This window comes from Coregonus lavaretus (assembly GCF_964263955.1).
Source record: "Coregonus lavaretus genome assembly, chromosome: 8".
Classification (NCBI taxonomy): Eukaryota; Metazoa; Chordata; class Actinopteri; order Salmoniformes; family Salmonidae; genus Coregonus; species Coregonus lavaretus.
Window position 1 is genome coordinate 24,907,919 of NC_139995.1, and position 288,358 is coordinate 25,196,276.

Genomic DNA, 288,358 nt, shown 5'->3' on the forward strand with positions numbered 1-288,358 from the left:
TTTGGCAGTGCGTCGCCCATATCGCCCTAATGAACACACCGCCCCTGCTGTTCAGACTGCAGGAAAAAGAACAGATTCGAATCGGATATGCAAAAAACATTCAGTTGGCTAAGGGAGCAGCCGGAATTGACACAATTATTACCCGGAGTAAACTAGGGGAGGGTCATGCTTTTTCAATTTCAGTATTTTTCTATTTAGTCCAAGGCAGGGTCATATAATTTATAATCGATTCAATGTCATATTGCTCAGGGTTTGAGAATTAGTTGCTTATTATAGTATCTCATGTGTGCCTGATGATGCCCCTCATCCCTGATTCTCTGCTGGGCGAGCAATATCAAATGTGCCTAGTGTGGCTTCAATAAAATGATCCATAGCCTATACTATAGGCTATAGGCCTAGGCTATATGAAGAGCATGCTTGGAGAAGCACAGGTCAAGGTATATTTCTAACAAAATGTACTTCCTTCCCGAGTTTTTGTGCTGTTGGGATGGTGTATATAAAACTAGGCTACACTGCATTACACTGCAATGGATAGGCTATCTCACTCATGAGCCCCGGCTTGCCCTGCTCTTGCTGAGGTAAACCCTTTGTCTTGCCTAACCAATGACTGTGCTGGTGGCACTTCAGGAGGTGAGTCAAAAGCTTCTTCCAAAAATATATTTGTTTATTTGTCCAAAAAATGCAATATTTGTGCCAGGGTTTCCTTTAGGAAAATGTGGCGCAGGATAACGTGACCGGGGATATTTAAATTTACTGGCCATTTGAGAAATTTACCGGACCCATATACATTGGGTGCATAACCCATTAGGGCATCCACCCACAGTGCTCAGAATGACAGAAATCACATTTAGATTATGGTAATGCATGGTAACAGAACATGCAACTCGTAATGAAGCAGCCAATAAAACAGCATTTTCAAACATTTGCCAAAATGCAATCACCATTCTAAACAGCGAACCTGGGAAAACACCATTCTAAACAGCACACCTGATAGCAGTTTCATACGTGACAGATTCAAATCTCTGTTAGAAACTTAGAAAGAGGGGGAATTTAAAGATTGAACAACTAGGATGGGTTGCTAATATGACAAGGATTGTGCTTTTGGCTTCTGGACAACGAAAGAAAGTGGCTATGAAAACTAGTAGAACAGGAGAGAAATGGCATAGTGGTGGGTCCAATAGGGAAGTGAATGGAAATACATTTGCCAAAATTATATAACTACCCCTGTCTATACAGATATAAATAAAATCATTCAAAATACTTCACCAGAAAGCATGACTTAGCCACAGAGGAATCGAGGATCATTAGCTTCTTTTAAAAAATTGCTGTGGATTGTTTCAAATCAAGTTTGTATGCCTATTTGGGAATCTCACAATTTGGGCAATTCGAGTGGCAATAGGCCTAGCTGACTATTGAGTTGCGGCTATCAGTGAAAAGCATCTAAAATATGTGTGAAGATAATGCGTCTTGAGTATAATTTAAAATGCTGAGACAAGGGGAAGGGTGTGTGGCGAAGATATATGCGAGCCTTTCTCCAGAATGGCTCAGCTGTTTACCGCCAATTCTTGCGCATTCATTGATTAATTGTGTGAATTGTTTGCCCTTTGACTTTTTGGGTTAATTCCCTATTACATATATCACCAGTAGTAAATATACCGTTAATCCCCGTCATTTGGATATATTAATTTCTGTTAACCTCTACGGGATCGTTGTCCCGTATACGGGACGTTTGAGCTAAAGTGCGCTAATGTGATTCGCATGACTGTTGTAAGTAACAGCAAACTTTCCAGGACATAGACATGTCTTATATGGGCAGAAAGCTTAAATTCTTGTTAATCTAACTGCACTGTCCAATTTACGGTAGCTATTACAGTGAAAAAATGCCATGCTATTGTTTGAGGAGAGTGCACAACAACAAAATAAGTATCAATGCAACTGGGTTGATACATTCACCTCTGAAGGTAAATAATGTACTTACATTCAGTAATCTTGCTCTGATTTGTCATCCTAAGGGTCCCAGAGATAAAATGTAGCATTGTTTTGTTTGATAAAATCAATTTCCATATTCAAATGTAGAAACTGGGTTCTACAGTTTGAACCCCTGCTGTCTCTGGCTCCACACCATCTAGATGTGTTAAAGTTAGTGTATAAGATAAAGATCTATCATGTATGACATTCCTGGGAGTGTGTAAATGTACATTTTGTATTACCATATCATTTTTGTATGTTCTCTGTAGTTACAGTGGGGAGAACAAATATTTGATACACTGCCGATTTTGCAGGCTTTCCTACTTACAAAGCATGTAGAGGTCTGTAATTTTTATCATAGGTACACTTCAACTGTGGGAGACGGAATCTGAAACAAAAATCCAGAAAATCACATTGTATGATTTTTAAGAAATTAATTTGCATTTTATTGCATGACATAAGTATTTGATCACCTACCAACCAGTAATAATTCCGGCTCTCACAGACCTGTTAGTTTTTCTTTAAGAAGCCCTCCTGTTCTCCACTCATTACCTGTATTAACTGCACCTGTTTGAACTCGTTACCTGTATAAAAGACACCTGTCCACACACTCAATCAAACAGACTCCAACCTCTCCACAATGGCCAAGACCAGATGGCTGTGTAAGGACATCAGGGATAAAATTGTAGACCTGCACAAGGCTGGGATGGGCTACAGGACAATAGGCAAGCAGCTTGGTGAGAAGGCAACAACTGTTGGCGCAATTCTTAGAAAATGGAAGAAGTTCAAGATGACGGTCAATCACCCTCGGTCTGGGGCTCCATGCAAGATCTCACCTCGTGGGGCATCAATGATCATGAGGAAGGTGAGGGATCAGCCCAGAACTACACGACAGGACCTGGTCAATGACCTGAAGAGAGCTGGGACCACAGTCTCAAAGAAAACCATTAGTAACACACTACGCCGTCATGGATTAAAATCCTGCAGCGCACGCAAGGTCCCCCTGCTCAAGCCAGCGCATGTCCAGGCCCGTCTGAAGTTTGCCAATGACCATCTGGATGATCCAGAGGAGGAATGGGAGAAGGTCATGTGGTCTGATGAGACAAAAATAGAGCTTTTTGGTCTAAACTCCACTCGCCGTGTTTGGAGGAAGAAGAAGGATGAGTACAACCCCAAGAACACCATCCCAACCGTGAAGCATGGAGGTGGAAACATCATTCTTTGGGGATGCTTTTTTGCAAAGGGGACAGGACGACTGCACCGTATTGAGGGGAGGATGGATGGGGCCATGTATTGCGAGATCTTGGCCAACAACCTCCTTCCCTCAGTAAGAGCATTGAAGATGGGTCGTGGCTGGGTCTTCCAGCATGACAATGACCCGAAACACACAGCCAGGGCAACTAAGGAGTGGCTCCGTAAGAAGCATCTCAAGGTCCTGGAGTGGCCTAGCCAGTCTCCAGACCTGAACCCAATAGAAAATCTTTGGAGGGAGCTGAAAGTCCGTATTGCCCAGCGACAGCCCCGAAACCTGAAGGATCTGGATAAGGTCTGTATGGAGGAGTGGGCCAAAATCCCTGCTGCAGTGTGTGCAAACCTGGTCAAGACCTACAGGAAACGTATGATCTCTGTAATTGCAAACAAAGGTTTCTGTACCAAATATTAAGTTCTGCTTTTCTGATGTATCAAATACTTATGTCATGCAATAAAATGCAAATTAATTACTTAAAAATTATACAATGTGATTTTCTGGATTTTTGTTTCAGATTCCGTCTCTCACAGTTGAAGTGTACCTATCATAAAAATTACAGACCTCTACATGCTTTGTAAGTAGGAAAACCTGCAAAATCAGCAGTATCTCAAATACTTGTTCTCCCCACTGTATGTACTTGAAAATTTATCAATTGACCAATTCGGCACATTTGGGCAGACTTGATACAAAATAGTCCAGTATTGCAACGCTTCACTGGATCAATCTCGAACTTTGCACACATCTAGTGGCCAAAATCTAAACTGAGCCTAAACTGCAATATTATATTCTGGCCTTTCTCTTGCATTTCAAAGATGAAAAAAAACAATGTTTTTTGTTTATATAATCTTTTACCAGATCTAATGTGTTATATTCTCCTACATTAATTTCACATTTCCACAAACTTCTAAGTGTTTCCTTTCAAATGGTATCAAGAATATGCATATCCTTGCTTCAGGTCCTGACCTACAGGCAGTTAGATTTGGGTGTGTCTAATTACAGTCATTCGCCGCTCATTCTTGGAGTGGAAATGTTGTTTGAAGAGTTCACAACCTGCTACACTTGTGAAAAAACATGTTTTGGTTTATTTCATAACCATCATTTACGAGAATTGTCAATTTTTTCAATGTCTTTTGTTTGGAGTGCTCCATGTGAACAATGAGCATGTGTCTGGTTTCTCTGTCCTGATAATGTTGAGGGAGCGTGCGTGCCTGAGCATGCATAGAAGTACCTGGCATGCTGCGCTGAAATGTAGGAAAGTGTTTTTTTAACATCCATTCGATAATCACCAATCCTCGGTGTGAATGAGCAATGGAAGTTATAGGCCTACTGCTGCATTGGCCTATAGGCCATGAGTTCCATGCGCTCATTTCTTTAGCTGCTAATGGATCATGGTGTATCAATGTGTCCATATCGCAGAGGCTGGTGATCTCGCATTAGTTGACTTAACTTTTAGATTATCATTTTAATTCATATTTTTATGATTAACCACGTGATAATGACTTTGAGAAACAAAAACGTTATTGTTGAAATGAAACTGTTCCACGAAAATGCACATATGAAAATCATAACTGGCATGCAGAACGGTAGAAATGGTAGGATAAATCGTAAGCTTCCCCAAACTTGAAACTCACACGCCGCCTATGAAGTCAAACAATTTTATTTATTGGATTTTTTTATTTAATTTTTATGTGTTGGAGCCTATTTCTCCCTTTTCAAGAAATAAGAGGTAGAAATTATAATCTACTATCCATCCTTTTTGTCAGCCAATTCCTTCCTTTTTGTCAGCCAATTCCTTCAGTCACCATGCACTCCTTAAATATCTGTGTCAGTGAAGAGCTTGGTGTGTTAAGTTAAAACCGTGGCTCAAATTGAGAGGGTATGAGAGGATATTGTGGCTTTTGTTAAAGAAAATGGCTAAAAGCATAGGCCTACCCCTTGTTAGCTTAAGATTTAGAAAAACGTTAACTGGACCTGACTATATAGAGCGATCTATAACAACGCTTTAGTCCACAATGCTGTAAAATGCCGGGAAAAGATGTGATTCCAATGCATATGGGATATCTTTGGTTTATCTATGATATTCAGACGCTGCGCTACAACCTTCTATAGCCAAGGAGATAAAAAATGACTTTGCTTGGGATGTAATGTATGATCCTGTCACTATCAATTGACGTTCAACATTTCAACAGGCTATTAAACAACATACTAACTCTAAAATCTGTCAGGACTCCTAAGGAGGAATGAAAATGAAATATTTAGGCTATATTATTATTTTTATTTTAAGGCTTTAGCGTGCCATTTAAGAAATTAATTGTGAAGCATTTGTGACATGCTACAGGCTGGCAGGAGTGCTCAGCAATTCAACAACAGCACATCAACATCATGCCTTTAAATGTCGCATTTAGGCTGTATAAAAAAACAACAATAATAATAATGACTTAGAATGAAATAATAATGGGGGGAAAAATGCCTACTTAGGCTATACAGTCATTCTACAGTGCCTTTAAATTCACTTTTAGAAACATAAGTTTGGCCATTCTTTGGTTTGAGGATCATGCGGTGAGCTATGCATGACTAGTTTGTTAATTTAGCCTAGCAGATGCTTTTATATTCCCATGCCTTAATCACAGTCAACACAAATCTATTTTGTAACAACAACATCATGGAATAAAATAGAATAAATTAGAAAACGATATTTTCCCAAATGAAAAAAGGTTACAAGTGCATATAGGCCTTCCTGATGATATGCGGCTGCTGTGTTACACAACAAATGGCTTTTTCTCGACTTCATTGATGTTCAGATACCTCAGTTGTAACTGGTTCTGTTGCACAATATTTTTTTGTTGATAGACAACTTTAGCACTCTTTCAAACATAGACTCCTCTTTTTTAACAATAGCCTGTATAGAAATCGAAATGTCTCCAGTGCTGCAGCATGAACTCATTCGTTGTCATGCTCTGTTGTGGTATTAAAAATGATTCTGCTTGTCTCCAGTCATTTAAAATGACGTAGAATTACATGAAACACGTTTATAAAAGGCACTCTTTTCCTCTGACTGTAAAGACAGTGCCTTGCAAAAGTATTCATCCCCCTTGGCATTTTTCCTATTTTGTTGCATTACAACCTGTAATTTAAATGGATTTTTATTTGGATTTCATGTAATGGACATACACAAAATAGTCCAAATTGGTGAAGTGAAATTAAAAAAATTACTAGTTTCAAAAAATTCTAAAAAATAAATAACGGAAAAGTGGAATATGTATTCACCCCCTTTGCTATGAAGCCCCTAAATAAGATCTGGTGCAACCAATTACAGAAAAAAGCCATTGCTTAAAGAAAAAAATAACCAAACACGTTTGGTGTTCGCCAAAAGGCATGTGGGAGACTCCCCAAACATATAGAAGAAGGTACTCTGGTCAGATGAGACTCAAATTTAGCTTTTTGGCCATCAAGGAAAACACTATGTCTGGCGCAAACCCAACACCTCTCATCACCCCGAGAACACCATCCATTTTTCATTGGCAGGGACTGGGAAACTGGTCAGAATTGAAGTAATGATGGATGGCGCTATATACAGGGAAATTCTTGAGGGAAACCTGTTTCAGTCTTCCAGAGATTTGAGACTGGGACAGAGGTTCACCTTCCAGCAGGACAATGACCCTAAGCATACTGCTAAAGCAACACTTGAGTGGTTTAAGGGGGCAACACTTGAGTGGTTTAAGCCCAGACCTCAATCCAATTGAGTATCTGTGGTATGGGGGGGGGGGGGATAAATAGTTATGCATGCTCAAGTTTTCTGTTTTTTTGTCTTATTTTTAGTTTTTTTCACAAGACAAAATATTTTGCATCTTCAAAGTGGTAGGCATGTTGTGTAAATGAAATGATACAAATCCCCCCCAAAAATCTATTTTAATTCCAGGTTGTAAGGCAACAAAATAGGAAAAATGCCAAGGGGGGTGAATACTTTCGCAAGCCACTGTAAGATTATAGATTCATGCAGTGCTTTTATTATAATGGATATCTTTTCACCGCTACCCTTGTCCGCAGCGGTCTGCGAATCCACAACCTTCTGGCTACTTTGCCAAGTAATGCTTACAAAACGAAGAGCAGTTTCTAAAACTGCACATCTAAAGCTTTGGGCTGGGTTTCCCAAAAGCATCGTTTCACTAAGATAATCTTCTGTCCATTTAGTGTCAATGGAATTAAGCTTTTGGGAAACCCAGCCCTGGTCTGTCCTAGGAGTGAGGGTAAACGGTAGACATGTTCTCTGCTATCCACTTTGTTTTAATTATTATTTTGGGTATAGGAGAGTGTCAATCGTTTTATTTCAAGCATCCATGGAGGGTTGGGTAAAAATATATTTTACTGATGTGAGGACCACCCATTTTCATTTCAGAGAGGTCTGATTTTTTTCCAGGTATGTCTCATTATAAATAACGTACAGTCCCTAACCGCACAGCCATTGTACCAAAAAATACTTTTGTCTGCCTCCAGAAATAGGTTATGGTAAGTACAGAGAAGAGCACCTCTTTCCCCCATCAAAAAGAAATGAGGCAGCAGCTTTAAATTCCACCTGTGGTGACATCATATCACAGTAAGACAGATGCACTGTGAACTATAGAACAAGAGGGCATGGTTCATGCTGTGGATGTCCCCTAAACAGGAAGAAGGTATAACAGACCATTAGATAATGCAGAGAGAAGGAGGCGAAGCAAAAGGTTTAACTCCGCCCAAAATCGGTCAATGAGATAATGTAAAATTTGGTCAACAACAAATGTAATTGCTAATTTGCTACGTGAGGCTTATTTGATATAATAGACGTTTCATAATGGTTAGGTTGTTACAGATGCACTGATATAAGTAACGCACGTGGCATTTCTGCAACTTTGGAGAAAAAAAAACTATTTTATATCAGAGTTGTTGTCATAGAGATAGAGGACTCATGGATACGGTGCATTCGGAAAGTATTCAGACCCCTTGACTTTTTCCACATTTTGTTACTTTACAGCCTTATTCTAAAATTGATTAAATAACACATTTTCCTCATCAATCTACACACAATTCCACATAATGACAAAACAAAAACAGGTTTTTAGAAATGTTTGCAATTGTATTAAAACTTAAAAACAGAAATACCTTATTTACATAAGTATTCAGACCCTTTGCTATGAGACTCGAAATTGAGCTCAGGTGCATCCTGTTTCCATTGATCATCCTTAAGATGTGTCTGCAACTTGATTGGAGTCCACCTGTGGGAAATTCAATTGATTGGACATGATTTGGAAAGGCACACACCAGTCTATTTAAGGCCCCACAGTTGACAGTGCATGTCAGAGCAAAAAACAAGCCATGAGGTCAAAGGAATTGTCCATAGAGCTCTGAGACAGGATTGTGTCGAGGAACAGATCTGGGGAAGGATTCCAAAAAAGTCTGCAGCATTGAAGGTCCCCAAGAACACAGTAGCCTCCATCATTCTTAAATGGAAGAATTTTGGAACCATCAAGACTCTTCCTAGCTGGCCGCCCGGCCAAACTGAGCAATCGGGGGAGAAGGGCCTTGTTCAGGGAGATGACCAAGAACCCGATGGTCACTCTGACAGAGCTCCAGAGTTCCTCTGTGGAGATGGGAGAACCTTCCAGAAGGACAACCATCTCTGCAGCACTCTACCAATCAGGCATTTATGGTAGTGGCCAGATGCCACTCCTCAGTAAAAGGCACATGACAGCCCACTGGAGTTTGCCAAAAGGCACCTAAAGGACTCTCAGACCATGAGAAACAAGATTCTCTGGTCTGATGAAACCAAGATTGAACTCTTTGGCCTGAATGCCAAGCGTCATGTCTGGAGGAAACCTGGCACCATCCCTACGGTGAAGCATGGTGGTGGCAGCATCATGCTGTGGGGATGTTTTTCAGCGGCAGGGACTGGGAGACTAGTCAAGATCGAGAGAAAGATGAACAGAGCAAAGTACAGAGAGATCCTTGATGAAAACCTGCTCAAGAGCGCTCAGAACCTCAGACTGGGGCGAAGGTTCACCTTCCAACAGGACAACGACCCTAAGCACACAGCCAAGACAACGCAGGAGTGGCTTTGGGAGAAGTCTCTGAATGTCCTTGAGTGGCCCAGCCAGAGTCTCTGGAGAGACCTGAAAATAGCTGTTTAGCAACGCTCCCAATCCAACCTGACAGAGCTTGAGTGGATCTGCAGAGAAGAATGGGAGAAACTCCCCAAATACAGGTGTGCCAAGCTTGTAGCGTCATACCCAAGAAGACTCAAGGCTATAATCACTGCCAAAGGTGCTTCAACAAAGTACCGAGTAAAGGGTATGAATACTTATGTAAATGTCATATTTCAGTTTATTGTTTGTATTTATTTTTTTGTTGCAAAAATGTCTAACAACCTGTTTTTGCTTTGTCATTGTGGGTTATTGTGTGTACATTTAATCCATTTTAGAATAAGTCAAGGGGTCTGAATACTGTCTGAATGCACTGTATAACCCCTTTTAGCATGGACAGTCATTGAGGGCTTCCACCATTTTAAAGTAGTGAACTTGGTGGGATTCCTATGATTTATGCACAATCAGCCAATAAAGAAAGTTGACTACTTTAAAATTGAGATAGCCTCAATGGTGCTGCCCACGCTGTCACAGATGCTATAATGTCACAGATACAAAGATGAGTCCTCTATCCATCTCTATGGCCTGTTCACACGCGTTTCTGCCCTTTCCTTGGCTAGAGTGGTCCCATCTTTGAGGACATGCATTTTCATTGTTAGAGCGGTCACCTTAATATCCTTTTAATATAATAGACAATCATTGATTCATGTTATTCAGTTATGTATTGCTTAAAGCTAATGTTAGTTAAAAAAAGAAGGTATGTCTTAGCCACGCCAGCGGGAGCAGAAAATATTTTTTGCATCTAAGATTGTTCCGGCAATTCTCACATAGGAAACTTCATTGGCAGGAAGGATGTTTGAAATCCTTTTTAAATTTGCATCACAAATCATTTTTGATGATTAAAATGGCTATTTTAGGCCCTTTTTTTAGACCTATACATGCCTCCTGAAAGACCCATGATCTGTGAACCATACATGATACAGACATCTTGGTGTTTGGGACAATATACTCTACAAGTACATCATCTTTCCAGAGTGGGTGCTCTGCTAATTCTGAAAGTATAATAAATTTTATGAGCACCACCAACACAGTGAGTGGGAAACTGGATTAAAAGGGAACTCCCTCTGCTGGTGACTTATTGAATGTGCAATCCTAAAGGAGGGCTGTGATTGGTTAATGACCTACAACAGTAGTCACCAACCTTTGAGTTGAGATCACTTTGAGTCAAAATGCAAGCCAAGATGTACATTTCAGTTTTTTAACATTACTTAATAAACGTAAGCATATGCAACATTAGCCTATTAAGAACAGTACTGTAGTAAAGAAGTTTGTGCAGTAGGCTATAGGCCCAAAACATTATCACCGCATATTGACTCTGCTTGAATTGCCCTGCCAATGCATTGTTGTTCTTCTCGGACCATAAAAAAAAAAAATATGTATTTCATTATTTGAGGTAGGCTATATGATCACACCGGTAATAGATCAGTTGTATTACTTGAGGCACAGCTTTTTTATTTTTATTTTACTGGGCTGATGGAGCCTGCTTCTGATTGTCAGTCTCGGTGGAGGGAGTGGGCAGCACACTAAGGGTTCACCTCTCAACGTCCCTCCGCTCTCCCTCTCCTCCGCTGACACTGACCAAAAAGGGACACAGTCTTCCAGCTGATGGCCAAACGTGAGTTGCACTGCATTATTTATGCCTCATGCACAAATTCATGTTGTTACTCCTATGAGCAGAGAAAATTAAATATTCCTCAATATTAAAAATGACCTGTGGAAAAATGATCCGTGGAAAAAGTACCCAATTGTCATACTTTAGTAAAAGTATAGATATCTTATTTGAAAATGACTCAAGTAAAAGTGAAAGTCACCCAGTAAAATACTACTTGAGTAAAGGTCTAAAATAATTTGGTTTTAAGTATCAAAAGTACATTTAATTGCTAAAATATACTTAAGTATCAAAGTAAAAGTATAAATCATTTCAGATTTCTTATATTAAGCAAAGCAGATGTCAACATTTAAAAAAAAAAAAATTAATTTACGGATAGCCAGGGGCACACACCAACACTGAGACATTATTTACAATTGATGCATTTGGGTTTAGTGAGTCTGCCAGAACATAGGCAGTAGGGATGACCACGTGTTCTCTTGATAAGTGCATGAATTTCAAAATGTTCCTGTTCTGGTAAGCATTAAAAATGTAACGAGTACTTTGGGTTGTGAGGGAAAATGTATGGAGTAAAAAGTACAATATTTTCTTTAGGAATGTAGTGAAATAAAAGTAAAAGTTGTCAAAAATATAAATAGTGAAGTAAAGTACAGTTACCCAAAAAAATGACTTAAGGAGCACTTTCAAGGATTTTTACTTAAATACTTTACACCACTGTCATGCCGCTAATAGTAACGCAAGCCTATTGATACACATTCCTACTGATTCATTGCAGCTGCAGTGCTGGTTGTAGCTTGAGTGGACGTAGGGAGAACACGCATTTTATGGCTTAAAGAAAAAGTGTTGAATAGAAAGTGTTGACAGTGCTGAGTAAAAACTTAACATGAACTCACTCATACAAACAGCATCTCTTTGCTGTATTCGTTGACAGTCTCTAGACATGGTTTTAAAAGTTTTGAAATCTCACAGTATCAACTTTGCTGTAGCTTTCCTTTACGCCTGCTACGTTACTGAAGACCCGGTAATCTGAGCCATCCGATTGGCCTATAGTGCACTTGATTTTCTCCCCCCGGGAAGGCAGAGTTCGTACCTTCAGACATTTGAAATGGTTCAAAATGGGAACACGTAGCTTACCCTGCGGGCAGGGCAGCTGAATCGGGTGCACCTACTGCCAACAGCATGAGACAAATTAAAAAAATTAGGAACGCAAGGCTTAGCGTTAGTTTTTTACAGGAATGTTTGGCGATCGACTAAGAATGCCTCGGAGATCAACCAGCTGACCTATAATATCAATTTCTTTGTATAAAATGGGTCATATCATTAAAAGTACCAGAGCCCACTCTGGAAATTTGACATGTTTATTGAAGATAATATTGTTACAAACAATATGTCTAAAAATAAGCAAAATCAAAGGTCGTTTTGGGATTCATATTTTTTATGTTGAATGTGAACATATGTATTTCAGAATCTAGACATACTCCATATTTGGGAGAACACTGAGGAGTACGACGCCAATATGTTGTCTGTATCATGTATGATTCACAGAGCATAGGGCCTTACAGGAGGCATGTATAGGTCTAAGGGCCTAAAATGGCCAATTTCATCATGATTTTCTCAAATGGTTTGTGATACAAATGTAAAAAGCTTGTTCAACATCCTTCCTCCTAATGAAGTTCCTATGTGAGAATTGCCAGAACAAATTATACCAAAATTATTTCCCGAATATTTATTGAGAAAATGGAATGGATGTGAGAATAACTGGACCAGATGAAGCCGAAGGCTTCAGATAAAGGATCTGGGGGCAAGGAAGCGACGGTGGCAAGGAAAAAACTCCCTTGAAGGCAGCCACTCCTCTTTTGGCTGGATGAGGTAGATGGTGTCCGTGAAATTAGGCAGGGACTGGATGACTGCTTGAATTAATGCAGGTTCTGAGCGATTAGCATGTGGGCTGTTGTCAGAGCCAATGTAGGAATGATAGGTTTGAGAGGACCAGCGTCCAAGGAGTTGTACGGTGTCTGGTAGGCAGTGTCGAGATGCTATGGATGCAGCTCCGATGCGGAAGGAGTGTCCTGAGAATTGGTCAGCAAGATAGCTGTACAGGGATAGTTTGTCTCAGATGGGAATGGAACCATTGGCGAGGCGATGGAACCAGATTCAGAGATGAATAGTGGATCGGATGAAGAGGCATGTTGAAATTGTTTGGGCTGTAGGAAGTAAGTGAGTGGTTCGTAAGGGTGGTCCTGTGCGAGGGAGGCAGGTTGAGCTGGATTGAGACAAAGTAGTGCAGAAGGTGTCATATGCTGCGGCAGTGAAGAAAGTAGAGGAGGATGGGTCAAGGGTGAGGGATCCTGAGAGGATCCCTGTGAGTAGTAGATCTGAGCCAGCACAGAGGGATAGGCCAACAAATGATATATGCTTCAGTAAGGTTGGCTTCTTAACGTTCATAGCAATGGTTATCAACTGTACTGCAGAAATGGAACATAAATCACAGAAAATAGATGTTGTGGTGGCAGCTGCAGAGAAGTATTTGGGTATATGAGATTTGACAGGGTGTGTTGAGTGGTGGTGTCCCGTTCTCCCAGGCCGTTGGCATGGTGAAGGAGCAGATAGGGTCAAAGTAATGGAATGGGGTAGTGTGTTTTTAATGAGTGTAGTGTTAGTTGGTAGGGTAATTAAAAATATATGTTTATTTTATTTTTCCTGTTTCCCCTTTTCTGATTTTGTATCACAAAGTGTAATGGATCAATACTATAGTTCAGTTGGGGATGGTAATGCAACATATTGGATGCCAACCGCTGTTAAAATCCACAGCAGAAGAAGCCCTATGTGGCATCGATATGAGTCAGAAAAAGTAATTATAGTGTCAAAATTGACTACAAAGTGTAATTAGGATAATATTGGTCATAAAGTCAGTCTCGTAAGTGACTGCATCATGACTTACTTAAAGGTTTGGTTTGGATTACAATTACTGTATGTCAAGATCAGTGGCGGCTCCTGAAAAAATTCTCAGGGGGGGGCAATTTTTCTGATGATTTAGGTGACCTACACACATTTTAAAAAAGATATGTCCAGCAACAACATGAAGACAGGGGCAGCATATAAGTCAATACCAGAAGCATTTATTGACTGATCTCAAAAGTGTTGGCTTACAAAAGCAAAATAAGTTATCACAGTAAAAATAATCAAGGGTGTTCTTTCACATTCCTCAACACTGCATAAACAATATGCATTTCCATAAAACACCTCATCTAATTGTGCCACAAAGTTGACAAGTCCAAGAAAAATACCAGGGTTGGTGGAGCCCTCAGTTTCATCTTTGCCTCGCAAAGCTAACTCAAACACTCCGCAAAACTTCACACACTGGATTAGCCGGCTGAGGCTGTGGCGGTTCTTGCTAACCTCATCGTTGTGGCGGCGGACAGCTAGCCTGTATCCCTCATCCAGTTGAGTGGCAATGTTCACTCTCCCCAAAGCAGAAAATCTCAAACAGCTATCCATGTGGGTCTTTGACAGCTCATGTTTCTTAATCTTTTCTGAAAGATGGTGCATGTCCGTTACACCAGTCGCTGTCCAAGCGGTGCTGTCTGCCGTGCCGCCTTCAGGGTGAAAGAGTAAGCAGGGGTAGCAGAAGACTGCATTAGCTACATCGCAGCCTGCTAGCCAGGTTTTTCGTTCGTACCAATTTTTGGAAAATCCTCGGGTGTAGGACTTTCCCCCTTTAGTAGAAACCTGTTGAATTATTAAATTTGGTCTGGGAGGTCCTAATTGTTTCGTTGCCAATTTATCTTGATTTGTTCGCCGACAAAAAGGAACTTCTTTCAAAGAGACAATCGAGTTGCACTGAACGCTAGCCATCTTGACAGTAGTACGTGAATTGATTGACGCTGCTACCCGCTCTTTTCTTAGTTACGTTCATGGTTATGTTACGTATGACGAAAGCGCGTAAGTGCAAGCCCTCCCGGAACCCATAGAGATTGTATTGAAAGCTCTGATATTTGAAAAAAAAAGATTTTACATGAGAGTCTATGAGAGACTTCTGGGGCGATTTTCAACCTGACTGAAATCGCCCCAAAAGGGGCGGGGCCATTTGAAGCACGACTTTAGCCTGATTGGACATTTAGTGGCAGATCAGACGTCTAGATTAGAACACTGATAACTACTGTTGCCGTGATATAATTGATTAGAAAAAAAATCCCTTCCTTTTCCCGTTTGGCAGTGCGTCGCCCATATCGCCCTAATGAACACACCGTCCCTGGTCAAGATTTCATGTCCCCTTTTGCCTATTAACACATGGTGGTACCATGTTTTCTGTGAAAAGACTGGCGAGTTCGCTTTGCCATGGCCCGGTGCCCCAGGCGGGCAGAGACCTCTCCTTAGGAGGACCAATGGAAGGGTCAAAAATGTGCTAAAACCCGCCCACCTGGTGCACCGCACCATGCAAAACGAACTCCTCAGACTTTGTATCTTTGGCAGTAGCTTGATGTGCAATGCACATATTGATTGGGAAATAGCTACTCTAGTGAAAATGGGCTTCCATAAAGTTGTTCAACAATCAGATGGCCAGGATATGGATTACATCCAACGCTAGCTACAGGTTCTAAGGGCTGTCAAACGTGAGACTGTGCCTGGTGTTGTTGGTGAAGGTGAATTGGTTACACTAGCTAACTAGCTAGCTATATATATTATTTTATAATGCTAGCAGGTAGCAAGGTGTTGTAGAACGAGTGTCTCATGAAACACATTCCAGACACTGGTTCTTGCTATCTTGGCATAACTGTGATTTGACAGAGAAATATCAGCTAGCTAACATTAGATATGCTAGCCAGCTGCAGATAGCTATCCCCCAAGCTATGCTAACTAGCTGCTGTCAGCTTGACTAAACACAAGGCCGGTGCTGGCTTTACTTTACTTTCCTTTTCACCTCTTCCTCTCTACTTTAGCCCACACATATAACTGAATTAGCCCTTGTTTGTTGTGATTGAATTGTAAAGACACACACAAAAAACACCCACATGAAACCACACCCTGAAGACAACTCTCATTTGCCTTCAGTCATAGCCGCTTGCATTTCTTAATGAGCATTGATGAAAAATGTGGCCAAATCAGGAAGTGCAGTTCTCCTTTAACACCATTAACTAGAATACAATCACCCACTGGGGGGCAGTGGTGTAAAGTACTTAAGTAAAAATACTTTAAAGTACTACTTAGGTTGTTTTTTTGGATATCTGTACTTTACTTCACTATTTAAATGTTTGACAACTTTTACTTTTACTTCACTACATTCCAAATGAAAATAATGTACTTTTTACACTATACATTTTCCCTGACACTCAAAAGTACTCGTTACATTTTGGAATGCTTAGCAGAATAGGAAAATTGTCAATTTCACACACTTATGAATAGAACATCCAAGGTCATCACTACTGCTTCTGATCTGGCGGACTCACGAAACACGAATACTTTATTATGTCTGAGTTTTGGAGAGTGCCCCTGGCTATCCGTAAATGTAAAAAACAAGAATATTGTGTCATCTGGTTTGCTTAATATAAGGAATTTAAAATGATTGATATACTTTTACTTTTGATACTTAAGTATATTTTAACAATTACATTTACGTTTGAAACTTAAGTATATTTAAAACCAAATACTTGTAGACTTTTACTCAAGTAGTATTTTACTGGGTGACTTTCACTTTTACTCGAGTCATTTTCTATTAAGGTATCTTTATTTTTACTCAAGTATGACAATTGGGCACTTTTTCCAACACTGCTGGGGGGAGCATCTCAATGTGATTATCCTGCATAGCAAAAACATGAAAGATGAATGGGGGAATGGCTGGTGGGAAAGCAGAGTAACAGGCGGAGATGGCTATAAGCAGCGATAACGCTGACTCCTTTGCTTCTTAATGAGGTCAACCAAACCCATTCATCAAATTCCTGCCACAATCCTGTTACACAACATACCACCAAGACACTAATAACACAAGTGATATTATTCTGTAGATAAGGGTGTCTAAAGTAAACAAGGTGAGTGAGGGGAGCAAGGTGACTCCCCAGTGTTTTGTCTTGAGGAAGTTGTGTGACAAAAAACCTTTATTTGATAGATTTATCCTCATTAAACATTGATTAATTGCATAGTCCTTTGTCCTGAAAAAATATGGTATCATATGTCCTTTGTCCTGAAAAAATTTGGTATCATATGAAGTCCCCAACAAGATACATCAAACTGAACAGTGACACTGTTTTAGTGACATTCTATAAATATATATAGGTTTCCATATGGCCTACTTAAACTTTTCAGAGACATTGTATTGAACCAGCAATAAAGTGCAAAGTAAATCTGAACTATATGAGTGATATGAGGTTGGAGCCAGAGTATATTTGTCTGTGTCTACGCTTCAATCACTGGACCGCCCCTTCTGTTTACCCAGCTCTCTCTTGCTTCTCTGTAAATGTCAAGGTAAAGGTGTTGGGATTACACTGCTAAGGTATAATACTTTCTGTAGTTATACTACAGCGGTCACATAAAGAAGGGAGGATGGTTCTGTATTAATTGTTATTGATGGACATGTGGATCCCTCTAGCCCCTCTGAAGCACACCCTCACTGTGTGTTTGCACTCCAGCCCTGGGATTCACTCACATTGGGGCGAAGAGAGAACAGTTAGCAGTTGTCACCTGGAAAAGGTCACCCTTGTTTGTGCTACTTCACTGAGTCCATGAGTGAAGGGCAATTCATGCTTTGTACATGGTCATGGAAAGTACTGTGGGGGGTGGAGGACAGAAGGGTCTAGAATAATGCACCGAAGTACGCCACCGAAGGTTTGAGAAAGACGTCGGTCTTTCTCAAACCACAATCAATCTGATTTACATAAAAAATCAATTACAGTGAAATGATGTATTCGTGTTGTTTTTATCAATCAATTCGGCTTATGCTTTCACTGCAGGTTAAACATAGCCTCAATAAACATTACAGTATTAAAACTGTATATCTATATGTTCATGAATGTGTCTCTCCATAAATCTGTCCTGTGCTGATGGAGCCTATAGAGTGGGTGTAGGGGAGGGGCTCCAGCCTATAGAGGGGTTGGAGGGGAGGGTGTAGAGGGAGTATAGGAGAGGGGCTCCAGGGGTCCAGATGTGGAGGGTTGGAGCAGATGGTAGTCTCCATCACCATGGCCACAGGCATGGCTGGGATTGGCTGGTAGAAGTGCCAGCACAGGACTGGTCAGGGGGCATGGGGGTGTTCCACATCTGTCTGGATTTATCCTCATTTATCTGGGAGGACCTCAAGGGACATCAGGTGAAGGGGCTCACAGACCAGAGGAGAAGAGAAGATCCAGCCAAAGAATACGAGTATTTACCAATTGTGTAGACTTTTCACTGAAAAAGTTAAATATAAGGGTGCTGAAAGCATGTTTCTGTGTAACAAACATTAGCTCTGTGACAACAAAGCAATGGCAGCAACTCCTCCTGCTGTCTCCTACGGCTGTCTCAGGGAAAACATTACGCAAAGCTGTTTACTAACTGCAGCTGCTGTGGTATTATGAGAATGTTATGAGGTAGATAATGACTTTCTGTATGATTTATTATATAGTTGTAGGACTTCTATGGTTGTTATAATGAGGATAAATGCAATCAAGAGTGGTCAGAGAGAGGGAAGAACAGCAATTAAGGGGAAGTTTAACACTGAAACCTTGGGACATAGAGAGCAATACTTTCCCTAAGGGTTCACTGGTCAGCATGAGGGAGGACACTATCCAGGATGGAGGACACTATCAAATGATAAAGTTTCATCAAGGGGGTAATTTTAGCTTAGAACCAACAATGAGACTAATTACAAGGTATAAATGTGAGAGACACTGGATGCTTGGTCAGCATTCCCAGCCTGTTGCCCTTAAGCAGACAAGACAAGGTGTCCTTTCAGAATGAGACACACAGGTTGTCACTAAGCACAATGGTTCTCTTTTCTGACTGGCTGTGAAATGAGGATTGACAGAGTGTTGTGCTGCTATAGGTTGTTTTGTTTTGTTCTGATATCCACCTCCACACCACTCGCCACCATCCATCCTGAATAATTACATCTATCAGATAATATTTACATCATTTAAATTTTCACATTTTGCACTAGTTGGAGAGTTTGCGTGCTCCAACTGTAAAGTCAGATTGCGAATTATACCGTGACATTCGGGAGGTCTCTATTATTTATGTTTTGCAATTTTTGTTATGGCATAGTAAAGACATTTAATGGTAAGAAAAGTAATGATGTTTTCATCATGAAAGAAATCACTTAAAAACTTTGATGAATGGAAAGACATCTGTTACAAAACACCAAAAAGTGTAATGACATTTGACGATTGTCATTGGCTCTACACTCTTATAGCCTGAATTAATTGATGCGTCTTGCTGACAAAATGACCTTTTTTTGTAGAAAGAAAAGTTGGGACACCTGAAAAGGGGCTGAGACATGAGACTGTCCTGGGATGACAAGTGCAGCCACATGGAAAAAACATGGTTTAAACCATGACACAGAAGCGGGGGTGTTTGTTTAATTTGGAATAAGATTACATTTTTATATTTACCGCTGTAGTAGTACCAATTGCATTTTAAACAAATAGGAGAATGGTTAAATTAGCTTTGTTGCATTTAGGGGGGCTCATGTCTCATTAGGGGGGTCTGAGACTTTACGGGCCCCCCGTAACTCACATTCTGTGTAAAGTTTGAGAAACTGAAAATTTTAAGAGTTCATTAAGAGTTAAAGTTTCAAGAATATCTAAAGAAGCAGACGGTATAAATAACTGGATCTACCCAGTGATTCTCTCTGTCTCCCTCTCACACTCTCTTTCTACTCTTTTTCTACTCTTTCCCTCTTTTCTCTCTTTCTATCCCCCTCACTGGCTTTTAGCATGTCATTGCCCTCCTTTCAGATGGTCTTTGTGCAGACGTATTCAATTATTCATTCATGTATTTAGGAAGGACTTCACACAGTGGCACACAGTCTCTGGCCCTGGCACTGCTCCGTCCTCTGTCAGCAGTAACAGAGCAACTCGGCTCCCTCTCCTGGACTGTCCACTCTAATCAGAGAATAATGCAGAATGGCAAATCCCCTGTGAGTGTGTGGGCTTATTGGAAGAAAAACGATGGAGCGAATTCTAACTTGAGAAGCGCGTGCCTCAAGATGTCTTGACTTGTGCAGAGGAGGGGAAAGGAAGAGCAATATTATCAAAGTGACTGTGCTGAAGCTTGTGGATTGGTCTGCAAATACTGATGAAGCAAATGTAGTTTGAAACCATCACAATGGTGCAAAGTCATTGAGTGGTGAGCATTAGGTTATGGTAAGTTATGTAAATCTTGAGCTGTCATGTTCATTGAAAACAACATAGGAATTGAACAAGGTGAGGGCATAGATTGTAACTCACAACCATAGACATACCTGTAAATGATATGGCTGTCTATTGTTCAGAGAAATACATATTTTCCTTGACATAGTGATATGTAAGCATTTAGATATTAACATTATGTAAATATTACATAAACATAATCTGCAGAATATGTTGTTCATACCATAATGAGCTTTTTTATTATAGGCTATGACATGAAATGTATCATGATGACATTGAGAAATAATCATACCACACTTAATGCCATCTCTTTTCAGTTTTGCATGACAATGGTGATGTACAGTAGTAGGTAGAAGATTGCCATCTAGTGACTTGGTTCTGTGACTACACAGAACTATTCTGAAGCTACTTAGCTACAGCAAAGATACAGATATCCTTCAGGTAAGTACAACTGAATTAGGACATTTATTTTGAAATGAGGTAAACTATACCATCAAGTTACTTGAAAAAGATAGTAAACTAGTAGTTAAAATATGGGTGATGTATACTACCCAACACTGATGCACTGCAATTTGGAGAATGAAATGCCCAGCCAAATTATACTCAATTGTGAAAGCATGTTTGCTTGCTTGATTCTTGAAGATAATAATTCATTACAAATAAGGGGCTGGCTTTAGCCTGGAGTTTACTTGAACAAAGAGAGGGTTCATTCCCACCACTAGAGGGCACTGTAATAATGTAGGATAGACATGTACTTTATTATGATACAATACTTGTGTTGACAGAATGATCATAGGACAGTTACTGCTCCAGTTGGATAAGAATACAGGTTTGTTTTCAGTCCCTCCAAAGGAAGACATTTCAAACAGAATGTAAAAGCAGAATGGGCCAGCTCACCTGAAAATCCATGTTTTATCTACCATTTAGCGTGTGGAGACTTGCCTTTGAATCCTCATGTGTCATCCCCAACCCTCTAATGACATAACGAGGGAGATTTTACAGTATTGTATTGTCATTCCAATTATGTGTATAATCCTTAACTTTCTTCATTGGACTGTTCGACTTGGCTGAGATTCAGCAGAGATTAAACTATTATCTACTCCACCAACACGGTAAATCTGTTCATAGCTATTCTCTGATTATAGTGTGAACAGGGTACTATACTATTCAAATCAAATTACATTTTATTTGTCACATGTGCCGAATACAACAGGTGTAGACCTTACCATGAAATGCTTACTTACAAGACCTTAACCAACAATGCAGTTCAAGAAATAGAGTTAAGAAAATATAAAAAAATTAATAAAAAAAAGTAACACAATAAGATTACATAACAAAAACGAGGCTATATACAGGGGGTACCGGTACCGAGTCAATGTACATGTTAGTCAAGGTAATTTGTACATGTAGGTAGGGGTAAAGTGACTATGCATAGATAATAAACAGTGAGTAGCAGCAGTGTAAAAACAATGTAAATAGTACGGGTGGCCATTTGATTAATTGTTCAGCAGTCTTATGGCTTGGGGGTAGAAGCTGATAAGGAACCTTTAAGACCTAGACTTGGCATTCCGGTACCGCTTGCCGTGCGGAAGCAGAGAGAACAGTCTATGACTTGGGTGATTGGAGTCTTTGACAATTTTTTGGGCCTTCCTCTGACACCGCCTAGTATATAGGTCCTGGATGGCAGGAAGCTTGGCCGCAGTGATGTATTGGGCCGTACGCACTACCCTCTGTAGCGCCTTATGGTCGGATGCCGAGCAGTTGCCATACCAGGCGGTGATGCAACCGGTCAGGATGCTCTTGAAGGTGCAGCTGTATAACTTTTTGAGGATCTGGGGACCCATGCCAAATCATGTCCAATATCTAGTTGCAGAGGGAGGTGTTTAGTCCCAGGGTCCTTAGCTCAGTGATGAGCATTGTGGGCACTATGGTGTTGAACGCTGAGCTGTAGTCAATTAACAGCATTCTCACATAGGTGTTCCTCTTGTCCAGGTGGTAAAGGGCAGTGTGGAGTGAGATTGAGATTGCGTCATCTGTGGATCTGTTGGGGCAGTATGCGAATTGGAGTGGGTCTAGGGTTTCCGGGATGATGGTGTTGATGTATCCATGACCAGCCTTTCAAAGCACTTCATGGCTACTGACGTGATTGCTCCAGGGCGGTAGTCATTTATGTAGGTTACCTTCACATTCTTGGGCACAGGGACTATGGTGGTCTGCTTGAAACATGTAGGTATTACAGACTCGGTCATGGAGAGTTTGAAAATGTCAGTAAAGACACTTGCCAGTTTGTCCATGCATGCTCTGATTACACGCCCTGGTAATCCGTCTGGCCCCGCGGCCTTGTGAATGTTGACCCGTTTAAAGGTCTTGCTCACATCAGCTATGGAAAGCATAATCACACTGTCGTCCGGAACAGCTGGTGCTCTCATGCATGCTTCAGTGTTGCTTGCCTCGAAGCGAGCATAAATGGCATTTAGCTCATCTGGTAGGCTCGCGTCACTGGGCAGCTCGCGGCTGGGTTTCCCTTTGTCGTCCGTAATAGTTTGCAAGCCCTGCCACATCCGACGAGCGACGGGGCCGGTGTAGTATGATTAAATCTTAGTCCTGTATTGATGCTTTGCCTGTTTAATGGTTCGTCTGAGGGCATAGCGGGATTTCTTATAAGCGTCCGGATTAGTGTCCTGCTCCTTGAAAGCAGCAGCTCTAGCCTTTAGCTCGGTGCGGATGTTGCCTGTAATCTATGGCTTCTGGTTGGGATATGTACGTACGGTCACTGTGGGGATGACATCGTCAATGCACTTATTGATGAAGCGGTTGACTGCGGTGATATATTCCTCAATGCCATTGGATGAATCACAGAGCATATTCCAGTCTGTGCTAGCAAAAAAGTCCTGTAGCGTAGCATCCGCATCATCTGACCACTTCCGTATTGAGCGAGTCACTGGTACTTCCTGCTTTTACTTGTAAGCAGGAATCAGGAGGATAAAATGATGGTCAGATTTGCCAAATGGAGGGCGAGGGAGAGCTTTGTATGCGTCTCTGTGTGTGGAGTAAACGTGGTCTAGAGTTTTTTTTCCGCTGGTTGCACATGTGACATACTGGTAGAAATGAGGTAAAACGGATTTCAGTTTGCCTGCATTAAAGTCCCTGGCCACCAGCAGCGCCACTTCTGGATGAGCAATTTCTTGTTTGCTTATGGCCTTATACAGCTCGTTGAGTGCGGTCTCAGTGCCAGCATCGGTTTGTGGTGGTAAATAGACGGCTACGAATAATGTTATTACTATCTGGTAAAAATAATAATCGTAGTGCAATTTATTCTTAAGATGCAGCCATTTTGTTGCAGTCCTGTCAATGACATGCCTTGTCATGTCGCTGCACTTGTAATGCAAGTCAGGTTAGCAGACAGGTTCACTTTTTTGTTTTTACAGAAGTGTCCAGACACTTTTTTTGCGATTTCTCTTGGTTTTGGGTGCCACTTCTAAAGGAACGTATTTGGGTGTTTTATCTGTGCCCCTGCAACTGCAGAACGAGCATGAGGAAGTCTATCGGTGGTGGGGTAAGTTTATTAAAACCAAGTGAAATCACAAAAAAAGTGTCTGGACACTTCAATAACATGCAATGTACATCCAAAATACAGATTTTGTAAAACAAAGTGAACCTGTCCTTTAACTATCAACTCAAATAGTTGTGCCGCCACCGCTGTACCGCAAGGGGGTGCAAAAACACTGAAAGTAAAAGATGCAAAAACTAAACTTAAGAATGGGAGGCATAGAAATAGCGCACATAGAACAGATCTACCACTTCTTAGACTTGCGTTCAATGAGAATTACGTTGGGTCACCCAAAAAGTTACATATTGTAGCTTTAAGAGTTCAAATCCTGTTGCTGCAGGATTATTTTGCTGTGACAATATAATAGGTCAAATTAAGATCCTATATGTGTAGGCTGTTTAGTCATTAAATTATGTTGACAGTTTTATGAATAGGCTATCACTTAGAGATAGTCATCAAAGGTGAGATATGACTGCTTTTACAGGAAAAACCATCATTTCATGTTTCCAAAACAATACAGCCATCTATTTACAGCATTTTTTTAATCACTTTGGTGCAATTTTCACAAGTATGTGACAGATTTTCACAACTCTTAGTACACACTCAAAACAGATAACCTAAAGGGTACTTATTTCAAAACTCTAAGCACATTTTCAATTGACTAAGTACAACACACAATCATACATTCACTTTTTCACTAAACTTAATCAGTGTTTCATCTAGAAATAAATGTTTCACATTGCAATACATGTTCATATAAAATAATTGCCTTTCACAATGCAATGCTCACATAACTTTTGATATGATTCTCTTCTCTTTTGTTAAAATACATTTTACTATTACGTAATCCAAATGCTCTTAATTGATGATCACTTTGATAAACCTATAGATTTTACATGTAAACTGGTTTGTCTACTACAGATTTTGAGAACTATAGTGCATTTGGAAAGTATTCAGACCCCTTGACTTTTTCCACATTTTGTTACGTTACAGCCTTCTTCTAAAATAAAATAAAATACAAAATTCCTCATCAATCTACACACAACACCCCATAATGACAAGGCGAAAACAGGTTTTTAGAAATGTTTTGCAAATGTATTTATATAAGTATTCAGACCCTTTGCTATGAGACTCGAAATTGAGCTCAGGTACATCCTGTTTACATTGATCATCCTTGAGATGTTTCTACAACTTGATTGGTCCACCTGTGGTAAATTCAATTGATTGGACATGATTTGGAAAGGCACACACCTGTCTATATAAGGTCCCACAGTTGACAGTGCATGTCAGAGCAAAAACCAAGCCATGAGGTCGAAGGAATTGTCCGTAGAGCTCTGAGAAAGGATTGTGTCGAGGCACAGATCTGGGGAAGTGTACCACAAAATGTCTGCAACATTGAAGGTCCCCAAGAACACAGTGGCCTCCATCGTTCGTAAACGAAAGAAGTTTGGAACCACCAAGACTCTTCCTAGCTGGCCGCCCGGCCAAACTGAGCAATCGGGGGAGAAGTGCCTTGGTCATGGAGGTGACCAAGAACCGGATGGTCACTCTGACAGAGCTCCAGAGTTCCTCTGTGGAGATGAGAGAACCTTCCAGAAGGACAACCATCTCCACAGCACTCCAACAATTGGGCCTTTATGGTAGAGTGGCCAGACGGAAGCCAATCCTCAGTAAAAAGCACATGACAGCCCGCTTGGAGTTTGCCAAAAGGCACCTAAAGAATCTCAGACCATGAGAAACAAGATTATCTGGCCTGATGAAACCAAGATTGAACTCTTTGACCAGAATGCCAAGTGTCATGTCAGGAGTAAACCTGGCACCATCCCTACGGTGAAGCATGTTGGTGGCAGCATCATGCTGTGGGGATGTTTTTCAGCGGCAGTGACTGGGAAACTAGTCAGGATCAAGGGAAAGATGAACGGAGAAAAGTACAGAGAGATCCTTGATGAAAACCTGCTCCAGAGCACTCAGGACCTCAGACTGGCACTAAGGTTCACCTTCCAACAGGACAACGACCCTAAGCACACAGCCAAGACAACACAGGAGTGGCTTCGGGACGAGTCTCTGAATGTCCTTGAGTGGCCCAGCCAGAACCCAGACTTGAACCCGATCAAACATCTCTGGAGAGACCTGAAATAGCTGTGCAGCGACGCTCCCCATCCAACCTGACAGAGCTTGAGAGGATCTGCAGAAAAGAATGGGAGAAACTCCCCAAATACAGGTGTGCCAAGCTTGTAGCATCATACCCAAGAAAACTTGAGGCCGTAATCGCTGCCAAAGGTGTTTCAACAAAGTACTGAGTAAAGGGTCTGAATACTTATGTAAATGTAATACTTTGTTTTGTTAATTATACATTTGCTAAAAATTCTAAAAAACTGTTTTTGCGTGATCATTATGTGGTATTATGTGTAGATTGATGAGGATAAAAAAAACAATTGAATCCATTTTAAAATAAGGTTGTAACGCAACAAAATGTGGAAAAAGTAAAGGAGCAGGCCGGTCCAGGCGGCGAAGATGGAGATCACGGATGATGTTTGGATCCAGAATGTCGTCTACTGGAACCCAACACTGCTCTTCTGGACCATACCCCTCCCAGTCCACCAGGTACTGGAGCCGACCCCCACGACTTCAGGAGTCCAGTAGGGATCTGACGGCATAGGCGGGACCTCCCTCGACTTCCAGGGGGGGCGGAGGGGTGTCATGGGGGACAGCATCAGCCAGGGGACCAGGAACCACCGGCCTGAGAAGGGAGACAATAAAAGAAGGTGAGATACGGTAGTCACTAGGAAGCTGTAACCTATACGTCACCTCGTTGACCCTCCGGAGAAGGCCCCACAAACCGGGGGCTCAGCTTTTTGCAGGGCAGGCAGAGTGGGAGGTTCCTGGTAGAGAGCCAGACATGATCCCCAGGATGGAACATGGGAGTCTCACTGCGGTGGCGATCTGCCTGCTCTTTCTGATGGTGGACGGCGCACTGGAGTCTCACGTGAGCGTCTCTCCACTCTTTTTCTGCGCTCCTGAACCACTCATCCACCGCAGGAACTTCGGTCTGGCCCGGGGTCCACGGAGCCAGGGCCTGCTGAAAAACCAGAACACACTGAGGAGTCACTGCCAGGATCGACAGGGAGAGTGGTCCCAGTGGAGGAGTGACGTAACGGATTCTGAGCGTACTCTGCCCATGGAAGGAATCGGGCCCACTCTTCCTTCCAATTCTGGCAGTGACTCCTCAGGAACCTCCCCAGCTCCTTGTTCATCCTCTCCACCTGCCCGTTAGACTGAGGCCTATACCTGGAAGTGAGGCTGACCGTGACCCCAAGCTTCTCCATAAAGGCTCTCCATACCCGTGATGTGAATTTTGGGCCACGGTCGGAGAGAACGATGTCCTCCGGAAGGCCATAATGCCGGAAGAACTGCAGAAATAGTGCCTCAGCGACCTGGAGAGCAGTAGGGAAACCAGAGAGAGGGATGACATGATTTGTAAAACCTATCCACCAAAATGGTGGTGAAACCGTCAGAGGAGGGGAGATCCGTGACAAAGGCAATGGATAGATGAGACCAAGGAGTTTCCCTGCTGGATCGTCCCGGGGGATTTGGTTTGAGCACGTACGGAACAGGAGTTGACGTAGAGAATAACGTCCTGCGCCAAGGTTGGCCACCAATACTTCTTGGAGATAGATTGAGTAGTACGAGAAATACCTGGATGTCCAGCGATGACAGTTGTGTGTGCCCATGTCAGCAGCCGATCCCTTATCCCCGTGGGAACGTAGATGCGCTCAGGAGGACAGGTAGTGGGTGCGGACTCCCTCTCCAGAGCCTGGCGAATGTCCATATCTACGTCCCAGACCACAGGGGCTACGACTCGAGAGGAAGGGATGATGGGAATACTCTGGACAGCACCCTCTCCCGAATCGTAGAGACGGGACAGGGCACCGGCTTTGGTGTTCTTTGAACCTGGGCGATAGGTCAGCGTAAAGTCAAATCTTGTAAAGAAAAGAGCTCATCTTGCTTGGCGTGGATTCAGCTTCCTCGCTGTCCATATGTACTCCAGGTTCTGATGATCGGTGAGGATGACGAATGGGTCCTTGGCGCCCTCCAGCCAGTGTCTCCACTCCTCTAATGCCAACTTCACCGCCAGGAGCTCTCGATAGTCGACATCGTAATTCCTCTCTGCAGGGGACAGTTTTATAGAGTAATATGCACACGGATAAAAAAAATGGGATTACCTTGAAGCGTCCACCGCCACCACAAAGGGTATTGTGGGATCTGGGTCTTTGAGCAATGAGGAGAAGGTGAAACGTCCCTTCAGTAGGCGGAAGGCCTCGTCAGTTGCTGCACTCCACACCAACCTACGGGGACCACCCTTGAGGAGAGAGGTGAGAGGAGAGGCGATGGTGCTAAAATTCCTGATGTAACGGCTGTGGAAGTTTGCAAACCCCCAAAACCATTGTAACCCCTTTATGGTGGTTGGGACTGGCCATCACCTGACCTCATCTACCTTCTTGACGTCCATCTTCACTCCTTGCGGGCTGATTTTGTAGCCTAGGAAGGAGACAGCCTCCTGATGAAACTGGCACTTCTCAGCCTTGACAAACAGTTGGTCAGCCAGGAGGCGTTCCAGGACTACTCGGACGTGAGCGATGTGATCTTCCAAGGTAGCCGAGTAGACCAGGATGTCATCGATATACACGACCACCTGGTGTCCGAGCATGTCCTGGAACACCTCATTGACGAATGCCTGGAACACTGACGGAGCATTGGCTAAGGCAAATGACATCACCAAGTACTCGTAGTGACCAGACATCGTGCTAAAAGCTTTCTTCCATTCATCCCCCTCCCGGATGCGGATGAGATTGTATGCACTCCGTAGGTCCAATTTGGTAAAGAACCGGGCCCCGCGGAGCTGTTCGATGGCTGCCGGCACCAACGGGAGAGGGTAACGGTACTTGGTGGTGATCTCATTGAGTCCTCTGTAATCAATACACAGGAGTAACCCTCCATCCTTCTTGGCCATGAAGAAGAAGCCTGCAGACGCAGGAGAAGTGGACGTACGGATGAAACCTTGTTGGAGCGCCTCCTGGATGTACTCCTCCATGGCCTTGGTTTCAGCCACCAACAGAGGGTAGATGCATCTGCGCGGGGGTGCAGAGCCTGCAAGCAGGTTGATGGCACAGTCCCAGGGGCGATGAGGAGGGAGACAGGTGGCGCGGGTTTTGGAAAATACCTCACGCAGGTCCTGCTATATCTCTGGGATGTTGGGCTGAAGGGCAACCACAGGACTCTCAACCGACGTGGAACCACAGGGAACGAAAAAGCAGGTCCTCTGGCATTCGGGTTCCCAGTCTGTGATTTTCATCCTCGACCATGAGATGTTGGGGGTTATGGCGTTGAAGCCAAGGGAGGCCAAGGATTATCTTATAAGCTGATGCACTGGTGATGTAGAAGGGAATTTTCTCCTGATGGATGGTCTCCACGGTGAGGGTGAATGATTTGGTGATGTGTGTGATGGTCCCAGAACCTAATGGCCAATTATCGAGGGCTTGAACCGGGAAAGGAGAAGAGAGCGGGTATGGGGTGATGTTAAGAGAGGAGGCAAGGGTCTGGTCAATAAAGTTCCCCACGGCACCGGAATCCACTAACGCTGTAGAAACAGTACATGAGGGACAGTCAACTAGTGTGATCGACACCAAAAAGGGTTTGGCAGAAAGTGATGAAGAGGGGATACTCACACCTGCCCCAGGAGGTGGAAGATCACATGACCATCCCTCTGCTGTCGTGGATCCCGAGTTGGGACATACCGGACACTATTGTAGCTGGTGCCCTCCTTGACCATAATAGAGACAGAGCCCCAGCTGTCTCCGTCTGCGTTGCTCTGCCATGGGGAGGTGTGTGATCCCACCGTGGGTTCAGGCTCTGATCCAAAGTGTTCACTGAGGGAGGGAGAGAAGCGATGAGAGTGCCGACGCTCCCGAAGTAGGTTATCCAGACGGATGGCCATCGCAATGAGTGCGTCCAAGGAGAGGTAGTCGTCTCGACAGGCCTGTTCCGTCTGGACCTCCTTGCACAGTCGTCTTCTGAACATCGTACAAAGCGCCGGCTTATTCCATCTGCTGGATGCTGCTACTGTCCGGAAGGTGAGTGCGTACTCAGCAGCAGTTTGGTCCTCCTGCCGTAGTTGGAGTAGGCACTTACCTCCCTCTCTGCCTTCTGGTGTATGATCGAAGATACCTCTGAACAGAGCCAAGAACCCCTCATACGAATCCAGCTCCTCCTCTCTCTCAGACGGCCGTGGCCCATTCCAATGCCTGTCTAGTCAGCAGTGAAATAACCGTGGCAACCATGGACCTCTCGGTGGTGGGGGCTCCCATCTGGTGCGCAAAGTAGAGGGAGCACTGTAGTAGGAAGCCACAGCATTTAGATGGGGTGCTGTCATATTAATCCGGGATGGACAAACGGGCATCGCTGACCTGGGCGGGTTGCTTAATGGGCTGGTGTGCTGGCTCGCTGGGTCGACTGGTGGTAGAGTATCCTCCGCTAGTCGAAGGCAACATCTTTCGGGTATGTTTGAGACGATGAATACTGCGAGGAACCTCTTCCATAGCCGTCCCCTCATGATGAAGCGCAGGTTGATTGATGCCAGGTGCACGTAATGATGGTTACCAGGACCGGTGGTTAGTAAACCGGCGACGTCGAACGCCGAAGGGGAGGAGCGGGAGTAGACGTGACAGGTCTGAATACTTTCCGAATGTACTGTACATAATGATTGTGTATGTCTGTAAAGTAGAAACATAAAAAGTATGACATATACTTGAATGTACTACTATAATGATAACTATTATGATTTTACTTCATAGTATGTTTAAAAAAAACATGATATTGACAAGATCAGAGATGTATTGTATTTAACAAATCAAATCAACGTTATTTGGTCCCATACGAAGGTTAGCAGAAATGCTTGTGTTTCTAGCTCCTACAGCAATACAATAACAATACAATAACAATATGCAAATAATCCAGAGTCCAAAACAAGAAATAAATGTATCCCCTATACAGTAAACATGTATCCAAAATGAAGTTACTGGGGTCTTTTTGATGGGGGGGTTCACGCTACTTTACTAAAATTGCATTGGCCAATACAGTACTATAATACCGTGATATGCCATTTATGGAGCAGACACATTTATCAAAAGTGACAACAGCCCACACATTCTGGTATGTGACCCAAGTGGGAATTGAACCCACAACTCTGGTGTTGCCCGTACCTGCTCTCCGCACCAAGCCAGTGGTGCGTGTTCCCAGTCTGGCCCGGCCTGTTCCTGTTCCCCGCACCAAGGCAGTGGTGCGTGTTCCCAGTCTGGCCTGGCCTGTTCCTGCTCCCCGCACCAAGCCAGTGGTGCGTGTTCCCAGTCCGGCCCGGCCTGTTCCTGCTCCTCGCACCAAGCCAGTGGTGCCCGTCGCCAGTCCGGGCCGGCCTGTTCCTGCTCCTCGCACCAAGCCAGTGGTGCGCGTCGCCAGTCTGGCCCGGCCTGTTCCTGCTCCTCGCACCAAGCCAGTGGTGCGCGTCGCCAGTCTGGCCCGGCCTGTTCCTGCTCCTCGCACCAAGCCAGTGGTGCGCGTCGCCAGTCCGGCCCGGCCTGATCCTGCTCCTCGTACCAAGCCAGTGGTGCGCGTCGCCAGTCCGGCTCGGCCTGTTCTTGTTCGTCGCACCAAGCCAGTGGGGCGCGTCACCAGTCCGGCACGGCCCGTGCCTGTTCCACCGGTGCCTGGTTCGGCACCGGTCAGCGGCTCCACTCCGGAGCCAGAGCAGTCCGCTCCACCGGTGCCTGATCCACTCCGGAGCCGGAGCCGCCACCGAGGCTGGAAGCCCACCCGGACCCTCCCCTATTCAGTCAAGTTTGTGCGGCCGGAGTCTGCACCTTTGGGGGGGGGGGGGGGGTACTGTCACGCCCTGGCCTATATAACTCTAGCTAGTTTGGTCAGGGTGTGAATAATCTATGTTTGTATTTCTATGTTTGGCCGGGTGTGGTTCCCAATCAGAGGCAGCTGTCGCTCGTTGTCTCTGATTGGGGATCATACTTAGGCAGCCAGTTTTCCTGCCTGTGATGTGGGTTTTTGTTTGTGTTCGGTTAGTGTGGCTTGTTAGTGTTAGCCTTCCGACGTCACGTTTCGTTGTTTTTGTATGTTTATTCAGTTCAATAAACATGGATGCATTTCACGCTGCGTCTTGGTCCGTCCCGTCTATGAACGATCGTGACACATGAGCATGCCACCCTCCTTCAGGCCATGGATGAGGTATGCAATGATTTAAATCCAGACCTATGTCAGGCTTGGATTCGCCATGCCAAAAGGTTTCTCCCAAAGGTGCATGAACAATGAGGATATTTACAGTGCCTTCAGAAAGTATTCATACCACTTGACTTTTTTCACATTTTGTTGTTTTACAGCCTGAATTGAAAATGGATTAATTCAAAATAAAATCTCACCCATCTACACACAATGACAAAGTGAAAACTGCTTTTTAGAAATGTTTGCAAATTTATTGAAAATGAAATATATAAATATTTAATTTACATAAGTATTCACACCCCTAAGTCAATACTTTGTACAAGCACCTTTGGTAGCGATTAAAGCTTTGAGTCGTCTTGGGTATGTCTGTATAAGCTTTGCACATCTGGATTTGGGGATTTTCTTCCATTCTTCCTTGCAGATTTTCTCAAGCTCTGTTCAGTTAGATGGGGAGCAGCTGTGAACAACAATCTTCAAGTCTTTCCACATGTTTTCAATGGGATTCAAGTCTGGGCTTTGGTTGGGCCACTCAAGGACTTTCACATTTATATTCTGAAGCCATTCCAGCATTGCTTTGGGTGTATGCTTGGGGTCATCATCCTGTTGTAACGTAAATCTTCGCCCCAGTCTAAGGCCTTTTGCACTCTGAAGCAGGTTCTCATCAAGGATTTGCCTGTATTTGGCTCCATTAATTGTTCCCTCTATCCTTACCAGTCTCCCAGTCCCTGCCGCTGAAAAGCATCCCGGTAGCATGATGCTGCCAGCACCATGCTTCATGGTAGGGATGGTGTTAGATGGGTGATGAGCTGTGCCTGGTTTTCTCCAGACATAGCACTTTGCATTCAGGCCCAAGAGTAAAATATTTGTCTCATCAGACCACAGAATCTTATGATCTCAGATTCTTTCACGTGAGTTTTGCTAACTCCAGGCATGCTGTCATGTGCCTTTTCTCAGGAGTGGCTTTTGTCTGGCCACTCTCCCATAAAGCCCAGATTGGTGAAGTGCTGTATAAACGATTCTCCTTCTGGCAGGTTCTACCATCTCAGCCAATGAACTATGTAGTTCTGTCAGAGTGGTCATTGGGTTCTTGGTCACGTCCCTGACCAAGGTCCTTCTTGCCAGGTTGCTAAGTTTGGTCTGATGTCAGCTCTAGGCGGAGTCTGGGAATTTCCATATTTTTTTCCATTTCCCAATGATGGAGACCGCTGTGCTCTTGGAAACTTTCAAAACTCTAGAAATTGTTTTATACTCTTCCCCAGATATTTGCCTCATCACAATTCTATATTGGAGATCTACAGAAAGTTCCTTTGACTTCATGGTATAGTTTCTGCTCTAACATGCATTGTCAACTATGGGACCTTATATAGACAGGTGCGTTTCCTTTTGAATCATGTCAAAACAATTGAATTGGCCACAGGTGGACTCCAATTCAATAGTAGTGACATCTCAAGGATGATCAAAGGAAATTGGATGCACCTGAGCTCAATTTGGAGTGGCATAGCAAAGGGGTGTGAATACTTACAGTACCAGTCAAAGGTTTGGACACACCTATTCATTCAAGGGTTTTTCTTTATTTTTTACTATTTTCCACATTGTAGAATAATAGTGAAGACATCAAAACTATGAAATAACACATATGGAATCATGTAGTAAAGTGTTAAACAAAGCAAAATACTGTATATATACTGTATATATACAACTGTATATATACAGTACCAGTCAAAAGTTTGGACACACCTTCTCATTCAAGGGTTTTTCTTTATTTTTGCTATTTTCTACTTTGTAGAATAATAGTGAGGACATCAAAACTATGAAATAACACATATGGAATCATGTAGTAACCAACAAAGTGTTAAACAAATGAAATATATATTTATATTTTAGATTCTTCAAATAGCCACCCTTTGCCTTTATGACAGCTTTGTACACTCTTGGCATTCTCTCAACCAGCTTCACCTGGAATGCTTTTCCAACAGTCTTGAAGGAGTTCCCACAAATGCTGAGCACTTGTTGGCTGCTTTTCTTTCACTCTGCCGTCCGACTCATCCCTAACCATCTCAATTGGGTTGAGGTCGGGTGATTGTGGAGGCCAGCTCATCTGATGCAGCACTCCATCACTCTCCTTCTTGGTTAAATTGCCCTTACACAGCCTGGAGGTGTGTTGGGTCATTGTCTTGTTGAAAAACAAATGATAGTCCCACTAAGCCCAAACCAGATGGGATGGTGTATCACTGCAGAATGCTGTGGTAGCCATGCTGGTTAAGTGTGCCTTGAATTCAAAATAAATCACAGACAGTGTCACCAGCAAAGCACCCCACACCATAACACCTCCTCCTCCATTCTTTACGGTGGGAACTACACATATGGAATCATGTAGTAACCAACAAAGTGTTAAACAAATCAAAACATATTTGATATTTGATATTCTTGAAAGTAGCTACCCTTTGCCTTGATGAAAGAATTGCACACTCTTGGCATTCTCTCAACCAGCTTCAAGGTGTGCCTTGTTATTTTTTAAAATAATTTTCCTTCTTAATGCATCAGTTGTGTTGTGACAAGGTAGGGGTAGTATACAGAAGATAGCCCTATTTGGTAAAAGACCAAGTCCATATTATGGCAAGATCAGCTCAAATAAGCAAAGAGAAACAACAGTCCATCATTACTTTAAGACATGAAGGTCAGTCAATACGAACATTTCAAAAACGTTCAACGTTTCTTCAAGTGCAGTCGCAAAAACCATCAAGCACTATGATGAAACTGGCTCTCATGAGGACCGCCACAGGAAAGGAAGACAAAGAGTTACCTCTGCTGCAGAGGATAAATTCATTAGAGTTACCAGCCTCAGAAATTGCAGCAAAATAAATGCTTCACAGAGTTCAAGTAACAGACACATCTCAACATCAACTGTTCAGAGGAGATTGCGTGAATCAGGCCTTCATGGTCGAATTGCTACAAAGAAACCACTATTAAAGGACACCAATAATAAGAAGAGACTTGCTTGGGCCAAGAAACACGAGCAATGGACATTAGACAGGTGGAAATGTGTCCTTTGGTCTGGAGTCCTTTGGTCAGAGTAGGTGAACGGATGATCTCCGCATGTGTGATTCCCACCGTGAAGCGTGGAGGAGGAGGTTTGATGGTGTGGGGTGCTTTGCTGGTGACACGGTCTGTGATTTATTTAGAATTCAAGGCACACTTAACCAGCATGGCTATCACAGCATTCTGCAGCGATACACCATCCCATCTGGTTTGGGACTATCATTTGTTTTTCAACAGGACAATGACCCAACACTCCTCCAGGCTGTGTAAGGGCTATTTAACCAAGAAGGAGAGTGATGGAGTGCTGTATCAGATGACCTGGCCTCCACAATCACCCGACCTCAACCCAATTGAGATGGTTTGGGATGAGTTGGACCGCAGAGTGAAGGAAAAGCAGCCAACAAGTGCTCAGCATATGTGAGAACTCTTTCAATACTGTTGAAAAAGCATTCCAGGTGAAGCTGGTTGAGAGAATGCCAAGAGTGTGCAAAGCTGTCATCAAGGCAAAGGGTGGCTACTTTGAAGAATCTCAAATATAAAATATAGTTTGATTTGTTTAACAGTAAAAATAAAGAAAAACCTTTCAATCAGTAGGTTTGTCCAAACTTTTGACTGGTACTGTACATTTTGAAACAATGGTTATGTGGTGAAAGATGTCTACAAACAAAATTAATGCGCAATAAAAGGTGTTACCAGTTTGGAGTTTTGAAAATTCAATGCATACTTGTGAAAATAGTACCAAAGCGATAAAAAAAAGCTGTCATGTTGGTGGAAATGAACACATTTCCTCCTAGCTCCCTAAGTTATCCCTGCTTTTCAAAGGGAAAAATAAAACATCCTGCCAAGAAATTGGTCACCCTTGTTAAAATTCCTTACAATTGTATTTGATTGAAATCACATTTCCAGGAGGGCATTTTAAAGGAAAGGTTGAACGATATATATTCCACAAATCTAACAAAGTAGATTGATTATATTCCATCTAAAAGTTTTTTATGCGAAAGTGTATTATACACTCTATTTTCGCAATTTGAATTACATTTATCAAAAACTCATATACCAATGTTGTGGAAAATCAGATCCAAAGATCAAGGCATAGACTATTTAATGATGTAATAGAAACATCTTTAATCAAGCAGCTGCAGGGGAGATCTATCTCTGATTTCACAGGGAAGAACTCAAAGAATAAATGGTTACATGTCCCTTATATAGTGGCAGGTGATAATAGAATAATATTGTTTACACAAAAGTTATTTCAATACAAGCAACAGTTCCGGAACACAATGGCCTTGTGTTAGGGTGCAGACATACCAGGAGTCTATGAAAGGCATAATATCACAGTCCAACACAGAACATATCCCTTGAGAAGTTACAACAGCTCACCCCAAATTCTGCCACCACAATTCCCCCTTTGATGCCATGGAAACCATAGGCATCACCATACATGACATATCTGAGCTGTTGTCAGACAGAATTGAAAACCTTCAGTTTTCTGGGAAATTGGCATTTTACACAGAAAGGGGTGATCTGAATGGAACTCCAAAATGTAATTTAATAATAACAATCCAGGGAAAAAGGGGATTCATAGGGATCGGGGTCATCTCGATGGCAGTTGGCACTATCATCTCCAATAGGGCAATTTGGATCCCCAATAAAGGGTGAAACAGTGGCGAGATCCGTCAGGTCATTCACGTTTACTTCTGTGGTCATGACCATCTCGTGGGGAGGAGATACTGTTGTTTCACAAAATCTCCCCACCAAGGTCGTCAGGTATGAGAACAGGCAGAATCATAGCACAAGGACTCCACAAGTGCTAGGAGACCTTGCATCACGAGAGTTCCAGTGTTCCCCAGGCTAGTTTTCACCGATGCAAACAGATCCCAACCCCACTCGTTATCTCGCTTGTTTACAGTAGCTACCACCTGTCTGATAGTGGCAACAGACTCAGTAACCCCAATGGAGGAACCCAGAATGTAAGTACAACATTCTGTCCCCGAGGGGTATAGCTTGTCATGGCATAGTCTCAGCACTGTCTGGTAACAATCCACAAACACAAACCCAACAATCTGATATATTCTGTAATACAGAGACATTACCAGCTAATTGTAAGAAAGTGTTCGACCCGGGGAAAACCCCATAATGTTCATGTCCTCTTTTTCTTCTCTTCAGGTACCCGGGGTCGTCCGAGACCAGGCTCAGGTCAGCGGGGTCATCTGCTTCTGGCCTTCCCCCTGTGGAAGCAGAGAGGTCGGGGAGAGGTTAGTAGCATGTTCACCCGCCTCTTGCTCGAAGTCTGCTACCACCCAGAGGATGCCCACAGCCACAATGGCTGCGAGTCCCAGGGTAAGCAGAATGCCCCTACTGGGTTGTAGGAGTAAAAGGAGTAACAGCTTCTTCTGGCTCTGCTACTTGCTTACAGTGGGAGGCATTTCTTTCCCTAAGCACTTTACCGCTGTTGGGGCGATGAGGGCGATCTGATGTGGTCCCTTCCACCTGGGTTTCAAAGGTTCTTTACCTCTGTCATGCCTCCTGACCATTACCCAATCTCCAGGCTGGAGATCGTGATGGGGACGGTCATCTGGGGGAGTTTGGGCAGCAGAGACCTGTGAGTGAACAGCTCGAATACATCTTGTCAAAGCTATACAGTACTTCATCATAGTGTCATCCAACAGATGCAGATCAGGGACTGCAGCTGGTGGAGATGCAGGGGTCCTCATGGGACGGGCCATAAGTACCTCAGGTAGACTGATGCCAGTTTTCCGGACTGGGGTGGAGCGCATTGAAAACAAGGCTATGGGTAGTGCATCCACCCAGGTGAGTCCTGTTTGAGAACATATTTTTGTCCGTTTATTTTTCAGAATGCTATTGTAGTCCAGAACTTTCCGGGTGAAACAAATTTCTCTTAACTTGCATCATGTTACACAGTTCTTTCATTATCTTCGAGGTGAAATGTGTCCCCCTATTGCTATCTAAACTTTGTGGTACTCCAAATAGTGGAACAATGTCTTGTAACAGGCACTTAGCCACAGTCATTGCTTCCTCATTTGATGTGGGTAAGGCTTCAATCCATTTGGAGTAACTGTCTACCATTACCAGCATATATTTGTACAAAATAATTAGCTTATTTACAAAAGGGCCCCAGGGGACTGGTCGACCAGACAAAGAGGTCGGTACTTGCTTTCCTGTGTTGTGTTCTTGACAAATTAGACATTAGGCACAGATATATTGTCACGCTCGTTGATGAACGGGTCAGACCAAAGCGCAGCGTGATATGCATACATGTATATTTAAACTTAATAAACACTCAACAAAACAAGAAACGAAACGAAACGTGAAGTCCAAGGTAGACACAAACAACATACCTCATACGGAACAATATCCCACAACCCACTAGTGCCAATTGTCACGGTTTCGGCCGAGGCTGCTCCTCCTCCTGGTTCGGGCAGGCTTCGGCGGTCGTCGTCTCCGGAGTACTAGCTGCCACCGATCTATGTTTCATGTTCGTTTGGTTTGGTCTTGATGTTGTACACCTGTGTCTAGTTAGTCCTCGTTAGTGTTCTATTTAGTTCTCGTTGTGTGTGTTTGTGTTTGTGTGTGATTGTTTCGCTGTCGTGTTTGTGCGCTACTGTTGCCTTGTGCATTTCGTATTTTCCTCCTCTGTGTTAGGAGGTTATTTACGCACTGTTTTGTGCGCCTTTTGGTTTTCGCCTGTGTGCGGACTTTCTCGCCTCCGGGCGTTTGACTTGTTATTTTTGAGTGTGCTTTTCACTAAAGTCATTTGGACTTAATTTTCTGCGTCCTGCATCTGATTCCTGCACCACACCCACCTACAGCACCCACTGACAGAATCACACACCATAATGGAATCAGCAGGATCGGCCGTGACACCTGTGTCACTCGAGGAGCATATCCATTGGCAAGATGGCCAGATAAGACAACTGGAGACCGCTCTACAGGACGTGCTCAACACCCTGCACCGATGGGAAGCCAGCAGGGTACCCACACCTCCACCTACCCTGCCCACCCCATCGGCCGGTCCACCAGTCCCAGGTCCGGAACCCAGGAGGATTCGGCTCTCGCTCCCGAGGGCGTATGACGGAACAGCTGCCGGGTGTCAGGGGTTCCTCCTGCAGGTGGAGCTCTACCTGGCCACTGTACACCCGGTGCCCTCGGGACACGAGAGCGTTTCCGCCCTCATCTCCTGTCTCTCGGGAAAGGCGTTGGAGTGGGCTAACGCTGAGTGGAGGAAGATGGACGCCAACACCATCTCCTACGCTGAGTTCTCCCGCCGCTTCAAGGCCGTGTTTGACCATCCACCTGAGGGCAAAGCGGCGGGGGAGCGGCTAGTCCACTTGAGACAGGGGAGGAGGAGCGCACAGGCGTTTGCTTTAGAGTACCGGACTCTAGCGGCGGATGCAGGGTGGAGTGAACGGGCTCTCATCGACCATTTTCGGTGTAGCCTCCGGGAGGACGTTCAACGAGAGTTGGCCTGCAGGGATACCCATCTGACTTTCGACCAGTTGGTTGATATGTCCATCCATTTAGACACCCTGCTGGCCACCCGTGGACGTTCCGAGGGGGGTCCGTCCAATCCGCCCTCCGGCACCTCCGAGCCGAGCCCTATGGAGCTCGGGGGTGCCGGCGCTAGAGAACGGAGGAGGAGGAGCCCGAGGGGGCCTGTCTCCTGCACCAAGTGCGGGTCGTGGAGGGCACACTGCGGCCAGGTGCTGGGGAGGGTTCTCCGGGGGAGAAGACAACAGGCCACGCACTGGGGGGGCCTCCCAGGTGAGTAGACGCTCCACTTACCCAGAGCTTTCTGTTGCGCACTTTTGTATACCTGTTGGTTTTCCACAGGTTGCACCTCATTCCCAGCATAAGGCGCTAGTAGATTCAGGCGCAGCTGGGAATTTTGTTGATCGAAAGTTTTGTTTAGAGTTAGGGATCCCTCTCCTACCTGTTGACAAACCTTTTCCCGTTCATGCCTTAGATAGCCGCCCTTTGGGGTCGGGGTTGATCAGGGAAGTCACAGCGCCACTTAGGATGTGTGCGCAGGGGGGTCATGAAGAGACTATACAGCTGTATCTGATCGACTCTCCTGCGTACCCAGTGGTGCTGGGAATTCCCTGGTTAAGCACCCATAACCCTGCTATTTCGTGGCAACAGAGGGCTCTCGATGGGTGGTCTGTTCAGTGTGAGGGGCGATGTCTGGGTGTTTCCGTGGGGGCGACTTCGGTGGAAAGTCCAAACCAAGTGCCCGCACTGCACATTCCGCCTGAATATGGGGATTTAGCTCTTGTGTTTAGCAAAACTAGGGCGACGCAGTTGCCTCCCCATAGACAGGGGGATTGTGCGATTGATCTCCAGGCAGGAGCAGCGCTCCCACGGAGCCATGTGTATCCTTTGTCTCAAGAGGAGAGAAGAGCTATGGAGACTTACATAGCCGAATCTTTGAGACAGGGATACATTCGGCCTTCCACTTCCCCCGCCTCTTCGAGTTTATTTTTTGTGAAAAAGAAAGATGGAGGGTTGCGCCCGTGCATTGATTACCGTGGTCTCAATCAGATTACTGTGAAATACAGTTATCCACTCCCTCTGATTGCGACCATGACGGAGTCATTGCATGGGGCGCGGTTTTTCACAAAATTGTATCTCAGGAGCGCGTATAACTTGGTGCGCATTAGGGAGGGCGATGAATGGAAAACAGCGTTTAGTACCACGTCAGGTCATTTCGAATATCTGGTCATGCCATATGGGTTGATGAATGCTCCATCAGTCTTTCAATCCTTCGTAGATGACATTTTCCGGGATATGCAGGGACAAGGGGTGGTCGTGTACATTGATGATATTCTGGTGTACTCGTCTACCCGAGCCGAGCATGTAACCCTGGTGCGACGTGTATTGAGGAGGCTGTTGGAGCACGACCTATATGTCAAGGCAGAGAAATTTCTGTTTTTCCAGGAGTCGGTCTCCTTTTTGGGTTATCGGTTGTCCGCGTCAGGGGTGAGAATGGAGGTGGATCGTGTGTCCGCTGTGCGTAATTGGCAAACTCCAACCACTGTAAAAGAGGTGCAGCAGTTCTTGGGCTTTGCGAATTATTACCGGAGGTTTATCCGGGGTTTTGGACAGGTGGCAGCTCCCATCACGTCCCTTCTGAAAGGGGGTCCGGTGCGCCTGCAGTGGTCAGCTGATGCGGACAGGGCCTTTGGGAGACTGAAGGACCTGTTTACGTCGGCTCCGGTGCAGGCGCATCCGGATCCCACAATTCCCTTTCAGGTTGAGGTGGACGCGTCTGAGGCTGGTATAGGGGCCGTGCTCTCTCAACGGTCCGGCTCGCCACCTAAACTCCGCCCCTGTGCCTTTTACTCCAAAAAGCTCAGCCCGGCGGAGCGTAACTATGACGTTGGGGACAGGGAGCTGTTAGCTGTAGTTCAGGCCCTTAAGGTGTGGAGGCATTGGCTTGAGGGGGCTCAACACCCTTTCCTCATTTTGACTGACCATCGGAACCTGGAGTACATCCGGGCAGCGAGGAAACTGAACCCTCGCCAGGCTCGATGGAGTATGTTTCTCCCCAGGTTCGTATTTAAAATCACGTACATCCCTGGGTCCCAGAATGGCAAGGCAGATGCACTGTCCCGGCGGTATGACACGGAGGAGAGGTCCGTTGAGCCTACTCCCATAGTACCGGAGTCTTGCCTTGTGGCACCGGTGGTGTGGGAGGTCGATGCCGAGATCGAGCGAGCGTTGCGTACCGACCCCAGCCCTCCACAATGTCCTGAGGGTCGGAAGTACGTTCCGCTCGAGATTCGGGATCGACTCATCTACTGGGCTCACACGTCACCCTCCTCTGGACATCCGGGTATTGGCCGGACAGTGCATTGCCTTAGAACTAAATACTGGTGGCCTACTTTGGCTAGGGATGTGAGGGTTTACGTCTCCTCCTGCTCGGTGTGCGCCCAGTGTAAGGCGCCCCGACATCTGCCCAGGGGTAAGTTACAGCCCCTACCCGTTCCACAACGACCATGGTCCCACCTCTCGGTGGATTTTGTAACAGACCTTCCCCTCTCTCAGGGGAATACCACCATCCTGGTCGTTGTGGATCGGTTCTCGAAGGCCTGTCGTCTCCTCCCAATGCCGGGTCTCCCTACTGCCCTACAGACCGCTGAGGCCCTATTTACCCACGTCTTCCGGCATTACGGGGTCCCCGAGGATATAGTGTTGGATCGAGGCCCCCAGTTTACCTCCCGTGTGTGGAGAGCGTTTATGGAGCGTTTTGGGGTCTCGGTTAGCCTTACCTCGGGATACCACCCGGAGAGTAACGGGCAGGTAGAACGTGTCAACCAGGATGTGGGTAGGTTTCTGAGGTCGTATTGCCAGGACCGGCCTGAGGAGTGGGCGCGTTACATTCCCTGGGCCGAGATGGCCCAGAACTCTCTCCGCCACTCCTCTACTAACCTAACCCCTTTCCAATGTGTATTAGGTTACCAGCCGGTTCTGGCACCGTGGCAGCAGAGCCAGATCGAGGCCCCTGCGGTGGATGATTGGATGAGGCGCTCGGAAGAGACGTGGAACGCTGCCCACGTCCACCTGCAGCGGGCCGTCCTTCGTCACAAGGCGAGCGCCGATCTCCACCGCAGTGAGGGGCCGGTGTACGCACCCGGAGATCGAGTCTGGCTCTCTACCAGAAACCTACCCCTCCGCCTGCACTGCCGGAAGCTGGGTCGGCGGTTTGTGGGGCCCTTTAAAGTCCTGAGAAGATTGAACAAGGTTTGTTATAGGTTACATCTGCCTGTTGAATATAAGAATATTAACCCCTCGTTCCATGTGTCTCTTCTCAGGCCAGTGGTAGCTGGTCCACTCCAGGACAATGAGATAGGAGAGACTCCTCCGCCCCCATTGGACATCGAGGGGGCTCCGGCGTACACCGTTCGGTCCATCTTGGACTCCAAACGCCGGATGGGGGGTCTCCAGTATCTCGTGGAGTGGGAGGGGTACGGCCCGGAGGAGCGGTGCTGGGTGCCGCGGAGGGACATCCTAGACCCATCTCTCCTGTCGGAGTTCCACCGGGACCATCCCGCGCGCCCTGCTCCGCGTCCTCCTGGTCGTCCCCGAGGCTGGAGCCGCGCGTCAAGGGGGGGGTACTGTCACGGTTTCGGCCGAGGCTGCTCCTCCTCCTGGTTCGGGCAGGCTTCAGCGGTCGTCGTCTCCGGAGTACTAGCTGCCACCGATCTATGTTTCATGTTCGTTTGGTTTGGTCTTGATGTTGTACACCTGTGTCTAGTTAGTCCTCGTTAGTGTTCTATTTAGTTCTCGTTGTGTGTGTCTGTGTTTGTGTGTGATTGTTTCGCTGTCGTGTTTGTGCGCTACTGTTGCCTTGTGCATTTCGTATTTTCCTCCTCTGTGTTAGGAGGCACTGTTTTGTGCGCCTTTTGGTTTTCGCCTGTGTGCGGACTTTCTCGCCTCCGGGCGTTTGACTCGTTATTTTTGAGTGTGCTTTTCACTAAAGTCATTTGGACTTAATTTTCTGCGTCCTGCATCTGATTCCTGCACCACACCCACCTACAGCACCCACTGACACCAATAGGCTGCCTAAGTATGGTCCCCAATCAGAGACAATGAGCGACAGCTGCCTCTGATTGGGAACCACACCGGCCAACATAGATCTAGAAAACCTAGATCACAAACCTAGAAAATCACACCCTGGCTCAACAAATAAGAGTCCCCAGAGTCATGGCATGACAGTACCCCCCCCCCAAAGGTGCGGACTCCGACCGCACAACATAAACATAACAGGGTAGGGGCCGGGTGGGCATTCCGCCTCGGAGGCGGATCCGGCTCAGGGCGTGAGGACCTCTCCATCTTCGCCTCCCTGTTGCGCCCCTGGTCTGGTCTAGAACTCGGCGCGTTGCTTCCCCTCTCCTTCCTCCCACTATACTCCAAGCCCTGTCTGGACCCTGGTGTGGGAGACCCCGAACCTGGAGAGGGGCTGACGTCTGGGTCTGGACTGGAGCCGCTGACCGGAGCTGGACCAGGCACCGGTGGAGCGGACTGCTCAGGCTCCAGACTGGAGCCACTGACCGGAGCTGGACTTGCACCGGTGGAGCGGACTGCTCTGGCTCCGGAGTGGAGCCGCTGACCGGATCTGGACTGGACTCCGGTGGAGCGGACTGCTCTGGCTCCGGAGTGGAGCAGCTGACCGGAGCTGGATCAGGCACCGGTGGAGCGGACTGCTCTGGCTCCGGAGTAGAGCAGCTGACCGGTGCCGAACCAGGCACCGGTGGAACAGGCACGGGCCGTGCCGGACTGGACACACGCACCACTGGCTTTGTGCGAGGAGCAGGCACAGGCCGGGACGGGCTGGCGACGCGCACCACTGGCTTGGTGCGAGGGACAGGAACAGGCCGGACCGGGCTGGCGACGCGCACCACTGGCTTGGTGCGAGGGACAGGAACAGGCCGGACCGGGCTGGCGACGCACAACACTTGCTTGGTGCGAGGAGGGGACTGGGTTCCTTTATTAACCCTCCTTCTGCTGCCTAACCAGCTCCTCTCGCCGTGCCTCTACACTTTCCTTCTCCCTTTTAGCCTCCTGTAGCGCCTCCCTCTGACCGAATAACTCCTGCTCCCTCTGAACCAATAGCCCCCGTAACATGGTGGCCTCCTCTCCTAACCTGCAGATTCGCCCTTCCACGGCCTCCTGCTGCCTCGTCATCCACCCTGTGTGCCCCCCCCAAAAAAATTATTGGGGTTGCCTCTCGGGTCTCCGTCGTCGGCACGGTTGGCGCCGTTTCTCCTCTCCTGCCTGGGCATCTACCTTCGCCCATGGCCCTTTCCCCGCAAATATCTCCTCCCATGACCACCATTTGCCCACCTATGACATGGATATTCGCTCCTCCTGGGCACGCTGCTTGGTCCTTGTTTGGTGGGATCTTCTGTCACGCTCGTTGATGAACGGGTCAGACCAAGGCGCAGCGTGATATGCATACATGTTTATTTAAACTTAATAAACACTCAACAAAACAAGAAACGAAACGAAACGTGAAGTCCAAGGTAGACACAAACAACATACCTCATACGGAATAAGATCCCACAACCCACTAGTGCCAATAGGCTGCCTAAGTATGGTCCCCAATCAGAGACAATGAGCGACAGCTGCCTCTGATTGGGAACCACACCGGCCAACATAGATCTAGAAAACCTAGATCACAAACATAGAAAATAACACCCTGGCTCAACAAATAAGAGTCCCCAGAGTCAGGGCGTGACATATATGCTGTGATTGTAGTACATTTGGCTGCGTACCATTCTTTTCTACAAGCACTTACTTACCATCATTCCCCCTTTGGACACATGACTCCGAAAAACTAAAACACTGCCGGTTAAATAAAAATAAACAAATTCAGAATAACAAATAAAATTAGAATTACAACCCTTGATAAATCCATAAGGAAATAATTTGATCCCATAAGGGAATTCAAGGAACCTTTGTGCTTTCTTCCCAGTTCAGGGGCAGCGCTCTGTCTCCTTCTCGCCCGTCCAAATCAGATTGAGTACTATTGATAAATGATAAAGGATAAAGGGTAAAGAATAATAAAGAAAATTTAGGGATATAAATACAAATCTGGTGAGATTGGTATCAACAACAATATAATAATTTCAACCAACGTCACTGATCGTTCTAGCGAGGGTGATCAGGCCTCACCAGAAAGTCAGGTCAGAGGTCATTCCATACCATTGAGTGAGTCTGTTCTTCCCCTTTTCTTTCCTTGTACTTCAGACTCATTGTTTAAAACATGTCAAACATGCTATATACCAGGTTTACATTGGGTTTTTCAGCACATTTCTCATCAGGAGAACTTACATGTGTTCAACCAAAATTTAGACAATAGACACTTCAGTACCTTTTTTTGTGTGTGCCCTTTAAGGTGCATCCTTTCTAACCGCAAAGAACCTACTAAACCCAAATAGAAAACCCCCACACTATAAATCAGGCACGGTATTAACACCACTAACAAATATTCATAAGTATAGATGGGTGGGTTGTGTGTGTATACAGGTGTGTGTGTGTGGTAAAACATGGGGCAAAAACAAACAAATGGCCAAGCCTTAATTGGGGAGCTTCCTTAACAGCCGAATCCGGGTACCTTTATACTTTATAGTACTGCAGAGTCTCATTAACTGCTCTCCCAAGACACGTGCCGCAGGAAGCAGTTCAAAGGGAGAGACACATAATCATTGTTAAACTCACAGAAAACTTGGTAGTGGACATTCCATCAGGCCTGAAAGAGAAAATAAACATGTACTTAGTTTTCACTATGCTACATCTTAATCAGTCCAAAAAATTCTCGATCTTAATCGAGCTTACTGCATTTTGGGCAGGAAGCCTTGATAAAACCATGCGTATACATAATCATACTGGAGACAATCAGGTTTTACAGGGTCCCATTAAGCGGAATAGGGACCTTCTAAGGTAAACAATCTTATCATCTAGACCTGTTGCATTGACATACAGTGGGGGAAAAAAGTATTTAGTCAGCCACCAATTGTGCAAGTTCTCCCACTTAAAAATATGAGAGAGGCCTGTAATTTTCACCATAGGTACACGTCAACTATGACAGACAAAATGAGAAAAAAAAATCCAGAAAATCACATTGTAGGATTTTTTATGAATTTATTTGCAAATTATGGTGGAAAATAAGTATTTGGTCAATAACAAAAGTTTCTCAATACTTTGTTATATACCCTTTGTTGGCAATGACACAGGTCAAACGTTTTCTGTAAGTCTTCACAAGGTTTTCACACACTGTTGCTGGTATTTTGGCCCATTCCTCCATGCAGATCTCCTCTAGAGCAGTGATGTTTTGGGGCTGTCGCTGGGCAACACGGACTTTCAACTCCCTCCAAAGATTTTCTATGGGGTTGAGATCTGGAGACTGGCTAGGCCAATCCAGGACCTTGAAATGCTTCTTACGAAGCCACTCCTTCGTTGCCCGGGCGGTGTGTTTGGGATCATTGTCATGCTGAAAGACCCAGCCATGTTTCATCTTCAATGCCCTTGCTGATGGAAGGAGGTTTTCACTTAAAATCTCACGATACATGGCCCCATTCATTCTTTCCTTTACACGGATCAGTCGTCCTGGTCCCTTTGCAGAAAAACAGCCCCAAAGCATGATGTTTCCACCCCCATGCTTCACAGTAGGTATGGTGTTCTTTGGATGCAACTCAGCATTCTTTGTCCTCCAAACACGACGAGTTGAGTTTTTACCAAAAAGTTATATTTTGGTTTCATCTGACCATATGACATTCTCCCAATCCTCTTCTGGATTATCCAAATGCACTCTAGCAAACTTCAGACGGACCTGGACATGTACTGGCTTAAGCAGGGGGACACATCTGGCACTGCAGGATTTGAGTCCCTGGCGGCGTAGTGTGTTACTGATGGTAGGCTTTGTTACTTTGGTCCCAGCTCTCTGCAGGTCATTCACTAGGTCCCCCCGTGTGGTTCTGGGATTTTTGCTCACCGTTCTTGTGATCATTTTGACCCCACGGGGTGAGATCTTGATCGAGGGAGATTATCAGTGGTCTTGTATGTCTTCCATGTCCTAATAATTGCTCCCACAGTTGATTTCTTCAAACCAAGCTGCTTACCTATTGCAGATTCAGTCTTCCCAGCCTGGTGCAGGTCTACAATTTTGTTTCTGGTGTCCTTTGACAGCTCTTTGGTCTTGGCCATAGTGGAGTTTGGAGTGTGTCTGTTTGAGGTTGTGGACAGGTGTCTTTTATACTGATAACAAGTTCAAACAGGTGCCATTAATACAGGTAACGAGTGAAGGACAGAGGAGCCTCTTAAAGAAGAAGTTACAGGTCTGTGAGAGCCAGAAATCTTGCTTGTTTGTAGGTGACCAAATACTTATTTTCCACCATAATTTGCAAATAAATTCATAAAAAATCCTACAATGTGATTTTCTGGATTTTTCTTTCTCATTTTGTCTGTCATAGTTGACGTGTACCTATGATGAAAATTACAGGCCTCTCTCATCTTTTTAAGTGGGAGAACTTGCACAATTGGTGGCTGACTAAATACTTTTTTCCCCCACTGTATGTTCTGTACTTTCTGTCCCTGGGACATCAACTAGTCAAAATATGAAACTTGTTGTTTAACAAATCTGCTAGGGCCTTCAAAATGTTGGTGCTGGCTTATCAGCTCAATGTTCGGTACTAAAAACATTTACTTGGATCTACTTCAATTTTGGACAGTGTTCCACGTAATGGAAACAGATGCTTGTTTTAGATGACATTACCTTCTTACTTAAATCACTGGTGTTATTCATACTATTGAATTGAGAAATAATAATTGGATATCGTTAAAAACGTATCTTATTCAATTATTCATACCTCTGTTCCAAATTTTCCCACTGTGTCCCTTACAGCCTGAATTCAGTGAGTACCACTCACTTTCACTGGCAGCTGATCTATGGGTCTACAGGAAGCTTATCTTTAACCCAAACACCAGATGGCAGCCTCTAATTTAATATCAGTCCCTCTGTTCATCATGTGACCTTGTATTGAAACCTTAGCTTCTTCAAATTACTACGATATTGCTTTATTAGAGTGATATCTGAAAACAACTAATAACATATTACCATTCACATACTGCCAACAGTCATTAAATTTGACAAAGAGACTGCCAAAGAGCTCGATTTTGGTCTCATCTGACCACAACACTTTCACCCAGTTCTCCTCTGAATCATTCAGATGTTCATTGGCAAACTTCAGACAGCCCTGTATATGTGCTTTCTTGAGCAGGGGGACCTTGCAGGCGCTGCAGGATATCAGTCCTTCACGGCGTAGTGTGTTACCAATGGTTTTCTTGGTGACTATGGTCCCAGCTGCCTTGAGATCATTGACAACATCCTCCCATGTAGTTCTGGGCTGATTCCTCACCGTTCTCATGATCATTGCAACTCCACAAGGTGAGATCTTGCATGGAGCCCCAGGCCGAGGGAGATTGACAGTTCTTTTGTGTTTCTTCCATTTGCGAATAATCGCACCAACTGTTGTCACCTTCTCACCAAGCTGCTTGGCGATGGTCTTGTAGCCCATTCCAGCCTTGTGTAGGTCTACAATCTTGTCCCTGACATCCTTGGAGAGCTCTTTGGCCATGGTGGAGAGTTTGGAATCTGATTGATTGATTGCTTCTGTGGACAGGTGTCTTTTATTCAGGTAACAAGCTGAGATTAGGAGCACTCCCTTTAAGAGTGTGCTCCTAATCTCAGCTCGTTACCTGTATAAAAGACACCTGGGAGCCAGAAATCTTTCTGATTGAGAGGGGGTCAAATACTTATTTCCCTCATTAAAATGCAAATCAATTTATAACATTTTGACATGCGTTTTTCTGGATTTTGTTGTTGTTATTCTGTCTCTCACTGTTCAAATAAACCTACCATTAAAATTATAGACTGATCATTTCTTTGTCAGTGGGCAAACGTACAAAATCAGCAGGGGATCAAATACTTTTTTCCCTCACTGTATGTACAGTGCCTTGCAAAAGTATTCATCCCCCTTGGCATTTTTTATATTTTGTTGCATTACAACCTGTAATTGAAATTGATTTTTATTTTTATTTCATGTAATGGACATACACAAAATAGTCCAAATTAGTGAAGTCAAAGAAAAAAAATGAGTTGTTTCAAAAAATTAAAAAAAATAAATAATGGAAAAGTGGTATGTGCATATGTATTCACCCCCTTTACTATGAAGCCCCTAAATAAGATCTGGTGCAACCAATTACCTTCAGAAGTTACATAATTAGTTAAATAAAGTCCACCTGTGTGCAATCTAAGTGTCACATGATCTGTCACATGATCTCAGTATATATACACTTGTTCTGAAAGGCCCCAGAGTCTGCAACACCACTAAGCAAGGGGCACCACCAAGCAAGTGGCACCATGAAGACCAAGGAGCTCTCCAAACAGGTCAGGGACAAAGTTGTGGAGAAGTACAGATCAGGGTTGGGTTATAAAAAACATATCAGAAACTTTGAACATCCCACGGAGCACCATTAAATCCATTATAAAAAAAATGAAAGGATATGGCACCACAACAAAACTCACGAACCAGGCAAGGAGGGCATTAATCAGAGAGGCAACAAAGAGACCAAAGATAACCCTAAAGGAGCTGCAAAGCTCCACAGCGGAGATAGGAGTATCTGTCCATAGGACCACATTAAGCCGTACACCCCACAGAGCTGGGTTTTACGGAAGAGTGGCCAGAAAAAAGCCATTGCTTAAAGAAGAAAATAAGCAAACACGTTTGGTGTTCGCCAAAAGCCATGTGGGAGACTCCCCAAACATATGGAAGAAGGTACTCTGGTCAGATGAGACTAAAATTGAGCTTTAGGCCATCAAGAAAAACACTATGTCTGGCGCACACCCAACACCTCTCATCACCCCGAGAACACCATCCCCACAGTGAAGCATGGTGGTGGCAGCATCATGCTGTGGGGATGTTTTTCATCGGCAGGGACTGGGAAACTGGTTAGAATTGAAGTAATGATGGATGGCGCTAAATACAGGGAAATTCTTGAGGGAAACCTGTTTCAGTCTTCCAGAGATTTGAGACTGGGATGGAGGTTCACCTTCTAGCAGGACAATGACCCTAAGCATACTGCTAAAGCAACACTTGAGTGGTTTAAGGGGAAACATTTAAATGTCTTGGAATGGCCCAGAGCTCAATCCAACTGAGAATCTGTGGTATGACTTAAAGATTGCTGTACACCAGCGGAACCCATCCAACTTGAAGGAGCTGGAGAAGTTTTGCCTTGAAGAATTGGCAAAAATCCAAGTGGCTAGATCCAAGCTTATAGAGATATACCCCAAGAGACTTGTAGCTGTAATTGCTGCAAAAGGTGGCTCTACAAAGTATTGACTTTGGCGGGGTGAATAGTTATGCACGCTCAAGTTTTCTGTTTTTTTGTCTCATTTCTTGTTTGTTTCACAAAAAAAAATATTTTGCATCTTCAAAGTGGTAGGCATGTTGTGTAAATCAAATGATACAAAAATCCATTTTAATTCCAGGTTGTAAGGCAACAAAATAGTAAAAATGCCAAGGGGGGTGAATATTTTCTCAACCCACTGTATTACAGATGTAAATAATCTATTTATATCGCATCACCTTTGTTAGCAGGACTAAAACTACTCTATGATACATCACCTATTTGAGATCTATGGTAGACAGAATTGGAACGGTCTAATACCTCATTCCTCACCCCTTACTGTTTAATATTCAGCTCTCTCTATATTTTCTCCCACTCTTGCACGTACATATGCAGGCATGCAAGCATGCACAGACACACACACTCCACATGCACTCACAATCCCTCACCATCAGGATATAGGGGTAAGGAAGTGGAGTGGAGGGGCTATACACTTGAAAGGGCTCTTGTATTCATGAAAGAGAAGTAAAGAAAGCTAAATAGGTGACATGGAGTGGGAGTGGTGGTGGTGGATGGGGGGGGGGGTTGATTCTGCTCTGGAAAATGTATTGGCCTAGTTGAAAAAAACAAGCCAAAAAAAAGAGAAGAGCAGGAAAATGTAGGGGTGAGGGGAACCGGAGCTGTGGCCTGTGGATGAACTCAACAGGGACTTTGCTTGGTGGGGTCATCCCAAGTTCAGGTCTTTCCCTCGCTGACTCTGCGAGAGTGGAGGAGCTGTCCGTGGCTTAGGGGGCCTGCTCTTGACGGCCTCCAGCCCCCACAGGGAGCCCCCCAGGGTCCCTGTAACACAAACCCATTTCCAGCAGTACTCTGGGCTGTGTGGGGGATGTGGGCTCACCCTGGGATAAGGAAGGTCACGCTGAGGGCTGAGAGGGTGGGGAGCCACCACGACCAATAAATATCTGCTTGACGGATAAGGGTGTGTTTTTTTTAAGCGCCCATCTCTGTTTCCCACTCTGGAAAGGTTCCAGTTACTCTCAATAGAAAAGCTTTGGCTCAATAGAAAAGTGACACTGACATGGGAAGTGTTTTTTGGGGGGTTAAACCTGTTATGGCTGCAATGATGATTTGGTAATAGAATAAGTTAACCTGAAGTTCTATCCCCCAAATTACTTGATGAATGATATTAATTTACTAATGAATAGTCATAAATACTCACACATACAATTGAAAGGGAATGACAGGAGGTCCAGGTGGAGACATGACTGGTACAGATGGACACGGAGACTCCAGCGGTCTTTGATGGAGACAAATGAGAGACAATCTATTATTCGGCACTCACAGAACCAACAGTGAGTCAGGGGTGGCCAACTAATCAGGCAGTTTGCACAGACAGCCCAGCATGGGTCCTTTGAGTGGATAAGTGGTCCCTCCCATTATGTCAAGAGTAAAGGCTGTACCAGGATGGTGGGGACAGGTTGGCAGGGAGTTAATGAGTTGAGTGGTGGGCTGATCAGGGATGGGAGGATTCAGCTCTATAACTGCATAATAAAATGCTTCAAGTTGACAGAACGTTTTCTCATAAGTAACTATTTTACAACTACTGCCATTTGGTATCCTTACCATAGTCTAGCTTATCAAGCAAAACCAAAACCAAAACCACCAAGGGCTGTGATTTCAATGGAGCAAAGGCCATGTGTTGTTGTGATTCTGGATGGCCAGATAGCTAGCAACAATGACCAGAAGCTGCTTTGTGGGGAATCGTAGGTGGCTCGTTCCAGCTAGTTGTATCTTGTTCTTGATACCATGTCTTATTTGGAGGTGTATGCTAATATGGCAAATAAATTGCTAGCTAACCAACAACTTTAACGATGTATTTTAACGACAACAAGTGCTCATTGTGTAAATTGATTCATGTTTTCAATAAACATTGGAGATGAAATATAGTTTACATGTTGTCCCTGTCTGTTTTGCCCGATAGTTGTGCACACTTCAGTTTTGTTGCTAAACAACCAACCCAGGAGACCAAGAGAAAAATCTAATCCAGAGCACTCAACATGCATGAAGACTCTGACCTTTGTGTTCAGACCTGCTCTTTCCCTGCAGAATGAACATATTTTTTGCCATCTGTCATGGCTAATGTAAGCATTCAAGTAAGCATTCAAGCTCCAACTCAGGAAACAGAGCATTGGCTATCGCTACCCTATCCTCTGGGTCAGTTGTGTCATTCAAAGATGTGATTACATTTCATTGTTGAATACATTTAATTGTATTGACATTTCCTCTAATCATCAGCCTCTTTGAAAATCTATAGGTTGTAAAGTTGCTTTTTTAAACATTGGTTGAACAAAAGATACAACAAGATACAATACTGTATTCAGCAGCTTGACATAGCCTACACCTGATGAAGGTGTAGGCAGGGCTTTCTGCAACAATAGTAAAAATCAGCTATTTACTGACAGGAGTTCAGTTTCTCTTGATACAAACACCAATAGTCAAGCCTATGTGGGTGGTGCCAGTGAGATGTGTCTACTGAGCGTTCATATTGAAACCTGCAGGCACAACTTCCAGGCAGCAGGAAGGTCCACATTCACCTGGTCATACAGTAGTTTATGCATATCTACAGTATATTACAGTAATTCTGACCTTGGTATGCATCATAACATTTCTCAATTTAAAAAAACTGAATAAAAACGAAAAGTAATTTTGCCTGTGTCACTGACATCCCTTACGGTAAAAAACACATCCATTTGACGTGATCTTATGTGAAGTTAATGTGATAACATGTGACAACATGTAAAAGCAACGTGATAGATCATATGAAACTACACATGTGAAAACATTTGATCATATGTGAACACATTATTTCACATGATATCATGTTAAGTGTTCCAAAACCACATGGTTTCACATGATTTCACATGTGAAATTTCACATGAAATAACATTTTACATGTCCAAAATGTGAAAATTTCACGTGAAATCATGTGATTTTTCTGTAAGGGATAAACTTGCTGAAACTTGTTTTATGAGTGTGATCTTTGTGGTTGAGTTATAACACAAGGTGTCTGGTATGTAAAGCAATTTGTTCTACGGCATGTGAAAACTACACGTGAAAAAATTTGAGCACATGTTACATTTTCACGTGAAAATTTTTCACATCTGAAAATGCAATTCCAGAAATTAGATTTTCAAGTGAACGTTTCTGCAAAGTTTCTCAAAATGTAATACGTGAACATATGGTTTCAGCTCAACATGTGAAAACAGCTATTTTACATGTGAAATCTTTATTTTAAACTGCAAATTTCACATGTAATTTTTGTAATGGAAGTAATGAAATTGTATGGGATGTTTTAAGGTAAGTGGTACGCTTTAAAATCTTTAATCAAAGATAATTACATTTTACATGATCACTTAGTTAGCACTGACTTTTCAATACGACTCCAACTGGGATTTGACCTCACAACCTCTAGATTTGGAATAAAATATCTTTCTGCTTCGCCACAAAGTCTGGAGCATTCTCAGAAGTCCCCTACAAATTCATTACCTATAATACATCTCTGCACAAAGTCTGGAGCATTCTCAGAAGTCTCCTACAAATTCATTACCTATAATACATCTCTGCACTTAGCAAAATATTGCCATCTGCACTGCTATTTTAGTTATCAGTTAATCTGACTTCTCTCATCATTGATTTAATGTACTTATTTCAGCAGTTTAAGGGTTTTATTTATAGTTGTCTAATGTTGGTGGGGCATATTATTCTGTTTTAATGTTACTCCTGAATCAGTATGATAAATATAATAGTTATTCTTAAGTGCATTTTTTACAAAACTGAGATTTACTTTGTAATCAGTCATTGACACAGACATGGTGGTGTAGCAGGAAGATCATAATGCCATGAACCAAGAGATTCTGAGTTCAAATCCCAGGTGAGGACATGTTGAATAATAATTACTGTATAAATAAATATACACAATGTAATCATGTATGTCAAATATATCAGTTGAAAACACTGCAGCTATTTTGTGACATTCTGGGGACATCCTAACGACTCAGTTTTGTTTGCAAGGCATCACCTGTGAAATCTTATGTAAAAAATATTCACATGTGAAAATTTGAATCCACATGTGAAAGGTTAGGTGATCACACGTGAAACTTCCCGTGAAATATCATCACATGTGAAGTCTTCCACATGAAATAACATTTTGAAATCATGGTTTTTCCGTAAGGGATGAACTTGCTGTAAGTTGTTTTATGAGTCTGATCTGTGTGGTTGAGTTATAACACAAGGTGTCTGGTATGTAAAGCAATTTGTTCCACATTTGCATGTCTGTAGGAGCCGTCTTCCTGAGGTGCCAACATAGAGACTGTTCCTGTCTTGTTGACTACGGCATGGTGGAGAGAGAAAGAGGGAAAAGAAAGGAAGGGAGTGAGGAACAGAACAGAGCACGGAGGGAAAGATTGAGAGATGTTGAGGGGAGAGGGAGGGTAAAGAGGTGAAGGAGGGTGTTGAGGGAGCTGAAAGGGGGTGAAGAGTGGGAGGGGGGAGAAGGGGGGCTGTGCGTGAACAGAGGACCTCCCCGTGAACTGTGCAGTCGCGAGCCGGGTCATCGGGGCGAGGTTGTGAGAGCGTGCCTGAAACAGTACACCCATGGGTTCAGCCAGAGTTCACACACTCAATGTGCAGGATCCATGTCCCTCAGTCAGCGCTCGCCAGCAAGCCAGCCAGCCCAGCCACACTGCACACCAGCACATACACAGAAACACAGCCACACCGCACACAAGCACACAAGCACACACTCACACAAACATGAGCTCAACACAGACAGACAAACACAGATACAAACATAAAAACGTATCAATATGGTTAACTTTGAAAGATGCAGACCTAAATACACACACGCAAACATAACACATTGCCCCACATTGTGCAACAAATCATACAGAGAACATGCTGCTATCATCTCAACACATCACACAGATTTTCACTAAGGGATGACACATGATAAATACGCAAACGACAACATGAGCTGATGAACTCTGCAAAGTAAGTAAACAGAACTGTTTGCTCCAGGAAAAAGGTACTTCTGTGACACTAATACTGTAACTGATATTTGTGTCCGTAGCCTGTAAAAACAGCCGAATGGTTTGAACTGTGAGAAAGATTGCACTAATTTCCAGTCAGTATGGTTTAAATAGGAAAGGCCACTAAGCCAGCATCCCCTCTGTGTGAGTGAGCTCTTTGTGGGAAGCTGTCTGCTTTACTCCCATTGAAGACTGGTTGGCCCATTGTCAAACCCAGAGATTGACCTGGTGCTGAACCCAATTGTCAAACTGGCAGTGTAGTGTGGGACTTTGGTGAGGGAGGAGGGGCAAGAGTGTGGCTAAGTTGAGTACAGGAAGTTTTCATCATTATGAGTCCCTTGTGATTTTATTTGGCTGTGCTCAATATACACAGTCAGCCAAATATGTTTCTATTGTTGGAAAAGGCACCATTTCAGGACAAAACCATTGGCAAACCATTCTTCTACAGTACTGTTGGTGTGAAATATGTTGGATATTCAATGTGCCTCAGAGGCCTATCCGTCTGATGGCCTGCCCATACCCTCCTCATTCTCAGGCGAGAGATAAGTCGTTCCTCTCCTCTGTCACATGAGGATTTGACAGGCAGGCCCAGCTGTGGCTGTCAGGCGCCAGAGCACCACGCCCTCTGAGCCTGAGGCAGACAGGGCCCATAACCCAGAACAATTCAGCCTTTGTGGATCTACTGGAAACCATCAACTGCATCCAAATGACCGTAAGCTGCAGATACAAGCCAGATGTTGGAATTCCACGGCTCAGTTCAATCCCAGTCCAGTCTGGCTCATCCCAGCCTGGCTCAGTAAAGCAGTGGCAGTCAGGGTAGTTATGGAGCAATGGAAGACACAAACTCATCCCACCGACAAGTTAGATTGGGATGTCCACATGGGCGGAAATTCTTAGTTTACCATTCAGTACAACTGGTTGATTACTGTGTCATAGAGAGTTGAGGATTATTTGTTTGGATTTAAGTTAATCTCAAATCCAGATCTCCACTGATAAGTTTTCCTCGAATTGTTTGAACCTACAGTATATTACCGTGATGTGTATCATTTATTTGGGCCTTATTCCTATAAAGACTCTATTGAGCTGGGTGTATTATCTGACCTCAGAGATCTGAACTACATTAAGATCACTGAAATTATAGTGTAGAATGTTGTCAAAAAGTGAAATAATAAGTGCTCCAAAAACCAAATCACACTGGCTAAGCTGTGGGATTCTTTCATCCATTAGACTGGCTTTTCATTAGTGGTACAGACTAACCTATAAACAGAATGTTCAGGATGACATGATAACATCTTGTAAGGTCTTCCAGGGCCCAATTCAGACATGCCCAAAGCTGGTTGTTAAAAGGCTCATTTTTCCCTCTGCAGGATAATTACAACAAATAGTGAGAACCCCTGCCTCCACAGTCGATCTTTCACCTCAGAGGTGTTGAGCAGACAATTACTCTTTTCAGCTTCTGTGTGAGGCACAGACTGTTTGTGTGTGTGTGTGTGTGTGTGTGTGCGTGAATGTGGGTCGTTCCACGAAAATAGTGCCTTTTGTGTCCTTTTGATATTTTAAGTAGAACTTGTGCACCAACATTTAATTTTAAAATTGAAATGCCCTTTACTATAGACCACACAGATTGTTTTATATGAATAAAGACTTGCTAATGGCAAAATTCAGCATTTTGACATGTCCCTCTGTACATCCTCTGTGACTTCTTTTAACCCACTTAACCCCAACATTTCTCAAAATTTTCAACATTATTGTAAAGCCAATGTGACCTACTGGTTGTGTGTATGTACTGACATGTATGTGTAACTGATAGATGCACACAAACACACACACACACACACACACACACACACACACACACACACACACACACACACACACACACACACACACACACACACACACACACACACACACTAAGTATTAATGTTTTTAAATGTATGTAAATTGTAAAGTATTTTGTCTGTAAAGTCTTTTTCGTTATGTGTAGGACCCCAGTAAGACTAGCTGTCACCATTGGCGTCGGCTAATGGGGATCCTAATAAATTAAACCTAACAATCATTGTAAAGCCCTAATTATTTTGTTGCTTTGACAAACTCATTTCTGAAGATTATTATTTATTTCATGTGATTAGGCATTCATGTACGTCTTTCCCTAATTTTAAAGTCAACCCTGTTACGTTAACTGAAATATAGGTTTAATATGGTGAAACTATTCCTTTTTAAATATACAGTATATACAGTACCAGTCAAAAGTTTGGACACACCTACTCATTCAAGGGTTTTTCTGTATTTTCACTATTTTCTACATTGTAGAATAATAGTGAAGACATCAAACTATGAAATAAGACATATGGAATCATGTAGTAACCCAAAAAGTGTTAAACAAATCAAAATATATTTGATATTTGAGATTCTTGAAAGTAGCCACCCTTTGCCTTGATGACAGCTTTGCACACTCTTGGCATTCTCTCAACCAGCTTCATTAGGTAGTCACCTGGAATGCATTTCAATTAACAGGTGTGCCTTGTGAAAAGTTAATTTGTGGAATTTCATTCCATCTTAATGCGTATAACCAATCAGTTGTGTTGTGTTGTGTTGTGACAAGTAGGGGTGGTATACAGAAGATAGCACTATTTGGTAAAAGACCAAGTCCATATTATGGCAAGAACAGCTCAAATAAGCAAAGAGAAACGACAGTCCATCATTACCTTAAGACATGAAGGTCAGTCAATCCGAAAATTTCTAGAACTTTGAAAGTTTCTTCAAGTGTAGTTGCAAAAACCATCAAGTGCTATGATGAAACTGGCTCTCATGATGACCGCCACAGGAAAGGAAGACTGCAGAGGATAAGTTCATTAGAGTTACCAGCCTCAAAAATTGCAGCCTAAATAAATGCTTCACAGAGTTCAAGTAACAGACACATCTCAACATCAACTGTTCAGAGGAGATTGCGTGAATCAGGCCTTCATGGTCGAATTGCTGCAAAAAAAAAACACTACTAAAGGACACCAATAAGATGAAGAGACTTGCTTGGGCCAAAAAACACGAGCAATGGACATTAGACCGGTGGATATCTGTCCTTTGGTCTGTCTTTGTGAGACGAAGAGTAGGTGAACGGATGATCTCCGCATGTGTGGTTCCCACCGTGAAGCATGGAGGAGGAGGTGTGATGGTGTGGGGGTGCTTTGCTGGTGACACTGTCAGTGATTTACTTAGAATTCAAGGCACACTTAACCAGCATGGCTATCACAGCATTCTGCAGCGATACACCATCCTGTCTGGTTTGTGCTTAGTGGGACTATCATTTGTTTTTTAACAGGACAATGACTCAACACACCTCCAGGCTGTGTACGGGCTATTTGAACAAGAAGGAGAGTGATGGAGTGCTGCATTAGATGACCTGGCCTCCACAATCACCCGACCTCAACCCAGTTAAGATGGTTTGGGATGAGTTGGACCACAGAGTGAAGGAAAAGCAGCCAACAAGTGCTAAGCATATGTGGGAACTCCTTCAAGACTGTTCGAAAAGCATCCCAGGTGAAGCTGGTTGAGAGAATGCCAAGAGTATGCAAAGCTGTCATCAAGGCAAAGGGTGGCTACTTTGAAGAATCTAAAATATAAATATATATTTCATTTGTTTAACACTTTGTTGGTTACTACATGATTCCATATGTGTTATTTCATAGTTTTGATGTCCTCACTATTATTCTACAAAGTAGAAAATAGCAAAAATAAAGAAAAACCCTTGAATGAGAAGGTGTGTCCAAACTTTTGACTGGTACTGTATATATACAGTTGAAGTCAGAAATTTACATACACTTAGGTTGGAGTCATTAAAACTTGTTTTTCAACCACTCCACAAATTTCTTGTTAAAAACGATAGTTTTGGCAAGTCGGTTAGGACATCTACTTTGTGCATGACACAAGTAATTTGTCCAACAATTGTTTACAGACAGATTATTTAACTAATAATTCACTGTATCACAATTCCAGTGGGTCAGAAGTTTTCATACACAAAGTTGACTGTGCCTTTAAACAGCTTGGAAAATTCCAGAAAATGATGTCATGGCTTTAGAAGCTTCTGATAGGCTTATTGACATCATTTGAGTCAATTGGAGGTGTACCTGTGGATGTATTTCAAGGCCTACCTTCAAACTCAGTGCCTCTTTGCTTGACATCATGGGAAAATCAAAAGAAATCAGACAAGACCTCAGAAAAAGATTTGTAGACCTCCACAAGTCTGGTTCATCCTTGCATGTAATTTCCAAACGCCTGAAGGTATCACGTTCATCTGTACAAACAATAGTACGCAAGTATAAACACCATGGGACCATGCAGCCACCATACCGCTCAGGAAGTAGACGCGTTCGGTCACCTAGAGATGAACGTACTTTGGTGCGAAAAGTGCAAATCAATCCCAGAACAACAGCAAAGGACCTTGTGAAGATGCTGGATGAAACAGGTACAAAAGTATCTATATCCACAGTAAACCGAGTCCTATATCGACATAACCTGAAAGGTCACTCAGCAAGGAAGAAGCCACTTCTCCAAAACCGCCATAAAAAAGCCAGACTACGGTTTGCAACTGCACATGGGGACAAAGATCGTACTTTTTGGAGAAATGTCCTCTGGTCTGATGAAACAAAAATAGAACTGTATGATGTTCCATAATGACCATTGTTATGTTTGGAGGAAAAAGGGGGAACCTTGAAAGCCGAAGAACACCATCCCAACCGTGAAGCACGGGGGTGGCAGCATCATGCTGTGGGGGTGCTTTGCTGCAGGAGGGACTGGTGCACTTCACAAAATAGATGGCATCATGAGGAAGGAAAATGATGTGGATATATTGAAGCAACATCTCAAGACCTCAGTCAGGAAGTTAAAAGCTTGGTAGCAAATAGGTCTTCCAAATGGACAATGACCCCAAGTATACTTCCAAAGTTGTGGCAAAATGGCTTAAGGACAACAAAGTCAAGGTATTGGAGTGGCCATCACAAAGCCCTGACCTCAATCCTATAGAAAATGTGTGGGCAGAACTGAAAAAGCGTGTGCGGGCAAGGAGGCCTGTAAACCTGACTCAGTTACACCAGCTCTGTCAGGAGGAATGGGCCAGAATTCACCCAATTTATTGTGGGAAGCTTGTGGAAGGCTACCAGAAACGTTTGACCCAATTTAAACAATTTAAAGGCAATGCTACCAAATACTAATTGAGTGTATGCAAACTTCTGACCCACTGGGAATGTGATGAAATAAATAAAAGCTGAAATAAATCATTCTCTGTACTATTATTCTGACATTTCACATTCTTAAAATAAAGTGGTGATCCTAACTGACCTGTCAGGGAATTTTTACTAGGATAAAATGTCACAAATTGTCAAAAACTGAGTTTAAATGTATTTGGCTAAGGTGTATGTAAACTTCCGACTTCAACTGTAGGTGTTCTTTAATGCAGGAGCATATAAATTGCGTACATTTGTTAGTGCAATGTTTTTGGAGAACAATTGATATCCACATTTGGATTCCATTTTCCTGTTTGTTGCCCTACCCTATCCTCTCTGTCAGTATTTAAAGGGGATGTGGAAATGCTAGCCTAACCACTGTGCAGTAGTAGCTGCTGCCATGTGCACCAACGTGGACTGTCCAAATCCAACAATTGGAGAAGTCCATTGCCAGTGGCGAAAAAAGGAAGGAAGCTCAGGTTCAGTACCAAAGTGATCAGAGTGGTTTGATTCTCACCTCTATAATCACTGTGTTTTTCCACAGTGATTTTGCTGCCTAGACAGCTATCTTAGCTACTCACTCCTCTGGGAAAGAGCTATTCTTCTCTCCTGCACTGCTTGATAATCCACATCCACTCCTCAAAACACCAGCAAACAGCTCTCTGGTGAAATGCTTTCATCATGACGCACTCTGTGTATTTGGGCTGTTTCCATTTAGCTGGGTTCAGGTGTAGTTCACAGAGGCCGCCTCCAAACCCTGGTCACATGACTAGTGCTTAGGCCGTGGACGTGAGAGGCCCTTGTTTATGGAATATTGCCTTGGCATGGATTAAGAGGTTTTCCATGCCAAGCCAGCAATTAAAGTGCAGTTTGACTATACCACCTTTTTTATGTAAGTCCAGAAAATGAGATCTTTATTCCATGAAACGTTCCTGTTAATAGTAACAAATGGCCAAAAAAGTCCACACAAAGGTCCACATCTGGTGTCTCACTCAGTCGTGACTTGGCTTGCGTGTTTTGCAGAGAGTGCATAAGCTTTTTAAGATGGTCCCTGCTTTCACCCAGGTCCCTGGGGTGAAGACTTTATCCTCCTCCCTTTGACCCACTTGTGATTCACCTTGATCAAGGTAGGCTGCTGGCAGGGCAGCAGGTAGAGGCTGATCTGAGGCTGATCTGACAGCAGAGTTCACTGATTCTGTGCACCGTTGCGTAACCTATACTGAACAAAAATATAAATTCAACATGCAACAATTTCAAAGATTTTACTGAGTTAAAGTTCATAGAAGGAAATCAGTCAATTTAAATAATTTCATTAGGCCCTAATCTATGGATTTCACATGACTGGGCAGGGGCGCAGCCATGGGTGGGCCTGGGAGGGCATAGGCCCACCCACTGGGGAGCTAGGCCCAGCCAATCAGAATGAGTTCTTCCCCACAAAAGGGCTTTTCCCCCTCCTCAGACGATTCCGAAGGTGAAGAAGCCGGATGAGGAGGTCCTGGGCTGCAGTTGTGAGGCCGGTCGAGTGTACTGTCAAATTCTCTAAAACGATGTTGGACGCAGCTTATGGTAGAGAAATGAACATTAGATTCTCTGGCAACAGCTCTGTTGGACATTCCTGCAGTCAGCATGCCACTTGAGATATCTGTGGCATTGTGTTGTGTGACAAAACTGCACATTTTAGAGTGGCCTTTTATTGTCCCCAGCACAAGGTGCACCTGTGTAATGATCATGCTGTTTAATCATGTTCTTGATATGCCACACCTGTCAGGTGGATGGATTATCTTGGCAAATGAGAAATGCTCACTAACAGGGATGTAAACAAATTTGTGCACAACATTTGAGAGAAATACACTTTTTGTGCGTATGGAACATTTCAGGGATCTTTTATTTCGGCTCATGAAACATGGGACCAACACTTTACATGTTGCGTTTATATTTTTGTTCAGTATATAAGGAAGCAGTTCAGTAATAAAGAATCTGCCTGAGACGGTCCATCTGGGTACAACATTTCTCAGCCTCCTGACGTGATGCCTGGTGGGCTTTATAAATATCCCCAGCCCATTCACACAGTGTGAACTGTGTTTCACCTACACACACCCTTCCCTCCAACAGTTTGCCTTCTCCTCTTGCTGAAAAGCAGGCTTTGTTTTGTTTGCCCCCGAGCATTTACCTCCCACTTTCTCCAGTTAACTGTCACTGTTCAAAAGCATAACATTCAAAGTCACATGCACACCAGTCCCCACTCAGGTTGACCTTTAGAAGATCATGCCTTTAGCTAAGATCAGGAAAGATGAACAAATTCCATCCAGAATTAGGGTAGAAAAACTGAAACAAATGGCAACCATTGATTGACCGAACCGACTGTTTCAACACAGAGAGACGCTTGAAAGCGATCAAGTTTCTTTCACGAGAGTCGAAACTCCGTTATGCAATTCCTTGTCAGCTGGGCACGGCGCTCTCTGTGATCTCCGTGACAATGTTGTTGTTCCTGATCAGATATGTCCGCGTGATAAGCTGTTCCAGAAATAAACCTTAATGAAAAACAAGAGATAAGAGGAGAGGAAGTATGCAGTGTGACTCCAAACCCCTCCCAAAGATCATATGAAGATATGGTGCTCTGCACAGTTTGTTAGGAGACCAGTAGGGCTTTGTGTGGCCAGCAGCCAATAATGAATTACACTACACTCTTAGAAAAATGGGTTCCGAAAGGGTTCTTCAGCTGTCCCCATAGGAGAACCCTTTTTGGTTCCAGGTAGAACCCTTTTTGGTTCCAGGTAGAACCCTTTCCAGTAGAACCCTCGGTGGAAAGGGTTCTACATAGAATCCAAAATGGTTCTAACTGGAACCAAAAAGGGTATGGGGGACAGCCGAGGAACCCTTTTAGGTTCTAGATAGCACCTTTTTTTCTAAGAGTGTACTCAGTATGTCTTTTAATATTGAATTGGTCCACTTTTCAGTCAGCTAGTAGTATCAAGAAAATAATTTGATATCTTGAATTATTTTTTATTAACATTTATCATTTTGAGAAACATTTTTTATTGAAAACTAAATCATTGCAAAAAACAATCAATGTTTAGCAGTATATGTAGTAGTAAAGCAATGAAAAGCACTCACATTTGACAATCATGAAGCTGTAGAGTTGCTTGATTACTGTCAGAGTGGCTGGCCAGGTCACCTTCAGTGTACACAAACAGTTTGGCCACAGTGTGTGTTTGGCCACAGCTATAACCAAAGGCATTTACTGGCCTTCGACACCCTCTGAGCTCACTGGTCCTTTGACCTCTAACCTGCTGCCCAATATTTCTTGTTGTTTGACAGGTCAACCGAGGCTGGAGGTTGGCCCCTTGCTGGGGGTTAGTACTGACCCTTTTATCACACAACCAACCTGCCTCTTGATGGATGAACATAGCATCAGACTGGCAAGAATGCTAACAACAACAAACAGAGAAATAAGATAAGGCAGTGCAGCAAGTAATAAAATGAATGCGCTCTTGGTCCTCCTATTTTGGGACATAACTAAGACATTTGTTTCTCTCATTGGAATACAATGACTGCATTGAGTCGGAATGTTTATTGCAGGATAATTCCATTCCTCATTGTACTCCTAGCACTTATCAGGGGGGGGGGGGGGGGGGGGGGGGGGGGGCTTTGAGGAACCAACAGCCAGGAAATTCAGAGTCAGGGAATCCATGGGATTATGGGAAGTGAGAGATGACAGAATCCTCCACTGCCCAGAATTTTACATGCGTTCGGCATCACTGCATAACCAGCTAAATGGACTCCAGATCCTAGGGCCTATAACATTTTTAATGGATCATTGGAGTGGGACTTTCCAAGCCCTTCTATTGGGATTCCAAATGCCTGGAAATCATATAGGAAAGTACATTTAGGCTTGCTGCTTTAAAGTGAAGCACAAATGTGGCAGATTATTACAGTTAATCTAAGAGCAATTCAACAATAGTTCCTGATTGCTGATGGGGGAGAAGGCTGTGAAAGAGAGTTTAGAGGACAGTGGACTATATCCGTCTTCGATTGAAACATATGCAATAACGATTTGAATCTAAGACAATAGCTGTGCTGAATTCTTCATCAGCTCAAATCCCTTACTATTAGTAGCTTTACAAAGCTCTGCATCCTATTTTTTTAGTTACTTCATGCCAGAATGTTATAAGTGTAGAGTTATTCTGGGTGAGGTCAATCAGATAGTGTAACATATAATGTAATTCTCTCAATCTCTCTCTATGCATCAACACCCCCACCATAGTCACCCCTCTGCTTCCACCTGGTCCATGAAGCTCAGAGAGAGTGTGTGTGTCTTTCCAAGCCCCCCTCTGCCTCCCCTCCTGATTTATCCACTATTTGGCTAACCTTGCTCTGAACCTGCCCCATGAGACTCAAGCGGTTTCAGCCCTCCTCTTCCACCATACTTGCACTACATGGCTCCCTCATCGACCTAGTTCCGTCTCAACATGCTTCTATCTTCTCCCTCCTCTTTCGCAACAGCTATAGCCCACTCAGGGAATGAAAAACAGGTCCTTAACAGAGGCTCAGGTTCTCTCCCAGCAGAGCACATCCTCTCTCCCTCTGTCCAGCCTGGTGATCACAATGAGCGGCCCTATCGTGAGCGCACAGGAGGGCATTTATGGTTCACTGGGATTCAAATGAATGTTTATGAGCCTTGTCTGGCAGCCAAAGGGCAGACACGTTCCCCATTTTTACAGTCATCTCTTATTGGTTGGCCCGGGGCTGTGTGTGTGTGGTTGCCTTGACTTGTGCTCAGACATAGGGTATGTCACAACAACACAGCTCTGGGTGTCTAGATCTGTGCACTATAGATAACTTCCTAACTGTACATTCTTCCTCTGATGCTATGGTACAGTACATAAAGGTCAGAACCAAGGCCCATTCATTCATCATTAAAGACCTCCACTCTGGAAGATAAAAGCTTGTTCTTCTAAATCAGGTATTCCCCCTGACACCACATACAGTGCATTCAGAAAGTATTCAGACCCCTTGACTTTTTCCAGATTTTGTTACGTTACAGCCTTATTCTAAAATGGATTAAATTGATTTCCCTCATCAATCTACACACAATACCCCATAATGACAAAGCAGAAACAGGTTTGTAGAACATTTTGCAAGTTTATAAAAGAAAAACGTAAATAATACATTTACATAAGTATTCCGACCCTATACTCAGTACTTTGTTGAAGCGCCTTTGGTAGCGATTTCAGTCTAGAGTCTTCTTGGGTATGACACTACAAGCTTGGCACACCTGTATTTGGAGAGTTTCTCCCATTCTTCTCTGTAGATCCTCTCAAGCTCTGTCAGGTTGGATGGGGAGCATCGCTGCACAGCTATTTTTATGTCTCTCCAGAGATGTTTGATCGGGTTCAAGTCCGGGCTCTTGCTGGGCCACTCAAGGACATTCAGATAATGTCCCGAAGCCACTCCTGCATTGTCTTGGCAGTGTGCTTAGGGTCGTTGTCCTGTTGGAAGGTGAACCTTCGCCCCCAGTCGGAGGTCCTGAGCGCTCTGGAACAGGTTTTCACTAAGGATCTCTCTGTACTTGGCTCCCCTCATCAAATCAAATCAAATTGTATTTGTCACATGTGCCGAATACAACAGGTGTAGACCTTACAGTGAAATGCTTACTTACAAGCCCTTAACCAACAATGCAGTTTTAAGAAAAATAAGTGTTATGTAAAATTTTGAAAAGTAAACATTAAAAAAAAAGATTTAAAGAGCAGCAGTATAATAACAGTAGCGAGGCTATATACAGGGGGTACCGGTACAGAGTCAATGTGCGGGGGCACAGGTTAGTCGAGGTAATTGGGGTAATATGTACATGTAGGTAGAGTTCACGTGACTATGCATAGATAATAAACAGAGAGTGGCAGCAGCGTAAAAGAAAAATGCAAATAGTCCAGGTAGCCGTTTGATTAGCTGTTCAGGAGTCTTATGGCTTAGGGGTAGAAGCTGTTAACAAGCCTTTTGGACCTAGACTTGACGCTCCGGTACCGCTTGCCGTGTGGTAGCAGAGAGAACAGTCTATGACTAGGGTGGCTGGAGTCTTTTACAATTTTTAGGGCCTTCCTTTGACACCGCCTGGTATAGAGGTCCTGGATTGCAGGAAGCTTGGCCCCAGTGATGTACTGGGCCGTACGCACTAACCTCTGTAGTACCTTGCGGTCGGAGGCCGAGCAGTTGCCATGCCAGGCAGTGATGCAACCAGTCAGGATGCTCTCGATGGTGCAGCTGTAGAACCTTTTGAGGATCTGAGGACCCATGCAAAATCTTTTCAGTCTCCTGAGGGGGAATAGGCTTTGTCGTGCCCTCTTCACGACTGTCTTGGTGTGTTTGGACCATGATAATTTGTTGGTGATATGTACACCAAGGAACTTGAAGCTCTCAACCTGCTCCACTACAGCCCTGTCGATGTCGTTGAGGGAGAGGTTGTTATCCTGGCACCACATGGCCAGGTCTCTGACCTCCTCCCTATAGGCTATCTCATCGTTGTCGGTGATCAGGCCTACCACAGATGTGTCGTCGGCAAACTTAATGATGGTGTTCGAGTCGTGCCTGGCCATGCAGTCATGTGTGAACGGGGAATACAGGAGGGGACTGAGCACGCACCCCTGAGGAGCCCTCGTGTTGAGGATCAGCGTGGCAGATGTGTTGTTACCTACCCTTACCTACTGGGGGCCGCCTGTCAGGAAGTCCAGGATCCAGTTGCAGAGGGAGGTGTTTAGTCCCAGGGTCCTTAGCTTAGTGATGAGCTTTGAGGGCATTATGGTGTTGAACGCTGAGCTGTAGTCAATGAATAGCATTCTCACGTAGGTGTTCCTTTTGTCCAGGTGGGAAAGCGCAGTGTGGAGTGCAATAGAGATTGCATCATCTGTGGATCTGTTGGGGTGGTATGCAAATTGGAGTGGGTATAGGGTTTCTGGGATAATGGTGGTGATGTGAGCCTTGACCAGCCTTTCAAAGCACTTCATGGCTACAGACGTGAGTGCTACAGGTCTGTAGTCATTTAGGCAGGTTACCTTAGTGTTCTTGGCCACAGGGACTATGGTGGTCTGTTCGAAACACATTGGTATTACAGACTCAGTCATCTTTCCCTCAATCCTGACTAGTCTCCCAGTCCCTGCCACTGAAAAACATCCCCACAGCATGATGCTGCCACCACCATGCTTCACCGTAGGGATGGTGCCATGTTTCCTCCAAGACGTGACGCTTGGCATTCAGGCCAAAGAGTTAAATCTTTGTTTCATCAGACCAGAGAATCTTGTTTCTCATGGTCTGAGAGTCTTTAGGTGCCTTTTGGCAAAATCCAAGCGGGCTGTCATGTGCCTTTTACTGAGGAGTGGTTTCCACCTGGCCACTCTACCATAAAGGCCTGATTGGTGGAGTGCTACAGAGATGTTTGTCCTTCTGGAAGGTTCTCTCATCTCCACAGAGGAACTCTGCAGCTCTGTCAGAGTGACCATAGTGTTCTTAGTCACCTCCCTGACCAAGGCCCTTCTCAGAGTCTTGGTGGTTCCAAACTTCTTCCGTTTAAGAACGATGGAGGCCACTGTGTTCTTGGGGACCTTCAAGGCTGCAGATTTTTTTTGGGACCCTTCCCCAGATCTGTGCCTCAACACAGTCCTGTCTCGGCGCTCTACGGACAATTCCTTCGATCTCATGGCTTGGTTTTTGCTCTGACATACACTGTCAACTGTGGGACCTTATATAGACAGGTGTGTGCCTTTCCAAATCATGTCTAATCAATTGAATTTACCACAGGTGGACTCCAATCAGGTTGTAGAAACATCTCAAGGATGATCAATGGAAACAGGATGCACCTGAGCTCAATTTCGAGTCTCATAGCAAAGGGTCTGAATACTTATGTAAATAAGGAATTTCTGTTTTTTATAAATTAGTAAACATTTCTAAAAACCTGTTTTCACTTTGTCATTATGGGGTACTGTGTGTAGATTGATGAGGAAAAACAATGGTTTAATCAATTTTAGAATAAGGCTGTAATGTAACAAAATGTGGAAAAAGTCAAGGGGTCTGAATACTTTCTGAATGCACTGTATACTGTAATTTACACAGGTTCTCTTTGATGATCTCAGGGATACATTTTGAAAGGCCTTTTTGAACCATGTATTAGATTATTCAATAAAACATCTAATGGTTTCATGGTTAACCTTTTTCCAGCATGTAACAACTTAGGCACTAAATCATTGTTTTGGATTGAATCCCGGTCCTGACTTACTTTACAGTGTATGTGAACAGTGTATGTCTCCGTTTTGCCTTCCAATGAATGTTGCTCATTTGCTGTTTCACAGCCTGGCATGTGGTTGGCATAACTGTGTTATCATTCTCTATCATGTCATCTGGTTAGCTCTGCTGTGTTGACCACTCACTAGACATTTGCCAGTCTACGTGCACAAAGAGACACCTTGGTTGTCTGTAACATCAATTTATTAATTTGATTCCATTCAGACACATGATTGGTAGAAAAAAAAGGATAACACAAAACAGACTTGCAAAAAAAACAGCTGTTGATCCAGAATAGTTTTGCATGGCTTCTGCTCAATGTGTGAATGGTATTTAGTCCGTCCAACTACACACAGGAGATCAAGAACGAGACCAGGATAAGTTCCAGCAGCGTGTAAGTGAAATCTACCCCGCCGGAGCAACAATATACTTTATGCTAAAGTCCTCAAGACACTTTCCTGCATACTTTCAAAAGGCTTCCATTGTTTCCCAATGTCCTGTAGCCCATGGATACTTCCCTTCAACATCCTCCGGATTTAATGAGGTTCCTCTGATATGTATTGACATTCAGGATCATTTGTTTTTATGTCCTCCCCTTGAATGTATTCATGCAGGTATAGCTTCCAGAAAACTTGTGGATCTCTTCAAGTGCAGCTTGTGGCATGAAGCTAGGGTGTGGAGAAAGTACAGAGATAGGAGGTTACATATGAGTGAAAAACATGTATGTACTTTAAATTGGCCAAAATGATATGAGGCATTACCTTTTGAGGACAACGAGAGCATGCATGGTCCAGGGCATGTAAACGTAGGCTGTGTTAGTCCTGACTGCGTCCACAGTCCTTTCAGCAACTGTTTCTGGCTTGAGGGGAGGGAAGAGCGCTGGAAACCTACAGGAACAGAAAACCCAGAGAGATTAGGTATACAGTAACTACAATACATGCATGAAGAAAACGGTGCATGGCAGTAGTGGTGGTGTAATCTAAACTAGGGTGTGAAGAACCATGTTGTAGGCTTGCTCACCTGACTCTCATGCCCTGGAACATCTCAGTGTTGGTGTGGAAGGGGAGCACGGTGGTGCAGCCCACCCCGGGACAGTCCAGCAGGCCCAGAGTCAGGCTCTCCATGAAGGCCAGGGAGGAGGCCTTGGAGGTGCAGTAGTCGATGGCCCCAGGGATGGGCGACTGGGACAGGATGGAGTTTATACAGACCACGTGGCCGTGCTGGAGCTCCAGCATCCGTGGCAGGAAGGCCTTTGTAGTCTGGATGAGGGAGAAGAAAGGAGGGGGAGGGGGGAAATTGTACCGTTATACACATGAAATAGAGACACACAGGGGAAGCAGGCCCGAGTGGAGCCACAGATTGAGTTTGATGATTGCATTTCTGCAACCTGAAAGTTTGATCTCTATTCAAACAGAGAGTGCCATAGGTTTCAGAGGCCCTCTGATGTTCTACCTAGGGGCTGAAGCAGTAAGCCTATAATTTGGAAATACCCCAACATTCCTGTAAATAAAGCTGAGACTGCCATGCCTGCTGGGCGCCCACTTGACACCTTTGTCAACATGCAGGGGCATTGGCCAATAAAAGCATTTTTGGAGAATGATAAGATTGATCTAAATGTAAGGAAGCCCACACTTCTCTTCCTAAACCTCAACAACACTTACCCAGAACTGCCCCATTGTGTTGATATGTTGAGATTTCAAAAGAGAGTCATCGTCGCTGTCCATCAGACTTTTCCCATGGACCACTGCAGCGTTATTCACCAGGATCGTAACATCTCCCACCTGGCAAAATAATAACAAAACAAACGTCAGAAACACGACTGACATTTTTTATTAAGAGGATTTATCCACTTTTTATTTGTACCTACTTTCTTTTCATGTGAATTTATGTGGTAGAGCTGGCAGTTATATTCAACACGCTTATCTTATCCTGACATTTTAATTGAGGTGTAATCTATATGTCAGATGGGGGAGAGGAATTAAGAAACGATGAATCCCTGCCTGTTCTGTAGAGAGGAGTAACAGCAGTGAGAGAAACCTTGACCCGTGAGCATTTCACTGGCTCCAAACAATATTTTTTATTTGTGTGGATAAAAATTTCTAATTGGATTTACAATAGATCTAAATTGCATACCTTTTCCCTGACCACCTTGGCCTGCTTGTAAACCTCCTCCCGATTGGCCACGTCACACAGGAAGTAGTGGCAGTCTGTTCCTAATTGGGAGATCTCTTCACATGTCTCTTTCAGACACTTCTCTGTGCGGCCCCACAGGATCACCTGTTGAGGGTAAATATTAGCCAAGGGTTATAAAATAGGGTTATAAAATAACTGACATTACAGTTGCATAATACTGTAATATGCTCTGAATAAAATATGAGCAAGTAGCTCAGCTGCATGAATCCGCAATCCGCGATCTGTGCATTTTTTGTCCTTAAAATCCTGAGAAAGACATAGCTAAAATAAGTTTAATGTGTAGCCAAAGACAAACAACTATGCCAATGACACATGCTCTCAACAAGTGTACAGACATTTCATGTTTGCAGCATTTGGCCCTAGGATGAGATGAGATAATTTGGTTGAAATGTTCCTTTCATTCAGAGAACAGAGAGGCCATTTTTAGAAGCAACAAATAGTTTCAGAGCAAGATTAAAGGGGTGGGGTTGCAGTGTGAATGAAGCGTCTCTTCATCAGCCTGGAGAGGGTAAATGAAGCTCAGTCATTTGAGCAGGGAACATGGGCTAGGAAGGAGGTGGGGGGCAGCGATTGGGCAATTAGATCTGTCAGTCTTTGGGGTCAGGGAAAGGTAATGAAATCAGGGGGTGAGCCCTCCTCATCTCTCAAACACACATTCTCAAAGAGATTACACGGCCTGTTGGGCAGATGACCCCAGTCATTTCTGGTCAGGGAGTCTGAAAACAGTTAGTGTGTGAAGTGCTGATGGGGCCAGTGTAGGGCTTGGCTGGTCGCCCGTGACCAAGGTTAATATTTTTGCAGAAAGTTCTCTGGAAAGTGATCCTGTGTGTGTGTGTGTGTCTGTCTTTCATCCACACTTACAGTATGATATCAATATTGTGTGAATACAAAAATCTTAATTCTACATGTAGACAAGAAAGATAACTTAAAACACAAGTAGAGTTCACAGTGACATCCTTGTCCTGATGGAGAATAGTACAGAGACAGCCAGGCTATAACCACTCATGTCTTTAGGAATGAATAGGAGGATAATATATCTCAACATCTCAAACATGCATAGCTAGCTTGCCGAAGGTTTTGCCGCTATCTATCTTGTTTTACTGCAACACTACATCTAGGGCAATCTGATCAGCTGCCTGTGACAGTGTATTCATATCCCACCAATGTTTTAATGAAGCTAGTTCCTACAGGAGGGTCACAATCTGCATGATATGCAGTTTTGTATCAGTTCCAAGAGTAAATAATGTTTCGCTTCCACTGGATGGGTCTTTGTTGGAGTTTCTTTAGATTGCTTTTTTGTTTGCTTCGTTTGCCAGCCCATTTGAGTAATCAGCAGAGGTGAACGGATGGGTCTAGGTAAATTACTGAAAGCCTTTAATAGGATTTCATCCTAACAAACAAACCTGACATTTCTCATTAAAAATCACCACTCACACTGTGCTCTCCTGTTATTTAATTCATTATGCTTATCTGCCAGTCCCAACACACTGGGGCTTCAGGATAAACAATGGCTGGCCAAATCTAGAGCCATCAGCTTAGAATGCCTAAGTGTTGTGGAAAACTCATTCTAAATTTCCTCACATCGAGTGACTAAGTATCACTGATAAACCAGTGATTACTCTGTCTGAAGTGCCATATCTGACAAGATTAAACAACATTCACCAATTGTGTAAAACTGATGGTCTATTCAAGGACATGATTTATTCAAAGACAGTAAGTCTTGCCCAGCACCAAGTGCTGGTGTGTCAGGGTGCAATGATGATATGATTGATGAACTGGCGATGTGGTGGGCCTCATCCACATCCCTACACCAGAACGCAATAACATTTCACAAGGAAAAACATGGGTTCAAGGATGGGCATGAACCCTCTTCTTCACACCAGTTGTAGGGGATAGGGGCTAACAGGGAGGGGGCATGGGGAGGGGGAACGGGGAGTTCAGGAGGCAGTCGCCTGCCCTGCCGCTGTCTAATTAGTGCGGAGACAGCAGGGTCAGTTGCAGGGCAATACCCAGCTGGGAGCAGTGTGCTTCCCGCCTCCAACACACACACACACACACACACACACACACACACACACACACACACACACACACACACACACACACACACACACACACACACACACACACACACACACACACACACACACACACACACACACACTATATAGGGCTTGACAATGTATAAAGCCACTATCAACCTGGGTAGAGGCATATGTTCCCAGTTCTCCTAATGAGTAGCCAGGGCTAAGAAAGATGCCAATATCTCTTAGTATTTTCAATTGTACTTTCTTCTTCCACATGTTCACAATATTATGATCCACAAATTGAGTCGCAAAACCTAAATGCCCCCCTAACTACCTTATTAAATTCTACATGCTGACATTCTTTACCAAGGGGATTTTGGATTTCTTGTTTGGGATGCCAGTGGAATATATTTGAATTGCATAGGGTACATTGAGAGCATATGTGAATATGTTGCTTCAACCTCTGAAACATTTATTGTGGTTGTCCTAGAGGCCCCCTCTCTCTGTCTCTGTTCTCTGAACTTGGTTGCTGAGCTTTTGTAAAGTTGCTGTGGTTTATTGTTTTAGTGCTTCACTCTGTAATGGCTCTTTTGATGACACACACAAGGCCTCACTCCCCCTCTCAACTCCCTCTATCCCCCTCTCACCAGTCTCTCCTTTTCACCTCACATCATTCTTTCATCAATGCTGTGGCTAGTGCACTCCCTACCGTGAAAGCACCAAAGCTAGTAGAGAGAATAGAGAAATTCCGTCTGCCAATCACAATGGACCTCAAACTGGGGTAAAGTCTTTCCTAGAGGTTATTTGTGATGAATGTCCTACTTCTTTTTAGCATCTCTTAGGCAGGGAGTGATTGTGAGGCACATTAGCGCAGGTGTTGTTTTCAAAGCCTTCACACCTTGATAATACCCAACAATGGGTGCTGACAAGAATGGTGCCTTCCTTTGTTGTGCAGCTGCAAATTATAGCTTCAAAAGCCACAGGTTTTTTTGTCGGTTGTTCCCTGAGGAGATGTTGATGGAAGGATGAAGAGCAAGGCCATTGCACTTCAACTTCAAATGTTTGTTTTTTTAGCTCGGCCACATAATGTAAAGAAAAGCAACAACTGCAACGTGGTCCTCCATATGACAATTCATAAAGCTCTAATTCTTTGTCTAAGTTGCATGGGCGAAAATACAACTAGCTTTTTAATCATTTGTAAAAAAAGAAGAAAAAATAATAGGTGTGGGGGGGGGATGGTATTCATATGGAATCATTGTGAAATGATTATGTCTCCATCTGTGTGTCTGAGACTCTGTCCATTACACATCAGAGCTAACAGAACACTATGGTGGTTCACCATGCACTCAGCTGTGTAATGTTTGGATTGTAATTGGAATAGTGGGTAGTCTGACCAGTAGTGTCAGGGACTATCAATGTAGTAACTGGGGCATTTCAAGCCAAAGTGACTGTTCCTTGTTAAGGAGGAGGGCTATTTATAAGAGCCTTGGCTGACAGGTGCATGTTTTGGATGGGTTAGGCAGCTGAAACATGCCATCTTCCTCTGTGGGCTTAATTTCACCTCAATAATAAACTCAGTGTAAGGTAGCAGGTTGACGTTTATTGTCATGAGTCTTGTCCTGGAGGCAGAACGGTGCGATTTCCCCTTAGATAGGCCAGCTGCTAAGTCAAAATTGGCTATATCGTAAAAACTTCATGAAAACAATAATGTGTTTTTGGTCTTAAATTAAGGTTAGGGTTAGGCATTATGGTTAGCAGTGTGGTTAAGGTTAGGGTTATGTTTAAAATCAGATTTTATGACTTTGTGGCTGTGCTAGCTAGTGACCACTCTGCAGAGCTGCCTCCAGAACAAGATTCATTATGAAAAACGCTAACCTGCGGTAGTTTCTGCCTTGCCAGTTTGCTTGAAGAACACATCTGAATCAGTGTTTTATTATGACAATGTGATGTCTTGTGTAGGCACTTGGCACAGTTAGTGTTCATCTGCTAGTCCCAGTAGGACTACAACATTTCTTCTGTGTGATTAGCTTTTAAACATGTTTCTTCAGAAAGTTTAAAAAGTAGGGGAAAAAACACATTCATCCCAATTCCATAGGAGTGATATGTTATGACTTGATCAAGGTCAGTCCTGCTGGCAGTCATCAACAATACAACTTTATTCTGGACATTAATGATGCCTGATCTCATCCAATATCAGTTTTTAGCCATAACTCCTCTTTCTGAGCTTTGGCTGAACATAAATCATTCCATGCTTCACTATAATACGTCAGCGGTCAAACGGTCAGAGGGAGACCTTTGATTTCTGCAGACATGCCCTCTGGTTGAACTACTCTGTTGTGCAAGTTTAACCAAAATTGAGGGCCCTGTCCTGCAATCTGATTGGCCCATCTACTCCTAAAGTCATGACCCATGCATTCATATTACAGAGGAAACAATAGATTGGAAGAACAAGTGGACAAACTAATGTATTTGCCCTCACAATGTAGGCTACCTGCTGCAAACCTATGGAGCTTTTGGTTAAGGAAGATATGGGAGGATGGTAGTACATCACTAAAAATAATAGTTATGTCAAGAAGTGTGCATAAAAAAACGAGGTATTGCACAGAAGGTGATCAGACGTAGGCTACAGGTTGGTAAAGGGTATCAACTTATTCATCGTTATAACCATGTAGCCTAATTAATGAGTGTACTAATTCAAAAGATATGAAAACATGCACAGGTCTGGGGGCTATAGGCTATTTTAGGAGTGCTCATATTGCTCAAGGCTAAGTGAACCCAATCACGTTTGATGCGCAACAAGTTGCATAATACAATCAATAAAGTGCAGAAACTAAACGCATGCATGTGTTTTATTTACCTTTTTAGCGCCCTGCTTGGCAAACTCCTGAGCCAGGTGACGACCGATACCTCGTCCCCCGCCTGTGATCAGCACCACCTCCTTGATCAGAGTTTTTCGTCTACTTGGTAGCAGTAAGTACACACTTGCTTTCAATATGTAGTAGACAATGTGGACGGGGAAAAGCACCATACAGCTCAAACACTTCAAATCCATGTTACTTATTGTACAGTAACCTAAATTCTCTGAATTTTTCGAACACAAACACAAGTTCGATATCCTCCAATCGTGATGTCCTTGGCAGAGCAGAGTTCAAGATTAGGTTCTTAGGTAATTATCTGGTTAAAACCAATATCAAACTAGCCTACTGCAGCACTTGAAGTCAATGTATCATAACATTTAGGCTATTATGTCCCAAGCTCAGAAATGCGTCAATATGCGGAGCTCTGGCATGTTTATCGATTATTCAGGTTATTGACAAAACTATTATTTTTGACTAATGACCTCATTACACCGGTAGTCCGCTGTTACTTTTCAAGTAGCCTAAAGAAGGCGCGAGTGTCTCCGAAGGCAAGCGCTACTGAATCGTCTACACAACAAGTGTGTTGTGTTCCTATCCTTCGACGTTACCGCCTCTGACTCCGATAGCTTACTTTATAGCGCTCTGACTACGCGTCTCCGCAGTGCTAAAGACCATTAATCCTGATTGACAGGTTGAATGGTGAAGAATATATTGCTTTACTGTGTGTCTACTGTGACTGGTTGTCTCACTCCCCAGCCCCGAGACGCGTCTGCCACCACTGCTATGAAGTCACATTTCAGTATTTCAGTCCTCTTGAAATCAAGAATATTATTCCTCCCGAAGTTGTTTACAGTGAGCTAACATTCACCCAAACTGGTTGGGCTTGGTTACATCACATGTATCCTACAGTAGCAGTATCAAAGTAAAGTAAAAAAAAAAAAAACACTTTCACACTCTTCACATAAACTGCTGCTGCTACTCTGTTTATTATATATCCTGATTGCCTAGTCACTTACCTCTACCTACATACTGTATTACCTCAATTACCTAAACTATCTCGTAACCCTGCACATTGACTTGGTACTGGTACTCCTTGTATATAGCCTCGTTATTGTTATTTTATTGCGTTAATATTTCCTTATTTCCTTTAGCAAATATTTGTCTTACTTTTTAACTCTGCATTGATGTGAACGGGCTCATAAGTAAGCATTTCACAGTAAAGTCTACACCTGTTGTATTCGGCTCAAGCTCGCTCTTTCTCTCTCTACATGTATCTCTCCTTCTCTCTATCTCTCTGTCTATAATTGACAATTAATCAGATATTTGTTATGACTGCTTGTAAAACATATAATGATCCACTCCTTTTTTTTTAAATGTATACAGTGGGAGGAAAAGTGCTGAATACTCTATAGATTTTTTGGAGAACCACCCTTGCCAGAGACCTTAAGACTTGCATGACCTCCCTGAGCTAATGTCTAGACTTGAGCTCAGTGGGCTAACACAGTGGTGACCAGGAGACCCGGGTTCAAACCCAGTTGGCCACATCTGCATTGACCTACCTATTACAGGTAAATACACAGGTTTTACTATGTGATGTAAAATTTGGTCAATCTGGCTGACATGAAAAAGGGGTGCTTTTGGCATATATAATGGTGGCATACATAATTACACACTACTTCATGTGATAAAAGTTCATTTCAATGCATGAGAAGATGGGGCAATGTGAAGACTAGACATTAAGACCCCTGATGTAGTGATCTGTCACTTGAAACACATCTGTCTCTGTGACAATACAGAAATGGGTCAGTCCCAGAAACTTGGCAAGGTGAGAATTAGGGACCTGCATAAATACCTCAGAAACAAATCTAGTCAATTCATGGGCTGCAGACAAGATTCCAGTCTGTGATTTTTGGCCCAGGCCCTGTGATTTTTGCTGGGTATAGCTGCTGAATGGAGGGCTTTTTCAGAAACTGGGATGGGTTTAAGAGAGCAGCTTGACAATGGCGGCTTTGTGCTGGGCTCAGCTTCTCAGAAAAAAGGCTGAGAGACTCTCTGGGACGGCTAAAAGGTTGGCTAGTCCTAAAAAACAGCTCCAGTTGCTGTCATTTTCTTGCACATTTCACAGAGCTACAAATCACTATGCATTGAAATAAGACATCAAAGTATTTTCAGAGATTTAATTCTGAATTATAATGAACATACTTTTTTTGTAAACAACACCACATTTATTCGGTTTCAATTCGAAATACGATGAATTTTGTTTCCAAATGTGTCTAGACTAGAGACCTTTCTGACAGAGAACATGGTCTGCTATCACTAGTCATCACTGCCATCTACAGATTAACATTAAAAGTTCAGATACCAGTGTCCTCTGCTTCACAATAAATTATATGATTGATTTAATAATAATAATAATAATAATAATAATAATAATAATATGCCATTTAGCAGACGCTTTTATCCAAAGCGACTTACAGTCATGTGTGCATACATTTTTACGTATGGGTGGTCCCGGGGATCGAACCCACTACCCTGGCGTTACAAGCGCCATGCTCTACCAATTGAGCTACATTTAAAAGGACATTAAAAGGAATTAATTACTATTGAATTTATACAAATGTATATTCATAAAAATATCAAATTGTGAAATATATGTTTAATGTGTAATTGCTTTATTCCATAAAATACATTTAATAAAATGATGAATGTTCCTTTGTCACTGGCACTCAAAGTCATCTAGATAGAACAAGGTCAGAGCAGGGTGTACACAAAGCAGTAGGAGGGGCAAAGAAAACCCAAGTAGCTGGATAACATATTCACACCTAATGACTTACTTCTACTGTAGCCTACCTGAGATCGCACTACAAGCACCATGGACATCAGTGCTGCGATTTTAATAATTGGCTTTGCTGCAGTGATTGCAGCCTTCCTCCTTCTGGTAATTGGTCTAGTGTACTCTGAGATGATGAATTCAGACATTCCTCAAGGGGTTGCAAATCGAGGGAAACTGCATGTAGTTCATGGCTTGTTTGTTGGCATAGCAATTGTGGTAAGTATCTATGGAATTGTTAGTGCTTATTATTTTATGTTGAATGCAAGTCAAATCATGTTCAAGTCTATGTAGGAATAATTAATTTATCTTACTCCTTGGTGAAAAGAAAAACATGCTTGTACTTGAATACTAAAAGAGAACTCTGCTCTTTAAAAGATGCTTGTCCTTTCTCTGTAATCTAAACACTGATAAAGCGTCAATGGTGTAGATAAGAGAACAGGTCTGAATAAATGATGAAAAGCCAAAGTCTTTCAGGCGTTCCATTGTTTGGGTAAGGACATACCAGCAGAGTTTCACAGTACTAGCTATAGAGTGGTGAGGAGGAGGAGTCTACCGTGTCCAGAAGCAACTTTACCATTCATTTTCGGGATTCAGGTTCACTCAAACATCGTTTTAAGCTTTGTTTTACTATTGACAGTTACAGCTGATTTCGGGACTGTATATCGATTCGGTCTCCTTAAATATTTGTCATTGATTTAGTCGTTTCAGTCTCTGAATTGTTTAATCAAACTTTTCACCTCCAGCTCCTGATATCAGGGCATAAGAACTTAAATCTGTGTCCTGAATTAGCCTAGTGTGCATGTGCGCCCAGCTACAGTATATGCTCGAGCTTGTATTCCCCGGATTTCCCTGGCTAAACTAGCTGGCTAGCTGAACTATGCTAGTTTTCGTCCTCATTGCCAAACTTCATAAATACTGTAACTAATAAATTAGCTGGAAAGAAACTTGAAAATGATTTATTTTTTGTTTGAATAGTCATGAATGGTTCGAGCCATTTGTCATGTCGTAAGACAACGACGGTGAAGGATATCATTGACACTTAATGCGGATCCAAGTTCAGTTTTGAGATCTACCGGCATCATTGGCGTAGGGTTAGCTGGACATTTCTGAATCGTCTTGGAACTGTGACAACGGGCATCCTCTCTCAACTTGGCTCGATGGGATATGTAGTGATTTTGCCAACACAGCCAGATATGGACACAGTCTTGTGCCCTTAACCTTTTCTAAATGGACTATCATATTTGTTGATTAAATCAGACATTATTTATATTATTATTGTTATGTAATTTTATTAGTGGGTAGATCAGCTTTAATATTGCAAAATTATTGTGGCTTGTATTAATCTAATTGTCTGCATCATTTCCAATCCCCCATATATTTTTTGGGTAAATATATACTGTTGAAGTCAGAAGTTTACATACACCTTAGCCAAATACATTTAAACTCAGTTTTTCACAATTCGTGACATTTAATCCTAGTAAAAATTCCCTGTCTTAGAACAGTTAGGATCACCACTTTATTTTAAGAAAGTGAAATGTCAGAATAATAGTGGAGAGAATGATTTATTTCAGCTTTTATTTCTTTCATCACATTCCTAGTGGGTCAGAAGTTTACATACACTCAATGCAGCAAAGCACCCCCACAGCATGATGCTGCCACCCCCGTGCTTCACGGTTGGGATGGTGTTCTTCAGCTTGCAAGCTACCCCCTTTTTCCTCCAAACATAATGATGGTCATTATGGCCAAACAGTTCTATTTTTGTTTCATCAGACCTTAGGACATTTCTCCAAAAAGTACAATCTTTGTCCCCATGTGCAGTTGCAAACCGTAGTCTGGCTTTTTAATGGCGGTTTTGGAGCAATGGCTTCTTCCTTGCTGAGCAGCCTTTCAGGTTATGTCGATATAGGACTTGTTTTATTGTGGATATAGATACTTTTGTACCTGTTTCCTCCAGCATCTTCACAAGGTCCTTTGCTGTTGTTCTGGGATTGATTTGCACTTTTCGCACCAAAGTACGTTCATCTCTAGGAGACAGAACGCGTCTCCTTCCTGAGCGGTATGATGGCTGTGTGGTCCCATGGTGTTTATACTTGCGTACTATTGTTTGTACAGATGAATGTGGTACCTTCAGGCATTTGGAAATTGCTCTCAAGGATCAACCAGACTTGTGGAGGTCTACAATTTTTTTTCTGAGGTCTTGGCTGATTTCTTTTGATTTTCCCATGATGTCAAGCAAAGAGGCACTGAGTTTGAAGGAAGGCCTTGAAATACATCCACAGGTACACCTCCAATTGACTCAAATGATGTCAATTAGCCTATTAGAAGCTTCTAAAGCCATTTTCCAAGCTGTTTAAAGGCACAGTCAACTTAGTGTATGTAAACTTCTGACCCACTGGAATTGTGATACAGTGAATTATAAGTGAAATAATCTGTCTGTAAACAATTGTTGGAAGAATTACTTGTGTCATGCACAAAGTAGATGTCCTAACCGACTTGCCAAAACTATAGTTTGTTAACAAGAAATTTGTGGAGTGGTTGAAAAACAAGTTTTAATGACTCCAACCTAAGTGTATGTAAACGTCCGACTTCAACTGTATATACTGAACAGAAATATAAACACAACATGTAAATAAAAGATCCCAGAAATTTTCCATATGCACTAAAAGCTTATTTCTCTCAAATTTTGTGCAGAAATTTGTTTACATCCCTGTTGGTAAACATTTATCATTTGTCAAGATAATCCATCCACTTGACAGGTGTGGCATATCAAGAAGCTGATTAAACAGCATTATCCTTACACAGTACCTTGTGCCGGGGACAATAAAAGGCCACTAAAATGTGCAGTTTTGTCACACAACACAATGCCACAGATGTCTCAAGTTCTGAGGGAGCATGCAATTGGCATGCTGACTGCAGGAATGTCCACCAGAGCTGTTGCCAGAGAATTGAATGTTCATTTCTCTACCATAAGCCACCTCCAACGTCATTTTAGAGAATTTGGCAGTACATCCAACCGGCCTCACAACCGCAGACCATGTGTAACCACGCCAGCTCAAGACCTCCACATCCGGCTTCACCTGTGGGATTGTCTGACGAGGAGTATTTCTGTCTGTAATAAAGCCCTTTTGTGGGGAAAAACTCATTCTGATTGGCTCTGCCTGGCTCCCCAGTGGGTGGACCTGGCTCCCAAGTGGGTGGGCCTATGCCCTCCCAGGCCCATGGCTGCGCCCCTGACCAGTCATGTGAAATCCATAGATTTGGGCCTAATGCATTCATTTCAATTGACTGATTTCCTTCTATGAACTGTAACTCAGTAAAATCTTGAAATTGTTGCATGTTGCGTTTATATGTTTTTTTTTGTATATATATATATTATTTTAAATATATATTTTCCTTCTTTATTATTTTCCCCTAACCCTACCACCCCTCCCCTAATTGGTGTAAACTAATGGACAACAATAGTTAGGCTTCTACTTCCAGCTTATAGAGTACATACTATATCAATTTTACAAACACAGTTATCTTTTGTTTGTTTTTAGTCCCATCCTTCAGGTTCCCTCAACCTCTTCCATCTATCTCTGAAGACCACCCAGTTTTGATTTCTAGCTGCCCTATATTCTTCCACTGTGCTGTGATGTTTCACAAAATTTCAGAACCTTTCTATTCTCATAGTTTATACAGATTGTAAATTAAAGATAACATTTTTTACTAAGAGTATTATTATATTATTGATCGATTGACTATGACTTTTCAAATCACCCAGCAGTGCTATTCGCAGAGTTATCTCCAAGTAAATGTCACAATTTTCCAGCCATTCCTGAACCTGTGACAAAAAACAAGCTACATATGGGCAGTACAAAAACAAGTGATCTAATGATTCTATCTCTTTGCAGCAAAATCAGACTTTATTAGTATAATAAGTAATCCAGGAATGTCACGTGTTAATTGACACGAGCAAACTCGATAAAATAGCAACTCTACAGAGCACCAATGGCTACAATGAATGGCTAAATTACTTCCGGACCATAATGGTCCACAGAGCTCCTCCTCCTCCTCAACACTCTATTAGGGTCAATACAAAGTCCACCTACTGGTAAAACCTTAACTGTGTCATGGTGTCATTATGGCCCTATTCCCACTATGAGATATGAAGGAGAGTCTGAGGAGCGGGGTGGCGAAAGAGATATCTACTTTTCAATTCACATTACATCATTACCTTACCTTTCATTGTGGCTGGCAACACGACATTCTTAGTCCGCAGCTCAAATTGACCGTAAATATCACAGTAGCCAGTAAGCATAAACTATTCAACGATGACAGAAACGTTATTCTAAAACATATTACACTATTGAATAATGCAACCAAACCATATTACACTCTTGAATAATGCAACAATTCACAAGCATGTATGTGCAGACAATTACAGGGTTTAGTTTCTTGTCTGTAGGATACACTCATTACATTTTAGCTTCAAGACAAAAGCACAGAGTTGCTATAACGGCATGTCTTCAGTACCGTTAGCCTATCAAAAATGAACGATTAACCCTCTTATACGAATATAAAAGTACAGTAGGCCTACCTTACAACGTTACAACAAAATGGCTAAAAAATAATGTAAATGTAAACCAAGCTTAATTTTTATCAATATCATGCAAATCATTACGTGGTCAAATCCATTTGCAACTGAAAACATGGGTACCTAGGCCTTTTTAATACCAAATTATTGACTGGAATTAATCAATCAACACAATAGTGATGATATGCTGTATGAGTATATTTTTAGTTACAGATGCAAAGCCCTACACAATGCAACCTTGCATACAGCAAGCTCAGCCCTGTTAGTTTTTGTCCAATCACGTTTTTCATCTCTGTCTTGTAAGTCGCTCTGGATAAGAGCGTCTGGTAAATGATGTAAATGTAAATGTAAAGGGTTTTAATATTTTCATCCTCCCTAGGGCCATGATTTTTTTTTAAGGTATGATCTTATTAGAAAAAGTTTCTGGTCCCATCATAGCCCATATAAGAGTTTTATAGTTTTTTTTTTTACAGCTGATTTGTGACTATGTCATACTCTGGGACCTGTGGTGCCACCTCTGACATCACCACATAATTTTACAAATGAAAAAGCATATCCTATTTGTATGATCTAATACATATATATATATATATATATATATATAATATTTTTTGGGGGGGTACATTTTACATGTTTTTGATGGTGGGGATGGTCTTCCATAGTTTTACGTGGCTCAGTGCAGCCGGCAGCTACTGTGACTATTTCAGAATATAACAGGCTGTTACTGCAATTTCAGGTAAAAACTCAAAACAAGTCTCAAATATTAGGAAAAAGTACAATTTATACTGGAGGAGTGTTGGCTCAACAAGACAATTATATTTACACTGCCCTGCATCAAGGGGGGCAACTGTCGGGTGAGTGTTGTGCGCAACCTCCGGGGGTAGTGGTCGAGACGTAGCAAGTATGCAAGTTTACATTTGAGTAATATGTGTAGCAGATGATATTTTTACGAAGTTTAGTAAGCGTGAAGAGACTCCTTAAAATGAACTGAGCTGTTGCATTCATTGAATCTTAATGTGCAAGCAATAAGAAAAGCTATATTGTTGCAATTGAAAAATATTCCAGCTCACAATGGTTCGTGTTGACCTTACTTCTAAGATAGGCTATAGGCTAAGCCACCTGAATAAATCTGCATACAATGTGTTCTACCTTTTATGAGAAATGCCACCTCTCTCCCCCCCCCCCCCCCTTTCTGTCCTGTCAGGGCCGTATCCTGGACCGTCTGGGTCTGTGTCATCAGGTCAGGTTCACCAGGTGGTTCAGAAGAAGGTTCCTGGTCCATATAAGACCAGTTCCCCCAGGGCTACGTGTGAAGGACCTGACCTTCTCTGAGGTGCCAGTTAGGGTGTATGAGCCCACGACTGGCTCACTGGGCCTGAGGAGGGGCCTGGTGTATTTCCATGGAGGAGGATGGGTGTTGGGCAGTTTGGGTAATAAGATCAGACAAAAATTATGTCTAGGTGATATACTCCGAGTCGATATTCATGTAATAATAAGGAATTCCCTTGACCATGCCCACAAATGATTTCCCATTGACCCCCAGTGTAAATGAGCCAACTTCGTTGACAATTTTTTGTTGTACAGAAATACTGTAACAAATCATGCCGAAAAGCTGCTGTGTTGTTCAATGTACATGCAATGCAATGCAATGCAATGCTCCTACGTATGGAAATAAAGCCTGTGAGAAGAGCCCTGTAGCTTCAGGCTATTCGGTGTGGGAAATTGTTGGGAGCCAGTGTCCAAGTAGGCTACATGTACAGTGCATTCGGAAAGTATTCAGACCCCTTGACTTTTTCTACATTTTGTTACGTTACAGCCTTATTCTAAAATTGATTAATATGATTTTTTTCATCAATCTACACACAATACCCCATAATGACAAAGCAAAAATAGGATTTTAGAAATGTTTGCAAATGTATTAAAAATAAAAAACAGAAATACCTTATTGCTATGAGACTCAAAATTGAGCTGAGGTGCATCCTGTTTCCATTGATCATCCTTGAGATGTTTCTTCAACTTGATTTAAGTCCACCTGTGGTAAATTCAATTGATTGGAAAGGCACACACCATGTCTATATAAGGTCCCACAGTTGACAGTGCATGTCAGAGCAAAAACCAAGTCATGAGGTCGAAGGAATTGTCCGTAGAGCTCAGAGACAAGATTGTGTCGAGGCACAGATCTGGGGAAGGGTACCAAAAAATGTCTGCAGCATTGAAGGTCCCCAAGAACACAGTGGCCTCCATCATTCTTAAATGGAAGAAGTTTTAAACTACCTAGACTCTTCCTAGACCTGGCCGCCCAGCCAAACTAAGCAATCGGGGGAGAAGGGCTTTGGTCAGGGAGATGACCAAGAACCCGATGGTCACTTTGACAGGGCTCCAGAGTTCCTCTGTGGAGATGGGAGAACCTTCCAGAAGGACAACCATCTCTGCAGCACTCCACCAATCAGGTCTTTATGGTAGAGTGGCCAGACGGAAGCCACTCCTCAGTAAAAGGCACATGGCAGCCCGCTTGGAGTTTGCCAAAAGGCACCTACAGGACTCAGACCATGAAACAAGATTCTCTGGTCTGATGAAACTGAACTCTTTGGCCTGAATGCCAAGCGCCATGTCTGGAGGAAACCTGGCACCATCCCTACGGTGAAGCATGGTGGTGGCAGCATCATGCTGTGGGGATGTTTTTCAGCAGCAAGGACTGGGAGACTAGTCAGGATCGAGGTAAAGATGAACGGAGCAAAGTACAGAGAGATCCTTGATGAAAACCTGCTCCAGAGCGCTCATGACCTCTGACTGGGGCGAAGGTTCACCTTCCAACAGGACAACGACCCTAAGCACACAGCCAAGACAACGCAGGAGTGGCTTCGGGACAAGTCTCTGAATGTCATTGAGTGGCCCAGCCAGAGCCCGGACTTGAACCCAATCGAACATCTCTGGAGAGACATGAAAATAGCTGTGCAGCGACGCTCCCCATCCAAGCTGAGAGTTTGAGAGGATCTGCAGAGAAGAATGGGAGAAACTCCCCAAATACAAGTGTGCCAAGCTTGTAGCCTCATACACAAGAAGACTCAAGGTTGTAATCACTGCCAAAGGTGCTTCTATAAAGTACTGAGTAAAGGGTCTGAATACTTATGTAAATGTAATATTTCTGGGTTTTTTTAAAATAAATTTGCTCAAATTTATAAAAACCTGTTTTTGCTTTGTCATTATGGGGTATTGTGTGTAGATTGATGAGGGGGGGGGGGACAATTTAATCAATTTCAGAATAAGGCTGTAACGTAACAAAATGTGGTCTGAATACTTTCCGAATGCACTTTAGCTAGCTCTGTGTGTGGAAAACATTTAATGACAGGTAAGACGTTTAACTTGTTTAGTATAGTCTGTTTGTAACTCCATTCACTACTTGTAGCTGTATCGTCAGTTTGTTTGTGTTTTTGTCTTGGCTAGCTTAATGTTCTGGTCGGTAGCTAGCTAGCGCTCACTCATGTGGCTGCTAGCACCGTCATGAAAAGGGGCATGAGGGAAGTGCTACAATGTTACGTTTTTCTAAGTAGTGAGAAAGCTTGGGAGCAGGCAATGTTGAAAAGTAGTCTTTAGACATGTACTTTTCTTAACTGTAGTTTTGCAATTGACTAAAACAAGCAGACAACAAGAAAATTGTGTTTGAAAAAGGTAAGGTTTTTGCTGTGAGCCAATGGGGTAACCTAGGTAACCACAGGTTGTTTTCCCCACAGGCGGGCAGGGTGTACCGACTGAGAGTATTGCTTGTCTTACCATAAGGTCCTGCAAAATGTTAATCCTCTGTTTACTAAAGTCTAAAACTAATGTTCTGTTTATCGTGATTAGATACTGCAGATGACGTCTGCAGGCACATTGCCAAGGAGGCTGAAACCACAGTGATTTCTGTTGGGTAACTTTTACTTTCTGACTCACTGCCTCAACATGTGATTCCAAAGCAGATTAATACAGTGAAAAGGGCTGTGAAGCTGTCAAAGACTTGACAGGTTGCTCCTTTCTCCACTCTCTCATGCCTTCTAGATATCGGCTTGCCCCTGAACATCGGTACCCCATTCAGCTGGATGACTGTGATGCTGCAACGTGCCACTTCCTGTCTGTGGCAGAGGCAGAGTTTGGGGTGGACCCAGGCAGAGTGGCAGTCGGGGGTGATAGTGTTGGTGCAAACCTGGCAGCTGCACTATGCCAACGTCTGGCCAAGAGAAAAGATGGACATCTGCTGTCTCCCTGTGCCCAGGTCCTCATCTACCCAGCTCTGCAAATGGCAGATTTCAACCTGCCCTCGTACCAGCAGAATCATGCTGTGCCCATATTGTTCCGTGGCCGGATGGCTTTCTACTTCCTGCAGTATCTCAACGGGGACACGTCAGTGTGCCAGGACGTGCTGGAGGGGAACCACATCCCTGCTGAGATGAGGCTAGCTTTCAAGGAGTGGCTCTCCCCAGAACACCTCCCTCCTGAGTGCAGGGTGCGGGGCGACCTCCAGAAGGTACACTCAGCCTTAGACTACAGCGGAGAGGTGTACCACATAATCAAAGACGGTCTGGATCCGGAGGTCTCCCCGCTCCTAGCGGAGGATGCTGTTATCCATCTGACCCCGCCGGCCTTTATCCTGACCTGTGAGTACGACGTGCTGAGGGATGATGGGATCCTGTACAGGAAGAGGCTGCTGGAGCTGGGACTGGACGTCACCTGGCATCATGTTCCAGATGGCTTCCATGGACTCGTGGATTTTTTCAAAGCGGGCTGGCTAACCTTCCCGTCTGCAACACGAGCTGTAGATAGTATTGTAAGCTATGTAAAAACCCTTTGAGAAACACTAAAGTGATTAAATGGATGTTGAAGTTTGATCTGTGCGGATTCAAATGTTATGTGGATTATTTAGAGAGGAAGTTTTTCATGTTCCTGGAAAGTGACTTTGTTCTGTTTACAGTAAGGCAAAGCTAATAAACACTTACACAGCTTAGTACATGTTTTACTCTTATTTTCATCAATTAAGGCATTTGTTTTCATTTCTACAGAAAATCAAATTATATTCATTATAATTTAAATTAAGACATATATAGCATGCATGAGCCATAGACTAACTGCTGCAGAATTCTCAGACGTTCAGAAATACAGAACCATTCTAAAGTATTGCATGCAAGTCATATTGTAATGCAGGTCCTGCGCCTCCTATTTGCCTCCACTACTGCTCCAGTATTCTGTCTGTCAGTCACAGAATGTTTGCTGTATCCATAGCAACAGAGCTTCCTCTTCCCCTCTGGTGCCTATGTCACAATAAGATCAGGAGGAATGCACCATCATCCGTTCTGTTTGAACTAACTATGTTCTGATATTAGGACTAAACTAGCTCATGATCAGCTGTTTGTGACACCATGTTCAGAACCATGTACAGTATGGGCAAACAGGAATAATGATAAATGGGCCTAACCAATGGGCCTAACCTGACTGGAGAATAGAGCAGATGTATGCAAAAAAGTTATAATTGGCAACTGGGTGGAAGAGAAGCTGCAGGTAGGGTTTATAATCTATTACCGGTACATATTACATTTTCAGAGGAGACAGTGTCATGCCTAAAAGAAGAACTTTGGGCAGTCAGCATTCTCCACCCTAGGCATCAGAAAATGTAATTCCCTCCCCACTACCTTAAGAAGCACTAGTGACTTAAATTCTTCTCCATGGAGGTCAAAGTGTGGATCAAGGCATATCAATCTGGCACGCATTGTCACGATCGTCGTAAGAACCGGACCAAGGCGCAGCGTGATAGGCGTACATCTTTTAATGAGTACTTAATACAATCACAAAAACAACAAAACGATACGTGAAGTCTAAAGGTTCACAAACACAAACCTATAAAGAACAAGATCCCACCAATAACTGTGCAAAACAGGCTGCCTAAGTATGGATCCCAATCAGAGACAACGAGCAACAGCTGCCTCTGATCGGGAACCACCCTGGCCAACATAGATTTAAACGATCTAGAATAAACACATAGAAACTACAACATAGAAACTAACACCCTGGCTCAACATAAAAGAGTCCCCAGAGCCAGGGCGTGACAGTACCCCCCCCCCCCCCAAAGGCGCGGACTGCGACCGCGCCAACTAAACCCAACAGGGGAGGGGCCGGGTGGGCAGATCCGACTCCGGGCGTGACCACCACTCTCTGTCTCGCCCTCGTGGTCTGGCCCTGCTGGCCGGAGCTGGACTGAACACCGGTGGAGCGGATTGCTCTGGCTCCGGCGTGGAGCAGCTGACCGGTGCCGGACCAGGCACAGGTGGAACAGGCACGGACCGTGCCGGACTGACGACGCGCACCACTGGCTTGGTACGGGGAGCGGGAACGGGCTGACGACGCGCACCACTGGCTTGGTGCGGGGAGCAGGAACAGGCCGGACCGGGCTGGCGACGCGCACCACTGGCTTGGTGCGGGGAGCAGGAACGGGCCGGACCGGGCTGACGACGCGCACCACTGGCTTGGTGCGGGGAGCAGGAACGGGCCGGACCGGGCTGACGACGCGCACCACTGGCTTGGTGCGGGGAGCAGGAACGGGCCGGACCGGGCTGACGACGCGCACCACTGGCTTGGTGCGGGGAGCAGGAACAGGCCGAACCGGGCTGGCGACGCGCACCACTGGCTTGGTGCGGGGAGCAGGAACGGGCCGGACCGGGCTGGTGACACGCACCACTGGCTTGGTGCGGGGAGCAGGAACGGGCCGGACCGGGCTGACGACGAGCACCACTGGCTTGGTGCGGGGAGCAGGAACGGGCCGGACCGGGCTGGCGACGCGCACCACAGAATTGGTGCGAGGGACAGGAACAGGCCGGACCGTACTGGGAACACACACCACTGGCCTTGTGTGGGGATCAGGAATGGGCCGGACCGGACTGGTAACAGACCCCAGTACCTCTCGCCGTGCCTCTACACTCTCCTTCCCCCTCATGACCAATGGCCCCCGTAACCTGGTGGCCTCCTCTCCTAGTCCACAAACTCGCCCTGTAGCTGCCTCCAGCAGCCCCGTCGTCCATGCCGTGTGCCCCCCCCAAAAAAAATTCTCGCCTGTCCGACGACGGCACGGTTGGCGCCGTACCTCCTCTCTCGCCAAGGCTTTAACTTTTGCCCATGGCCCTTTGCCCGCGAACATGTCCTCCCAAGACCACCATTCGCCCACCTGGGACATCGCCAACCTCTCCAGTTCCTTTCCCGGTGTTTGCTCCTGAACACGCTGCTTGGTCCTTCTTTGGTGGGATCTTCTGTCACGATCGTCGTAAGAACCGGACCAAGGCGCAGCGTGATAGGCGTACATCTTTTAATGAGTACTTAATACAATCACAAAAACAACAAAACGATACGTGAAGTCTAAAGGTTCACAAACACAAACCTATAAAGAACAAGATCCCACCAATAACTGTGCAAAACAGGCTGCCTAAGTATGGATCCCAATCAGAGACAATGAGCAACAGCTGCCTCTGATCAGGAACCACCCTGGCCAACATAGATCTAAACGATCTAGAATAAACACATAGAAACTACAACATAGAAACTAACACCCTGGCTCAACATAAAAGAGTCCCCAGAGCCAGGGCGTGACACGCATTGACTAATTCTCAATACATTCAAGTCTCAAGTGTCCTGTATATATTTTATTATTTGTTCTATTTTATGTTTCCTGTATTTGTTTTAATCTGTTTTATATAATGGGTGGGTCTAATCGTGAATGCTGATTGGTTAAAACCTGTCACATCTACTCCTGCTCCTCCCCTCCAGCGTGCGACGTCGCCGGAATACTAACCACCGGTCCTGGGATTCATCATTACGCACACCTGGCATCCATCATTACGCGCACCTACAGATCATTATGATTCACACCTGGACTCCATTACCTTCCTCATTACCTCCCCTTTATATGTCCCTCCCTTACATTTAGTCCTCAGTCGGTATTGTTCCTGTGTTTATGCTATATCGCCACTGTTACGCTGTCTCGTTTCATATTTGTTATTTTATTCAACGCTTCACCTGCACCTGCTTTTCGAATCACAGCATCAACGTTACAAAACCGCGTTCCAGATGGTGTCTATTCCACAAGTTACCACTGGCTAAATCTATGACGTGCGCAATCCACTGTCTCATCAGCCCAGCCATGCAATTTATAATAATAATAATAATAATATGCCATTTAGCAGACGCTTTTATCCAAAGCGACTTACAGTCATGCGTGAATACATTTTTTTGTGTATGGGTGGTCCCGGGGATCGAACCCACTACCTTGGCGTTACAAGCGCCGTGCTCTACCAGCTGAGCTACAGAGGACCACATAAACTTGATCTCCACTATAAAAAGCATCTAGACATTATCTCACATTTGTTTTAGACTAACATTTAGTTTTCAAAAGCGGAGATTTGTATAAACCTTGCTGTCTGTCTCTCCGACATTTGCAACATTGTTTCAATATTAAAATTTGATCTCCATCTGTCCCATAGTAATGAACGTGTCAGGAGTCGGGATGAGACAGACATGCTAGCAGTGTTTCTCAGCCAGTCGAAATCATGAATCAGCTGGCATCATTTTTATGGATATGTCAATTGAAGAAAGGTAAAACTAAACGAAGTTCAGCTAGTTTGCAGTCTTTCCAGCTTCAGTTTGAAGTGATTGTGTTAGCTGTGTTGTTGAACAACAGTGTCCTGACGAGTGAGCAAATGTTCTATGCCAGGCAAAATCTCGCCTCATTAGCTCATTGTTATGGATGTATGCAAATAAATGTCACTAGAAAACAGCTTAAACAAATGCAAATTTGGCTACTTTGCAGTTATTCTGGCTGCGCTTTTTGACGTGACTGTAAGTTAGCCGTAGTTGGTTAGCTAGCAAGCAAGGGATAAGAACGTTGCCAGGCAGTATAGCAATGGAACATTTAGAACAAACAACTGGGTCTCGTCCATAGATACAAAACATAAAGACTGAACGACTGGGTCGCGTCTCTAGCAACCGAACTGATAGAACAAACGACCAGGCGGCTTGGGTAGCAACCCTAGATTTGTGTCGCGACTATATCTTGTGGAAGGATTAAATAGTATGAATAAATTCATCAAAATAACGTTTTTATTGAAAATATGTCGATCATTATTTGAATATTTTGGTAACCCGTTGTATAAAAGTGTATAAAAGTGATAATGCCCTCGAAGCTTCTCGGGCATTATCACATAAATATCCCACTATACTACTGGATGAGTGATGTGTTTATGTATTTAGTTCACTTACAGTGGCTTGCGAAAGTATTAACCCCCCTTGGCATTTTTCCTATTTTGTTGCATTACAACCTGGAATTAAAATAGATTTTGGGGGGATTTCTGTCATTTGATTTACACAACATGCCTACCACTTTGAAGATGCAAAATATTTTTTCTTGTGAAACAAACAAGAAATTAGACAAAAAATAAAGAAAACTTGAGCGTGCATAACTATTCATCCCCCCCCCCCCCCAAAGTCAATACTTTGTAGGGCCACCTTTTGCAGCAATTACAGCTACAAGTCAATTGGGGTATATCTCTATAAGCTTGGCACATCTAGCCACTGGGATTTTTGCCCATTCTTCAAGGCAAAACTGCTCCAGCTCCATCAAGTTAGATGGGTTCCGCTGGTGTACAGCAATCTTTAAGTCATCTTTAGGTCTGGGCTTTGACCAGGCCATTCCAAGACATTTAAATGTTTCCCCTTAAACCACTCAAGTGTTGCTTTAGCAGTATGCTTAGTGTTATTGTCCTGCTAGGTGAACCTCCGTCCCAGTCTCAAATCTCTGGAAGACTGAAACAGGTTTCCCTCAAGAATTTCCCTGTATTTAGCGCCATCCATCATTCTTTCAATTCTGACCAGCTTCCCAGTCCCTGCTGAAGAAAAACATCCCCAAAGCATGATGCTGCCACCACCATGCTTCACTGTGGGGATGGTGTTCTCGGGGTGATGAGAGATGTTGGGTTTGCGCCAGACATAGTGTTTTCCTTGATGGCCTAAAGCTCAATTTTTGTGTCATCTGACCAGAGTACCTTCTTACATATGTTTGGGGAGTCTCCCACATGGCTTTTGGTGAACACCAAACGTGTTTGCTTATTTTCTTCTTTAAGCAATGGCTTTTTTCTGGCCACTCTTCCGTAAAGCCCAGCTCTGTGGAGTGTACGGCTTAAAGTGGTCCTATGGACAGATACTCTAATCTCCGCTGTGGAGCTTTGCAGCTCCTTCAGGGTTATCTTTGGTCTCTTTGTTGCCTCTCTGATTAATGCCCTCCTTGCCTGGTCCGTGAGTTTTGGTGGGCGGCCCTCTCTTGGCAGGTTTGTTGTGGTGCCATATTCTTCCATTTTTTAATAATGGATTTAATGGTGCTCGGTGGGATGTTCAAAGTTTCTGATATTTTTTTATAACCCAACCCTGATCTGTACTTCTCCTCTTTGTCCCTGACCTGTTTGGAGAGCTCCTTGGTCTTCATGTTGCTGCTTGCTTGGTGGTGCCCCTTGCTTAGTGGTATTGCAGACTCTGGGGCCTTTCAGAACAGGTGTATATATACTGAGATCATGTGACAGATCATGTAACACTTAGATTGCACACATGTGTACTTTATTTAACTAATTATGTGACTTCTGAAGGTAATTGGTTGCACCAGATCTTATTTAGGGGCTTCATAGTAAAGGGTTTGAATACATGTGCACGTACCACTTTTCCGTTATTTATTTTTAGAATATTTTGAAACAACTTCTTTTTTTAAATTTCACTTCACCAATTTGGACTATTTTGTGTAGGTCCATTACATGAAATCCAAATAAAAATCAATTTAAATTACAGGTTGTAATGCAACAAAATAGGAAAAATGCCAAGGGGGATGAATACTTTTGCAAGGCACTGTAAGTTAGGACTGCGGATGAAAATTAGCTGTGCTTAGCTAACTCTGGTGCAAACATATTTCACTGTCTGAAATTTGTTTTAAAACTATAATCAAAGTTTATTTGGGGATTTTCAGGTAATTTCAATTAATTGCTGTTGGTATTATGCATTGCCTGTGATGAATGTTCATAATTCATCAAGTAATGCAACATTTGGCAAGAGTCATCAATAGTCATTATCAAGAGTTTTAATTACATCAAAGTGTGAGCACAGCAGCCTTTCCTTTCTATCCAAATGAGATTCTCCCAAGAAAAACCTGCGCTGAATGTGAGAATGTGCTGTACCTCCTGCTTTCTGTAGCCAAAGATCTTAAACAAACTAGTTCAATGGCTGGTTTCCAATGGTTTTGCTGCTTCTCAGTTGGTTTGCAAATCTATACAAAAATGATTAGAGGGCTTCATTTAAGTTATATACATCAGCACAGACTCCCAGTGTGAGAGACTTGAGAGGCAATCTAATTGCATTGATGCCAAGCAGGGCCATGGGCTGCTGCTTCAGGATCTGACTAGAGGGATACCTTTAGAAATACTGTACAACAGCATGGATCGATGGTGAAGTGTGAGTTTTGCTGAGCTCATGCTGGGCTCAAGCTTAAGTGGCTGAGCATTCCCTCCTCTTCTCCTCCTCCTCTCACCCACTCCTACTCCTCTTTCTGTCTATTTACCTTGTCTGTCCAAGACAATTCACTCGAGAGTGTAAGACAGCCAACAGCACCAACCATGCAGACTACCAACCACAGAGGGACCACTGGCCAGACGACATCTTGAGACGAATGGCGCTGTGGAAAGCTTACACAGCAGGATCATAATGTTATTAGTGTTAGCAAAAGGCTTGTGAAGTATGGTCTAAAAGTCTGTTAGAACAAAATCCAAACTTAGACTATTTGTATCCCCCGAGATAATGAGATAATCAATCAAAGAAACAGTGTGCCCTCTTGCCATTATTTTAAAGCCATGATGGCCAGTAGAATAGTGTGTTGTGGCGTGTTCCAGGGCCTTCCTGCCAAGCTGCTTCTCTCCCACCACGGCACGATGCCCTCCCATTACCTGGTCACCCTATATGATGAGATGTACGGACGCCAGGTCACCTCCACCCTGCCCACATTGTGCTCCTGGCATCCAGACAGGCTGGCGAGGATGCCAGAGAAGTCTGACCACCCAATGTGATCCAATCTTGGGTAAGAGATCAAGTCAACATTAGAATAGCCCTTTTCTAAAGCATTGGTTCCATCAAGTTTTGAGTGCAAAACCCATAAGGAACACTGCACCCTGGTTGAACAAAACCACTTGTATATGTGTACTTAAAGTCATTGCACAGTATGTTTTAATTATGAAAATACTTATATTTACTTGACTGTGGCACATAAAAATGTCAGCTGTAATTACAAACTGGAGTCAAGTAAAGAAAATAAGTAAAGAAAAAAAATAAGCAGTGTTCCACAATTAAAGTTTAGGCAGAATAAATAGCCTTTGATTATTCCAAATCTGTCACAGATATGACTAATGACTGCATCACTGTAACAGCTGAGCCCTCTCTCCTTCCCTTCCTTCTCCCTCCCAGCACCTCAAACTAACTTTGGCCTGGTGGAGTCTAGACAGGTCCGTCCGGACCAGCAGCAGCCCCCCTTCCCAGCGCTAGGTGTGTACAGGTCAGCGTACCAGAGGCACCCACTAAGTGCTTTCTGCCAGCCCCGCTTAGCCAGTGTGCCAGGTGGCCTCTACAGCAAGCACCATCCTGCCAATCGGAACAACAACGACCTGGATCTGAAACAACAGTCCTGCAGACAGGTCCAAGACAACTCAGTCTCCGCCAGCCTCCTCCCTCCCCTCTCTTGGGTGTAGACACAGAGCTCAGGCTCCCACGCTGTTTAGATACTCAGGGGCCATACTCAATGTGGTGCTGTTTGAGGATTTTATTTTCATTAGTCTGAGGCATTAAACATTTAATGGAGCAGAACATTTGGGAAATCAAAATATGTAAAAATTAAACAGGAGTCTCATTATGATCTCTTAAAGTCTAGGCTCTCTCTTCCTATGTGTGTGTGTGAGTGTGTGTGTGTGCATGCAGGAGAGGGAGGGAGAGTCCGCAAATCATCTGACCATTTAGGATATTCACATGCAAATTATTTTTCCTCGCACTTAGCTAATAGTCGCAACTCAAAAGGGGCAGTTAGTATTGCCCTAGCCTAGATACTTTGAAATCAAAGAGAGTGTTAATGTCAGAGCTGACCTGGGTATTCATTCATATCAGGAGCTATTAGTCATGTAAGGGGAACTCTGAGGGGACTATTCCATTAGGTATTTAATTACAGGGAATTAAAGTGTTTAATTAGGAGGAATGAAAGATGCTTATGTTTGATGGTCAACCATCTGTGTCTCTCTTCTCCTGCTGCCTCAGCCAGAGCAGCTGAATCCCTTTGCCTGCCTCTCTGTTACTCATTTCAATAATTAAGTGCACTGATGATTTTGTGTGACTCAGAAGACGTGTAGGTTATGTGTTATTGGTTATGCTACACACAGTGCAAATTACTCCTTTGTACTTTCATATTTAGTTATTCAGACACAGACTCTATATGCTATATATATATACACTACTGTTCAAAAGTTTGGGGTCACTTAGAAATGTCCTTGTTTTCGAAAGAAAAGCAATTTTGACCTCACAGGTCCTCAACTGGCAGCTTCATTAAATAGTACCCGCAAAACACCCGTCTCAACATCAACAGTGAAGAGGCGACTTCTAGGCAGAGTTGCAAAGAAAAAGCCATATCTCAGACTGCCCATCTTAATCTTTTATTTTTATTGGCCAGTCTAAGATATGGCTTTTTCTTTGCAACTCTGCCTAAAAGGTCAGCATCCCGGAGTCGCCTCTTCACTGTTGATGTTGAGACTAGTTTTTGTGGGTACTATTTAATGAAGCTGCCAGGTGAGGACCTGTGAGGCGCCTGTTTCTCAAACTAGACACTCTAATGTATTTGTCCTCTTGCTCAGTTGTGCACCGGGGCCTCCCACACCTCTTTCTATTCTGGTTAGAGCCAGTTTGCGCTGTTCTGTGAAAGGAGTAGTACACAGCGTTGTACGAGATCTTTAGTTTCTTGGCAATTTCTCACATGGAATAGCCTTCATTTCTCAGAACAAGAATAGACTGACGAGTTTCAGAAGAAAGTTATTTGTTTCTGACCATTTTGAGCCTGTAATCGAACCAACAATTGCTGATGCTCCAGATCCTCAACTAGTCTCAAGAAGGTCAGTTTTATTGGTTCTTTAATCAGCACAACAGTTTTCAGCTTTGCTGACATAATTGCAAAAGGGTTTTCTAATGATCAATTTGCCTTTTAAAATGATAAACTTGGATTAGCAAACACAACGTGCCATTGGAACACAGGACTGATGGTTGCTGATAATGGGCCTCTGTACGCCTATGTAGATATTCCATAAAAAATCAGCTGTTTCCAGCTACAATAACCATTTACAACATTAACAATGTCTACACTGTATTTCTGATCAATTTGATGTTATTTTAATGGACAGAAAAATTGCTTTTCTTTCGAAAACAAGGACATTTCTTAGTGACCCCAAACTTTTGAACGGTAGTGTATATATGTATAGACCAGACCACATGATGGCGCTATAGCGACATGTCACAAACTTAAATCCCAAACGAGGGTGCTGTATCACTCACTGTTGTTGTTCTTAGTCTATGATTGCTCTTTGTAAGAACAAACAGCTTGATTTAAATGAACAAACAATTATACTTTTAATTCAAACATGTATTTTGTCTTTGTAATTACGCAACACATCCATTAACCGTCACATCTATCCTCCTACAATTGCAATGATGTACTCTGCAGTCAGAAACAACACATCACACAGCAGAGCTCTGTTTGTTAGATTGTTGATGACTTACCATAGGAAATCTGTCTCTGTCTGGAAGGAAAATGAATTTAATTTTAATCATGATTTAACCACATCACAATAGCTAGCACATTGCTGTACAAAATGCTTTCAGTTTTTAATTATTTTTGTTCACAGAGTTGTTTGACTGCTTAGGATAAGTAATTTACATCTACATATTTCTTTCTTCTGTTGATTAATACTGTACAAATGTAAGGATAAATATTTGTTTATAAAATCAAGAGTACTTTCATCACAGTCATTCATTATTTTGGTACATGAATAACTGAACATGGTTCAGTGCTATTCTAATATCAACAATGTTGAAAACAACAGCAGAAATCAGGCGTATACTATGCTCCAATCTTGGAAGAGATTCAAAAGTAGCAATTACTTTTGTTTATTGAAGCTTACAAACATTATGCTGGAAGTCACAACCTTTTACATCATGTCATATTTATAGACCAAATGTGGATAATTGTATCCAGTCCTCTGTGTGAGTAATATTTGTTCCATATACAGTAACCCACTGTGATGGATTATTACTATATTACTATATCACTCAGCATTATGGCTGAGTGAATTAACTTAAGAATGTTTTATGAATTATTTTTACAGGGGAGAAAGTGCACATCTTGCATGATTTAGGAGTAACTATGTAGTGCAAGGAGGAAAAGGAAAATAACTAAACACCTTCACAACTACATAGAATTTCTATGGCAGTGCACCCTGAATAAATCTAAACAAGCAGTAGTCTAATTACCATTAATGGTGTTAATATTTTACTTTCATTGCCTCTGATTAAGACAGCTGTGCTTCTCAGTAGGATACTCTCAGCTCTGAAAATTGCCTTGGTGCATAAGTAAATGAGATACTCCTTCACTGCTCTGTCCTTGTCTGTGCTGAGGAGAAACATTCCTGGTTACACGCTGGTCTGGAGAGCCTTCGTATCAGGAAGTGAGAGGACAAATCGGAAAAGGATGCCCTTGGCTCCAGAGAGGACACTCAAATCGTCCACTACAAATCTTGGAGAGATCTCATCAGCCAGGAACCTCATGGTGAACTGGCGGCTCATGCAGTAGATGGTGTCGTCCATGGCGACACACTGGAAGGTGAGGCATTGGGCGAGGCGTTTGGTGCAGCACTCGTACCATAGTCGTGCCACAGTGTGGTAGCGGTACACACTGATGCCTAACTGCGGGTTGACATCAAAGCAATATAGGAAGTTCCTCACTTCCACAATGTCAGTGGTCCTCTCTTTGCTTCCCGTTATTGCGCTTTTCCTCCACACGTTGATATTTGGGTTGTAGCGCAATAGTGTGTATCTCAGTGTTCTTCCTAGAACAAAGAGCTCCCCGTTGCACACTGTGACATGATGGGCCACAGCAAATGTATCATTGGGCAGTGGGGCCACAAAAGTCCATCTGTCGGAGCGGGGGTCATAGCACTCTACGGTGGACAAACACTCCCCTCCGATGGCATAGATGTAGCCCTGCAGGGCTGCCAGTTTGCAGTGGGGCCTGAACTCGTTCATAGGACTGATCTCTTTCCAAATGGACGTTACGCGGTTGTAGCAGAACACTCTCTTGGAAGGCTTCATCTCGCTGTCTGTGCCCTGCTGGCAGCCCCCCACTGCTACAAATAAGTAGTTGTCCATAGTGCACATGGCACAGCCTTTGGAGATTACTTCCTGATGGATGGGACACAGTGGGTGCCAGCTGTCTTTATAATCATCATAATAGCAGAGACCACTAGATGGCTTGTTGGTGACTCGCTGCTCCCTTTTTGTCCCTTGAGGACTACTCTCCACCCAGTCCTTAGGGTCCATGTTGCCTGCCACTAGGGACTGCCTTCCTCTCATACGCTGTTTCTAGATCTCATCCCGATCACCTGCTCTCAGCCTCCCATACAGGCCTGGGTCCCTGAGGACCTGGAGGTAGTTGTCAGACATCACTCTAAGGGCTGACAGCTGCAGAGGGGCCTGCCCATGCTTCTTAGACAGCTCCAACACCTCCATGCAGTTGCCCAAATCAAGCTTGGCCTTAAGGCTCTCCAACTCTGAGCTGCCCATGTTGTCTGGAGGCAGATTTATAAAGTTGGCCCCAGCTATGGTTTCTAGGCTGGGCTCCTCCCATGCACTGGGGCGCCTGGTGTCTGTGGTGGGACTGAGGGGACTGACAGGGCTGGGATTCCCTGATGAAGAGGCCTGAGGGTGGGGCCTCAGTGGGGTCGAGGCTCTGGGTGTCAGAGAGGTGATCTGGAGCTCTGAATTTTCAGATGCTGGGAGGTAGCTGTCCTTGTATAAGAATGCTGGCTTATTGGGCTCTGGAGTAACTGGGGAAAACGGCCTCTGAACCAGTTCACGCATGGTGATGGGGCTCCCAGTGAAGCTGCTGCCACGGCTTCCAAACTCCACCAACTGTGAGTCCAGTGAATTCCCCTCAAACTGACCTAATATGGAGTCTGTGATGGAGTGCGAGGAGGATTCCACATATTATTCATAAATCTTTCCTTGCTCAACGCTCTGGTTCCCAGGTCCCTCCATCACGAGGCTGGCATCCTCCACTGTGATCTCTACCTTGGAGAGGAAGGTGGAGTAGGCCCCATGCAGCCCCAGGTCTTGCCTCAGCTCCCTACCCACACCCACCCCCACACTGCCCTCCAGCCTCTGCAGAAAGCAAGGGGACAGACGGCCTGATGGGCTGGCCAGACCACCACTGTTATTAGGATAAGGGAGTTTCAAGGTGGATCCAAACATACCATTTCTGATCTTAATCTCAGCCTCTTCAACAAACATGGGGATATCTATCTCAGCCTCCTCAACAAACACAGGGACTTCTCCCTCCAACTCCAAGCTGTTGTCTTCTTCTACATTTGATCCATCCTGCGGCATAGCCATTTCTTCAGTGTTTGTGAGCTGACCAATGTTTTTAGTCTGGGGCAATTCTCCTTCCCCTGTCCCTGTATTGGTGTTGTCAGGTGTCAGGTCATCCCTCACAGGGCTAATCTGTGAGTGGCCAGGCTGTTTGTCCCCATCATTGCTGGAGTCATGTTTGGCTGTGCTTTGAGGCCACATTTCCATCTTGCAGTTCCGACAGATTCCATTGGGTGCTTCAGTGGGCCTGTCTGAAGGAGGCCTCACATAGAGCTGGGGTTTAGCTGCTGTACCCCTGGAGCTGTAGAATCTGTAAACCCAGGAAATTGAGCAGCACAGTTGCCACGGAACACGTCAGCCTCCCCAGCAGGTACATGTCAAACTGGACACCCAGCAGGTCTGCTATGGGCATATCTAAACGGAGGAGTTGCCAAGTTGAACAACCTTTTTGTCTGGGTATTTATTTTCAGTGCATCTTAGCCAGTGGTAGCCGGTACCCTGCGTACTGCAGAGATCTGATGACTGTGTCTGTTCTCTCTCCTCTCTCCGGATAACATGTAAACTGATACCTGCAACAACACTATTTGCATCCCTCACTGGAGGGGTTGGGCAGCAGTCATGTTCCACTTGCAGCAGGTGATCATGTTTGCTCTGTCCTTCACTATGTAGAAAATAACATATTCATACCGGGATATTTTTTGACTCAACAAGAGATGAGTTTATGATGTTGTTTACTGAGGGAGTATTTACGTTTTTTAACAACTTGGAAACTACTGTATATCACCACAAGGTTAAACATGGATTCAGACTATTTGTGCTGTTTAGCCTAATGTTTACATTATGTGTAGGAGTGGCCTGGATCAATGCCTCTATTGATATATCACACTCCCTCTCCAGTTAAACACATGGCAGGCTGCAATCTGCTGAGAACAGGGTTTGACTAAGGCGTGCGAAAGGCTGATTGGTGGCATTTGAGGACTTAATGACCAGGATACAGTTGTTTGCACAGGCAAAGGCCAAGAGCAAATGTCTCTCACTATACAACACCCACTATACAACACATTGGTTTTGGCTCAGCTACAGAGGGAAAAGAGACCAAGGATGGTGTTCTTATAAAAATTAACTATACATTTGGTAACTATATTTGGATAGTCCATCTGTACAAAAAGGTGCTATCTCGAACCTAAAAGGGTTCTTCAGCTGTCCACATAGGATAACTCTTCGAAGAACCCTTTTTGGTTCCAGGTAGAACCCTTTCTACAGAAGGTTCTACATGGAACCTAAAAGGGTTCTATCTGGAACCAAAAAGGTTTCTCCCTAGAACCATAAAGGGTTATCCTATGGGGACAGCCGAATAACCCTTTTGGAACCCTTTTTTCTACGAGTGTACAGAGTATCAGTAACATTTTAACTAACTATCTACTAACCCTTAACTTAACCCTTACCCTAGCCCTAACATTAACCCTTACCCTAACCCTATTCTAAACCTAACCCTAACTGTAACCTTAGCAAGCAGCTGCTTATCAACAGATCGTTTGTTGATAGTATGACAATATGTAGAGCATCTACAGATGGAAAATCTAAATAAAGTGTGACCATACATTGGTAATTTAAGCAGACTTTAAGTTTAGAAAGAAATTACTGTGTTAAAGTGTTAATGATGTTGTTATTTCTATCACACACCGATGAACACGTACTATAACATGTAAGAGGGATGCAGTCAGACAACCGTCTGAGCCGCAATACCAAAAAGGACTGTTGACTGAATGGGTCTGACAATATCATCCATATTTATAGACTGAATGGGCATACACACATACATCTCAGTCACGCTGGAGTCCTGTCACTCAGTCACTGCAGTTGAGCTGTCAAATTTGAATTTGTGTTGCCGATAACGACACAATTGACCGAGGCCAGGGTCACAACAAAGAGCTGGTCCAGCAGCGATGCAGTGACCCTCAGGGAGGTGTGTCACTCAGGTAGCCATTTGATCAGTGTCCTCTGTGACATAGACACTATTTGGCCATCTGATAGCATAGCTTCCAGATGCCCATGAAGGTATCTGGATTCAGCAGGCACGGTTAGTCGTGAATAATTCACTGGTGTGCCACAAAGGCAGCTCCTTCTCTTCTGTGCCTCCGCTGTCTCAGGTGTACCATTCAGGAGCACTGCAGAACAAAATGATTGCCAGCATGTGCAGTGTTGTGCGGAGACACTTTCACCTCTTCCCCTCCTGTGATATGATATGGACAGGAAATGGGAAATGTTAACAGTTTAAACAGCCGTAACTATTTGAGGTGAACCGTACTACTATTCTTGGAGGATGGGTGGACTGTGTAATAGATTAAGATCATGAAAGGGAGAATAAGGGGTAGTGAACTCTGTGGCTACATGACTAGCTGAGGGCAAAATAACCTTAAGGTCGTACTGATTACAAGTTTAGCACTGAAGTATAAATAAACAAAGCAATTGATGTGTATATGTTAAGGTCGGGGCTCTGTGCAGGCCAGTCAAGTTCTTCCACACTGATCTTGACAAACCATTTCTGCATGGACCTACCTGCCAGATGGTGAAGCGTGATTCATAACTCCAGAGAACACATTTCCACTGCTCCAGAGTCCAATGGTGGCGAGCTTTACACCACTCCAGCCGACGCTTGGCATTGCACATGGTGATCTTAGGCTTGTGTGCGGCTGCTCGGCCATGGAAACCCTTTTCATGAAGCTCCCGACGAACAGTTCTTGTGCTGACGTTGCTTCCAGAGGCAGTTCGGAATTCAGTTGTGAGTGTTGCAACCGAGGACAGACAATTGAAAGTCACGGAGCTCTTCAGTACAGCCATTCTACTGCCAATGTTTGTCTATGGAGATTGCATGGCTGTGTGCTCAATTTAATACACCTGTCAGCAACGGGTGTGGCTGAATAGCCGAATCCACTAATTTGAAGGGGTGTCCACTGGCTCAATTTCTGGCTCATCTTTATCAGGGTGTCAATAATTTCGGACCCCACTGTATACATACAGAAAGGGGTTAATGGCAATGTCAGAATACTGTATATTCCATCCTAATTATTTCCAGAAACTGGACTGATTCAGAGGAGGCCAAGACATAGTTGAAAAGTTGTTGTGAAGGGAAGCCAAATATTTTGCAGTTTTAGTCTAGATCTTCTGTAAAGCAAAGAAGGGGGGGGGTGATCATCAAATATTCCTGCCAAATACCTACATATACACTTTGTTATGGCCCCAAAGTATAGAAACTCATAGTTGATGTGTTGAGAGAACATTTGTTTAGATTCTTCATTCTTCCTCATATGTTGGAATGGGATTATTCTAAAGGTAATGTATATTATCCTGTTATCCAAGATGTGATCAAATGCATTATTAAGTAGGCCTAGCTATTTTCTATGGTTAAGAGAATAAGGTAGTTTACTGTATGTCATTTAAAACACCCTTAGGTTGTAGAAGTAAAATCAAGCCAGATTATTTGATAATCTCTCCATTTTAATACAGGTGATATGAAACAAATGCAACAACCCTGTTTATTAGCATCTTCCTGAAATGGTGGCTAACATGATCCTACTAGTAGATGTCAGGGGGAAGAGTTACATATTGTACACAATGCAATGTCATTTAAATATGTAACAAGTAAATAGCTGGATTTACAGGCCAGTGACAATGAGATGCAGTGTTGACCACTGCAAAACACGAAAAGGAGAAAGAATTGTCAAACGTCACATGCACTACAACCCCAAAACGGCAGACATAATGTAGGATATTTGCATTGTTTTTTCTGTCCTCATTTTCAACTTGTCACACAGATGTAGAGACTGAATGAATGGAACCAGAAGGCTGTAAACAATTCTGTCCTGACAGCCTATAGGATTATCTCTTGAAACAGTGAGAAAGGATGAGAAAATACAAACAAACCCTCCCAACTCTTCACCAACCAATCCTAACCTGAACCCATAAAACCTCTTTGATTATCTTCAATATTTACACAGATGTACACAAAATACACTCAAAAATGAGATTTGCCATGTTCTCTTTGCGTTTAGTCCTCTTGTACATTCCAAGCTATCCAGAAAAGAAATACCTGTATAGTAATAAAAAATAATGTTCTCATTGAGCATTCACATTTGTTCCCAGTTGTTTATGTGTAGTTTAAAGACCAGGTACAGCACAGCCCAGTGAATTGGACAATTGGGTGGGGTCAATGTGTGGGCCCTCCCACACTGGTCGGTTCAGTGTCTGTCTTCACACCTGCAATGTTTGAACATATCAAAAACAAACCCAAATGCTTTTTATTTTCCTTTTTTTACAACTGATTTTTATTGGTCAACAGGCAGAGGTGTGACAAGAAACAAAAATAAGGTGTGGTCGCGGGAAGGGGTATACTGGAGGTGGTTATTTTCATGTTCAGTTTTCTTTATATTATAATCTTGGTTATTATTTCCTTTCAAAAACAGAGTGGAGGGCCATCAGGTGGTGGCACTGGTTCCTGAAAGACTGACGCATGGAGGGCCGGTTGGATGACTGGAAAAGGCTTGCAGGACTGTGTGAGGTGTGGTTGTATGTGTGTCTGTTTGTGGTGTTGTGATGTTTTGGGCTTGCGGTATGTGTAAGTGGTATGTGTATGTGTGTTGGAGGGGCTTGAAATATGTTTGTGTGTGTGTGTCTCTGTGGGTCTACTGTGTGTTGTGTGTGTATTCTGTGTGTGTACAGTGTGTGTGTACAGTGTGTGTGTTGGCTGGGAGGGTTCACGTCAGTTCCACAGTCACTGTGAGGACCAGGGCCAGCACCATCCATATTAGTCCGAGTACATCCACGCGAGGGGCTCCATCTGCAAGGGCCAGAAAAAGAGATAAGAGTCAGATACAATCACTATTAATAATTAATAACAGTCACTAGACACATACAAAAATAAAATAAATACAAATAATAAGGCAAAACAGACTTTAATCTCAATAAAAACACTGATTGATCAGGTGGTTCTTGATCAGGTCGTTATTTCCTCTGTACATAATTCAAATTAATGCAACCAAATCATGTACTGACAGAGCATATTTGGTCAGATGTTATGCCCGGGTAAAGGCTTTCAAATCAAGGGCAATTGGAAATCCTGGCTCTTTGCTTTTATGTCAACTTAACCACATTCTCCACTGATGTTAATGATGCTAAACATCATATTGCTTCTAGAACTACAATTGTAATAGCCTTACGCTCTCCACTTGTTTAAGTAGGATTGCAATAAACAACTACTACGGGCCACTGACCCACTTCCCATGCGTCTCTATACCTCAGTTAATTTCCATTATCATCAATATTCTAAAACATTTGTTAGGACAGCGAGATCATTGAAACTCTGACAGAGATGGATGGTGGCCCTTAAAAGCTATGTGGTTTGTTGCTGTTCTCTGCTGTGGCCTCTGTGCTGAATGACGGATAGGGTGGACTTCCCACACACACAGAGGGAGGAGTTGGCAGATCAACCACTGAGCGATCAGACACGTGTGCGGAGACCACTCAGGGCCATGTTCAACACTGATTTGACTTACATGCGAGGCATGTCTGCGCCTCGCACCGCGATCGGTGCCTTCCACACTGACCTGATTCTGTCCTTGCTATGGCAAACCTGCTCCTACCGGATCATTTGCATATTCACATTTACATTCGTAAGATATCGCAAGTAAAGCAGCAGAGAGAGAGAGACTGAGAAAGAGAACCCTCATATCCCTCTGTGCTTTTTCTGACAATCCCTCATCTTTACATATGATAATCGGAGGCGCTGCAAATGAGGCCCCACAGTGTGTATGAAACAACCCTAATCTCACAGTTCTTACAAAGTTATAAAAGTGGGTAGTGACTGAAGGAGGATTGTATCTGAACATAGGGGGGAGAGATTTCTGGTTCAACTGTATCTTTTTGGAGGAATTGTGTTGACGATAGAATGACATACATGTATTCACCTGTCGTCAGTTTGTCTATCCACCAAACCCTAACCAATAAGTAGCTAGTAATTTGTTACTGTCCCATTTTGGATACAGATTGCATGCTTGTCATCTCAAATGTCTTCAACTACATCTTCAATGTGTGAGAAAAACAACACACAAATAAACAAAAAGGACAAAATGCTCTTTAAATGACTACAATTGAAACTTTCTCTGTGAGTGGTCTTCATGGGTGCCATACTTACTGTTCGGAATGTGAGTGTTTTTCATCATGGCTGGATTTTCTGTTGAAAGAGATGAAGGGAAAACAGAGACAGAGACAGAGACAGAGACAGAGACAGAGATATAACACTGTACATAGCCATAATATGATAATATTCCTCTCTCTCTGAGTTTATTGTTAATTTTGATTGTTTATTTCACTTTTGTTTATTATCTATTTCACTTGCTTTGGCAATGTAAACATATGTTTCCCATGCCAGTAAAGCCCTTTGAATTGAATTTAGAGAGAGAGAGAAAGAGAGACACAGACTGCTATAACAGCCTCCACTCTTCTGGGATGGTTTTCCACTAGATGTTGAATCATTGCTGCGGGGACTTGCTTACATTCAGCCACAAGAGCGTTACTGAAGTCGGGCACGGATGTTGGGCGATTAGGCTTGGCTAGCAGTCAGTGTTTCAATTCATCCCAAAGGTGTTCGATGGGGTTGATGTCAGTGCTCTGTGCAGGCCAGTCAAGTTCTTCCACACCGATTTCGACAAACCATTTCTGTATGGACCTCGCTTTGTGCGAGGGGGCATTGTCATGCGGAAACAGGAAAGGGCCTTTCCCAAACTGTTGCCACAAAGTTGGAAGCACAGAATCGTCTAGAATGTCATTGTATGCTGTATCATTAAGATTCCCCTTCACTGGAACTAAGGGGCCTAGCCCGAACCATGAAAAACAGCCCCAGACCATTATTCCTCCTCCACCAAACTTGACAGTTGGCACTATGCATTCTCCCGGTACCATTCTCCTGGAATCCGCCAAACCCAGATTTGTCTGTCGGACTGCCAGATGGTGAAGTGTGATTCATCACTCCAGAGAATTCGTTTCAAGATAGCGTAGAGTTCCAAGATAGCGTAGAAGTGCGGTCGTGTACTCTGTAGTGTGTCCGTGTAAATAGCCTGTTTTTTTGTCTCTTTCGTATATATTTCTCAATCACACTTTTCATCCTTCAACTAAATATACTTTCCTGCAACCCGCCTCACCCAATGTGGAACGGATTCTATTATTTATTTTACCTTTTTATCCAGAACTTCCAGTTGAAACTAGCCAGCTAGCCAGCTCACTAGCTAACTAGCTACTTGCCCGTTAGCGGTTTTCACCATTGTGCGTGGCTTGCACTACCAACCAGTCAGCTCTAGCCTGGACTATTATTGGCCAGTCTGCACTGTCTGCACAGCGCGCTATCGACCAAGAACATAACAGATTTTCTGCCGGAATCACTGGACCTTAACACCGGATCATCGCAACTAGCTAGCTGCAACCGAATGGATGTTGTTGGCTAATCACCACTGCCCCCGAAGCAAGCACCAGTTAGCCTTGAGCTAGCCTCGAGCCAGGCCCATCTCCCGGCTTTCTACCTTTCTGTCAACCGGACGGGACCTCCTAGTGTCGACACGGAGCCCCACCGATCCATCACGACTGGTCTGTCGACGTAATCGTCTGATGTGGTTTCAACAGGCTTCCCGTTGTGACGACCACGAAGATCCATCTGCTAGCCCCGGCCCGCTAGCTCACGCAATCAACAGCCATGCTTCCTGCTCACCTGTGCTGTAGCAGCCATTCAAACTGCTCCCGGTCTCACCTATTGCTGTTCACTGGACCTTATGATCACTCAGCTGCACAGCTGATGCCTGCTGGACTATTCCTTTACACGGTACCCCCATCCTGTTTATCTGTTTAGCCTCAGCCCAAACTTTCGTCGCCATTACCTGTTGTTGTCTTAGCTCTCTCGAATAACACCTGTGATTCCTTTATGCCTCTCTCCCATGTCAATATGCCTTGCATATTAGTGTTTCGGTTAGTTCTTATTATACAATTTCAGTGTAGAGCCCCCAGTACCGCTCAAGCAGCCTCAGAGAGCTCCTTTGTCCCACCCCCATAGATGCGGAGACCGGCTCAATCGGTGCCTCCAGTGATGTTATCTCTTTCATCGTTACCCAACACTTAGGTTGACCTCCACTGTACTCATATACTTCCATATCCTTGTCTGTACATAATGCCCTGAATCTATTCTACAACGCCCGGAAATCTGCCACTTTTATTCTCTCTACCCAACGCACCAGAACGCCAGTTCTTAAAGCCTTTAGCCGTATCCTTATTCTACTCCTCCTCTGTTCCTCTGGTGATGTAGAGGTTAACCCAGGCCCTGTAGCCCCCAGTATCACTCCTACTCCCCAGGCGCTATCATTTGTTGACTTCTGTAACCGTAAAAGCCTTGTTTTTTTGCATGTTAACATCAGAAGCCTCCTCCCTAAGTTTGAGTTACTCACTGCGTTAGCACACTCCGCCAACCCTGATGTTATAGCAGTGTGTGAATCCTGGCTTAGGAAGACCACCAAAAACTCTGAAATTTCCATCCCCAACTACAACATTTTCGGTCTAGATAGAACTGCCAAAGGGAGCGGTGTTGCAATCTACTGTAGAGATAGCCTGCAGAGCTCTATCATACTATCCAGGTCTGTGCCCAAACAGTTTGAGCTTCTACTTCTAAAAATCCACCTCTCCAGAAATAAGTCTATCACTGTTGCCACTTGCTACAGACTCCCCTCAGCCCCCAGCTGTGCCCTGGACACCATATGTGAATTGATTGCCTCCCATCTATCCTCGGAGTTCGTACTGCTTGGTGACCTAAACTGGGATATGCTTAACACCCTGGCCATCCTACAATTTAAACTAGATGCCCTCAATCTCACACAAATTATCAAGGAACCTACCAGGTACAACCCTAAATCCGTAAACATGGGCACCCTCATAGATATCATCCTGACTAATTGACCCTCTAAATACACCTCAACTGTCTTCAACCAGGATCTCAGCAATCACTGCCTCATTGCCTGCATCCGTAATGGGTCCGCGGTCAAACGACCATCCCTCATCACTGTCAAACGCTCCCTAAAACACTTCAGCGAGCAGGCCTTTCTAATTGACCTGGCCCGGGTATCCTGGATGGATATTGACCTCATTCCGTCAGTAGAGGATGCCTGGTTGTTCTTTAAAAGTGCTTTCTTCTCCATCTTAAATAAGCATGCCCCATTCAAAAAATTCCGAACTACGAACAGATATAGCCCCTGGTTCACCCCAGACTTGACTGCCCTTGACCAGCACAAAAACATCCTGTGGCGTACTGCATTAGCATCGAACAGCCCCCGCGATATGCAACTTTTCAGGGAAGTCAGGAACCAATATACACAATCAGTTAGGAAAGCAAAGGCTAGCTTTTTCAAACAGAAATGTGCATCCTGTAGCACTAACTCCACAAAGTTTTGGGACACTGTAAAGTCCATGGAGAATAAGAGCACCTTCTCCCAGCTGCCCACTGCACTGAGGCTAGGAAACACTGTCACCACCGATAAATCTACGATAATCGAGAATTTCAATAAGCATTTTGCTATGGCTGGCCATGCTTTCCACCTGGCTACCCCTACCCCGGCCACCAGCTCTGCCCCCCCCCCCCCCCCCCCCCCGCTGCAGCTTGCAAAACCTAGACCCCTACAAATCAGATGGGCTAGACAATCTGGACCCTTTTTTTCTAAAATTAGCTGCCGAAATTGTAGCAACCCCTATTACTAGCCTGTTCAACCTCTCTTTCGTATCATCTAAGATCCCCAGAGATTGGAAAGCTGCCACGGTCATCCCCCTCTTCAAAGGGGGTGACACTCTAGATTCAAACTGTTACAGACATATATCCATCCTGCCCTGCCTTTTGAAAGTATTTGAAAGCCAAGTTAACAAACAGATCACCGTCCATTTCGAATCCCACCGTACCTTCTCCGCTATGCAATCTGGTTTCCGAGCTGGTCATGCGTGTACCTCAGCCACGCTCAAGGTCCTAAACTATATAATAACCGTGATCGATAAAAGACAGTACTGTGCAGCTGTCTTCATCGACCTGGCCAAGGCTTTCGACTCTGTCAATCACCGCATTCTTATTGGCATACTAAATAGCCTTGGTTTCGCAAATGACTGCCTCGCCTGGTTCACCAACTACTTCTCAGATAGAGTTCAATGTGTCAAATCGGAGGGCCTGTTGTCTGGACCTCTGGCAGTCTCTATGGGGGTGCCACAGGGTTCAATTCTCGGGCCAACTCTATTCTCTGTGTATATCAATGATGTCGCTCTTGCTGCTGGTGACTCTCAGATCCACCTCTACACAGACAACACCATTTTGTATACATCTGGCCCTTCATTGGACACTGTGTTAACAAACCTCCAAACAAGCTTCAATGCCATACAACACTCCTTCCGTAGCCTCCAACTGCTCTTAAACGCTAGTAAAAATAAATGCATGCTCTTCAATCGAACGCTGCTTGCACCCGCCTGCCCGACTAGAATCACTACTCTCGGCGGGTCTGACATAGAATATGTGGACAACTACAAATACCTAGGTGTCTGGTTAGACCGTAAACTCTCCTTCCAGACTCACATTAAGCATCTCCAATCCAAAGTTAAATCTAGAATCGGCTTCCTATTTCTCAACAAAGCCTCCTTCACTCATGCTGCCAAAAAGACCCTCGTAAAACTGACTATCCTACCGATCCTTGACTTCGGCGATGTCATTTACAAAATAGCCTCCAACACTCTACTCAGCAAATTGGATGTAGTCTATCACAGTGCCATCCGTTTTGTCACCAAAGCCCCATATACTACCCACCATTGTGACCTGTATGCTCTCGTTGGCTGGCCCTCACTACATATTTGTCGCCAAACCCACTGGCTCCAGGTCATCTATAAATCACTTCTAGGCAAATCCCCGCCTTATCTTAGCTCATTGGTCACCATAGCAACACCCACCTGTAGTATGTGCTCCAGCAGGTATATCTCACTGGTCATCCCCAAAGCCAACACCTCCTTTGGCCGCCATTCCTTCCAGTTCTCTGCTGCAAATGACTGGAACGAACTGCAAACATCTCTGAAGCTGGAGACTCTTATCTTCCTCACTAACTTTAAGCATCAGTTGTCAGAGCAGCTTACCGATCACTGCACCTGTACACTGCCCATCTGTAATTAGCCCACCCAACTACCACATCCCCATATTGTTATTTATTTTGCTCATTTGCACCCCAGTATCGCTATTTGCACATCATCTTCTGCACATCTATCATTCCAGTGTTAATACTAAATTATAATTATTTTGCACTATGGCCTATTTATTGCCTTACCTCCATAACTTACTACATTTGCACAAACTGTATATAGATTTTCTATTGTGTTATTACATTTAAATTTTTTAGTCATTTAGCAGACACTCTTATCCAGAGCGATTTACAGGAGCAATTAGGATTAAATGCCTTGCTCAAGGGCACATCGACAGATTTTTCACCTAGTCGGCTCGGGGATTAGAACCAGCGACCTTTCGGTTACTGGCACAAGGCTCTTACCCACTAAGCTACCTGCCGCCCTTATTGACTGTATGTTTTGTTTTATCCCATGTGTAACTCTGTGTTGTTGTTGTTTTTATCGCACTGCTTTGCTTTATCTTGGCCAGGTCGTAGTTGTAAATGAGAACTTGTTCCCAACTGGCGGCGAGCTTTACACCAGTCCAGCTGACGCTTGGCATTGCGCATGGTGATCAGGCTTGTGTGTGGCAGCTCGGCCATGGAAACCCATTTCATGAAGCTCCCAACGAACAGTTATTGTGCTGACGTTGCTTCCAGAGGCAGTTTGGAACCTGGTAGTTAGTGTTGCAACCGTGGACAGACGATTTTTACGCGGTACACGCTTCAGCACTATGCGGTCCCATTCTGTGAGCTTGTGTGGCCTACCACTTCACGGCTGAGCCGTTGTTGCTCCTAGATGTTTCCACTTCACAATAACAGCACTTACAGTTGACCGGGGCAACTCTAGCAGGGAAGACATTTGACGAACTGACTTGTTGGAAAGGTGGCATCCTATGACGGTGCCACCGTTGAGCGGTTAACAAAGAAATAGGTACTCCTATATGCTTAATTTAGAGTAATTCATGTAACTTTAGTTGTTCTACAAATGTTGGGCTATTTGTTTAGATTTTTAATACATTGTAAGGCTGCATGAATGCGAATATAATGATGATTTGAAAAAAGTTGCTTGAAAGGCATGAGCTCTGCTTTGTTTTTACGCAGGCTGTACACTCTTCATTAGTTTCTCATTCACAATTTCACAAGCACTAGGTAATGCCTCGAATTTCACGGCGGCATCCCCTTTATGGCCGTAATGCACCCCCAAAAAAATCCATGCCTTTTGCGGCATGGATTTTCCAATTACTTATCCAATTCCGAGGTGCATATTGAAGATATTGGAAGAACTGCCCACATTTACTTTTCGTCAGCCAACAATATGAGTTGGCATAATGAACAGCAAAAGCACTAGCCTATGTCAATCTACTATCCCCCATAGTACAAAAGTTGACCTATTCTATTCTGTGCGAGAAATACATATTCCAAACATAGTCTGGGACAGTTGTGGGATGCAATAGATCCCAAATTAATACAACCACTAGCATCAAAAAAACGTTTTTATGCAATGTAGCTGACGCAACAGATTAGAACATTTAGCTTAAAATGTTGATAAACTATTAGGCTATTTCTTCACATTATAAGCCCAGCAATGCACACATGGCAGTAGGCTGTAAGCACGAATGTTCCATTAGCGGGAAAACACCATTATCAAAAGTAACACAATGCTTTTATTATAAAGGTGCATATTCAGAAAGTATTCACACCCCTTCACTTTTTCCACATTTTGTTGTGTTACAGCTTGAATGTAAATTGTATTAAATTGAGATTTTTGGTCACTAGCCTACACACAATACCCCATAATGTCAAAGTCAAAGTGGAATTATATGTTTTTCAGAATTTTTACAAATTAATTACAAATGAAAAGCTGAAATGTCAACCCCGTTGATATAGCAAACCTAAACAAGTTCAGGAGTAAAACATTTGCTTAACAAGTGACATAATAAGTTGCATGGACTTACTCTGTATGCAATACTAGTGTTTAACATGATTTTTGAATGACTACCTCATCTCTGTACCCCACACATACAATTATCTGTAAAGTCCCTCCATCGAGCAATGACTTTCAAACACAGATTAAACCGCAAAGTCCAGGGAGGTTTTCCAATGCCTCGCAAAGAAGGGCACCTATTGGTAGATGGGTTTAAAAAAAAAAAAAGCAGACATTGAATATCCCTTTGAGCACATTGAAGTTATTAATTATACTTTGGATAGTGTATCAATACTCCAGTCAGTACAAAGTTACAGGTGTCCTTCCTAATTCAGTTACCGGAGAGGAAGGAAACCGCTCAGGGATTTCACCATGAGGCCAATGGTAACTTTAAAACAGATACAGAGTTGAATGAGTCTGATAGGAGAAACCTGAGGATGGATCAACAACATTGTAGTTACTCCACAATTCTAACCTAATTGACAGAGTGAAAGAAGGAACCTTGTACAGAATAAAACTATTCCAAAACATGCATCCTGTTTGCAACAAGGCACTAAGGAAATACTGCAAACAATGTGGCAAAGCAATGCTTTTATTATGCTTTTATTATATATATTATAGTCTCCCGAGTGGCGCAGTGGTCTAAGGCACTGCATCGCAGTGCTAGCTGTGCCACTAGAGATCCTGGTTCGAATCCAGGCTCTGCTGTAGCCGGCCGCAACCGGGAGACCAATGGGGCGGCGCACAATTGGCCCAGCGTCGTCCAGGGTAGGGGAGGGAATGGCAGGCAGGGAGGTAGCTCAGTTGATAGAGCATGGTGTTTGCAACGCCAGGGTTGTGGGTTCGTTTCCCACGGGGGGCCAGTATGAAAATAATAATGTAAGTCGCTCTGGATAAGAGCGTCAGCTAAATGACGTAAATGTAAATGTAAAAAAGCAATTAACTTTTTGTACCGAATAAAAACTGTTATGTTTGGGGCAAATCCAATACAACACATTACTGAGTACCACTCTCCATCGTTTCAAGCCTAGTGGTGGCTGCATCATGTTATGGGTATGCTTGTAATCATTAAGGACTGGGGAGTTTATCAGGATAAAAAATAAACAGAATGGAGCTAAGCACTGGCAAAATCCTAGAGGAAAACCTGGTTCAGTCTGCTTTCCACCAGACACTGGCAGATTAATTCACCTTTCAGCAGGGCAATAACACAAGGCCAAATCTACGCTGGAGTTTCTTACCAAGAAGACAGTGAATGTTCCTGAGTGGCCGAATTACTGTTTTGACTTAAGTAAACTTGAAGATCTATGGCAAGACCTGAAAATGGTTGTCTAGCAAGGAACAACAACTAATTTGACAGAGCTTGAAGATTTTTTTTAAGAATAATGTGCAAATGTTGTACAATCCAGGTGTGGACAGCTCTTAGAGACTTACCCAGAAAGACTCAAAGCTGTAATCGCTACCAAAGGTGATTTTACAAAGTATTGACTCAGGGGTGTGAATAGTTATGTAAATTAGATATTTATGAATTTCATTTTCAATAAATTTGCTAACATTTCTAAAAACATGTTTGCTCTTTCTCATTATCAAATCAAAAATCGAATGAAATGTTATTTGTCACACGCGCCTAATACCACAGGTGTAGACCTTACCGTGAAATGCTTACTTACAAGCCCTTAACCAACAATGCAGTTTTAAGAAAAATATTTACTAAATAAACGAAAGTAAAAAAAATTAAAGAGCAACAACAAAATAACAATAACGAGGCTATTATGGGGTATTGTGTGTAGATGGGTGAGAAAAAAATATATTTAAACCATTTTGAATTCAGGCTCTAATACCACTAAATGTGGAATAAGTCAAGGGGTATGAATACTTTCTGAATACACTGTATGTACATATCTACATCAATTGCCTCTTACCCCTGCACATTAACTCGATACTGGTACCCCATGTACAGTGGGGGAAAAAAGTATTTAGTCAGCCACCAATTGTGCAAGTTCTCCCACTTAAAAAGATGAGAGAGGCCTGTAATTTTCATCAGAGGTACACGTCAACTATGACAGACAAATTGAGGAAAAAAAATCCAGAAAATCACATTGTAGGATTTTTTATGAATTTATTTGAAATTATGGTGGAAAATAAGTATTTGGTCACCTACAAACAAGCAAGATTTCTGGCTCTCACAGACCTGTAACTTCTTCTTTAAGAGGCTCCTTTGTCCTCCACTCGTTACCTGTATTAATGGCACCTGTTTGAACTTGTTATCAGTATAAAAGACACCTGTCCACAACCTCAAACAGTCACACTCCAAACTCCACTATGGCCAAGACCAAAGAGCTGTCAAAGGACATCAGAAACAAAATTGTAGACCTGCACCAGGCTGGGAAGACTGAATCTGCAAAAGGTAAGCAGCTTGGTTTGAAGAAATCAACTGTGGGAGCAATTATTACGAAATGGAAGACATACAAGACCACTGATAATCTCCCTCGATCTGGGGCTCCACGCAAGATCTCACCCCGTGGGGTCAAAATGATCACAAGAACGGTGAGCAAAAATCCCAGAACCACATGGGGGGACCTAGTGAATGACCTGCAGAGAGCTGGGACCAAAGTAACAAAGCCTACCATCAGTAACACACTACGCCGCCAGGGACTCAAATCCTGCAGTGTCAGACGTGTCCCCCTGCTTAAGCCAGTACATGTCCAGGCCCATCTGAAGTTTGCTAGAGTGCATTTGGATGATCCAGAAGAGGATTGGAAGAATGTCATATGGTCAGATGAAACCAAAATAGAACTTTTTGGTAAAAACTCAACTCGTCGTGTTTGGAGGACAAAGAATGCTGAGTTGCATCCAAAGAACACCATACCTACTGTGAAGCATGGGGGTGGAAACATCATGCTTTGGGGCTGTTTTTCTGCAAAGGGACCAGGACGACTGATCTGTGTAAAGGAAAGAATGAATGGGGCCATGTATCGTGAGATTTTGAGTGAAAACCTCCTTCCATCAGCAAGGGCATTGAAGATGAAACATGGCTGGGTCTTTCAGCATGACAATGATCCCAAACACACCGCCCGGGCAACGAAGGAGTGGCTTCGTAAGAAGCATTTCAAGGTCCTGGAGTGGCCTAGCCAGTCTCCAGATCTCAACCCCATAGAAAATCTTTGGAGGGAATTGAAAGTCCGTGTTGCCCAGCGACAGCCCCAAAACATCACTGCTCTAGAGGAGATCTGCATGGAGGAATGGGCCAAAATACCAGCAACAGTGTGTGAAAACCTTGTGAAGACTTACAGAAAACGTTTGACCTGTGTCATTGCCAACAAAGGGTATATAACAAAGTATTGAGAAACTTTTGTTATTGACCAAATACTTATTTTCCACCATAATTTGCAAATAAATTCATTAAAAATCCTACAATGTGATTTTCTGGATTTATTTTCCACATTTTGTCTGTCATAGTTGACGTGTACCTATGATGAAAATTACAGGTCTCTCTCATCTTTTTAAGTGGGAGAACTTGCACAATTGGTGGCTGACTAAATACTTTTTTTCCCCACTGTATATAGCCAAGTTATCGTTACTCATTGTGTTTTTATTATTACTTTTATTACTACTGTAGTGTATTGACATTATGATGGTCTTAAATGTTTTTTTAAGTGGAACTGAAAGAATGTTGATTTTGGTATCAAGAGGGAAGGTTTTAGTGTAGCGCCACATACAACAGACAGGAAGTGTGTTGTAGACACGGGGATTGGACAGTAGAGGGAGCCACCCACATCTTGGGAGGTTATATATAAGGGGGGAACAACGACGGAGGGGCAGAAAGCATTAAGATTCATTTGGGACTGCTTCTCCGGATCTCCGCGGGTCTGTTAACTTATGCTGTAACCTCGTGGTATTAATAAAAGCCTCTAAAACACGATACAGCTTAAGTGGATTCTTTGATCGACAGCAATACCCAGCAGCATTGGACGCGATACCACACTACATTTTATTACTTTTTGTATTTTTTTATCCATTTTCTTTCTCTCTGCATTGTTGGGAAAGGCCTATAAGTAAGCATTTCACTGTTAGTCTACACCTGTTTTTTACGAAGCATGTGACAAATAAAATTTGATTTGATAAGTCACTTCAGTGTAATCACCCAGGGTATTATATCTAAAGGGGCTTGGACATGTTCATGATCAAGATATGAGCACTGTTTTCTGCCAGTGGAGAGTCTCAATAGCATGCCATACTTATACTCTGTTATACCGGATGATGTATAATGAACAGTTTGCCAAGTGAGCAGAGCTCTAAATATCCACTCTGCCCCTGGAGAGAGAACCCACTTGGCACACACTGGTTGAATCAATGTTGTTTCCACGTCCTTTTAAATGAAATTACGTCAAACCAACATGGAATTGATGTTGAATTGACATCTGTGCCCAGTGGGAAGTGTCCCATTTCAAGGTCTCTGGGGACGGTGTCAAGGTCACTCAATCACCATTCTGCTCCTCTAAGCATGAGTGGAAGCCATCTAGGACAGAGACATAGACAGACAGACAACATTCTGCATGTAGCCTATGACACCTGAGGGTGCATCAGGGTGTTAAATAGGCATTAGTGCTCTTTCTACCAAAACGCTCCCCAAGGTAACACCTTCCCAAAGTGGCAGTTTCCCTGAATAAAAAAAAAAACCTTGCTCACTGGAGGATGTCAAGGTGGGGATTTATCAAATGATGGACAGAGCCTTTCTTAATGGCAGTGCAGGCAGATTACTGTGGGGAATGGCCTTATCTGCTGAATGGACCTGAGGTGATTTACCCTCTGATGGTCTTGCAGTAGCTACACACATGTTCTGTGCATATGTTAACCCTGGAAACTAGCCCTGGAACATAGCAACGCAGTTAGGCTCCAATATATACATACAGTTGAAGTAGGAAGTTTACATACACTTAGGTTGGAGTCATTAAAACTCGTTTTTCAACCACTCCACAAATGTCTTGTTAACAAACTATAGTTTTGGCAAGTCGGTTAGGACATCTACTTTGTGCATGACACAAGTAATTATTCTAACAATTGTTTACAGACAGATTATTTCACTTATAATTCACTGTATCACAATTCCAGTGGGTCAGAAGTTTACATACACTAAGTTGACTGTGCCTTTAAACAGCTTGGAAAATTCCAGAAAATGATGTAATGGCTTTAGAAGCTTCTGATAGGCTAGTTGACATCATTTGAGTCAATTGGAGGTGTACCTGTGGATGTATTTCAAGGCCTACCTTCAAACTCAGTGCCTCTTTGCTTTACATCATGGGAAAATCAAAAGAAATCAACCAAGACCTCCGAAAATAAATTGTAGACCTCCACAAGCCTGGTTCATATTTGGGAGCAATTTCCAAATGCCTGAAGGTACCACGTTCATCTGTACAAACAATAGTACGCAAGTATAAACACCATGGGACCACGCAGCTGTCATACCGCTCAGGAAGGAGACGCGTTCTGTCTCCTAGAGATGAACGTACTTTGGTGCGAAAAGTGCAAATCAATCCCAGAACAACAGCAAAGGACCTTGTGAAGATGCTGGAGGAAAGACGTACAAAAGTATCTATATCCACAGTAAAAACGAGTCCTATATCGACATAACCTGAAAGGAACAAGCCACAGCTCCAAAACCGCCATAAAAAAGCCAAACTACGGTTTGCAACTGCACATGGGGACGAAGATCGTACTTTTTGGAGAAATGTCCTCTGGTCTGATGAAACAAAAATAGAACTGTTTGGCCATAATGAGCACCGTTATGTTTGGAGGAAAAAGGGAGTGCTTGCAAGCCAAAGAACACCATCCCAACCGTGAAGCACGGGGGTGGCAAACCTGACTACAAACCTGACTCAGTTACACCAGCTCTATCAGGAGGAATGGGCCAAAATTCACCCAACTTATTGTGGGAAGCTTGTGGAAGACTAACCGAAACATTTGACCCAAGTTAAACAATTTAAAGGCAATACTACCAAATACTAATTGAGTGTATGTAAACTTCTGACCCACTAGGAATGTGATGAAAGAAATAAAAGCTGAAATAAATCATTCTCTCTACTAATATTCTGACATTTAACATTCTTAAAATAAAGTGGTGATCCTAACTGACCTAAAACAGGGAATTTTTACTAGGATTAAATGTCAGGAATTGTGAAAAACTGAGTTTAAATGTATTTGGCTAAGGTGTATGTAAACTTCCGACTTCAACTGTATATACAGTGGGGGAAAAAATTTTTTTGTCAGCCACCAATTGTGCAAGTTCTCCCACTTAAAAAGATGAGAGAGGCCTGTAATTTTCATCATAGGTACACGTCAACTATGACAAACAAATTGAGAATTTTTTTTCCAGAAAATCACATTGTAGGATTTTTTATGAATTTATTTGCAAATTATGGTGGAAAATAAGTATTTGGTCACCTACAAACAAGCAAGATTTCTGGCTCTCACAGACCTGTAACTTCTTCTTTAAGAGCCTCCTCTGTCCTCCACTCGTTACCTGTATTAATGGCACTTGTTTGAACTTGTTATCAGTATAAAAGACACCTGTCCACAACATCAAACAGTCACACTCCAAACTCCACTATGGCCAAGACCAAAGAGCTGTCAAAGGACACCAGAAACAAAATTGTAGACCTGCACCAGGCTGGGAAGACTGAATCTGCAATAGGTAAGCAGCTTGGTTTGAAGAAATCAACTGTGTGAGCAATTATTAGGAAATGGAAGACATACAAGACCACTGATAATCTCCCTCGATCTGGGACTCCACACAAGATCTCACTCCGTGGGGTCAAAATGATCACAAGAACGGTGAGCAAAAATCCCAGAAACACACGGGGGGACCTAGTGAATGACCTGCAGAGAGCTGGGACCAAAGTAACAAAGCCTACCATCAGTAACACACTACGCCGCCAGGGACTCAAATCCTGCAGTGCCAGACGTGTCCCCCTGCTTAAGCCAGTACATGTCCAGGCCCGTCTGAAGTTTGCTAGAGTGCATTTGGATGATCCAGAAGAGGATTGGGAGAATGTCATTTGGTCAGATGAAACCAAAATAGAACTTTTTGGTAAAAACTCAACTCGTCGTGTTTGGAGGACAAAGAATGCTGAGTTGCATCCAAAGAACACCATACCTACTGTGAAGCATGGGGGTGGAAACATCTTGCTTTGGGGCTGTTTTTCTGCAAAGGGACCAGGACGACTGATCCGTGTAAAGGAAAGAATGAATGGGGCCATGTATCGTGAGATTTTGAGTGAAAACCTCCATCCATCAGCAAGGGCATTGAAGATGAAACGTGGCTGGGTCTTTCAGCATGACAATGATCCCAAACACACCGCCCGGGCAATGAAGGAGTGGCTTCGTAAGAAGCATTTCAAGGTCCTGGAGTGGCCTAGCCAGTCTCCAGATCTCAACCCAATAGAAAATCTTTGGAGGGAGTTGAAAGTCCGTGTTGCCCAGCGACAGCCCCAAAACATCACTGCTCTAGAGGAGATCTGCATGGAGGAATGGGCCAAAATACCAGCAACAGTGTGTGAAAACCTTGTGAAGACTTACAGAAAACGTTTGACCTGTGTCATTGCCAACAAAGGGTATATAACAAAGTATTGAGAAACTTTTGTTATTGACCAAATACTTATTTTCCACCATAATTTGCAAATAAATTCATTAAAAATCCTAAAATGTGATTTTCTGGAGAAAAAAAAAATCTCATTTTGTCTGTCATAGTTGACGTGTACCTATGATGAAAATTACAGGCCTCTCTCATCTTTTTAAGTGGGAGAACTTGCACAATTGGTGGCTGACTAAATACTTTTTTCCCCCACTGTACAGTATATATATATATACTGTGTGTATATATATATATATATATATAAATTATATATATATATATATATATATATATATATATATCAGTTCCATCTCTTGCACGGCAGTTATCTCTAACATGAGAGTAGATCATATATAATTCAGGGGAGAAGACCTTCATCCTCGGTGCAGCGGTTTTGATTAAAACAGAGAAGCCATGATTGACAGGCCTCTGATCAAGTTCTCACGTAGGATGCTGTTATTCCACAGGGCCCAAGGGTTAACCCACCAGGGCTGCAGGACATACAGGAGTAATAGAGTTAGCAAGCAATCCAACTCCCACATCAACTAAAGCAAACGCAGGACTTTGGAACTGTGATAAATAGCAGCACATCATGAAAAGACTGATCTAGCTTGCTCGAGGTGGGTGGTTGAACTATGAGATGGGATGACACTGTCAACAACAAAGATAATTTATTCTATTATGGGCCTTTGTGATTATTAGCAGTCAGTGTTGGAGAGAATGGGTACAACACATGCTGCTTGTGGGATTCCCATGGCTGTTGGATTTCTACTCACCCAGATGAGGGGCATTACTCACTTACATAAATCAGCCTTTGTACGAGAGGCATTTTTGAGTCATTTAGTGATACAATCACTTATTACTCATGCAATTAGTTTGCATAGATTAATCATATCTAAAAATGGCCACATACATATTTATTTATTACATAAATGCATTGCTAAATACTTTACAGTATGTGGATGCATAATATTAACAGTTGAAACACTATTTTAATGGTGTTTGAAATTTGAATGAGGATATTCTTTTGAATAGTGGGAATAAAACATACCATGAATAAGAACAAGTATTAAGTTCGTGATTCTCTGCAATGCCCTCTAGGATTAGAGAATATGGTAATGAGTTTGGACACATACCAAAGACGATGAGGCGAGTGTGCGTGTCCGTGGAGCCCAGGGGATTCTGGGCCGTGCAGCGGTACATGGAGCCGTTGAGTTCGGCTGGCACTCGCTCCAGAATCAGCTCCTTCCCATCCCGCTCGGCACTCCCGTCCAGCAGACGGCCCCCGACCCGGGTCCAGGTGAAGAGGGGCTCAGGGAACACCTCATTCTATCAACAGACCACCCCAGTGTGTGTGAGGGAGGGATGGACAAGAGGGGAAAAAGTTTAAGTCCCAGTCAAGAGATTACAAAGGCTACATGAATAATACAAGCTCAATTCCCCCCTAATGCAATGGCATGTTAGCAGCATGAATTAATAATCAACACTACATACTGACGCCACACACACACACACACACACACACACACACACACACACACACACACACACACACACTCACACTCACACAAACACACTTTTGAAATCACCACATACGCTGCTGCTGCTGTCTATTATCTATCCTGTTGCCTAGTCACTTACCACTACTATACAGTGGGGAAAAAAAGTATTTAGTCAGCCACCAATTGTGCAAGTTCTCCCACTTAAAAAGATGAGAGAGGCCTGTAATTTTCATCATAGGTACACGTCAACTATGACAGACAAATTGAGGAAAAAAAATCCAGAAAATCCCATTGTAGGATTTTTAATGAATTTATTTGCAAATTATGGTGGAAAATAAGTATTTGGTCACCTACAAACAAGCAAGATTTCTGGCTCTCACAGACCTGTAACTTCTTCTTTCAGAGGCTCCTCTGTCCTCCACTCGTTACCTGTATTAATGGCACCTGTTTGAACTTGTTATCAGTATAAAATACACCTGTCCACAACCTCAAACAGTCACACTCCAAACTTCACAATGGCCAAGACCAAAGAGCTGTCAAAGGACACCAAAAACAAAATTGTAGACCTGCACCAGGCTGGGAAGACTGAATCTGCAATAGGTAAGCAGCTTGGTTTGAAGAAATCAACTGTGGGAGCAATTATTAGGAAATGGAAGACATACAAGACCACTGATAATCTCCCTCGATCTGGGGCTCCACGCAAGATCTCACCCCGTGGGGTCAAAATGATCACAAGAACGGTGAGCAAAAATCCCAGAACCACACGGGGGGACCTAGTGAATGACCTGCAGAGAGCTGGGACCAAAGTAACAAAGCCAACCATCAGTAACACACTACGCCGCCAGGGACTCAAATCCTGCAGTGCGAGACGTGTCCCCCTGCTTAAGCCAGTACATGTCCAGGCCCGTCTGAAGTGCATTTGGATGATCCAGAAGAGGATTGGGAGAATGTCATATGGTCAGATGAAACCAAAATATAACTTTTTGGTAAAAACTCAACTCGTCATGTTTGGAGGACAAAGAATGCTGAGTTGCATCCAAAGAACACCATACCTACTGTGAAGCATGGGGTTGGAAACATCATGCTTTGGGGCTGTTTTTCTGCAAAGGGACCAGGACGACTGATCCGTGTAAAGGAAAGAATGAATGGGGCCATGTATCGTGAGATTTTGAGTGAAACCCTCCTTCCATCAGCAAGGGCATTGAAGATGAAACGTGGCTGGGTCTTTCAGCATAACAATGATCCCAAACACACCGCCCGGGCAACGAAGGAGTGGCTTCGTAAGAAGCATTTCAAGGTCCTGGAGTGGCCTAGCCAGTCTCCAGATCTCAACCCCATAGAAAATCTTTGGAGGGAGTTGAAAGTCTGTGTTGCCCAGCGACAGCCCCAAAACATCACTGCTCTAGAGGAGATCTGCATGGAGGAATGGGCCAAAATACCAGCAACAGTGTGTGAAAACCTTGTGAAGACTTACAGAAAACGTTTGACCTGTGTCATTGCCAACAAAGGGTATATAACAAAGTATTGAGAAACTTGTGTTATTGACCAAATACTTATTTTCCACCATCATATGCCAATAAATTAATAAAAAATCCTACAATGTGATTTTCTGGATTTTTTTTTCTCATTTTGTCTGTCATAGTTGACGTGTACCTATGATGAAAATTACAGGCCTCTCTCATCTTTTTAAGTGGGAGAAATTGCACAATTGGTGGCTGACTAAATACTTTTTTTCCCCACTGTATGTACATATCTACCTCAATTACCTCATACCCCTGCACATCGGCTAAGTACTGGTACTCATTTTTATATATATTTTTGTATCTTTATTTTTGTATCTTTATCTTTTACTCTGCATTGTTGGAAAATTATCCCTAAGTAAGCATTTCACTGTTAGTCTACACCTACGAAGCATGTGACAAATAAAATATGATTTGATTTATATTTACACTTTTTTTTTTACATTCTCGTGCCTCTCAAGAGAATTTACCACAGTAAAACGTTTTTCCCCTTTTCAAAATGTCATATCATTCTTATCAAAGGGTTGTCATAGTCATAGATAAGAGGGCTATTCTCCCTCTGAGGGAAGAAGCCTTCCTGCTGTACTCCTCTGGATGTCTTTTCTGCCATCTGCTGGATACAGACATGTTATTAAAATCAAGACAGCTAGAGAACATGTAAGTGGGGGAGGAGAGGGCGTTTAGTAGAAAATTGGAATGAGGGGTTGTGGCGCTCAAATGTTATTCAAAGGGAACAACACATCATCAGGAATTATGATCACTTCACACATGGTCAAAGAAGGACTGGCGTTTCTTCTGTTTCTGTGAATCCAGCTAGGGAACCCAGTTTCATCTAGTCTATACTGCAGGGCTGAGGGCCAAATATGTTGCTGAAATAATTGAAAAATATTGATGAAAGATAGATGTCGATTCCTGACGCAAAGAGTGATGCAACAGAATGAAATTTCATTGAAAAAACTAGTGATAATCTGACTAGATAATTTTTTTGCATTTTGAAATGTTACCTCCCAACCCTTTTAAAAGCACAATGCAACCATTTTTATCTCAATATGAAATAATTTCTGGGTAACAATTAAGTACCTTACTGTGATTGTTTTTAATAAAAATGGTCAAAAAGAAAGCAATTTTTCAAGCAAGAATTTAGCTGGGATTGTTTGGAAGTGATCTTAGTGGGGAGGGGAAAACTGAAAACTAGCTGTTAATGGCAGAGGTTTGAAACTCTCTTCTTATTTGTCTATTAACTAATTTACCGCCTTGTGATGTCACCAGGCAAGCCAAAACACTAAAAGGGCATTTTCACAATTGGAAATGTATATAAACACAGGAAAATGATGTTTTTGACTACACAGGGACTTTAAAGAATATACCACAACTTGACTCTTGCCACTTTTTGTGACCCATAGAAATGCTTTAATGAACTGAATGTATGCCTTGAGGAGCTGGTGTGCCCTAATAAGAGTTCTGGGACCCCTGAATTCACATGATGACAGAAGTGAAAGAAGTTTGTTGATCAGGGCAGTCATGGCATAAGGTTACATCAAGATAAAAAACATGAAAGATCCTATCACATATCCCCAACGGCCTTACAGAGCCTAAATTAAAAAGACAGCACCAATGAAAGCATCAGTGCCTTTCTTATCTTCAAATGGATGAACACATAGTGAGGACTAAGCATGTCAAGTGTAAAGAAAACTAAAAACCCACACTATGTGATTATTTATTATTCTAATATTAAAAACCGTAGGGGATACTGATATCTTTTTTTTATCACACTATGAGAAGGCAAGAGGTACAGTGCCTTGCAAAAGTATTCATCCCCCTTGGCATTTTTCCTATTGTGTTGCATTACAACCTGTAATTTAAATGGATTTTTATTTGGATTTCATGTAAAGGACATACAAAAAATAGTCCAAATTGGTGAAGTGAAATGAAAAAAACAACTTGTTTCAAAAAATTCAAAAAAACTAATAACGAAAAATACACCCCCTTTGCTATGAAGCCCCTAAATAAGATCTGGTGCAACCAATTACCTTCAGAAGTCACATAATTAGTTAAATAAAGTCCACCTGTGTGCAATCTAAGTGCCACATGATCTGTCACATGATCTCAGTATATATACACCTGTTCTGAAATGCCCCAGAGTCTGCAACACCACTAAGTAAGGGGCACCATCAAGCAAGCTGCACCATGAAGACCAAGGAGCTCTCCAAACAGGTCAGGGACAAAGTTGTGGAGAAGTACAGATCAGGGTTGGGTTATAAAAAAATATCAGAAACTTTGAACATCCCACAGAGCACCATTAAATCCATTATAAAAAAACTGAAAGAATATGGCACCACAACAACCCTGCCAAGAGAGGGCCGTCCACCAAAACTCATGGACCAGGCAAGGAAGGCATTAATCAGAAAGGCAACAAAGAGACCAAAGATAACCCTGAAGGAGCTACAAAGCTCCACAGCAGAGATTGGAGTATCTGTCCACAGGACCACTTTAAGCCGTACACTCCACAGAGCTGGGCTTTACAGAAGAGTGACCAGAAAAAAGCCATTGCTTAAAGAAAAAAAATAAGCAAACACGTTTGGTGTTCGCCAAAAGTCATGTGGGAAACTCCCCAAACATATGGAAGAAGGTACTCTGGTCAGATGAGACTAAAATTGAGCTTTTTGGCCATCAAGGAAAATGCTATGTCTGGCACAAACCCAACACCTCTCATCACCCCGAGAACACCATCCCCACAGTGAAGCATGGTGGTGGCTGGACTGGATAACTGGTCAGAATTGAAGGAATGATGGATGGCGCTAAATACAGGGAAATTCTTGAGGGAAACCTGTTTCAGTCTTCCAGAGATTTGAGACTGGGACGAAGGTTCACCTTCCAGCAGGACAATGACCCTAAGCATACTGCTAAAGCAACACTCGAGTGGTTTAAGAAACATTTAAATGTCTTGGAATGGCCTAGTCAAAGCCCAGACCTCAATCCAATTGACAATCTGTGGTATGACTTAAAGATTGCTGGGGGGGGTGAATAGTTATGCATGCTCAAGTTTTCAGTTTTTTATTTAATATATATTTGCATCTTCAAAGTGGTAGGCATGTTGTGTAAATCAAATGATACAAACCCCCAAAAAAGCAATTTTAATTCCAGGTTGTAAGGCAACAATATAGGAAAAATGCCAAGGGTGTGAATACTTTCGCAAGCCACTGTATATGTCTTAGCATTAAATCTTATCTACTAGTGAAACCCTAGAGCCTTGGTCCAGTGAAGGATAAGGGAGATTTTCTTTGGGATGAATCTCCATGCACGGATGCCTGTTTCCGAAGGGCCCAATTGGCTGTATGTCCCAGTCAAGCCTGTTTATAGTGACCATTCTTAACTCTATTCAAAGGAGAACTTCAAATACTATGAAATGAGTGTGTGGATATAGTTGTATACATCTGCCCAGGCTCTAAACTACTGCACTAAACCTAATGCACCGGAAGAGTGCCATTATTAGATTGAAAGTAGTAAACCAGAATAAAGCAATGAAAAACAAACACTTTATAAAAACACACAGTGCTATCATGCCCAGAAACTCATGAAGCAGTGAATGAAAAGTAAAAAAGGTTATTGGTGTGCTGGACCATTAGCATGGCCTTTCAGAATTAGCCTTGTCCTCTCCACCTGGCTGGCTCTAGCAGGCAACGCCAACACTGTGTCATCCCTACTCCTGTCACTGAGATGGGCATCAGTTACTACTGGAACATTTTCATTTTTGGGGGCAGAGGATGATAGTTACACAAAGACAATCTCCTGACTGGAATGCTCTAGCAGGTATTACCCTCACTCTGCTCTGCTGAGGAATCCTCTGCTAGCTTGACATGGATGCCTTAAGGAGATAGACTTAAGAAAATAACATCAGAGAATTGGAGCTATCCATAAACAAACATATTTTGAAAGGGTTATTCATTTTTCATTGAAATAGTTTAATGCCTTGAGGCATAGTCAGTACGCAACAGTGAAAAAATAAATGCGAAAAGATAAAACGATTCCCAAAAATTCAAACCCGTCACTTTTTTCAATAGTGCACTTATGATTTTTTCCAAAGAACAACAGTATGCTAGCCTTAGACCGAGAAGATGTATGGTATATCCCTCACCCTGTAAGAATGGTCACTTTATCAGAAAACTCAACAGGCTTAACTGCACATCTCCCCTGTCCCATCCTATCCCAAACTGAACATGGCCCTCCGGTTTCATAAACCCCCATGCACTTACCCCAGGAACCCCAGCGCCTACCTGGAATCCTTGCACGGTGATGCGCACCGTGTCCCCTACCTTTGCCCTGGTGGGGGTCATCAAAAGCTTGGGGCCCTTAGGAGCCGCTGGGAGAAAGAGAGAAAGAGAAAGAAAAGAGAAAAGGAGAGATAAGAAGGAGTGTCATCCCAGTGGCATGTCAAGTAAATCCAGGAGGCACCTATTTTGTTTGGAGGGAAGAAGGGGAGAGCGAGGCGAATACAATTTCCTGTCAATTAAGGTCATGGTGCGAGAGGGTGGGGACCTCCGTGTCCTTTCATCGACAGCTAGGGCCACGGCAGATGTATTCCCCCTTGGAGAGAGAGGGGACTATATTGGATAGATAGTCATTACTGGAGAAGAATGGGAGCGCACCAGTAGGAGTGTGGTGGCAGCGAGATAAGGAACACTCAGATAACTAATTCCCTTGTCTTGGTACAGGTAACCATTAGGTTCCTACTGAAACAATGAGAGTTTCTGGAGAAGGGACAGGGAAGCTTTCATATTGTTCACTTTCAGAGGGGCCTTTATGGATTGTGTATGGAGCAGAGATTGAATGAAGACATTGAATGATTTGCATATGATTTAAAGGTGCAATATGCAGAAATCATCAAGCTTTGATTATTTGAGTCAGCTGTGTAGTGCTAGGGAAAAAAACTAAACGTGCACCCCCTGGGGTCCCCAGGACCAAGTTTGGGAAATGCTTGTAGAGACTCATTATACCATCTAAACCGCTGTGAAATATCTGTTCAATAACCAAAGATATTGTATTTTCAGCTGTTTGAAGCTGGTGTACAAAACCGAAAGTAAAAGACTCAAAAACAAAACTTAAGAACGTGAAGCATAGAAATAGCGCACATAAAACATATTTACTGCTTCTTAGACTTGCTTTTAATAATAATGACAGATCTATACTTCATATTTCTATGTGAATTTGGTTGGGTCTCCCAAAAAGTTACATATTGCAGCTTTAAGATTGAGTGTCATCCATTTAAGATTAAACTATGCAACCTTGGTGATGTACTGTACAGCACTGTAGCAGGAGGACACAGTGTAATTATGTGGTGATGTGGTAGTCGTAAACTGGTTCTGCATCGTTTCAGTTGACTGACAATTTCCCTCTAGATAACCATATAGCACGCTTTGTGATCCCGTATGTTAGACAATGAACCAAATACAAGTAATGAGATTTGGTTGGGCGAGAGGAATCCTAAATAGGTCAGACATGCATGCCAACGTCTAGTTATTCAGGAACCTTACAATGAATCAAATTCACTCTTGTCAATATAAATCACAATGTGCTTGTTTAAATTGATGAGTGAAACTAAAATAAATAAACAGATAAAAGACCTCAATTTCACCCATAAATCACGTCACAAAGTGTCGGCCGGAACTAATGAAGCATGCCTTTTCTTGGGCAGTCACTGATTCTTACCCTGCATCTGGCTAATGGATTAGGAGATCCTCCATCACATTTGTAATGGGGATTGAAAATATGCATTCCACAAATATCAGAACAAAAATATAAACGCAACATGTAAAGTGTTGGTCCCATGTTTCATGAGCTGAAATAATGGATCACAGAAATTTACCACACGCACAAAAAGCTTATTTCTCTCAATTTTTTGGCACAAATTCGTTTACATCCCTGTTTGTGAGCATTTCTCCTTTGCCAAGATACCTTGTGCTGGGGAAAATAAAAGGCCACTCTAAAATGTGCAGTTTTGTCACACAACACAATGCCACAGATGTCTCAAGTTTTGAGGGAGCGTGCAATTGGCATGCTGACTGCAGGAATGTCCACCAGAGCAGTTGCCAGATAATTCTATGTTAATTGCTCTACCATAAATCGCCTCCAACGTCGTTTTAGAGAATTTGGCAGTACATCCAACTGGCCTCACAACCGCAGACCACATGTAACCACGCCAGCCCAGGACCTCCACATCTGGCTTCTTCAACTCTGGGATCGTCTGAGACCTGCCACCCGGACAGCTGATGAAACTGTGGGTTTGCACAACAAAAGGATTTCTGCACAAACTGTCAGAAACCGTCTCAGGGAAGCTAATCTTCTTGTTCGTTGTCCTCACCAGCATCTTGACCTGACGGCAGTTCGGCATCGTAACCGACTTCAGTGGGCAAATGCTCACTTTCGATGGCCACTGGCACGCTGGAGAAGTGTGCTCTTTTTTAAAAACTCTGACAAAATAGAGATGCTAGTTATAGGTCCCAAGAAATAAATAGATCTGCTGTTGGATCTGACAATTAATCTTGATGGTTGTCACATTTCCTCCCGTTGCTCCCCTCTGGCGTTCTGACCACCTCGGCAACACAGGAATGGAAACCCAACGCACCCTAATCACCTCCAGCGCACCTGCACCTCATCATCTCATCAACACCACTATATAGCCCTGGACTGTTCAGTCATTGTTGTGTGTAATTGTTAGCGTCATGTCGTGTACTCGCGCTTTGTTATTCTCTTTTGTTAAGTAAACCTTTACCTTGTTGATTCCTGCCTCTGCGTCCAGCCTCTTCATATCCTCAGTACCTGTCACAATGGTTGTACAGTCGTCTCAAATAAAACTGTGAAGGACCTCTGCGTTACTCTGGACCCTGATCTCTCTTTTAACGAACATATCAAGAATATTTCAAGGACACTTTTTTCCATCTTCGTAACGTTGCAAAAATCAGAAACTTCCTGAAATATCCTGCCTGGTTGGCCCTATCCAGGGGTATCGTCGGACGGGGCCACAGTGTCCCCTGACTCACCACTGTCTCAGTCTCCAGTATCTATGCTGCAATAGTCCATGTGCCGAGGGGCTAGGGTCAGTCTGTTATATCTGGTGTAATTCTCATGTCTTATCTGGTGTCCTGTGTGAATTTAAGTATGCTCCCTCTAATTCCCTCTCTCTCCCTGAGGTACTGACCTCCCGGAGGACCTGAGCCCTAGGATCATGCGTCAGGACGACCTAGCCTGATGACTCCTGGCTGTCCCCAGTCCACCTGGTTGTGCTGCTGCTCCAGTTTCAACTGTTCTGCCTGCGGCTAGGGAACCCTGACCTGTTCACCGGATGTCCTACCTTGTCCCAGACCTGCTGTTTTTCTCTCTCTTTCTCTTTCTCTCTCTTTCTCTCTCTCTCTTTCTTTCTCTCTCTCACTCGCTCGCTCGCTGTCTCTCTATCTCTCGCTCGCTCGCTGTCGTGACCTCTGAATGCTCGGCTATGAAAAGCCAACTGACATTTACTCCTGAGGTACTGACCTGTTGCACCCTCTACAACCACTGATTATTATTTGACCCTGCTGAATGTTTGAACATCTTGAAGAACAATCTGGCGTAAATGGCCATGTACTCTTATAATCTCCACCCGGCACAGCCAGAAGAGCCTGGTTCCTCTCTAGGTTTCTTCCTAGGTTCCTGCCTTTCTAGGGAGTTTTTCCTAGCCACTGTGCTTCTACATTTACATTTACATTTTAGTCATTTAGCAGACGCTCTTCTCCAGAGCGACTTACAGTTAGTGAGTGCATACATCAGCATTGCTTGCTGTTTGGGGTTTTAGGCTGGGTTTCTGTATAGCACTTTGTGACATCTGTTGATGTAAAAAAGGGCTTTATAAATATATTTGATTGATTGATTGATTGCTCTTCACGGATGAATCCCGGTTTCAACTGTACCGGGCCGATGGCAGACAGCATCTATGGCGTCGTTTGGGCGAGAGGTTTGCTGAAGTCAATGTTGTGAACAGAGCTCCCCATGGTGGCGGTTGGGTTATGGTATGGGCAGGCATAAGCTACAGACAACAAACACAATTGCATTTTATCAAAGGCAATTTGAATGCACAGAGATACCGTAACGAGATCCTGAGACCCATTATCGTGCCATTCTTCCGCCGTCATCACCTCATGTTTCAGCACGATAATGCACGTCCCTATGTCGCAAGGAACTGGACACAATTCTTGGAAGCTGAAAATGTCCTAGTTCTTCCATGGCCTGCATACTCAGACATTTCACCCATTGAGCATGTTTGGGATGCTCTGGATTGATGTGTCCGACAGCGTGTTCCAGTTCTTGCCAATATCCAGTAACTTCGCACAGCCATTGAAGAGGAGTGGGACAACATTCTACAGGCCACAATCAACAGCCTGATCAACTATATGCAACGGAGATGTGTCGCGCTGCATGAGGCAAATGGTCGTCACACCAACTACTGACTGGTTTTCTGATCCACGACCCTACTTTTTTTTAAGGTACAGTATCTGTGACCAACAGATACATATCTGTATTCCCAGTCATGAGAAATACATAACTTAGTGCCTAATGAATTCATTTCAATTGACTGATACAGACATGCATCCTTATATAAACCCAGTAAAATCGTTGAAATTGTTGCATGTTGCATTTATATTTTTGTTCGGTGTACAGTATATCAAGTCAGGTGACCCTTTTAGATAAAGGATCTCCTTCCTTCTACTTCTGTTTCTCTCTTCCAGAGATGTGAATCAGATGGCGGTGGCACCGTGAAGAGCACAGAGTGGTGAGACAGACGGCTACCTAAATGTGTAAAAAATGATATCTGAAAGAACTGGGCAGAACTGGGGTAACTATAGTCTAGCACTTGTATTGTGTTAGGCCTAAAGTAGCCATATCCATTATCACCGCTAAATGAAAGATTTGACATTGAACCAAGCTCATCAAACACATCAAAATGACAGTATTACGCTATAAGTGGCCTCAAGTCCATGATGAAGATGTCACTTGTCCAGTTACCTAGGGAGTGTGATTGCTACAGTGCCTGCTTCCCACCTCCCACTTTCCATCCGAAGGGTATTTTCAGTATTGGTGTCATTGCGTCACAGTGCTTGCTGGCACCGTTGAGAGGATGACGGCTGATTTCTGGGACCCACTCCAACAATGACAGTTGGCATCCAACGTCATCACCTTTGATTAGGAAAGCATGCAATGTGACTGACATACTGCGGCACCTGGGAGGGCCCTGGTCTCCCAAGATGTTGACCAGCAACCCAACCTCCTCACTGGACAGCCTGGAACTGTTAGCACTGTGGGATGGATCAGTGCACACACAGTGCTCTCAGTAAATAACAGCGCTCTCTGCATCAGGTGTGCTTTGTGATCCAGCCAGACATCAGCAGGCCTGGCCTGTGACTCTACAGATTTGGATGACTGCAGATAACTCCGAAATAGACAGAGAACCTGCAGTATTGTCTGGTTGAGTTGTAGTCGAAAAATAGAGAGTGAAGAAATGTGAACGATAATGAAGGCCAGTGATGAAGATGCGACTAGCTTGGCATCTTGATTCAATTTGGCACTATCCGTATGGATGGCTGTATATCTGCATCTCACAGGAGAGAGCCACACCTTCGCCGTGGCAATGTCCAGGACGAGCCGTTCGCACGGAAGTACTGGGGTCACTGACGCGAGGAGAGGTGTGACGACTGATGACAACTTGAATTTACTAAATTCATGTTACTATTTGCTCAACACTATACGGATTGTTTTAGAGTGTTCTCATTTGTTCCGTATACTGTTAGAATGTTTTTTTGCAATGATGCTGGATGGTATGTTTTTTTGTTGTGCTTGTTTTATGCGTGTTTCCTTTTGTCCATCCAGATTGTGTGTCCCCTAACTCGTCCTCTGTTTGGATGAGATAGTTGATGGGATAACTTTGTTGGCTATTTTCTATATTAGTGATAGGGAAACTTTATTCACAACTCTTGTCATGAGACATTCAGTGCATAATCTGTATTTCTCATACATTGCAGAATGTTAGCATGTTGATGTGTGTACTTTCACTGTATTGCTATTTCAAATGCTTTCTAAGTATTTCACAAACAGTGGTGCGTCATCGAATTTGCAAAACGGACTCCGATGATGGGCCTGACATGTCCAGCTAAGCCACACCTTCTGATGGAAGTGATGTAGGATTCCACAATGGGACAGCTGAGCATTCTAGACAGGGTACCCCTGGAGACTGACGTTCCATCCTGGTGGGAGGATACCTTCTATGAGGAGAGCACCAGGACTGTAACTGCCATGGACGAGCAGTTCATGCAGGCCAATCAGGCGGCGACCATCTTGTTGAGCGCTTCCACTGCCTCGACCAAATAGGCATACACCTGGGACTTGGTGTATTGCGCGTGTGTCTTGGCGAGCCTGCTTGTGGTAACTATAACACTGGTTCAATGCTGTTATTTCACAACCCAGAGGTTCCAAATTGGGGACTACTGTAGTCGAAAAATAGAAATAGTGAACAAACGTGAACGGTGACGAAGGCTAGTTACGAAGAGGCGTCTAGCGACTAGCCTGGCATGTTGATTCAATTTGGCATTGTCCGGATAGATGGTTGCATATTTGTATCTCACAGGAGAGAGCCACACCTTCGCTGTGGCAATCTCCAGGCCGAGACATTCCCACGGAAGCCCTGGGGTCACTGATGCCAGGAAAGGTGTGACGACTGATAACTTGAATTGCCGAAATGAAAGTTACTGTGTGAATTAAATTGTTGTGTTTGGTTTGTTTCAAGAGTTTATAAAGAGCTGCACATTTTGATATGTCTTATTGCATTGTATGTTTTCTGGTTTATGTATTTTTTAAGTGACTGGTTTTAAATTTAAATTGTATGTTGGGTTGACTGGTTATCAGGCACATTCCTGCTGTCTGGTCATAGCATTCACATTGAGTTGATCAGATTAGAACCTGTGTGTGTTGTTCCTGCCTATTGTTTTCACTAGCAAACTGCTAAGAAATCTTAATTCAGGTTGAGGGTGCATTCCCGCTTGAATTTGCTTAAAAGGATGGTGAATTCGCTCATACTTGTTAGCAAACTCCTGTGTGTATCAGACACACAGTTTTTTCTCTTCAAGATTATTCTGAATTGAAGACACATGTAACCACGTTGAGTCTTATTTAGTTGATAGTAATTTACTCTGTTATTCTGTAATGCATCATGTATTTCATGTACACTGTAATTGTTTGAGTGTCAATAATTTTGTGACTAATACATCCTATTAGTTTAATTGAGTAAATACATTCCTAATTTTACAGAGTGATTATTTGATTGACTTTACGGTCATAATTTAGTAGGTCTATTGGTAGTTGTTATTTACACTACACATAGCAAATGCTTGGGTTCCACCTTGACATCCCTGATCTACTTGACTCAATAAATGAATGCTAGAACACTGGTTGCCAGGATTAGCTATTTGTATCTAGCCTCTTAATAACTGCATAACGGTGCAAGATAGACACATGTTCATTATAGTCATACTGCGTCGGTGATGCAATGATTTGCACAATAATGGAGTCAGATTGATGAATGTACATATCTATAGAGTGGTTTCACTGTATGGGAGAGAGAGCGAAGACAGAACAAACAATTGAAAAGGGGTGACTGTGGGATCATAGGTAAACATAGAGACACACGCACGCACAGATGCATGCACGCATGCACACGCACCGCAAACACCAACACACACACAGCCAGACACTCATACAAACTGCACACCAACCCTCCTGAAACAGAGCATCTGCTCCATATATACAATGATAATTCCTCCAGTCTTTTCATGCTACTGAATAATAGAACATGCAAATAAAAGGAGTAGAGTCCTTTTAATTATTCAGATGCACTGAGTTCATGAATTCTGGAACTGGAGCGAATGGAGAGACCCAGGCAAGACACTCACAGAGGTGTGGCCCATTCTGAGAAGCTCCCAAGGCTCTATCCCAAATCAATTTGTAAGGCGAGCACAGAGTAGCTTGTGAATATTCATGAAATGTAATACAACATTGGTCAGTTGCCAGAATGTCGCTCTGTCTCATGCGTCGTGCATACCATCCACTGCTTCCGAGTATATTATTCGCTATTGTTCAGTCCCTGGACAATAAAGTAGACGAGCTCAGGGCGAGGATATCCTTCCAGAAAGACATCAGGGACTGTAACACTCTCTGTTTTACGGAATCATGGCTCTTTCCGGATAAATTGTCCTTGTCCATTCAGCCAGCGAGGTTCTCCGTCCATCGTGTGGACAGGAAGAAAGAACACTTCAGGAAAAAAAAGGAGGAGGAGGGGTTTGTTTCATGATTAACAACTCATGGTGTGATTGTGGTAACGTACAGCAACTCAAGTCCTTTTGTTCTCCCAATCTGGAATACCTCACCATCAAATGCCGACCGCATTACCTCCTAAGATAATTGGCTTCGAGCATCGTCACCGCAGTGTATATCCCCCCCCCAAGCCGACACCACAACGGCTCTCAAGGAACTACACTGAACTATGTGCAAACTAGAAATCCTGAGGCCACACTTATTGTAGCTGGGGACTTTAATAAAGGAAAACTGAGGAAAACGCTACAGAAATTCTATCAACACATCTCCTGTGCTACACGTGCAACAAGGACCCTGGATCATTGCTACACTCACTTCCGGGACAGCTACATAAGGCCCTCCACACCCTCCCTTCGACAAATCAGATCACGCCTCCACTCTGCTCCTCCCCACCCATAGGCAGAAACTTAAACAGGGCTGCGTTCAGTACGTTTTTATGTTCTGGAACGTTCAATTGAATGGAAACAGTGCTGTACTGAACGACCAGTTGAAAAACGAGGAGGAGTTGGGTTGTGGTTTGGGGAATGCTGTCAGCATGGTCACTGCCCTTTATGTAATGCATTGCTTCAAGCCACACCCACAAAACCGGAGCAAATGTACCTCAAAGTCTGTTCAAGAACGTACAATAGCATTTGTGGTCCTCTGTAGCTCAGCTGGTAGAGCACGGCGCTTGTAACGCCAAGGTAGTGGGTTCGATCCCCGGGACCACCCATACACAAAAAAATGTATGCACGCATGACTGTAAGTCGCTTTGGATAAAAGCGTCTGCTAAATGGCATATTATTATTATTATTATTTTGGGGGAATGTGTCGTTTAGTTCAAACATTCAAGTGAGCTGAACGCACCTCAGGAAGCTCCCGTGGTAAGGACTGTTCAACGTTGGTCTGACCAATCGGAATCAGTGCTTCAAGATTGTTTTGATCACACGGACTGGGAAATGTTCCGAGTCGCCTCTGAGAATAGTATCGACGTAAAAACTGACTTGGTGACGCCGTTCATCAGGAAGTGCATAGAGGATGTTGTTCACTCTGTGATGATTACAACTTATCCAAACCAAAAACTGTGGATAGATGGCAGCATTTGCGCAAAACTGAAAGCGCATTTAACCATGGCAAGGTAACTGGGAACATGGACGTGTACAACCAGACAAAAAGACCAGCTACGACCTCTGTAAGACAATCAAAGAGGCAAAACGACAGTAGAAAGACAAAGTGGAGTCGCAATTCAACGGCTTAGACATGAGACGTATGTGGCAGGGACTCCACAGACAATCACGGATTATAAAGGGAAAGGATAGCAACCTCTCCCTCAACATGATCAAGACAAAGGAGATGATCGTGGACTACAGGAAAAAGAGGGCAGAGCACGCCCCCATTCTAATCGACGGGGATGTAGTGGATGTCCACGTCACCAACGAACTGTCATGGTCCAAACACACAAAGACAGTCGTGAAGAGGGCACGACAAATCCTATTCCCCTTCAGGAGACTGAAAAGATTTGGCATGGGTCCTCAGATCCTCAAAAAGTTATACAGCTGCACCATCAACAGAATCCTGACTGGTTGCATCACCGCCTGGTATGGCAACTGCTTGGCCTCTGACCGCAAGGCACTACAGAGGGTAGTGCGTACGGCCCAGTACATCACTGGGTCAAGCTTCCTGCCATCCAGGACCTCTATACCAGGCGGTGTCAGAGGAAGGCCCTAAAAATTGCCAAAGACTCCAGCCACCCTAGTCATAGAATGTTCTCTCTGCTACCCCACAGCAAGCGGTACTGGAGTGCCACACTAACGCTTCGCTCCCGGACGAGCTGAACACCTTCTTCGCCCACTTCGAGAAAAACAAGATTGAGCCGCCAATGCGGGCCCCCGGCGGTCACGAGGATTGTGTGCTCTCGTTTACCGTGGCCGATGTGAGGAAGTCATTTAAGCATGTTAACCCTCGCAAGGCTGCTGGCCCAGACGGCATCCCAAGCCATGTCCTAAAAGCATGTGCAGACCAGCTGGCTGGATTGTTTACGGATTGGCTTGGCCGGTATATTGTATATACCGTATACCGGGGTACTTGGAAAAAACCACGGGATGGTTTTTCAATACAGTCAAAACTATTTATTCAAAGATTTTCTATAAATTTGAATATTTGTAGCTACTTTATAAGTAAATACCTGCAGTCATCTTGTGCAATACCTTACATTATGAAGCTTACCGTAGTTCCCCAGAACAGTTGAGCCAGTCACGTATTTGTTTGTAAATAGCACAATGGGAGAAAGCGGGAGCTGTTGAGTCCATATTATTCTATACCTATCAGCAAATCTCTGTTGTGCAGCGCACATGAGGTGATGAAGTTACACTTGTATGCAATTCACTACAAAATATTTGCCATCAGATATCTTAGAATGGCTTTCTGCCAGAAGTCAAATAGCTCTGGATGAGTTATCTGTACAGTTGTCATTATTGTCGTGCTTCCTACTAGTTTTTTTTTTCTCCTCTGTTCTTGTCCCCTCTGCTCCTTGCACACATGCTGCTCTTCCTTCAGAAAAGCATGCATCACAACTTTGTTCATTTGCACAATTTCCCTCATTCACATTCGCTTGTAAATGTCCACACTCACCGAAAATGCCATTCGGTAGCTATTAGCTATGCTTGTATTACTTTATGAGCTGTATTTGCCTTTCTTTGCAATTAGTTTATATTCGTTTTTGCTCGTTAACATTCAGCTAATAGCGTCTATGTGATTTTGCTGTAGGTATTTGCTAATTTTGTTAGCATTCTGGTAATAGAGGCCCAATAGGCTTTTCTTGTGTTTTTAGCGCCCCCTTGTGTGCTAGCCGGTAATACCGTAAAACCCGGGTTGAGAGAAGGCCGGTATGACGATATGATAATCTGGATACCGCCCAAGCCTATTTACAGACATATTCAATCTTTCCATATCCCAGTCTGTTGTCCCCACTTGCTTCAAGTTGTCCACCAAATCAAAGAGTGGTAGGCCTGATTACCAACAACAACGAGACAGCCTACAGTGAGGAGGTGAGGGCCCTGGCAGAGTGGTGCCAGGAAAATATAATTGACGGGGCCACAGCGGAAAGTGTAAAACGTTTCAAGTTCCTCGGCGTGCACATCACTGACAACCTGAAATGGTCCCTTCACACAGACAGCATGGTGAAGAAGGCGCAACAGTGCCTCTTCAACCTTAGGAGCTGAAGAAATTTGTCTTGGTCCCTAAGACCCTCACAAACTTTTACAGATGCACAATTGAGAGTATCCTTTTGGGCTGTATCATTGCTTGGAATGGCAATTTCACCATCTGCAACTGCAGGACTCTCCAGAGGGTGGTGCGTTCAGCCCAACCGGTGTCACAGGAAGGACAAGAAGATCATCAAGGACCATCTAGAAGGCGGAGACAGTACAGGTGCATCAAGGCTGGGAACAAGAGACTGTATCTTCAGGCCATCATACCATTAAACACTCACCACTAGCCGGCCTCCGCCCAGTACCCTGGTTGGAGTCATTAAAACTTGTTTTTCAACCACTCCACAAAGATCTTGTTAACAAACTATAGTTTTAGCAAGTCGGTTAGGACATCTACTTTGTGCATGACACAAGTAATTTTTCCAACAATTGTTTACAGTCAGATTATTTCACTTATAATTCACTGTATCACAATTCCAGTGGGTCAGAAGTTTACATACACTAAGTTGAGTGTGCCTTTAAACAGCTTGGAAAATTCCACAAAATGATGTCATGGCTTTAGAAGCTTCTGATAGGCTAATTGACATAATTTTAGTCAATTGGAGGCGTACCTGTGGATGTATTTCAAGGCCTACCTTCAAACTCAGTGCCTCTTTGCTTTACATCATGGGAAAATCAAAAGAAATCAGCCAAGACCTCAGAAAGTAACTTGTAAACCTCCACAAGTCTGGTTCATCCTTGGGAGCAATTTCCAAACGCCTGAAGGTACCACGTTCATCTGTACAAACAATAGTACACAAGTATAAACACCATGGGACCACGCAGCTGTCATTCCGCTCAGGGAGGAGACGCGTTCTGTCTCCTAGAGATTAATGTACTTTGGTGTGAAAAGTGCAAATCAATACCAGAACAACAGCAAAGGACCTTGTGAAGATGCTGGAGGAAACAGGTACAAAAGTATCGATATCCATAGTAAAACTAGTCCTATATCAACAGAAGAGGGTCCAAGATGGCGTAGCAGTGCGGTCGCTTTTATTCATTCTCCTTGTGTAAATATCCCGTTTCTTGTTTTTTTTGTCTATTTTGTATATATTTCTCAATTTTTACTTTTCATTCTTTAACTAAATATACTTTCCTGCAACCCGCCTCACCCAACGTGGAAAGGATTCTATTATTTATTTATAACTTTCATCAAGAACCGTAAGCTGAAACTAGCTGAAACTAGTGTAGCTGCAACTGAATGGCTACTTGATATTAGTCACCGTTAGTGTCTTCACCACTGTCCGTGGCCTACACTATCCACCAGCCAGCTCTAGCTCTAGTCTGGACAATTCGTCGGCCAGTCTGCACAGCGTGCTATCGACCCAGCGTGCTATCGACCCAGAGCTTATTGGACTTTCTGCCGGAATCACTGGACCCTAGCGCCGGATCATCGCAACCAGCTAGCTAGCTGCAACCTGTTGTTGGCTGATTACCATTGCCCTGAAGCAAGCACCAGTTAGCCTTGAGCTAGCCTCAGGCCCATCTCCCGGCTATCTACCTCTCTGTCAACCGGACGGGACCTCCTAGTGTTGACACTGAGCCCCGCCGATCCAACACGACTGGTTTGCCGACGAAATAGTCTGATGTGGTTTCAACAGGCTTCCCGTTGCGACGACCACGAAGATCCATCTGCCAGCCCCGGCCCGCTAGCACACGCAAACTACAACTGTGCTCCCTGCTAGCTGTGCTGAAGCACCAATTTGACCTGCTCTCGGACTCACATATTGCTGTTCACTGGACCTTATGATCACTCAGCTGCACAGCTGATGCCTGCTGGACTGTTCCTTTACACGGTACCCTGTCCTGTTTATTCTGTTTAGCCTTAGCCCAAACGTTATCGCTATTTCCAGCTGTTGTCTTAGCTCTCTCTAATAACACCTGTGACTGCTTTATGCCTCTCTCCCATGTCAATTATGCCTTGCCTATTGCTGTTTGGGTTAGTTCTTATTATACAATTTCACTGTAGAACCCCTAGTCCCTCTCAAACTGCCTCAAATAGTTCCTTTGTTCCACCCCCCATACACGCCGAGACCGGCTCAATCGGTGCCTCCAGTGACGCTATCTCTTTCATTGTTACCCAACGCTTAGGGTTACCTGAACTGTACTCATATCCTTCCATATCCTTTTCTGTACATAATGCCCTGAATCTTTTCTACAACGCCCGTAGAACTGCCCCCTTTATTCTATGTACCCAACGCACTAGAAGACCAGTTCTTAAAGCCTTTAGTCGTATCCTTATTCTAGTCCTCCTCTGTTCCTCTGATGATGTAGAGGCTAACCCAGGCCCTGCAGCCCCCAGTATCACTCCTACTCCCCAGGAGCTATCATTTGTTGACTTCTGTAACCGTAAAAGTCTTGGTTTTCTGCACGTAAATATCAGAAGCCTCCTTCCTAAGTTTGAGTTATTCACTGCGTTAGCACACTCCGCCAACCCTGATGTTCTAGCAGTGTCTGAATCCTGGCTTAGGAAGGCCACCAAAAATTCTGAAATTTCCATCCCCAACTATAACATTTTCCGTCTAGATAGAACTGCCAAAGGGGGTGGAGACAAATAGAACAGCGCCGGAAGAAGATGGCTGCCGTTTTACAGCCCTCTAACCAATTGTACTACTATGTGTGTTTTTCCGCGTTATTTGTAATTTATTTTGTACATAATGTTTCTGCCATCGTCTCTTATAACCAAAGAGAGCTTCTGGATATCAGGACAGCGATTACTCACCTCGCGTTGGACGAAGACTTTTTCTTCAACGAGGCGTTCGCGAAGGATATTCTACAGACTCCCGACAAGGCCCAGATCCCCGTCATTCGTGTGAGGAAGAGACGGAGATATCGTGGACGCAGATCCGGGTGCCTTGTAAGGATCCGACGGCGAACGAGTAAACTGCCTCTCCCATCAATCCTATTAGCCAATGTTCAATCTTTTGAGAATAAAATTGACGATTTAAGATTACGGTTATCCTACCAACGGGACATTAAAAACTGTAATATCTTATGTTTCACGGAGTCGTGGCTGAACGACAACAATGACAACATTCAGCTAGCGGGCTATACGCTACATCGACAGGACAGAACTGCAGACTCTGGTAAGACAAAGGGTGGCGGTCTGTGTATATTTGTAAACAACAGCTGGTGCACAAAATCAAATACTAAGGAAGTCTCGAGGTTTTGCTCGCCTGAGGTAGAGTATCTTATGATAAGCTGTAGACCACACTATTTACCAAGAGAGTTTTCATCTATATTTTTCATAGCTGTCTATTTACCACCACAAACCAATGCTGGCATTAAGATTGCACTGAATGAGTTGTACAAGGCCATTAATCAACAGGAAAACGCTCATCCAGATGCAGCGCTCCTAGTAGCCGGGGACTTTAATGCAGGGAAACTTAAATCCGTTCTACCTCATTTCTACCAGCATGTTAAATGTGCAACCAGAGGGGAAAAAACTCTAGACCACCTTTACTCCACACACAAAGACGCATACAAAGCTCTCCCTCGCCCTCCATTTGGCAAATCTGACCATAACTCTATCCTCCTGATTCCTGCTTATAAGCAAAAACTGAAGCAGGAAGCACCAGTGATTCGGCTAATAAAAAAGTGGTCAGATGACGCAGATGCTAAGCTACAGGACTGTTTTGCTAGCACAGACTGGAACATGTTCCGGGATTCTTCAGACAGCATTGAGGAGTACACCACATCAGTCACTGGCTTCATCAATAAGTGCATCGATGATGTCGTCCCCACAGTGACCGTACGTACATACCCCAACCAGAAGCCATGGATTACAGGAAACATCCGCACTGAGCTAAAGGGTAGAGCTGCCGCTTTCAAGGAACGGGACTCTAACCCGGACGCTTATAAGAAATCCCGCTATGACCTCCGACGAACCATCAAACAGGCAAAGAGTCAATACAGGTCTAAGATTGAATCATACTACACTGGCTCTGACGCTCGTCGGATGTGGCAGGGCTTGAAAACTATTACAGACTACAAAGGGAAGCACAGCCGCGAGCTGCCCAGTGACACAAGCCTACCAGACGAGCTAAACCACTTCTATGCTCGCTTCGAGGCAAGCAACACTGAAGCATGCACGAGAGCACCAGCTGTTCCGGACGACTATGTGATCACGCTCTCCGTAGCCGATGTGAGTAAGACTTTTAAGCAGGTCAACATTCACAAGGCCGCAGGGCCAGACGGATTACCAGGACGTGTACTCCGAGCATGTGCTGACCAACTGGCAAGTGTCTTCACTGACATTTTCAACATGTCCCTGACTGAGTCTGTAATACCAACATGTTTCAAGCAGACCACCATAGTCCCCGTGCCCAAGAACTCTAAGATAACCTGCCTAAATGACTACCGACCCGTAGCACTGACGTCTGTAGCCATGAAGTGCTTTGAAAGACTGGTCATGGCTCACATCAACAGCATAATCCCAGAAACCCTAGACCCACTCCAATTTGCATACCGCCCCAACAGATCCACAGATGATGCAATCTCTATCGCACTCCACACTGCCCTTTCCCACCTGGACAAGAGGAACACCTACGTGAGAATGCTATTCATTGACTACAGCTCAGCATTCAACACCATAGTGCCCTCTAAGCTCATCACTAAGCTAAGGATCCTGGGACTAAACACCTCCCTCTGCAACTGGATCCTGGACTTCCTGACGGGCCGCCCCCAGGTGGTAAGGGTAGGTAACAACACATCTGCCACACTGATCCTCAACACGGGGGCCCCTCAGGGGTGCGTGCTCAGTCCCCTCCTGTACTCTCTGTTCACCCATGACTGCATGGCCAGGCACGACTCCAACACCATCATTAAGTTTGCCGACGACACAACAGTGGTAGGCCTGATCACCAACAACGATGAGACAGCCTATAGGGAGGAGGTCAGAGATCTGGCCGTGTGGTGCCAGGACAACAACCTCTCCCTCAACGTGACCAAGACAAAGGAGATGATTGTGGACTACAGGAAAAAAAAGAGGACTGAGCACGCCCCCATTCTCATCGACGGGGCTGTAGTGGAACAGGTTGAGAGCTTCAAGTTCCTTGGTGTCCACATCACCAACGAACTATCATGGTCCAAACACACCAAGACAGTCGTGAAGAGGGCACGACAAAGCCTATTCCCCCTCAGGAGACTAAAAAGATTTGGCATGGGTCCTCAGATCCTCAAAAAATTCTACAGCTGCACCATCGAGAGCATCCTGACTGGTTGCATCACCGCCTGGTATGGCAACTGCTTGGCCTCTGACCGCAAGGCACTACAGAGGGTAGTGCGTACGGCCCAGTACATCACTGGGGCAAAGCTCCCTGCCATCCAGGACCTCTATACCAGGCGGTGTCAGAGGAAGGCCCTCAAAATTGTCAAAGACTCCAGCCACCCTAGTCATAGACTGTTCTCTCTGCTACCGCACGGCAAGCGGTACCGGAGTGCCAAGTCTAGGTCCAAAAGACTTCTCAACAGCTTCTACCCCCAAGCCATAAGACTCCTGAACAGCTAATCATGGCTACCCGGACTATTTGCACTGCCCCCCCACCCCATCCTTTTTACGCTGCTGCTACTCTGTTAAGTATTTATGCATAGTCACTTTAACTCTACCCACATGTACATATTACCTCAACTACCTCAACTAGCCGGTGCCCCCGCACATTGACTATGCAACGGTACCCCCCTGTATATATAGCCTCCCTACTGTCACTTTATTTTACTGTATATATAGCCTCCCTACTGTCACTTTATTTTACTTCTGCTCTTTTTTTCTCAACACTTTTTTGTTGTTGTTTTATTCTTACTTTTTTGTTTAAAACAAATGCACTGTTGGTTAAGGGCTGTAAGTAAGCATTTCACTGTAATGTCTGCACCTGTTGTATTCGGCGCATGTGACCAATAAAATTTGATTTGATTTGATTTGAGTTGCAATCTACTGTAGAGATAGCCTGCAGAGCTCTATCATACTATCCAGGTCTGTGCCCAAACAGTTTGAGCTTCTACTTCTAAAAATCCACCTTTCCAGAAATAAATCTCTCACTGTTGCCGCTTGCTACAGACCCCCCTCAGCCCCCAGCTGTGCCCTGGACACCATATGTGAATTGATTGCCCCCCATCTATCCTCAGATTTCGTACTGCTTGGTGACCTAAATTGGGATATGCTTAACACCCCGGCCATCCTACAATCTAAACTAGATGCCCTCAATCTCACACAAATTATCAACGAACCTACCAGGTACAACCCTAAATCCGTAAACATGGGTACCCTCATAGATATCATCCTGACTAACTTACCCTCTAAATACACCTCCGCTGTCTTCAACCAGGATCTCAGCGATCACTGCCTTATTGCCTGCGTCCGTAACGGGTCCGCGGTCAAACGACCACCCCCATCACTGTCAAACGCTCCCAAAAACACTTCAGCGAGCAGGCCTTCCTAATTGACCTGGCCCAGGTATCCTGGATGGATATAGATCTCATTCCGTCAGTAGAGGATGCCTGGTTGTTCGTTAAAAGTAATTTCCTCTCAATCTTAAATAAACATGCCCCATTCAAAAAATACAGAACTAAGAACAGATATAGCCCCTGGTTCTCCTCAGACTTGACTGCCCTTGACCAGCACAAAAACATCCTGTGGCGTACTGCATTAGCATCAAATAGCCCCCGCGATATGCAACTTTTCAGGGAAGTTAGGAACCAATATACACAAGCAGTTAGGAAAGCAAAGGCTAACTTTTTCAAACAGAAATTTGCATCCTGTAGCACTAACTCCAAAAAGTTTTGGGACACTGTAAAGTCCATGGAAAATAAGAGCACTTCCTCCCAGCTGCCCACTGCACTGAGGCTAGGAAACACTATCACCACCGATAAATCTACAATAATCGAGAATTTCAACAAGCATTTTGCTACGGCTGGCCATGCTTTCCACCTGGCTACCACTACCCCGGCCACCAGCTCTGCACCCTCCGCTGCAACTTGCCCATGCCCCCCCCGCTTCTCCTTCACACAAATCCAGACAGCTGATGTTCTGAAAGAGCTGCATAATCTGGACCCCTACAAATCATCTGGGCTAGACAATCTGGACCCTTTCTTTCTAAAACTAGCCGCCGAAATTGTCGCAACCCCTATTACTAGCCTGTTCAACCTCTCTTTCGTAACGTCTGAGATCCCCAGAGATTGGAAAGCAGCCGCGGTCATCCCCCTCTTCAAAGGGGGTGACACTCTAGATCCAAACTGTTACAGACCCATATCCATCCTGCCCTGCCTTTCAAACGTTTTTGAAAGCCAAGTCAACAAACAGATCACCGACCATTTCGAATCCCACCGTACCTTCTCCGCTATGCAATCCGGTTTCCGAGCTGGTCATTGGTGCACTTCAGCCACGCTCAAGGTCCTAAACGATATTATAACCGCGATCGATAATAGACAGTACTGTGCAGCCGTTTACATTGATCTGGCCAAGGCTTTCGACTCTGTCAACCACCACATTCTTATTGGCAGACTAAATAGCCTTGGTTTCTCAAATGACTGCCTCACCTGGTTCACCACTACTTCTCAGATAGAGTTCAATGTGTGAAATCGGAGGGCCTGTTGTCTGGACCTATGGCAGTCTCTATGGGGGTGCCACAGGGTTCAATTCTTGGGCCGACTCTTTTCTCTGTGTATATCAATGACGTCGCTCTTGCTGCTGGTGACTCTCAGATCCACCTCTACGCAGACGACACCATTTTGTATACATCTGGCCCTTCATTGGACACTGTGTTAACAAACCTCCAAACGAGCTTCAATGCCATACAACACTCCTTCAGTAGCCTCCAACTGCTCTTAAACACTAGTAAAACTAAATGCATGCTCTTCAACCGAACGCTGCTTGCACCCGCCCACCCGACTAGAATCACTACTCTCGACGGGTCTGACCTAGAGTATGTGGACAACTACAAATATCTAGGTGTCTGGTTAGACTGTAAACTCTCCTTCCAGACTCACATTAAGAATCTCCAATCCAAAGTTAAATCTAGAATCGGTTTCCTATTTCGCAACAAAGCCTCCTTCACTCATGCTGCCAAACATGCCCTCGTAAAACTGACTATCCTACCGATCCTTGACTTCGGCGATGTCATTTACAAAATAGCCTCCAACACTCTACTCAGCAAATTGGATGTAGTCTATCACAGTGCCATCCGTTTTGTCTCCAAAGCCATATACTACCCACCACTGTGACCTGTGCGCTCTTGTTGGCTGGTCCTCACTATATATTCGTCGCCAAACCCACTGGCTCCAGGCCATCTATAAATCACTGCTAGGCAAATCCCCGCCTTATCTTAGCTCATTGGTCACCATAGCAACACCCACCCGTAGTCTGCGCTCCAGCAGGTATATCTCACTGGTCATCCCCAAAGCCAACACCTCCTTTGGCTGCAATTCCTTCCAGTTCTCTGCTGCCAATGACTGGAACGAAATGCAAAAATCTCTGAAGCTGGAGACACTTATCTCCCTCACTAACTTTAAGCATCAGTTGTCAGAGCACCTTACCGATCACTGCACCTGTACACAGCCCATCTGAAATTAGCCCGCCCAACTACCTCATCCCTATATTGTTATTTATTTTGCTCATTTGTACCCCAGTATCTCTATTTGCACATCATCTCTTGCACATCTATCATTCCAGTGTTAATACTAATTGTAATTATTTTGCACTATAGCCTATTTATTGCCTTACCTCCATAACTTGCTACATTTGCACACACTGTATATATATGTATTTCTGTTGTATTTTTGACTTTGTTTTGTTTTACCCCATATGTAACTCTGTGTTGTTGTTTTTATCGCACTGCTTTGCTTTATCTTGGCCAGGTCGCAGTTGTAAATGAGAACTTGTTCTCAACTGGTTTACCTGGTTAAATAAAGGTGAAAAAAAATAAATAATAATAATAATAACCTGAAAGGGCGCTCAGCAAGGAAGAAGCCACTGCTCCAAAACCACCATAAAAAAGCCAGACCACGGTTTGCAACTGCACATGGGGACAAAGATCTTACTTTTTGGAGAAATGTCCTCTGGTCTGATGAAACTAAAATTGAACTGTTTGGCCATAATGACCATCGTTATGTTTGGAGGAAAAAGGGGATGGCTTGCAAGCCGAAGAACACAATCCCAACCGTGAAGCACGAGGGTGGCAGCATCATGTTGTGGGGGTACTTTGCTGCAGGAGGGACTGGTGCACTTCACAAAATAGATGGCGTCATGAGGAAGGAAAATTATTTGGATATATTGAAGCAACATCTCAAGACATCAGTCAGGAAGTTCCCCGAGTGGCGCAGTGCTAGCTGTGCCACTAGAGATCCTGGTTCGTATCCAGGCTCTGTCGTAGCCGGCCGCGACCGGGAGACCCATGGGGCGGCGCACAATTTGGCCCAGCGTCGTCTAGGGTAGGGGAGGGAATGGCTGGCAGGGGATTTAGCTCAGTTCGTAGAGCATGGCGTTTGCAACGCCAGGGTTGTGGGTTCGATTCCCACGGGGGGTATGACATTTTTTTTATGTATGCACTAACTGTAAGTCGCTCTGGATAAGAGCGTCTGCTAAATGACTAAAATGTAAATGTGGTGCATCAATGATCATGAGGAAGGTGAGGGATCAGCCCAGAACTACCCGGCAGGACCTGGTCAATGACCTGAAGAGAACTGGGACCACAGTCTCAAAGAAAACCATTAGTAACACACTACGCCGTCATGGATTAAAATCCTGCAGCGCACGCAAGGTCCCCCTGCTCAAGCCAGCGCATGTCCAGGCCCGTCTGAAGTTTGCCAATGACCATCTGGATGATCCAGAGGAGGAATGGGAGAAGGTCATGTGGTCTGATGAGACAAAAATATAGCTTTTTGGTGTAAACTCCACTCGCCGTGTTTGGAGGAAGAAGAAGGATGAGTACAACCCCAAGAACACCATCCCAACCGTGAAGCATGGAGGTGGAAACATCATTCTTTGGGGATGCTTTTCTCCAAAGGGGACAGTACGACTGCACCGTATTGAGGGGAGGATGGATGGGGCCATGTATCACGAGATCTTGTCCAACAACCTCCTTCCCTCAGTAAGAGCATTGAAGATGGGTCGTGGCTGGGTCTTCCAGCATGACAACGTCCCGAAACACACAGCCAGGGCAACTAAGGAGTGGCTCCGTAAGAAGCATCTCAAGGTCCTGGAGACTGGCTAGGGAGCTGAAAGTCCGTATTGCCCAGTGACAGCCCCGAAACCTGAAGGATCTGGAGAAGGTCTGTATGGAGGAGTGGGCCAAAATCCCTGCTGCAGTGTGTGCAAACCTGGTCAAGACCTACAGGAAACGTATGATCTCTGTAATTGCAAACAAAGGTTTCTGTACCAAATATTAAGTTCTGCTTTTCTGATGTATCAAATACTTATGTCATGCAATAAAATGCTAATTAATTACTTAAAAATCATACAATGTGATTTTCTGGATTTTTGTTTTAGATTCCGTCTCTCACAGTTGAAGTGTACCTATGATTGGTCATCCTTCTATAAACTGCTGATTTGCCAGCTCATCCTCCTCAAGGAGATGACATCATGTTCCATGAGGAAATAGCAAGCATATTTGAAATGGTCTGTGTGTTTTTTCTACCCTACAATTTATGCTTTGGCCACAAATACGAGTATAGGACGAGTCAATAACATTATTTGGATGAGTTAACAGAATATGAATTTTTAAAAGTGAGATTTTCACTGGGCAGTTACTTTAATATAAAATTATAAACAGATTGAACATTTATTGGGCATCTCCGGCGCTGCTCACTCTTGGATTGCGTCCTACCTGACAGGTCGCTCCTACCAGGTGGCGTGGTGAGAATCTGTCTCTGCACCACGTGCTTTCACCACTGGTGTCCCCCAGGGCTCAGTTCTAGGCCCTCTCCTATTCTCTCTATACACCAAGTCACTTGGCTCTGTCATATCCTCACATGGTCTCTCCTATCATTGCTATGCAGACGACACACAATTAATTTTCTCCTTTCCCCCTTCTGAGAACCAGGTGGTGAATCGCATCTCTGCATGTCTGGCAGACATATCAGTGTGGATGTCGGATCACCACCTCAAGCTGAACCTCGGCAAGACGGAGCTGCTCTTCCTCCCGGTGGAAGGACTGCTCGATCCATGATCTCGCCATCACGGTTGACAACTGTGTCCATTGTGTCCTCCTCCCAGAGTGCAAAGAACCTTGGCGTGACCCTGTACAACACCCTGTCATTCTCGGCTAACATCAAAGCGGTGACCTGATCCTGCAGGTTCATGCTCTACAACATTTGCAGAGTACGACCCTACCTTACACAGAAAGCGGCACAGGTCCTAATCCAGGCACTTGTCATCTCCCGTCTGGATTACTGCAACTCGCTGTTGGCTGGGCTCCCTGCCTGTGCCATTAAAACCCTACAACTTATCCAGAACGCTGCAGCCCATCTGTTGTTCGACCTTCCCAATTTCTCTCATGTCACCCCGCTCCTCCGCACACTCCACTGGCTTCCAGTTGAGGCTCGCATCTACTACAAGACCATGGTGCTTGCCTACGGAGCTGTGAGGGGAACGGCACCTCCTTACCTTCAGGCTCTGATCAGACCCTACACCCAAACGAGGGCACTACGTTCATCCACCTCTGGCCTGCTAGCTCCCCTACCTCTACGGAAGCACAGTTCCCGCTCAGCCCAGTCAAAGCTATTCGCTGCTCTGGCACCCCAATGGTGGAACAAGCTCCCCCACGATGCCAGGACAGCGGAGTCACTGACCACCTTCCGGAGACACTTGAAACCCTACCTCTTTAAGGAATACCTGGAATAGTATAAAGTAATCCTTCTTCCCCCACCCCCCATAAAAAAATAATTTAAAAAAGGTGGTTGTCCCACTGGCTATCATAAGTTAAATGCACCAATTTGTAAGTCGCTCTGGATAAGAGCGTCTGCTAAATGATGTAAATGTAAATGTAAAATGATATGCACTATGCAGGCCCTTAAGCACTGTGCTAGCTCTTTGCTGACACATAGCCACTTGTTAGCCGTGATTGGTAAATCCTTTATAGACCCTAAACACTGGTCCTTCTGTGTTGGTTGAGTGTTTTTCTAGCTCCACTGTTATTGTTGTTCTAACAGCAAAACTATGAAAAGCTTCCCACAGTTAAAGGGTGAGCAGTCAGAGCCGCCCCATGTCTATCAACACACCACGGTGAGAAAGGGACACTAGCAGGAGGAGAAGGCACCTCTAAAGGTGTGAAGGAGATTAAAGCTGGAGCTCTGAGGAAATGGAGTGTGCACACAGCGTGTAACTTGTACCTGTACCAGCAGCCTCTCCTTACTGCACCACACTCTGCCTTCTCAGTGAAGGTAATGTTTCTATTTATCATATCAGCACTGCATCGCCTCCTCCAATACAGGACATCACGTGGCTGTGTTTAAATTCTAATTTGACTTCCTTAATTCAGGTTGACTTCTTCAATAACGGTTGTGAGTTAACTCAAATTAGCAACAGACAGCTCGATGAATTGCCCTGTCAGTCACTAGAGTTTTGCATTCAGCTGTAACACAATTAAGCATCAATTGGAAATCAGTGTTGTTCTGAGTGATTTGCGAGGGATACATAAGGAGTCTCAGAGATTGAGTAAGGCGGCGGGGAAACAAGGAGAGAGAAGTGGGTTAGGGGAGGGATATTTCTGTTGTACTCACCCAGTGTGACCTCTGTTTGCATGGGCATGGACAGTGCTGGGTGCTTGACCTCACAGCTGAACATGGCGTCATTGTCCAGCTGGGGGTTAAGGGTCCAGGTGAGTCTGGCCTGCACCAGCACAGAGCCATCACTCTGGGAGATGTGGGTGTGGCTGAAGTAGTAGAGTGGGTCAGTGCTCTGGACCCAGCGGGGGAACTCCCGGCTCACCACAGTCTCTGGAATGACCTCCGTGGCAGGGCTGGGCTGCTCCTGCTGCTGCCGACCCTGGGTGTGCTGGCCCGGGGTCCAACGACGCTCAGGGCTCTCGGTGAACATGCGGGCTGGCCGGCCCTCGGGGTCCAACAGGGAGAGGGACCTCTGCAGCTTGGTGTCGTCCAGGTCCCTGCTGATGAGTGGCCTGGCACCCCGCACCCCTGCTGAGCCACCGCCGTCCTCGGCTGAGGGGTGGATGTAGGATATCACCTCTATCAACTCTCCATCCCGCTTAAAGTACACCTGAGAGAGAGAGAGAGAGAGAGAGAGAGAGAGAGAGAGAGAGAGAGAGAGAGAGAGAGACAAAAAAGGGGCAAGAGCAGGAGTTGAATTACAGTATATCATTTCCAATAGTCTTATTACAACTTTTAAGTTGTGATAATGGGCTGTGGTTATTCAGTCACGAGTGAGCTGGTGAAGAGGAGATGTGTCAGAGCTTTGCTCAGAGCTGGTGTTCAGCAGGGCTTTTTACAGGATCTCCGGCTGGTAAATCTCTTCACAGGAAATTCAAGCTCCCATTTTAACATATAACCTCCAGATATTAGCTTTAAAATCAGGATGCAGAGCTACTGCCCTTGGCATCGCTAGTTGTGAAGCTCCCTACTCATACCGTGATTTTAGATTTTCACTTTCTTTCTTTATTTGAAGAGGAAAATGTAATCCGCAGTCTGTTATGGACCTTTGGACATTTGGAATCAATTTTCACAAGATCAAAGTATCGTTACCCTATATAGTACATTTTACGCCAATGTTTGGATTTTCTGTAAAAGGGGATTGTTGAGGCATGCTTTGATTTTATGCCACCTCAGGGGCTTTTCACTCTGCTGGGTAAATAGCAGTAATTTGTGTAAACAACTGTGACGTAAGGCCATGCTCCTGGGGACTGACTCTCTATGGCTCCATGTGAACAATAGGGAGAAAACAGACAACCAACACTCTTCCTAACATGAACACAACACTTTCAGGTTTATACACTACCGGTCAAAAGTTTTAGAACACTTACTCATTCAAGGTTTTTTTTCTTCTTTTTTTAACTATTTGCTACATTGTAGAATAGTGAAGACATCAAAACTATAAAATCGGGGGATTGTGGATGTCCAGGTCATCTGATGCAGCATTCCATCACTCTCCTTATTGGTAAAATAGCCCTTACACAGCCTGGAGGTGTGTTGGGTCATTGTCCTGTTGAAAAACAAATGATAGTCCCACTAAGCCCAAACCAGATGGGATGGCGTATCGCTGCAGAATGCTGTGGTAGCCATGCTGGTTAAGTGTGCCTTGAATTCTAAATAAATCACAGACAGTGTCACCAGCAAAGCACCCCCACACCATAACACCTCCTCCTCCATGCTTTACGGTGGGAAATACAAATGCGGAGATCATCCGTTCACCCACATCGCGTCTCACCAAGACACGGCGGTTTGAACCAAAATCTCAAATTTGGACTCCAGACCAAAGGACACATTTCCATCGGTCTAATGTCCATTGCTCATGTTTCTTGGCCCAAGCAAGTCTCTTCATCTTATTGGTGTCCTTTAGTAGTGTTTTCTTTGCAGCAATTCGACCATGAAGGCCTGATTCACACAGTCCCCTCTGAACAGTTGATGTTGAGATGTGTCTGTTACTTGAACTCTGTGAAGCATTTATTTGGGCTGCAATTTCTGAGGCTGGTAACTCTAAAGAACTTATCCTCTGCAGCAGAGGTAACTCTGGGTCTTCCATTCCTGTGGCGGTCCTCATGAGAGCAAGTTTCATCATAGAGCTTGATGGTTTTTGCGACTGCACTTGAAGAAACTTTAACCCTCCTGTTATGCTAAAAAAAAATTACATCCACTATGTTACGGGTCAAATTGACCCGCACAGTTTAAACACACTCAAGACAGTCAAAGAATTAAGTAAAAACAGAAACAACTTTATTTTGTCTTATCAGACATTTCAGAAAGAAGAAATACAATACTTTTTATTTTTTTTAAACAATATTTAAGAACTATTTGTTAAACATATTTCCTTTCTCACAAACAAGATTTTTCAGTTTCCCCAAGTAGGTTTTTTCCCCCCCTATTGGTCCATATTATCCCTTCAGTCTTTCTCTCTACATGTTGAACACAATGTGTGTGTGTGCTTTCTGCAGATGTATTTATTGCATTCTACACAAGTGGTGCTTGTTTTACTGTCTTGTCGAGGGGGGCAGAGCTGGCATCTTTTCCGTTTCTTGCCACTGCCTGTATCCACTGGATCCATTTCTGGTTGATTGGAGGCATGTGTTGATGGTCCAGCTTGAATTTTCTGGACGGCAGATGCAGCTGCTGTCGACCGAGGAGGCCGGACTCTCCTCTGGATCTTGGGAGTGATGAGAGCTTTGCCGAGCTCCTCTAGGAAAAGCCGGCGTCGGTACAATTTGCCACCATTCCATTGCTGGTTGATTTCAGTCCACAGGACATAGGCATTGTAAGCAGACACATCCACAATGTTGTAGAAAATCACCAAAGGCCAGCGGGCAGTCATGCGCTGACAACTATATGTTGCTGTGACTTTATCCAAATTGTCAACTCCTCCTTTGGTGGAATTGTAGTCCAGTATTATTTGTGGCTTGATGTCCTCTCTTGCACTCAGCGATGCATCTTTGTGCATTGTGCTCATTACAAGAACATTCTTGTTCTTCTTTGGGCAGTATGAAACAACAGTTGCATTTTCAGAGAAAGCAAATTTAGAGGAATGCACAGTTCTGCCCTGCATTTTCAGAAACTCACTGGGAAGTTCAGGTTTGTTTTTTCTGATTGTTCCAACCATGGTCAGCTTTCTCTTCTGTAGTTCAACACCAAGGCGGTAGGATGTGAAGAAGTTGTCACACGTGATGTTATGACCTTGCAGCCCTTCACTCATGTCCAGCACCACCCGCATCCCCTGGTTTTTCTCAGGCACTCCGCCGGGTGGCTTCCCAGTGTAAACTTGCATATTCCATGCATAGCTTGATGTGGCATCACATGCTGCCCATATTTTGATGCCATATTTTGCAGGCTTGTTTGGCATATACTGTCTGAAGGGACAACGTCCTCTGAATGGAACAAGGCGTTCATCAACTGTAACATGAGGACTGGGATTGTACAGTAACGGTAGAATTTCCACCCATTTATCCCATACATCTCTGATTGCAGCTAGTTTGTCTCTTTCACGTCGACCCGGTCTGGTATCACGGTTATCAAAGCAAATCACCCGAGAAATTATGTGGAATTCTTGTAGAGACATTGTTGCCCGAAATATTGGCCTTCCATTCTCTTCATTCCACAGGCTGGCCGTTGCTTCTCCGTTTGACCGGTAGACTCCAGCTAATATGAGCAATCCAATGTATGCATGCAAGTCAATCCGATCCAGTGGCTTCCAGTTCTCTTGAAACACACGGCTCCCCTCCAAGTTGGTCATGTCCAGAACAATCTTCTCTATTGCTTGGGGTAAAAAGAGCTCAAAAGCTGATTGTATGTCATGGACTCGAGTGACAGCAAATCGTGTAGGTCCTGGAACCATTTTTATTACATTGGAAGCTGAGAGTCTACCTTGACCTCGTTGTGGTGACGGTGACCATTCAATATGACCATCTTTAGACTTCCATGTCTTCTCTTCTCTTGATGATGCTTGTTGCATGCTCTGTCTCTCATCTGATGTAGGGGATGGTACGGCAGACTCCTCCTCTGAATCCTCTTCAATGAAGACAAAATCTGGATCATCAACAGCATTGTCCTCTATCTCTGAAATATCCTCTGTCTCTGAAACCTCTTCTTCTTTTTCACTGTCACAGTCCAGAATTTGTGATAAGACTTCATTGATTGAAAATCTTTTGGAGCTCATTTTTGAGTGTCTGTGTCAGGGACCTGCTGCTCTCACACTGAGGAGAAGCTTGGGAAAGCCCTTTTTAACCCAAACACAATTCTAAAAGTGCAACCAGGACCAGTCAAAACAAAATAAATCAAAGACACTTTTTTGTTTTGCACCTGTGCAAATATATATACACATGAAAGCCTCCGGGTCAAAATGACCCACAACATCATGTTTGTATACAAAATGTACACAGACATTCCACAACACATCAGTGTGTCCACATTTTGCAGTTAGGTTCATGACCCTAAATGAGGAAAAGTCATGTAATTTCATGGCGAAAAAGAGTGGTTAACTAGTATTTTAGACAACGCAAAAGTGGAAACGGGTCAAATTGACCCACAACATAACAGGAGGGTTAAGTTCTTGAACTGTTCAGTATTGACTGACCTTCATGTCTTAAAGTAATGCTGGACTGTCGTTTCTCTTGCAATAATATGGACTTGGTCTTTTACCAAATAGGGCTATCTTCTGTATACCCCACTACCTTGTCACAACACAACTGATTGGCTCAAACGCATTAAGAAGGAAAGAAATTCCACAAAATAACTTTTAAGAAGGCACACCTGTTCATTGAAATGCATTCCAGGTGACTACATCATGAAGCTGATTGAGAGAATGTCAAGAGTGTGCAAAGCTGTCATCAAGGCAAAGGGTGGCTATTTGAAGAATTTCAAATATAAAATATATTTTGATTTGTTTAACAATTTTTTGGTTACTACATGATTGCATATGTGTTATTTCATAGTTTCGATGTCTTCACTATTATTCTACAATGTAGACTAAAGTTAAAATAAAGAATAACCCTTGAACGAGTAGGTGTTCTAAAACCTTTGACCGGTAGTGTAGGCTTTCAGCTACAGCACATCATAAACAGTTGGTTAAACAATGATCAAGTGACTCCTCCATATGGTGTACTATATCTCCTTGTGTAGCACAACACATGTATCCCTGCAAGTACAAATACAGAACCTTGAATATAATTCAACTAATCAGTGCTGTGTTGACTTCCTATGCACTGTGTAGGCCTATACCTGAAACATCAAGGGAGATTAAGAGCACTGTAGGTTCTGGTATGTACTGACCTCAACGCCTCCTAAACGGACTCCCTTTAACAACTTTCACAACTCTAGAGTATCAACTAATCCTTGACCTTACTCCCACCATTACCTTCTGTACTACCTACCTGCACAATAAATCATAATTTTGTTTGGGTACTGTAGAATACTGTAGAAAACCAATTTGCTAAGAAATGTGGAGAAACAGGATAGTGTAATAAACTAGAACCATTCATGTGCTTGTTAGTTCTTGGGAAAAAATTGCGTGGGCTGTAGGCATTTCATTATGTCACTGTTGATGGAATGGCTGGCAGCCTTGACATTTAAAAAAGTTCTGAATCTATAAAGCACAATCATAAAAGATTTGAAACAGAACATACAACAAAGACAAGCTCTATGATGTGTCCTTCCTATTCGGAGAGGGAAAATATGACCAGGATTTGCAGAAGCAGTGGCACATTTGGTGCAGTCCCATCTTACAGTGAGGGAAAAAAGTATTTGATCCCCTGCTGATTTTGTACGTTTGCCCACTGACAAAGAAATGATCAGTCTATAGTTTTAATGGTAGGTTTATTTGAACAGTGAGAGACAGAATAACAACAAAAAAATCCAGAAAAACGCATGTCAAAAATGTTATAAATTGATTTGTATTTTAATGAGGGAAATAAGTATTTGACCCCCTCTCAATCAGAAAGATTTCTGTCTCCCAGGTGTCTTTTATACAGGTAACGAGCTGAGATTAAGAGCATACTCTTAAAGGGTGCTCCTAATCTCAGCTTGTTACCTGTATAAAAGACACCTGTCCACAGAAGCAATCAATCAATCAGATTCCAAACTCTCCACCATGGCCAAGACCAAAGAGCTCTCCAAGGATGTCAGGGACAAGATTGTAGACCTACAAAAGGCTGGAATGGGCTACAAGACCATCGCCAAGCATCTTGGTGAGAAGGTGACAACAGTTGGTGCGATTATTCGCAAATGGAAGAAACACAAAATAACTGTCAATCTCCCTCGGCCTGGGGCTCCATGCAATGATCATGAGAACGGTGAGGAATCAGCCCAGAACTACACGGGAGGATCTTGTCAATGATCTCAAGGCAGCTGGGACCATAGTCACCAAGAAAACAATTGGTAACACACTACGCCGTGAAGGACTGAAATCCTGCAGCGTCCGCAAGGTCCCCCTGCTCAAGAAAGCACATATACAGGCCCGTCTGAAGTTTGCCAATGAACATCTGAATGATTCAGAGGAGAACTGGGTGAAAGTGTTGTGGTCAGATGAGACCAAAATCGAGCTCTTTGGCATCAACTCAACTCGCCGTGTTTGGAGGAGGAGGAATGCTGCCTATCACCCCAAGAACACCATCCCCACGTCAAACATGGAGGTGGAAACATTATGCTTAGGGGGTGTTTTTCTGCTAAGGGAACAGGACAACTTCACCGCATCAAAGGGACGATGGACGGGGCCATGTACCGTTAAATCTTGGGTGAGAACCTCCTTCCCTCAGCCAGGGCATTGAAAATGGGTCATGGATGGGTATTCCAGCATGACAATGACCCAAAACACACAGCCAAGGCAACAAAGGAGTGGCTCAAGAGGAAGCACATTAAGGTCCTGGAGTGGCCTAGCCAGTCTCCAGACCTTAATTCCCATAGAAAATCTGTGGAGGGAGCTGAAGGTTCGAGTTGCCAAACGTCAGCCTCAAAACCTTAATGACTTGGAGAAGATCTGCAAAGATGAGTGGGACAAAATCCTTCCTGAGATGTGTGCAAACCTGGTGGCCAACTACAAGAAATGTCTGACCTCTGTGATTGCCAACAAGGGTTTTGCCACCAAGTACTAAGTCATGTTTTGCAGAGGGGTCAAATACTTATTTCCCTCATTAAAATGCAAATCAATTTATAACATTTTTGACATGCGTTTTTCTGGACTTTTTTGTTGTTATTCTGTCTCTCACTATTCAAATAAACCTACCATTAAAATTATACACTGATCATGTCTTTTTCAGTGGGCAAACGAACAAAATCAGCAGGGGATCAAATACTTTTTTCCATCACTGTATGTATCCACTCCTGACCAGTGTGGGACACTATCTCTCCTACTTTCCCAAACAATGGAGAAAGTGCTGTATCCATTGTAAGTCACAAGGACTCAGCCAATGCTGTAAAAACTAAGTTTAGTGATCTCCAAGGTTAATACTACTGTACTGTGCATTCCGTTTATTTACGTTTTCTTTAATTAAAATACAGTACATTTTGACAGAGAAAACTGTTGCTCCCAAGGTTGTTTTGTACCAAAGGAATCCTTGGCACTCACTAATTTCCCATGAATGTTCTTCAAGACAGTAAGAGTGAGGATACCTTACATTTACATTTACATCATTTAGCAGACGCTCTTTTCCAGAGCGACTTACAAATTGGTGCATTCAACTTATGATAGCAGGCATTTTTTTCTTCTTTTTTTTATGGGGGAGGTAGGGTTTCAAGTGTCTCCAGAAGGTGGTCAGTGACTCCGCTGTCCTGGCGTCATGGGGGAGCTTGTTCCACCATTGGGATGCCAGAGCAGCAAATAGCTTTGACTGGGCTGAGCGGGAACTGTGCTTCTGTAGAGGTAGGGGAGCTAGCAGGCCAGAGATGGATGAACGTAGTGCCCTCATTTGGGTGTAGGGTCTGATCAGAGCCTGAAGGTAAGGAGGTGCCGTTCCCCTCACAGCTCCGTAGGCAAGCACCATGGTCTTGTAGTAGATGCGAGCCTCAACTGGAAGCCAGTGGAGTGTGCGGAGGAGCGGGGTGACATGAGAGAACTTGGGAAGGTCGAACACCAGACGGGCTGCGGCGTTCTGGATAAGTTGTAGGGGTTTGATGGCACAGGCAGGGAGCCCAGCCAACAGCGAGTTGCAATAATCCAGACAGGAGATGACAATTGCCTGGATTAGGACCTGTGCCGCTTTCTGTGTAAGGTAGGGTCGTACTCTGCGAATGTTGTAGAGCATGAACCTGCAGGATCGGGTCACTGCTTTGATGTTAGCAGAGAACGACAGGGTGTTGTCCAGGGTCACGCCAAGGCTCTTTGCACTCTGGGAGGAGGACACAATGGAGTTGTCAACCGTGATGGCGAGATCATGGAGTGGGCAGTCCTTCCCAGGGAGGAAGAGCAGCTCCGTCTTGCCGAGGTTCAGCTTGAGGTGGTGATCCGACATCCACACTGATATGTCTGCCAGACATGCAGAGATGCGATTCGCCACCTGGTTATCAGAAGGGGGAAAGGAGAAAATTAATTGTGTGTCGTCTGCGTAGCAATGATAGGAGAGACCATATGAGGATATGACAGAGCCAAGTAACTTGGTGTATAGACAGAATAGGAGAGGGCCTAGAACTGAGCCCTGGGGGACACCAGTGGTGAGAGCACGTGGTGCGGAGACAGATTCTCGCCACGCCACCTGGTAGGAGCGACCTGTCAGGTAGGACGCAATCCAAGAGTGAGCAGCGCCGGAGATGCCCAGTTCGGAGAGGGTGGAGAGGAGGATCTGATGGTTCACAGTATCAAAGGCAGCGGATAGATCTAGAAGGATAAGAGCAGAGGAGAGAGAGTTAGCTTTAGCAGTGCGGAGAGCCTCCATGACACAGAGAAGAGCAGTCTCAGTTGAATGACCAGTCTTGAAACCTGACTGGTTTGGATCAAGAAGGTCATTCTGAGAGAGATAGCAGGAGAGTTGGCTAGAGACGGCACACTCAAGAGTTTTGGAGAGAAAAGAAAGACGGGATACTGGTCTGTAGTTGTTGACATCGGAGGGATCGAGTGTAGGTTTATTGAGGAGGGGTGCAACTCTCGCTCTCTTGAAGACGGAAGGAACATGGCCAGCGGTCAAGGATGAGTTGATGAGCGAGGTGAGGTAAGGGAGAAGGTCTCCGGAAATGGTCTGGAGAAGAGAGGGGGGGATAGGGTCAAGCGAGCAGGTTGTTGGGCGGCCGGCCGCCACAAGTCGCAAGATTTCATCTGGAGAGAGAGGGGAGAAAGAAGTCAAAGCATAGGCTAGGGCAATGTGAGCTGGACCAGCGGTGTCATTTGACTTAATAAATGAGAATCGGATGTCGTGGAGGGAGGGGGAGGAGGAATAGGATTCAGCAGGGAGGAGAAGGTGGCAAAGAGCTTCTTAGGGTTAGAGGCAGAGGCTTGAAATTTAGAGTGGTAGAAAGTGGCTTTAGCACCGGAAACAGAGGAAGAGAATGTAAAGAGGAGGGAGTGAAAAGATGACAGGTCCGCAGGGAGTCTAGTTTTCCTCCATTTCCGCTCGGCTGCCTGGAGCCCTCTTCTGTGAGCTCGCAATGAGTCGTCAAGCCACGGAGGAGGAGGGGAGGACCGAGCCGGCCGGGAGGATAGGGGACATAGAGAGTCAAAAGATGCAGAAAGGGAGGAGAGGAGGGTTGAGGAGGCAGAATCAGGAGATCGGAGGGAGAATGATTTAGCAGAGGGAAGAGATGATAGGATGGAAGAGGAGAGAGTAGCGGGAGAGAGAGAGCGAAGGTTGCGACGGCACATTGCCATCTGAGTACGGGCAGAGTGAGTAGTGTTGGAGGAGAGCGAGAGAGAAAAGTATACAAAGTAGTAGTCGGAGATATGGAGGGGAGTTGCAGTGAGATTAGTAGAAGAACAGCCCTCCTGTTCTCCACTCATTACCTATATTAACTGCACCTGTTTGAACTCGTTACCTGTATAAAAGACACCTGTCCACACACTCAATCAAACAGACTCCAACCTCTCCACAATGGCCAAGACCAGAGAGCTGTGTAAGGACATCAGGGATAAAATTGTAGACCTGCAGAAGGCTGGGATGGGCTACAGGACAATAGGCAAGCAGCTTGCTGAGAAGGCAACAACTGTTGGCGCAATTATTAGAAAATGGAAGAAGTTCAAGATGACGGTCAATCACCCTCGGTCTGGGGCTCCATGCAAGATCTCACCTCGTGGGGCATCAATGATCATGAGGAAGGTGAGGGATCAGCCCAGAACTACACGGCAGGACCTGGTCAATGACCTGAAGAGAGCTGGGACCACATTCTCAAAGAAAACCATTAGTAAAACACTACGCCGTCATGGATTAAAATCCTGCAGCGCACGCAAGTTCCCCCTGCTCAAGCCAGCGCATGTCCAGGCCCGTCTGAAGTTTGCCAATGATCATCTTGATGATCCAGAGGAGAAATGGGAGAAGGTCATGTGGTCTGATGAGACAAAAATAGAGCTTTTTGGTCTAAACTGCACTCGCTGTGTTTGGAGGAAGAAGAAGGATGAGTACAACCCCAAGAATACCATCCCAACCGTGAAGCATGGAGGTGGAAACATAATTCTTTGGGGATGCTTTACTGCAAAGGGGACAGGACGACTGCACCGTATTGAGGGGAGGATGGATGGGGCCATATATCGCGAGATCTTGGCCAACAACCTCCTTCCCTCAGTAAGAGCATTGAAGATGGGTCGTGGCTGGGTCTTCCAGCAGGACAACGACCTGAAACCACAGCCAGGGCAACTAAGGAGTGGCTCCGTAAGAAGCATCTCAAGGTCCTGGAGTGGCCTAGCCAGTCTCCAGACCTGAACCCAATAGAAAATCTTTGGAGGGAGTTGAAAGTCCGTGTTGCGCATCGACAGCCCCGAAACCTGAAGGATCTGGAGAAGGTCTGTATGGAGGATTGGGCCAAAATCCCTGCTGCAGTGTGTGCAAACCTGGTCAAGACCTACAGGAAACGTATGATCTCTGTAATTGCAAACAAAGGTTTCTGTACCAAATATTAAGTTCTGCTTTTCTGATGTATCAAATACTTATGTCATGCAATAAAATGCAAATTAATTACTGCAAATTAAATCATACAATGTGATTTAGTGTACCTATGATAAAAATTACAGACCTCTACATGCTTTGTAAGTAGGAAAACCTGCAAAATTGGCAGAGTATCAAATACTTGTTCTCCCCACTGTATATACAATCCCATTATTATTTTATATTCTTCTTTATGTTATCTTGAAGTGGCTCAATAATTCAGGATCATTCACACATACGTACTGTATATACGTGATAGACGGTACTCTCTAGGAGATAGAAGGCTTTAAAAATAGTTTCAATGATTGATTAGGAATTATTCTGTATTTTATTGGTTTACTATACGCATAGCTTACAATAGAGAATGGATTACTGCAAACTTTTGGGAATAATGCCTTTTGCTACATTTCATGGATTCCCTTTTATGAAATCCTCTGTCACATTATGAAAAAAACATACTGATCTTCAATTTTCCTTTAAATTTGTGAATACACCGTAGGTAGAAGAAATTGGAATTGATATCTTCATATTCACCAGTCAAACTGACCCACCTACAGTTGAAGTCGGAAGTGTACATACACTTAGGTTGGAGTCATTAAAACTCATTTTTCAACCACTCCACAAATGTCTTGTTAACAAACTATAGTTTTGGCAAGTCGGTTAGGACATCTACTTTGTGCATGACACAAGTAATTTTTCCAACAGTTGTTTACAGACAGATTATTTCACTCATAATTCACTGTATCACAATTCCAGTGGGTCAGAAGTTTACATACACTAAGTTGACTGTGCCTTTAAACAGCTTGGAAAATTCCAGAAAATGATGTCATGGCTTTAGAAGCTTCTGATAGGCTAATTGACATCATTTGAGTCAATTGGAGGTGTACCTGTGGATGTATTTCAAGGCCTACCTTCAAACTCAGTGCCTCTGCTTGACATCAGTGGAAAATCAAAAGAATCAAAAGACCTCCACAAATCTGGTTCATCCTTGGGAGCAATTTCCAAACACCTGAAGGTACCACGTTCATCTGTACAAACAATAGAACGCAAGTATAAACACCATGGGACCACGCAGCCGTCATACCGCTCAGGAAGGAGACGCGTTCTGTCTCCTAGAGATGAACGTACTTTGGTGCTAAATGTGCAACTCAATCCCAGAACAACAGCAAAGGACCTTGTGAAGATGCTGGAGGGAACAGGTACAAAAGTATCTATATCCACAGTAAAACAAGTCCTATATCGACATAACCTGAAAGACCACTCAGCAAGGAAGAAGCCACAGCTCCAAAACCGCCATAAAACTGCCAGACTACGGTTTGCAACTGCACATGGGGACAAAGATTGTACTTTTTGGAGAAATGTCCTCTGGTCTGATGAAACAAAAATAGAACTGTTTGGCCATAATGACCATCGTTATGTTTGGAGGAAAAAGGGGGGGCTTGCAAGCCGAAGAACACCATCCCAACCGTGAGGCACGGGGGTGGCAGCATCATGCTGTGGGGGTGCTTTGCTGCAGGAAGGACTGGTGCACTTCACAAAATAGATGGCATCATGAGGAATGAAAAATGATGTGGATATATTGAAACAACATCTCAACATTTTACATTTTAGTCATTTAGCAGACGCTCTTATCCAGAGCGACTTACAGTTAGTGAGTGCATATATTTTCATACTGGCCCCCCGTGGGAAACAAACCCACAACCCTGGCGTTGCAAGCGCCATGCTCTACCAACTGAGCTACACGGGGCCTCAAGACATCAGTCAGGAAGTTAAAGCTTGGTCGCAAATGGGTCTTCCAAATGGACAATGACCCCAAGCATACTTCCAAAGTTGTGGCAAATGGCTTAAGGACAACAAAGTCAAGGTATTGGAGTGGCCATCACAAAGCCCTGACCTCAATCCTATAGAAAATGTGTGGGCAGAACTGAAAAAGTGTGTGCAAGGAGGCCTACAAACCTGACTCAGTTACACCAGCTCTGTCAGGAGGAATGGGCCAAAATTACTCAACTTATTGTGGGAAGCTTGTGGAAGGCTACCCGAAACATTTGACCCAAGTTAAACAATTTAAAGGCAATGGTACCAAATACTAATTGAGTGTACAGTGGGGGAAAAAAGTATTTAGTCAGCCACCAATTGTGCAAGTTCTCCCACTTAAAAAGATGAGAGAGGCCTGTAATTTTCATCATAGGTACACGTCAACTATGACAGACAAAATGAGATAATTTTTTCCTGAAAATCACATTGTAGGATTTTTAATGATTTTATTTGCAAATTATGGTTGAAAATAAGTATTTGGTCAATAACAAACGTTTCTCAATACTTTGTTATATACCCTTTGTTGGCAATGACACAGGTCAAACGTTTTCTGTAAGTCTTCACAAGGTTTTCACACACTGTTGCTGGTATTTTGGCCCATTCCTCCATGCAGATCTCCTCTAGAGCAGTGATGTTTTGGGGCTGTCGCTGGGCAACACAGACTTTCAACTCCCTCCAAAGATTTTCTATGGGGTTGAGATCTGGAGACTGGCTAGGCCACTCCAGGACCTTGAAATGCTTCTTACGAAGCCACTCCTTCGTTGCCCGGGCAGTGTGTTTGGGATCATTGTCATGCTGAAAGACCCAGCCACGTTTCATCTTCAATGCCCTTGCTGATGGAAGGAGGTTTTCACTCACGATACATGGCCCCCATCTCACGATACATGGCCCCATTCATTCTTTCCTTTACACGGATCAGTCGTCCTGGTCCCTTTGCAGAAAAACAGCCCCAAAGCATGATGTTACCACCCCCATGCTTCACAGTAGGTATGGTGTTCTTTGGATGCAACTCAGCATTCTTTGTCCTCCAAACACGACGAGTTGAGTTTTTACCAAAAACTTCTATTTTGGTTTCATCTGACCATATGACATTCCCAATCCTCTTCTGGATCATCCAAATGCACTCTAGCAAACTTCAGACGGGCCTGGACATGTACTGGCTTAAGCAGGGGGACACGTCTGGCACTGCAGGATTTGAGTCCCTGGCGGCGTAGTGTGTTACTGATGGTAGGCTTTGTTACTTTGGTCCCAGCTCTCTGCAGGTCATTCACTAGGTCCCCCCCCGTGTGGTTCTGGGATTTTTGCTCACTGTTCTTGTGATCATTTTGACACCACAGGGTGAGATCTTGCGTGGAGCCCCAGATCGAGGGAGATTATCAGTGGTCTTGTATGTCTTCCATTTCCTAATAATTGCTCCCACAGTTGATTTCTTCAAACCAAGCTGCTTACCTATTGCAGATTCAGTCTTCCCAGCCTGGTGCAGGTCTACAATTGTGTTTCTGGTGTCCTTTGACAGCTCTTTGGTCTTGGCCATGGTGGAGTTTGGAGTGTGACTGTTTGAGGTTGTGGACAGGTGTCTTTTATACTGATAACAAGTTCAAACAGGTGCCATTAATACAGGTAACGAGTGGAGGACAGAGGAGCCTCTTAAAGAAGAAGTTACAGGTCTGTGAGAGCCAGAAATCTTGCTTGTTTGTAGGTGACCAAATACTTATTTTCCACCATAATTTGCAAATAAAATCATTAAAAATCCTACAATGTGATTTTCTGGAATTTTTTTCCTCAATTTGTCTGTCATAGTTGACGTGTACCTATGATGACAATGATCGTGTACCTTTCAGCATGACAATGATCACAAACACACCGCCCGGGCAACGAAGGAGTGGCTTCGTAAGAAGCATTTCAAGGTCCTGGAGTGGCCTAGCCAGTCTCCAGATCTCAACCCCATAGAAAATCTTTGGAGGGAGTTGAAAGTCTGTGTTGCCCAGCGACAGCCCCAAAACATCACTGCTCTAGAGGAGATCTGCATGGAGGAATGGGCCAAAATACCAGCAACAGTGTGTGAAAACCTTGTGAAGACTTACAGAAAACGTTTGACCTGTGTCATTGCCAACAAAGGGTATATAACAAAGTATTGAGAAACGTTTGTTATTGACCAAATACTTATTTTCAACCATAATTTGCAAATAAAATCATTAAAAATCCTACAATGTGATTTTCAGGAAAAAATTATCTCATTTTGTCTGTCATAGTTGACGTGTACCTATGATGAAAATTACAGGCCTCTCTCATCTTTTTAAGTGGGAGAACTTGCACAATTGGTGGCTGACTAAATACTTTTTTCCCCCACTGTATGTAAACTTCTGACCCACTGGGAATCATTCTCTCTACTATTATTCTGACATTTCACATTCCTAAAATAGTGGTGATCCTAACTGACCTAAGACAGGGACTTTTTACTAGGATTTAATGTCAGGAATTGTGAAAGACGGAGTCTAAATGTATTTGGCTATGGTGTATGTAAACTTCCGACTTCAACTGCACCTAAAATACCTAATCCTCCAGTTTTCACTAGTTTTAGATTAGGCCTAATCAGCATGCTCAAGGCAATGAAAACCCCATTGTTATAGACATTATAGACATACTTTTGGGGGGGTCAGCATATGAGTCTTGCTGCTGGCTGTAATTTAGACAGTGGGCAGTGGTAGCTGTGCTGTAATGAGAAGCTGTTTGTGGTTTTCAGTGGTCTTTATGCATGGTCCTTCACAGTGGAATAAAGTGATTATCAATCACGCCTCTGTTCTACATCCCCAAATGCTTCAGACAATGGAGCCAGAGCACACACCACCAGCTTAATTCGGATTCAAGAGAGCTTCGACAAAAAAACAAAGATGTCATTCTGAACGCCCGCCCAAGCACAATGCTTTGGTGGTGGCGAAATTAAGCTGGTGTGTACAGCACGAGGTAGGCTCTGCATTCTGCCTGTGAATAGACATTGATGAAAAGCACCTGCACTTCAGATACAGCCAGCCTTAACCCCCTAGCCCTAACACCTTGACTCAAAGCTCATTTGAAAGGATAACAATTAGGGTTGCAAAGATACTGGTAGTTTACCAAAGTTACTGGAATCTTCAGTAATTTTGGTAATTAACAGACAATCTATGGCAATCTATCATCACTTTGGTAATTTATACTTGAATAACTTTTTAAGAAATGTTTTATTGATATATATATAGTATTCATTTTGTATATCTGTGTCCATATTGTCCATGACTTTCTAGTAGATAGACCATATGGTTCAAGTGAAAATAGCCTAATGAATGAAAAAAAAAAACATTAATCAACATGGCATTATTTTTTCAATTAAATCTGCAACTCTTCCAACGATTCACTTTTTTCACAACTGCTACCAGTTTGATGCCAAAACATTGACAACAAATACATACTGACATAGTAAAATCAATAAAAGTGTAAAATAAAATATAAAGGATATTTCATGCTGAAACCCTCATATTAAACACCAATGGTATTAACTATGTTGCTGGTTTATATTTAGGATATTGTGTTACAGCTCTGTCGTTCTATTTTTTTATTGTAAATTTTTTCATTATTTCATATATTTTGCATGTGATGAGGCCACATAAAGGGCCAGAGATAATTACAGACACCTGTGAACATATGAAGTACCCAAAAGGGCCACTAGATGTCTTGTGATAGATTACATACAATCCTTGAATAATACAGAAATTCTGGTAATTTACTGGTAAACTTTGAAGGTTTCCAGTAATATACCATCCCTTTGCAACTCTAGTAACAATAACCCTTTTTCTTCACGCAATGGCCCAAATACACCTTAATGTTGCCACAATTAATCATGGTGCTGTCAGAAGGTGAGAGAGAGAGTGAAAAAGCGAGAGAGAGAGAGTAGGGGTGGAGAAAGAGAGAGAGACACAGAGAGAGTGCGTGAAAGAGAGAGTGAGAGAGTGAAAGAGAAAGAGGCTTAATCATCTCTCATTATTAGCTGTCATTATCCTTCATCTTTTCAATCAATGGTTACTTGTGCTCTGAGGATGCTGTAATGGATGTCACAAGATAACTATTACTACTATGTGAATGGCTTGTTAAAAGTATCTAAAACGGAAGATGATGCACTTTCTACAGTACCTAGTGACAACAACAACACGCTTGTTGCTTGTATAATACACTAAAAGCAGACAAATTAAGCTTTCTGGTGAATAACTGGTGAAAGAAAGGAATGCACAGCCAGTGCACAGCTCTTTGTATACAGCCATTGATTACGCTTACATGTTACATTTTGCCTCAACCAGTGATGTAGTGGTACAAAAATATGTGGGTAAAATGATCGCTGGTTGCAGTGAAAAAATAAATGAATTTTCTGCAAATTGTGGGTAAACTGTTTACTTGTGTTTACCCTCCACTACACCACTGGCCTCAACCTAAGAAACTCCTGCCTAGAAACAAATGATTGCTGATTACATAAGCTGCAACATGAAAGGATGTAGGCTAACCAAAACACTGCTGACCTGTTAAATGCTTTGATAAAGGTTTAGAAAAGCATCTAAGACTGGGCTTGCAAAGATATGACATAGAAAATAGAGCTGACAACAGCTAGTTTTGTAATAAGCTGCCAGGCAACAGCACTGACAAAGAGCAAATTAGTGTCATCAAAAGGCAGAAAGGCATTTGAAGTTGCAGTCACAAAACCCAGGCCAATTCAGTACACTCTCAGAAAAAAAGGTTTAGATTTGTTCTTAAAGGGGAACAACTGCGTGTCACTGGGGTTGTATCCTGTAAGGTTATCCTTTGTACCTTTAGTTATAGGAACATAATTGTACCCCAGTTCATACCTCAGATAGTTCAATTTTTACATATAGTCCACAGGTACAAAAGTGTGCCTTTATAGGGAACCACCACAGTGACAAAGCCATATCCCACTGGGCACAGACGTCAATTCAACATCTATTCCACATTGGTTCAACATGAGATGGAAAGAACGCTGATTCAACCAACGTGTGCCCAGTGGGATGTTCCTAGTAAGTGGCAAAATGTACCTCTACCATAGACCACTTAAACAGGTACAACATAAAAATAACTAACTGCCACGCCCCCACTAATTCATGCCTCCAATTGAGTTTCCCAGTGTGCCTTGCCTTTGAGAGAATTGTAGATTTACCACCCATGACTGTATTTGTTAGTGACAGAAACATGGTTGTTGAATTCATTCATTTTCAGGCACATCAGGCCTGCAAGTAGGGTTGCAAAATTCTGGTAACTTTCCCAAGATTCCCAGATTTTCAAGAAATCCTGATTGAAGGATTTCCTCCTTATTCCATTTCCAGGAATCTTCCAAATGGGATTTCTGGAAAACCTGGGAAATTTGAGAAAGTTAGCAACATTTTGCAACCCTACCTGCAAGTTACGTTATACTGGCTTGCAAAGCGATGTGTAATTCCTGTTGGAATCCAGCCAGAATTAGGATATCCAATGGTTGGAATTTCTGAATTCTGGCAGGGTGATTAACTCTCCACAGAGGCATTGCAACTTATTCTGGAGTCAACACAATTATCCTCCACTACTTACAATCATAGCTTAGCCATGTTACAAACACAGACACATTATTCATACAGTACTTCAATCACAGTTGCTTTGACTGAAATTGTTACATTTCCTTGGAGATGACTCTCCTGGTCAACCAGTTTCCTCCTCATAACTCTAAACTGCCCACTCCAACCTCTCAATCTTCATCCAGAAAAACTTAACTTAACATTAATGTTATATGCCTCCTCTTAATGATTGAACCTCTAAGTGCTTTTGTATTGAGTCCCTGATCTATGCTTGGGCTGGCATAGTGATGATTTCTTTTTAAAGAGATGGGATTACATAATACTCAGTATAAAGTGGCAGGTTTCTTGTCTAATTTCCCACAGCCTAACAGTTAAACAACATTTCAAAGGTTAGTTAAAGAATCTGTAGAATGATATTTAGATCTGAAGGGTCAAAATGACCTCAGTAGGTTTTAAGGGGATCTGTTAGGGCATAAAGTGCATTAACAAGCCCAATCAAACCACTCTCTGTGAATAATCGAATAGCCTTCTATAATGATTAGCATATTTGCTACAGAGCTACAAAGGAGAGCAGGAAGGGCAAATAATGGCCACCCATAGTCAGCATTTACCCTCTATACTACCTTCTATATGTATTTAGACAGAAGATTACAGTCTGACCAAATCCGTAGAAGCATCAGTGATTTGATGAGTCATCACCATCCCTCAAACCAAGTTTCTAACCGATTGCGTGAGTTGATTCTATGCATTACCAGGGCTACTCAGGGAGTCTAATGAACAGAGTACAGGCATATTTGGAGATATGGCCTTTCAGATCTATCTAATTTCCTCCAACAAGGTTGGTAGAGAAGTCCAGCAGTGCAGGACTGTAATGACTTAAAAACAGCTGTGGGATCCTTATACCAGAGTGCCAGGAAGGCCATGGAATGCACTCATGGGGCTTTATATAACCGGTCAGTCAGTACCTGAGAGACGGAAATCATGTTCACCTTGTATTCACCTCTCACTGGGTTCATAATTGCGGGAGATAAGCTGTGAGATGGATCTGGAATACATTATGATACACCCGTGGACCATGATTAATGGACCAGTAGGGATGAACAGTGAGTGGCGTCACTCAAGCAGTGTCCATAGGCTCATAGGCTAGAAGACAGAGGAGCATGTGGCTTCAGCTATCTCTACTACCTTGTCTGCCATCTCAAAAAGTTGAGGGAATAGCATTGGGGGCCATTATGGTGTCTAATGGCAATTCCTGGTACAATCATTATTAATGAGTCACTTTGTGATAAGATTAATGATCTTAACTCGGTCTACACGTGTGTCTCTGGTTGATATTTTTTCAAATAGTCTCTATAATGATTACATTATTACATTTGTACTAATTATGATTCACAAGTCAAACTCTTCCATAGAAAATAATCTCTTCAAACATCCCCTTCTACAACTACTTTTCCTCATACTGTATGCTTCAACCATGACTGAGGTCATGGCTCAATGCAGTGGGGTACACATGACTGGAACCTTTCAGAATGATTGTTTACAGTGAATTGGCTCCAAATCATATGTGTGTCTGGCCCTATATATACTGCACTGTATAGCATGTTCAAGTGCCTAAATGTGTGACTCACCGAAGGTGCAGGTTTGCCTCCCTTTGCAGTGCACAGCAGAGTGAAGTTCTGGGCCTGGTACCGGCTGAATGGAGTTGGGCAGTTCTCTGCCGAAACTGAGATGTTGTTTGGAGGTGCTGTGGAAAGAGAAAAGGACAGGTTAGGCAACAACACATGACAGCTATTACACAGGTGGACAAAAAATGACAAATTATACTGCTATTATAAACTCTAAACTCATTATCCTTGACACTGTGCTCAGGATCGTTTGTGTCATAAAGCAAGGCTGTTGGCTAGGGTCCTATGCTGTGTTCAGGATCCCTTGGGTTTCATGTTGGTCCGATGGGGCTGGTTAAAGATGTGGAGCAGTGCTCATGCATATCATACAGTATCTGCAGTCTATTGTCTGGCTCTCTTAGGGGAAACCAACAAGCTTGTCACTGCAAAAGGAAAACATGTGAGCACGACTTCACAGCAGAGAAGAGCAGTGGGAGTTAAGCTGAGTAAAAAGGAAATAGACCCCCACATCAAATTAGATGCTTAACATGCGATACATGTTACAGTACACTGGTGCTGGTTTTTTGAAAGCAAGTTCCTAAGATATCAACCCCTCACTGAATGCGTAAATCAATAACAAACCAATCAAGGCTGATATAGAATTGGATGACCAGGAGTGTGAAAAGGGGTTGAGTTGAATAAATGGATGAATGGAACACTATGGAAATTCAAATGGCTGTCACAGTGACAACATCAGTTGAGGAGGATGAAAGACAGAAAAAAGTCTAAGACATCTGCATTTCCTTGCTACTCTGAATGTTTCATGCTTTCCCAGTTGCTGCATCCTCGTGGGTGGCATTCGATATTCCGCCGCTATATTATCACATGAAACACTTCCTGTGAATTTCCCTTCACACCCGGTGTAGAGGAAGCAGAATGCGGCAGTAGGACGGTTCTGGTCCATTTGGCTTCTCTGAGCCTTCATAGGAAAGAGAAACAGTGTGTGAAACCAGGGGAGGGGGTTAAAAGAGAGCCCAGTGGAAGTTCCACCATGAATCTCTCAATTGATAAGATCCCACATCAGCGGTGCTGGCCTGGGAATAGAGCCGTTTCATGTGTCACTTTTACGTCTAAATCCATTTGGGGGTTTCAAGCAGAGATGCCAAAGCGATTAATTGATTAAAACGAAGGGGGAAAAAGTCTGCTGGCCTGAGTGCCTTTTGTTTCCACATCTCTTAATTGCTTATTGATGCAGGACGTATGGCTGGAAATTAACCTTAGAAAACTCCATTAGCTGTCTAACAGAGGCCGGGCTCAAACAGGAGCATGATTAGCTGTTAGAGGCATCACAGGTATAGACGGCCAGGGCTCACAGGAGAGTCTTACATTAAATGTATAGTAGCCTTACATTTATCTAATCAGTTCTAACTTTTTTTTTTTACCTCTTCTGCATTTCACAATTCCTTTTCATCTTCATTCCATTTCCAGATTGAAACTGGAATTCTCTACTGCATGGTAGAATATCTACTGCATGTAAAAACACTTGATGTGGTAAGCGCAAAAGCCATAGCAGCTAAGTTTGCTAGACACATGCGAACAGTGACCAACTCATTTCGTACTAAAAAACAATAGCCCCTTGTTGTGTAAGAAATCCAGGGCAAAGGAATCCTTTACACTTTGAAGAGGATGTCAATGTCTTTAACAGCTGAGTTTTGTCCAAAAAAAATTGAAAAACATGAGCACAAATGGAGATAGACCATGCAGAGAGACCAGGATTCAATGATGTTAAATACAAATAATATTAAAAATGTCTGCTTATTCTCTGTACATGTAAAGCTTCATATTCTAGTGCTATGCAGTGACACGTGCTGCTTAACTTTGTGGCTGTGCATCCTGACTGCTACAGCCTCAGTAGCAATCTTTATCTCTGCATTACATACAAAGACAAAGCGTGTTTGAGAGGACGTTTGAGAGAAGGCCTGGGAGGAGAATCAAAAGGACAAAGGCTCTCAAGTCCAGGATATTAATCTTATCAACCACTACATTTGAAAGTGTGTATGGTAAAACTCTGCTCTGAATTTATTGGCTACGACAAGGTCAGAGCCTTCAAAGATACAGCCCCTTCTCCTACATCTATCAACTCTAAAGAAATATAACATTAAAGTGGAAAACAATTTATTTTCCCTTCTCAGTCAACTCTACGGAACGGTTTATACTACTAACAGTCCAAGCCCCCCTCTCCCTCCTCCCTCTTTCTCTACACACACTCAAGCACCATTACCCTGATGTCAAAAAAAAAAAACTGCAAATGGGATTGGAGAGTGTGTGGAGCAGGACCACGTTTAACAAAGCTCCCTGGGGACTGCTCTCCCAGGCCTGATAATTAAGGGATTTAGTGCTCTGTAGACAGTGTGCGAACAAGGCATACTCCCAACATCCCCTTTTACTCAGCGTGCAGGTCTGAAGTCCACATCTCCAGGGTTTGGGGGAGAAAGGACAAAAGGAGAAGGTCACCTAGGTCATTCTTGGCTCCTTTTCACTGAAAGTAATTCAGTGATAACTATTTAATGGAATTGTACTTTTTTAATCATGTGCTCAGTGGTCCGAAAGTGATCAGTCCAAATGTATGCATGGCCTCTCGTTTGTTTCAGTCTCCCAAGAGATTGTTGGATTGATCAAAATCACAGACAAATTACCTTCTGGACTCAATAATATCCATAACAGCTCTCTGTCATTGATGGTGATAATCTACTTATCAGAGTATAGGGCGTTCTGCCTCCAAGTTGCAGCCCTAAAATGGTATCATTATATAATTAAACATGATGATCTATGGTACATACTGAATTTTGAGTGGATAATTTTGTCTCCACATAATAATAATAATAATATGCCATTTAGCAGACACTTTTATCCAAAGCGACTTACAGTCATGTGTGCATACATTTTTACGTATGGGTGGTCCCGGGGATCGAACCCACTACCCTGGCGTTACAAGCGCCATGCTCTACCAATTGAGCTATAGCATATTGTCCAAAGTGTCCATATTATCTAATTTGAGTAACATATCCATATAAGTGGCAATTGGTGCTAAAATGTAACTTTTGTATGAAGTTATTATTGAGGAGTTGGAATCATACATTCTTTTGTAATTCCTATGAATATTTAATTTGGATACGTGCACATTACTCAGGCTTACTAATAAATCATGCATTTGTAACCATAGATTTGTGTATATAATCAAATATAGCTGTGTGCTTATCCAGAAATGAATATGCAACAGTAATTTCAGAGACAAATGTATTACTCCTAAATTGTTACTCTTTTTAAGAATTCAGATAAACAGTAATCTCAAGTAAACAATTAAATACAACCATTCAGAAATAAACCAATGCCCATTGCAAAGGAAAACCCCCAAATAAAATGCCTATCTAAGTGGTACCACTTTCTGCACAATGTCTTTGAAGAGCACAGATGTGATAGAGGTGGATCTATGTAGGCCACTAGATCCCTCTCTGATCACGTGATTACTTCAGAACCAGTTCCACCTTGTAGCAACAGCAATGGTGAACAATGTGCAGGTGCCCACAAATCAAATCATATCAAATAAAATGTTTTTTGTCACAAGCCGAATACAACTGGTGTAGACTTTACCATGAAATTCTTGCTTATGAGCCCTTCCCAACAATGCAGAGTTTAAAAATAAAATAGTAACACAAGAGGAATAAAATAAAATACACAAGAATGGAGCTACTGTATATACAGGGAGTACCAGTACCATATTAATGTGCAGATGTACATGGTATTTGAGGTAGATATGTACATGAAGGCAGGGTAAAGTGACTAGGCATCCGGATAGATAATAAGAGTAAAATAAAGAACAGAGCAGCAGAAGCAACTGATGGGTGTAAAAGTGTGTGTGTGTGTGTGTGTGTGTGTGTGTGTGTGTGTGTGTGTGTGTGTGTGTGTAATGTGTATGTACACTGAGTATATCAAACATTAGGAACACCTTCCTAATATTGAGTTGTCTCAAGGCTTTAACATATTTGTTTAACCTGTCTCCATCCTCCTCTTCATCTACTCTAATTGAAGTGGATTTAACAAGTGATCATAGCTTTCACCTGGTCAGTCTATGTCATGGAAAGAGCAGGTGTTCTTAATGTTTTGTATACTCAGTGTATGTGTTTGTGTTGTGTCGGTCTGAGTGTGTGTGTGTGTGTACGTAGTGTAAGTGAATGTGTGTGGGTTTTGTGTGGGAGTGTCAATGTAGTGTGTGTGAGTGAGTGAGTGAGTGAGTGTGTATATGGTGTGTATATATACAGTTGAAGTCAGAAGTTTACATACACCTTAACCAAATACATTTAAACTCAGTTTTTCACAATTCCTGACATTTAATCCTAGTAAAGATTCCCTGTCTTAGGTCAGTTAGGATCGCCACTTTATTTTAAAATGTAAAATGTCAGAATAATATTAGAGAGAATGATTTATTTCAGCTTTTATTTCTTTCATCACATTCCCATTGGATCAGAAGTTTACATACACTCAATTCGTATTTGGTAGCATTGCCTTTAAATTGTTTAACTTGGGCCAAACTTTTTGAGAAGCCTTCCACAAGCTTCCCACAATAAAGAGCTGGTGTAACTGAGTAAGGTTTGTAGGCCTCCTTGCTCGCACACGCTTTTTCAGTTCTGCCCACAAATGTTCTATAAGAATGAGGTCAGGGCTTTGTGATGGCCACTCCAATACCTTGACTTTGTCGTCCTTAAGCCATTTTGCCACAACTTTGGAAGTATGTTTGGGGTCATTGTCCATTTGGAAGACCCATTTGCGACCAAGCTTTAACTTCCTGACTGATGTCTTGAGATGTTGCTTCAATATATCCACATAATTGTCCTTCCTCATGATGCCATCTATTTTGTGAAGTGCACCAGTCCTTCCTGCAGCAAAGCACCCCCACAGCATGAGGCTGCCACCCCCGTGCTTCATGGTTGGGATGGTGTTCTTCGGCTTGCAAGCACCCCCTTTTTCCTCCAAACATAACGATGGTCATCATGGCCAAACAGTTCTATTTTTGTTTCATCAGACCAGAGGACATTTCTCCAAAAAGTACGATCTTTGTCCCCATGTGCAGTTGCAAACCATAGTCTGGCTTTTTTATGGCAGTTTTGGAGCAGTGGCTTCTTCCTTGCTGAGCGGCTTTTCAGGTTATGTCGATATAGGACTCGTTTTACTGTGGATATAGATACTTTTGTACCGTTTCCTCCAGCATCTTCACAAGGTCCTTTGCTGTTGTTCTGGGATTGATTTGCACTTTTCGCACCAAAGTACGTTCATATCTAGGAGACAGAACGCGTCTCCTTCCTGAGTGGTATGATGGCTGCGTGGTCCCATGGTGTTTATAATTGCGTACTTTTGTTTGTACAGATGAACGTGGTACCTTCAGGCGTTTGGAAATTGCTCCCAAGGATGAACCAGACTTGTGGAGGTTTACAATTTTTTGGCTGATTTCTTTTGATTTTCCCATGATGTCAAGCAAAAAGGCACTGAGTTTGAAGGTAGGCCTTAAAATACATCCACAGGTACACCTCCAATTGACTCAAATTATGTAAATTAGCCTATCAGAAGCTTCTAAAGCCATTACATCGTTTTATGGAATTGTCCAAGCTGTTTAAAGGCACAGTCAACGTCGTGTACCTTCTGACCCACTGGAATTGTGATACAGTTAATTATAAGTGAAATACTCTGTCTGTAAACAATTGTTGGAAAATTACTTGTGTCGTGCACAAAGCAGATGTCCTAACTGACTTGCCAAAACTATAGTTTATTAACAAGAAATTTGTGGAGTGGTTGAAAAACGAGTTTTAATGACTCCAACCTAAGTGTATGTAAACTTCCGACTTCAACTGTAGTCTAGTGACTATGCATAGGGTCAGTGCAAGATAAAGTCAGTGCAAATAGTTTGGGCACTATTAATTGACTATTTAGCAGTCTGGCTATTTAACAATCTTATGGCTTGGGGGTAGAAGCTGTCTCGGAGCCTGTTGGTCCGAGAGCCAGTGCTACGGTACCATTTGCCGGACGGTAGCAGAGTCAACAGTCTATGGCTTGGGTGGCTGGATTCTTTGGCAATTTTTTGGGTCCTCCTCTGAAGATGTGCTGGGCTGTCCGCACCACCCTCTGTAGCGCTTTGTGGTCAAGGGCGGTGAATTTGCCATACCAAGCGGTGATGCAGCCAGTCAAGATGCTCTCGATGGTGCAGCTGTAGAACATTTTGAGGATCTAAGGACCCATGCCAAATCATTTCAGCCTCCTGAGGGGGAAGAGGCACTGCATCATATGTGGATCTGTTGGGGTGTTATGTGAATTAGAGTGGGTTTAGGGTGTCTGGGATGATGGTGTTGAAGTTTGTCATGACCAGCCTTTCAAAGCACTTTATAACTACAGATGTTAGTGCTACAGAGCGATAGTCATTTAGGCAGGTTACCTTGGAGTGCCGTCCTTGGACGACAAGGAACTTGAAGCTCTCGACCCGCTCCACAACAGTCCTGTCGATGTGGATGGGGGCGTGCTCTCTCTCCTATAGTACACGATCAGCTCCTTGGACTTACTGACAGTGAGGGAGAGGTTGTTGTCCTGGCACCATACTGCTAAGTCTCTGACCTCCTCCCTGTAGGATGACTCATCGCCATCGGTGATCAGGCCTACCATCGTCGTGTCGTCAGCAAACTTGATGATGGTGTTGGAGTCGTGTGTGGCCATGCAGTCATGGGTGAACAGGGAGTACAGGAGGGGACTAAGCACGCAGCCCTGAGGGGCACCCATGTTGAGGAGCCGCTGTGTTGAGGGTCAATGTGACAGAGGTGTTGTTGCCTTCCCTCATCGCCTGGGGCCAGCCCGTCAGGAAGTCCAGGATCCAGTTGCAGAGGGAGGAGTTCAGTCCAAGGGTCCCTAGCTTGCTGATGAGCTTGGAGGGGACTATGGTGTTAAACGCTGAGCTGTAGTCTATGAACAGCATTCTCACATAGTTATTTTCCCTCGTGTCCAGATGGTAGAGGGCAGTGTGAAGTGCAATTGAGATTGCATCATCTGTGGATCTGTTGGGGCGGTATGTGAATTGGAATGGGTCTAGGGTGCCTGGGATGATTGTATTGATGTGTGTCATGACCAGCCTTTCAATGTACTTTATAACTACAGATGTTAGTGCTACAGGGCAATAGTCATTTAGGCAGGTTACCTTGGAGTGCTTGTGAACAGGGATAATGGTGGTCAGCTTGAAACATGTTGGGATAACAGACTGGGACAAGGATAGATTGAAAATGTCTGTGAAGACACTTGCCAGCTGGTCTGCACATGCTTTCAGAACAAGAAGATGGCTCACCGCTCTTCATACTTGGCGACTTCAACCTCCCGACGTCTGCCATCGATTCAGTTATTTCCAACTCTCTCTTTCCCCTCCTTGGCTCTTTTGACCTACCCTTTCCCAGTCCCCTCCCACTCACAAGGCAGGCAATATGCTTGACCTAATCTTTAGATTAGGCTGTTCGCCTACTAATCTCACTGCCTTCCCCCTCCAGGTGTCTGATCATTTGAGATATCTAAAGGTGAACCCTAAAGAGCATGGAGGAGAGGCACTTCATTCCCACTGCACCCTTTCCTCTAAGACCATGCTACTCTATACAACAAACTGCAATAGGAACATTGAGCTGTTCTTGTAGGTTTAAATATAACCACAACATGAAGCCACGGAAAGGAAACAAAGGGAGTGAGAGTGGAGTGAGACAAGCAAAGACAAAGACCACCCACTGGAATGAGAACACCTTAGACCCCAAAAGAAAGGCTGCAACCATTATTCATATTGTAAAATGACACAACGTAACACTTGCATTTGGCATCAGACCCTCCTCTGACACAGAAACGAGCTTAGGCATAATGAAAATAGTAATGTCTCCATACTTTTATGCAGATTTAGAAGATATTAGTCCCTGACTTCCGAGTCAGAGGTCCAGGGAAGGCATTTTGCTGTTGCACATATTCCAATGTCTGAATTGCTCTATAGAAATTTATAAATTCTCACAGCACTGTGTGTGTGTGGGAGATGCTCAGATGATAAGAGCATCACTATAGCAGACAATGAAGCATAGACAGGTGTTAATGTTACAGGGAATTGACCATTGTAACCAACCAACAAACAGCATAAGCTCTTTTCTAATAACTGACACTAGCTCTTCAGATGGGCCTTACAATGCACTTGAGAACTAAGAAAACTTGTATACAGTAGTTACGCCTCCACAACAACAGTCATTCTCTCAGAGGAAACTAGAGTGGGTCTAAGTGAGACAATGACAGGAGACGACTCTGCCAAACTGCTACAGAGGTTTGAGAAGTCTTGCACTTGGAAGGGATACAATAGAAGGCAGAAGATGGAAGGCAGCCTAAAAAACAAGCTGTCCTCTCTTGGGGGGTGGGGGAGACACGTTGAAATGAGTGCTGGGGAAAGGCTCCAAGACCTAAGCATGCACCTTTGAAATCCCCTTCCCAGGACTAGCAGTACCAGGAGATAAAAGACACTGATATGCTTTCAGAATTTGCATTTACCCCCGCCCCTTTCATTTGCATTTATCATTACTGTGCTGTCAGCTCTTATCGAGTTCTCTCACTGCTAACCAACCAGGAACAAGGAGCAGGAGGGAGGGTATGAGGGGGCTCCTTCAACTCTGGTGACTGTCAGGATGAGGAAGAGAATGACACAAACAGACAAAAGCTTGTGTCACTTTGAACTAATTCCCTAGTTAGGAAGCCTATTAAACAAACCAAAAGCTGTTGAAAATGCAGCAAGTACACCAGTGGCAGTCGGTGCCATTTAAGATGAGGGAGGACACCTCTTTTTATTTTCATGAGCATGGCCTTATTTCTATTACAGCATATTGGATGACTGTCATTCATATTCCATTCACCCAGTTCAATGTAACATCGATAGGTTTGGGGTACATGATCCTCAAATTTTCCGTATACCCATCATGAAGTTGCTACAACCTAGCCTATAAATGAAAGTTTGCAAGGTAGGTGCACACAGGTTGAGAGAAGAATTTGAGGTGACAGACAGTGACACATGGACAGACAGTGGACAGACATTCAATGCCGCCTTGCACACTCTTGCCTGCATCTAGCTGATCTAGGGTGTAATCATTAGTCCAACAGTTGCAAGCGAAAGTTTCTATTGGACAAATTCAGGAATGTTTATCCCCGTTTCGTTCCGTTTGCTTCCGTTTAAGAAAAGTTCAATTTCATAGTAGCCGAGTTGTATTTCTTCTCGCATCTATGCACTCTCCACCTCTCACCTTTTCCCTTCGCTTGTGGACTTCAATGCACAACACATCAGCTATAGGAGATCAGGGGAAAAAACCTTTCCAAGCCAAACCATATCATAACCGCTACACACAGCCTACATTGTTGTCACCATATTAGCTAAAGTAATGTCATACTCAACATAGCTAATAGAAAAAACGCGTTAATACATTTGCTACAATCATGCAGTAACGTTACTGTGTACAGTCAGTCATTAATCAGTTTAGCAGTTACACCGGTGGGCCCCAGTGACAATAAATTAGTAAAACCAAAAGCTTACCTTGAGTTGGAAGAGTTCCAGTGTTGTGTTGGATAGTCATAGCCAGCTAGCGAACATACAGTTGAAGTCGGAAGTTTACATACACTTAGGTTGGAGTCATTAAAACTCGTTTTTCAACCACTCCACAAATGTCTTGTTAACAAACTATAGTTTTGGCAAGTCGGTTAGGACATCTACTTTTTGCATGACACAAGTAATTTTTCAAACAATTGTTTACACACAGATTATTTCACTTATAATTCACTGTATCACAATTCCAGTGGGTCAGAAGTTTACATACACGACTTTGACTGTGCCTTTAAACAGCTTGGAAAAATCCAGAAAATGATGTCATGGCTTTAGAAGCTTCTGATAGGCTAATTGACATCATTTGAGTCAATTGGAGGTGTACCTGTGGATGTATTTCAAGGCCTACCTTCAAACTCAGTGCCTCTTTGCTTGACATCATGGGGAAATCAAAAGAAATCAACCAAGTCCTCAGAAAAAATATTGTAGACTTCCACAAGTCTGGTTCACAAGCAATTTCCAAACACCTGAAGGTACCACGTTCATCTGTACAAACAATAGTACGCAAGTATAAACACCATGGGACCACACAGCTGTCATACCACTCAGGAAGGTGACATGTCCTGTCTCCTAGAGATGAACATACTTTGGTGCGAAAAGTGCAAATCAATCCCAGAACAACAGCAAAGGACCTTGTGAAGATGCTGGAGGAAACATGTACAAAAGTATCTATATCGACAGTAAAACGAGTCCTATATCGACATAACCTGAAAGGCCGCTCAGCAAGGAAGAAGCCACTGCTCCAATACCGCCATAAAAAAAGCCAGACTACGGTTTGCAACTGCACATGTAGAAATGTCCTCTGGTCTGATGAAACAAAAATATAACTGTTTGGCCATAATGACCATTGTTAAGTTAGGAGGAAAAAGGGGATAACTTGCAAGCCGAAGAACACCATCCCAACCGTGAAGCACAGGGGTGGCAGCATCATGCTGTGGGGGTGCTTTGCTGCAGGAGGGACTGGTGCACTTCACAAAATAGATGGTATCATGAGGAAGAAAATTATGTGGATATATTGAAGCAACATCTCAAGACATCAGTCAGGAAGTTAAAGCATGGTCGCAAATGGGTCTTCCAAATGAACAATGACCCCAAGCATCCTTCCAAAGTTGTGGCAAAATGGCTTAAGGACAACAAAGTCAAGGTATTGGAGTGGCCATCACAAAGCCCTGACCTCGATCTTATAGAAATTTGGGGGCAGAACTGAAAAAGTGTGTGCGAGCAAGGAGGCCTACAAACCTGACTCAGTTACACCAGCTCTGTCAGGAGGAATGGGCCAAAATTCACCCAACTTATTGTGGGAAGCTTGTGGAAGGCTACCCAAAACGTTTGACCCAAGTTAAACAATTTAAAGGCAATGTTACCAAATACTAATTGAGTGTATGTAAACTTCTGACCCAATGGGAATGTGATGAAAGAAATAAAAGCTGAAATAAAACATTCTCTCTACTATTATTCTGACATTTCACATTCTTAAAATAAAGTGGTCATCCTAGCTGACCTAAGACAGGGAATGTTTACTAGGATTAAATGTCAGGAATTGTGAAAAACTGAGTTTAAATGTATTTGGCTAAGGTGTATGTAAACTTCCAACTTCAACTGTAAGTGTATGTGAACTTCCGACTTCAACTGTAAATGTCACTGACATGTCTACCTCGGATCAGAATAGCTCTAAAAACAAACAAGCAACCCAGAAAAGGACTAAGAATAGCCAATATTAACATATGTAGCCTAAGAAACAAAGTTCATGAAATTGACAACTTATTAACATCCAAAAACATTCATATTCTGGCCATCTCTGAAACACACTTAGATCATTCATTTGATGATGAAGTAGTAGCTATACATGGTTAAAGAATATATAGGAAAGATAGAAATGCAAATGGTGGAGGTGTTGTCATGTATGTCCAGATTCATATTCCTGTTAGGCTGAGAGAGGATCTCATGTCAGATGATGTGGAAGTAATATGGCTACAGGTTAACCTGCCTCACCTAAAGCCTATTCTCGTAGGAAGTTGCTATAGACCACCAAGTGCTAAAAGTCAGTATTTGGACTACATGTATGAAATGTTGGATAATATATGCGATATCAAAAGAAAGGTATATTTTCTGGCTGAGCTAAATATTGTCATCAAGCTGCCCACTCAAAAAGAAGCTCCAAGCTGTAACCAGTGCCTGCAATCTGGTTCAAGTCAACAGTCAACCTACCAGGGTATTTACAAATAGAACAGGAACTAAATCATCCACGTGAATTGATCACATATTTACTAATGTTCCAGAAATCTGCTCTAAAGCAGTATCCATACCCATTGGATGTTGTGATCATAATATAATAGCCATATCTAGAAAAAACAAAGTTCCAAAGATTGGACCTAAAATTGTGTATAAATGATCATACAATACATTTTGCAATGATACCTATGTCAAAGATGTGAAAAATATTTGTTGGTCTGATGTGTGCAATGAGGAACATCCGGACGCTGCACTTGAAGCATTTATGAAACTGCTTCTTCCAGTTACTGATAAGCATGCACCCATCAAGAAACTGACTGTTAGGACTGCTAAATCCCCATGGATAGATGATTAATTGAAAAACGGTATGGCTGAGGGATGAGGCAAAGGGAATAGCAAATAAGTCTGACAACACAGCAGACTGGCAAACATAGAGTAAATTGAGAAATCACATAACTAAACTAAACAAAAAGATGAAGAAACTATTCTCTGGAACAAAGATAAATGATATATAGAATGATAATAAAAAGCTCTGGAGTACTTCAAATGACATTCTAGGCAAGAAAGCAAACTCGGCTCCATCCTCCATTGAGGCAGATGGCTTGTTCATAACAAAACCCTTTGATATTGCCAACCACTTTAATACATTTTTTTTAAACAAGATTAGCAAATTTAGGTATGACATGCAAACAACAAATGCTGAGCCTTCATATTCATGCATAATGGTCCAATTAATGAAAGACAAGCACTGTAGTTTTGAGTTTAATGACAAACCACCTGGTACCGACAACCTGGATGGTTAATTGCTGGTAGCGGACTCCTGTTTGCCACATCTTCAATTTAAGCCTAGAAGACGGTGTGTGTCCTCAGACATGGAGGGAGGCAAAGGTCATTCCGCTACCCAAGAATAGCAGAGCACCCGTTAATGGTTCAAACAGCTGAACAATCAGCCTATTACAAGTGCTTAGCAAACCTTTTGAAAACATTTTGTTTGACTTTCAGCATGCTTATAGGGAAGGGCACTCAACACGCACGCCAATGACACAAATGACTGATGATTGGCTGAAAGAAATTGATGAAAATGTTTTGGTGTTATGGATTTGCATCCTCTGCCTTATTATGTATTGAGAGTTACCTATCTAATAGAACACCGAGGGTTTTCATTAATGGAAGTGTGGTGTACCGCGGGGCAGCCGGCTAGGGCCATTACTGTTTTCTGTTTTTACAAATGACCTTCCACTGACCTTGAATAGGTTGTCTCCAGCCGAGTGATTACGCAGGCTTAACACGAATAGTTGTCTCTATTGCGGGACTACTGGTCATTTCGTGTCTACCTGTCCACTATCCCATAGGGCGGCGCACAATTAGCCCAGCGTTGTCTGGGTTTGGCCGGTGTACGCCGTCATTGTAAATAAGAATTTGTTCTTTATTGACTTGCCTAGTTAAATAAAGGTAAAATAAAAAAATATATAAGACCAGACTCACCGGTAGGGGCGAGTAGTCTGGTGGGCCATACGGAGAACTTTCCTTCTCCCCTTACTCGCACCCCTCTCCATGCCATCCTTCTGTGGGGGAACCAGTCAAAATCTCACCGGGTACTCATCGACTCAGGGGCCGATGAGAGTTTTTTTGGACACTACTCATCAGAGCTGAGCATCCCCACTCAGCCTCTCTCCATTCCCATGGACATTAGAGCTCTGGACGGGCGCTCTATAGGCAGGGTCACCCACAATACCACTCCCATCAACTTGCGAGTGTCAGGGAACCACAGTGAGCCTATCCAGTTCATGCTTATTAACTCTCCTCAGGTTCCCGTTGTATTGGGATTCTCTTGGCTCCAGCGACACAATCCCCTCATCAACTGGACTGCGGGTGCCATCGTAGGCTGGAATGCGTTCTGCCAAGCCCATTGCCTGAAGTCGGAGCAGCCTTCCCCGGGACGTCTTCTTGTGGGCTCGGAAGTAGCCTCGGACCTCTCTGCCGATCCGCGGAGTACCAGGACCTCTGGGAGGTTTTCAGTAAGGCCTGGGCCACTTCGCTTCCTCCGCATCGACCCTATGACCTTGGGATCAACCTTCTCCTGGGCACCACACCACCCCGGGGACGACTGTATTCTCTGTCGGGTCCGGAGACCAAGGTTATGGAGACCTACAGTACCAGTCAAAAGTTCATTCAAGGGTTTTTCTTAATTTTTACTATTTTTTACATTGTAGAATAATAGTGAAGACATCAACACTATGAAATAACACATATGGAATGATGTAGTAACCAAAAAAGTGTTAAACAAATCAAAATATATGTTATATTTGAGATTCTTCAAATAGCTACCCTTTGCCTTGATGACAACTTTGCACACTCTTGGCATACTCTCAACCAGCTTCACCTGGAATGCTTTTCCAACAGTCTTGAAGGAGTTCCCACATACGCTGAACACTTGTTGGCTGCTTTTCCTTCACTCTGCGGTCCGACTCATCCCAAACCCCTAGGGGGTTTCACCTGTCTTTGTGCTTGCCTCCACCCCCCTCCAGGTGTAGCCCATCTTCCCCATTATCCCCAGTGCATGTATACCTGTGTTCTTTGTTTGTCTGTTGCCAGTTCGTCTTCTCTCGTCAAGCCTACCAGCGTGTTTTTCGTACTCCTGTTTTCTTGAGCCCTGTTTTCTAGTTTTCCCGGTTTTGATCTTTCTGCCTGCCCTGACCCTGCCTGCCGTTCTGTACCGTTTTGACACTGCCCTGGATTACTGACCTCTGCCTGCCTCAACCCTGAGCCTGCCTGCCCCCTATTTATATAATGAACGTCCGTTATTCAAACTGTCTGCATCTGGGTCTTTTCCTGAGCTGTGATATCAATGGCTGCTAAAATGGGAAGAAGTCTGTCCACGATGGGCGTTGCTATGCCTTCTTGACATCTCAGTCGACCAGACAGGTCCTACAGGCCTTAGTTTTGTTGCACCTAGACTACTGCCCAGCTGTGTGGTCATGTGCGGCAAAGAAAGACATAGGTAAATTGCAGTTGGTCCAGAACAAAGCAGCACGTATCGCAATTAGATGTACACGGAGGGAAAGTGTCAGTAACATGCATGTCAGTCTCTCCTGGCTCAAAGTTGAGGAGAGATTGACTGCATCACTATTGGTCCTTGTGCAAGGTATTGATGTGTTGAAGGTACCGAACTGTCTGTTCAAGCAGTTGGCACACAGTTCAGACACTCATCGGTACAACACAAGACATGCAACCAGAGGTCTCTTCACAGTTCCCAGGTCCAGAACAGAGGCTGGGAAACACACAATATTAAATAGAGCCATGACTACATGGAACTCTCTGCCACCCCAGGTAACTCAAGCTAGCAATAAAACCAGTTTAAAAAAACTGATAAAAGAACACCTTACTGCACAAAGGGAATTGTGAAGAGACACAGCCATTTTATATATCTTGTATTGTAATGCTGCTCCAAGATGGCGTAGTAGTGCGGTCTTGTTCTTTGTTGTGTGTCTGTCAGTGGCTGATGTGGATGTGGTGTAGGAGTCAGGCGCAGGACACAGAAGCTACTTCCAACAGACTTTACTGGAGGACACGAAATACAAAGAAAAGGGCCTCAACAAAACAAGGAGGCGAGCGATTACGCAACAGTGCGCAAAAACACTCCAATGCACAAGCGATACGCAAAAGTGCGTCTGGACTCTAAAACACAATAGAGCAAAATACCAGCACCTACGGACAGGCGGAACAATTACACACAACTCACTACAAACAAAACGAGACACATATAGGGAACATAATTAACACTAACAGGAAACAGGTGAACAAGGAAGACAAAACAAAACAAACATCGATAACATACAACGGTGGCAGCTAGTACTCCGGGGACGACGACCGCCGAAGCCTGCCCGAGCAAGGAGGAGGAGCAGCCTCGGCCGAAACCGTGACAGTATCCCCCCCTTGACGCGCGGCTCCAGCCGTGCGCCGACCCCGGCCTCGGGGACGACCAGGAGGACGCGGAGCAGGGCGCGTGGGATGACCACGGTGGAACTCAGTCAGGTGAGATGGGTCTAAGATGTCCCTCCTCGGCACCCAGCACCGTTCCTCCGGGCTGTACCCCTCCCACTCCACGAGATACTGGAGACCCCCCATCCGACGTCTCGAATCCAAGATGGACCGAACTGTGTACGCCGAAGCCCCCTCGATGTCCAATGGGGGCGGAGGAGTCTCACTTATCTCACAGTCCTGGAGTGGACCAGCTACCACCGGCCTGAGAAGAGACACATGGAACGAGGGGTTAATGTGATAATCAATAGGCAGTTGTAACCTGTAACACACCTCGTTCAACCTCCTCAGGACTTTAAATGGCCCTACAAACCGCCGACCCAGCTTCCGGCAGGGCAGGCGGAGGGGCAGGTTTCGAGTCGAGAGCCAGACTCGATCTCCAGGTGCGTACACCGGCCCCTCACTGCGGTGGAGATCGGCGCTCGCCTTTTGTCGACGGATGGCCCGCTGCAGATGGACGTGTGCAGCGTTCCATGTCTCCTCCGAGCGCCGCACCCACTCATCCACCGCAGGTGCCTCGATCTGGCTCTGATACCATGGTGCCAGAACCGGCTGATACCCTAACACACATTGGAAAGGGGTTAGGTTGGTGGAGGAGTGGCGGAGAGAGTTCTGTGCCATCTCTGCCCAGGGGATATACCTCGCCCACTCCTCCGGCCGGCCCTGGCAATACGATCTCAGAAACCTACCCACATCCTGGTTCACTCTTTCTACCTGCCCATTGCTCTCTGGGTGGTACCACGAGGTAAGGCTCACCGAGACCCCCAAGCGCTCCATGAACGCCCTCCAGACTCTGGAGGTGAACTGGGGACCTCGATCAGACACTATATCCTCGGGCACCCCGTAGTGCCGAAAGACGTGGGTGAACAGTGCCTCAGCGGTCTGTAGGGCAGTAGGGAGACCCGGCATTGGGAGGAGACGACAGGCCTTCGAGAACCGATCCACAACGGCCAGTATAGTGGTATTCCCCTGAGAGGGGGGAAGGTCTGTAACGAAATCCACTGAGAGGTGAGACCAGGGTCGTTGTGGAACGGGCAGGGGTTGTAACTTTCCCCTGGGCAGGTGTCTAGGCGCCTTACACTGGGCGCACACCGAGCAGGAGGAGACATAAACCCTCACATCCCTGGCTAACGTTGGCCACCAGTACTTAGCGCTAAGGCAGTGCACTGTCCGGCCAATACCTGGATGTCCAGAGGAGGGGGACGTATGAGCCCAATAAATCAAACGATCCCGAACCTCGAGCGGAACGTACGTCCGACCCACAGGACACTTTGGGGGACTAGGGTCGGTACGCAATGCCCGCTCGATCTCCGCATCGACCTCCCACACTACCGGTGCCACCAGACAAGACTCCAGCAGGATGGGAGTGGGCTCAATGGACCTCTCCTCTGTGTCATACCGCCGGGACAGGGCGTCTGCCTTACCGTTCTGGGACCCAGGGATGTACGTTATTTTAAACACGAACCGGGTTAGAAACATGTTCCACCGAGCCTGACGAGGGTTCAATCTCCTAGCTGTCCGGATGTACTCCAGGTTACGGTGGTCAGTCAAAATGAGAAAAGGGTGTTGAGCCCCCTCAAGCCAATGCCTCCACACCTTTAGTGCCTGTACCACGGCTAACAGCTCCCTGTCCCCTACGTCATAATTTCGCTCTTCCGGGCTGAGCTTCTTGGAATAAAAAGCACAGGGGTGGAGTTTAGGTGGCGTGCCGGACCGTTGCGATAGTACGGCCCCAATACCGGCCTCTGACGCGTCCACCTCTACCTGGAATGGTAAAGCGGGGTCCGGATGCGCCAGCACCGGAGCCGAAGTGAACAGGTCCTTCAGTCTCCCAAATGCCCTGTCCGCCTCAGCTGACCACTGCAAACGCACCAGGCCCCCCTTCAGCAGGGACGTTATGGGAGCTGCCACCTGTCCAAAACCCCGGATAAACCTCCAGTAGTAATTTGCAAAACCCAAGAACTGCTGCACCTCTTTAACCGTGGTTGGGGTTTGCCAATTACGCACGGCTGACACACGGTCAACCTCCATCCTCACCCCTGACGCGGACAACCGATAACCCAAAAAGGAGACCGACTCCTGGAAAAACAGACATTTCTCTGCCTTGACATACAAGTCGTGCTCCAACAGCCTCCCCAACACTCGGCGCACCAGGGCTACATGCTCGGCTCGGGTAGAAGAGTACACTAGAATGTCGTCGATGTACACGACCACACCTTGCCCCTGCATGTCCCGGAAGATCTCATCCACGAAGGATTGGAAGACTGAAGGAGCATTCATCAACCCGTATGGCATGACGAGATACTCGTAATGACCCGAGGTGGTACTAAATGCTGTCTTCCATTCATCGCCCTCCCTAATGCGCACCAAGTTGTAGGCGCTCCTGAGATCTAGTTTTGTGAAGAAACGCGCTCCGTGTAATAATTCCGTCATAGTCCCAATCAGAGGGAGTGGATAACTGTATTTCACAGTGATCTGATTGAGACTACGGTAATCAATACACGGGCGCAACCCTCCATCCTTCTTCTTCACAAAAAAGAAGCTTGAGGACGCAGGGGAGGTGGAGGGCCATATGTATCCCTGTCTCAGAGACTCGGCTATGTAAGTCTCCATAGCCCCCGTCTCCTCTTGAGACAGAGGATACACATGGCTCCGCGGAAGCGCTGCTCCTGCCTGGAGGTCTATCGCACAATCCCCCTGTCTATGAGGAGGCAACCGCGTCGCCCTCGTCTTGCTAAACACGAGTGCTACTTCCTCATACTCAGGGGGAATGTGCATTGCGGGCACTTGGTTCGGACTCTCCACCGAGGTCGCCCCCACAGAAACACCTAGACATCGCCCTACACACAAGGCAGACCACTCCTTGAGAGCCCTCTGTTGCCACGAAATGGAGGGATTATGGGTAATCAACCAGGGAAGCCCCAGCACCACTGGATACGCAGGAGAGTCGATCAGATATAACTGAATAGTTTCCTCATGACCCCCCTGCGTACTCATCCTAAGTGGTGCTGTGACCTCTCTAATCAACCCCGATCCCAACGGGCGGCTATCTAGTGCATGGACAGGGAAGGGAGCATCAACAGGAAGGAGGGGAATCCCTAACTTTACACAAAAATTCAGATCAACAAAATTCCCAGCTGCGCCTGAATCTACTAGCGTCTTATGCTGGGAATGAGGTGCAACCTGTGGAAATCTTACAGCTATACATAAGTGAACAACAGAGAGCTCTGGGTAAGTGGGGCGCCTACTCACCTGGAAGGACTCCCCAGTGCGTGGCCTGTTGTCCCATCCCCCTGGAGACCCTCCCCAGCACCTAGCCGCAGTGTGCCCTCCACGGCCACAGTTGGTGCAGGGGACGGCCCCCCTCGGGCTCCTTCTCCTCCTCTCTCTAGCGCCAGCACCCCCAAGCTCCATAGGGCTCGGCTCGGAGGTGCTGGAGGATGGAATGGACGGCCCCCACTCGGGACGTCCGTGGGTGGCCAGCCGGGTGTCGAGACGGATGGACATGTCCACCAACTGGTCGAACGATAGGTTGGTGTCCCTGCAGGCCAGCTCTCTCCGAACGTCCTCCCGTAGACTGCATCGATAGTGGTCGATGAGGGCCCGCTCATTCCACCCCGCATCCGCCGCTAGAGTCCGGAATTCCAGGGCGAACTCCTGTGCGCTCCTCTTCCCCTGTCGGAGGTGGAATAGACGCTCCCCCGCCGCTTTCCCCTCAGGTGGATGGTCGAACACTGCCCTGAAGCGGCGGGAGAACTCCACGTAGGTGATGGTGGCGGCGTCTATTCCCCTCCATTCAGCGTTGGCCCACTCCAACACCTTGCCGGAGAGACAGGAGATGAGGGCGGAAACGCTCTCGTATCCCGAGGGCGCCGGGTGTATGGTGGCCAGGTAGAGTTCCACCTGCAGGAGGAACCCCTGACACCCGGCTGTGGCGCCATCATACGCCCTCGGGAGCGAGAGCCGAATCCCACTGGATTCTGGAGCTTGGATGGGAGGACTGACCGATGGTGGTGGTAAGGTCGGAGGAGGTGTGGGCACTCCTCTGGTCTCCCATCGGTGCAGAGTGTTGATCACGTCCTGCAGGGCGGACCCGAGTTGAAGGATCCGGTCGTCTTGCCCGCTGACGCGCTCCTCCAGCGACTCGGGTGCTGCTGCTGCTCCTGCTGACTCCATGATGGTGTGTAATTCTGTCAGTGGCTGATGTGGATGTGGTGTAGGAGTCAGGCGCAGGACACAGAAGCTACTTCCAACAGACTTTACTGGAGGACACGAAATACAAAGAAAAGGGCCTCAACAAAACAAGGAGGCGAGCGATTACGCAACAGTGCGCAAAAACACTCCAATGCACAAGCGATACGCAAAAGTGCGTCTGGACTCTAAAACACAATAGAGCAAAATACCAGCACCTACGGACAGGCGGAACAATTACACACAACTCACTACAAACAAAACGAGTCACATATAGGGAACATAATTAACACTAACAGGAAACAGGTGAACAAGGAAGACAAAACAAAACAAACATCGATAACATACAACGGTGGTAGCTAGTACTCCTGGGACGACGACCGCCGAAGCCTGCCCGAGCAAGGAGGAGGAGCAGCCTCGGCCGAAACCGTGACAGTGTCCGTGTAAATAGCCAGTTTTTTGTATTTTATTGTATTTTTTGTACATATTTCCCTATCACACTTTTCATCCTTCTACTAAATATACTTTCCTGCAACCCGCCTCACTCAATGTGGAACGGATTCTATTATTTACTCACCTTTATCTAGAATCTCCAGTTGAAACTAGCTAGCCAGCTAACTAGCTACTTGCTATTAGCCACCGTTAGCGGTTTTCACCCAGAACATCGGATTTTCTGCCGGAATAACTGAATCACTGGACCCTAACACCGGATCGCAACTAGCTAGCCGCAACCGAATGGATGTTGCTGTAGGCTAATCACCACTGCACCCGAAGCAAGCACCAGTTAGCCTTGAGCTAGCCTCGAGCCAGGCCCGTATCCAGGCTATCTACCTCTTTGTCTACCGGACGGGAGTAGCCAGCTAACTAGCTACTTGCTATTAGCCACCGTTAGCGGTTTTTCACCATTGTCCGTGGCCTGCACTACCTACCAGCCAGCTCTAGCCTAGACTATTATTGGCCAGTCTGCACTGTCTGCACAGTGTGTTATCAACCCAGAACATATCGGATTTTCTGCCGGAACCACTAAATCAATGGACCTTTAACACCGGATCATCGCAACTAGCTAGCTGCAACCAAATGGATGTTGTTGTTGGCTAATCAGCCTTGAGCTAGCCTCGAGTCAGGCACATCTCCCGGCTATATACCTCTCTGTCAACTGGACAGGACCTCCTAGAGTCGACACGGAGCCCAGCCGATCCATCACGACTGGTTTGCCGACGTAATCGTCTGTGGTTTCAACAGGCTTCCCGTTGCGACGACCACGACCTGTGATTGCTTTATGCCTCTCTCCCATGTCAATATGCCTTGCCTATTGCTGTTCCAGTTAGTTCTTATTATACAATTTCAATATAGAACCCCAAGTCATTCTCAAACTGCCTCAAATAGCTCCTTTGTTCCACCCCCCCATACACGCCGAGACCGGCTCAATCGGTACCTCCAGTGATTCTATCTTTTTCATTGTTACCCAACGCTTAGGTTTACCTCCACTGTACTCATATCCTTCCATATCCTTGTCTGTACATAATGCCCTGAATCTATTCTACAACGCCCGGAAATCTGCCCCCTTTATTCTCTGTACCCAACGCACTAGAAGACCAGTTCTTAAAGCCTTTAGCCGTATCCTTATTCTAGTGCTCCTCTGTTCCTCTGGTGATGTAGAGGTTAACCCAGGCCCTGCAGCCCCCAGTATCACTCCTACTCCCCAGGAGCTATCATTTGTTGACTTCTGTAACCGTAAAATCCTTGGTTTTCTGCACATTAACATCAGAAGCCTCCTTCCTAAGTTTGAGTTATTCACTGCGTTAGCACACTCCGCCAACCCTGATGTTCTAGCAGTGTCTGAATCCTGGCTTAGGAAGGCCACCAAACATTCAGAAATGTCCATCCCCAACTACAACATTTTCCGCCTAGATAGAACTGCCAAAGGGGGTGGAGTTGCAATCTACTGTAGAGATAGCCTGCAGAGCTCTATCATACTATCCAGGTCTGTGCCTAAACAGTTTGAGCTTCTACTTCTAAAAATCCACCTTTCCAGAAATAAGTCTCTCACTGTTGCCGCTTGCTACAGACCCCCCTCAGCACCCAGCTGTGCCCTGGACACCATATGTGAATTGATTGCCCCCCATCTATCCTCAGAGTTCGTACTGCTTGGTGACCTAAACTGGGATATGCTTAACACCCCGGCCATCGTACATGGGCACCCTCATAGATATCATCCTGACTAATTGACCCTCTAAATACACCTCAACTGTCTTCAACCAGGATCTCAGCTATCACTGCCTTATTGCCTGCGTCCGTAACGGGTCCGCGGTCAAACGACCACCCCTCATCAATGTCAAACGCACCATAAAAAAAATTAGCGAGCAGGCCTTCCTAATTGACCTGGCCCAGGTATCCTGGATGCATATCGATCTCATTCCGTCAGTAGAGGATGCCTGGTTGTTCTTTAAAAGTGCTTTCCTCTCAATCTTAAATAAGCATGCCCCATTCAAAAAATTCAGAACTAAGAACAGATATAGCCCCTGTTTATCCTCAGACTTGACTGCCCTTGACCAGCACAAAAACATCCTGTGGCGTACTGCATTAGCATCGAATAACCCCCGCGATATGCAACTTTTCAGGGAAGTTAGGAACCAATATACACAAGCAGTTAGGAAAGCAAAGGCTAGCTTTTTCAAACAGAAATTTGCATCCTGTAGCACTAACTCCAAAAAGTTTTGGGACACTGTAAAGTCCATGGAGAATAAGAGCACCTCCTCCCCGCTGCCCACTGCACTGAGGCTAGGAAACACTATCACCACCAATAAATCTACAATAATCGAGAATTTCAACAACCATTTTGCTACGGCTGGCCATGCTTTCCACCTGGCTACCACTACCCCGGCCACCAGCTCTGCACCCTCCGCTGCAACTTGCCCATGCCCCCCCCGCTTCTCCTTCACACAAATTCAGACAGCTGATGTTCTGAAAGAGCTGCATAATCTGGAACCCTACAAATCATCTGGGCTAGACAATCTGGACCCTTTCTTTCTAAAAATAGCAGCCGAAATTGTCGCAACCCCTATTACTAGCCTGTTCAAACTCTCTTTCGTAACGTCTGAAATCCCCAGAGATTAGAAAGCTGCCGCGGTCATCCCCCTCTTCAAAGGGGGTGACACTCTAGATCCAAACTGTTACAGACCTATAGCCATCCTGCCCTGCCTTTCGAAAGTTTTTGAAAGCCAAGTTAACAAACAGATCACCGACCATTTCGAATTCCACCGTACCTTCTCCGCTATGCAATCCGGTTTCCGAGCTGGTCATCGGTGCACTTCAGCCACGCTCAAGGTCCTAAACGATATTATAACCACGATCAATAATAGACAGTACTGAGCATCCATCTTCATCGACCTTGCCAAGGCTTTCGACTCTGTAAACCACCGCATTCTTATTGGCAGACTAAATAGCCTTGGTTTCTCAAATGACTGCCTCGCCTGGTACACCAACTACTTCTCAGATAGAGTTCAATGTGTCAAATCGGAGGGCCTGTTGTCTGGACCTATGGCAGTCTCTATGGGGGTGCCACAGGGTTCAATCTCGGGCCGACTCTTTTCTCTGTGTATATCAATGATGTCGCTCTTGCTGCTGGTGACTCTCAGATCCACCTCTACGCAGATGACACCATTTTGTATACATCTGGCCCTTCATTGGACACTGTGTTAACAAACCTCCAAACGAGCTTCAATGCCATACAACACTCCTTCCGTAGCCTCCAACTGCTCTTAAACAGTAGTAAAACTAAATGCATGCTCTTCAATCGAACGCTGCTGGCACCCGCCCACCCGACTAGAATCACTTCTCTTGACGGGTCTGACCTAGAGTATGTGGACAACTACAAATACCTAGGTGTCTGGTTAGACTGTAAACTCTCCTTCCAGACTCACATCTCCAATCCAAAGTTAAATCTAGAATCAGCTTCCTATTTCGCAACAAAGTCTCCTTCACTCATGCTGCCAAACATGCCCTCGTAAAACTGACTATCCTACCGATCCTTGACTTCAGCGATGTCATTTACAAAATAGCCTCCAACACTCTACTCAGCAAATTGGATGTAGTCTATCACAGTGCCATCCGTTTTGTCACCAAAGCCCCATATACTACCAACCACTGTGACCTGTACGCTCTTGTTGGCTGGTCCTCACTACATATTCGTTGCCAAACCCACTGGCTCCAGGCCATCTATAAATCACTGCTAGGCAAATCTCCGCCTTATCTTAGCTCATTGGTCAACATAGCAACACCCACCCGTAGTATGCGCTCCAGCAGGTATATCTCACTGGTCATCCCCAAAGCCAACACCTCCTTTGGCCGCCATTCCTTCCAGTTCTCTGCTGCCAATGACTGGAACGAACTGCAAAAATCTCTGAAGCTGGAGACTCTTATCTCCCTCATTAACTTTAAGCATTGTCAGAGCACCTTACCGATCACTGCACCTGTACACAGCCCTTCTGAAATTAGCCCACTCAACTACCTCATCCCCATATTGTTATTTATTTTGCTCATTTGCACCCCAGTATCTCTATTTGCACATCATCTCTTGCACATCTATCATTCCAGTGTTAATACCAATTGTAATTATTTTGCACTATGGCCTATTTATTGACTTACCTCCATAACTTGCTACATTTGCACACATTGTATATATATTTTATTTGGTATTTTTAACTTTATGTTTTGTTTTACCCCATATGTAACTCTGTGTTGTTGTTTTTATCGCACTGCTTTGCTTTATCTTGGCCAGGTCGCAGTTGTAAATGCGAACTTGTCCTCAACTGGCTTACCTGGTTAAATAAAGGTGAATTTTTTTTTTTTGCACTGCACTAAATTGATGTATTAGACCTAGATATTGTGTGTATGAACTGAAATGTAGTTTATGTGTGACGTTTAAAATGTACAGTGAGGGAAAAAAGTATTTGATCCCCCACTGACAAAGAAATGATCAGTCTATAATTTGTATGGTAGGTTATTTGAACAGTGAGACAAAATAACAACAACAAAATCCAGAAAAACGCATGTCAAAAATGTTATAAATTGATTTGCATTTTAATGAGGGAAATAAGTATTTGACCCCCTCTCAATCAGAAAGATTTCTGGACCCAGGTGTCTTTTATACAGGTAACGAGCTGAGATTAGGAGCACACTCTTAAAGTGAGTGCTCCTAATCTCAATTTGTTACCTGTATAAAAAGACACCTGTCCACAGAAGCAATCAATCAATCAGATTCCAAACTCTCCACCATGGCCAAGACCAAAGAGCTCTCCAGGGATATCAGGGACAAGATTGTAGACCTACACAAGGCAGGAATGGGCTACAAGACCATCACCAAGCAGCTTGGTGAGAAGGTGACAACAGTTGGTGCGATTATTCGCAAATGGAAGAAACACAAAAGACCTGTCAATCTCCCTCAGCCTGGTGCTCCATGCAAGATCTCACCTCGTGGAGTTGCAATGACCACGAGAACGGTGAGGAATCAGCCCAGAACTACACGGGAGGATCTTGTCAATGATCTCAAGGCAGCTGGGACCATAGTCACCAAGAAAACAATTGGTAACACATTACACCGTGAAGGACTGAAATCCTGCATCGCCCGCAAGGTCCCCCTGCTCAAGAAAGCACATATACAGGCCCGTCTGAAGTTTGCCAATGAACATCTGAATGATTCAGAGGAGAACTGGGTGAAAGTGTTGTGGTCAGATGAGACCCAAATCGAGCTCTTTGGCATCAACTCTACCCGCCGTGTTTGGAGGAGGAGGAATGCTGCCTATGACCCCAAGAACACCATCCCCACCGTCAAACATGGAGGTGGAAACATTATGCTTTGGGGGTGTTTTTCTGCTAAGGGGGCAGGACAACTTCAACGCATCAAAGGGACGATGGACGGGGCCATGTACCATCAAATCTTGGGTGAGAACCTCCTTTCCTCAGCCAGGGCATTGAAAATGGGTCATGGATGGGTATTCCAGCATGACAATGACCCAAAACACACGGCCAAGGCAACAAAGGAGTGGTTCAAGAAGAAGCACATCAAGGTCCTGGAGTGGCCTAGCCAGTCTCCAGACCTTAATCCCATAAAAAAATCTGTGGAGGGAACTGAAGGTTTGAGTTGCCAAACGTCAGGCCGAAACCTTAAAGACTTGTAGAAGATCTGCAAAGAGGAGTGGGACAAAATCCCTCCTAAGATGTGTGCAAACCTGGTGGCCAACTACAAGAAACGTCTGACCTCTGTGATTGCCAACAAGGGTTTTGCCACCAAGTACTAAGTCATGTTTTGCAGAGGGTCAAATACTTATTTCCCTCATTAAAATGTAAATCAATTTATAAAATTTTTGACATGCGTTTTTCTGGATTTCTTTGTTGTTATTCTGTCTCTCACTGTTCAAATAAACCTACCATTAAAATGATAGACTGATCATGTCTTTGTCAGTGGGCAAACTTACAAAATCAGCAGGGGATCAAATACTCTTTTCCCACACTGTATGTACTGTATTTTAGTCCTTGACTAATTTCACGTGGACCCCAGGAAGAGTAGCTGATGCTTTTTCAGCGGCTAATGGGGATCCTAATAAATAACAAATAACAAAAATAACAAAAGTCCAGTCCTACCTGCTGTCTGCAGTGTTTGGACGTATCGCGTTGGCTATGTCTCTGCCAGATAAAGAAAGCTCTATTGACTTTTTTTGTATCCGTTGTTTCTTAAATATGCCACCTTGGACTGATAATTCTTAGCCATTCAGAGCAAAACCTCTTAAAGTTTCCATTCAAATAGGAGCAGATACTTTTACAAAGAATGTGTTTATTTTACTAGGGAGCGATTTCTGCATTTAAGCTCAATTGTGAGATGATCTGTTTTCGCCCTCTGTTCCCATACAATGTGTACAGATTTACTGTCACTCCACTCTCCCGTGTCTGCAGCTCTCTGAGGGTAAAAACCAGCTGTGGATTTAGAGCTCTGTGCATATCATGAGGACAAGGAGAGGCCATAAGAGAGGATTTCTCTAGCATGGCTATAAGGTCTGGTTCAGAAGGGACAAAAGGGAAGGATTTTTTATGTAAAGTGTAGAGAGTGGCAGATGGGCACCCAGCACATGGCACAGTATCAGTAATGCCTCGACTGGGACCTTCATCCATAAAGTCTCTTTTCCTTTTCGGGTGGGGAGGAAGGGGAGGGTTGGGGGAAGCTATGCAATCTGCTCTGACTTGGCCCCCTTTTACATCTGGCCCAGTCCCCTTCTCTTCAGCAGCTTGGTCATTTACAGGGCCCAGGCCTGCCGGCTCCTTTAGGGCTCCCTGGTGCCCATGGTGTCACAGACAAATTGGTTGATCAGTGTGGCTGTAAGGCCTGGTTCAGATGCTTTCTTTATGACACCTAATTTACAGACCAGGGGATGGGGGGTGGGGGGGAATGGGGCCATAAAGTTATACGAGGCCAAAGAGAGTCAGACGATGCAATGGAGTATCTATCATTCAATTATCCACCGTTGGCCCCTGACAATATGAGCAATCCCTAAAGAAGTCTTTGAAATAGTCTACATCAAATGCCCTCAGCTAGACGGCCACAAGCTCCCCAACTGTCGGCAAGTAGTATACTCAGCTTTCGAGGACAGACAGGCAGAGGAATTCATATTTCAAACTGACAATGCCTGGGGGTTTGATGGGGAACAGTCATGAACTCATAACCAAGACAGATGGATGACAATGCACCCAAGAGTTCTTTTCAAAACTAGACATTCTGTACCCCCAGAACCTGATTAAAAAAACACAGTAAAAAATCCTTAGGTAGTGTAGTGAAGGAAATAGGGAGCAGGTAGTATTAGAAAGGAGCAATAGCTCTGTATCGTCATGCGATCGAGGGGGGTGCTGTTGCCATACCAAGCAGTGATGCAGCCAGTCAAGATGCTCTCAATGGTGCAGCCCATGAACTTTTTCAACCTCCTGAGGGGGAAGAGGCACTGTCGTACCTTCTTCACGACTGTGTGCGTGTGAGTGGAACATTGTAAGTCCTTAGTGATTTGGACACCGAGGAACTTGAAGCTCTCGACCCGCTCCACTGCAATTCTGTCGATGTTGATGGGGGCGTGCTCGCCGCCCGTTTCCTGTAGATCAGCTCCTTGGTCTTACTGATGTTGAAGGAGAGGTTGTTGTCCCAGCACCACACTGCCAGGTCACTGACCTCCCTGTAAGCTGTCTCATCGTCGCCGGTGATCAGGCCTATCATTGTCGTGTCGTCAGCAAACTTGATGATGGTGTTGGAGATGTGCATGGCCACGCAGTCGTGGGTAAACAGGGAGTGCTGCGTTATGAAAGGAACTAGACACGGACACGAATTATCTGTTTAGTGTGTTAACACACTATTGGTAGTTTGTTGTAACCAAGTATTGGTGCTAAACTGTGTTTTATTGGATGCTAGCATGCTAGTTAGCTATGGCGTCATAGTTAGGCATCGTGGGCTGTTGTGGGCAGTTATTGTAGGTTAGCATTGTTTTCGGCGGTGCCGGGTGTAGCACGAAGATAGCTAGCTAGCCGTTTTTCAAACAAAGTCAACACAGTAGCCATTGCTAGCTAGCCAACACGACCAGCTAACTGTACTGTAGTAGCTAAATACAATATACTTGTGCTAGCTAGCCAACGTTTAATTATTGCTGCGTTATGAAAGGAACTAGACACGGACACGAATTATCTGTTTAGTGTGTTAACACACTATTGGTAGTTTGTTGTAACCAAGTATTGGTGCTAAACTGTGTGTTATTGGATGCTAGCATGCTAGTTAGCTATGGTGTCATAGTTAGGCATCGTGGGCTGTTGTGGGTAGTTATTGTAGGTTAGCATTGTTTTCGGCGGTGCCGGGTGTAGCACGAAGCTAGCTAGCTAGCCGTTTTTCGAACAGAGTCAACACAGTAGCCATTGTGTGCTGTACTGTGGCAGCTAAATACAATATATTTGTGCTAGCTAGCCAACGTTTAATTATTGCTGCGTTATGAAAGGAACTAGACACGGACACGAATTATCTGTTTAGTGTGTTAACACACTATTGGTGGTTTGTTGTGACCAAGTGTTGGTGCTAAACTGTGTGTTATTGGATGCTAGCATGCTAGTTAGCTATGGTGTCATAGTTAGCTAGCTGAATAAAGTGGGTTGAGTCTATTCCTTGAAACATTGAACCGCTGTGGTTCACAACAATTCTGATTTCTAAAGGTGGAAGTTGGGAGAGTTTTTGTTCGGGTGGTTCAGTGAAACAATTATAGTTTCTGAGGTGGAAGTTTTGGTGAGGGAGGCCCTGCTCTCTCCTCTCCCAGATGTTTAGTTCATTTCATTCCGATCTCCTCTGCATTATTGTAGCCATTTGCTACAGCCTGTCAACTATGCCTCTGCCTATCCCTGTTCTCTCCTCTCTGCACAGGCTACACAAATGCCTCACACCGCGTGGCTGCTGCCTCTCTAACCTGGTGGTCCCTGCACGCACCCCACACCTGGAGTTCCAGGTCTCAGGCAGCCTCTGGAACTGCCGTTCTGCTGCCAACAAAGCTGACTTCATCCCAGCCTATGCTAACCTCCAGTCCCTCGACTTCCTGGCGCTGACGGAAACATGGATTACCACTGAAAACACTGCTACTCCTACTGCTCTCTCCTCGTCGGACCATGTGTTCTCGCATACCCCGAGAGCATCTGGTCAGAGGGGTGGTGGCACAGGAATCCTCATCTCTCCCAAGTGGACATTCTCAATTTTTCCCCTAACCCATCTGTCTATCTCCTCATTTGAATTCCATGCTGTCACAGTCACTAGCCCATTTAAGCTTAATATCCTTGTCATCTATCGCCCTCCAGGTTCCCTTGGAGAGTTCATCAATGAGCTTGACGCCTTGATAAGTTCCTTTCCTGAGGATGGCTCACCCCTCACAGTTTTGGGGGATTTCAACCTCCCTACGTCCACATTTGACTCATTTCTCTCTGCCTCCTTCTTTCCACTCCTCTCCTCTTTTGACCTCACCCTCTCACCGTCCCCCCCTACTCACAAGGCAGGCAATACGCTTGACCTCATCATTACTAGATGCTGCTCTTCTACTAATCTCACTGCAACTCCCCTCCATGTCTCCGACCACTACTTTGTTTCCTTTTCTCTCTCGCTCTCCTCCAACACTACTCACTCTGCCCCTACACAGATGGTAATGCGCCGCCGCAAACTTCGCTCTCTCTCTCCCACTACTCTCTCCTCTTCCATCCTATTATCTCTTCCCTCTGCTCAAACCTTCTCCCTCCAATCTCCTGATTCTGCCTCCTCAACCCTCCCCTCCTCCCTTTCTGCATCCTTTGACTCTCTGTGTCCCCTATCCTCCCGGCCGGCTCGGTCCTCCCCTCCAGCTCCGTGGCTTGATGACTCATTGCGAGCTCACAGAACAGAGCTCCGGGCAGCGGAGCGGAAATGGAAGAAAACTAAACTCCCTGCCGACCTGGCATCTTTTCACTCCCTCCTCTCTACATTTTCTTCATCTGTTTCTGCTGCTAAGGCCACTTTCTACCACTCTAAATTCCAAGCATCTGCCTCTAACCCTAGGAAGCTCTTTGCCACATTTTCCTCCCTGCTGAATCCTCCCCCCCCCCCCCCCCTCTCTCTCTGTGGATGACTTCGTCAACCACTTTGAAAAGAAGGTTGACGACATCCGATCCTCGTTTGTTAAGTCTAATGACACTGCTGGTCCTACTCACACTGCCCTACCCTATGCTTTGACTTCTTTCTCCCCTCTCTCTCCAGATAGAATCCTGCGACTTGTGACTGCAGGCCGCCCAACAACCTGCCCGCTTGACCCCATCCCCTCCTCTCTTCTCCAGACCATCTCCGGTGACCTTCTCCCCTACCTCACCTCGCTGATCAACTCATCCTTGACCGCTGGCCATGTCCCTTCCGTCTTCAAGAGAGCGAGAGTTGCACCCCTTCTCAAAAAACCAACACTCGATCCCACTGATGTCAACAACTACAGACCAGTATCCCTTCTTTCTTTTCTTTCCAAAACTATTGAGCGTGCCGTCTTTAGCCAACTCTCTTGCTATCTCTCTCAGAATGACCTTCTTGATCCAAACCAGTCAGGTTTCAGGACTGGTCATTCAACTGAGACTGCTCTTCTCTGTGTCACGGAGGCTCTCCGCACTGCTAAAGCTAACTCTCTCTCCTCTGCTCTTGTCCTTCTAGACCTGTCTGCTGCCTTTGATACTGTGAACCATCAGATCCTCCTCTCCACCCTCTCCGAGCTGGGCATCTCCGGCGCGGCTCACTCCTGGATTGCGTCCTACCTGACCGGTCGCTCCTACCAAGTGGCGTGGCGAGAAGCTGTCTCCGCACCACGTGCTCTCACCACTGGTGTCCCCCAGGGCTCAGTTCTAGGCCCTCTCCTATTCTCCCTATACACCAAGTCACTTGGCTCTGTCATATCCTCACATGGCCTCTCCTATCATTGCTACGCTGACGATACACAACTAATCTTCTCCTTTCCCCCTTCTGATAACCAGGTGGCGAATCGCATCTCTGCATGTCTGGCAGACATATCAGTATGGATGACGGATCACCACCTCAAGCTGAACCCTGGCAAGACGGAGCTGCTCTTCCTCCCGGGGAAGGACTGCCCGTTCCATGATCTCGCCATCACGGTTGACAACTCCGTTGTGTCCTCCTCCCAGAGTGCGAAGAGCCTTGGCGTGACCCTGGACAACACCCTGTCGTTCTCCACTAACATCAAGGCGGTGACCCGATCCTGCAGGTTCATGCTCTACAACATTCGGAGAGTACGACCCTGCCTTACACAGGAAGCGGCACAGGTCCTAATCCAGGCACTTGTCATCTCCCGTCTGGATTACTGCAACTCGCTGTTGGCTGGCCTCCCTGCCTGTGCCATTAAACCCCTACAACTCATCCAGAATGCGGCAGCCCGTCTGGTGTTCAACCTTCCCAAGTTCTCTCACGTCACCCCCCTCCTCCGCACACTCCACTGGCTTCCAGTTGAAGCTCGCATCCGTTACAAGACCATGGTGCTTGCCTATGGAGCAGTGAGGGGAACGGCACCTCCGTACCTTCGGGCTCTGATCAGTCCCTACACCCAAACGAGGGCATTGCGTTCATCCACCTCTGGCCTGCTGGCTCCCCTTCCTCTGCGGAAGCATAGTTCCCGCTCAGCCCAGTCAAAACTGTTCGCTGCTCTGGCACCCCAATGGTGGAACAAGCTCCCTCACGACGCCAGGACAGCGGAGTCACTCACCACCTTCCGGAGACATTTGAAACCCCACCTCTTTAAAGAATACCTGGGATAGAATAAAGTAATCCTTCTACCCCCCCCCCCCCAAAAAAAAAAAAAAAAAAAGTGTAAAGTGGTTATCCCACTGGCTATAGGGTGAATGCACCAATTTGTAAGTCGCTATGGATAAGAGCGTCTGCTAAATGACGTAAATGTGCCCTTGAGCAAGGCACTTAACCCTAATTGCTCCTGTAAGTCGCTCTGGATAAGAGCGTCTGCTAAATGACTAAAATGTAAATGTAAATGTAAGTACATGAGGGGACTAAGCACACACTCATGTGGGCCCGCGTGTTGAGGGTCAGTGTGGCGGATGTGATGTTCCCTACCCTCACCTCCTTGGGTCAGCCCGTCAGGAAGTCCAGAATCCAGTTGCAGAGGCAGGAGTTCAGTCCCAGGGTCCTAAGCTTGGTAATAAGCTTGGAGGGGACAATGGTGTTGAACACTACACTAATTAATGAACACCATTCTCACACCTCTTATCTAGGTGGGTGAGGGCAGTGTGGAGTGCAATTGAGATTGCGTCGTCTATGGATTTGTTGGGGAGGTATGCAAATTGGAGTGGGTCTAGGGTGTCTGGGATGATGGAGTTGATGTGTGCCATAACCAGCCTTTCAAAGCACTTCATGATTACAGATGTGAGTGCTACAGGGTGGTAGTCATTGTGGCATGAAGCCTTAAAGTTCTTGGGAGCAGGAATGATGGTAGTCATTTTAAGATACATGGGGATTACAGACTGGGACAAAGGGAGGTTGAATATGCCTGCCAGCTGATCTGCGCATGCACGGAGAACCCGCCCTGGAATACGCAGCCTATAGAGTGTTGACCTGATTCACGTCGGCCTCGGAGAGCAAGATCACCCAGTCCTCCGGGTCAGTGGGGGCCCCTCACGCACGGTATGGTGTTGTTATAGTCGAAGTGTGCATAAAATGCATTGAGTTCGTCTGGAAGAGAGGCATTGTTGGGCAGATCACGGCTGGGTCTTCCTTTGTAATCCGTAATGGACTGTAGCCCCTGCCATGGGCGTCGGAGCCTGTGTAATATGATTCCACCTTATTCCTATATTGTCCTACTGCTCTTTTGATGACTCTGCGGAGTCTTGTGCTTGTTCCTGTCCTCAGCTGTAGCCTCAGGGTTGTCTGCGATAGCCCTGTGTGTGGTAGCCTTGTCCTTTAGCTTAGCACCAAGCTCGGTGTTAATCCAGGGCTTTTGATTGGGGAAGCAGCAAACCTTCACTGAGGGAACAACGTCGCCGATGCATTTGTGTGTGTGTGTGTGAGTGTGTTTGAAGGTGTGTGTGTGAAGGTGTGTGTGTGTGTGTGTTTGCGTACGTGCATGCGTGCGTGCGCTAAAGCGTATTTAAGGGTGAAGTCACCCTAGGTGGTGTTGGCAGCACTGATTGGAAACTCTGCCAATATTACCTCTCACTGGTTGCCCACAATAACCAAAGAGCTCTGTGAAACAACATCTGAGGCTGGTGAAATAAATGGCATATAAAATATTTACACTTGAGAATCCACTAATGTAGTTAGACCCACTAAGCCTGTTAATTCCCCTGACTTCCTCTTACCGCTCTTCTAAAATGATGTGTTGTTTCATGATTATGTTATGGAATAATATAAGTGTGCACTAAATACAAAAATAGATAGAACAGTGTTCATATTTTCATACATATTTCATATAGTTTCAAATCAACAGTTCACTTTAGATCCAGCACTCCCCCTCTTGCATAACACAACTGGTCAGCCTAGATGTTACCTAAATGTTGTCATCAGGATATGGAAATAGTAATACTAATAATGGTAGTTATTTTGTATATAGTCTCCATCCAACGTCCATCCAAAGTGTCATTCTTACTTCCTGAATAGGTACATGTCCTGCTTTCCACCCTGAAAAGCTATATTTCTTACTAGATCTGCACATTTTTGGGGGTAATGTTGCCTAAATCTATTCTAGGGAGGGATGGTGGTTACAACATAAAATCGGCATGGGAATTCATTCATAAGCAAGGAAATCCATTCATGAATTCTGCATGGGGATATTTTCCATCTATCTGTATCCAGATCATTTCAACCAGATGCTGTAGAGGTGTTGGGATTGCCTCTTATATCACAAATAGCACATTGTGTTGGGGACTGAGAGCAGCTCTGTTCATTTAAGCCTACAACTGAAATGCTGGACCTCTTAGCAGCGCAGGAAACAAGGAAAGAACAATTAAGAATTATCCCCAAGTATCTTTGTTGCTGATATGTTTTAGAAGAAGCCAACACAGGGGAATTAATGAAATAAAACAAATTAAGGGAGTTTGTAAGAATATTTACATACATTTGTAAACCTTTGTATCCACTATGTATTAGTAGTGTCCATTTAGTTGCAAAAAAAGGGTATTCTGTTGGGATGACTGTATATAAGTCTGCAGCGCTGGGAATTTGTCATCATCAACCCCTCCTCAATCCAAAAAACAAAAAAAATTCAATTTTCCACTTGAGATATTTCACTCTCAGCAGATTGCCAAACATCTTAAATTGAATCTGTAACGTTTTCCTCTGGACATGAGATACTTGGTTTCAAGGGTGCCTTTCATTACTCAAATACTTCAGCATTTCATCTCCCAAGTGAACCTTTCATTGTGATAAACCCAGTGGCTATGGTAGTATTGGCAATGCTATAATAGTAAAAGAGCAATGGAGAAGAAAAGTAATTATATGTTGAGCAGGTAAAAATGTGCTGTGAATGTAAATAACTGGGAATCTCTCACAAAAGTGCATTCCTCTGTGTTCTGTGCGCATGTGTATGTGTGTGCCTGCGCATGCCTGTGTGTATGTGTGTGTGTGTGTGTGTGTGTGTGCGTGTGTTTGTGTTTGTGTGTGTGTGTGCGTGTGTGTGTGTTTGTGTGTGTGTGTGTGTGTGTGTGTGTGTGTGTGTGTGTGTAAAGCATGATGAAGGTTCTTTGATGTATTCTGAACTTAATTACATGACTCTGGGCTTATATTATGAGCCACAGCATGTCCTGTTCTTGTAGGCAATGCTGACATCATTTCAATGATAAAGTATCACTGTAATATCAGGAACAGGGGACACCAGCACATGAATGTATTCTCTGCGAGATTACCACTTTATATCCACACCCCACCCCCAGTTGGTGCTAAATATTCTCTCTTAAAAAACTCACACAGAGTTTGGTATGTAAGCTTGTCAGACACACAAATGGATGTTTCCACCCCTTACTCCTATAGCAGACAACCTACAGCGGCATGAGAGGACAGAACAAACCAAAAGGACATAGAAAACCATATGACTTTAAGCTTTCACTTTCAAAGTATAGATTTAGGCAAAAGAAAAAAGGCCACCTCTACTTCCTAGTGACAATAGGTTGAGACTGAAAGTACATTTACTGTATAGAGTACATGCCTACTGCACACACTGTCTTTGATCAGAAGGTCATGAATGTGCTTTGAAATGCCTCCGTATGAACCTCATGTAGATCATCAGCAGCCGAGCGCTCCCTAAACTCTCCTGTATGTCTGTCTGTGACTGTGATTAAAGGCTGGCTTTAATCCCCCGCCTGTCTCTGATACAACATGCCATAATTAGGATGACCAGATTGCTCTGATGCACCCTGGGAGCTGTGGAGTGTGTGTGTGTGTGTGTGTGTGGGGTGTTGTGTGTCCTCTAAACGTAGTCATTTGTCACTTAGACCCTACTTCTCTATGCACTGTAACTACAGGGTCAACACAGGCCAGGCCTGACTTTCTCACGCAATCCGCTTCGTTGGTTCGTTTCAATGGGGAAAATATATCAAAGGAATAATTATCATCCTCTTCTCATGCAGACAGTATATAACAAATGGAACATGGAAATTATAAGTTGACATGAGTGTAGTCATCAGAGGAGAGTCAGGTTCATTATCTGGAGCTTCAGCCCCTTAGGTCAGGTCACACCAATACTAACACACTGTCTCACAAAGCTAAAGGTGAACTTCACACCGCTGGTCATTGAATCCAAGGTCATCCCTAATTTCACCCACCACAGTGAACATCCCTGCATGCTGATGTAACATGTTGTGTTGAATGACAACAGTTTAGATTAGGAATCTTAATATGTCCCTTTATGTCCATATAATATGTCTTAATGAATGACACTAATGCCTGGCTGGCACATTAACATTGTGTCATCTGTCACCTGGCAGTGGGACTGCAGTCATGCCATTAATTATGTATGGATGATTCTCATAGGTTTCTGTGAAATCAAGCTACTATATATAAATCTGCTAGGTAATTACCTGGCAAAAGATGATGACAATAAATCATGGAAATATGAGGAGAATTGCAGTGTGAAAATGAAATTCACTTTTTGAATTGTCATCTAAAACATTAAAGGCAAAACACATAATATTAGCTACTCTGGTTTGAATTTAATTATACATTAAAAACATGATAGATGGTAATCTTCACCTCTAATTGATTTCATTGACCTTGACCAAGGTCACTTAAATTACGGATATTCTGTTTGGAGAAAGAAAAACACCACCCTAATAAATCTCCATGTATTTCTCTTCAGATCAGTAGAGCAGAAAGCCAGGACAGAGACAACCTCTCACGTCCTAACAGGAATAGCCTGGCTATAATTGTAAGTCAGGTTGTGAGCCCATTTCTATTCGACAGTCATTCAGTCACAATAGGTTAGAACAAGTGAGAATATGCTCTCGGCAAAGTCACAGCCAACAGCAAGTGCCAAATGAAAGAGTCTTCATTATATAGAACAAGGTATCATTTATGGAGCCGGGCTACTCTGTTCAGGGGCAATCTGACAAACATATTGACTTTGACACCATTTGAGGCTGCAGATATTTCTGCACCTCGTTTCCATTATGCCCTAATATGATTTAGGAGGTACCTTGGCTCAGTATAAAGCTACCTTCATTTCTGCACCTCATACCATTTTGGGTATCTTCATTACAAGAAACAGGAATGAAATGTATAATACAATGACATCAATTGATATGGTATAATAAAATATTTGGATTTTCCGACTCATGGATTTTAGTGTGTTCAGCACAAGTTATGCGAGAATATTGCAGAGCACATTAGTATCCCTCTGTTATTCAATAGTTGGTCCTGTGTGGATATGTGACATACAGACACAACTCTTTTCAACCACTACCTCATGTTCTTATGGTTGGAATGTGCCATACAGTACTTTAATAATGCAATAACAGTAATGGTACTTCATAAGTACACAGAAATAGTTGCTCCATGTCATTGACATTGCCTGAGGAGCTCGCCATTTGTTACAGAGTTTGCTCAAGTTACAGTGAGAGGCCACACATAAACTACATGAATATGTGATAGATAAAAGCCAGTAGTGTTGTTCTCCCATGAGGAGTCATTACACATCTCTCACTCCAGCGTAGCCTCGCAGTTACAGCCCAGACATTTTGTACATGGCTTTTCCATTTAGGCAATTAATATACCCTCCCGCCCTCATGGTCTAACTTGATGGATTCCGCAGTAGAAAAGTAAGGTCCCAAATCCAGGCTGAATTTCCCTTTCTAATTTCTCCCTTTTCGCTCCCCTCATCTAATTTGTATTCAAGTTTAGAAAAATGGGCATAGTGGAAAGAAATCCATTCGATGCATGCCCATAGGCTGCTTTCAGGAGCTCCTAAACCAGTATTTCTTCTATCCCCACAAATGTATCGCCTGTCCTGCTGCCTTTTGTGCAGCTGCCAGAGATGTGTGGAATATCTAAGAGCTAAGACCACTGTAAAGGGGTGCTCAGCAATGCTCCAAAATGTCTGCCACGTTTCCCTCTCAGACTATGGCCTGTTAAAGGTCGGCCATACCAAGTGACATTTACAGTATAAGTTCAGGATGTTTGAAAGGGACTAGGATGTGAACCTCACTAGTTGGTAACAGTTATGCCCTCAACTATACCCCTACTATTGTATAGTTGTGCTTGCAGTGCCACAGAACATTGGCTTTACTTAAAGACCTCCAATTGAAAGTGGCGTGGTATCCCCATGGTTATGCCAATAATATCACATGGTTGGTTTTATTTCTGGTATATTTCAATGATAAATTAATACATTATCTGACACAGTAAACTTTTGTCGAACTTGTAAAGTCAGGGACTATTTTTAGAGGAGGTAGTTTAGAGGAAAGGGAAAGTTATTATGCAAGGTGATATTCAGGCTTCCAATAAAATGGCTTGTCACAAAGAGGGAAAATGTAATATGAAAAAATAGATATGTTTTCTCATCCTCCGGTACAATCAGTGTCTCTCTGGGGAGGAGCTGTATCTCCACTGTCGCCCACCTGCTCAACAGAGGGGACCTTGGCGGGGAGCGGGGGGAGGCGGGGTGCTGGGAGCAGAGTCGAGGCAGTGATAGAGACATCCTGGGAGGGGAGTGAGATAGACACACTTCTACACCAGGAATGAGAGCCAAAGCTCACAGTGACGAGACGTCAGGGGAGGACTGTACACAATATCAGACACACATCAGACACAGAGAGCAGCATGAAGGGAGGAACGCTACTCAGGAAAACAGAAAAGAGATGCATCATAAAAGGCATCACAAGGTTATGTTTTAAGCAAAACATTACTATTATTATTATTATTATTTTATTTTGCTGAAAGTTACTTTCTGTCAAGAGTGACTCTATGTGTTTATGAATATGAATATCACCAGTTATCACCCAACTGTGAATAATTAATAAGGGTCAAAAACGTGTTGATTTTGTTATGAATGTGATTCAGATCCTTTTGTTTGAAAGCATAAAGTTCACACTTCATCATAACTACTCATAAACATATAAATTAACACATAACTCTACACAAGGGAGGTTAGAGAGATTATCTGAGATTAACACTGGGTAGTTTGAGGATTCTGCATCCTACAGCCTTTTATAAAGAGTCGTTGGGCTCATGCTGTGAAAATAATAGTGTTTTTTCCACAGGGCTGCCCAATCTAAATGCATGCTGTTAAACAATAGCCCTGCATGTGGGAGAACACACAGCACGTCCTACTCAGGGCACTGAAAAGTCAAGTGAACCATTTACGTGCCTGCAGGATCCCTCGTCTGTAGATAAGTACACTTAGTACGAGAAGTACACGTACACTTTCACAGACAGGTGCTGGATTGAGCGGTTGTGTTAATCAATTATTGTGTAGAAATATGTACCCTATGTTATTTGTTTTCATATCATTGCCAATGCTACTGCATACTAGTTAAAAGAGATTGACATTGGTTTCAATGCACATTATTCACAATGTCAATGTGTCAAGACTTCCTATACAGTCCTGACATCAGCACAGACCCACCAACAACAACAAATCATCACTGCCAATAGCTAAAGGCGCTTACAACCTTGATGCAGAACTATTCAAAGTTGTTTTATTCAAACATAGACATATAGCTGCAAATCAACCGTAGAAGGGTTCACTATCAAACTGCAACAACACGAGGAACATCACACTTTGATCTATACCCAGCAAGAAAACAATTAACAGGCCATGTTATCAAACATTGACCAGCAATAAACAACCTGGTTTCAGGAAAGGAAAATACCAGATTTTTGCTCTTGGGGGCATTCTAACCAGTGTCAATGAGCACCATTGAGCATTGCAGCACATGGTAATAAGTGGTAGCTCATCTGCCCGTATTGTAAACATCATTCAGTGGTTCAACAGCAATGTTATTTCACAACTAGACAAACTTTGATAGACAAATACAGTATGTTAGTTCAGCTTATCTCCACAATGTTTTCAATAGACTGGGTCATGCAACATGCAAGACAAAGCATGAGGAATAGAAAGCAGATGAAGAGCCGATGCACTTGCCCGTTTCTCATACTCCAACAGACATACCAACATACTGAAGAGAAGAAAGAGATGTCAGTCCTATGGACAGAAAGTCGGGTTGGTTATCAACTGCAACAACAGCACAGTTCTGCAAATCATCAACATAGAAAGTAAGGCCTGAGGAGTAAAACCTTGAGTCAATGTACAATTTCGCCTAGCTGTAAGTCGCTCTGGATAAGTGTCTGCTAAATGACTGAAATGTACATTAATGTTCAAAATTCACCCAATTTATTGTGGGAAGCTTGTGGAAGGCTACCTGAAACGTTTGACCCAAGTTAAACAATTTAAAGTCAATGCTACCAAATACTAATTGGGCGTATGTAAACTTCTGACCCACTGGGAATGTGATGAAAGAAATAAAAGCTGAAATAAATAATTATCTTTACTATTATTCTGACATTTCACATTCTTAAAATAAAGTGGTGATCCTAACTTACCTAAGACAGGGAATTTGTACTAGGATTAAACGTCAGGAATGGTGAAAAACTGAGTTTAAATGTATTTGGCTAAGGTGTATGTAAACTTCTGACTTCAACTGTATATACACACTATGTCACGGAATCAGCCGAGGCTGCTCCTCCTCCTTGCTCGGGCAGGTTTCGGCGTTCGTCGTCCCCGGAGTACTAGCTGCCACCGATCTATGTTTCGGTGTTTGACTTGTTTTGTCCTGATTGTGTACACCTGTTCCCCATTATGTTGTATTGTTTCCCCTATTTTACCCTCTGTCGTGCATTGTGTGTTGTGTTATTGTATTCGTCTTCGGCAGTGTTAGTGTGCGGGTTGTTTTCCTCCTTGTATGGAGATGGTTTTCTTCTCTGGTTACTTTCAAGTAAAGTACGTTTCCAGTAAGCTCTGTGTCCTGCGTTTGACTTCGCCTACCGCATTTCACCGTCGCCTTCTGACAGAATAACACACCTTCCGATGGAGTCAGCAGGATCGTCCGCGCTCAGGGGAGCACTGGAGGAGCGTGTAACCCAACAAGAGGCCGTGATCCAGCACCTGGGTACCACCATCCAAGGGGTGATGGACACCTTGAGGCGATGGGAGAGTGGAGGTTTGCCCACACCTCATCCTACGATACCACCACCATCAGCCATACCCATCGGTCCATCTCCGGAGTCCAGTGGGATTCGGCTCTCGCTCCCGGGGGCTTATGATGGCACCACGGCCGGGTGTCAGGGTTTCCTACTCCAGGTTGAACTCTACCTAGCAACCATTCACCCGGCGCCCTCGGGATACGAGAGCGTGTCCGCCCTCATCTCCTGTCTGTCCGGCAAGGCGCTGGAATGGGCCAACGCCGAATGGGGTGGGATAGACGCCGCTACGGTCAGCTATGCAGAGTTCCCACGCCGCTTCCGGGCAGTATTCGATCATCCCCCAGAGGGTAAAGCGGCGGGTGAGCGTCTATTCCACCTTAGACAGGGGAGGAGGAGCGCGCAGGAGTTCGCGCTGGACTTCCAGACGCTAGCAGCCAACACGGGATGGAATGAGAGGTCCCTCATCGACCACTACAGATGCAGCCTGAGGGAGGACGTGCGTCGGGAATTAGCCGGGACACCAACCTCAGCTTTGACCAACTGGTGGACATGTCGATTCGCCTGGATACCCTGTTGGCTACCCGCGGACGTCCGGATTCGGGGCCGTCCATTCCATCCCCCAGCACTTCCGAGCCGACCCCTATGGAGCTCGGGGGTGCTGGTGCTAGGGAGACCAGGAGGGAGACCAGGAGGGAGGCCGTCCCCTGCAACAACTGTGGCCGCAGAGGACACACTGCTGGTCGGTGCTGGGGAGGGTCTCCTAGGAATCGAGGCAGTGGGCGACGCACTGATGAGTCATTCCAGGTGAGTAGGCACCCAACTCACCCAGAGCTCTCTGCTGATCATATGTGTATTAAAGTGGTGTTTCCCGAGGTTTCTCCTCACTCCCAGCATAAGGCGCTAGTAGATTCAGGCGCAGCTGGGAATTTCATTGATCGCCAGTTCACCTATAAGTTAGGGATTCCTATCGTACCTGTTGATGTGCCCTACCCCATTCATGCCCTTTATCATACTATCCAGGTCTGTGCCCAAACAGTTTGAGCTTCTACTTCTAAAAATCCACCTTTCCAGAAATAAGTCTCTCACTGTTGCCGCTTGCTACAGACCCCCCTCAGCCCCCAGCTGTGCCCTGGACACCATATGTGAATTGATTGCCCCCCATTTATCCTCAGAGTTTGTACTGCTTGGTGACCTAAATTGGGATATGCTTAATACCCCAGCCATCCTACAATCCAAGCTAGATGCCCTCAACCTCACGCAAATTATCAACGAACCTACCAGGTACAACCCTAAATCCGTAAACATGGGTACCCTCATAGATATCATCCTGACTAACATACCCTCTAAATACACCTCAGCTGTCTTCAACCAGGATCTCAGCGATCACTGCCTTATTGCCTGCGTCCGTAACGGGTCCGCGGTCAAACGACCACCCCTCATCACTGTCAAACGCTCCCTAAAACACTTTAGCGAGCATGCCTTCCTAATTGACCTGGCCCAGGTATCCTGGATGGATATAGATCTCATTCCGTCAGTAGAGGATGCCTGGTTGTTCCTTAAAAGTAATTTCCTCTCAATCTTAAATAAACATGCCCCATTCAAAAAATACAGAACTAAGAACCGATATAGCCCCTGGTTCTCCTCAGACTTGACTGCCCTTGACCAGCACAAAAACATCCTGTGGCGTACAGCATTAGCATCAAATAGCCCCCGCGATATGCAACTTTTCAGGGAAGTTAGGAACCAATATACACAAGCAGTCAGGAAAGCAAAGGCTAGCTTTTTCAAACAGAAATTTGCATCCTGTAGCACTAACTCCAAAAAGTTTTGGGACACTGTAAAGTCCATGGAGAATAAGAGCACTTCCTCCCAGCTGCCCACTGCACTGAGGCTAGGAAACACTATCACCACCGATAAATCTACAATAATCGAGAATTTCAACAAGCATTTTGCTACAGCTGGCCATGCTTTCCATCTGGCTACCACTAACCCGGCCACCAACTCTGCACCCTCTGCTGCAACTTGCCCATGCCCCCCCCGCTTCTCCTTCACACAAATTCAGACAGCTGATGTTTTGAAAGCGCTGCAAAATCTGGACCCCTACAAATCAGCTGGGCTAGACAATCTGGACCCTTTCTTTCTAAAACTAGCCGCCAAAATTGTCGCTACCCCTATTACTAGTCTGTTCAACCTCTCTTTCATAACGTCTGAGATCCCCAGAGATTGGAAAGCTGCCGCGGTCATCCCCCTCTTCAAAGGGGGTGACACTCTAGATCCAAACTGCTACAGACCTATATCCATCCTGCCCTGCCTTTCTAAAGTATTTGAAAGCCAAGTTAACAAACAGATCACCGACCATTTCGAATACCACCGTACCTTCTCCGCTATGCAATCCGGTTTCCGAGCTGGTCACGGGTGCACTTCAGCCACGCTCAAGGTCATAAATGATATTATAACCGCGATTGATAATAGACAGTACTGTGCAGCCGTCTTCATCGACCTGGCCAAGGCTTTCGACCTTGCATTTTCCACCTGAGTATGCCGATTTGGCTCTCACCTTCAGTAAAAAGAAGGTGACTCAATTACCACCTCATCGACAGGGGGATTGTACGATAGACCTCCAGGTAGGCGCTGCGCTTCCACGTACTCACGTGTATCCTCTGTCTCAGGAAGAGACGGCCGCTATGGAAACCTACGTCACCGAATCTTTGAGACAGGGTTACATACGGCTGTCTACTTCCCCTGCTTCCTCAAGTTTCTTTTTTGTGAAGAAGAAGGATGGGGGTTTACGCCCGTGTATTGATTACCGTGGTCTAAATCAGATCACCATCAAATATAGCTATCCTCTCCCTCTGATTGCTAGTATGACGGAGTCATTACACGGGGCGCGATTCTTCACAAAATTGGATCTTAGGAGCGCGTACAACCTGGTGCACATTAGGGAGGGAGATGAGTGGAAGACAGCATTTAGTACCACCTCGGGTCACTATGAGTACCTCGTCATGCCATACGGGTTAATGAATGCTCCTTCAGTCTTCCAATCATTTGTGGACGAGATTTTCTGGGACTTGCATGGACAGGGTGTTGTGGTATAAATTGATGACATTCTAATATATTCCGCTACACGAGCCGAGCATGTGTTCCTGGTGCGTCGAGTGCTTGTTAGACTGTTGGAGCATGACCTGTATGCGAAGTCAGAGAAATGTCTGTTCTTCCAGGAGTCCATCTCCTTTCTGGGACATTGGTTGTCCGCGTCAGGGGTAGAGATGGAGATTGACCGCGTTTCTGCCGTGCGTAATTGGCAGACTCCCACCACGGTAAAGGAGGTGCAGCGCTTCTTGGGTTTTGCCAATTACTAACGGAGGTTTATCCGGGGCTTTGGACAGGTAGCAGCTCCCATTACCTCTCTGCTAAAGGGGGGTCCGGTGCGCCTGCAGTGGTCAGCAGAGGCGGACAGGGCGTTTAAACGTCTGAAGGACCTGTTTACCTCGGCTCCGGTGCTGGCGCATCCGGATCCCTCTTTGGCATTCCAGGTGGAGGTGGACACTTCCGAGGCTGGGATCGGCGCTGTGCTGTCTCAGCGCTCGGGTACGCCACCTAAACTCCGCCCCTGTGCTTTCTATTCTAAGAAGCTCAGTCCGGCGGAGCGCAATTATGACGTGGGGGATAGGGAGCTGCTGGCTGTGGTTCAAGCCCTGAAGGTGTGGAGACATTGGCTTGAGGGGGCTAAACACCCTTTTCTCATTCTGACTGACCATCGTAACCTGGAGTACATCTGGGCAGCGAGGAGGCTGAATCCTCGCCAGGCAAGGTGGTCAATGTTTCTTTCCCGTTTTGTAATTAAGCTCACCTATATACCAGGGTCCCAGAACGCTAAGGCAGACGCCCTGTCCCGACTATATGACACAGAGGAGGATGCGGAAATCGAGCGGGGGTTACGTTCCGACCCTACTCCTCCACAGTGTCCAGAGGGTCGGAGGTACATGCCGCTCGAGGTTCGCGACCGTTTGATATACTGGGCTTACACATCACCCTCCTCTGGTCATCCGGGTATTGGTCGGACAGTGCACTGCCTTAGTGAGAAGTACTGGTGGCCAACCTTAGCTAAGGACGTGAGGGTTTATGTTTCCTCCTGCTCGGTGTGCGCCCAGTGTAAGGCACCTAGACACCTGCCCAGGGGGAAGTTACAACCCCTACCCGTTCCACAACGGCCGTGGTCTCACCTATCGGTAGATTTTGTCACGGACCTTCCCCCCTCCCAGGGGAACACTACGATCTTGGTCGTTGTGGATCGGTTTTCTAAAGCCTGCCGTCTCATTCCCCTGCCAGGTCTCCCTACTGCCCTACAAACTGCTGAGGCCCTGTTTACACACGTCTTCTGGCACTATGGGGTGCCTGAGGATATAGTGTCTGATTGGGGTCCCCAGTTCACCTCTAGAGTCTGGAGGGCATTTATGGAACGTCTGGGGGTCTCGATTAGCCTTACCTCAGGTTTTCACCCTGAGAGTAATGGGCAGGTGGAGAGAGTTAACCAGGGTGTGGGTAGGTTTCTGAGGTCATATTGCCAGGACCGGCAAGACGAGTGGTCGGGATATATTCCCCTCACAGACAAATTGAATAGGATCTTTCCAGGATAACTTTTCATCAATTAGAACTCTGAGGAATCTAGTGAATGTGACTTGTTCCATTTCTTTCCCACCAATTGAGATTCTGGCTCTTTAAAAAAAAATATTTCTTATTCTTACTAGTGAATACAATAAAGTTGGATTTTTTAACATTTTAAGATAATTTGTTTATCTGGAACCATTCAGAAAATTTGGCCATACCTGAATTGGCTTCATTAATTAGTGAATCAACATTATTGTGTGATAAAATCAAATTGGTATCATCCGCAAAGAGAGTGGGAAGTATGGTAGAAGACAGCAGCAAGGTCATTGATATATATTAGGAAAAACAAAGGTCCAATTATCGAATCTTGTGGCACACCACAGGATATCTTGGCACTGGTAGATGCACAACCAGTTGCATAAACAAATTGTTCTCTACCATAAACATAACTATATAACCAATTATACAGTATGTATAATCATGAAAACCGTAATAATGCAATTTAGAAAGTAATATTTAATGATCAACCGTGTCAAACGCTTTGGATAAATCTAAAAAGATGCCAAGAGCGTATACATTGTTGTTAAGGGCTGTAAAGATTTTATCTACAAGTTGCAAAAGAGACATATCTGTGGAGTAGTTTTTGCGAAAACCATATTGGTTCTCATATAGAATACATATTTGTCTAGGACTTTAGAAAAACATGATAGTACAGATATTGGGCGATAATTTGTAAAATATATTGGATCCCCAGATTTATAGAGGGGGATAACTTTGGCAATTTTCGAATTTTTAGGAACAATACTAGTTTGCATAGATTTGGTGAAGATATACATTACCGTTACCAGTATCGAAGGAAGACACTGATTTCACCAAAGAGGCACCAATCTCATCATGACTTGCTGCTGATATCTTTAAGTTACCGATTACCTCCATCACCTCCATTACATCAGGAGGATCAAACTGAAGCAGAGAAGGGAAATGTCCCTTAATGTAATCCAAGGGATTTCCATCAGTTTTCTCAATTTTCTTTGACAGAGAGGAACCCACATTCACAACAAAGTTATTAAATTCACATGATATAACATCAGGATCACTTTAGGTCTTATTTCCAACAATAAATTAAGATGGGATAGTTGTAGATGCCTTTTTCTTATTCAACAGTTGATTGATGATTTTCCAAGTTTACTTAATATTATTTAAGGATTCTTGGAATCTGTTAGTAAAATATATTGTATGGGATATCCAAAGTGCGTGAGTAAATTTGTTCTTATACCTTTTATAATTTGCAGAATTCAGGGGAGAGGGATTTGTGAGAAACTTTTTATACAACTAGTTTCTTTTTAACTGAAGATTTTTTGAGGCCGGTTGTAAACCAAGGTTTCTAGAGAAAAGCAGTGGTGAAATACAGAATTGAAAGATGTGAGAAAAGTCTGAGAGGTCCTCTCTTACAAAGAATTTAAAATGTTTATGAACAAAAATGGACACTCCTCCTCCCACTCTTGGTATTCTACAGTGGTGAACAGCATTATAAGGAGACATGTCATAAAGCATGGTTGTCTCTTCAGTCAACCATGTTTCTGAAAGGGCAACAATAGAACATTCATGACTGAGAGAAGACAAATAATGAACAAGGTGGTCATGATTTTTAGGAAGACTGCGAACATTCAAATGAAAGGAAGAAAATTAGCTTGTCTTTAAATTAGATAAACTGCTATACAGGTTGTTAAATTGCTTAACATTATAGCAATCACAACTGATAGACATATTTCTGGTACATTTCAGGAAATTTGAATCTGCATCAACACAATCATTATATTTATAATTTGCTTCATTAATATCTAATGGGTTAAAGACCATGTTATCAGGGTTGATATCCTGCCCAACTAAGAGAGATACACAGTCGGAATCATCCAGAGAGTGGAAGGGAAACATAGAAGTGCATGCCTCACATGTCCAATTCAACCATACAATAGGGGTGCATTTCCTATAGAATGCACATTGAAACAGTCCATATAACACCACTGAAGACTTAAGAGGGTTATGACATTTAGAGCAATGTGTGTTTTTGGTCATGAGGTTAGGTGAAACACATGAACAAAGTAGAGTAAATATGTGAGTCTATATGTGTGTGCTTGTGTGTCAAATCAGTAGACTATAGCGGAGTCACTTGCCATAGGCCTACTAGAGGGTGGGTGAATGACCAGCTGATCATACTTCAGGTATGCGATATTGCCTTTTTTTCATTCTTCAATTAAATTAGTCGTGGCAGAAGTTCCTTTCTTTTGAGGCGTACCTTTTCGGAGAAGTCTTCATTGATGAAGATTTTGGTTCCCTTCAGGCAGTTGGCTCTCCTGAGAATCTCCTCCTTGTCTTTGAACCTGAGCAGTTTCACCACTATAGATTTGGCGCCGTCCATCAGGGAAGAAAGTGCCATTCCTATGCGGCCTCTCCATCTCCATGAGTTTAGGGTCCGGTTTGAGTTGATCTGCCAGGGGTTTCTTGGCCTTGACTTCTGTGTCATGCCAAGTTTCAGTCTTTACATCCTCAATTCCATCGATTAAAATGTTATTGTGCCTCGGTTGATTTTCGAGGTAGTCTCCTTTTGAAGAGTGCTTGTCAAGTGTTGTTTGGAAAATTGTAAAATCCTCAGACATGGCTTTGAACGTGGTCTGGCTGGTGCCATTCACTCCCTTTAGCTCCTCCACCTCTGATTGCGTAAACTCCAAACTGTGTTTAAATCCCATTATATCAGATCATCAACCCTATTGTTTGGTAGAATCCAGAAAGAGTTGCAGGAAGGACTTAAAGTTATTTTCCTGCAGATCAATTCGATCTTTATAAAACTATTTTTGTTGATCAAGTAGTTCATTGAGTGTAGTGCTTGATACGTATTCCAGTAAGCCAAAAAAACGGTTGAAGATGCTTGGGAGAGACAGTGGTAGAAGCATCCGCTTACTCACAGAACGAGCAGCTTGAATGAGCAGAGAGCAGCGTGAACGAGCAGTGTGAACTGTGTACACGACAATTAAACTTTGATTTGATATGTATCAGAACCAAGTTATCTCGATGGAGACTATGTGCTATGTCTCTCTTAAACTGAGGAAAAAACAAAAGGTCACACTTTATACGGGGTGTCCGGATTTTCCATCTATAGATGCTCTACAGCTGGTCATACTATCAACAAACTGTTGCTAAGGTTACGGTTAGGGTTAGGTTTAGAATAAGGGTTAGGGTAAGGGTTAAGTTTAGGGTTAGGATAAGGGTTAAGGTTAGTGTTAGAACTAGGTAGATAGTAAATTGTTAGTTAAAATGTTACTGAGAGTTTGTAGATAACAGGGGCATCAACAGCTAAATCATTTGCAACGTCGAGGGGCATTAGTGTGACTCATTAAAATATGATACAGACAAAACACAGCCCAGAGGAATGTTGGTACATGAGGAGTATGTATTATGGAGGGGAAGAAGGTGGATCAGAGAGACAGTAATGGATAAATACATCAAGGACACTGTGTGCTGGTGACCTTAGGCACATTAATGCACAGTGTGGTGTCATACACTTCCTAATGCATGTGATGAATCTTTCTCAGCAGCGGATGATGGTTAGCCCATTGTGTTCCAGTCCTTCCTTACATCAGGCATAGGCTAGAGGTGCTCTCTCCTCTCCTAACAAGCACAGGGCACAGGGGGAACAGCCGCCCCATAGCCATTAAAACCCCACTGCCCCCCTATCCCTAAACTCAGACTGCTAAAGCATGAAACACACCGATAATCTCACTGCCGATAGACTGCCGATAGGTACTTATCACAGTGGGAGGCCGTTCCTTCTCTTGCTAGAACAAAAACTGTACCTGCTGCGTGCCAACCCGATAGCGACGAACCTACCGATTATACTTGTAAAATCGCAATGCTCGTCAGTGACTTTGAGCCAATCAGTGAGAACAAACCCCTACTTGAGGGAGCCAAAAATAAAAGGGAAAAAGAGGGCCTTTTCTCCGTACATCCACGGATGAGCCAGTCACACTTCATATGCAATGTAGGCTATGGCAGGGTTTCCCAAACCCCACCCTTGGTGCTGGTCTTGGGGCTGGCACTGGCAGTATGGAATTATTATGGAGAGTGAATTAAATGGTTTCTTCGTCATCTTGCTAGGTAGTTATCTAGCTGTGGCCATCTGGCAAGTATCAAAAAGGGCTTTCTACAGAATAGCAACATTAGCGCAGATAGCTTTGAATCTAGACCATGAGCAATATGCACGGATATGCATTGCCAAACAACGCTACTGCCACATTCTGGTTTGGAGTATTTTAACAAGGCTGAGTGGCTGACGACTTCCAAGGTCTTTGCTGTGTGAACACAAAAGTGATTGATTGCCGACTCTCTGTTCAGAGGTGCTAAGTAGTGTCGACAAGCAAATGTTTGACAATTCTACTGGTGTGTCTGAGATTTAACTCTTACTGCTGTATCTGCAGGCGTTGCTGTGTTTGGGCATGACTGGAACATCATTAATCCAAGCCATTTATAAACGAGTAGCTAAATATACACAGTGCTTAATTAAAGTTGTGCATTCATTATTGAAGGAATCCCAGTTTTATAGGATGAGAGAGTAATTAGTCCCTATACACCTTAGAGCTCATCTCACTGTCCCTGGGTATATAAATAACAGCCCTGCTGCCTCATGAAGGGTATCCTCTAAATTACATATTTGCGCCATGCAAAGGTTATAACAAAGGATTGCGTGACATGGCGTTTAAACGCAGCGCGTGTCGCCCGAGATGCTCTTCATCAAGAAGGTGAATCTAAGCCTGACATTCATTCAGCTGATGTGTTTTATAGCAAAACACTGGAGACACTGGGGGGCAATAGAACAACAGACTGTTGTCTTAATATGTCTCTCAAGGTTCCTCTGAGCTGCTGGACAACTACATGTACATACTGGATAAACAATAGCGGCATTGCCATGCCGAGCCAAGGTCAGTCTGATCTCAAAGATACAAATTACTACTCCTAATATTTGAAATGTCACAGAGGAATCACTTTAAGTAATAACAAATGATGACCCTATTTCTACCATTGGGAAAATAGCTATTGATTTTTTCATTTAGCAATGTCTGGAATTATGACCCTTGCATGCGATTTACAGGAGATTGACATGTCGCTGGATCTCTATTAAAGTGAAATTCTTTCATCTTTGTGGTTAGTAGCAGTCAGTATAATGCACCTTGGGTGCTGTGAACACATCAAAACCAACCCAATCACCGTACCTGAAACTTCCCTTTCATTTTACATGTCTACTAATTGACTTCTCTATACCTCATAATTAATTAGTTATTCAAATCTGGACAAAATTAATTAATTCAATATGACTTGTAAGAGGTCACACAGTTTAAGATCTACAGTACCCACGGGTTCTGATTTCCATTTCAAAACCCAGCTCTTGGATTTAATTGATCTCATAATTTGCTGAAGTGAGCTAAAATAGAACTAGTAGTTGTTTTAAGGTCACTTGCATTGGTGTTAAAATGTTCCCTGTTAGGCTACATTTCCACTGGAATTATGGGCTTAGTTGAGAGATGTGTGAAACACATGCACTGAATCAAATCTTTACGCCCAATACTGTATGTGACAGAGCACCAGCCAACCAGTAAAGGGACAAAGAGGCAGCAGTTGTAACAATGAATATGATGCATTGTGACCCTACAATGTGTTTGGCGAGATTAAAGCATATAGACGTAACTGTATGGCCATGTTAAACTACAGATTAACTGGTGAATAGGAGATTATGTTCAAAATGTCAGATGTCAATGTTTTTTTCCACATTGCTTTAACCATAAGATGACTCAAATGTTTTCTCCAGCGCTCTCTAACCCGTTAAACTTTTTTACTCCAATGGAGAAAAGAGACATCAGAAGACCAATTTTCTTGTTATCTTTAGCATAACTTTTAGATATAGTTTAAGTAGATAACTGTCAATAACCATTAGTTATAATAGCATTGCCTTAATAATCCTCAAGGCAAAAGTCTCCCATGCCTTAAGGCATCACCACACCATTGTGAATTGAAACAGTTGAGGATAAAAGTAGAGAACATAAACTTTCCCTGAGTGAAGGAGAGTGGCACAGGTACCAAGAGTTCCAGGTTTGGCCTTCTGAAACTGAGTGATTGAATTTCTTGGCAGGGGATTCATTGAAATGATAATTCTTATTTATGAAGCCCTTCAAAAAAAAAAAAAAAGAAACGCTCCATGTACTGCTTCCTATTAATTTACTTTTTTCTCTCATTTTCTTTCTTTCTCCCTTTTCCTTTTTTTCTCACATCCCAGTGAACTTGGCACACTAATAGGTTATGAATAATTCTGTTTTAGCTTAGACGGCAATTAGCCACAATGCCAGAGGCCATTCTTCTTCTCCTCCACCAGGGGAGATTTAACACCCAGCTGAGAGAGAGTGCCCACAGTTTCCCCTGGCTATATCATTCATATATCTCCACCACCACCCCTTAACGATTAAGGGGTTAACTTGGGTGAATCCTCTCCCATTGATAAAACTCTGTTCGCTTACGTCAGTGAAGAGTTCATCCGGTTCGGTATTTCTTGTTCATTGTATGGTTTTACGTTATTATAGGAAAGTGAAGGTCAGCGGAGGATCTCTGAGAACCAAAAGAGGTCTTTGGGTACACCTGCAGCCTAATTTCAAGAGCCATTGGCAGGCAATACGGCGAGGGAACAAAATGAGCTTATGGACTAATTATGTGTTTTTCTCTCTCATGTTTTTGGGAGAAATGTTACTGTTGCTAATTAGCGATCGGCTGTACATAGAAAGCCTTGCTGCCGGACTTCAAACACCAGAGAGAAGTGAGCCAGCTGTCATTAGAGAAAGTTACACCAACAATTACGACAAAGAGGGAGCGAGAGAAGCAGCTCCTCAGGTCACTGGCAGAAACATGGGAACAAAGAAAAGTCCAAAATAGTCCAAATTTGCAGTGAAATAGGGCAGGTTTGCAATTATACAGATAGAGAGACACTGGTTCAAATCCCTGTCTAGCAGTGTTCACAGAGACATCATTAGACGGCATTAGAGAGGGGAATGGTTCAAGTTATTTTTTTGTATTTATTTTGTTGTTGCTCCAGTCATGTTTGCTGTATGGAACTTGGGGTTGACTAGGGGAGAGTGAAATTGTGTTACAGCATGATATAGTACAATCTCCAAAAAACAGTGCCTCTGTCTACTCTGCCTACACACAGAATTGTGTCATCCACCAAAGTCTCAGAGCACACCCTATGAGAAACTTTCACTGTAAGTCAGAGAAAGGAAGCTAAGGGTAATGATTATGATTATCATACCTGATGATTATTATTCTTTGTCAAAACTTGACAGTTCTACATCTTTAGAACTGCATTCAGTTCTGTAGTATAACTGTCAGCAGTGTATGTCAGTAGTGAATGTCACAACTTGAACCTCTTAGATAATCCTCTAGCAGTCCCACTACCATCATGGCTGTCTCTTACCTTCATTCACAATGAGTGCCGAGGTAGATTCCTTGTCATTTTTTGCTGCTTTAAAGGTATTTTTACCTTTACATTTATCTTATATAAAGCAATATGTGTGTCTTTTTCAATTTATAGCAATCTCAAGTCAATCCCGTTAGAAAGACAGCAGAACGCCCAAGAGACAGAACTGATTAATGTTGCAGGATGTCAGAGTAGAGCAGAGCTAGCCATTTTTGCATATTCACAGTCACAGGCTGACTACAGAGTAAAAATTACTCACACATAACGGTGAGAAAGACATTTCCCGATGCCAAGACCACCTTTTCTCTCGTCGCTCGGTCGTAGATGCCCACGTGGCATTCATACGGTCCATTGTCCGAGATCCGTACCTCCGGGAGCCTGCAAACATGAGGCAAAATAAAATACATACATTATTTCATAAGAGATATATTATTTTCTTCTACAGGAAATAGTGTGGAAATGTTCAGATAATTCATTCCACTTGCAAATTGCATGACACTGTCCTTCATCGTGTTCCAGCTTTTCCTCCAAATGTCCCTATTGAATGATGTTGAAAGGAGGTGAACAGCAGACATGTCAGAATACTCAATTTGTGTTCAAATTCAGGAATAAATAATTTGACCAAAACCTCATTATTTTTCAGGAGCAATAGCATTCTAGTTTGCTCTGTTTTTTTGTTAATTCTTTCCAATGTATAAAGTAATTATCTTTTTGTTTTCTCATGATTTGGTTGTGTCAAATTGTGTTGCTGTCCTGGGGCTCTGTGGGGTCTGTTTGTGTTTGTGAACAGAGCCCCGGGACCAGCTTGCTTAGGGGACTCTTCTCCAGGTTCATCTCTTTGTAGGTGATGGATTTGTTATGGAAGGTTTGGGAATCGCTTCCTTGTAGGTGGTTGTAGAATTTAATGGTTATTTTCTGGATTTTTATAATTAGCGGGTATCGGCCTAATTCTGCTCTGCATGCATTATTTGGTGTTTTACGTTGTACACTGAGGATATTTTTGCAGAATTCTGCATGCAGAGTCTCAATTTGGTGATTGTCACATTTTATGAATTCTTGCTTGGTGAGATCCTAATTCGTATGTCAAATTTGATGTTCCCTTTGATGGCATAGATGGCCCTTCTTGCCTGGTCTCTCAGATCGTTCAAAGCTTTGCAGAAGTTACCTATGGCACTGATGTTTAGGCCGAGGTACACTACCGGTCAAAAGTTTTAGAACAACAACTCATTCAAGGGTTTTTCTTTATTTTTACTATTTTCTACATTGTAGAATAAACATATGGTACTCTGGTAAGACTAACATTTATCTTTACCTCTCATCACCCCGAGAACACCATCCCCACAGTGAAGCATCATTGTCTCATTGTCAATCTAAGCCTGACTGACTCATTGTCTGAAGCGTTAACGTTAGGTAGTAAGTAGCTACTGTGTTCGAAATGTAGCTAGCTTGTTGCTACCTGGATAGCTACTAAACAATAGCTGGAACGACCTAGCGAACAGACGCGAACTGGCTGAATCGATTCAGTGGCTAGCTTTGCACTTGGCTAGCTAACAGTAGCTGCTAGGGGTAAGTTATAACCTACATTTGTGTTTTGTTTTTACATACTGGTAGCCAGAGTCGTTCAAGGGAATTCGGGACATGGGTGACTAGTTAACGTTAGCTTGGCTCTCTCTGTGTGTTCATACCGTGGGAGGACGGGTTTCTTCGTTGGCAGAAAGCAATGGCTAGATAGTATGCTAACTATTCTAGCTAACTAACTGGCTGAATAAGTTGACGACGGACTCGCTCAAGCTGTCGGGATTAACCCACAACGTTAGACATGGACACGAATGATCTGCTTGGCGTGTTGACACACTGGTGGTTTGTTGTGGCCGAGTATTGGTGCTAAACCGTGTTGTTGGAGCCCGGCATGCTAGTTGGCTGTGGCGTCATATGACTAGGTGCCCTGGACGGTTTTCACGGAAGAATACTGTACCAAGTTAGCTAGCTGAATAAACTAAGTTAGTCTATTCCTGGAAAACATTGAACCGCTGTAGTTTACAACAATTATAGTTTCTGAGGTGAAAGTTGGTAGAGTTATATTTGGGTGTTTCAGTGAAACATAAGTGAGGGAGGCCCCGCTCTCTCGCTTTCCCAGATGTTTAGTTCATTTCATTCCGATCTCCTTTGCATTATTGTAGCCATTTTCTGTAGCCTGTCAACTATGCCTCTGTCTATCCCTGTTCCCTCCTCTCCGCACAGGCTATACAAACGCCTCACACCGCGTGGCTGCTGCCTCTCTAACCTGGTGGTCCCTGCACGCACGACCCACGTGGAGTTCCAGGTCTCCGGCAGCCTCTGGAACTGCCGTTCTGCGGCCAACAAGGCAGAGTTCATCTTAGCCTATGCTACCCTCCAGTCCCTCGACTTCTTGGCGCTGACGGAAACATGGATTACCACTGAAAACACTGCTACTCCTACTGCTCTCTCCTCGTCTGACCATGTGTTCTCGCATACCCCGAGAGCATCTGGTCAGCGGGTTGGTGGCACAGGAATCCTCATCTCTCCCAAGTGGACATTCTCTCTTTTTCCCCTGACCCATCTGTCTATCTCCTCATTTGAATTCCATGCTGTCACAGTCACTAGCCCATTCAAGCTTAACATCCTTGTCATTTATCGCCCTCCAGGTTCCCTTGGAGAGTTCATCAATGAGCTTGACGCCTTGATAAGTTCCTTTCCTGAGGATGGCTCACCCCTAACAGTTCTGAGTGACTTCAACCTCCCTACGTCTACCTTTGACTCATTTCTCTCTGCCTCCTTCTTTCCACTCCTCTCCTCTTTTGACCTCACCCTCTCACTGTCCCCCCCTACTCACAAGGCAGGCAATACGCTTGACCTCATCTTTACTAGATGCTGTTCTTCTACTAATCTCACTGCAACTCCCCTCCATGTCTCCGACCAATACTTTGTATCCTTTTCTCTCTCGCTCTCCTCCAACACTACTCACTCTGCCCCTACTCAGATGGTAATGCGCCGTCGCAACCTTCGCTCTCTCTCTCCCGCTACTCTCTCCTCTTCCATCCTATCATCTCTTCCCTCTGCTCAATCCTTCTCCCTCCAATCTCCTGATTCTGCCTCCTCAACCCTCCTCTCCTCCCTTTCTGCATCCTTTGACTCTCTATGTCCCCTATCCTCCCGGCCGGCTCGGTCCTCCCCTCCTGCTCCGTGGCTTGACGACTAATTGCGAGCTCACAGAACAGGGCTCCGGGCAGCCGAGTGGAAATGGAGGAAAACTAGACTCCCTGCGGACCTGGCATCTTTTCACTCCCTCCTCTCTACATTTTCTTCATCTGTTTCTGCTGCTAAAGCCACTTTCTACCACTCTAAATTCCAAGCATCTGCCTCTAACCCTAGGAAGCTCTTTGCCACCTTCTCCTCCCTGCTGAATCCTCCTCCCCCCCCCTCCTCCTCCCTCTCTGTGGATGACATCGTCAACCATTTTGAAAAGAAGGTTGACGACATCCGATCCTCGTTTGTTAAGTCAAATGACACTGCTGGTCCTGCTCACACTGCCCTACCCTATGCTTTGACTTCTTTCTCCCCTCTCTCTCCAGATGAAATCTTGCGACTTGTGACGGCCGGCAGCCCAACAACCTGCCCACTTGACCCTATCCCCTCCTCTCTTCTCCAGACCATCTCTGGTGACCTTCTCCCTTACCTCACCTCGCTCATCAACTCATCCTTGACCGCTGGCTATGTCCCTTCCATCTTCAAGAGAGCGAGAGCTGCACCCCTTCTCAAAAAACCAACACTCGATCCCTCTGATGTCAACAACTACAGACCAGTATCCCTTCTTTCTTTTCTCTCCAAAACTCTTGAGCGTGCCGTCTTTAGCCAACTCTCTTGCTATCTCTCTCAGAATGACCTTCTTGATCCAAACCAGTCAGGTTTCAAGACTGGTCATTCAACTGAGACTGCTCTTCTCTGTGTCACGGAGGCTCTCCGCACTGCTAAAGCTAACTCTCTCTCCTCTGCTCTTGTCTTTCTAGACCTGTCTGCTGCCTTTGATACTGTGAACCATCAGATCCTCCTCTCCACCCTCTCCGAGTTGGGCATCTCCGGCGCGGCTCACTCTTGGATTACGTCCTACCTGACCGGTCGCTCCTACCAAGTGGCGTGGCGAGAATCTATCTCCGCACCACGTGCTCTCACCACTGGTTTTCCCCAGGGCTCAGTTCTAGGCCCTCTCCTATTCTCGCTATACACCAAGTCACTTGGCTCTGTCATATCCTCACATGGCCTCTCCTATCATTGCTACGCAGACGACACACAACTAATCTTATCCTTTCCCCCTTCTGATAACCAGGTGGCGAATCGCATCTCTGCATGTCTGGCAGACATATCAGTGTGGATGACGGATCACCACCTCGTCAAGACGGAGCTGCTCTTCCTCCCGGGGAAGGACTGCCCGTTCCATGATCTTGCCATCACGGTTGACAACTCCGTTGTATCCTCCTCCCAGAGTGCAAAGAGCCTTGGCGTGACCCTGGACAACACCCTGTCGTTCTCCGCTAACATCAAGGCGGTGACCCGATCCTGTAGGTTCATGCTCTACAACATTCGGAGAGTACGACCCTGCCTTACACAGGAAGCGGCACAGGTCCTAATCCAGGTACTTGTCATCTCCCGTCTGGATTACTGCAACTCACTGTTGGCTGGGCTCCCTGCCTGTGCCATTAAACCCATACAACTCATCCAGAATGCCGCAGCCCGTCTGGTGTTCAACCTTTCCAAGTTCTCTCACGTCACCCCGCTCCTCCGCACACTCCACTGGCTTCCAGTTGAAGCTCGCATCTGCTACAAGACCATGGTGCTTGCCTACGGAGCTGTGAGGGGAACGGCACCTCCGTACCTTCAGGCTCTGATCAGTCCCTACACCCAAACGAGGGCATTGCGTTCATCCACCTCTGGCCTGCTGGCCCCCCTACCTCTGCGAAAGCACAGTTCCCGCTCAGCCCAGTCAAAACTGTTCGCTGCTCTGGCACGCCAATGGTGGAACAAGCTCCCTCATGACGCCAGGACAGCGGAGTCACTCACCACCTTCCAGAGACACTTGAAACCCCACCTCTTTAAGGAATACCTGGGATAGGATAAAGTAATCATTCTACCCCCCCTTACCCCAACCCTTAAGAAAGAAAAAAAAACATATTGTAAAGTGGTTATTCCACTGGCTATAAGGTGAATGCACCAATTTGTAAGTCGCTCTGGATAAGAGCGTCTGCTAAATGATGTAAATGTAAAAAACTTACATGTAAATGTAAGCATGGTGGTGGCAGCATCATGCTGTGGGGATGTTTTTCATCGGCAGGGACTGGGAAACTGGTCAGAATTGAAGGAATGATGGATGGCGCTAAATACAGGGAAATTCTTGAGGGAAACCTGTTTCAGTCTTCCAGGGATTAGAGACTGGGACGGAGGTTCACCTTCCAGCAGGACAATGACCCAAAGCATACTACTAAACCAACACTAGAGTGGTTTAAGGGGAAACATTTAAATGTCTTGGAATGGCCTAGTCAAAGCCCAGACCTCAATCCAATTGAGAATATGTGGTATGACTTAAAGATTGCTGTACACCAGTGGAACCCATCCAACTTGAAGGAACTGGAGCAGTTTTGCCTTGGAAAACTGGCAAAAATCCCAGTGGCTAGATGTGCCAAGCTTATAGAGACATACCCCAAGAGACTTGCTGCTGTAATTGCTGCAAAAGGTGGCTGTACAAAGTATTGACTTTTGGTTGCAATTTCAATTTAATCCTCCAGAAACGACAGAATAAATAATGCAACAAATATTGTGGTTAAACTCAAATATACTAATTGATTTAAAAAAAGGTATATAAAAAAAAGGTATAATCTTCGTAAATGATATAATCTGTAGGACTGGTGGAGTTATGTCGCACATGCAGCTAACAAAAACATATGGAAATGTCTGCTCTACCCAAAATTACAACCAAATAATTGCAGCATTACCGCAAAAATGGAAGCGGAAAGTGGAGGAGGGAAAAAGTAAGGAACTTGTCTGTCGGCCTTGCATTAAAGAACATAATTGGTTAAAACCTCTTCATCACGAGGTTCCCCATATCCGGGGTACTCCTCCCGCAACCTCAAACAATGGCATAGTACGGTTTTAAACATGTGTGAATACCTGAATGTTATACACTACTGGAACGAGAAGCGTCTCAACTGTGAATCTAGCTAAACTGTTGTTGCCCAAATGAAATAGTATTCCGACTCCAAGCAAATATATAAGCATATAGCAAAACCAGTACTGTATTTTGAAACCGTGCATGCCCGTATATTCGTAGACAGATAACATATTTTTCTCAACCTATCTACACAAACGATACACCATTCAAAAGCTGCTACCTCACAGATTCCAACAGTGATAGCTATGTTCCTCTATGACCAACACTCACTAAACTATTAATCAAAGAACGTCAATAACAAACTTCCATTTTTTTTATCACAACAATAAACTGCGTCTTACCTTTGTTGTTTCTGTTACCAAAAGTAGTGTCTGATCGAATAAAACCACTTGAAAAGATACTCTAGGGTCTCTCTCTCATTCTGAGTCAATTTCAATGAGTTTCCATTGTTTTACATGGCCAACAATGTGTTTGAAGATGAAGTCAGTAGTTCAGTTCAATCACAACAGGCACTGTTTTGTCGCCATCTTCTGGATATATGATGCAATCCCCGTGATTTGTCATTGTTCTCATTTAATTCTACTGATCCAGAGCTTTCGATAGAGGGGTCACATGTCAAAATCGATCAACCGATTGTTGAAATATCCAAGTGCGCACCTCATTGTCTCATATTAGTTGACTTGCTGCGTTACGCACGGTTACGCAGAGCGCACAACAACACTAGAATTTCGGAGGGAAAACGCAAAGTTTATTCAAATATGGCAGGCTTTAGTAACAAATATACAGTTACAGAGGCGTTATTAATTGTAACAGATGAAAGTTGGACTCCATGTATCCCCATTGACACTGAATCAGACGATGAGGACCTGCTTAGACCGGACGAACCAGACCCCAACGACGAGAACGAAGGTTATCGTGTCCAGGGCCCTACTCAAGCGTCAGAAGAGTATATAATCCCATTTTTATTTATTACTTCTAATACTACTATTACTAATTTATTGTATGAGTACAAAACATACATTCTAAAATATCTATTTTAGTAACTGAAGCTCAACGTAAGTTAGCGCTAGCGTAGCTTAGAGGCCCACGCGCAAGTTTACTTACAATAGAATGCTATGTGTATTATTTCTTGTCACTGAATTATCACTTTAGTCAACATTCTCATAGTTCTAACTATTTATTTTATATATCTGACAGTGTTGAGTCAGATTTGTCAATGAATGAATACAAGTGTGTTTTAGTCATGATTTTCTTTTCTCTTTTGTCTTGTTTGTACAGTGAAGATGATTATAGGGGTGATGAGCCACAGCCAGAGCATCTGCCTCCTCAGCCACAGCTTCCCCTTCCTCAGGCAGAGCCTCCTCTTCCTCAGCCTGGCCACTTGTCTAGACAACGCACTTCTGCTCCCCTCCCTCGGCCACGGTCTTCATCGGACACTGAGTACCCTGTAAAGAGCCCTCAACCCAAAAGAAAAGGAAAAGCTTTCAACTAAAACCCCTACAACTTTGGTTTACTTTACTTTATTGGCATCAATCTTCACATAAGTACTCATCAGATATTGGGCTATGGTCCCATAGTGTTTAGGGGCTGCAGCTGCATAAGTCCAATAAATTATTCCCTATAAAACCTGAAGTTACTTTCAGGCGGAATCAAAACCTCCCAATTTATGCTGTGTTCTAGCTTCATGTACTCTGACACAGTAATACCCACATTAATTATTTCACTTCAAGATACATCTCAAATGTGTTACCTTTATTTTGCTACCAAGATTATGTTGATAGCCCTTGTCGTTTTGGAGATATACTCTATTCAATTTGGGCATGCATTTTCGAGGCAGGCACTTTAGCCAGGTGCCTAGTGATGAAGAGGTTAAAGAAAACTGTGATAAATAAAAAAGTATACCAGTTTCATTTAAGGACCAAAGGATTGACAGCCGTCCCATATAGATTGCAAAATAGTTGGGAAGAGATTTTTGACGTACCGATCCCATGGCATAGTGTTTATGAACTGATATGCAAAACGAAGCCGGATTCAAAGCTTAGAATGTTTCTATTAAAATTCTTGCTACCAATAGAATGTTATTTATATGGGGGATACAATCTTCCCAGCTCTGCAGATTTTGCTGCGAAGAGACAGAATCATTAGATCATTTGTTTTGGTACTGTCTATTTGTAGCTTGTTTTTGGACACAGGTCCAGGAATGGCTGAAGGATTGCAATATTTATCTGGAGCTAACCCTGCAGATGGCATTACTGGGTGATCTGAAAAGTCATAGTCAATCGATCAATAATATAATAATACTTTTAACAAAAATGTTTATTTTCAATTTACAACCTTTAGAAACAATAAGAATAGAAAGGTTCAGAACTTTTGTAAAACATCACAGTACAGTTGAAAAATATATGGCAAATAGAAATCCAATATGGATGGTGTTAAGAGATAGATGGGTGGTGTTGAATGGAGTTGAAGGATGGGACTAATAACAACTAACAACTAATAACAATAAGATAACTAATAATGTAAGCATACTGTGTCCATAATATAGGTTATAGGTTGAGTGCTTTTGTGAAAGAGCACAGTTAGAAAGATATGGCATATAGAAGCAAACCGGATGGACATCATGAAAATGATCGGAGAGGTTGAGGGTAGACGAAGTTCAGGAGTAAAAACAAACAAAATATAATTATTGTAAAATTGACTGTGTATATAGTATGTATAAGCTTGAAGTAGAGGCCTAAGCATTGTTGTTCACTAGTTTGCTCCAATTAGGGAAGGGGTGGTAGGGTTGGAAAGTAATAAAGGGAAATATATTTTTTTAAAGGATATGTAAATGTATGTGTATATACAGTGGGGGAAAAATGTATTTAGTCAGCCACCAATTGTGCAAGTTCTCCCACTTAAAAAGATGAGAGAGGCCTGTAATTTTCATCATAGGTACACGTCAACTATGACAGACAAAATGAGAAAAAAAATTCCAGACAATCACATTGTAGGATTTTTAATGAATTTATTTGCAAATTATGGTGGAAAATAAGTATTTGGTCACCTACAAACAAGCAAGATTTCTGGCTCTCACAGACCTGTAACTTCTTCTTTAAGAGGCTCCTCTGTCCTCCACTCATTACCTGTATTAATGGCACCTGTTTGAACTTGTTATCAGTATAAAAGACACCTGTCCACAACCTCAAACAGTCACACTCCAAACTCCACTATGGCCAAGACCAAAGAGCTGTCAAAGGACACCAGAAACAAAACTGTAGACCTGCACCAGGCTGGGAAGACTGAATCTGCAATAGGTAAGCAGCTTGGTTTGAAGAAATCAACTGTGGGAGCAATTATTAGGAAATGGAAGAAATACAAGACCACTGATAATCTCCCTCGATCTGGGGCTCCACGCAAGATCTCACCCCGTGGGGTCAAAATGATCACAAGAACGGTGAGCAAAAATCCCAGAACCACACGGGGGGACCTAGTGAATGACCTGCAGAGAGCTGGGACCAAAGTAACAAAGCCTACTATCAGTAACACACTACGCCGCCAGGGACTCAAATCCTGCAGTCCCCCTGCTTAAGCCAGTACATGTCCAGGCCCGTCTGAAGTTTGCTAGAGTGCATTTGGATGATCCAGAAGAGGATTGGGAGAATGTCATATGGTCAGATGAAACCAAAATAGAACTTTTTGGTAAAAACTCAACTCGTCGTGTTTGGAGGACAAAGAATGCTGAGTTGCATCCAAAGAACACCATACCTACTGTGAAGCATGGGGGTGGAAACATCATGCTTTGGGGCTGTTTTTCTGCAAAGGGACCAGGACGACTGATCCGTGTAAAGGAAAGAATGAATGGGGCCATGTATCGTGAGATTTTGAGTGAAAACCTCCTTCCATCAGCAAGGGCATTGAAGATGAAACGTGGCTGGGTCTTTCAGCATGACAATGATCCCAAACACACCGCCCGGGCAACGAAGGAGTGGCTTCGTAAGAAGCATTTCAAGGTCATGGAGTGGCCTAGCCAGTCTCCATATCTCAACCCCATAGAAAATCTTTGGAGGGAGTTGAAAGTCCGTGTTGCCCAGCGACAGCCCCAAAACATCACTGCTCTAGAGGAGATCTGCATGGAGGAATGGGCCAAAATACCAGCAACAGTGTGTGAAAACCTTGTGAAGACTTACAGAAAATGTTTGACCTGTGTCATTGCCAACAAAGGGTATATAACAAAGTATTGAGAAACTTTTGTTATTGACCAAATACTTATTTTCCACCATAATTTGCAAATAATTTCATTTAAAATCCTACAATGTGATTTTCTGGATTTTTTTCCCTCATTTTGTCTGTCATAGTTGACGTGTACTTATGATGGAAATTACAGGCCTCCCTCATCTTTTTAAATGGGAGAACTTGCACAATTGGTGGCTGACTAAATACTTTTTTCCCCCACTGTAGGTGCTGCTGTATGCCCTCCTTGGTTGGGTACAGAAGCACCAGATCATCAGCAAACAGTAGATATTGGACTTCAGATTCTAGTAGGGTTAGGCCGAGTGCTGCAGACTGTTCTAGTGCCCTTGCCAATTTGTTGATTTATACTGTACCAGTCAAAGGTTTGGACATTCAAGAGTTTTTCTTTAATTTTACTATTTTCTACATTGTAGAACAATAGTGAAGATGTCAAAAACGATGAAATAATTATATGGAATCATGAAGTAACCAAAAAAGTGTTAAACAAATCAAAATATATTTTATATTTGAGATTCTTCAAATAGCTACCCTTTGCCTTGATGACAGCTTTACACACTCTTGGCATTCGCTCAACCAGCTTCACCTGGAATGCTTTTCCAACAGTGTTGAAGGAGTTCCCACATATGCTGAGCACTTGTTGGCTGCTTTTCCTTCACTCTGCCGTTCAACTCATCCCAAACCATCTCAATTTGGTTGAGGTCGGGGATTGTGGAGGCCAGGTCATCTGATGCAGCACTCCATCACTCTCCTTCTTGTTCAAATAGCCCATACACAGCCTGGAGGTGTGTTGGGTTATTGTCCTGTTGAAAAACAAATGATAGTCCCACTAAGCCCAAACCAGATGGGATGGCGTATCGCTGCAGAATGCTGTGCCTTGAATTCTAAATAAATCACAGACAGTGTCACCAGCAAAGCACCCCCACACCATAACACCTCCTCCTCCATGCTTTACAGACTAACTACACATGCAGAGATCATCCGTTCACCCACACCGTGTCTCACAAACACACAGTGGTTGGAACCAAAAATTTGCAATTTGTCCAAAGGACAAATTTCCACGTCTAATGTCCAGTGCTCGTGTTTCTTAGCCCAATCAGGTCTCTTCTTCTTATTGGTCCTTTAGTAGTGGTTTCTTTGTAGCAATTCGACCGTCGTTTCTCTTTGCTTATTTGAGCTGTTCTTGTCATAATATGGACTTGGTCTTCTGTATACCCCCCTACCTTGTCACAACACAACTGATTCGCTCAAACGCATTAAGAAGGAAAGAAATGCCACAAATTAACTTTTAAGAAGGCACACCTGTTTATTGAAATGCATTCCAGGTGACTACCTCATGAAGCTGGTTGAGAGAATGCCAAGAGTGTGCAAAGCTGTCATCAAAGCAAAGGGTGGCTATTTGAATAATCTTTTTTGGTTACTACATGATTCCATATGTGTTATTTCATAGTTTTGATGTCTTCACTATTATTCTACAATGTCAAAAATAGTAAAAATAAAGAAAAACCCTTGAATGAGTAGGTGTGTCCAAACTTTTGACTGGTAGTGTATGTTGAAGGGGGGGGGGGGGGGCTTAAGCTGCATCCCTGTCTCACCCCACAGCCCAGTGGAAAGAAATGTCTGTGGTTTTTGCCAATTTTAACTGCACACTTGTTGTTTGGGCGGCAGGTAGCTTAGTGGTTAAGAGCGTTGTGCCAGTAACCGAAAGGTCGCTGGTTCTAATCCCCGAGCTGACTAGGTGAAAAATCTGTCGATGTGCCCTTGAGCTAGGCACTTAACCCTAATTGCTCCTGTAAGTCGCTCTGGATAAGAGCGTCTGCTAAATGACTAAAATGTAAATGTTTGTGTACATGGATTTTATAATGTTGTTTGTTTTTCCCCCAACACCGCTTTCCATCAATTTGTGTAGCATACCCTCATGCCAAATTGAGTCAAAAGCTATTTTAAAGTCAACAAATAATCTCTCTCTCTCTCTCTCTCTCTCTCTCTCTCTCTCTCTCTCTCTCTCTCTCTCTCTCTCTCTCTCTCTCTCTCTCTCTCTCTCTCTCTCTCTCTCTCTCTCTCTCTCTCTCTCTCTCTCTCTCTCTCTCTCTCTCTCTCATCACTGATGATGCATTGTGTGTACAGTGTATTTTTAGAGCACTTCCAGAAGTTCTCTACACTGCCTTAAAACCCATGGCTCATTAATCAGCAACTAATAAAAAGCTGATTAGTACAAAATCACACCAAGGTAAATGGTAAGGGGCTGCAATAGCGTGTGTGTGTGTGTGCATGTCTGTGCATGCGTGTTTGTCCTTTGTCCCTGAAACTCCAAGAAGTAGTTCACTATGAGTTAGACGTTCAGGGCATCAAAATTGTGTCATTCCTCATTCATTAGTGTCATTAAAAATAGTATAATTCATTGACTGAGCACAGTACAGGCGAAACAACATACTACATACTGTTTTATTCACACTATAGAAACACCCATGTACACACACGCACACAAACACACCCAAGGACAGGTTCGATGGCCTCTCAGATGAGCAGCAAAAACAGAAGAGAGGGAGAGGGAAAGAAAGAGAGAGATCAATCCTCCCTGGGGAGTAGCCTCTAACTTTGACTCTGTGTTTTCTTCCTGTGGCCCTCCCTTTGCTGTCCATGCCTGCCAGCTGTGCCGTGTTACAGGGACAGGGAGGGAGAGAGAGAGTCGTCGGGACAGAACAATGCACAGAACAGGCCCTGTTAGCTCAGCCAGACAATCTCTGCAGCAAATCAGCTATCATGGTGTCAGGAACTGGGCTTCTGCTTCACTGTGCTCTTCTTAGCCTTAAGTGCAGGAGCCCTGTGTCCCTGCATTAAGGCTGACTAGAGGGAGGATTGGCTGATTTAAGTATATGTGAAACAGAGACTGTTAGCCTAGAGGACAGAGATATGAAGTGAATAGAGAGGTGTGTAAGGTAGTAAGGCAGAGGCACACTGTGTCTCTGACATTGTTTCCTCTGGAGATAATCATGAAAGGGGAAAGTCCTATTATAAACACAGTGCCATTGATGTGAACACTGAGTCTCTGTTCTGGGAGAGGGAGATGGTTTTGCAGGCTACTATGTGTACCCTATATACTGATCTGGCCCATGTCTGTGTTTACACAAAAAGCTGTATATTGTTGTTGTCCACAAGCCTGGATGCTGAATGGAGCCTAACTCACACAAGAACAGAGGAATATTCTGAAAAGACAGCTCTCAGACAAGATGGTGCAAGGCATGGAGTGATAGGTGAAACAGTGGCAAAGGGTCACAGAGAAACCTCACAACACAAAAAGTTATTTTCCTGAGTAACAGCTTGTCTGTGATGCCTTTTGAAGAATAACAGCGGGCCTTGCGCTTCAGATTTAGGAATGGGAAAAGGATGTATGACATGAGTATGATGCATAACATTGTGATTCCTATTAAATATTCAGACTGATGGAATTACATTTTAAACACCTTCAACAACTTATTTTTCCATGACAGTGTTACATAAACAGTCAGAGGCTGTGCACACGAATAAACAATCTTTAAATTGGTATTTTGAATGTTTTTATTTTATTTTATTTATTTACATATAGTAATTGTCATTCATCTTTTCCAACAAGTTTTTAATTTTAATCAAAAAGCAGTCAAGGTAAGGACGAGTTATGTTCTTTATCACTGTCATTTGTCGAACAGCTACAGTAGCTGTCTAATTCTAAGCCCAGTGGCAGTTGATGAAAATAGAAAAGATGGAAATAAATCACTCTAGCTAGCACATTTGGTTCCTTGGACGTTGTGAGAATGTGCATTTTTAGTTTCCCATTGGTTCTGGGAACGAAGCCATAAGTTTCCAGATCGGTAAAACTGAACGTTTTTTAAAGGTTTTGAGAACGGAAGTGAAAATTTAGCCTCTTCTGGCAATGTTTATTTTTACATTGCAGGGAGGTTCTGAAAACGTTTTACTATGGTTCCATTAAAGTTTTCCTGGGAGGTTTTGTTAGCGTTCTGAGAATGGAAAATAAAGGTAATTAAAACTTTTAATAACACTGCTTTCTTAGTTTGGGGTTAACTGTTTTGAACTCCAAGCACAGATAGGACAAATGGAAATGAATTTGCTTAGGGATGAATTAACCTTCATTTTTTATTGTGGCAAGGCATCATTGAGATTCAAACCTATGATCGTCTGTTCTCTATCCATGGAATTAGTCCACTGCCCACCAGGATGGACATAGCATACCATGTTTTTTTTACTCATACAAAGCTGTGCATTTTAGTCTATTCAAACAGACCCCATATCAAAGGAAATTAAGATTAAGATCAGGTGTGGCCAATTAGTGGGCACGGCCAACACACTTGAACACGCTTAACAAGATAGAGGATAGATGGGTTGGTTGTTTAGCAACAAAACCGACGCATGCGCAACAATGGGGCAAAACAGACGGGGTTGGCTTAGATTGTTGACAACATGTAAGCTATATTTAGTCTCCAATGTTTATTGAACACACACATACATTTGCACAATGGGCAGGGCTGGTCCTTGCCATTCTGCCGCCCTAGGCGAGACCAAAAAATGCCTCCCTCGCAAAACTAGAATAGTCCCAGTAAGCAAAATGACATTGAAAAGACGTGTAAAATACGTATTTTCCAGACATTGAAGTTAGGTTCAATTTAGGTTCTGAATGAAAGGTGAAAATACATATTTTCCGTAGGTTTAAAATACATATTTTCCAGGACGTTGAAAAGGCGTCTTTTCCGGACGCTGAAAAATACGTATTTTACGGACGTTGAAAACAGGTTCATTTTCGGTTCTGAATGAAAGTTGAAAATACTTATTTTCCAGATGATGAATATAATTATTTTCCAGATGATGAAAATACCTATTTTACGGACGTTGAAAATGTGTATTTTCCCGATGTTGAAATCAGGCTAATTTTTGGTTCTGAATGAAAGTTGAAAATATGTCATTCATAGACGTCTATGTTTGAGCCAAATCAAGGCTGATCCAGACGGGACAAAATCTAAACCAAACATACAGTGGGGAGAACAAGTATTTGATACACTGCCGATTTTGCAGGTTTTCCTACTTACAAAGCATGTAGAGGTCTGTAATTTTTATCCAGAAAATCACATTGTATGATTTTTAAGTAATTCATTTGCATTTTATTGCATGACATAAGAATTTGATACATCAGAAATGCAGAACTTAATATTTGGTACAGAAACATTTGTTTGCAATTACAGAGATCATACGTTTCCTGTAGGTCTTGACCAGGTTTGCACACACTGCAGCAGGGATTTTAGCCCACTGTTCCATACAGACCTTCTCTAGATCCTTCAGGTTTCGGGGCTGTCGCTGGGCAATACGGACTTTCCGCTCCCTCCAAAGATTTTCTATTGGGTTCAGGTCTGGAGACTGGCTAGGCCACTCCAGGACCTTGAGATGCTTCTTACGGAGCCACTCCTTAGTTGCAGTGGCTGTGTGTTTCGGGTCGTTGTCATGCTGGAAGACCCAGCCACGACCCATTTTCAATGCTCTTACTGAGGGAAGGAGGTTGTTGGCCAAGATCTCGCAATACATGGCCCCATCCATCCTCCCCTCAATACGGTGCAGTCGTCCTGTCCCCTTTGCAGAAAAGCATCCCCAAAGAATGATGTTTCCACCTCCATGCTTCACTGTTGGGATGGTGTTCTTGGGGTTGTACTCATCCTTCTTCTTCCTCCAAACACGGCGAGTGGAGTTTAGACCAAAAAGCTCTATTTTTGTCTCATCAGACCACATGACCTTCTCCCATTCCTCCTCTGGATCATCCAGATGGTCATTGGCAAACTTCAGACGGGCCTGGACATGCGCTGGCTTGAGCAGGGGGACCTTGCGTGCGCTGCAGGATTTTAATCCATGACGGCGTAGTGTGTTACTAATGGTTTTCTTTGAGACTGTGGTCCCAGCTCTCTTCAGGTCATTGACCAGGTCCTGCCGTGTAGTTCTGGGCTGATCCCTCACCTTCCTCATGATCATTGATGCCCCACGAGGTGAGATCTTGCATGGAGCTTCAGACCGAGGGTGATTGGCCGTCATCTTGAACTTCTTCCATTTTCTAATAATTGAGCCAACAGTTGTTGCCATCTCACCAAGCTGCTTGCCTATTGTCCTGTAGCCCATCCCAGCCTTGTGCAGGTCTACAATTGTATCCCTGATGTCCTTACACAGCTCTCTGGTCTTGGCCATTGTGGAGAGGTTGGAGTCTGTTTGATTGAGTGTGTGGACAGGTGTCTTTTATACAGGTAACGAGTTCAAACAGGTGCAGTTAATACAGGTAACGAGTTCAAACAGGTGCAGTTAATACCGGTAATGAGTGGAGAACAGGAGGGCTTCTTAAAGAAAAACTAACAGGTCTGTGAGAGCCGGAATTCTTACTGGTTGGTAGGTGATCAAATACTTACGTCATGCAATAAAATGCAAATTAATTACTTAAAAATCATACAATGTGATTTTCTGGATTTTTGTTTTAGATTCTGTCTCTCACAGTTGAAGTGTACCTATGATAAAAATGACAGACCTCTACATGCTTTGTAAGTAGGAAAACCTGCAAAATCGGAAGTGTATCAAATACTTGTTCTCCCCACTGTATATGTCTATGATTGATTCAGAATTTGTCCGGACTGGACCAAAAACTAATGTCCGTGGATGTGGAAATCAAGGCTGGTCTAGACTGGACAAGAAAAATATATCCAAAAGGCATCGGTGTGCAAAACTGTCATCAAGTATATTTTGATTTGTTTAACACTATTTTGGTTATTACATAATTCCATACAGTGGGTAAAAAAGTATTTAGTCAGCCACCAATTGTGCAAGTTGTCCCATTTAAAAAGATGAGAATTTTCATCATAGGTACACGTCAACTATGACAGACAAAATGAGAAAAAAAAATCCAGAAAATCACATTGTAGGATTTTTAATGAATTTATTTGCAAATTATGGTGGAAAATAAGTATTTGGTCAATAACAAAAGTTTCTCAATACTTTGTTATATACCCTTTGTTGGCAATGACACAGGTCAAACGTTTTCTGTAAGTCTTCACAAGGTTTTCACACACTGTTGCTGGTATTTTGGCCCATTCCTCCATGCAGATCTCCTCTAAAGCAGTGATGTTTTGGGGCTGTCGCTGGGCAACACGGACTTTCAACTCCCTCCAAAGACCTTGAAATGCTTTTTACGAAGCCACTCCTTCGTTGCCCGGGCGGTGTGTTTGGGATCATTGTCATGCTGAAAGACCCAGCCACGTTTCATCTTCAATGCCCTTGCTGATGGAAGGAGGTTTTCACTCAAAATCTCACGATACATGGCCCCATTCATTCTTTCCTTTACATGGATCAGTCATCCTGGTCCCTTTGCAGAAAAACAGCCCCAAAGCATGATGTTTCCACCCCCATGCTTCACAGTAGGTATGGTGTTCTTTGGATGCAACTCAGCATTCTTTGTCCTCCAAACACGACGAGTTGAGTTTTTACCAAAAAGTTATATTTTGGTTTCATCTGACCATATGACATTCTCCCAATCCTCTTCTGGATCATCCAAATGCACTCTAGCAAACTTCAGACGGGCCTGCACATGTACTGGCTTAAGCAGGGGGACACGTCTGGCACTGCAGGATTTGAGTCCCTGGCGGCGTAGTGTGTTACTGATGGTAGGCTTTGTTAATTTGGTCCCAGCTCTCTGCAGGTCATTCACTAGGTCCCCCCGTGTGGTTCTGGGATTTTTGCTCACCGTTCTTGTGATCATTTTGACCCCACGGGGTGAGATCTTGCGTGGAGCCCCAGACCAAGGGAGATTATCAGTGGTCTTGTATGTCTTCCATTTCCTAATAATTGCTCCCACAGTTGATTTCTTCAAACCAAGCTGCTTACCTATTGCAGATTCAGTCTTCCCAGCCTGGTGCAGGTCTACAATTTTGTTTCTGGTGTCCTTTGACAGCTCTTTGGTCTTGGCCATAGTGGAGTTTGGAATGTGACTGTTTGAGGTTGTGGACAGGTGTCTTTTATACTGATAACAAGTTCAAACAGGTGCCATTAATACAGGTAACGAGTGGAGGACAGAGGAGCCTCTTAAAGAAGAAGTTACAGGTCTGTGAGAGCTAGAAATCTTGCTTGTTTGTAGGTGACCAAATACTTATTTTCCACCATAATTTGCAAATAAATTCATTAAAAATCCTACAATGTGATTTTCTGGATTTTTTTCCTCATTTTGTCTGTCATAGTTGACGTGTACATATGATGAAAATTACAGGCCTCTCTCATCTTTTTAAGTGGGAGAACTTGCACAATTGGTGGCTGACTAAATAATTTTTTCCCCCACTGTATGTGTTATTTCATAGTTTCTGATATCTTCACTATTATTCTACAATGTAGAAAATAGTAAAAAAAATAAAGAAAAACCCTTGAATGAGTAGGTGTGTCCAATCTTTTGACTGGTACAGTATATATCAACAAATTGGCAAGGGCACTATAACAGTCTGCAGCACCCGGCCTCACCCTACTAGAATCTGAAGTCAAATGTCTACTGTTTGCTGATGATTTGGTGCTTCTGTCCCCAACCAAGGAGGGCCTACAGCAGCACCTAGATCTGCTGCACAGATTCTGTCAGACCTGGGCCCAAACAGTAAATCTCAGTAAGACAAAAATAATAATAATATATAATATAATATTATTATTATTATTATTATTATTACAAAAATAATGGTGTTCCAAAAAAGGTCCAGTTGCCAGGACCACACATACAAATTCCATGTAGACACCATTGCCCTAGTGCACACAAAAAAAACTATACATACACTATCGGTCAAAAGTTTTAGAACACCTACTCATTCAAGGGTTTTTCTTTATTTTTACTATTAAGTGCAGGAGCCCTGTATCCCTGCATTAAGGATTGGCTGATTTAAGTATATGAGAAACAAAGACTGTTAGCCTAGAGGACAGAGATATGAAGAGAATAGAGAGGTGTGTAAGGTAGTAAGGCAGAGGCACACTGTGTCTCTGACATTGTTTCCTCTGGAGATAATCATGAAAGGGGAAAGTCCTATTATAAACACAGTGCCATTGATGTGAACACTGAGTCTCTATTTTCCAGACATTGAAGTTAGGTTCAATTTAGGTTCTGAATTAAAGTTGAAAATACATATTTTCCATAGGTTTAAAATACATATTTTCCAGGATATTGAAAAGGTGTATTTTCCGAACGTTGAAAAATAAGTATTTTCCGGATGTTGAAATCAGGTTCATTTTCGGTTCTGAATGAAAGTTGAAAATATGTATTTTCCAGATGATGAATATACTTATTTTCCAGATGATGAAAATACGTATTTTCTGGACGTCTATGTTTGAGCCAAATCAAGGCTGATCCAGACCGGACAAAATCTGAACCAAACATATACGTCTATGATTGATTCAGAATTTGTCCGGACTGGACCAAAAACCAATGTCTGTGGATGTGGAAATCAAGGCCGGTCCAAAAAAAGATGTCCAAAAGGCATCGGCGTCGGTCCATGCTTACTGAGGTGTAGCCTACAGTGTTGCCTGTAATTTAATTTTATGAATGCCCATCTATGTGGTAAGCCTACCGTTTGTAAAACACATCCAAAATACACCTGCTCGTGCTTAATGGCGTGTAGCATACCATGTCGGCCACAATGGAATTTTATGAATGCCCATCCATATGGTAGGCCCACCACTTGTAAAACAGGCCATGTTATTGGCTTTATTAGTCCTGATTCCTGTGACTAATCAATTTGGCTATTTAAGCTCTGAATATCAGCTACCCAACTTTATCAGGAGTTGAGCCTATTTGTAATGTGTTTACACAGTGGTAAATGCAGAAGTATTTTATTTTTCGCTATGATCAGCTTGTCAAAAATTGACTGACACAAACTTGAAACCACTGATCATGACAATGGGGTGAAACTCCTGTCCTGTTTTTAGGATATGTTGTTTGTTAACATGACAGCGCATTGTTTATTTGATTGGGCACAATTTAGGTTAGGCTATTTGATTGGAGAAACCTGCATGATGTAAAAAGTGTCTGTCTCATTACATTGTCATACATTTTATCTCCAGCCTGTAGGCTACAGAAAAGGCCACACTCTTTCTACCATATCCTATATCTTCTACATGATTTATGTTAGATTATTATTTTGACATAATGTTGGTGGAGAGCCGCAGCGATGCGTCTCTCTAACAGGACCCTAGAGAGCCGCGCTGGTAATGGACAAGCAACATATTTTGCACCTCTGCCCTGCCTTTGACCAAGTGGGCACTGTTTATCACAGAGCGGGATCAGCGCTCACCTAAAAAGCCCATATGCCACTGGTTGAGAGAAATGGTCATTGTTTTTGGGAAGAATTCTGTGAGGTTTTATGTGTTGTTGTTGGAGGTGCATCTTGGTTTCTTAACGTTCTCTGAACTATTTGAGAACATTTCCAATGTCAAACCAGTTGGAGAACGTTCCTAAAACATTACCAATATTGAAATGAAATATAACCAGGTTTGAAAAGTAATGAAATAACAAGAAAATAACTATTTTTTTGTCAAGTTCCTTAAATGTGCTGAGAATGTTCCAGAGCCAAGCAACTATCTTGCACCATTTCCAGAAAGTTGTGGGAAGGTTGAATGCAAAACACCATAGGACAACCGCACTCTCACCCAGCTCTAAAAAACATATGGTTCTCAGAACATTATGTGCTAGCTGGGACATCCCTTTCTGTTTATGAATCTACCCCAGTAATATTGACACAACAAGCACAGCATATTCCTTAGATGTAACACTGTAGTCTGGAAAAGACAGAGACTTCTATGAGAATCTAGGGCTTTCTGTGAAATTAACAAAATTACAGCTTTCATTTGTGGTCATATGGTTGGATTTGTCAGAATGCCAGGGCTTTGTAGAGAAGATTGACCCCTCTCAGGTGGAAACTGGAGATTATGTGAAATATCAGAGTTCTGCATCCCTCTCTGCTGTTGAGCTCTCTGTTCTGCCATAGAGGAAGGCATGGGATACATAAGGGAGGATTCAGATTCCTCCTGACTGGTCTTGTATGACTGTTGCAGTAGCCCCCTTTACCTCTCTGCTTGACTAACAATGGCTAAGCACACCGCAAAACAGACAGGTCAGAGCAGGTACCGTCCAACTGTTTCTCATGCTGGGTCCGCCGATTCAAATCCTACTGAGTGCGTGGGTGTGTGTGGGGTGTGTGTGTGTGCACAGTTGTGTCTGTATGCTTGTGTGAGTACATGTGTAAAATAGTCCATTCCGATGATGACTGCTCCCCTGAAGGTACTGTGGGATTGTCTGAGCACATCATACTCAGTCGGGAAATGCTCAGTAGCTCAGAAATAAAGGATACATTTGAGAGAGGACAGGAATAGTGGGGAGGGGTGGGAAGAGTGAGAGGGAGTGGTGGGAAGAGTGAGGGGGAGGGGAGGGGTGGGAAGAGTGAGGGGGAGGGGAGGGAAGGGGGAGGGGTGGGGTGGGAAGAGTGAGGGGGAGGGGAGGGGTGGGAAGAGTGAGGGGGAGGGGAGGGAAGGGGGAGGGGTGGGGTGGGAAGAGTGAGGGGGAGGGGAGGGGTGGGAAGAGTGAGGGGGAGGGGAGGGGTGGGAAGAGTGAGGGGGAGGGGAGGGAAGGGGGAGGGGTGGGGTGGGAAGAGTGAGGGGGAGGGGAGGGGTGGGAAGAGTGAGGGGGAGGGGAGGGGTGGGAAGAGTGAGGTGGAGGGGAGGGAAGGGGGAGGGGTGGGGTGGGAAGAGTGAGGGGGAGGGGAGGGGTGGGAAGAGTGAGGGGGAGGAGAGGGGTGGGAATAGTGAGGGGAGGGGAGGAGAGGAGGAAAGAGTTGTGATGGGGGGAACAAATCGATACAGTTACATATCAGGATATAATTTTTTACTATATATCATATCGTATCACTTTGACAATATCGCAAAATACTATTTTTGCACTAGTTGGCTGTACCTGCAATTTGTTTTCAGCATTTTATTTCCATGACTGATCATCGTTTTTTTCATGGCTCTCTCTTGTCCCTCTGCAGTAGACACATTGTGGGCAATATGTTTGGAACATCGAATCGCAATACATATAGAATCGGCACCTATGTAAGTATCGTGAATATCGTATCGTGAGGTCCCTGGCAATTCCCAGCCCTAAAAGACAGTGAAATTAAAAAATACTAAACTAAGGAGTGATGAAAGAGTGGGAAGAGAGAGGAAAGGAATGAGATGGGGAGCAAATGAAAGGCAGGGAAAGAGAGGGGTAGAACGTTAGGAAAAGATTGGGATAATGACAGGGAAAGACAAAAGAGAGAGAGAGCATAGGAGAAAGGAAAAATTGCATTGTAATCAGCATTGGTCATACACACATTTTAGAGAAAAGGTACTAGACCGATGCAGTGTGTGGGCTTCTATTACTCCTTTATACAAAGTATGAGTGCCAATATGAGAGAGGGATGGAGGGAAGGAAAGCAAAAGGAGAGAAAGCAAGACTGGGAAGAGAGGGAGAGGAAGAGGGAGAGGGAGAGGGAGAGGGAGAGGGAGGGGAGCAGATGCCAGCTGTATTGTTGAGTCCTAAGGTATAGGAAGACAGTCCCCAGGACTCCTCAAACATGTAATCTACCCAACCAGAGCCAGATGATTTCTCTCGCACTCTGTAAAACTTTCTCATGCATAAACAGCAGGGCTCTATATTCTGGGATCGGCAGGACTGTATATGTACAGTAATGTGTGTGAGGGGAAGGAGGATGACGAAGGAGGTGTGATGCACGCAGCATAGGCCTGCATGCAGTAGTGCTTCCCCAAGCTGTGCCTAAAGTGAACCATACTACCTGGAAAATATGCAGCTCTGTGGTAGGAATAACGATTGGCCTGGCCAGCTGTTCAGTCAGAGTTCAACACTGAAATGTACATCCTGAGCAGCAGAGTGGTTGAGTAGAGCCTCGCCACTTCCCGTCCCCTCCCTCTCCCTGCCAAGACGATGATGTGTTGACCCTCTATCGGGGTCATCACATCCAGGTCTAGTATCACCCGCAGCAGATGGTACAGTAGGAAGGAACTAGCAAAGCTTCACAGCAGTACCTTAGCTAAACCTAGGGTAAGGCATACCACATTTCTACACAATTTAAAAACTATAAAATGCTATTTGGAGAACAGCAAAAACAAACAAAAATGACCAGCCATTAATTATCACCGCAATATTAGGTTTAAAGGTCTATGGAACAATGTCAACTACTGCTCAACCTCATCCTACATTGACTAATTTACTTGTGGAACATATACAGCGCACCATGAAATAAATGCCTAATACATGCATTCAAGTCACAACAAGGCTGACTTCAAATGCCGACATTCATAGGTGGCGCGTGAGTTTCAAGTTTGGGGAAGCAATTTGTTTCACCATAAAATTGCACCTTTATAATAAAGGATTGCATGCATCTATCATCACATTTGCAGACTAATGTAAGATAGACTCCCATTCCTAATGTGATGAGTAGATTGCGTAGTTATAATTTAGGCTAATAATATACTGTAACTCAATCACTGTAAGCTAAACAGACAGTTTTGAACAATGAGCACGTAATAACATACAGTAGGCCTGATCAGAGAAGTTTCTTCTCTTTTCTTTGCATGGAAAAATGTGGCCTTTTATAAACACATTTCATGCAATTCTACTACACTTGATATGACTGGAGACATAAGCAACATATTTTTTAATACGACAAATTAGCAGCCAACTCTGCTGACGCTGTTTGTGTTTTATTGGTTCCTCGCATGTTTCTGGCTCTCTCCAGAACAGCCATCATGTCCTTGAACCTTAGAAACTTGACCACTTTCGGCCTGGGTCTGTCACCTGGGCTAGTTACAGGTTTTTCTCACTTTCTCATCAGACTCCATCCAGGTCTCATGTGGAGACTCTGGTATGCAATCCACAACAATGTTATTCCTCCCAGATTGTCCCTCTGTTTTCCAGTGATGGAAAAAGTACTTAATTGTCATACATGAGTAAAAGTAAAGATACAGTACCTTAATAGAAAATTACTCAAGTAAAAGTGAAAGTCACCTAGTAAAATACTACTTGAGTAAAAGTCTAAAAGTATGTGGTTTTAAATATACTTAAGTATCAAAAGTAAATGTATAAATCATTTCAAATTCCTTATATTAAGCAAACCAGATGGCACAATCTTAATTTACGGATAGCCAGGGGCACACTCCAACACTCAGACATAATTTACAGATGAAGCGTCTGTGTCTAGTGAGTCCACCAGATCAGAGGCAGTAGGGATGACCAGGGTGTTCTCTTGATAATTGCGTGAATTTGACAATTTTCATGTCTTGCTAAGCATTCAACTGTAATGAAAATGTATGAAGTAAAAAGTGCATTATTTTCTTTAGGAATATAGTGAAGTAAAAGTAAAATATAAATAGTAAAGTGAAGTACAGATACCCCAAAAAACTACTTAAGTGGTACTTTAAAGTATTTTTACTTTACACCACTGCTGTTTTCCCAGTCATCTGTGATCATGATTCACAGACACTGCTGATGTCATCTCGTGTGGACTTACAGTTTGTTGCTGCAAGTCTCTTACAGGACATCCACCTCTCCCTGGGAGAACTGCAAACTGTTCTTATGGTCTTGGACCTCTCTGGTCAGATCATCCATTATTTTGGTAGTTGAGTCCACCAGTATTTGGACAAAGCTATTTTCATGTTGCTGTAACAACTGCTTGTAGACATATTTTTGTTTATTTAAAAGATCACACACTGTCCTCTCCATTACTCCAACCTTTAACTTTGGGCGGCATGATGGTAGCAATGTAGGCTAACGCTGGTACTCCACAAAATTCCAGCCAGCACAGCTCGCAGGGCCGATGGAAACAGCAACAAACAGCAGGGATTTAAACAGCCACAAGCCCTGGACTATCCGCGGTCCCAAATTGTTCAAATTGTCAAGGAAACCTGGCTAGCTTGATAGCTAGCAGCTAGGCTAGCTGCTTCACCAAGTAGCAGCTCTTCAGACTTCAGGGTTTGGCAGTATCCTGAGACAGATAGTAGCGGTCCCAGCAACTGAGGCTAACCGTGTCACAAATTAAAGAGGTAGGCTAGTAAACAAACATGTTTTCAATGAAAAACTTTTTCAAAAACGTTTAAAACAACAAATTGAGCTCTCTTGTTCCGCGTTCAGCATGCACTCTGATGATAAACGGTAAGGGCCAAACTAATAGTAATTGGTTGTGATGCTTACCGGACTGTAGATTGGTAGACAAGGTCTTCCCGTTTGCGGTAGTCCTCCATATGAGAGTAATTGGTGTTAAACATAGCATCGTAGGTGAAGATTTTCTGCTTAATTGTGCCCCCGTCTGTGACCTGTCAAGCAAAAAGAGAAAGAATTAATAAAATGATATGGTCTATAATACATTGAACAGATATTTCTATACCCACGGACGTACCCTATGCATAAAGCTGTGTTCTGCTCCAGTTAAATATATTATAACACTTTGTTTAGAGTTAAACTTAGTACCCAGGCCTTCAATTATCTCATTTATCCATTTACTGCCATGATAAGGTGTTTTTTCTATCTTAAAGGGGGAGTGAGGAGGAGCCTTTCAAGCTAATTTTGAAAACTGCCAACGTGATGAACTCAGTGTGACACTCACTTATATAGCTTTAGGTATGTGTCCATGTATACAGCTGAGTCTTAATGAAGACTGACGCTCTGCAGCGTTCTGTAGGTGTCAAGCAGTCAGAGGTAATGGCTTGTGATGAGATATTGCGGAGGTGGGGATATATTTAAAGCACCATAGTCTCATTTTGCATCCTATTCTCTTTTTTTTGTGGGCTGCATGGTAAATGATGGAGCAATACTCTCATTTCTAATATTCACAGGGGAGAGGAAGTCACTTAGCATTTGAATGACTGATTTCTCTTCTCTTCAGCGCCACAGACAGACGTAAAGAAAAAGGGTGACAGGATTTTAATGGAGACGCTAATGCCGCTTTGAAGGAGGAAATTGTTGGTGGGCTGGGGATCTTTCTTCCCTACGCCACTGAAATGCTATCGCCCGGATCCTAATCCAATCCTCTCAGAGGTAAATAAGGCCTATGTGATTAGTTCCTGCATAATGTACACAACACCTCGCGAGGGGACTGTACTGGGTAATTACTTTTATTTGAGTGAATAATTCCCGGTGCCCCATAAAAGACTGTGGGGCAACTCCTCACCTCTCTGCCTCTAGGGAAGGGAGCTAAATACCTCAGGCTGTTGCTAAATGATGGGGTACACAGAGGTAGAAGTGCTGAGAGGTAAATGTGCTGGAACAACAAATACTGTGGGTGGGTTTTAGGATACGCAGAACAGTTACATGCATGTAGGTGGCATTAGTGGATTACATCACTTTTCTCTCCTGTAACAAATGTCCCACTGGGCACGTCAGTTAAAGTTTCAAGTTTTAATGTCACATGTACAGTCGTGGTCAAAAGTTTTGGTCTTCACAAAGTTTGCTGCTTCAGTGTTATGAGATATTTTTGTCAGATGTTACTATGGTATACTGAAGTATAATTACAAGCATTCCATAAGTGTCAAAGGCTTTTATTGACAATTACATTAAGTTTATGCAAAGAGTCAATATTTGTGGGTTTTTGTTTGTCCACCCGCCTCTTGAGGATCGACCACAAGTTCTCAATGGGATTAAGGTCTGGGGAGTTTCCTGGCCATGGACCCAAAATGTCGATGTTTTGTTCCCCGAGCCACTTAGTTATCACTTTTGCCTTATGGCAAGGTGCTCCATCATGCTGGAAAAGGCATTGGTCGTCACCAAACTGTTCTTGGATGGTTGGGAGAAGTTGCTCTCGGCGGATGTGTTGGCACCATTCTTTATTCATGGCTGTGTTTTTAGGCAAAATTGTGAGTGAGCCCACTCCCTTGGCTGAGAAGCAACCCCACACATGAATGGTCTCAGGATGCTTTACTGTTGGCATGACACAGGACTGATGGTAGCGCTCATCTTGTCTTCTCCGGACAAGGTGTTTTCTGGAATCCAGTCTGTTATTCTAACTCAATCAGCATGACAGAGTGACCTCCAGCCCTGTCCTCGTCAACACTCACCTGTGTTAACGAGAGAATCACTGACATGATGGCAGCTGGTCCTTTTGTGGCAGGGCTGAAATGCAGTGGAAATGTTTTTGGGGGGATTAAGTTCATTTTCATGGCAAAGAGGGACTTTGCAATGAATTGCAATTCATCTGATCACTCTTCATGACATTCTGGAGTATATGCAAATTGCCATCATCAAAACTGAGGCAGCAGACTTTGTGAAAATTAGTATTTGTGTCATTCTCAAAGCTTTTGACCACGACTGTACAAGTACAGTGAAATGCCTTTCTTGCTAGCTCTAACCCCTACAATGCAGTAATCAATAACAATGTAAAACTAACAATGGTAGAACAACAACACACAAGATATAACAGTAAGAAGAAGAATAAGAAGAACACGATAAAGTAAGTAAGCATATTATATACAGGGTCAGTTCCAGTACCATATTTACAATGTGCAGGGATACTGGATCGATAGACGTAGATATGTATAGGAGTAAGGTGACTAGGCATCAGGATATATGATAAACAGAGTAGCAGCAGCGTATATGATGATTGTATCTGAGTGGGTGTGTGTAGAGTCAGTAAAAATGTATGTGCATATTATGTGTGTGTAAGCAAACGATGGTGTGAGTGTTTTAATGTGTGTAGGAGTATCAGTGTGCGTAGTGTGTAAGGCCCTGTGAGTGTGCATAGAGACAAAAATAAGAATAAAATACAAAGGCCAACTAAGATAGTCCATGTAGCCATTTTGTTAGCTATTTAGTTAGCTATTTAGCAGTATTATGGCATGGGGATAGAAGCTGTTCAGGAGCCTGTTCAGAACCCTAACCCTAACCCTAATTCAACATCTATGGCACGTTGGTTCAATGTAATTTCATTAAAATGACATGGAAACAATGTTGATTCAACCAGTGTGTGACCAGTGGGGTGGGTGACATCACATTTTCATTGCTATGGAAGATGAATTGCAGGGAGGTGTAATCAGTGAAAGTCATCAGGACCCACTGGTGGGGCTAGAGACCATGACCCGTTACAGGTAAAAAGTGTTCACTTGGCTTGGCCACAAACAGAATTTCCTTCCTTTTCCCAAGGAATGGTTTGGCACCACACTCAAGGCCCCAAGATTATTAAAGCCATCTGTTCCTCTTTTAAATGTCAATTCAGTGATGTAGAGGCACACCGGCAAGGTGGCATCATTCCGAGGTTATAAGGGAGATGCCACAGCAAATGGTCTGCCGTTAAAAGCAAAGCCATGTTGGAAAATTGTGCTTTCCCACCAACCTGCTCTGTGCCTGGATTGCAGTGATTGTAGAAATGCATTTCTGTCCGACATCACCGTACAACAAAGCATGGAAAAAGTATAAGTGCTCTGTGCAACTGAACACAAATATATCCATCTGAGTGAGTGGACAGAAACATGACGATGGTATGTTAAACTCAGGGAAATGTGGTTAGTTTGAGAATTAAAAGTTAGCTATCATATAATAATATAATGTGACATTTAGCAGAGTTCAATGACAATGATTTAGCAAGTTCAATGACAAGTTCAGGCCAATGACAAATACAGCATTCACCACATAGAAGGGTCTATTGTACACACCTGAAGAATTACCATAAACGTGCTTAGGTAGAACGTGCAAAATAAGCTTTATTCTACAGTATTTGCTTCTACAATAGATAAGTGCACAAGGCCAGGGCCAGTACGAAAACATCATGGCAACATTACAACTCCCCTATAGGAACAGACTCACTGCACTCCCAGCACTACAGTAACACTGTCCCCGGTGCTGAGTCATATAAGGCTTTCAAAAAGCCCAATGATAATGCTCTCTGGGCCCTGAAGTACTTTGGTGTGTTAAATGTACATTTTCAGACTCTCTCTCTTTTCACAGTCCATCTAATCCAATAGACAAAATGACACCTGTCTCACAATGGACACACATCAGTGGACAGACCCTGTTCCCAGAGAAGGGACAGCTTGAGAGAGAGAGAGAGAGAGAGAGAGAGAGAGAGAGAGAGAGAGAGAGAGAGAGAGAGATGCTCTGCAAGAGTGAGGGGTGAAGGCGAGAGGTAGATGAGCACTCTGATGGTAGAAAAGCACTGTTTGAGAAAGCAAGGCTTTCCTTCAGCTGCTTTGTTGATTCCAGGCCATGATTTACAGAGGCACAAACAAAGGCATCAAGGGCTCTCCCAACACCTCTGCCATCTGGATATATAAAAGACAGGCATGGGTGGGCACGCCACTTCTCTTCCTCCCTCTGTGACCAGGAATGACCAAGTGACCAAAAGGGGAGAGGGGGAAAGGTAGCTGACAGGGGTTGGGGTTTGGGCACACACAGTAGAGAGTACTACAGAGGGTCCTACAGTGACCTAGAGATATGATAGTGCAGTGATCTCTCCAGATGGAGAGTGAACCATATCCTACCTGCTCTCTCTGCTGTTCTCCCTGTTGTTAGGACGCTGCTCCATTATTGAGGTCAGGTGAGGGAGGCCCAGGTCTCTGGGGTTAACCCCTTCTCCCTCAGCTCATTAGAGATGTGCTTATTTATAGGCTGCAGCTGCATCATCAGTCACAGGAGAGAATACAGCGAACTAGCTACAGTAACACTGCAGTCTAACTTGAGGAGTAGAAACCAGAACACTTCTTCAGGTCAATCTGGCATTCTTTCACATCACAACCACGCCAAAGACTTTTATAACTAAACCAAGATAGACCACAGCCTGTCGTTTCCAATGTGAACAAATGAGTCATAGTGGGCAGAACAAGCAAGGAGGTGGGCAGAACCAAGCACGAGCTAGCGAGATCCTTTTGGCGCGTTCTCGCATACATCTGCATATTTCCGTTAGGAAACGCCTCCTCTGTGAAGTGTGCGTGTGCAATAACTTAATTCGCCTTTGCACTCTTTCTAAACAACAACATTTAAAAAACTTTTGCAAAGGGTAAAGTCTACAAAACTTAGTCCACTCTGTTCATAACAGATTCTAGTTTTGGGAATAGAAAACTGTATTGAGATAACATGTTTCATCGATTAGAACATTTTCAGAATGTCGGCCAAAATCCATCTCATTCCATCTTCTCCCACTGCCAGCCAGAGGGCTTCCTCTCACTACCATATTTGGTAGTGAGTGGAAACGGCAAGTGGATGGTTCACATTTATACATCCGGTGAAATATCTGTCTCATTGTTCTATCTGTGACCATGCAGTCTCCTCTACTGCTGTTACTATAGCTTAGGTGTGGGCTTGTATAGATTGAAAGGATCACTTACTTTCTGGGTACATTTTACATGATATTGTACTTTTACAACAATTCTCACTTGGTATGTATAAATCTGCAGGGAGGTGGAGCAATAGTAGCATCTAAATCAAAGTATCTGGATCAATCGGCAGTTAGTTGTGAATAATGAATGGGGATAAGACACAGAGCAGTCATAACAACTCTTGAGATCCATTTAGCTGTTCAACTGAGGCCTCAAAGGAGGGCTAAATGGGGAAGCTACACTAAACAAAGAAAATAACCAGTATAACAAGACATGCTATATTCTCTGAAATCATTCGTAAAGGCACAGCGATAATGATAAAACATTTCACTTATACAAAGCAGAAGAGCTTCACCTTGTTGGCAGTCAGTGGTGATAGCTGTCAACACAGAATGCTGCAGTGGGCTGTTCACTGATCCTGTTAACATTACATTTTACATTTTACATTTTACATGTGGTGTGCTGCAATGCTTTACTCACTACATGTGCTGCTGGGTAATGCATCCTGTAAGTAAACAATGTGCAGCTGTACAGTCATCCAGCCTATTTAGTGCTCCACCCTGTTAACCTGTGGATGTACAGGACTGTCTGCTGCCTGTGGCCCCCTGCTGGGCCCTGAGTGTCACACAACCTGTTTAAGGGGATTTCACGGTCCAGATAGCACGCTCCGCTCCTACCTCCCTCCTCTCCTCCCTCTATCTCTCGGTCACTGCTCCCCGCAAGAAAATAAAAAAAGCTAATTCAAACAGGTTTTTCATAGATGACGCACACGTTCTTCCATTCACATAGATGTTGGTGACCCTACACTATCATTCTGACAGAGATGGTCTGTGCTTTGACAGATAAAGAGGCTTTGGCGGTGCAGTAGTTCAGTCATGTCACACGTGAACTAAGAAAGGGGAGTTTTGCTTTTATGTCTGTACCAGAAAGCAACAGGCAATCTGACGCACATTGTGATCCTTTATTCCATACAGAGCGAACTACTGCAACTGACGTTTTTCAATGCAATGTAAAGAAACATGAGCGTGATTGCTTGGGATCCCTTAGTGTGAGCAAATACACCAGCCAGAGATGACTATCAGCGTGGTGGATATTTTCCCTCACCTGTTATCTGTGTCACATTCTCTCTGCATGCTATCACTCATTTTCATCCCAATATAACAGAGTAGCACTGGCTTGGGATTGGCTAAGGCTTGAGATGGCAGATTGGCATGCAGGGATTAAAGCTGCGGCTTAATGAATCTGTGTCACCAACAGGGAGGGCCGAGCCTTGTTTGCGACTCTGTGTGGCGCGAGGCAGAGGTAGGCTGAGGGTCAACCAACCTATGTCAGGGAATGACTTCATATGGTTAAACAATGCAGAAGGGCCTACTAAAAGTGCCCATCTACAGCCATTAGACAAGACCATTGAGAAGTGCTTATTAATGTTGTCAGTGAGAGGGAGACAGCCTGACCGCGGCCAGACATTTAGCCGGCAATGAGATCAAAGCAAACCAGACCTGACAGAGACTGCTGCTCTGGATCAGTTATTATGTCTGTGCCATGACTCTCCATTGTCTGGAGTACATATTAACCCCCTGACAAAAAGAGAGTTGGAACAGAGCAAGAACAATATGAGCCCTACCCTTCACTCTAGAAACAGCATTTCATGGACATAAATACAGTATACTGCTGCAAATATAGTGAGTAATACAGGATTTGGTGCTACTTAGCGGACCGAAAATGTAGCCTTGGTGCATTACTAACATCACATTATTATGAATTTCTGTTCTTGGGGTACCAAGTTAGGCCAGGGTTTCTTAAAAATGCCTCAGCAACTCTTATAAACAGCACATATTAAAGCAGCACCAGGAGGTCACAAACAATAACATGAAAGTGGAAAAGCTTTATATAACTGCAGAAGTTACTGATATGTTGTGTAATACAGTGCTTATATCTGAAAACAAAGGGGATGATCAAGGACAGGTGGATAATGAAATGCAGCTTCATGGCAAAGTAAAAATATAATTTTGTACACTCGTCCTTAAAGTTTAACTAAGCAGAAATCGCTCCGCCATTTCCTGGCTGCTAAAACTCTGTTTATGTGATAAAATAAGCTAGTATAGTGTAGAGAATGATTGGACCATCTAAACTGCTGGGAAATATATTTTCTATAACCAAAAATATTATTGTTTCAGTTGTTTGAAGCTGGTGTACAAAACAAAGACATCGAGCGACAGCTGCCTCTGATTGGGAATCATACCCGGCCAAACATAGACATAGAACAACTAGAACCTAAACATAGACATTCACACCCTGACTCAACAAACAAGAGTTCCATAGGTCAGGGCATGACAGGAGCTGCTGACCGGAGCTGGACTGGACCCCGGTGGAGCGGACTGCTCTGACTCCGGAGTGGAGCCGCTGACCGGAGCTGGACTAGACACCGGTGGAGCTGACTGCTCTGACTCCGGAGTGGAGCCGCTGACCGGAGCTGGACTAGACACCGGTGGAGCGGACTGCTCTGACTCCGGAGTGGAGTCGCTGACCGGAGCTGGACTAGGCACCGGTGGTTCGGACTGCTCTAGCTCCGCAGTGGAGCTGCTGACCGGTGCTGGACCAGGCATCGGTGGAACGGGAACGGGCACGGGCCGTGCCGGACTGGGAACACGCACCACTGGTCTGGTGCGAGGACCAGGAACAGGCCGGGCCGGACTGGAGACACGCACCACAGGTCTGGTGCGGGGAGCAGGTACGGGCCGTACCGGGCTGGCGACAGGCACCACTGGTTTGGTGCGAGGAGCTGGCACAGGCCGTACCGGGCTGTGGAGGCGCACTGGAGGTCTGGAGCGTAGAGCTGGCACAACCCGTCCTGGCTGGATGCCCATTTTCGAACGGCACGTGCGTGGCGCTAGCACAGGACGCACTGGACTGTGCCGGCGCACTGGCGACACAGTGCGTAGCTCCGCATAACACGGAACCTGCACGGTCACACGCTTCCTAGCGTGAGTACGGGGATTTGGATCTGCTCTGAACCCTGGCTCCGCCAACCACCCCGTGTGCCCCCACCCAACATTTTCTTGGGGCTGCTTCTCGGGCTTTCTTCGTGACCGCGTCCTCTTAGGTCGCCGTTTCTCCTCTCTGCCTGGGCTTCCTCCTTCGCCCAGGGTCCTCTATCGGCTACTCTCTCCTTCTCCACCCTCATCCCTTTCAGGGCCTCCATATGCTTGGCCAGATCCTCTCTTATCTCCCCCCAAGTCCATGATCTCTGCTCCACTACCTGTGTCCAGGGTGTCTGCTGCTCCTGGGCACGCTGCTTGGTCCGTGTTTGGTGGGATCTTCTGTCACGATCGTTAAGAGACGGGTCGGACCAAGGTGCAGCGTGAAAAGCGTACATGTTTATTAACTCAATAAACATACAACAAAACAAGAAACAACGTAACGTGAAGTCCTCAGGCTATACACATACAAGCCTAAACGGAACAAGATCCCACAATACAACGTAGGAAATAGGTTACCTAAGTATGATCCCCAATCAGAGACAACGAGCGACAGCTGCCTCTGATTGGGAATCATACCCGGCCAAACATAGACATAGAACAACTAGAACCTAAACATAGACATTCACACCCTGACTCAACAAACAAGAGTTCCATAGGTCAGGGCGTGACACAGGTGTAAAACAGTACAATGTTATTCTTACCTTGAGAGCCTTTTCCCAACAATGCAGTGATAGTGATAGTGATAATAATAATAATAATAATAATAATAATAATAATAATAATAATAATGATAATGATAGAAAAAAGTGACCAGTAGCAGGACAAATAGATAAATACTAATGGTAATGGCAATCGATAATCAATGGGCAGCAGCGTAATGGAGTAATTAATCTAATCAATAATAATTTTAGTAGCAGCATGAGTGGGTAGAAACCTGTGGATGGGCATAGAGTCAGTGTGGATAGTCTGTGGGAGAGGGAGAGCAGTAGTTTTTAGCCATTTAACAGTCTAATGGCCAGGGGATAGAAGCTGTTTAGGAGTTTGTTTGTTTGAGCCTTGATGCACTGGTAGCACCTGCCAGACGGGAGCATGGAGAACAGTCCATGTCTCGGGTGGCTGGAGTCTTTGGCAATTTTTCGGGCCTTTCTCAGACACCGCCTGGCATGTACGTCCTGGATGGCTGGGAGCTCGCCCCCAGTGATGCGCTGGGTCGTCTGCATTACCCTCTGTAGGACATTCCGGTCGCGGGTGGTGCAGTTGCCATACCAGACATTGATACAACCAGTCAGGATGCTCTCAACGGTGCAGCTGTAAAAGCAGCTGTAAAATCAAATCCGCGATCGGAGGTCATCCAGTGACTATTGGCCAATAGAATGGAGGGAAGTGGTGGCTGGTTTTCCCTTCGCCTTAGTCTCAACAGGATGCCCGATCTCTTGCCTCTTTTTGGCCAACGTTTCCTCTTGGTTAACCCGAAGATTGGATCGGAGGTACATAAAGAGCTCAGGGCAGTTGAGTCGAAGTTGAAGTCGAAATTGAGGTTAGTAAGTGCCGATATGATGTTCAAAGTTCTTTTTAGGCTCATAAGAAATGATAGCGGATACATTTCATGCAAAAATAGTAAAGATAAACACCAAAATAATCACTAAATAGAAAGATTGGGTCGGAGCTCTCAACACGGCAGCCATACATTACGGTGCCATCTTGTACGCTCAAATAACACTCAGTAACTGTTTTACCAATGACTAAATAACAATTTCAGCTCTTCAATATAAACTTGCCTATAATTCATTACCGCATGGTAAAAATCTATATTTGAAGAAAAAAATTAAAATTCCTAAAAATTCCTAAATCAATGATGAATTTAATCTGTTAAAATGTTAATCTGTTGTAGCCCTTTTGGGTTCCACCTATTACATATGGGAAGTTTATCAGTAATCCAGTGGAAGAATTTTGCTTTTATTCGTTGTGATGAGGTGTCAGGCAGGTTACCGGGGATTAACATACAGATATGCACCAATCCTCCTTCACATTCCCCATGCAACCACTGAAAATGGATTCTTCCTAGGTTGGGGGAAATATTAATAAATCTGCAATGTGTTCAGCACAGGGGCTCATTTCATGCTTAAATACATCAACTTTCTAATCCCTAATGTGGCATAGGTCCTTTTTCCATGTTTAATAAGACATGCTTGAGTTAAATTGAGGAAGCAGACAGTGGTACACATTATTTACTATTAATGCACGTTTTCAGGGTGACTTTGTATCCCCTGTTGAACTGAATGCAGCACTTGATTATTAAACAAAAATTGTCATTCAATATTAAATAGTTACATTTTTCTCATTTTCACCACACGTCTAATCTGATGTTCCACTGTTTATCTTTTTGTCATGTGGTGTTGACTGAAGAGCTTTGGCGATATGGGGATATTCTCTGACAGCTAAGTGCACACCTAAGAGACTTGTGCTTAAAAATTAGATTTAATGCCGTGATCTAAACATAGCCTACTGTCTGGAAGTTGGTCTACCTAGTGTTTCACGCCATAATGCAGCACTGATGAACACTAGTGTATCTAATGTGTATTTCCTCTGTAAACTCTGTTCCATTTATATAATCCCTTCAGTACAGTACATGATACAAGTTGAGTTATCACATATCAAGAGAGTTCATTAACTACAACACTGGCCATTCCCTGAGAACCTTCCCTTAATGCAATCAACGACTTTAATCGTCCTGGTTTATATCTGCTCTACCAGAGAGAAAAATACGCCAAAATGTTTGTTTGTGTCTTGCTTTGAAACAATCACATTGCACTTCACCAAAGAGCTCAACCTGTCAGGGAGCCCAGGTTTCCATTCCACATTTAATCCAGGACAGCTAACCGGCATTTATTAATTAAAAGGACGGTTCTCAAATAACAAAATGCTAATTAACAATATTGGCACTGAGTAGCCAGAGTAGCCATTTGGAGCACACAAACCTGTCAGCTACAAAAACATATTAATTGCCTATGACATGACAAGAAAACCAAATCAAGGGGTGTAAATTATTATTAGCAGGAGAAACTTGGATACCTTGCACAGAGTTTATAATGACTCATAAAACAGTAATATAATAGGCATGTTTACTACATGTCACTTTTTGTCAATTCCTTGAAAGCTTCTTAACAGTAAGTAAAATGTGTCATTAACACTGCATTCAGTGCATGGCAAACACAATGATTGTCTTCAATGATCTGATTATTCCCCCATCTGGAATAAATGTCACAGGCTAGGGATAGAGGAGATGGAGGAAGATAGATAGTTATTCAATATGACTGCAAAGTGAATTAATTGAACATATTGCAGGATGGTATGTGATTTTAAGGGAAGGATTCTCAGTAGGTCAGCTTGGTATGTGGAGTAAAGCATCATTCACTCACAGTGTGAGTCACTGAGGTACAGTGGGAGTGAGCGCATCCATAGCATTGATGCAAGACACAGACACACAGACACACACGTTTGTTTTACTATCCTTGTGCGGACCAAACAATTGATTCTCATTCAAAATCCTATTTTCCCTAAATCCTAACCCTAACCCTTAACCTAACCTAAACCCCTTACCGTAAGCCTAAAATAGCCTTTTTCCTTGTGTGGACCGGCGAATATTCCTAATTCCTTATGTGGCACAAGGATAGTAAACCTCCATAAACACACATACACACACGCACAGCTACTCCATAAATTAAGCACCCCCAAGCCACTACTAGAAGATATTGCTTATATCTTATATCATTTTGCACAGCCCTGGTGTGGTAGTCTAAAATAGTTAAGATTCAGGGCACTTGGAGGAGGGATAACAGCATCAAAACTGTGCCCCTGGGCACCAGATCTGTCTGTCCTTGTATCATTCAGTCTGCTGTGATGGACAGGGACTCCAGTCCCCTCTGTGACCCACTGTGAGAGGAGTCTGGACAGGACAGGACAGCTAATCCGACAGGACTGGGGAGGAAGACTGGGCAGCCATTTGTTCTCTGCCCTCTCCCTACAGGGCACATTCTCACTGCAAAAAGCCATCAGCTGGTCTAATGATGAGCAGCAGGCAGTAACCTCTCCACTGATCACAGTTCACACTTTATAAATTGGGGCATCCAACACGTGTGATGTGTTGACCCCTACCCCATACCAGTAGCCACGTCACCCCCCCCCCCCCTCCCAATGTGAGGGAAGAAGCATGGAGAAAACAATGATGCGGTGGATGACTTGTTACCGTCTCGGGACCAGAGAAATATTAACCGTGTTTGAGAGGCATTTTGGTCGTCTGGCGAGGGCTGGGAGGATTTCAAAGCCCTGTGATCAAGTGGCACTGGCTAATGAAGCGAGAGACAATAGCATCACATGGCAGAGAGGGTGTAGGGTGCAAATGGGACGAGGAAAAGTCTCTCCCTCTTCGTCTCATTCTCTCTTTCCCTCTCTCTACTTCACAAATCTCCTCTCATTAGTCTGTTTCCTAGTGTTGTGCACATCATTTCAAGTCTGCTGCAAGCAAGAGCTGTCAAATGAAAGTGTTAAAAAAGCCATTGATTCCTTAGAGGGAGGTCTTGGGAAAAGATTCCAGAGCACAGTCAAATCACACACTGCAACTGTAAAAATCCATATGAGGTAGCAGGCGGAAAACAGTGTCTGTCTTCTGAAAAAAGTCATTATTTTTTAACCATTACATGAGGTTAGCTGTCCTCAAAGTAGAGCCCACACTTGGTGCAGTGATTTTTGTCTGTGAATAGATGGTTTCATCTCCAAACTGATCTTCAAAGCATAAAAGCTAGCTATAACAATGTTTCAGTGGGGTTGGGAAAGCCTGAAAGCTAAAAGCATCCTAACATTCCCCATGGGAGGTCTAACAGACTAAACATGGAACAAAACTGTCAGACTAGTCAAGATAATGAAATGTTACCATAAATAAAGCTCCACAAACTTTAAAGTCATACCTACCACCTATACAGAGAGAAACATTCATATACTGTATGAACAGCCTGATGAGAGATACTTGATGAAACTATACTTTCTGCAGACATTGATGTGATTCTAAAATATTTGTCTAAATGGATGTTCTTGTAAGAGGTCTTGGGGCTTGTGTTTATCTCCTCTTGCTGCAGCTGGATTAGTGGTGGATTAGTGGTGGTCAGGCTGAGAAAAAAGGGCCCATTCATTCCAACAGTAAAATGTGATAAACAGCATTGCCATAAACAGTAACCCTTCTCCTCTGCATCATATTATGTTTTTATGGTTGAGTAGATAAGGAAATAATGTATTTTGTAGACGGACCACAATGCTGAATGGGTTCAAAGAGAGGCAGTGGGAAAAAATATGCTCAAACGGCATGACTGTTTCTCGCATCACAGATTCTTGACCTTTGTGAGCTCAAGGAAAAATGTTTTGTTTTGTTGGTGGGCAATTGAAGAGGTCTAATAAATCTGCCGTGGCTAAAACCGTGTCTCGCCGTAACTGACCAGCTATCTGTCTTTTGCAACCACATAGGTGTTTAAGTTTGATGAGAAGTTCTAAAACAAGGCTATAAATAGCCATGGGATATATGTGTGAGTGTGTCACAAAGCCTGATGCTTATACAGTAACACTGAGCTGGAATGAGGAGGATCCATTAAATGCACCTTATCCTTTTACTCGCCCCATAACTTTCCAGACATGCTTACATCAGTTAGTTGCATCACATTCCATAGACTGAGTCACAACAGAATGAAAGAAGAATAAGCTGCTTATCATGTCCTTGTCCTCATAGGAAACTCTTTAAAAAATATGAAAAGGTGAGAAGAAAAGACAAAACAAAGATGTGAAAGGTTTATAAATACTCTCTTCATCTCCTGACGGTGCTGACATCTTTTGTGAATATCAGACACAGAAACACCTACATGGTGAAATATGTCTTTAAGATTATATAAAAAAACAAGGTTCACAAGGTTCACTGTAGTGGGTGAATCACAGAATAATGTTTTATTCGGCCAATACAGTAGTTTGCAACAATGCGTAAAACAACTACAGTGCAACTTAACGGCGTACTGGGAAAAACAAAACACACGGGTGAATATCCCGGCCATAAGGTACATAATGCTCCACCGAGCTATCGACACCTCCACATGGAAACAATCACACACAAAGACATTGGGGGCAGAGGGAATACTTATACAGGGACTGATGAGGGGACATGAACCAGGTGTGTGTGAAAAACAAGACAAAACAAATGGAATGATGAGAAGAGGAGCGGCAGTGGCTAGAAGGCCGGTGACGACGAACGCCGAAGACTGCCCGAACAAGGAGAGGAGGCAGCTTCGGAGTAAGTCGTGACAGAACCCCCCCCCCCTTGACGCGCAGCTCCAGCAGAGCACTGACACCAGCCTCGGGGATGGCCAGGAGGACGCGGAGCAGGGTGATCCGGATGGCAACGGTGGAAATCCCGCAACAGGGAGGGATCGAGGACATCCTTCACTGGGACCCAGCACCGCTCCTCCGGACCGTACCCCTCCCGCTCCACGAGGTACTGAAGGCCCCCCACCCGATGCCTCGAATCCAGGATGGAACGGACGGAGTACACTGGGGCCCCCTTGATGTCCAGAGGGGGTGGAGGGACCTCCCGCACCTCAGACTACTGGAGCAGACCAGCCACCACCGGCCTGAGGAGAGATACGTGAAACGAGGGGTTAAAACTGTAATCAGGAGGGAGCAGCAACCTATACGTAACCTTGTTAACTCTCCTCAGGACTTTGAACGGCCCCACAAACCGCGGGCTCAGCTTCCGGCAGGGCAGGCGGAGGGACAGGTTCCGGGTCGAGAGCCAGACCCGATCACCCAGTACAAAGACCCGAGCTCACTGCGGTGGCGGTCAGCGTTGGCCTTCTGGCGACGAACGACACACTGGACGTGGGCGACGTTCCACGTCTCCTCCGCGTGCCGAAACCAGTCGTCCACCGCAGGAGCTTCGGTCTGGCTCTGATGCCACGGTGCCAGGACCGGCTGATACCCTAAAAGACATTGAAACGGTGACAGGTTAGTGAAGGAGTGGCGGAGAGAGTTCTGGGCATATTCGGCCCATGGCAAGAACACAGACCACTCCCCCGGGCGGTCCTGGCAGTAGGACCGCAGGAACCTACCCACATCCTGATTCACCCGTTCCACCTGCTCATTAGATTTGGGGTGAAACCCAGAGGTCAGGCTGACGGAGACCCCTAGACGTTCAATGAACGCCTTCCAGACCCTGGACGTAAACTGGGGACCCCAGTCAGACACTATGTCCTCTGGCACCCCGTAGTGCCGGAAGACGTGAGTAAACAGGGCTTCCGCATTTTGCAGGGCCGTGGGGAGAAAGAGGAAGGAGGCGGCAGGCTTTAGAGAAGCGGTCCACAATGACCAGGATGGAGGTGTTACCCTGAGAGAGGGGAAGATCAGTTAGGAAATCAATGGATAAGTGGGACCATGGCCTTTGTGGAGCTGGTAAGGGATGTAACTTACCTACTGTGTCTAGGTGCCTTACTCTGGGTGCACACCGAGCAGGAGGAGACATACATCCTCACATCCTTAGCCAAGGTAGGCCACCATTACTTCCCGATCAGGCAGCGCGCTGTGCGGCCGATGCCTGGGTGACCAGAGGAGGGGGACGTGTGTGCCCAATAGTTAAGAGGTTCACGGACACTAGACGGCACGTACCACAGCCCAGCTGGGCACTGAGGTGGAGATGGCTGTGTGCGTAAGGCCCGCTCTATGTCTGCGTCCACCGCCCATACCACCGGCGCCACAATGCAGGAGGCCGGAAGTATGGGGGTGTTGTCAATGGACCTCTCCTCTGTGTCGTACAGCCGTGACAGTGCATCTGCTTTCACGTTCTTAGTGCCTGGTATATAGGACAGCGTGAAATCAAACTGGGTGAAGAACAAGGCCCATCTGGCCTGGCGAGGGTTCAGCCTCCTCGCTGCCCGGATGTACTCCAGGTTACGATGGTCAGTCCAGACCAGGAAAGAGCCAGTGCCTCCATGCTGTCAGGGCTCTGACAACAGCCAACAGCTCCCAATCACCAATGTCATAGTTCTGCTGAGCTTCTTAAAGAAGAAGGAACAGGGGCGGAGCTTGGGTAGTGTGCCCGAGCGTTGGGATAGGACAGCACCTACCCCTACCTCGGACGCATCCACCTCCACTACGAACGGCAAAGATGGATCGGGATGGGCCAGTACCGGGGCTGAGGTGAACAGAGCACTCAGGTTACTGAAAGCCCTGTCAGCCTCAGCAGACAAGCGGAGCCGGGACGGCCCACCCTTCAACAGAGAGATGATGGGGGCTGCGACCTTGCCAAAGCCCCGGACAAACCTCTGATAGTAATTGGTAAAGCCAATGAAGCGCTGCACCTCCTTTACCGTGGTTGGAGTTTGCCAATTACGCATGGCTGAAATGCAGTCTCCCTCCATCTCCACACCTGAGGTGGTTATGTGGTATCCGAGGAAGGAGACGGATTGTTGGAAGAACAGACACTTTTCTGCCTTGGCAGACAGGTCATGCTCCAACAGTCGGCCAAGCACTCTGCGAACCAGGGACACATGCTCGGCGTGCGTAGCGGAATACACCAGGATGTCATCGATGTAGACCACCACACCGCGACCAAGCATGTCCCGAAACACCTCATTCACAAAGGACTGGAAGACTGATGGAGCATTCATCAACCTGTACGGCATCACCAGGTATTCATAATGCCCTGTGGTTGTGCTGAATGCTGTCTTCCACTCATTCCCTTCCCGGACACGCACCAGGTTGTACGCACTCCTGAGATCTAATTTTGTGCCCCATGCATTGATTCGATCACATAGGAAATGAGGGGTAGAGGATAACTATAGCGAATGGTAGTTTTATTAAGTGCACAGTAATCAATACAAGGGCGCAGACCCCCGTCTTTCTTCTTCACGAAAAATAAACTTGAGGAGGCGGGTGAAGTGGAGGGACATATGAACCCCTGATGCAGGGACTCGGAGACGTATGTTTCCATAGCCTCCGTTTCCGCCTGCGACAGGGGATATACAGTGGGGAAAAAAAGTATTTAGTCAGCCACCAATTGTGCAAGTTCTCCCACTTAAAAAGATGAGAGAGGCCTGTAATTTTCATCATAGGTACACGTCAACTATGACAGACAAAATGAGAAAAAAAATTCCAGAAAATCACATTGTAGGATTTTTTATGAATTTATTTGCAAATTATGGTGGAACATAAGTATTTGGTCAATAACAAAAGTTTCTCAATACTTTGTTATATACCCTTTGTTGGCAATGACACAGGTCAAACGTTTTCTGTAAGTCTTCACAAGGTTTTCACACACTGTTGCTGGTATTTTGGCCCATTCCTGCATGCAGATCTCCTCTAGAGCAGTGATGTTTTGGGGCAGTCGCTGGGCAACACAGACTTTCAACTCCCTCCAAAGATTTTCTATGGGGTTGAGATCTGGAGACTGGCTAGGCCACTCCAGGACCTTGAAATGATTTCTTACGAAGCCACTCCTTCGTTGCCCGGGCGGTGTGTTTGGGATCATTGTCATGCTGAAAGACCCAGCCACGTTTCATCTCCAATGCCCTTGCTGATGGAAGGAGGTTTTCACTCAAAATCTCACGATACATGGCCCCATTCATTCTTTCCTTTACACGGATCAGTCGTCCTGGTCCCTTTGCAGAAAAACAGCCCCAAAGCATGATGTTTCCACCCTCATGCTTCACAGTAGGTATGGTGTTCTTTGGATGCAACTCAGCATTCTTTGTCCTCCAAACACGACGAGTTGAGTTTTTACCAAAACGTTCTATTTTGGTTTCATCTGACCATATGACATTCTCCCAATCCTCTTCTGGATCATCCAAATGCACTCTTGCAAACTTCAGACGGGCCTGGACATGTACTGGCTTAAGCAGGGGGACACGTCTTGCACTGCAGGATTTGAGTCCCTGGCGGCGTAGTGTGTTACTGATGGTAGGCTTTGTTACTTTGGTCCCAGCTCTCTGCAGGTCATTCACTAGGTCCCCCCGTGTGGTTCTGGGATTTTTGCTCACCGTTCTTGTGATCATTTTGACCCCACGGGGTGAGATCTTGCGTGGAGCCCCAGATCGAGGGAGATTATCAGTGGTCTTGTATGTCTTCCATTTTCTAATAATTGCTCCCACAGTTGATTTCTTCAAACCAAGCTGCTTACCTATTGCAGATTCAGTCTTCCCAGGCTCGTGCAGGTCTACAATTTTGTTTCTGGTGTCCTTTGACAGCTCTTTGGTCTTGGCCATAGTGGAATTTGGAGTGTGACTGTTTGAGGTTGTGGACAGGTGTCTTTTATACTGATAACAAGTTCAAACAGGTGCCATTAATACAGGTAACGAGTGGAGGACAGAGGAGCCTCTTAAAGAAGAAGTTACAGGTCTGTGAGGGCCAGAAATCTTGCTTGTTTGTAGGTGACCAAATACTTATTTTCCACCATAATTTGCAAATAAATTCATAAAAAATCCTACAATGTGATTTTCTGGATTTTTTTTCTCAATTTGTCTGTCATAGTTGACGTGTACCTATGATGAAAATTACAGGCCTCTCTCATCTTTTTAAGTGGGAGAACTTGCACAATTGTTGGCTGACTAAATACTTTTTTTCCCCACTGTACATGACTCCTGGGCCGCACAGCGTCTAACCGGAGGTTTATCGCACAATCCTCCGCCCGATGGGGTGGTAATTTGGTCGCCTGCGTTTTGGAAAACACGTGCTCCAAATCGAGGTATTAGGAGGGAATGCGCACGGTGGAGGTATTGTCTGGACTTTCCACCGTTGTCGCACCAACGGAAACAGCTAGACACCTACTCTGACACTCTCGCGACCACCCCGTAAGAGCCCTCTGTGGCCATGGAAAGGTGGGGTCATGTAGTGCTAGCCAGGGAAGGCCCAATACAATGGGGAAATCAGGGGACTCAATAATGTGAAACGTGATTTGCTCATTATGGGTCTCCTGCATAATCATTGTGACTAGTGCTGTAACCTCCCTAACAAAACCTGACCCTAATGGTAAATTGTCAAGTGCTATATGGGTAATGGAATAGACAGGGGAACCAATGGAATACATAGACTAAGAGCTAAAGACCTGTCCATAAAGTTCCCAGCTGCGCCTGAATCTACCAGCGCCTTACACTGGGGAACTACCGTGTAATCAGGGAAGTTGACGTGGATGGTGAAATGCACAGCAGAGGGCTCTGAGCGAGTGTGGGTTTGCGCTTCCTGGGGTGATGTCGAGAGTGCCCTGCCTGCCACCTCCAGAACCAGAAGAACTCTGAAGACATTGTGCAGCAGAATGTCCTCTCTTGCCACAAGAGTGACATTGGATCTGTCGTCCTCCGTTTTCCCGGAATGCTGCACCACCCAGCTCCATCGGAACGTGATCCGGGTTGAAGGGGGGTGAAACGGGCAGGCCCCTTCCAGAACGTCCTCTCGAAGCCAGCAGGTTGTCCAACCGGATGGCCATGTCCACCAGTTGGTTGAAGGTCAATGTGGTATCCCGGCAGGCTAGCTCCCTTCGGACCTCACGCAGGCTACATCGGAAGTGGTCGATGAGGGCCTGCTCGTTCCACCCGGACCCAGCCGCTAGAGTTCTAATCTCCAGGGCAAAGTCTTGCGCGGTCCTCGTCCCCTGCCTCAGATGGACCAGACGCTCGCCCGCCTCTCTTCCTTCGGGGGATGATCGAAGACTGCCCAGAAGAGGCAAGCGAACTCTCCGTAGTTGTCCAACGCATCTCCTCCTTCACTCCAGACCGTGTTGGCCCACTCCAGGGCTTTCTCCGAGAGGCAGGAGACGAGGGCAGACACCTTCTCCTGATCCGAGGGAGCAGAGCTGATGGTGTTGATATAGAGGTCCAGCTGCAGGAGGAAACCCTGGCAGCGGGCCGCTGTACCATCGTATTCCCTCGGTCGAGACAGGTGAATACCTCTGGGTGCTGGTGTGTGGGTAGCTGATCCAGTCGCTCAGCTGGTTCCGCAGGGTCGGGTGCTCTCCTCTCCAGGCGCTGGATGGCCTGGAGAGCCCGATCCATCGCTTCGCCCAAGCTGGCTAACATGTTGGAATGCTCCCGGACCCGCTCAAAGACTCCAGGCATACTCCCAGCTCCTGCTGACTCCATGCTGTTGGGTGGGTGATTCTGTAGTGGGTGATTTGGACGGAGTCAGGCGCAGGAGGTGTGAATCACAGAATAATGGTTTATTCGGCCAATACAGCAGTTCGCAGCAATGCGTAAAACAACTACAGTGCGACTTAACGGCGTACTGGGAAAAACAAAACACGGGTGAATATCCCAGCGATAAGGTACATAATGCTCCACCGAGCTATCGACACCTCCACATGGAAACAATCACACACAAAGACATTGGGGGCAGAAGGAATACTTATACAGGGACTGATGAGGGGACATGAACCAGGTGTGTGTGAAAAACAAGACAAAACAAATGTAATGATGAGAAGAGGAGCGGCAGTGGCTAGAATGCCGGTGACGGCGAACGCCGAAGCCTGCCCGAACAAGGAGAGGAGGCATCTTCGGAAGAAGTTGTGAGATTCACAAGGGCTTTGTGTTTACAAAAATGATTCAGCAGGCTGTTGAGTGGTTTTTGCAGATGTTTTAGTGTCTCCAAGGCCAAGGTTACAAGGGACATGATTTGACTGAAACATAAAAAAGCTAAAATGTATGATAGATAATTAAAAACGAAATGATGGAACAAGCTGAAGCTCCATATTCTTCCGTTGTTGCTTACATGTGGATGTATTTACTACAATGGTGGAGCTTGCATGCAGAGATATCAATTCTAGCGGAACACCAGAATCTGCCGAGCAATAACCATGTTGCCAAGAGGCCCCGGGGGAGGGAGGCAGTGGTTAGACTACATACAGTACACAACCACATCCACATATCCAATCAGATGTCTTGTTTTATTCAAAAGCGTCCCACTGGAGATGTCAGCTAAGGACTAGGGATGTCAAAGCACTGTCAATGCATCACAGCTGCTCTACATCTCAGTCTATCTTTCTGTCATTGTTCTCAACTCAATTCATCAGGGCTTTTCCTCTGCAGCCATACATTCACTCACTGAATTTTACTGATAGGAAGGGAAATGGCTTGACTCAGAGATATCTTAACAGCCTTTAACAGATGCATGAAGAAACCCAGTGACAGATTTATCTGATGCTATGAATTTCAACTGATGTTTATGTATCTCTGCCTTTTATGGGACTGTTGAACCAGGGTAATTGAACCAGTAAACAACAGGCCTTTTTAAATACGTTAACTGCACTCCTGAGGATGCTCTTCCTTCCGCATGGGAATCAGGACATGGACTAGGCACTCTAAATCAAAATGATATGTTCACTACCATTACAGGCCTAATAAAATAAACCGCATGCAAGCAAAATAACGCATTATCAAATAGCCACTTTATCTGTTCTATCTGCATTACATAAGAGAGGTGAACATTTCAAATGAAATGATCAGAGTGAATAGATGTACCGAATCTGTAAAGTTCACGTCAGCTGTGGTTGCATGTTGTTCTTCATTGCCACATAACATTAACAGAGGGATGTTCATGAAGTCCACTATGGGCTGGAGGGGGATCAGTGGGAAGAGGGACCCACTGGCCGGAAAGGGGGAATCCCTTCCCTCTGAGAACCTCTGCCCCCAGGAGGGACACACAAGTTAACTGAGCATAGAAAACATCTAAGATTCATTATTTGAAATGCAAATTATTATTACTAACGGAACGGGGATAAACATACCTACATTTGTCCAATACAAACTCTCGTTTGCAACTGTTGAACTAATGATTACACCCTAGATCAGCTAGATGCAGGCAAGATTGTGCAAGGCGGCTATTGAATGTGTCAATGTCTGTCACCTTGATTACTCAAATTTCTCTCGACTTGTGCACCTACAGTGCATTCAGAAAGTATTCAGACCCCTTTCCATTCTGCAGACTCTACAATTGCTCCTTTGATTAATTATATGCATCAACCAATGGCAAGCAAGATACCCAGATATAGTGCATTCGGAAAGTATTCAAACCCCTTGATTTTTTCTACATTTTTCTACGTTACAGCCTTATTCTAAAATGAATTAAATAGTTTTTTCCCCTCATCAATCTACACAAAATACCCCATAATGACGAAGCAAAAACAAACTCTGTCAGGTTGGATGGGGAGCGTCGCTGCACAGCTATTTTCAGGTCTCTCCAGAGATGTTCGATCGGGTTCATGTCCGGGCTCTGGCTGGGCCACTCAAGGACATTCAGAGACTTGTCCTGAAGCCACTCCTGCATTGTCTGGTCTGTGTGCTTAGGGTCGTTGTCCTGTTGGAAGGTGAACCTTCGCCCCAGTCTGAGGTCCTGAGCAGTCTGGAGCAGGTTTTCATCAAGGATCTCTCTTTACTTTGCTCCGTTCATCTTTCCCTCGATGACTAGTCTCCCAGTCCCTGCCGCTGAAAAACATCCCCACAGCATGATGCTGCCACCACCATGCTTTGCCATAGGGATGGTGCCAGGTTTTCTCCGGACGTAATGCTTGGCATTCAGGCCAAAGAGTTCAATCTTGGTTTCATCAGACCAGAGAATCTTGTTTCTTATGGTCTGAGAGTCCTTTAGGTGCCTTTTGAGGAGTGGCTTCCGTCTGGCCACTCTACCATAAAGGCCTGATTGGTGGAGTGCTGCAGAGATGGTTGTCCTTCTGGAAGGTTCACCCATCCGCACAGAGGAACTCTGGAGTTCTGTCAGAGTGACCATCGGGTTCTTGGTCACCTCCCTGACCAAGGCCCTTCTCCCCCGATTGCTCAGTTTGGCCGGGCGGCCAGCTCTAGGAAGAGTCTTGGTGGTTCCAAACTTCTTCCATTTAAGAATGATGGAGGGCACTGTGTTCTTGGGGACCTTCAATGCTGCAGAAATGTTTTGGTACCCTTCCCCAGATCTGTGCCTCAACACAATCCTGTCTCAGAGCTCTACAGACAATTCCTTCGACCTCATGGCTTGGATTTTATTCTGACATGCACTGTCAACTGTGGGACCTTATATAGACGGGTATGTGCATTTCCATATCATGTCCAATCAATTGAATTTACCACATGTGGACTCCAATGAAGTTGTAGAAACATCTCAAGGATGATCAATGGAAACAGGATGCCCCTGAGCTCAATTTAGAGTCTCATAGCAAAGGGTCTGAATACTTATATAAATAAGGTATTTCCGTTTTTTATTTTTAATACATTTCTAAACATTTCTAATAACCAGTTTTTGCTTTTTCATTATGGGTATTGTGTGTAGATTGATGAGGATTTTTAAAAATTTAATCCATTTTAGAATAAGGCTGTAACGTAACAAAATGTGGAAAAAGGGAAGGGGTCTGAATACTTTGCGAATGCACTGTACGTTGTAAACTTTCTTTCATAGGCTAGGTTGTAGCAACCTCATGATAGGTATAGGGAAAATTGGAGTATAATGTAGTAGCCTAAACCTATCGATGTTACATTGAGCTGGGTGAATGGAGTATGAATGACAGTCATCCAATTTGCTGCAATGGATATAAGGCCATGCTCATAAAAAAAAGAAAAATCCTCCCTCATCTTAAACGGCACCGACCTCCACTGGATAGAGTACTGTAACAGGCTGTCTATTAGAGATAAATGAAAAAGTGGCCATGTCTTGTGCTTATTTTTACTCCTCTTTATGCTTCCAGGATGCTTTAGGGATGCTACTTCAAAGAAATGGTTTGTATTTTTTCTGGACGTAACTTTATTTGTCATATGAGTATTAATTCTATTAAAAGTAAAAGTATCAATTGAATTAAAAACATCAAGTCTCTCTGTATGTTACAGCTCAATTCTGGGCATGTTAGGACCTACAGTAATTCAAGGATACAACATACACACACCAATGTGAAACGTACTGTATCTTGGGCAGGTCACATGGTGACGAAACATTATACATCTGATTGTTTTCATGAATTGAATTACATTGTCTCCTGGTTTTAATGTACATGTACATATGTCCTGAAGCATGGCTAGACTGAATTCATTACAATACTTTATGAAGTGCTCAAAGTTTTTTTTATTTTTTTATTTTTAGCAATCAAAGAGTGGGTGGAATTGGATGATCAAGTCTACACTCTGGAGTATGAAAAAGCATGACGATGTCAATATAAAGGACGAAAACATTACAGGCACTAGAACACACACTGTAGTCCAGGCCAATAGGCAGCAAAACAAGGTATCTGGGATAGCACTGGCAATGGTTGCGGGATTCCAATCCTCCGAAAGTTCTACAGCTGCACCATTGAGAGCATCTTGACTGGCTGCATCACTGCTTGGTACGGCAACTGCAAGGCACCCGAGTGCTAAGAGGGCGGTGTGTACTGCCCAGTACAACACTGGGGCCAAGCTCCATGCCATCCAGGACCTCTATACCAGGTGGTGTCCGAAAAATGTCAAAGAGTCCAGCCACCCAAGCCATAGACTGTTCTCTCTGCTAACGCAAGGCAAGCACCAAGTCTACAACCAACAGGACCCTGAACAGCTAAATAGCTAATCAAATGGCTACCCGGACTACCTGTCAACTGTGGGAGCCTTTTTTGCAGTAACTCTCTTGCACTGTCTCTATGCACACACACTGTGCTCTACGCACACACTCACACATACTTACACTGACACCACAACACACACATATACACAAACACACACGCCCACACACACAAAACATCCGGAAACATGCATACTGAAACCACACACACACACACACACACACGCACACACGCACACACACACACACACACACACACACACACACACACACACACACACACACACACACACACACACACACACACACACACACACACACACACACACACACACACACACACACACTTACACACTTACCACATACACTGTTGCTACTCTCTTATCTTGCCTAGTCACTTATGTACAGTACAATTACCTCAATTACCTCGTACTCCTGCATATCAACTCAGTATATAGCCATGTTATTTTTACTCATTATTGTCATTCGTTTTTCAATGTGTATTCATTCCTTGTGTCACTATTTAAATGTTCTTATTTGTTTTACTATCTTTAACTCTGCATTGTTGGAAAATGACCAGTAAGTAAGCATTTCACTGTTAATCTACACCTGTTATTTACGAAGCATATGACATATAAAATTTGATTTGATTTTGATTCCGACAAACAGCATAGTGTACAGTTGAAGTCGGAAGTTTACATACACTTAGGTTGGAGTCATTAAAACTCATTTTTCAACCACTCCACAAATGTCTTGTTAACAAACTATAGTACTGGCAAGTCGGTTAGGACATCTAATTTGTGCATGACACAAGTACTTTTTCCAACAATTGTTTACAGACAGATTACTTAACTTATAATTCACTGTATCACAATTCCAGTGGGTCAGAAGTTTACATACACTAAGTTGACTGTGCCTTTAAACAGCTTGGAAAATTCCAGAAAATTATGTCATGGCTTTAGAAGCTTCTGATAGGCTAATTGACATCATTTGAGTCAATTGAAGGTGTACCTGTGGATGTATTTCAAGGCCTACCTTCAAACTCAGTGCCTCTTTGCTTGACATCATGGGAAAATGAAAATAAATCAGCCAAGACCTCAGAAAAAAATGTGTAGACCTTCACAAGTCTGGTTCATCTTTGGGAGCAATTTCCAAACGCCAGAAGGTACCACGTTCATCTGTACAAACAATAGTACGCAAGTATAAACACCATGGGACCAGGCAGCCGTCATACCGCTCAGGAAGGAGACGCTTTCTGTCTCCTAGAGATGAACGTACTTTGGTGCGAAAAGTGCAAATCAATCCCAGAACAACAGCAAAGGACCTTGTGAAGATGCTAGAGGAAACAGGTACAAAAGTATATATATCCACAGTAAAACGAGTCCTGAATCGACATGACCTGAAAGGCCACTCAGCAAGGAAGAAGCCACTGCTCCAAAACAGCCATAAAAAAGCCAGACTACGGTTTGCAACTGCACATGGGGACAAAGATCGTACTTTTTGGAGAAATGTCCTCTGGTCTGATGAAACAAAAATAGGACTGTTTGGCCATAATGACCATCGTTATGTTTGGAGGAAAAATGAGGTTGCTTGTAAGCCAAAGAACACCATCCCAACCGTGACGCACAAGGGTGGCAGCATCATACTGTGGGGGTGCTTTGCTGCAAGAGGGACTGGTGCACTTCACAAAATAGATGGCATCATGAGGAAGGAAAATGATGTGGATATATTGAAGCAACATCTCAAGACATCAGTCAGGAAGTTAAAGCTTGGTCGCAAATGTTTCTTCCAAATGGACAATGACCCCAAGCATACTTCCAAAGGTGTGGCAAAATGGCTTAAGGACAACAAAGTCAAGGTATTGGAGTGGCCATCACAAAGCCCTGACCTCAATCCTATAGAACATTTATGGGCAGAACTGAAAAAGCGTGTGTGGGTAAGGAGGCCTACAAACCTGACACCAGCTTTGTCAGGAGGCATGGGCCAAAATTCACCCTACTTATTGTGGGAAGCTTTTGGAAGGCTAACCGAAACGTTTGACCCAAGTTAAACAATTTAAAGGCAATGCTACCAAATATTAATTGAGTGTATGTAACTTCTGACCCACTGGGAATGTGATGAAAGAACTAAAAGCTGAAATAAATCATTCTCTCTAATATTATTCTGACATTTCACATTCTTAAAATAAAGTGGTGATCCTAACTGACCTAACTGACCTAAAGGGAATTTTTACTAGGATTAAATGTCAGGAATTGTGAAAAACTGAGTTTAAATGTATTTGGCTAAGGTGTATGTAAACTTCTGACTTCAACTGTGACGCACAAGGGTCGTCCAGGGTAGGGGAGGGAATGGCCGGCAGGGATGTAGCTCAGTTGATAGAGCATGGCGTTTGCAACGCCAGGGTTGTGGGTTCGATTCCCACGGGCGGCCAGTATAAAAAAAAAATTATATTCACTAACTGTTAGTCGCTCTGGATAAGAGCGTCTGCTAAATGACTAAAATGTAAACTGTACATAACTCGGTAAGCTTTCTTGTTGACAAATTAAGGCTGTGTTGAAAAAAATGAAAAAAGTTAATAATCTGAATACGTTTGGCAGTGTATTTTAGCTTCTTTTTTTTTATGAGGAACATTTTCATTTTTTGTGATGTCACTTGGCTCAGCATGTCTCAGTCATTAGCTTGGTAAGGAAAAGGGTTTAACCAGACCATAGATAATCCCGGCTGAGATGCCAGGCCGCAAAGACAGCCTGGAATCCCAGTCTATCTCCATAATTATGACAAAGACCATGGATGAAAGAGAGCTTTTGGGGTTCTAGCAGATTCCAAAGGCTATACCATTGAAAAATGAAGAGAAAAGAGAGATGAAAGCTTTGGGGTTTTCTATCATTACATCTGGGTAGTAGTGGCAAAATGCCTTAAAGTAGAACATAAAGCATTTGCTTTGTGTTTGGATTTTTGGAGTGTTCAAACCCACAATCAGGTTATAAAAGCACTCATGCTAACAGCTCTTCATAATGATCCTTATATGTTGTTTGACACACAAACACAAATTATACAGTGCATTCGTAAAGTATTCAGACCCCTTGACTTTTTCCACATTTTGTTACGTTACAGCCTTATTCTAATATTGATTAAAATATTTTTTCCCCCTCATCAATCTACAGACAATACCCCATAATGGCAAAGCGAAAAGATGTTTTTTGCAAATGTACAAAAAATTAAAAACAGAAATACCTTATTTACATAAGAATTCAGACCCTTTGCTATGAGACTCAAAATTGAGCTCAGGTGCATTCTGTTTCCATTGATAATCCTTGAGATGTTTCTACAACTTGATTGGAGTCCACCTGTGGTAAATTCAATTCAATTGATTAGACATGATTTGGAAAGGCACACAGATGTCTATATAGGTCCTACAGTTGACAGCGCATGCCAGAGCAAAAACCAAGCTATGAGGTCGAAGAAATTGTCCGTAGTGCTCCGAGACAGGATTGTGTCGAGGCACAGATCTGAAGAAGGGTACCAAAACATTTCTGCAGCATTGAAGGTCCCCAAGAACACAGTGGCCTCCATCATTCTTAAATGGAAGAAGTTTGGAACCACCAAGACTCTTCCTAGAGCTGTCCACCCGGCCAAACTGAGCAAGAGCCTTGGTCAGGGAGGTGACCAAGAACCCAATTGTCACTCTGACAGAGCTCCAGAGTTCCTCTGTGGAGATGGGAAAACCTTCCAGAAGGACAACCATCTGTGTAGCACTCCACCAATCAGGCCTTTATGGTAGAGTGGCCAGACCGAAGCCACTCCTTAGTAAAAGGCACATGACAGCCCACTTGGAGTTTGCCAAAAGGCACCTAAAGGACTCTCAGACCATGAGAAACAAGAGTCTCTGGTCTGATGAAACCAAGATTGAACTCTTTGGCCTGAATGCCAAGAGTCACGTCTGGAAGAAAGCTGGCACCATCCCTACGGTAAAGCATGGTGGTGGCAGCATCATGCTGTGGGGATGTTTTTCAGTGGCAGCGATGGGGAGACTAGTCAGGATCGAGGGAAAGATGAAGGGAGCAAAGTACAGAGAGATCCTTGATGAAAACCAGCCACAGAGTGCTCAGGACCTCAGACTGGGGCGAACCTTCCCCTTCCAACAGGCCAATTACCCTAAGCACACAGCCAAAAAAAGCTACAGGACAAGTCTCTGAATGTCCTTGAGTGACCCAGCCAGAGAAACTCCCCAAATACAGGTGTGCCAAGCTTGTAGCGTCATACCCAAGAAGACTTGAGGCTGTAATCTGTGCCGAAGGTGCTTCAACAAAGTCCTGAGTAAAGGGTCTGAATACTTATGTAAATGTGATATTTCAGTTTTTTATGTTTCATGAATTTGCTAAAATTTCTAAAAACCAGTTTTTGCTTTGTTATTAGGGGGTATTTTGTGTAGATTGATGAGGGAAAAAAACAATTTAATTAATTTTAGAATAAGGCTGTAACGTAACAAAATGTGGAAAAAGTCAAGGGGTCTGAATACTGTCCGAATGCACTCTATCCGGGTATCATCGGTTGTTAGAAATAGAAATGATGCATATTATTAATCAAAGGAGCAATTGTAAAGTCTGCAGAATGGAAACCAAAAGCCTTCCCTATGGTCTTGAGAAACGGAGTCAAACAAAATCAAGGCTAAAAGCAAGCTTTCATCTTAACTAGGACACTTCTCTACTGTTTAATTTAGTTTATATACAGTATATATTATTTATTTCTGCAGAGGAGGTGCTTATTTACTAAATGATAGCAGCAGGAAACTTTGTCTTAATATATTACAAGCTGTTAACACCTTTACTTACTACTACCCACATCTCCCTATAGAGTTGTGTATGTATATGCATATCGAGTTTTTCTATTTGTGGAACAGTGTTATGATGTATGGTATGGCAATTTAGTCACCCAAGCTCCAATTAGATTATTCTATTTTCAGACATTAAGTCATTCTAATGAAATAGTATTAGGTCACATTTAGTAATAATCATTTTTCGTGATTCTAACTTTACCTAAAAGGTTCATGACGGCCCTTGCACCAATCACCAATAGCAGGGTGAGAAATATAGAGCGGGTTAGCAGCTTGTCAATACTTCAGTGCCGTTGTTAATGGGAAAACTAACATAACACTTTGTCTCAGTGGCTGATCGATCGTAAACGAGTGAACATAAGCTACATCAGCAGGGGAGAGAGGCCATGGAAGCCTAAATTACAGAGACATCTTTGTTTGGAAGTGAGGCTAATCTTCTGGATCACATCAGTACAGAGGAATAACATAATTCTCACAAACCAGGAAGTATTTGTATACCTAATCCAGGAAATTATATTGGTTTTACTAAACAGATGCATGTTTCTACACAAAATAGTACTTGAATATAGAATATTGCTTCTTTATCATACACAATATTGAATCAATGGTAGTCCAACAATGGATCAATTTGACCTTTGGAATATTACTTTGGTCTAGCTCATGGGGAGACAGAGATATCTATCTCTCTCCATTTGTCAGGCTGAAAGTTGCTGGAACAAAGCAAACACAGGAAACAAATAGGAATATTTTTTTCAGGTAGCCCAGTCGAGGAGTTTTTATAATTGTCATGGCATTTGTCATCTTGTTTCCTCATTCCCTCAACTACCAAAGGGGTCTGCCAGGCAAGCTCTATAATACAGACAATGATTCATGGCAACCAGTGAGAAACCATTTACACAATAGGACACAATATAGCCATCTGTATAAATAGTTGAAAGCTAAGATCAGCCCTAGTATGTTAAAAACAATGGACATAGGGTATGTAGAAAAATATATAATGATGCAAAAGGCCTGAAGAATTATTCACATTACAGAACACACACACACTCTCTGACACACAATGCCCTACCCCATCCTTAATCGACATATCAGACTATAAAACCAGTGACACAATCTCTGAGAAAATCGTTATACTATAATAGTGTCCATTGATTTAAAAAAAGAGCTAAATACAACAATGCATCTCTGAATACTCTATGGTGTCTTTTTGTCAATTTCACACATGCTTTGGTGCTTAATGTGACTCATTTTCACTTATCATCCCTAGTCATTGTAGGTGAGGCAATTCCTGTGTTAAACGGCTGTGGTTCTTGTGCATAGATTAGGAGGAATTGGATTTTTGTTTCAACACTAAGGTAACAGTGTAAAGCAAAATAATATAAAAAATATAGCAATATAGTTTTTATTATATCTCCCGAGTGGCGCAGTGGTCTAAGGCCCTGCATCGCAGTGCTAGCTGTGTCACTAGAGATCCTGGTTCGAATCCAGGCTCTGTCGTAGCCGGCCGTGACCGGGAGACCCATGGGGCGGCGCGCAATTGGCCCAGCGTCGTCCAGGGTAGGGGAGGGAATGGCCGGCAGGGATGTAGCTCAGTTGATAGAGCATGGCGTTTGCAACGCCAGGGTTGAGGGTTCGATTCCCACATGGGGTATGATTTTTTTTTAAATAATTATAAAAAAATTATAATGTATGCACTAACTGTAAGTCGCTCTGGATAAGAGCGTCTGCTAAATATGTAAATGTACTGTATTTCGCCTTCATGACATTACACAAATAGCACATCAAGTAACTGAGTAATTTTGCACCTTGGTTGGTTCTAAAAGTCACATGGCTGTAGATCTGATAAGGGGGTATTAAAAAGTGAATCAAAGAAACAGTTGAGGGAACTGTAAAGATCGGATAAGGCCGCAACAGGATTATTTCAACGAAAGGCCACAAGAGATACACCCATTGGGGAAGGGCATGGTAAAGTTAGGGCCTGATTAAAAGAGAAATGAACAACCCCAGAGAGTGAAACTGTTATAAAGTAGTACAGTAGATACAGTCAGTGCATGAGTGGTGCAGGGCAGAGGAGTGACCTCTGGAGTGACCAGAGGACTAACCAGGAGCAAATTATTGTTCACCTCACCAGTTATAGGCTTGGACCTCAGCTACAATGATCGATTCCGGTCTGTCACCAACACTTGACTTAACCACTCACTTGAGTTACCAAACACTTGAGTTTCTATCAAAATGAGTTTCAAAACCCATCTCCTGCTGAAATACACACAACAAATCCCCCAATATGTTTTTTATTTTTTATTAAGGGTGGATTAAATGGTGGTAACAACCATTTAGTGTTGTTATTCTGTCCCTCTACACCAGCTGAACAACGTCATACATCATGCCTTAAAATATGGGCTATTCACCATGCTCTACCCTGCTGGCCCTTCTGAAAGCAGAGATGGAGGACTCAGCATGATACCCATGTTAAACAGCCTTTAAAGACAACAAACCCAAACAGCTGACACCGCTGACCTCCCTATCCCTCTAAAATGGCAAACTGCAAACGGCTATGTCCAAAAGCCTCTGACGGCAAATTGCAGAATTTAAGCAGCGGCATCATGTCTCCCTCGGCCTCACTCAGAGTAAGTGGTCCTATGGAAGCTCCCTCTCCTAACTTAATATTTGTGGCTGATCTACTGTAAATAAGGGGGGCACACACAACACAAACAAACACACACACACTAAAAGACAAGCTAATGCTTTTATCATGTTATCCTGTAAATTGTCTGGTTCAAATACCTCTTCTCCCAATGCTGGAGGTTGCCATGACATCCTTGTGTTCAGTATTTCCCTCTTTTTTATTTTACAGATACACATTTTGTTGTTTGGCATTCATTCCCAGAACCATTCTCTCTTTCCAATGTCCCCAAAGGAACTCACTTAGTTGTATTTACGAACAGGCTCCTGCTAAGACTCAAAAGCAAGGAAATCTCTTCCCCCTCTAAGGCAAATGTCACAATCAGCCCCTGATCCACTCCTAATCGCTTTCATGTTTGATCATTCTGTGATAGCAAAATGGATTTAGATAATCTGCTGTGGTTTTACTTTGGAGATTGCCGATGTCCAAGCTTTCTAAAAGTTACCAGAGCTTTATGTTTCTGTGGAGAAGAGGAGTATGTCATGTTTTTCTTCAGCATCATTAGATAACACAAACCACTGAGGAACGGAATAGTGAATTGGGCATGTCGTCTGCACCACTATAATCCATAAATATGGTGCATTGCATCATGGGAGGAATTATATAAATTGTAAATATTGAGATGGAGAGTAGTGTAAGGATACACGGGAACGTCGCAAACAGGTAAAGTATGTTTCAATGAGTCATCCAATTAGGTTAATGCTCATAGAGGTATAATGTAATGAAATATATACAGTAAGTATAATTGTAAAATGGTGGTATCACTAGATTATGTCAGATACCTGGTGGATCCAAAGGAAATCAATGTGAGGAGATGGTGCTTATTCACTGATAACAGTGCAACAATACCATGCTTTACCCTAATTACATTTCAAACATAAAGAGGTAATGCCTTCGGTCCCAGCATCATGAGTGAAAAATGACATCTTGCAGTTTGCTGACACAGCAGAGTAATTATCATGTAATATAGGACAGGCGGCTTATTTCCCATGGTGACATCCTCAAAAGGGAAGGCTGTGGTGCAGTGATCCATATCACCTTATCTCCACTATCCCCTTGGGGCCAGATTCACCACAGAGCCAGAGACTGAGACTGATTGAGATGATGACAGAGGCTTTTGTCAGGAACAGGCTGTGGACTCTTATCATTGTTTTAGTAAGTTTTCTCTTTTCATGTAAAGTATTCATCAGAAAGGGACACACTGCAATAGTTATTTTTATTTAAATAACCATTGCCAAAGTTTCAGATCAAAAGCATGACTGGATGATTTTCACTGCAGAAATATGATGACAAATGTATGCCTATTATGCCACACCCAGGGATAACACTCAACAGCAAAGGAACTGATTAGAAATCAGCGCTGTTTCATAGGTCCCATTACACCCTGTTTCTATTTCAATTGTACATACTCATATAATGACCAGCCAGCCCAGGAAAATCATTTTAACAGACTGTAATAATAAAACTTCCAATGTATTTCTAAGATTTCCTTTTCTTTTGGAAACGTACAGTAGATCATGCATATCGCTCCACTGCCTATCTAAGTAGAACTAATTGTAATATCCACAAGATATTAACAAGGCTAGTCCTCATTAGTAAATATTATTATGTTGAGGGGGAATCATCTATATAGACTGTATGTGTGATCTTCAATGGATGAAATTAGAGGTGGCTGAGGACCCAAATATCTGAGTGGACAATGACCCCATTACCACATAATAGGTCAACAGTGCATCTCTGAAAGTTAAAGTCTATTAAACAAATGCTTGCGAGATTCATGATCAGAGCGCTGTATTCGACTCCACTGGGTCAGCTTCAAACATAAATTGATCAGTGAACAACCAAAAGAGTCAACATGGATTTCAGCCTACATGTTCAGCGAAACTACCAACTGGAACAAATGGCTATTGGTCTTTCTAAAATAGTTCTCACTCATTGGTCTCATTGATGTACATGGTGGACGATATCCAAATAAATCACATTTACTGCCTGAATATGTCATATTCTTGTTAATACAGCAATGTGTCTTTGCACCGTATAATCTACACTGAGTATACCCCTCTTTACCCTCAGAACAACCTCAATTTGTCAGGGATTGGACTCTACAAGATGTCAAAAGTGTTCCACAGGGATGATGGCCCATGTTGACTCCAATGCTTCCCACAGTTGTCCCCTGTAGCTCAGTTGGTAGAGCATGGCGCTTGCAACGCCAGGGTTGTGGGTTCATTTCCCACGGGGGGCCAGTATGAAAATGTATGCACTCACTAACTGTAAGTCGCTTTGGATAAGAGCGTCTGCTAAATTACTAAAATGTTGTGTCAAGTTGGCTGGATGTCCTTTGGGTGGTGGACCATTCTTGATACACACGGGAAACTGTTGAGCATGAAAAACCCAGCAGCTCTGCAGTTCTTGACACAAACCGGTACGCCTGGCACCTACTACCATACCCTGTTCAAAGGCACACAATCCATGTCTCAAGGATTAAAAATCTTTATTTAACCTGTCTCCTCCCCTTCATCTACACTGATTGAAGTGGATTTAACAGGTGACATCAATAAGGGATCATAGCTTTCACCTGGATTCACCTGGTCAGCCTGTCATGTAGAGAGCATGTGTTCTTAATGTTTTGTATACTCAGTGCATACCCCATCAGTTGTTGGGTTACGAATCCAGATAGATTTCTAAGCTGCTACACATTATTCAGATTCACCCAAAACTATATATATATATATATATATATATATATATATATATATATACACAATCGAGATATTCCAACGAGCCGAGCCATTTTCACAATGACACAATTACACTTGGGGGTTTAAAGCAGCAGGAAGTTGGGCACACAAAAAACCCCACAGGAGTGTGCTGTGTGTACACAGTCAGAGAACTCTTTACTGTGCTCGCAGATTCTTGTTGCCTGGGCAACCCAGTCTCTGAGTTTTTCCAACTCGGGTTTGGAATGTGACGCCTCCCTCGTCTCTCCGCATTCAGGAAACAGGATT

The 288,358-nt window shown here is 44.0% G+C and overlaps 4 protein-coding genes and 1 pseudogene across 5 annotated transcripts; 2 read left to right on the forward strand and 3 right to left on the reverse strand.

Moving 5' to 3' along the window:
* Positions 1–69,898: 69,898 nt before the first annotated feature.
* Positions 69,899–77,586, reverse strand: LOC311133548 (short-chain dehydrogenase/reductase 3-like). The gene is made up of 6 exons (XM_084167054.1): positions 76,788–77,586; positions 71,844–71,987; positions 71,372–71,491; positions 70,731–70,969; positions 70,472–70,597; positions 69,899–70,378 (listed from the first exon to the last, which is right to left on the reverse strand). The coding sequence occupies exons 1-6, from the start codon at positions 76,980–76,982 to the stop codon at positions 70,294–70,296; spliced, it is 909 nt and encodes a 302-aa protein (XP_084023180.1). The 5' UTR covers positions 76,983–77,586; the 3' UTR covers positions 69,899–70,293.
* LOC311133977 (arylacetamide deacetylase-like 3) lies at positions 77,193–89,091 on the forward strand (the record flags this gene model as incomplete). The annotated part of the gene is made up of 5 exons (XM_084167602.1): positions 77,193–77,215; positions 78,293–78,356; positions 85,402–85,627; positions 88,041–88,104; positions 88,233–89,091. The coding sequence occupies 5 exons, from the start codon at positions 77,193–77,195 to the stop codon at positions 89,020–89,022; spliced, it is 1,167 nt and encodes a 388-aa protein (XP_084023728.1). The 3' UTR covers positions 89,023–89,091.
* Positions 89,092–95,686: 6,595 nt separating this feature from the next.
* On the forward strand, positions 95,687–96,979 carry LOC311133978 (cilia- and flagella-associated protein 107-like; the record flags this gene model as incomplete). The annotated part of the gene is made up of 4 exons (XM_084167603.1): positions 95,687–95,694; positions 95,817–95,918; positions 96,103–96,300; positions 96,667–96,979. 4 exons carry the CDS (start codon positions 95,687–95,689, stop codon positions 96,977–96,979), a joined length of 621 nt encoding a protein of 206 aa, XP_084023729.1.
* A 2,971-nt stretch (positions 96,980–99,950) lies between these two features.
* Positions 99,951–102,315, reverse strand: LOC311133699 (kelch domain-containing protein 7A-like; annotated as a pseudogene). The gene has a single exon. The product of its transcript is annotated as a kelch domain-containing protein 7A-like (transcript).
* Positions 102,316–106,657: 4,342 nt separating this feature from the next.
* Positions 106,658–222,423, reverse strand: LOC311133980 (immunoglobulin superfamily member 21-like; the record flags this gene model as incomplete). Its single annotated transcript, XM_084167605.1, has 7 exons — positions 106,658–106,740; positions 123,801–123,993; positions 129,940–130,046; positions 154,015–154,510; positions 174,037–174,152; positions 212,749–212,875; positions 222,283–222,423. 7 exons carry the CDS (start codon positions 222,421–222,423, stop codon positions 106,658–106,660), a joined length of 1,263 nt encoding a protein of 420 aa, XP_084023731.1.
* Between the last annotated feature and the right edge of the window lie 65,935 nt (positions 222,424–288,358).

What these genes read in the sequence shown, in the direction of transcription:
- LOC311133548 (XM_084167054.1), bottom strand. Translation starts at nt 76,982, where the DNA reads ATGGATTTGAAGTGTTTGAGCTGTATGGTGCTTTTCCCCGTCCACATT. An exon ending in ACACAATGGGGCAGTTCTGG is followed by an intron (nt 70,970 to 71,371) that starts GTAAGTGTTGTT and finishes TCCCTCATCCAG; the next exon opens with ACTACAAAGGCCTTCCTGCC. An exon ending in GCTCTCGTTGTCCTCAAAAG is followed by an intron (nt 70,379 to 70,471) that starts GTAATGCCTCAT and finishes TCCACACCCTAG; the next exon opens with CTTCATGCCACAAGCTGCAC.